Source organism: Echiichthys vipera (assembly GCF_963691815.1).
Source record: "Echiichthys vipera genome assembly, chromosome: 13".
Lineage (NCBI taxonomy): Eukaryota > Metazoa > Chordata > Actinopteri > Perciformes > Trachinidae > Echiichthys > Echiichthys vipera.
In genome coordinates, this window is record NC_139838.1 from 16,232,078 (window position 1) to 16,443,325 (window position 211,248).

The window sequence follows — 211,248 nt, forward strand, 5'->3', positions numbered from 1 at the left end:
AGACTGCTCAGCTCCTGTGAGATCGAGCTGCATTCCTTTTCTGACCTAAATGTTAAATAAAGAGAATTATGGTGGAACAGAAAATTAGGCAGAGAGATACACGGGCTCAGAATGTCCCAATTTACGCAAAGTAAAATGTTTCTCATTCAACATTGTGCCAGTGTCAAAGTTGGTAGTATTTCTTTGAAGTGCCCCCCGCCTCTTAGATATGCACTCATAGTGAGTGACTGCTTATGATATAACTGTCTGGTTAAGCCAAGGTAGTCAGAGCCGCAAGTAAACATAAGTCAAACCGGAGGGCCCTTTCGTAATCGACTTAATCACTGAACAATAACAGCATTAATGAGTACAGACTCATGCTCGGCTCTTTCTAATAAGAGCAGCCAGGGTTGTGAGAATGTTTGAGCTTAAGTCAAGCATGAAAGGATTGTCTGGTGGTATTTTTCTTGGCCGACTCGTCTGGTCAGATCAAGGCAACCTGGGCCAGATGAATTGAAGCTGTCTACCTCGGGCTGCAGTCTGGACCTCGTGATTGGGCCGCGTTTTAGGGACAGACCCAATAACAGGAGTGGACATTCACTAGTTTGATCCTCTTTTCTGTCTTGCTGAGGTGTTGGGAGAGTTTCTTTTAATCACCATCAAACCACAATGCAAGCTTTTCCCAGGTCCTGGCATTGAAGTGTTTTGTAAGAATAATGTGACAGTTCAATAATTCAAAGTGAAATTCTCTTCTCGTGTGTCTCCCTTTACACGGAGCTCAGAGTGCAGGAGCTGCGACAGAACAAGGGAAACCTCAACAGTGCAAAGTAATTCGAAAGAAGTAAGGCTTTATATTGTATAAAAATGAATCAAATTTGTTTGTTTATGAGTTAGGGCTTCGCAATCAATCTTTTTTCTTTATCGTCATTGCAGTGTCAAATACTGCGTTATTGCACTCAGAGATTTTTCGAGGTTACAGAAAGACCTACAGTTGAAAACTGCACTTTAAAATCTACCTATACTTTTTTTATTGGTGCGTTTTGTTTTCAGTTCAATTTGGACAATAAATTAATGTTGGAAATACTTTCTTTTTTTTTATTCAACAAGTCATTTGTTGTATTTAACCATATACTTTATTTATTGCAAGTAACATCGTAATCTCAATAGTCAATGTTATCACATATATATTTTCCTCATATCTTGCATTATTCTTATTATAATGGTAGTTTCATTCTATTCAAAAAAAGACTAGAAGGTCTTATAATAAAAGGCACAAAAAAGTGCTAACTATACTGTTTGAACAATGATTAACGTTCACGCTGCTCTCCAAAGAAAGGCATTTCAATAGTTTTAATTCATGAAGAAAAAAGAATAACTTGCTAAAATCTGTCAACAGCACCTCAGTGTCCATAAGGCGAAAACAAACCCAAGGAAATTCCTCAGGAAAACCTGTACAAAGTTGCTTAAAAATGCTTCATTTTAAATGTTCTGTTTTCATGGTTAGGAGTATGAGTGAAACAATCCCCACTTGATGATGAGGCCTTCAAGCGTCTGGATATTTTTGGTTTTGGTACCTTGAAAGTGCTTAAAAATTGACTGGATTTTACTCTTAAGAACCTTGACTGTAGCAGATGAGTTGCTTTCTGCTCTGAACTTTTTCATAATCTTTCTTCTTTTGTCCTTGGATACAGAGGGATGACTTTTAGGACTTAACGAATAATGCTTTTTACAGATAAACCTGAGATTTTTTCATGTATTTTCTTTACACTGAAAACTAATCTAGCCTCACTCAATAGACTGAAGACTTCTCACCCTGTAAGCATATTATGTCACCTGACCTCTGTATGTTTTAAAATCGCCCCGTTTATAATACTTTTCAGTACTGCAACTTGTGTGTGTTTGTTCAATCTATTCATAACTCAGAGCTGTATGGGTTAGGGTTGTTTTTGCGGAACGGAAGTGAGGTAGCGTCTACACTGCAGCCACCTCCACCCACCTAAAAGGTTCTGAGTAACACGCCGCATGCTCCTTGTGGGAGCGTGCTCTGTCGCTGCTATAAAAGTAAAAGAGTGGTAATAAGTTTCAAAGGATCTTTTGACCGGTCATGAATGGGCCACTGAGTGAACTTATGTCATTTCCTGACTCAGTCACTGGATGGTCATGTTGCACAATGGCAAACTGATTAACACAAAACTGCCTCACGTTAGTTGAAATTTTACAGCCTCTATGTGATGGCTGGAGTGTGTTCAGTAAAGGGCTCAAAACACAGCACTGTTTGACGCAATGTCATTCCATCTCTTCAAAGACTGTAACCAGATGTAACACAACCACATTAACCCAACACATCAACAATTCAGCCCTCCTAAGTCCCTCTGATGCTTTTTATTTAGGCAAATCTGTTAAAGAGGAGGAAACAAAAAGAAAAGGAGAGGAGAAAAGCGATTAAATAAAGGCAAACAACAGTACGGTCTGGGAAAGCCATTAAGTGGTGTAAATAAACGTCCGAGTACGCAGCGGAAATAAAAGGTTGGTGGGGGTCGGACGCAGCGAGTTTGCACTGTACTAGCGCACAATTGCTGATGTGAGTATTTTTAAGTTCCCATAGATTCCCTGAGTGGCTGTCAACTCCCCGAGCTCAGCGGGCTCTTTGGGGCATGAGTGAATGCTTGGGAGTGAGGAGTGCAGTGGAAAAACAACAGCGAGGGGAGCGGTGGGCGTGAAGGGAACACAACAGCCGCCATCCTAACACTCGGCCTCTCTAGACCGCCATGGGTCATCCCCGACTGTAATTTCACCCTGACTGCCATCAAATCTGTGTATATGAGGGTGTGAGCCCTTCCTCCTGGTCTTGGTTGTATACGTTTGTACATCCAACCGCCCGCTCCACATTCACATTTTATAGTCTGACCTTGCTCAGCTGTTGTGTGTTGTCACGGGGCGGCCTTTATCCCAGAGGTTATGTTGGATACTCTGGCCAGCTCAAAGTGTTGATTACTGGGTGAAAGTAACACTGGAGCAGGGCTGTTACTGTAATAGAAAGAGGGGGTGCATGGTTTTGCCTCGGTGAAACTTTGATGTAAATCCCCGAGGGTACGAGCAGGGCCGGCCTGTCCGTCGGCACCTTCCTCCTTGGTAGGCCCCTGGCCTGGTTTGGGCTGCTTAGAGGTGGAGAGGCGGAGAGGAAACCAGGCTAACAGAGAGCGAGCTGTAGTGGGAGATTCCCAGTATAGGATGCCGTTGTGTTGATGTTTAGATACCTCCCCCTTTCATCACAGGGTGGTGAGGCTCCATAAGACTCTTCTATTAGACGACCTTCCCAAATTAGATCCCCTGTCCTTTATCGTTCTGTCATTTACATCTATGTTACTATTCTAAGAAGGCAAAAATATACCGCCTTTGCTTAACTTAACTGTGGGGATCACCTTTTCTTAAAGGCTCAGTCCTTCATTTTTTTCACCCTGTAAATTACACCTTAATGCATCCTTCATACAGTCTATATCAGCTGTTATTGCATGTCTCAACTGATCATAATCCAAAATATAAGATGATTTTATTCATGTGCTTACAAACAATACTGAAACCTCTTTGCAGCTTCAGAAAATGAGAACCAGCATCAGAGTGGGGTCTTTGCCAAGTGCTGTAGGCTTTCACGTACAAGAAATTTGTCTTGTTATTCTTGTCTTGGTTGCTATTAAATAAAGCAAAGTACTGCAACAGTCAAGAACATGAATATAGAATTTAAAAAAAATGAAAAAATATACTATTAAACTACTATACAAGGTGAAGGTGGGACCAGAACCAACTCTCAGTCTGGACGTGTCAGCTGGTTCGATTGTTGTGGTTTGAGATTGTGTGTTTGAGTGATATATCCCAATAATCAAACTGAATTGTCATGTTGTTGTTTATCATCAGAGATCTTGAATCATGTCAGAGGTGACCCTTTTGTTAACCTTTATATAATAGATTGTGTCTTAAAACGTGGTCATTTATGCTAGTAACTTTATTTTGCTTTCTGCACTTGTGAACACTAATGTCTAGTAAAGCTGAAATTATTATCTGATTTATCAATGTGTGGCCATTTTCATAAAAATACTGTAATACTTACGTATAGTTTCAAGCTAAAATTGGTAAACTTTCTGTAGTTTCAGCTTTTTTAAGTATGAAAATTGCGTCTTTTCCCTATTTTCTTGTCATCATGGTAAATTAAATCTTTGGTTTGATAAAACAAGACATTTGAAGACTTGAAGATTTTACTACACACAAAAGAACAGGTTATATGAATATGTACTTTCAATACACAAGAACAATTTGGAAATGTCACCTTACATTTCAGACTGATTTGTCATGTTAACCAGTCCCCGGTCTGTATTAATACACTGCTATCAGATGTACAGCTGTCAGCAGTTTATAGCCATCGGTGAGTCCATCTGTCGATATGTGTGATGCCAAGTAAAGAGTTCAGGATTAGTGATGCTAAGTTATGTAATGGGAGTGGGCCCTGGGAATAATGTCTAGATTTGTACCTTATGAGAGAATCAAGCTGCGTTCCCACACGTCACCCCACAGACCTGCATGTTCCATAAACTGCAGCAGCCACAATGGACAGGAACGCACATGGTTAGCATGACTGACCTGTCTCTGCTGTCGTTGTGCAACACTGTAAAACTTTCTATGGTAGATGGTCGGCTCCTCTGTTTGTTTTTATTCAGGAATAACTTTCATATATTGTACTTGAAGTTTGTCGGTGAAGAATGATTCACTTAAGTGGAGACCAGACCACAGATGTGAGCGATGAGGTACTGGAGTAAGAGAGCAGATTTGTTTCTCCAAACTCCTCATTTATTTCACTCTTCATGTATTTAACTTCCAGTACCTCCAGGTTTACATCAGAGACGGAGACATTGGCTCGTTTGTTGTGAATTATCATGCCATTTTCTGATGTCACTTTTTGTGGTGCCAGCGGGAGTTTGGGGACCACCCCAATGATGCATTCCTGTGAGGCCCCTCTGACAGGTGATTTCTCTTCAGGGCCCTATGCTCCATAACCCTAGTATGTGTGTCATAACCACAAGCCTACAGTATGTGTGTGTGTCACACTCATAGATTTAGAAAGCTCCGTTCACTGAAGTGCTGTCGCTGTGTCCCCCCCGCACCTGTCTCTGCTGTCACGCCTGTAGCTATGGATTCAAGCCCCCCTCCTGCAATAAACACAAGTGACATTTTCATTTCAGAGGAAGACAAAGGAAACTTTTATGGCTTCAAATCTATTACAAATTATATTCTATCTTGTGAAGGGCTTGATGCCAGTAAAAATATGGTCTCAGAAATACATGGAATGCAAGTCTTCTTCAAAAACTACACATTGTAGAGTTTGTGAAAAATTGATTAAAATGCCTTTATTTGACATGCTTATTTAAAACCAAGACCCAGCAGGGATTCTACTCCATCATCTTTCCATTAAAAAATGATTTTAAAGGCTTAGATCAGGTATCAGGGGCACTTTGATCCTTATAAACTACTTCCTGGATCATTTATAATACTTATACAGCATTTGCACGCACAAGAATCAGTTAATAACAAAGGTATGATGTCCTCCAGAAACCTCATTCTTCCAAAAGAGCTTCATAAAAAAGAAAAATCTCTGTCCGGCCATCCTCTCCTCATTAGGCTACTGCGTGCATCTCTCACACCCATCCCGTCCTCGCCAGCGCGTCTCTTCCTGAACTCACCAGAGAGAGAGTTTTTCTTTCTTCATCTTTGCAAGCTTTTACAAACCAGATGCGAACATCGACGGGCGTTTTTATTTTGCATCTCTGCAGAGTTTTCGAGTTGATCTTACGCGATTCTTGACATCACGCTGATGGTTTTCACTTCTGCGCGCTCCACCCCGCCTGCTGGAGCGGGGGAGCGCTGGACCAGAGAGACGCGCCAGGAGGGGGAGAGCACTGAGCAGGCTGATGTTAGCGGATGTGGCGAGTCTAACTCTGCCAATTCAAAGTGTAGGAACAGTTTAGAGTAACTTCATGACAGACTGTAGCTCGTTGATATGTGGTCTGGAGGACACAGGTCCACTGCATGAGTATTGCGCTCACTTGCGCTGTAGCCTTGTTTAGTGACTCGTGTGTGGGTTATTTATTGTAATATGCTGTACTTGTTTGAGGTCAGTTCGGGCTGTTTCTGCACAGTGATGGCAGGTCTCTTCGCTGTGTTCTTGGAGTTAGCGCATGTGTTAATGACTTCTCAACATCTGACTCTTAACAATAATCGCTGAAGGTCGCGTTTCAGTGCGACGCACTCCTCCAAGTATTGTGCATCTGTTTTTTTTGCGACGGTGATTTGATTTACAGATAACTTTTAAATCTAAAGTTATCAAAAGCGAGACTGAAAAATAAGCAGGGATGATATAAAGTTATGTGTTTTGACCGGTAGACTCGTTTTAGTCCACTTTGTAGGCAAGATAAACCGGACTATGACTTGGTCAAAACTTTTTTTCAGCGGATGATCCAATGAAAAGTGTCAAATCATATGTAGTTTAATCGTGCCAGCCGGAATATGTTAGGAAGTCCGTCAAACAACGGCGGAATCAGAATGCTGGTGCCCCCGGCTCCGAACGACGACAGGCGGGTAGAGTTTGTGGCTCTCACCGCTGTACACACGGAGAGAAGCGAACCATCCAGCCCGGAGCGCGGACACCCGTCTCACCGCACAGGTCTGCTGGGCACCCCGCTGCCCGGGCCTCCCGGACCCCGGGCCAACTCGTCCGCTTCTAACAAACGCTTCAGAAAGTTGCAAAACTGCCTGTACAACGTGCTGGAAAGACCAAGAGGATGGGCTTTCATCTACCATGCATTCATGTAAGTGTACCGTCATTTGTTTCGTCACCGAGCACGTTTAAACCTCAACGTTTGGCGTCTTGTTACAATAACAACTTTTTAAAGTCTCATAAAGTTAGTGAGCGAAGCCACATGCTGCGAGACAGGCGACACTAGACTAGTTTCTAATCGTGCGTTTTTGATCAGTATAGGCCAGCAGTCATTTGATGAATTTTCCAATTAACCAAGCAGAGTTGCTTATGCGGCAATTAGCAAGTCCAAAAGCCATACATCATCACAACACGGGGTCTTCTGTTCAATTACCCCTTGTCTCTGTCTGATTAAATCATCAGGGAGACCCTGGGTGTTACATTGAATTTGTCCAAATCCACAGGGGATAATTGGCATTTAAAGAAATCAAAATCCCCTTGCAGACATTGTTGATGCATGCTGATAGTCAGACTTTTAAATGAATCACTTTACAGTATGTTTCATTGTTTTCCTCTGTATGTCGACATGCTTGACTAATGAGTTTAACTGGAGGAGAGGTTTGAATGATGTACTGGAAAGGTTAATGGCAGTAAGTGAAAAATAACATCAGTGCTCTCATGTCAGGGGGGTAGAAGGATGTAAGTGTGGTTTAAAACTTAAAACTCCTCTGAGACTGGGCTTGTTTGTTGCAGCATTTTTCTGACAGGTGAAGTAAATAATGCATTAGTTAAAAAAAAGAGACTTAAACCCATTCTGAACCCAGTACGTGACAGCCTCTTAACCAGATGAAGAATAATCTCACCAATTAAACGTATGGCTCAAACTGAAGCCATTCCCTTTAACTGTAGAAAGTATTCTGTCAGGGCTTTAAAGTGTCCCTGTACCATATGCTCTATAATGTATACAACATGTAAACACTGGAAAAGCATGAGCTCACTGGTAGTGATGCCTGTTCAACTCAGGACTAATATGTGGAACACACAACACTCATTTGTCCAGATCAAACTGTTCTAGATCGTCATTTAATTAAATGTGCACCCGTCCTCTTTGACAACTTAAACAATATTTGGAACACTTGGGGTGAATGGAGGGGCAGGGTTCATACGGGTGCTGGAAATCTTTGAATGGTAAATGGTAAATGGACTTGTACTTATATAGCGTCTTTCTAGTCTTATGACTACTCAAGGTGCTTTCACATTGTTTGTCACATTCACCCATTCACACTGACATTCACGCAGATGGCGGTGGACATCTACATACCATCTAATCTAATCATTCACACCACATTTACACACCCATGCGCAGCACGGGGAGCATTTCGTGGTTCAGTGTCTTGCCCAAGGACACTTCTACATGTGGTCCGGGGGAGCTGGGGATCTCGAATGGAGGACGACCCACTCTACCACTGAGCCACAGCTGCCCCATAACAACACTTGAATTTTAGTGTGGTGTTTTCAAGGTTTGAAGTGCTTGAAATGTTGTATCATATGAGATGACATATATGATATAACACAGAGAAAAGAAGATCTCCATATTTGAGAGACTGAAAACAACATTTTTCAGACATTTTTCGCATTAAAGATGACTTTTGATTATAACAGATGATCAAAATAGTTGCTGATTATATTTCTGTCTTATCTGTCGGAGTTAGTTTTCCTTTCATTTGTCATCCCCCTTTAGAAAGTCTCAAAACATCATGTTGGTTATTTATAGAACAATACCATCTAATTGAATGTGATGGACAAGTGCAATAATAAGTAAACTGAATACTGAGTACTGTATTGTATACAAATATGTAGTTTACCACAGCTGTAAGGTGCTAGAAAAGCATGAAAATGCACCTTCAAATGCTTGAAAACTGCTGGAATTTGATGTTGGAAAAGGTGTAGGAACCCTGTAAGTGTCTCATTAAAAGTCAAAGTTCACTCCTACTATGACTATTTACCGTTTTCTAAGTGTGTCAGTGTATATCACTGTCCCAGGACAGTTGTGCCCCAGCAGCTGTCCTCCAGTTGCGTCTGGCACATAGTGGACAGAGCATTATGTGTGGGAGCTCCTTGGACCGGGCCGTACTTTCTGTGTCGTTGTTTAGACAAGTGCAGCGTCCTCCCTGCCAATGCCATCATGTGTTTATAACAGAGGGAAATCCCACTGCAGAGCTCCTCGTATTTGTTCTCATCATATACCGTCGCTGCTTTCGTGAGTGCAGATCAGCAAATGCTATTCTCGCTTTGCCGTTCAGCTCTTTCACTTCTCTCTATTTATTTCTTCCTTCACCGTTCCCATGAGACTGCAAGCATGCCTTTGCAGCACAAACAGAACCAACATGTCGTGTGCAGCCTCCACCCTGTGTGTGTTTCTCATTAAGAGCCATGGCCTTTTCAGCAAGGTAGTTGCGGGTGACATTCTCCCCTGACATTACTGGGTGCTGGAGTGGATGGCAGCATTGTTGTTATTTCTCTGTCAGAGAGGCTGGCCAGGCGCTCTGTGGTGCCCGGATCATGTTTCAGATTCCGCGGCCTCAAAGATAGAGCCGGACTGACTTTGGAAGTGAGCCGCCTCTGATCGCCTGTTTTATGTGGCTACCTTAACAGATCTGCATAATGTACCTGCGCCTAAAATCCTACTGGACGTTTTAAAAAATCCTTCACTTTGACATGATGTGTGTTGAGTGCACATATGTCTAGCTGAGTGCATCGTTCCCATGATACCGTATCACACTGAGCTGCAAATTTGTTTTGATTAATCACATGTGAGGTGTCACCATGCTGAGAGCCATACCGTGTGTGAGGGAAATTCAATGTACAACGGCGCTCAATTAAGGGGGCGTTGATCTATTGTAATTAAATTGAGCCATACACTGCTGTGTTGGGTACTGTGCTAACTTCCCTTGATCCTTTAATTAGTCCCGCATTGTAATCAGGGACGCTGTGACAGATGCTTCCGTTGCTTCTGGAGAGCCTCTCATCACAGGTGTGTGTGTTTGAGCATGTATGGAGAAGGGGTGAAGTAGCTCTCTGCTGTAATGTCTCTCCACGGGCGCCCACTTAAGTCCCACCACACTCCTCGCCCCTCCTTGTTGCTGTCACAGCTGCACATAAGATGCATCCTCATAGAGACAGATTTCCCCCTAGATAAAGATCTTTTAACATCCTTCCTTCTAGACGGTTCAAGTTACATTATTGTACGCTGTTTTACATCTGTGTGTCGGTTGTCTCCTGTGGACGAGACACTTCTCAAAACACTTTGCTTCTGCAAGTGTAACAGCTGTATGCTAATTCGGAGCTGGCTCTCCTCTCCTCTCCTTTCCTTTCCTCCCCTCTCCTCCCTTGGAAACCTGGCATAAGTTAGGTGAAGAGACTCTACTAAAAGCCTTGTTTTCTACATTTCTGAGAAAAAGGAGGGAGGAAGTGGTAAGGATGCAGAAACTTGTTAAAGCAGACAATAGTGTTCCCGGAAACAACCCGGTTGGTTGCTTAGACGACGCTGCAGGTTCTTGTGTTCAGTGAGGCTCAGGTTCAAACGGTGCGTGGGCCATTTGAAATGTTAAGTGCTGCTTGTCTTGTTATGGTCCCTTGACTCACTCACAGTAAAAGCTCAAGACCTCTTTGTCACTTTTGAATCCCTCCTTTTTGTTACACCTGCAGTAAAACTACAGTGTCAGCAGGAGAGTTGGTCTGCTTCTCTGAGCTGGTTAAGACTTTTAAAGTTTGTACAAACACCATGGCCCAGCAAGAAAGTTTGGATCTGTATAGTTCAGACACATATCTCACTGTTGTTGTACTTGACGTATAAACACTATCTGTGAGTAATCTTTTATTAATTGTTTATTGTATCGAAGTGTGAAAATAGTGATAATCACAATTTCCCAGAGGACAGGGTGACATTTTCAAATATCTTCTTTTGTCTGAACAACAGTTTAAAGGTACCATATTCTAAAAAGTGAAACGCCATGCCATTTTATGTTTTCGGGTTGTCCGTCCATCCGTCCATCAAGAATGAACTGATTTGATTTTGGAGGTCAAAGGTGAAGGTCACTGTGACCTTATGTCTGTCTGCCTCATCAAAGTAATCTCGATACATCATCTTGTTCAATGCTCTGATTTGGCGTAGTCAGTCGTAGTGCTATCCAATTGCGTGCAGTGGTATTTTGAAATGCATGCGTTGGTGCTGCCCCTTGAGTTGGGAAGGTCTATTACTCGTTGCCAGGCCCTGCGTATGGATAGATGTGGGTCTGGATTTCTAGGCTAGCTCAAAGGCTACATTTTGGAGGTCAAAGATCAACGTCACTGTGACCTCACAAAACACATTTTTGTCCATAACTTAATTTATCATGACAACATTTGACACAAATGTCTAATAGGATAAAATGAAGAAGTGATGAATGACAGTTTTTATCCAAAAAGTCAAAGGTCAACCTCACAGTGACATCACAAGCTGAGACGTTTTGTCGGATACGGAATTGGTGTCACTAATCTTCGAACTATGCTGATTGTTTAGAGTTCATTTGAAGATCGAAACGCTCAATCCACAGAGAAATATACCGTACACAGCCCGTATTAAGAAACTGTGCCTTTAAACGAGCCGTCAGGACTTCTGCACAGTTATGATGTCACAGCTATTCTATATATAGGTAGAAAGTGCTGCTGCAGTGCCGTTACAGTCGCAGTTCCCCGGCTGCCGTGGTGATGCAGAGATGCTAAGAGAGCATAAGACCTGGAAACGCTGACCAATAAAGCCTGTAAACATGTTCTTGTAGAAACCCCAAATACAAGTATGAACCTGAAATTTAACATAATATGGGACTTTTAAAACCCAAAGGAAGATGTTTACAATGATATAGAGCTCTTCAAAGATGTAAACATAAACATCTTTCCTAGTCTTTCCTAGTTTATTTCCTGTTGCAGTGAATGTGAATGACATCAGCTGACAGGAAGTTAACAAGGAACCAGGCTGTTGCCTAGCAATGGAATTTTATTGAAAAGGTCTATAAACAGAGAAAAGAACAAGATTGACTTTTTGTCCATGCGCTAATCGATTAATTAACTAATCATTTTCCGACTTTACTGTCGGTGCTGTCATCTGTGCGCCTGGTAGTTGAGCGGCAAACTTAAGAGGTATCGGTTTCAGTGTTTACCCTCACCTTTGACCTCTCATGCATTTCCACCATAGGCAATGCCACATATAGACCATCACATGAGGACGCCTGTTTTTGCCCTTAGTAATTCATCCCAGCAGGAGGTCCTTTGGGGCCGTGGAACCCCATTCTAAAACCAGGCTACCAGTCCCCAATCAGGTCATACCAACACTGTGGAAACCCAACAATCCATGTCATGTCTTCATCTTGGCTTTGGCTGCTTCACTCCAATGTAGTCTGTGGCTCGGTACAGCGTTCGTCTGGACCCCAGCCTGAATGTACAGTAACAGTGCATGTGAATGGACAGGAAAAGCAGTCAAGCACTGACCAGCCAGAGTGATTGATTGGTTCTAAGGAGGGTGAAAATATACCGGTCATGTATTATGGATGTCTTACAAAAGAGGAGCAGAAATGTGGAGCAAAATTAGAGCATGAAGTTTTTAGACTTGAGCTTAAGCAAGTATCATCTGTACTAGTGAAGGGGAGAGAAATGTCTTTACAAGTAGTTGTTTCATGAGGAGCTCTGTGCTGACCCCTCTGCAAAACTGTTAGGAAACTGTTAGAATCACTTGGACATAAACATATGTTGTTGTGGGGGACTTGAGGAAATAGCAAATTCTGTTTTTTTTCTTTTTAATTAACAGTAATAGTCTCCAGAAAGCTAAGGCACAGAGTTTATAAAGGACGAAGGATGTGACAAAAAGATATGATCGAGTTGCATTATGGAAAGTGTAGGATCAAGCTTTACCCATACCAGGGACTAAGAATGAAGATATCTTTGCTTTCATTGCTTTGTTTGTGGGCTTTAACTTTTAAATCTTTACCAAACTTCATGCTACTTCAATGCTAAATCACTGGAGTACCACTTTATGCCCCAATCAGACAGAGAACGTTTTAGCAGACTGGGGTTCGATTTTTGTACTTGTTTTCAATGAGAGTGAAGCATTTTGCCCGCTGCCTTAGCATTGTTAAGCACCTCATGTTTTTCTGCTCTATGCAACTTGCGTTTTTGCAGGAGTGCCATGGATGTCTCGAGTTGAAAAAAACATCAACTCAGCGCGGAAAAGCACCCAACGTCCTTTAACTTCACAGCAAAAATAACTGTTGGCTGAGAAAGGTGATTCAGTGGTTGCATAGGAAGAATAAGAAGAAGACGCAACTGGCAACATGGGGCATCTTCATAAAAAAAGCACTGATCAGAGTGTTCAATGTCTTTCTTTAAGGCTGCACATTTGTCTGTAAAGTTAAACAAATACACATCCCTCTGCAGTAATTGAATGCATGCGACAACACTTTACTGCTTGCAAATCTGCAGCTTTTAAAAATGCATTTTTTATGCCTATCAAGAAATGATCATTAGTCGGACTCTGACTTCTTTCTCTCTACCTTTGATCTGAAACAGTAGCATCACCATTATTCAAAGTAACCTCCTCATGTCCGATAAATCTTTGACAGATAAAGCCTTCAGTCTCTGTGGCGTGTGGGAATCCCTTCACTTTAACCTTTTATGGCACAAGCACCACTGAAGGTTTGTGTTTATAAAAGCTTGAGCCTAAAGCCACATTATTTATAGATGTGGAGGGAGATAGCCACAACAGGACTTGTGGCCTAATGCTCTCCATAACCTCTCCACTGATGGTTTGGTCAAAGCGGCTTTGAAACATCTGATGTATTATGGCTGTGGTTAATTCTTCACACATCTTTTGTGCTGACACGCCGCTGCACACAGAATGCAGCTTGCAAGCTTTTCATTAAAGGTGAATTGTCTTTCTGACATTATTAAACTCATTTAGCTCGACAGCTTGTTGATTTAATGCGTCCCCTCAATCCCTGCAGTTTTCCCTCCCTCTGAACCCGGTCTGAGCTGGCTAATTTATTTTCTCACCGGCGTCATGGAAACAGTCTGGTCCGCTTTTCCAGGTTTTCAGCCACGCATCACAAAATCTACTGAAATCCCCGCTTTGACATCCTCTAAAATACACATTTGGTGTTGTTCCTTTTATTTTATTATTGATGGCCTAAGTAATGTCTAAAATAGCTTTTTGTTTTGTTGTTTGGATTTTAGTCAGCGCATGAATGTGTGTTTATTGATGACTAAGTAGAAAGAAGGGTGGAGTGGAGGTGGGGTGGCGCCATAAAACCCCACAAGAACTCGGCACTTTGTGCGGGCTTTTTAACTGCTCAGGACTGGATGCATGTTGTTCATTTAACACTGCTCTTTTTTTGATCTGGTCACCTCAGCAGGTTGTGTAAATTCTGCTCCATTAAGGATCATTTTCGGCCCAAATGCTTTTGCTCTCGCCATCACTCTCTCCTCCATCATTCGCTCCTTCCCTTTCTTCCTGAATGGGAATATAATCTCTCATTTGCGATACTGTCCTGTGTAATTGGCTTGCCCTCCCTCACTGCCGCTCAATCTCTTCCCCTTTCTTCCTCTCAGTCCTGATCAGCTGGTAACATCTTTCTTAAAAGGTTCTGTTTGTGTGTGAGAGTATGTGAGATCAGCTATGCCTTGTGAAAATTGCAGAGGATAAAAAACACTGAGAAATAGATAAACAAGTAATAATGGTCACAGGTTAGTGAATCAAACGATTGGTCAATAAATTGATTGGCTGATTGACAGAAATTTTAATCAGGTTAAAATTCAAGCTGTTTTGATCGTTTTGGTAATTTTTCAAGCAACATGGCAATTTCTTGTTTCAGCTTCTCAAATGTGATGATTAACAGCTTTTCTTTGTCATATGTGATAGTACCTTAAACATCTTTGGATTTTGGCCTGACTGAAAATAGTCATCGCAATCTCTAGTTCGTCAGTAAAATAAGCATCATTTTGGAGACCTTAAATAAACCTGTGCCAACTAATATTCAGGCATTTTAAACACCTTAAATTTAAATCTAAATTGGTATTAATGTGTGCCTCAAAACCTTTGGAAAGTGGAAGAACCTAAAGGATCTTCTGTATTTAGGATTCACCGTAGATACACACCAGTAGTGGGGTACCCCAGTAATGCTTATTTGATAGAGCATCTTAAGCATTTCTTTTGATCCAAGTAAAGGAGAAACCAATGCCCCACCAAGCTCCTAATGAGATTATGTCCAGAGGGACTCAGAGAAAATGGTTTTGGCGGATTTGTGCACTTAACGATGCACTTTTGGATCCAGACACAAGGTCATTTTTGAGTCAAGATGTCTTGATGTTGCTGCTTCCTGTGAGGACAACAGTTTATCAAGGACATAATACAATATAAAATAGGATGTTTTAAAGGGGCAAGACCACGTCATTTCAAAGATCCTTGTCTTTACCTGCTTTATATTACACTAAAAGCTTTGTTGCTGTTCAGTCCACCACTCTGACATCTAAGGAAATATTTAATTCACTGAATTGAAATAACCACACTGGACTTACATGCCTTTATATTATACTGGTGTTGTTTTATCACCTATTATATATATATATATATATATATATATATAATTGTCACAGTTCACCTGAGGGTCTCCTGTCACATTCTGCCACACATGCTCTCATGTCCTTGCCTAACCCGCAGTGGCTTTATTTTTCCGTAGAGTGTCTTGCTTCCCAGACAACAAGCAGAAGAAGGAGTAGGAGGGAGCTTGATTTTGGTTGCTAAGTATAAATGATAATAATGATAATGTGATACTTTATCGATCCCTGTAGAAAAATCCTCTCTCCGCTTGTCCCCTACAGCAACAGCAGCCCTGGAGCTGAAAGGGATCCTGTGTCTTGCTCAAGGGTACTTCAGCAGGGCAGATGTGTGCTTGTGGGGATTGAACAGTAGTCTATTTTAAGCCAACAGTGAAAGAAAAATATGTGCAAGGATATGTCAGGAGCATACAGTATGTCCAGTTAAAGTAAAATGTAAAGAAAATATCCGTTGTGGAGGTGTCCATAGCCTTGTTGTCCTTCAGAGGAGGGAAGGGCCTATAACAGGAGATGTGATTTGTGTGTGCATGGAGGGGAAGGTAAGGAGAGGAGAATAGGAGTGAGATGGAGAGAGGGGAGAGTTGAGGTTAGTTGGTGTATTAATTTCTCCTTTCGGGGCAAAATGTGTCTCTGGGGAGTGGACTGTCTGTCCTGGGATGGCTCAACCAGGAATCAAATTTCCCTCCCAATATCCAGCCGTGCTATCTCTGCTTACTTTACACAGGAACAGGACACAAACACTCACACACACACACACACGCACACACACACACACACACACACACACACACACACACACACACACACACACACACACACACACACACACACACACACACACACACACACACACACACACACGCACACATATAAAAGCATGCATGCACTATTATCACGAGGAGGAAAAGCAAACTACTGTTGTTTACTTACTTGACAGTGCAACACATACAATGGCTGAAGGTGAAATTCAGTATACATGCAAAAACACACACGTTTAGCAGAGACCTTGAGAAGCAGACAGTGGTCCCACTTCATTCTCCTGCAGATAGGTCATCAGGAGGGGTGTTGACACCTTCTAATCTGCAGTAATCTGTGTTTATGTAATGTTATTGTCGCTGAGGCGGGCCAGGAATACTGTGGCATTTGGTCGGGAGGGTCAAAGGGAAATGCCAAATGCAGTTTATTTTGATTAGTCAAGACCCTCTAAACACTCCAGATCTGCTTTCACAGCCAGGAAAATCCAGCGGCAGTCTCCCAGCTCCCTTCCACTGTATATCTTATTATTACATCTCTCTGTGGCTCTGAAATATATAGCATCGGCGATTTCTGCAGAGGTGGCGAGTCAGCTCAAGTAGACTCACTACAGGGGCTGCAAATACTGACAAATTATTGTGTCATTTCCTTGTAGCAGTCATTCATTTAAACAAAATGCCATTGGTGCTGGATTTTGTTAATTTTCTGGGATTTCTGCCAGTGTATCCCTGGTGTGTTCTCAGGAGACTGTGTTGTTAAAACTGTGTGTACAGTACATGGTCCTCTGAGCTGCTGACACATTTCCGTTGGGGAAAGCTACAGTTTGAGGATACAAAATGACAACTAATACAAACATTTGTGTTGCAGTGCATTGTATGTGCTTGATCTTTTTCTGTTATAGACGTCAACACAACAATTTCAGCTTGTTTTCTAAAAATGTGGTTCTGATTCATAAATATTTTATAAAAATGCTATAGACAGATAGAAATACACATAAATGCAACTCATTAACTCACTGTTTACAAAAATGGCCACCTGCCACTTCAAGTATCAGTATGCTCGCGAGGCATGATTTTATACAACTTTATCTGCTTCCTTGCATTACACATTTCACTCTTGACACTTCTTTCTTGAAAAAATCTGTGCATTTACACCATGTGGCAAAATGTCAAAAAAAAAAAAAAAAAAGAGAAACGATCGATCTACGTTACCTTCCCTGTATTGTCACTGCAAAATTTCACCCAACACCTTGCTTCCTTGGAGCCTTCGCTTGGAACACTTTACTGTGCTGCCATTACTTTGGTTCTCACAATGCCCTGCTTTAAGTCAGTGTTACACTGGACTGTCAAAACCCTGTAACCCAGCTGTTGGGTAAAACAGGACAATTAGGACTTTGGTGACGACATATGGCCCTTCCAGTAAAGGCTGACTCTCTTTTAACTGGAACTGTATTGTGTCACAAGCCATGAGAAGGCTGCTCTCTAACGTCAACCATTGTAAATGTTGTACAGTTGCCCCGCCATTGAATACGCCACTGTTAAATATTTTTTGTTTACAAAGGCACACAACTATCGTCAGCTTGGGCACACTGTCACCTGCTGTACAGTAACCACCCCTGACAACTCAGTGTGTGAATTTGCCCACAAAGTTTGGATGACCTCCTCCAGTGCCCACAATCCTTTGCGATAATCCATGCACACTGTGGATTGTGTTGTGTTGTTGGGTTGTGCTGTTAACGTGCACTTTTCTTTTCTATGACATGAAGTATCAGGGCTTGAATGAATGGGTTAGAGGTTGTATGTGTTCATCAAGGTGTCCAGGGTGAGTGAGCGTGATGAAGAGTGCTCAGGAAGCCGGGTCTGTGTGTCGCCAGTGGCTGTGAAGACCATAAGGTCAGTCAGAAAATAAATCAATAGTTTTAGCCTTGCCATTATCTCTCAGCAGCACACTTAAGGCCTTGACCTAATGGGGGGTTGCACCTGCACACCGCAGATTCAGCAGATGCTGAATAATGTGGAAACTAACTGTAGCTTAATACTGATAAGGAATTAAATTATACAAATGTGGGAAAGCCCCCTCCTAATTTCATTCACTGGTCTACATGAATGAAATATGATGACGAGTTTAGCTACTGATGCGGAATGCAGATAGAAATGTTTTTAAAGAAGGCTCCAAAGCCAATATCAGTGGTAGGTCATTTTTCGTCTGGATATATGTTATTTCATATCATCAGATTGATATATATTGTGATATTGCAATTTTTCATGGAAGAATACATTGGGAAATTGAGACGTTGAGAAGTTTGTTTTTGGTTCAGCTCAGCAAATAAAATACCTGACAAATCAATGTACTTCATTACATTCATGCAAAAATCAGTAAATCAGTCTTTCTCATGATTTGCAACATCTTCCCATAATCACCTTATATACGCAGACATGCTAAATGGAGAGTTTAGGATTGACGTTATGGGAAAATCTCTAACTGTAGACAAATTGATATAGTATCCAGGTATATGTACTGTATATTGTCATACTGCACAACCCTAATTGTCAGTTTTTTGGATGTGAAAACAAAGTAGACATGCATAATTAAACTGTTGTAAATAATAAGAATTATTTGAATGAATTATTTCGCTTGAAAGCTATATAAAAGTTGAAATTGGACTGCATCTATGGTGCATGTCTCTGCAGAGGTGGGCCAGTCTCATTGATGTGTTTAGGTCCAAACTGTCTCTGTATATTGTCTCTGACTGTGTCTCTCTTGCTTGTTACTTTTCTGGTATTAGATTTCATTCTCTGTCCATGTGTCTGTAACTTTATCCCATCATGCACGTGAGTGCTGTGCATATAGTTTTCAGGATGAGGAGGCCGCATGACTGTGCAGTGCAGGCATACCTGATGCATATGCATGGTTGTAGAGGCACACACAAACAGAAACCGCTAAAACATCCTCAGGTTTTTCAGTATACCTCTGTCAAGAGCTGCTTTACATCTTACTAGCAGTTTGTTCTTTCTTTCTCTCCCCCAATCTTCTTCCTGCTCTTTCTGCCTGTTGTCTCTGTCTCTTGTCTCTCTAGATCCTGGGATAGCCCAGGTCCCTGTATCTTTCTCCTGTTGTCCCTGCCTAGCTGCACCCGCATGCAAGGCCCATCTTAAGTGTTGTTAAGATCATTTTAATTTATAACGGCAGTCACTATAAACATGTGAGGAAGCGGCACCATGGAGACGGAGCTCAAACAAAATCACAATGTAGGACCGTATTTATAAGGTCTGCCTCGCCTGCAGAAGGCGTTTTGCAGTGTGTGTGTGTGTGTGTGTGTGTATGTGTGTGTGTGTGTGTGTGTGTCATTGCTCATGTGGCTGAGTGTGCATGCTGTCAGGTCTTGACTGGCGTGCACACATTTGCAAAATTTGTGTGCATTCATGCATGTGTAGGTTTATAGAGATTATGTGTGTGTGTGTCTGGCCAGTTGCGATGTGGGGAGAGCATAAGCAATAATCAAATGTTAATGACGGAGCCATAATTACACAGACTGCCTACCACTCTTGTGAGATTGTTTTTGTGCGCTTTCTGTCCCCACCTGCTCTAAATGCCATATTCGCACCATTGCTTCACTTGAATGCAGTATCTCTTCTCCTCTATTACTTCCTCTATTCCTGTGCGACAGTTACTTTTTCAGTTCCTTATCTGTTTCTCTGCTCTCTTATTGCTGTATTTCTTTCTCTTAGCTGCATCTGATTTTCTCTTTTTACCCTCTCTTTCTTTCTGTTTTCCGTCCTTGTATTCCTTTTCATATCTTTATTCATTCTCTTTATTGTCTCTCACCAGAACATGGCAACCAACCGTAGAAACCGCTTTGATCATATTTTTTCACGAGGCTAGCTCCTTGTTTTACACTTCAACAGTTAACAACATCCTCTGAAAAAACTATATTGATGTGCAAATAATCTCACTAAAAACGCGTGTGAGGACCTTACTCTCCCTGCCTCTCGTCAGTACGTCTCCCAGATTCTGGAGTGCTGCATCGATCTGTCGTCACTGTCGAGTCAAATTGAAAGCCTTCCCATACTCGCGTAATTGCGACTTCATGCCATCTAACAGCGGTGCTCAGAATCTTGCAGCGGCAGGCCTCTGCCTCAGGATGCATGCAGAGGAAACCCTGCATTCACATCCTCTACAGCGACCCACACCGCTCTCATCTGACACACAACTCTCTCTCTGTTGCTGTGGTAGCTGACCAGAAACAGCAGGTCTTCCAGCTCCGCCGTTTAATTTGTTGTGCTAACCTTAGCACCTGTTGCTAATGGACGAAAGCTAAAAGTTTCCTGTCGGTACTTGCGCTTGTGAATTTTGGTTCCACATTACGTGCATCAATCTACATACGATATGTAGATGCAATGATAGGGCTGTTAAGTCTCAGGAAACACCCTCAAAATACGATTTCCCGGTATAACTACGGCAGAACTTGTGAACAATTATGATCACTTCTTTTTTCAGTGAGACATCTTTTCATCGATAGGAAAAAGGTAATGACAATTGCATTGTTTTTTTTAATTCAGATCTGTTCAGATCTGGGAAACATAGTACCGCAGCATTGTAGAAATACAAGGCTTAGACCGGCTTGGGCCCGGAAATCGTATTTTGAAAGGATGATAGATCATCACTTGAACGCTGGATACCGCAGACTGTGTCACCCTTAATAATTGCAGGGGGCATTCACTGCGACATCCCTACTCAAACCTGGTCGTTCACTACATGAAGTCCACTGGCTTCACTATAAGGAGAGGAGGAGGAGAAACTTTGTTCAAAAGTCATCCTGCCCCTGTCTCCCAAGTCCATTCCAACTGCTGCTGCATCTGTTGCTGCTCTGGCCTCACATCACACTAATTCACTCCCTTTTTACAACAGAGATTGAATGTAATGAAGGGTTATTGATGATGAAAAGGTTGCAGTCGATGTCAAAACATGTTTTCTAGTGGAGAGTACAGAAATGTATTATGGCTAAGTGGGAAATACAAACATAAACATAAACCTGCCACATCAAACTGTCCTCATTTTTCTATGTTATGATGTCATGCAGGAGTCCTGCCTGACTTTTTTGTTACTCTCTTTGCAAAAAAAAAGACAGCTGCTCTGCATACACAGAAACACACAATTAATCTGTCCCTACATGCCGGCAAACATGTTTACCCTGCAACAGTGTGTGAGTGTGTGTGTGTGTGTGTGTGTGTGTGTGGGTATGTGTGTGTGTGTGTGTGTGTGTGTGTGTGTGTGTGTGTGTGCGTGTGTGTGTGTGTCTGTGGGCCCTCGAGTTTTCTCTTGGCCCTGAGATTAAAGCAATGTCAGCAAGTGTGTGATGAGACCTCACAGACGATACCTCATCTCTCTCTCTCTTTTCCATTCTGGCTCTCTTCGTCTCACTGTCCCCTCGTCTGTCCAATACATTATTCAACCACCTCTTTCTGTCTCTTGTCCCCGCACTTTTCTCATTATCTATGTCTTTGTCTGACTCGTACTCATACTTGTGGTCATTGCTACCCCCCCCCATTTATAACTATACATATATGCCATACTATATATATTCTCTCTCGCTCCCTCTCTCTCTTTGCTACTTATCAGCGCTCAATCAATCGTTTTGGTCTCCAGACATCGTCACTGCTGTAGTTTAAAGTTTGTCGGTCCCCCACTGGCCTGTGGCCCCAAGCAGTTGCCTGCCTTGCCTACTGCAAGCGGCGCCTCTGGGTCAGAGTCCTGTGTAAAAAACGATAAAACTGAAGGAAGTAGCAAAGAATGCTGTCACCGTACAATCAATCATTATTAACCTGAGGACTTTGACCAAGTTCGAAGTAGATTCTTATGAGTGAAAACAACACACATTTTCACCTGCTCTTCCAACGCTGGAATTGGGGGGACTGCATAAGTCAGTTTTTGTAACTTTGGAACACTTTGTACAAACTAGTTGATTTCAAGCCTTAAAGACAGTCCGACACAAGTCAATGTCGAGCCATCGGAGCGTCTATCTCCCTAGTTTTATGGTGCATCTTGTACTGTTGGCACTAGTCGCCCCTTGTCAGCGCCTTTTTGGCCGATTCAGCGGCGGAGCCCATCAGTGAGAGAAATCACTCTGATTGGCAGTTCAGCTTAAGTGAATCAGTGTACAATAAGAGAAACGGAAGTAAGGAAGGAAACAAATGATTAAAGTTAAGAGGGTGTGAGATTGAAAACAAACTTGTTAGATCAGGTAAGATTATTTTTTTTTAGCCATTGAGCTCTTCAGCAGAAATGGATCATAACTGTTTGTCTCACACACAGTAAATACCATTTATTCTTTCAACATCGGTTTGTGTTGTTAATGTGCTAACTGTCTAACTAGCATTCAATCCGTCCTATAGGTTTCCAATTTCCCTTTTTGAATGAAGAAACTACTACCACCGCCTGCTGGTATGGAGAGTTTTTTCCTCTCACGCAGGTGCAGAACGTACGTGCTAGTTGGCCGTTGGCTGTAGTCTTTGCTGTGTGTTCAAGTACACCCTTTTGGCTGAGGTACATGTGACCTGAGGCGACACAACAGTTGGCCGTCATGGGCCCTTGCTCTTTGATGTCGGTTTGGTATGTCTGGGCCTTAAGAGAGAGTCAAGTGAGAGACTGAATGGACAGTAGATAGAAAATAGTTAGAAGAAGATCTAAGAGGTCTGGGAAGAGAGAGAGAGAGAGAGAGAGAGAGAGAGAGAGAGAGAGAGAGAGAGAGAGAGAGAAAGAGAGAGAGAGAGAGAGAGAGAGAGCGCAGTAGTATGGGGTGAAGGTAGGTTGAGATTCAGCAGAAGAATGAATAATTCAGAGGCGTATTATCTCTCCTTACCCTCCCTAGCCTGTCACCTAATTGGTTTTAATGAGTTCAAGAGGGGAGAGGGTGTGGCTGAGAGGCCTACAAGGGGTCCACTCTGATCCTGGCTCTGCGTCACATACACTAAAGAGAGGATGAGAGAAAACAAGGGATAGAGAAAGGAGAGAGGGTATGGGAAAGTGGGTGTAAGAAAGGCCAAATGTAACAACAGTTATGCAAACGGTTTGAAGGGAATAAAGGTTAAACATGATTTCTATGTAATTTAGTCATAAACTTAGTCAGGTAATCAGTGTGTTGTGACACTAATATTTTGAAAGCAAATGTCCACGTCTGCAGTCTTGCGTGGGAAGAACTGAGTTATGTTTGAGTATCCAGTCTGGTAACAAGAAGGAGGGACTCAGTGTGAGGAGAAACAATTTAAACTTAATGAATGCTCTTTATCCTGCCTCATGTTTTTGTTAGTCTGCAAGGGGATGTGTGTGAGAGGGAAAAAATATAACACTACACTGCACATAGATGAGATATTTATGACCCCACATTTGGGCAAACAGAAGGCCAAGTCCAATGATTGAAAACTTACTTCCTGTGCTATATTCAGTTAGTGAACAAGGGTCACTAGAGGAATATAGTTGTGCAGTTTGTATTTGATAAAAACATTGCTATGTGTAAGCGGACGCAGCAGCACACGAGGAGCAGTATCCTTTATCCTACAAAACAATGTTAGCTATGCTCTTTTGCCCACTGTCTTAGATTAGATGTTGTGCAATGTACATGGAATAAAAACAAAAATATGCTCCCAAACCTCAAATTCTCAGTACTCATGTTTTCGTTTGTGGCTGTAGGTGCAGCTGAGAAGTAGTTGTTGAAAATGGTCACTGCAAGTGTGAGGTATGTTTGTGTGAAAGACGGTGGTATTTGCAGGGCTTCACTCTCGGGTGATGTAAGCCTTTTTCACATGGCTCTGGACTCTGTCTTAAAATTACACATAACATTAAGACACTGACAGTTACACAACGACACAAAGGGACGGACACTCAAACATTTCGTCTGACAGGGAGGGATAGCAGCACTGACACTGGACTGAGGAGTAACACTGTGCAGCCCCTCCATGTGATGTGACCTGGGTACCAGTGTTTGACTTCAATCGCAGCGGAGATAATGTTAACGGAGAGATAACAAGGCAGACTCCAGAAGTCACTACCCCTATAGCTACTGCATAGCTGTCCCTTACCAACTGAAGTTTCACTATCAAAGGAGGAGCTGCAGCTTTAGGGTCATGGGGTCGCTGCCTTGGTTACCAACTGACAACAGAGAGGTACTGCGGAGATGGTTTGGTGTTTTCTAATATTACGGATTTAAGGAAATCCCTTCCTATTCATGAAGTGCACTATATTAAATGTCTGAATTGTGGGTATGAAATATGTCCATTATATAGTAACCTTTTCCCCTTTCTTCACTATTGAATAAAGACAACAAAAAGAATGAAATGTTGTCTGTGTTGCTGTCTCCCTCTGGAAAGAATGAAGACTATTACAGCTCATTCAGCCTTCATGTGCGTAGGCACATGTTTGTTTAATTACTGTTCTCAGTCTCCACAAGCCATTAAGATTATGTATTTTTCCAGCGAGCTCAATGGGAAGAGTCAGATCGTTTAGATGTTAATAGTTAATGCTTGCGTTACAGTTAAATGAAGGCTCAGATCACTGAGGAAGTCCAAGTCAATAAATGTTGGCTGACTGATAAACTGTCCAATATATCTGCAAATATTCTCTTTGTAGTTATAATCTCAAATATTTCCATTTCGTTCTCTTTGGCAGCAGCTATGGTGATGAGTGGTAATTGCAGGTGTGTTTTTGGCTCTCACATCCCAGAGATCCAAACAGCTTCGCCTGTGTGATGCCAGTCAGTTCGCAGTTGGATAATGTCTGTAGTCTTTTTTTCTCTTTTGTTGTAACTATTTACTCGCAACGCTAGCAGAGACTGTAAAAAACCATACACCGCTTCACACTTGTGATTTTTAAAAGAAATGTCACACCTGTCACTTTATTTGTAATACTGCAAATGCAAGTGCTTTCATCAGTGGGTCATAGGCTCAATCACCTTTGTGTTACTTCATTCTGTGATGGATAGTTTTGGGCATCAGGGTGGTCTGGTGATACTTTAAATACCTTCAAACCATAGTATTAGTAATGTTGGCCTTAACAATACTGAAACCATTGTTTCCTCTATAAATCCTGTCGGCTCCTCCTCGAGATCGACTGACCACCGGGATTGTGCGGGACCCCGGCTCACTTTCTCACACCCCTTGCCTCAAACTGCTGATCCCAATCCCATTAACCCAAGTTCAAATGTTACAGTCACCACTTTCTTTTTGTTGTTTCTCAATCCTCGAGAGATGCACCTGACCCTCTGTAATCCATCACTGGAGATCCCTGCTGCCATGGTAACAAGATTAGACCTGTCACAGAGTAATGATGATTGGCCTGAAATTCAGGTGTAGCCCTGGTCAAGGAGGGGGTTAACGGAGTGTAGGGTGTGTTTGGGTCTTGGTGGATTTCACTTCCAATAAACCTCTGACAAGTCACATATTTGGGTATGCTGGTATTTCTTCGACTTGATGCTTTTTAATTAATAATTTTCTCATATAAACTTAGGACAATGTCTGACAAATCAGGTCTGGACATTGTCCTAAGTTTTCTTTTGACACATGTAGCAAACAACAGGAGATTGTCTGTATATGACGTGCCCTCACCGAAATACTTTGGTTTAGTCGATGCGTGGCGCCTGGATAGAGCGTGCAGGAGGCAGGACATGACGTGGATCACACCGTGATCATAGCCTGATATCAGACAGAATTGTCAATGAGTTGCACTATGTTTCCATCTTCAGTCTGACATTGCCTGTACTGGTTTCCATGTGACTTCCCAAGAGACTTTCAGGCCAAGCCAGCTACTTTACAGTTTAGGTCTATGCTAACTTGAATAGGGGTAAAACAATTCAGCCATGCAGCTCTTCTAGACTTTCTAAAATGTTATCGGACTAAATGGATCAGATTCTGATAATGAAACGAGTCATTTTGCGGGTGTTGCAACGCTCAAAACAACTTATCCACCGTTTTACAGTAGTGGTGGGAACGGCGGAGCACAGCAGAGCCTATGACATAGACACACTTAACTAACTTGGTTGTGATGTGATGTAAACACACACCATGACAACTGATTGGCCAATCTTCAGTCCCTCCACGACGCTCATTGTCTCGTCTGTGGTTTCAACTGAGAAACAGCAGTTTCATGTCACAATGCCAGACAAATCAGTCAATTCTGTGGAGTGGGCGGATTCTAACGTCTGAATCCAGCTAACCATGGTAAAGTAGCCGGTTCTTTATTTGGTCATAAACGACCGAGTCTCTTGCCTGTTCCCCGGTCAGTAACCTGCTCTATATACATGGGCTCAATCGGACATTACACAGCCTTTATACTAGGGAGCTGGCAGTGTAAAGTCTTTAATGTAATGATAATGTCTAGATAAATTAATGGTTACCGTGCATGTGTAAAAATACAGATACAAAATTAAATTCAGATGAGTTCTCTCTGCTCAGCCCCACTCATCCAAGCTGTGTGAAGGTTAAGCTCACTCACTGGTTCAATGGTGAAATGTCAGCGGTATACAAGCACGCTGGTGTGTGAAGTGGCGGTCCATACACCTGCTAAAGGGGCTCTGTGCTAATTGGCTAGCTGTTGCTAACAATACCACTGCTAAATGTCAGAGCTCTCTCAGCACTTTGCGTTGCACTTCGCATCTCCAAGCTCTGTACAGTATAGTTCACTGACAACAAGTCCATGAGCAGCAAAGAGCAGGAATAAAAGAAACATCAGAAACACTGGAGCAGACCTGGAAAGGTTTGTGTTGAGCTGTGGTTGGAGATTGTGTGTGTGCGCATGGGTCGGCGCTTATACTGATTATAGTCTCATCCGGGCCTTTACGATGGTCACCATTTCTTCCAGCTTAGTGGACAACTAATGTCAATATTGGGTACATAAATCACACCGTTTCATTTTCACAGCCTCTATTTATGTGGACAATTTCACACTGAATTGACTTGAGGACATAAACTGCACCCATCAGGTCAAAGCACCGCCATCACCAAGAAATTGTGTGTAATTAGTGTTAATCCAGTTCCCATTAGACACACACACACACACACACACACACACACACACACACACACACACACACACACACACACACACACACACACACACACAAACACACACTTGTCCAGCCTCACGAAACCGTTTTCACATCATGGATTTATCCTTTCTCTATGGCTATTCTTTCATTTCACTCCATTTACTGGTTAGATATGTGACCACACTGAAGATATTTCCTCAGTCTCTAACGAGTCATGTCACTGAGGCACAGAAAAGCACCAGTGTCAGGTACATACAGTATATGCTACGTAAATCTATAATATACATTTATTTGTATGTGTAAGCGGTATCTGCACAGATATACAATTGGAGGTATGTGAGTCAGGTAACTATGCATAAATAAGTTTGTTAAATGAGTGTGAAAAGTTGTTGATGAGAAGAAGGCTTTATATTACTCATGATGCAGATATAAAAGATTAAGTAAACAGCGGAGAATTGGACAATTACCGGCCAAAGCTGTAGTTAGTAGTGTAGTTCTTTTGTATTGCGTTTTTACTAAATGGTATTACTGTGTATTGCTCAGATGCTATTATTGTGCACACAATCACAAATTATGTTCCTCTTCCCTTAAAATACACATTCACAACTAATGTCATGTTGAGGTTAATCTCTATCCTTTTCCTCAAAACAAGTGAAAGATTATTTTGTTTCAAGTAAAGAAACCGCTGTCAGGGCCGTGACTGTCACTGAGCATGCCGAGGTCACGTCCTCTGTATTTTCTCTGTGTACTGTAGAGTACAGCCTGACCCATAATATATTTTTGTGGCAGATACTCATAAATATTTAGGAATTCAGAAAAAAATCTTAAGATAAACTGGCCTATAGTGATTTGTTTTTAAACATCAACACAAACACACTGATTTTTGTAACAAGATACATACTGCATGTATAAGTGACCCTGTTTTTAAATGACCTCAAACCTAATTTGGAGTTCCTGCACTACAGTTTCAACATTTACACCAATACTGAAAGATCTGTAAGTGAATATCAGCTGATATATCGGCCTGGCATATTTATCGGTGTAGCCCTACTCTACAGTCTAGATTGTATTCTATTTTTACCAAAATGTATATGAAAATGATCTATGTCATGCAAGTTGGTCACTATTCCTAGCTACATGCAAAACGATGCTGGTTATGGGTTCGGTTTACGTGATAATGTGACATCCAGCAACTTCTTAAGGGCAGAAGTGTTCTGAATGGATACTGGTCTCTAACGTCTCTCCAGTTTTGGAGCTTTTGCATGTCTTTGTAGTCTTGACACAATGAATCATATAAATGGGGATATGGGTTCATACTACTTAAATGCATTGGGATTCTGCTGGACCCAACATAAATCTTGCGGAAGCGGACTATTTTAACTTTGCGATGGTTGGGAGCGGGAGATCCCTGGATCCCAGTAGGTTAAAGTAACAGAGCAGTGGAGGAACACCACGGGGAGTCGGCCAGGGAGGGAAGCCACACACAGTTCATCTGCACACACTGCCAGTACACAAAGCTGAAAATCAAAACCTGAGAAAAACAAACAGGCAGCACGTTCTAAAATGATAAGTAGGCCTAAATAGATACAATGTTACTTTGCCCTTATTAATGTAGACTAACTTTGATTATCAAAATAGTCCAAATATTATTATGCACTAGAACGTAATTTCACCATTTAATACTGACAGGTATGCATATCTTTATTAATATTACACACAGTAAAATAAAGTGTTTTCCTTGCAGACGGGAGGAGACATAATATCAAAGGTCAATCGAAGGAAATCTATTGTTCGTGGTACAGGCGGGACCTAACACCCACACTGCGCAGAGCTCAGGTGCACACTTTCATTCATGGTGTCAAAAAGGAGGGGAGTAATTGTGTGAAAAGCCTGAGAAGAAAATTATAACAGCACATTCACATCTCTCCTCACTCGGCTAGTTGCTGCGTAAGGTCCAGGTTTACCCTCCCTTCTGCCCAGTGCGTGCTTGATGGATTTTATGATATCTTTTCGTCAAGCTTGTGGACTGAAGATGGGAACGACTTATCCCGCTTAACTATGTTTGCCATCAACGCACATCAAAATGCATATTTTATACTGCTGTTTAGAAATATTCTGCTAAAGTTGGCTAGGTAGAGTGATGTTAAGTGAACAAGTTGCTCAAGGACACTTTGACATGCAGAGCTGAGGATAGAACCACCAATCCTGTGATTAAAGGACAACCCACGCTGCCTCCTGAGCCACAGGAACATGTTATTAAAGCTCTAGAAAATTGCTTGTTTGGTTGGATATTTTATACCAGATAACCAAGAGAATTTAGCAAGTGTTTTCTATTCTGCATGTGGTCTAATTCATTCAAAATGATTGCACTTGGAATAATGCCTAAAACTATAAAATGCTGGAAACAGCCAAATCCCAAAGAAACCATTAAGTTATCGTTATTGGAAATGCCACTTGGAATTCATGGATTTTCTCGAGTCATTAAGCCTCATTCTCTAAAAAAGAGTCACTAAATTGTTTCTATGTATTGGCTGAGGGCCCAGATAAATCCTTAGAAATCCTCACAGCTGGTTAAAAGACTCTAGGAACTTTACTTTGCAGCGCTGCAGCCTAAATCGTTTGATTATGTGTTTGTGAGAAAGAAAAGGAAGAAGCGTTCTGTTTACCTGGTGTTCTGCGCAACTAAAGGGGTTAATCTCAATGAATCAAAAGCAAGGAACAAAGGACTTGTTATGATGTGATGTAAGACTGACTTAGTGAGAGTGCAGGAACTGTTTGTGTGTGTGTGTGTGTGTGTGTGTGGATGGCAGATACTCTCATTGCTGCTGTGACTGGGAGTGACATTCTCCAGCAAGGAAAATGTATCAGTCTAATTGGTACTCTGTTTGAAATGCATCATCCGTAGACAGACAATGGAACAGCACGGTAGTCTGTGGCTCTTTGGTGAGTCTGTGAATGTGTGTGTGTGTTTGTGTGTGTGTGTGTGGAGATCGTGTGGCTGAACAGTAGTAGTGTGTCTGCCATGGAGAACATTTGGCCCTTTTGTGGCACGTGAGGAGTCTGTGTATATAATAAAGCAAATTATTTGTGCGAAAGTGTCCGGTAGTTCTGTGTGTGATGCAAACTGCCATGGCTGCACCTTTGTGACATAATGCCGTTTCTCTCAGCTATGTAAATAATTGATCTGGTCACGTAATATTGCTGAAGCTTGTGTCGTTCAGGGGAAAACAAACACATTTCTTTCATTTTTACACGAGACTCTCATGTCAGGTCCCCCCCCCCCCTTCCTTCTCTCTCTTTTTGTATGCGCCAGTACTATAGCCTCGGAATTGCTCACTCAGCGTCTTTACTCATGAAAAAGCACTTTTCATCTCTTATTGGTTTAGTTTTTTTGTTGCCTTAAAAAGTTTGCTGTTCCAGGAGAAAAAGAAGAGGGAGAAGGAGGGGGTAACTAACGGACTGGGAGACTGGCCTGTTCTGAGCTGCGATGTGCTCTGCAGCCTACCTGTGCACATTTTGCCTGCGGTCGCTATTTAAGGAGAGAGAAATGCTATTAATATCTTTCTACTGTTTCCACCTTTCTCCTCTCTTTCTCCTCTCCCTCCCCCCACTGTTCACAAGGCTCCTACTCCTCCTCCTCTCTGGACAGAGCTCAATATTTCCTCTCTTCATTGCTTGTTTGTTAGCCCTTAGCTGCTGTTAGCATTGTATGGGGAGGTGTGTGTGTGTTGCACTCTTGTAAACACAGTGAAAGTGTGAAGTGCTGCATTTCCTTATGTGACATTTGACATAGGGTTGCATACATGTCTTTCAGCCTTTGCTTTAAATAAATGTCATGTTCTAAATGGGCTTTTTTGGTACGTTTGTTTAAGCGGGTCTATATGTTTACCTGTGAACGTCCTTGCGGGAGGTGTTACTGCAAGTGTGCGTTCAATAATTGGCCTCTGTGCATGTTTTCTTTTTGTTTGTGCGGCTGCAACGTGTGCAGAGATTGAGGGTCAATTCCCGAAAGCCTCATTGATCAGGGCTGGTGCAGCACATACACGTGCACCTTCACATACCTGTACAGGTAATGTGACATGACCCCCAAGGCCGTTTCATTTTATGTCCATCGTCATCCTTTCCCTGATTTTTCTTTCCCCCCATTTCTCTTTTTTTACTCTTTCACAACATCATCCTTTCTTTCTCTTTGAATTGCCGACCATCTGTCTTCACAACTTTCCACCTCACTTTCATCAGTTTCTCTGCATCTCCCCTCTCAGTCTTCCTCTTCACCCTCTCCTCTCCCTCCGCCGCCTCTGTTGTGTTTAACTGATGGCTGCTTTATCATTTGATTGAATCAAAGGTGCACTCTCCCACAGTCCGACTCCCCTACGCCAGGCGTGCTGATGGGCACCGAGCGAAGAGTGCTAATCTCATAAACACATACAGAAAAGCACACTGTGTAATGCAGCTATGCACAATGTCATATATGTTTATTAGCACTGTTTATGCCTATTTATCTATAAACAGCTGTAAAAGCACCATGTCTAGCTTTCCCTTAAAAGCAATCTGGTTGCCCTGTAGGCTGCTGTACATGTATATGTTGTCTGCACCGCCAGCAGCCCATTGGCCCTCTGGGGCTTACAGGCCGCGAGGCGCATGCACTTTATACATACAGAGGCTTATGGTGGGTAACAGTGATCGGTTAGAGTTGTTGCTGTAAATTGTAAAAAAAAAAAGAGTTATGTGCACTTTCGTTCTTATGTCTCACTGTGCATTTTTCCTGATTCTCCACAGTGTCCTCGAGACAAATTACACTCGGCTGGAGAAGAATCAGATATTCTTTGTATATACTGTAACAGAGCGTGCATTGTTCTTTCTAAAAGTTCTGGAGCAATTACTAATGCATAGAGTCTTACAGTAAATCATCATTGGCTGACTTTTATTTTATTTAATTTAATCATTTTATTCATTATATCATGACGGCCTTTTTGATTTGCTACATGAAATATTGAGCATAACGTGCATTAATAATGCGTATAACCGGACAGGCTTTTACTTGACTTTATCCTCCCTTCACCCCTAGGTTAGGTCACATGTTCAGGCCAGACGTAGCAGATTAGACGTTATCCTGTGTTGAATATGCAGAGCCGAGGCATTGTGATCTTTACCTCTAAATAGATATTTAGTGATTTTTTTATTGTCTTGGCCATGAGAGCAATATTTATGCTATTATTTATGTTCCCTTGTCTTTTAATCCTAAATTTGCAATCCATTCCAAATAATTGAAATATTTTGAATATAAAGATATTTTGTCTGGGCACATCACTTAAGCACTCATTCTCCCATCTGCTGCTTTGATGGATTTCCACTGATGCTTTGCTTTTAATTGACATTTCCTTGAAAGGAGGGAGGGCTGCTGGATCGGGTACTGGAGCGAAAGTGTGCCCTCAGCAGAAATTTGACTCTCTCTCTACATGCATCAGTCATTAGGCTAGTGGTCATCAGTTTAATTTATTTATTTATCTATTTAGTTATTCATTAAAGTATTTGTTTATTTGTACATTTATTTATTTATGTAATGGGAACAACAAAGCAGATGCGAGCAGAGGAGCTTCAGCTAATGAAATCAAAGAGGACAGCATTTGTGGATTTCCATTAATAAATGAAGCCACTAAAAAACCGCTGCATAAAACAGGTATTAAAGGTCCCATATTACGCTCATTTTCAAGTTCATATCTGTATTTGGGGTTTCTATTAAAACATGTTTACATGCTTTAATGTTCAAAAAACCCTTGAGCGTTTCTAAAAAAAAACGTGGATATTTGGACATTTTTACAATATGTGACCTGTAATATTAACTCAAATATTGCGCTTAGAAGCAACCAATGGGCTTGGGAGTCAGAGCCACAGACAAGTCATTGGAGTATTGAGAGATGGACTGACGCATTGTTGGTTTTGATCGGATGATTAAAAGTAACAGCAATAAAAACAGAATTATGAATACCATAATCATCATCATCTGTCTGGTTTGCTCTCAGTGTCACTTTAAACAACACAGGACACTTGTACTTGGCTGGAGCACTTCAGGACAGATGTTGTAAATGGTACTTTGCAGTCACGTGTGTTTGGCAGATGCTGTGATTTGAGGCCTGCATGTGGCTTGTGGTCTGAACGAGATGAGTTTTGATGGGTTTGTTACACGACACCCAGCAGAATTCTACATTGTGATTATGCAAACTGGCTGCATAAACAGATATGACGATCAGTGTTGGCAGTAAGTCGTTGCAGTGTTTTGGAGTTACTGTACAGTATGTAAGCGATAGCATTAAATTACACAAAGTTGCTGTCATAACCTATTTCTACAGGAATGTGAGGTCTGCATTTTGCGAAAGCCAAGTTGTCGATCAGGCTATCTGCCTTCTCATAAAGCACAAGTCAATGAAAGAAAACAACCTGAGATGTTGCCCCGACTAATCTCCTCCTTATGGAAGGACACAGCGCTTTCAGTTAATTGAGGGGGAAAAAGACAGACCGTTTAGTCAGCACATTACTCAGTTGATGAACGACCGAAATGCATTGTTCGCAGAGAGTCATCTGAGAAACGCCGTGGCTGAAACACAAACTCTCCTCTCCGTGCACACATCACTGGGTTGAGAAATGTACAGTAGTAATTTGGGGGTGTCGCTTGGTGTACAGTGCTTTTCTAGCTGTCTGAGCTCTACTTTGTCTTTCTATTTGTGGTGTCTGTCTCGCCATCTGGACACTGCGTCTGGTCCAGGCAGACAAACAAAAACAGTTGGAGAAGTTGCTCATTGGCTGACTCTTTTCAGATTGACCAAATTAATCACTACTCCTACATTAAAATGTTTGTATTACCAGAAATTCTGATAAGATATTGGCCAGTTATCCCAGACGCCCTGTGTAGTTGGTTCCTCCAGACCAAATCAGTCAGCCAAGAAGATGCAGGACATCCTCTCTGACATCTCGCTTCTCCTTCCTTCCTGCTGTCCTCTATCTTTTCTGATGTAAGGCTGATGCAGGACTGGCATGTCAAACCTCCTCACGCTTCGTCTCAACTGATTGGATCCTCAGGGTTTTAGTCTGAGAGGAAATGTTTCTTTCTTATTGTTTTCTCTTCTGCTGAGTAACTGCTGATGCGTGTGTTATTTTGGGTGAGCTGCAAGTTTCACTTCTTATTTTTTCTGTCTCTTTTAGATTTACTAGTGCAGTGCCCGTTCGAAACAGGAAGGGCAGATTGCTTGGCCTCCGGTATTGAGTTTACTACAGTGTAGCATCTCCGGTCTCTCTGTCTTCATCTGTACTGTAGCGAGCGACGGAGAACAGTTTATAGGTGTCCCCTCTCAATACGCTATACTTTGTGTGTGTGTGTGTGTGTGTGTGTGTGTGTGTGTGTGTGTGTGTGTGTGTGTGTGTGTGTGTGTGTACATACTGTAACACATAACTACGTCCCATACTTTTAAACTTTCTTGGGCGGTCAGCAATATACCTGCCAAGTATGAAGCGGGTTGTTGAGAAAAACAAAGAGGAGACAGTTGGACAGAGACTCCTTCCATTTTAGTTAGATTCCTATGTTTTATTTTTTTCTGTGGCATAATAACAATTAAGACGATATAGATCACATGGAGTCCAGTATTTGTTTCTTTACTGCTGCTTTGTTGTCTGACTTGCACACATTTTAAAGCAGCTTTTAAATGTCAGCGCTTAAGATGCATTTCATTTCATAGACATTAGCCCAGCAAGAGAAAGGGCACCCTTATGTGAGACCATGAGATATGGTTTATCGTCCAACAAGTGTTCTCTAACTTTGGGCTCTGACATCCAAACCAGCTGGACCAGCAGCTGCCACCTGGCTAATCCTGCCTCGCTATTTGCTATTAACATGTCTCAAAGTGTGGGAAGTGCTGCTGTGTGTTCTCACTTATGTCACTCAGCTCTGTTTTTACCTGGCATGTTGTCATACCACGATACTCTGATCACAGATATGTTGTTAAAGTGCTTTGGTAGTTGTCGCTGAGCTGCAGTAAAGGTTGTTAGCCACTGTGTTGATAAAGGTTTTGACCACACTAAAAACACATTCAAGCCAAAGCATATTGATGAACAGTTACATCAATATGCTTTGGCTTAAATGATTAAAAAAAACCAATGTAACTTATGGATAAAATGCAGCAAAATTCTCTATTTTTGTAATTTGTTTTTAGTCACAGAAGAAGATTTTGTAAATACAACTAAGTGATCACGCCATGATACAAAACATAGCCACTGTATCTATTGACTGCCACATTATTAATCCTTGGAAATAAAGTAAAATATATTACAGAGTATTGTTTTTCATTACTTTTTTTAACAGTTATTTTTGTGATGTCCTTCTCGAAGGCAATCCCTATCTTGCAACTTTAACGTTCTGGTTTGGTTCATGTGAATTTTCCCAGTTGGTAACATCATTTTCGATTATTACACCACATGAATGCAGCACGTTATTAAAAGTGAAAAAAATATTTGTGGAGCGGATCACCGGGCAGATACAACGGATACAATTTAATGGACTATCCTTTGAAAATCGGACCAGTAGTTTTTCCGTAATCCTCCTGACAATCAGACAAACAGCTGAAAACATTACGTCCTTTGAGAATATTATAACATAAAATAATATGAATGATACAATTATTTGACGGATAAAGAAAATACAACCTTATCTTAAATCAACTCTGAAGTCCACCTCTCTGTTCTCTGGTTGTACTGTACCTCCTTTTAATCTTGCTGTCGACAGTTCCACTGAAACATCTAACAATAACTTTTTCCACTGGTCAAGTGGGACAGAGTGCAATGGTTGCCACATAAGTGCCGACATTTATCTTTTCAGCAGCACACTATTTCAAACATAAATGTTTTTACTTTGAAGTTAAACTTCTGCGTGATCCTTCTGCATCATCCTTATTTTATTTAAGTTAGTTTGTAACCTGTTCCTAAAGAGATTTGATCACAGGAGATCAGTTTTCTTCTAAAGGAAGACCTCACATCGCGGATGTAATAGCTGTATGTGAGAGTTACTCTATGACCTAGAAATGTATGTAATAATAGTTTTGGCAACTTAAAGAGATGTTGAAAAGTGTGTTCCTCAACAGAAACAAAAATGATGTGCTCACCTCGCTCTCATCTTGAGCCCGTGTCGCAGAAGAGATTAAGTGTTTATACGAACATGAGAGCACCACGAACATAACACCGATTTACCAGAATTTATGTTGTGTTTTATTCTGGAGTAGTTCTTAAACTGAAGTGGCCATAACTTGTGCAGGACAGTATTTTCTGTCCCAGTAGAGCTGCAGGGTCCCAGTGGCACTTCTTACAGTACAGTACACGTTTTTGTTTTGTTGTTCATGTTAACAGACATGCTGCTTAACACTTTCACTTTCACAAAGGGAATTAGTTCAGTACATCCACAGACGCTTTCATGTCATGTGTATTCAGTTTGTATTGTTGTTTTTAAAGCTCTCAAATGCAGCCGTCAGGAAATCAAATAGAGTAAATGTTCAGCTACAACTACTATATTAGTGTTTATTAATGCTGTAATTTATTTTATACCGTACATTCATTAACATAAAAACACTAATCTTTGTTACACTGTTGTGATTCTTGTGCCGCTGACTGTTTTGGATCAACATCCTGCTTATTTTCTCTGTTGGTTAATCACTCAGAGTAAACAATGCATATTTTAATGAGTTTTTTAGTGAGTGTTCTTGTTCCTGATGTGTGTATTTGAACCGTGTTTTACTGACCTGCGTGTGATTCTGTGTTTCAGTTTTCTACTGGTGTTCAGCTGCTTGGTGTTATCTGTGTTCTCCACCATCCCCGAACACCAGAAGTTTGCCAACCAAGGCCTTTTCATCCTGGTGAGACCTCTGCCCCATCTCTACTTTGCGACACACGCACACACACAAACACACATGTGAGCGCTAAATTAAGCATTTATTTCCATACACTGTCACGCCATCTGACTATCCGTTTGTGCTGGCGTACTTGTTTGCCCGTGGAGGCGCAGACAGCCATGTAAGCAGGAGGGAGGATTGGTGTTGTTGACGGCGCAGGAAATCACAGACATGATCCACTAATCCTAATAGCTATCGTATAATCTCCCCTCTTATTCTCTGCTCCAGCTGCTTTAGTGAAAGGTAATGGACACTCGCTTTCTCCTTTTTAACCTCACTCGTCCTCTCTCAAACCCCCCCTCCTCCTATCCCTCTCTTCCCACTGTGTTTGTCTTTACATGTTATTTAATGGTCGGACTCTTGACTTTCACATTCCCTCTGTTCAGTCTTTCAATCAATCACCCGGCCATTAGCAGGCAATCAGCCATTAATGGACTTTACTTACACGGTCAGCTCTAACGACAGATTGCTGACGATCTGGAGGCTGACAGTGGCATCTGATGTTCAATGTTTTATTCAAAAATATATATATTTGAGTGTTGAACATGCAGTTCTTGATTTGTAACATTTTAGCCTTAATCTTTACCAGCCAAGTCAATTAATTGTAATTAATGTTAGGCAAAAAATATATTATATAGTTATAGTTTTCTACAGATTGACAAATGACGAGGAGATGTGTTCATGCGCGATTGGGAATGCTTTTCTTTTGAGAAACTGAAACACATGTTAAACAAGTGATACATACAAAAAAGGTTGTTGGGTAGGTGGGGGACATTGGTTTGGGTGATCTGTCAAACATTACGCTTACTTGAATGCTGCATGTCACTGACCTGTGTGTGTCTGTATTTGTGTGCGTGTGTGTGTGTGTGTGTGTGTGTGTGTGTGTGTGTGTGTGTGTGTATAGGAGTTTGTGATGATTGTGGTGTTTGGTTTGGAGTACTTCATCAGGATTTGGGCAGCTGGCTGTTGCTGCAGATACCGTGGATGGCAGGGACGGCTGAGATTTGCCAGGAAGCCTTTCTGTGTCATAGGTTAGTGTGTGTGTGTGTGTGTGTGTGTGTGTGTGTGTGTGTGTGTGTGTGTGTGTGTGTGTGTGTGTGTGTGTGTGTGTGTGTGTGTGTGTGTGTGTGTGTGTGTGTGTGTGTGTGTGTGTGTGTTTGTGTGTGTGTGTGTTCACGAGGAAAATGTGAAATCTTATCACCTCGTAATGACTTCTCTGTCTTTCCGTTCTGAACTTCTTCACAGACTTCATAGTGTTTGTGGCATCTTTGGCAGTGATAGCAGCTGGGACGCAGGGGAACATCTTCGCCACGTCAGCCCTGCGCAGCATGCGCTTCCTGCAGATCTTGCGTATGGTCCGTATGGACCGGCGGGGAGGCACCTGGAAACTACTGGGCTCAGTGGTTTATGCTCACAGCAAGGTGGAAGCGACAGCCTACTAAATATAGTTCTCCCTTTACACATGCTCTACTACAAAAACACGTTCTCTGGTTTATATGAATGACCTACATTATATGTGCAGACATTGAAAATAATAAGTATGCAGGTGCATGGTGGTCACATACAGCATTATGGATTATTATAAGAGCAGGAAGGTAACGTTTTTTAAGAGGCCGCTGATGATGGTTATTACTGGGATAAATATGGGAATATGTGGTGAGTCTACTGATGACCAGATGTTACTTGATTACACCCACTGCCCTTAAACACCAAACTCCTCTTTAGCCGCTTAGTTTTGGCAATTAGTAGTTTGTTTTAGTGCTGAGCTAAACACCTTACACCCTCCGGTCGGCTTGAGAACGCAGTTGGACGGTGGTGGTAGTGATGATGATGATGAATTGATGCATCGGCTGTCTAAGCAGAACTGTGCAGCCAAGTCAAAAGTGGACACCAAATGTGATGATGATGGGATTTTAGCCAATAATGATGATAGTGATACGGTAATGACAGCAGGGATTATGATGGTGAAGATGCTGTTGCTGCTGCTGACAGGTGTGATTGATTCCTCCTCTCTGCCTCTCTCTCTCAGGAGTTGATTACAGCCTGGTACATAGGTTTTCTGGTCCTGATCTTCGCCTCCTTCCTCGTCTACCTGGCAGAGAAAGACATCAACTCAGACTTTAACACCTATGCAGACTCCCTCTGGTGGGGGACTGTGAGTAGTTCATAATACACAGAGGCACACAGGATCTTGTTTATGTCTGTTCAAAGTGATTGCCTTTAGTGTCAGCAGTGGAGAACTGGGTGTTGTTCAGTCTTGATGTCACGCTTTCAAGATCAGCTTCTTATTAACATTCATCCACAGTGATTGCATAGAAATTTCAGCAGTGATTTAGTATTTTAAGAATGTTTTCTTTTCTTAAGGCTATTTTGGGGCATTTTTTCTACATATGACAGTGGTAGTAGAAATACAGAGAAATCCCTTAAGAGTAATCTTTATACTTTTTCTGTTGTGTAAACTTCAGATTGATATGGGAATCATCAGGGTGACAGTCAAGGAGTAGGGTTATAGACCATTCTAACGAGATCAGCTGACACAAATTTACAGTAACATGATTTTAAAAAATTGGCGACGTCTGGACTCTCAAAACGTGATGAAATGACACAAATGACAAGTGTAGTTTCGCACAAAATACACACCGACCTATCATATTGTGTGCGTGTGAGATCATCTAATTATTCTCCCCCTTTTTTCCCTCCTCCCAGATTACTCTAACAACCATTGGCTATGGTGACAAGACCCCTCGTACCTGGCAAGGACGGCTCCTAGCTGCTGGCTTCGCTCTTCTGGGAGTCTCCTTCTTCGCCCTGCCTGCTGTAAGTCTCCTGTATACGCACGTCTGTGTATCTACTCACACCGCTGTTAGTGGCGCCTCTCAGCCTGGTCAGTGTTGCTCTTGTGACTTTGATTTGACCTCTGGCCCTCAGGGGATTCTGGGCTCAGGCTTTGCCTTGAAGGTCCAAGAGCAGCACCGGCAGAAGCACTTTGAGAAGAGGAGGATGCCAGCTGCCAACCTGATACAGGTAACGGCCACAGTGAGAGTCATTTAGGTTTTGGCTGTGTGGTAATTCAATATGATAATTTATCGTCTTCAGTGTAATCAATATAGTAAACAAAGAAATCACACCTAGATTCTGTGATGCATAATTACATTGTCTAAATTGACGATAACAAGCACATTAACTCGAACTTCTCTGTCTTAAAATGTCATCTGAAATACTTGAGGGGAGCCTCAGTTGTCCTTACATGAATACCTATATCTGATCAGAGAAATGTTTGGTACAGCATGTTTTCATAGTCACACTCCGATATCAAAGAATACCAGGCACCTCACATGTTATAGACAGAGAGAGCTGTGTCAAGGACCCAGGACCTGTTATCTGTTATGGCGCCAGAATAATAAACTAACCTTCTGTACACACTTTCCAAGCTCAGACATCCAGTATTTTTACTGACGTATGTAAACTCCAGAATAAGCACTCAGCACTTTTTATTTGTCAAGTATTTAATTGACACAAAAATAGGAAATCATACTAAAATAGTCTTTTACCATGTGGTTATTTCACACCTGACCATGACCAGCCCCAATTGAGGCTGTTTTAATAAGGTGTTTAATGAATTTACACATAAGTGGATGTTAACTTTCTCTCTGTGTTTATTTGTGTCTTTTTTTAGGCTGCCTGGCGTCTCTATTCTACAGATGCAAAACACTCCTACCTGACAGCTACATGGTACTTCTATGACAGCATGTTGCCTTCGTTCAGGTAGGTGTTCCCATCTGTCTACATGCCCAGCACTGAGTGGATTCAACCATCAGAAATCTGTGGCTGTCTTTGGACATTTGTTTAAAGTGTTTCAATAAATGCAGACAGAGATTTGAGAGTTGCATCACAAAACAGAGAATCGTGTGCAATAATTAGTGTAGTTCTGTCCCTGCTCATACATTCATACTATTATGAAAAAACACAGCACATATAAGAAATGTGACCTCATGTCCATAAAGACCTCCATTCAGTTACATTTGTGCAGTTTTAGTTTAAGTAAAAAGGAATGTTTTTCCTCTCAGTTTTTAATTTGAAATTAAATTTGGGCCCAGCCCTTTCAAATGCTTCTGCCACCACTATTCAATTTTGTTTTCATTACTGTATGTTCGACACAGTGGTTTCTTATATTTTGCATTTATGTATTAATTTGACTAATTTTTAATTTTTTTTGCTTAAAAGGAGGGGAACATGAGAAATTCAGATAGGAACATGCATCTCTTTTACATTGAAGGTCCTATATTGTAAAAAGTGAGAAACCATGTATTTTTATTATAAAGCAAATCGAGTATCGAAACACTCAATCCACAGAGAAATGCACTCAGCCTGTATTCAGACACTGGGCCTTCAAATGAGCCATGAGGATGTACAAATACATAGATGGAAAGTGTTGCGACGGTGCCGTTACAGTCATTCTCCGGCTGCAATGACGGTGCAGAGATGCAGAGAGACTTGAAAATGCTGACCAATCAGAGAAGACTGGGTTTTTTTCAGGAGGGGGGGCTTAAAAAGACAGGTGCTAAAAAGGAGTGTTTAAGACAGACAAAATAATGTGTTTTTGAACATTAAAGCATGCAAACATGTTCTCGTAAAACCCGAATTACAGGTATGAACCTTAAAAATTAGCATAATATGGGGCCTTTAACAATAATGACGTTTGCATGGCAATATCTTAATTTAAAATGTTTACATATCATGTTATTTTTCTCAAGTATCCCTCTTCTTTTGAGCGTTTGGACCATTGATTTGGCCTTTTTGTGAGTTTTTCCATATTTAGTTGTTTTTTGTTCATTTGTTATGTGTTTTTTTGTTTTTTTGTGTGTGTTTATTTGTGCACGTGGGGTTGTCAGAGAACTGACGCTACTGTTCAGTCACCTCCAGCGACAACGTAACACCAAGAAGGTTCTCCACAACTCCTACAACACGCTGCTGTCTGGGCTGCGGCCCTACAGCTCCCCCTACATGTCAGGGGACAGGTACGCACCCCGTCACCTCTCACAACCTCACAGTACATTCAGACAGGTGGCCAAAAGTCTACCTACACACACAGACACCAAAACACAATCAAAACTTTAACAACAGGAATAATATATCCAACAGGTGACAAAGAAAATCTAGACTTCCGGAGCTTTCTGCATGGATGTGTTGTGTATCTAACAATGTTTTACTAATGCTGATTTGAGACCACTGTGTTGCAGCCCCCCCCCACCCCCACCCCTTCTCTGCATCTTTGTCTGCTTAGCTCATACTCATGCCATCTCCACCACCTCCTGCTGTTCACTCACTGGTTGCCTCTTCCTGTCTTCCTCTTTCTTTCCCTTATTTTCCATCGTATCCTTTCCATGCCATCCATCCTCCATCCTCCCACCTGTTCTCAGGAAGGCAGAAGTTCCATGCAGGTTTGTTCCTCATGTCATGAGCTGTGCTTGTGGGTTAAAGGGTGTTCATAGTTAGCTGCATTACATTCAGGATTTCTTTAGCGTAAACAAAAGCCAAGGTAGTGATTATTAGTGATTAGTAGTGATTAAGGTCTGATTATGTAAATTGTATAATATATCGGATTTAAGCATGCATTAGATGAGAGAAGCACTGGAATAATGAAAGTTTTGCTGGTAAAATGTCTTAGATATGAGGAGCTGCTGTCACACCATGGTGGAGGAGCTGCTGTCACACCATGGTGTTTAATGGGCTGTCTTGATGAATATACTCATTTGAAACATTACCCACTACCTTTGCACGATCCTTACCCATCTACTGGTTCACACCCACCTCCTCACTTCTCACTGACGGTGTCTCCATAATCCAAAACTGCCTCTCAGAAGTGCATTTTCCAGTTTTAGGTAAGGCAACAACATCAGGAAAGGGAAAGGGCTATTTGGAATATAGAGATGTCCCACCTCACCCTTCCACCTCACCCTGTCTCCCTTTGCTACATTTTTATCCTCATGGGTTAACCACGTACCCAGGTTGTGTCCCAGAACTTCTTGTCCTTCTTCAACCCCCCTCCCTCCCTCTTCCACCCCTCTTCCAGTCCTCTTTTCCCCTCACCCACTCTCCCTGTTCCTTGTGTGTCTCCTCAGTCAACTCCTTTCTAAAAAACGGGGTATCTTCCGGATTCACGCTGGCCGCAAGCAGAGGTATCCGTGGCAACAAGCCTGTGCACGGGGCACGCTAAAATCAATAACACCACTCTTACTCCTCCTTTTAACGTGCACATCCTGCTCATCTTGCCCGAAACACTCAAAAATTTGTTGACTAGTGCAGCAGCTTGCTAAATGTTTTCAACCATATTCAGCTCTTAACAATTAAATACATTAAACAGGCACTCTACTCTGGTCAACAAATGCTTGAGTGAATCCTTTACTATGAAGAAATGCTGTGCTCCTCTTTCCCGAAAGGATGTTTCTCTAGCTCAGACTTTCCTGCTGCAGAAACTAGAGCTGATTTTGCTCGGTTTGGCTTGAGAGTCAAGTTAGACAATGTGTTGAAAACACAACAGAAGTCCCGGTTACGGTTTGTGACAAAGTGACAAAAATTCACGTTTCTAGTTTGCTAGTATTTCATCAAACGTCTCTGATGAAATGAGGTAATATTCACTCAAACCAAGTCCTGACTTTCTTTATGTTTTCAATTCAATGCAGTTGTTCAATTCAGCTGTTTGGCTCATAGTACTATAGTATCTTCTTGGAGAGAAGGTTTAAATGATTCAGCATGCGTTCCTATTTCAGATTAGTCATGTAACCTTTCAACAAAATCAGCATGTTTGTGCTGTATTTCTAAAAGGTTTTTAAGTGCTAAAATGCATGCGATATCCTTCCAATGTTTTGGAAAGATTCAGTGAAGTTTATGGTCCTAAATGCACCCAAATCATCCACTTGCTCTCCCAACAGCATGCAAAGCTCTTTCACTCTAACTTCCCCATTTCCTCCGGTCTACCTGAAGCATTTCAGCTTGCTTGTATGAAATGCCGTTTCCCACTAACCTCCCATAACTATTTAATTTTTAATTTAAATGGCCCCGGCTACAACACACGCACAACAAAGAGTATATCATCGTAAAAATGTGGGAGTGAGCGACTGGGCTGGAATTGCTCTGTGGTGCATGATGTTTGCATTGCCTTATGGATCCGTGACAGTGTGTAACATGTAAGTGGCTGCAGAGAAGGAGTGGTCTCAAGAGCATGCTATAACAGCAGCGTTAGGAGTCAATCTGACCGCCAAATAGCTTTCCTCCTGTAAATAGATGACCTCACATACCGCACTGCCTTAGGTTGTTGTGAGTGGTATAGAGACACCGTCTGTATGGCTGTGCTTTGAAGCCTATGTTTTGATGCTTATTCACTCTGTTGAAGGGATTAAGGAAGCGTGTCTTCATTCTCATGGTAGGTGGAACATTTTCCGCCGGCCCAGCACTACTGCAAGTCTTGAATCAGGTTTCAGTCTGATTTTGCTGAATCAGATGCCATAATAGGCACATTAAATAAGCAAATCCTCAGGGCAGAGTCAGTTTTTAGCAGTATTGAGGGGTCCCTGTGGTCAAACTGCCTTCATGATAACTCAGCTAGTCTGTCCTTCGTTGGGACAAAATGTAAATGTCTGTTTGTGTCCCTGTTTTGTCTGTTTGTTGTTAAAGTCAGAGGCCATATTTCGGTGTTTCTTCACTTTTACTAACTGAGTCTTTTCTAACAAGCTCAAGCTGCTGTTCTGCTGCTCCTCTAAACTCCCAGAATAACTTAGTTTTCCATTAAGGTCAAAGGCATGGACTTTGTGATCATTGAGAAAAAAGAATGTGGTGCCTACAGATGTTTGAATATTTTATCCTCACTATCAGCAGTAAAATGGGCTTCAGGGATCGAATCAGGATGAACAATTCCCGCTCATCCCAAACCATTAGGAGCAAGGCGTCACCGCTGCCCCCGGGCTCCGGTGTCCGCCGCTCTCCCAGCCAGGAAAACGTCCCAGAGGCCACCAGCCCAGGGAAGGTCCAGAAGAGCTGGAGCTTTAATGACCGCACGCGCTTTCGCACCTCCCTTCGCCTCAAACCACGTCCACCTGCCGATGGTAGGCAACACACATTCTCAAACACTTTACCCACACAAGGATCATTTTTGCATAATAATGTCTCTCTCTCTGTTTTGTTTCAGTGGAGGGAGTCGGGGAGGACAGTGTGGAAGACAAACCGTATTGTGACGTGGCCATGGAGGAGGTAATCCCAGCAGTGAAGACACTTATACGTGCTGTCAGGTGAGAACCGCCTTCAACGGTATATTAGCATTACCTAATTTTTCAGAAAAACTGTACGCTGGTCTTTCTTCACCCCTGTAATGGTCCCACCCAGTTCAGAGCAATGGAAAAATAGTTGTGTTACGTTAGTCCCTTTTGGCACAATAACAAAATGTATTTTTCCAACAAACAGTTGTAAAAAGTAGTTAAAATAAAATAAAAATAAAAATATTGACAAGAGCAGTGTCTAAAGCCCAATAAATTAAACTTTTTACACATGACACATGAAACATTAAAATAAATAAATAATTAAAGGAATATTTCACTCCCAAAATGATAATTTGTATATAATTTACTATAAAATCTCGCCTTTACCTTGAAAACAGTGTTTTTCTCAAATGTATCCATGGTGAACGGACAATCAAAAAATGTAAAAAAGTATCTCAAGGAATTGAGGTAATAGGGGTCCACATTTAACAACAGCAAAACTATATCAAAACATCAGTTCATGAACTCTCCCACAATTTGTGCAGTATAAAGTCTCGATTATCCAGTTTTGGATGCTGGTGTCTAAACACATTATATAGCACAGTTATAATAATACAAAAATGTATTCACAGGAGAAGTTATTTTAATTTTTCATATATTTTTTGACGTAAAATGCTTCAGCCAAGTGAAAGAAATGGCTCAGTCAGGTTGCGCTAAATACAACAAATATACAGATAAATACAAGATCTCAAAATGTGCTCTACCAAATGATTGAGAGTTATACCATTGAAAGCTTACAACTGTATTCAAATCTTAAAAACGTTTGTTCCAGTAAATACTTGGGTTTCCAGGTATACGGACTAGGCTCCTTTAGGTGGCAGCTGCAGCTGCTGTGCCTCCCGTCTGTGATAGAATAAGGTCACTTTGGTCAGAAGAACAACCCATGCATGTGTATTCAGACATGGGAGATTCTCATGGTACTTGACAGCCGGCATTAATTGGTGAACAGGCTGCTCCTCCATTCAGGTGCTGGCGTGTGCAGATTCAGCTGACGGAGTAAAAATGTCCACTTACAGGAGGTAACTGAGCCCTCCTGCAGGCAGAGTTAGTTCCCTCGTGTGACCTTGTCGCTCAGCAAGCCCAGCTCATTCACGCCGGTCATGTGGCGTGATAAAACAGTACACACACACACACGTACACACAAATAAGCACAGATTCTGTACAGGTGCAGGATCAGAGTACATTACAACAGTACAGAGACAAAGGATATTGTACAGTTTAGACAAGGACAACTGTAACAATTGATTAAAAGCAGTGCTGATGTTGATGTTGCTTGCTGTCATTGTGTCATCTCTTCCTGTAATTTGACTATGAGTTTTGATTTAATGTTACTGTAGTACGTCAGTGATGGATGTCCTTACACCATATGTGCCTAGACACGACACACAATGAATGGATATGGCCTTATTCAACTTACAGTCATGAAGAAAAGCAAAATCTCTGCACATGTAAACCCGGTACTCATAAATCATGGACACTGTTTGTGTGTGTGTGTGTGTGTGTGAGAGTGAAGAAATGCTCTGTTGGCAAATCTACAGCACAATTTATAATAATTAGTAATAACTCATGTGTAAACTGTAAAAATACATTCTATTTTAAAATGTTCAGGTATCCCAGAGGGTTATACACACACTCGTAGAGTAACAGCGTAGAGTTTTTCACTGATGGTGGCAGAAACAAGGCTACAATTGCTAGCAAACATCTGGTGTTGGGGACAGGCTGGTCTCCAGAGAGGTTTGATGAGAGCGGATTAGATTGACTCTGTTTCGGGTCCCTGATGTCAGGCTGTTCCCCCACAGTGTTTCTGACGCCGTCTGTGGGCTTCAATCTGCACTCTGTGAACTGCACTCTGAGACATGCCTGTAAATAAATTGCCTGGTGGCCTAGTTGTTAAGATGCATACCGTCAACGGTGTGGTCTTTGATTCTGCTGTTTGTTGCGTGTAGATGAGTGTAGATATTGAGTCATAATCTTTATATGATTATTGTAATGATTTAATAAATAAGTACAGTACATAGTGCCTGTTATTAAAACAACTCAGCTGGGGCGCCTGGTGGCTCAGTGGTAGAGCAGGCGCCCCATATACAAAGGCTATATAAGGTTTGACTCCGACCTGCAGCCCTTCAGTGTGTTACCTACAGTAGATGAAGTCTGGTGGCTCTGACAAGAGCGTAGATAACAGCTTCAGTCCCCCCTGTGTAAACTTAAACAGAGAAAGTTAAAGCTGTGAAAATATTCTAAACGTAGCATATGGTTAAAATGATATCGTTTTTAGGTGGCTAAAATATGTTTAGCTGTTGCCGCCGTCGTTTCCTGTCCGCTTCCCAAAACCGGGGCCGTATTAACCGCCATTTACTGTAGGTAACACACTGGCTATTGATGCACCTTATACAACCCCACTTCCAAAAAGTCTGAACTATCCCTTTAAACTCTTTGTGGATACACAGCAGGTAGTTATTTTATAGTCTTTGGATGCATGTGATATATTTGCTTGATATCATTATGCCAATGAGATTATGATATGGCCTCTTGTCAGGTTTGCACTTGACTCAGCAGATATCTCTGACCTCAGCTGCTCTGTACTGCAGACAATAGACGAGAGGGAGTTCCTATAGATAGTGCAGGTGTGTAAACAGCAGGTGCTTCACTGCGTTAACACACACACACACACACAGCAGCCTTGGCGAGTTTCATGATAGATGTTTGTGAAACACAGAATTTCGCAGCAGGCCTTAGTGCTGAGACTTCACTTTAGAGGGGAACATGTGGTTTATCAGTGCCTGGCTGCTTGAATAAATGTGTACAGTGTTCTGTTTACGTACAGAGGAGAAGAGGAGAAGCGGAGGATTGGAAAACAAGGCGTGATATCTCTGTCCTCTCTCTACTGTGATTCCTCACGCACAAATCCAATACGGCACAAAACATTTCTGCATGTTTGCAGTCTTGGATGAAGTTCTTACCTAATTAAATAGTTGAAAATGAGTATGATTCATGACAATTTGACCTTTACTCACAGTCATCAGTTTTTATAGCATTCCAGCTGTAATATTTTTAAACTACTATAATGTTTACACAGTATATTTCCCTGTAAGAATGATTGAACACACATACTGTAGCATGTGCATAATATTTTGTTTACTTAGCAAGTAGGTAGAAGAATTAGACTTGGCCCTGCAGTGGCTCACCCTACTTGGTCCACACGGTTAAGTCCCAGATTAAACCTTGCCATTGGAGACTATCAGGGATCCACCTTCGCTGAATTGCAAAAAATATTTTCACTAGCTATGCAAGCATTTTTGGGGCACTTCCTGTCTTTCCAATCTTTGCGTCTCAACTTCCTTATATTAGGAAGGGATAATATATAATATAACTTTCAGTGAGCAGTGCCAGCCGCACTGTACCACTGCCAGTGACTGGTGCACCGTAAGTAGACGTTTTCTGGGGGGTGAGTAGGGCCCCCCTCAAACCTGACCATGTATTATAAAAGCTATTTTATCGACTGATACAGAGAGTCAGCAGTTTGAAAGAAACCCTCCAAGGATCCAAATCAAAAGTCCCTCCCACCCCAAGCTTTTATTTTACCCACACCTGAGACCCACCCTGGCAAAAAAAAAATCTGCATCTACCATCTAAATAAGAAAAGACCGCCTGCAAAAATACCTCAAATGCAGAATCATCAAGAAACAGAGTGCTGCGTGAAGGGGGAGAGCGCTGATGGCTTCTATGGCACCAGCTGTTGACCGCCACTCCTCCTCCTCTCGCTCTTCTTCTCCTGCCCTCACACACCTTCCTCTTCTTCTTTGTTGCAGCACCGGTCACTGCACAAAACTGTGCGCTGTGTGTGGCTGCCGTTAGTGCAAGCGTTGCAGACCTCAACAAAGGTTACTGTGGTTATTTCAGAAACTGACGCCTCTCTCAAGTTCAGATTCACTTGCATGCGCTTAGCCCACGCATGTGTAATTACGTTGGTGTGTACATACTTCTGACCCAGAGTGTGTGAAGGTGTATGCATTTGTGGCATTATATTTTTGCGTGTGTATGGTTTTGAAAAGAGATGTGTATGCGCTTGGATGACATTTTCTCAGAACAGCTGAGTGTTTCTGATCTTCCGCTTCACCTTTGATGTGATTTCTTCCTCCTGTGAAGGCAAGTGAGAGTATTGTAGTGGATTTAGTCGTCTGGGTGTGTGAGATAGGATTTCCTTATAAAATAAAATACCCCCCCCCTCCCCCACCCCCTCAGATGACAGCTTGACTGTGTATATTTTGTCTCGCTTACATTTGGTGTTTCCGGTCCTTCTGCGTAGCCAGCATCTCTGGGCGGCCTATCGCATAAGCGATAAGAAAGGAATTGAATGACCCACCAACACAGAATGCCAGACACACACAGACACACACAGACACACAGACACACAGACACACACACACACACACACACACACACACACACACACACACACACACACACACACACACACACACACACACACACACACACACACACACACACACACACACACACAACACACACACACACACACACACACACACACACACACACACACACACACACACACACACACACACATGCTTAAACTTCCTTCGCTCCCTTCCCATTATCTCTTGCACATCCTCCACTCCCTCCAGCATGACGCCCAACTAGAGGATGTTGTCAGTGTTCACCGAGTGCAGTTGTGCTGGGTCTACATTCCTGCGTGTGATTCCCCTCACATTGGGATGTGGGTGGTGATGCATGCATTGGGAAAAGCAGCAGCTTTGGTCCACCAGTGGCACCAACATGGCTGTCATGCTGACAAAAGAGCAGGACCAGGGGGAAGCGCTGACGGTGTGTGTGTGTATGTGTGTGTGTGTGTGTGTGTGTGTGTGTGTTGCCCATTACTATCTGAGGATTTGTGCTAATTGCTGAAACAGCAAGTACTGATAAGCAAATGTCTCTGGGAGACTTTGTCATCATCACAATATATCCACATGGTTAGGTAGGGGGGCAACGTTGCTCTCATTATGTGGCTGTTTGCGAGCGATAAGGTCACTCTGACTGTAATTAATCTTGTTATTCTCAGGGTCCCCCTGCATCGTTTGATACTGTAGATGTCCTGCCCCTGCATTTTTCCAAAGGTTTACTGTACGTCCATATATGTGTGCGTGTGCGGCGTGAGGCACTTTAAAGGTGCTTGGAGGAGTGCTAACAGTGATTCTGGTGTATTTGTGCAGGATCTTAAAGTTCCTTGTGGCCAAGAGAAAGTTTAAAGAGACGCTACGTCCGTATGATGTGAAGGACGTCATAGAGCAGTACTCCGCTGGACATCTTGATATGCTGGGCCGTATCAAGAGCCTGCAGATGCGGTAGGTTTCACGCATGTAACCACTACTGCCACAATATCCTCTTATTCTAACTCTTCATCATATTTATTGTGATCTGTTTTTTTGTGAAAGGGTGGACCAGATAATTGGCAGAGGAGCCGTTCAGCCCGATAAGAAGGCTCGTCCCGAAAAAGGAGAGAAGACACCGCCAGAACTGGACCCACTGGATGAGCTAAGCATGATGGGACGCGTAGTCAAGGTGGAGAAACAGGTGACAGAGGAAGATTTTAATATATATAGCATTTGTGTTCTCTGTATAAACATGTAATCGATGACTTTCATTCACTCTGGTAGATCTGAAAAAAAAAAAAATAACAACACACAGCTGCCATAAAAACTACAGGATGTGCAGTCAATTGAGAACAGGAAATTATGTAATTTGGCATGTCAGAGCAAACACAGCGGGCGTCCTTTCATCGGCCTTTCTTTTCTGTAGCTCCCATCGGGATTTGAAAGCTAATGGCTACGTCTCATGAGATATATTGTTTTTGAACGCTAACAAACGACATCAGTATAATCGTTTAGCTCAGAACACGGACAGAAAAGTCCAGAAACGCGTTGCATCTCATTAGAAAGAACGATTAAATAATCTACCATAAAAAGCTTGACGCATTAATGTGTGTGTTTAGGTTCAGTCTATAGAGAACAAGCTGGACCTCCTGCTCAACTTCTACTCCCAGTGCCTAAAGAAAGGCTCTTCCCATTTCACCCTGTCCTCCCTCCTGGACCCCGACCTGACATCTGACTACCACAGTCCCACTGACCAAAGAGACCTCTTCCCCTCCGCTAACACACTCAACATCTCTGAGAGCGGCAACCTGGAATGACAGTGAGCCGAGCAGTCCCTTGGCTGTTCGAACACAGACACAAAACCCTTTACAGTATGTCTTCCTGCGGCTGAGTCACTCACTTCAAGCAGCCTGACCTTAACGTCATCCATCATTTCATATCTGTCCAGGATGATTTTTACCCTTACACTTCAAATCTGCACCCTCACCTCTTTTTGTGCTGTAGTGAATGTGTTTCCAGAGCTGATACAGACGGAGGCCACCAGATGGCTCTACCTGACAAGGAGCCTCAGCCAAAGCTGCTCATCGCACACGCCTCTCAACCCACTAGATGAGGATGGAGATGAAGAGAGGGCACATGAACAACTATGACTTGACTACTGAACCACTTTCACCCACTCACCTCATAGCTACATATCTATGCCTCCTTTAAAGCTTCAACTGTAGATAATCAGACATTAAGCACTGAATTTTTTCTAAATCTTTGGAGAAAGTCTTTTTTCCCCCCTCATCGTCATTTATGTTTTTTTTTCTTGGCTGCTTGAATCAGCTGAGTGTTTGCTGACTCTGTTGACATAAACAGTGCTGCAAGTGCCATGCTGGTCCTTTGTTCAGTACCTTCGGATGGCTGTGATGAATGTAAATGGGTCCCACCTGCTAATTTCACAACGTTTAAGCAACGGTGGCACAGAAATAATCTGCTCTCCTCTGAACTAGACGGGGCAGACCGGGCGGACAGCAACCTCGCCAAAGCACCAACCTTCCACGGTACACCTTCCCACCCAAACAAGGGTGTTTTTAATGAGTAGTTCCTGCATTAACAGCCCAAACTTGTCACATCTAGAAAAAAAACAACAAAGCTGGAAGAATGTGTTGGAGTGACTAATGTGTACTGTACATTGTTGTTTGATTTCATCTCCATTCCCTCTCTCAGATGTTCTGTCTCCAACAAGCCCACTTGCAAAAAAAAAAATCCAAGACATTATTCCCAGTTTTACTGGTATTCAAGTGAGGAATGTCTCTACTTATTTAAGATTTAATAGAGCCAAAATGTCCAAACTCCCTTCTTTGCAATATTTCAAAGGTGACTGTATCTCCTTGAGTATTTCAGTAACCTAACTTTGTGTTTTAGAGGTGCCCTTTAAACCCCCCTTTAAACCTCTCTGTCTTGTAGCCCGCCCCCCTCAGACATGCATGTTACTGTAGACAGAACCTCACTGATCCTCAGTCAGAATTTAGACATTTATGTCACAGTTCTCTGTACTGCTCCACATCACTCACATCTAGCCTCAGGTCAGGTTTACCATGTCGGCTCATCCACCTTTTTCTTACAGGAGGATAATTCTCGCTGTTACAATCCTCAGACGGCATGTGATCCTGCAGTTAGCAGCTGTGCAGATGATTTAGAAACTTTTTGGGCCAGTTTAAAGAATGAACAGCCTGTAAGGCGTCCAGGTCTAACGCATGATGTCCTATGAATCCTCATGAATGCATGTGTCTTAGGAAACGGTTCCAGCCTTACAGCTTCACTAAAAACATACAGGGTGCAGAGTTGGCACCCATAGGTGTTACTATCGTTGCCTGCCCACCTTACCCCCCGTTTTTTGGATCTTTCTAGGACATTTTTTTGATGCACAGTTAATGCTCTGTGCTTATGGACAAAACTGGAGAGTGCACAAATGCGCGCACACATACACACACACACACACACACACACACGCACGCACACACACACACACACAGACACACAAATACACAAGCAATTTCTTAACTTAAATAGTTTGGCACTTGATAAAATAACACCTTTTTTGTCTTTTTATCTTTTGATTTATTTACTGTCATTATGCTAATGCACTCCTTTTGGTGAAAACCATAACGGCAAAATTCAGTATTTTTCTTTTTTTTTTTTTTAAATAATTTTGGTTGTTTAAGTGAATGTAGGATTTAAGTTAATATATTTAATCGTGAAAAAAAAATGTAGCATTTTTTGTCAAGTTGAATCATGGATGACAACTGTAACTACACACAGCGGATCAGGTCCACGCTCACCACTCGCTGAGCTCGCATGTATATTTTTTTTAACAGCATCAGGTAATTTCTGCCAGCAAAAAAATTAATTAAAAAAACATCCACCTTACTGTATTTGGCCAGTGAAAACAGTTCTACTGTACTTGCACCAGTGATTCATTTATATGTTCCAGTCAAACCAGTTGACTCAGGTGCTCCACTTTTCCCTTCAGGCCAAGCTGAGACTTTAAATGGTGAATGTACCTCACTGGCCGGTTTATTTATGATCTATTTATGATCTGATGCCATGAGGAATAAAATGGCACTTCAGAGCTTGGCATAATAGTGTTTGCATTAATTTCCTAAAGTAATGCCTGGGAGCTTTATTCTTTGGCCTGAAGCCTTAATAGAGGCATTATTAGTCTGAACAGTCACTTCATTGTCACCTTGAATGTTGAGCTTTATGGAAATGTGAGACCACTGTATTGCATGTTGTTGTTGTTGTTGTTGTTGTGAGTGGTGGCCCCCAGTATTAGAAGAAAAAAGTATTGAGAAACATGAAAGGAAATGACCTGTGCCTTCTATGTCCAGTAACTGATATGGTGCAGCTTTCTTTCTCAAACTTAAATAATGATGCTGCTTTGAAGACACGTGTTTCATAGAGGCATCTCATTATTTCTCATGTAACTAAATCCCCATCAGTATTGTTCTGAATGTCATTTTTTTCTAGGGTTTTAGCCTTTTATGACTGCTGCAACCTTTTTCTGAGAATATTACTGTATGTTTAGCATATCATGGTAACTCTGCCAGGACTTCCTCGCATCGACACCCTTACTGTATTTTATAGGGCTGTGATCACAAGTTTTATCACGATCCAATATTATATCAATTCTTTGGGCAACAATGCAATATTATCACGATTCAATTCAAAACTGATTTGATGCAATCGATATGAGATGACACCATATGCCCATTTAACACAGTCAGTTACATTTATATGAACTCACAAGTAATGGGTTTCTGTAAATTATAGTACTGTGCAGACCTGATGCCCTGAGATAACTTCTGTTATGATTTGACACTATATAAATAAATTGACTTGACATTACAAAACTAAAATAGGATTTGACAAGAGCGCTCTTCCAGAAATTGAATTGAGAAACCAACATTTTTTTTGTAAATAAAAATAATAAATATGAAGGTGATAAAAAATGACATGTTTCGATATTTGATATTGGATCGATGATCACTGAATTGATTTATCAATCCAGATCTATGTATCATTACACCCCCAACACCGGTTAGATGTGGTGTATCGTCGCAGGAAACTCTGCAGGCATGCGTCTTTTCATTAGCATGTCACGTAGAAAATATGGCTTCCACACAACTACCTCTGAGGCCACTAGGGGGCGCTAGTCTAGAACACCAAGTATGAGAAACAGTAACTGATTGTCTGACTGAATGCTATGCATGACTCAATCTGCACGTTCTCTTTTTCACTCTGTTCTTCTTCATGACGCCCGACCATCCATCGTTCACTGACTTGCTGCCATTTGACATTCCAGCTCGTTGCCCTTTAACTGCTCTCTTAGGTATTGGAACTGTTGTTAAAGTGAAACTGATCAAAGCAATAAGCAAAATCGCTAAACCGTCAAAGTCTTCCAGTCGATGTAGCTACTGGTTGATGAAATATGGCGCTTATCTTACTTTCTAATCTAGTGCACACCTCTATTTGATCTTTTAAAGGGATACAAAAATGTGTATCTGCCGAGGATGAAATTAGCTCACTTGACTAACTTATTAATTTATTTGTTTCAATAAAGCTCTTTGGACTGTATGTTGACTTTGGTCTCTCTTTTTTGTCTAAACTTTTCAATACTTTGTAATGACCGTTACAGAGTCACAGGGGGTTAAAATCAGGTTGACGAATCAGGTGGCGAAATTAAAAAATATTTGGACATACCAAAGCAATTTTATGCTTTAAAATAGTCAGCAAAATACCATTCAGGTAATCCATTTATCAAGAATGTGGTAGAATTCAAAACTTTCTAAATCATTATTCAATTAAAAGATGGCTATAATCACGATCTTATCTTTAATTACATGGCTTTGTTGATGCTGATTGGTCAATTACGGCATTCTGCTGTCTATTATTGATGAATAACACACCACTGCTACAAATAATTGACCCTGCATGACCCTGTCGGGGGTTCAGTTGACCTGGTTGCTCTACATTACCCCCACCTGTTCAACTGTTTCATCGCCTTGTTGAGTTTACTAACATTTAGCTAGAGCAGGATGGGATTACCAACAAAGGTCCAACATGGCCCGTCAAGGCAGGAACAGAGTCATTTTAAAGCTGGTTAAAACATTTTATTGACATACTTTTACCAGAACTAAATAATGAATCCTTCTCCTTGTAACTCAAACTGAGAATTCATTGCGTGCAACTGATTTCTGTGTACAGCTCCCAGTATGAGCTCACAAATTTCTACATGCACATACACTACAGGACAACTTACAGTTGTTCGCTGTCATAATGTGAAGATCCCTACACCGTAGCAGTGGTAGAACAAAGTCACGTGTCGTTTGAAGGGGTCGACAATCAAATAGGCAAACGTCTGCTCCTCCTCTTGTCTCCCGGGGTAACATCGCCCAGACTCATCCTACAGAGGATCAATGATACAATATATGTGTGTAGATAATATGGAATAATCAAGTACAACTCACAGCTATGAGCAATACTTGTTATTTTCAGTTTATTGGCTGCAGAGGCAGTAGTATTGCAATCTCTTCCAACAGAGCAGCACAAACAGACAGCCATCCACTTACATAGGCACAGACTCTGAGGACTGTGGAGACAACACTGATCTTCTTCGTCTCTGGATCCTTCTGAACGCTACATAGTAAAGGGCAGAACATCAATGTCATTATTAGATCATTAGATCATATCTCATCACCTGATCAATAATGGCTAAAGTGTTTATATATTGTTGGACGGTATAGATTAAAGCTGACAGGGAAAAAATGGTCAGATTCTGCCAACCTGATGAGGTCTTTGTAGATTTTCTTTGTGGTGCTGATGTAAGGCTCGATGGTGTCTTCGTACTGACAGAGCTCTCCTCCCAAACACAGATGCTTGAAGAGGCGAAACAGAAGTTCTTCTCGCTCCGCTCTCCCAACCACATAGTAGTGCTCAGAGTCTTCCTCCTGCAACATCTGGAGAGACCCAGGGAGAGTTGGACTGACTCAAAAGTGTCAAAAAAGATAGAGACAGACAGGTGGATGAGAAAAAGTGAGAGTAACCTGTCTGAGTTCATCATAGTCGGCGTAGACATCATGAAAGCATTTAACCACATGTCCCGAGGGCCTCAGGATCCCACAAGAGTAGATTGGGTCAAACAGCTCCATGGAGACTTTAGTGCACGGCACCGGCTGCACATCAACACACACTACAGGCTTGTCTATAGCAAACACACAAAATCAAAACACATTCCTCAGAGATTTGACTGAAAATATTGTCTAGCATATGAGATCAATTTCCTTCTATCAGTGATGAAAGGCTTTCTGGGGGAACATGACATACCGAGAGGCACCCAGGCTCCGGCCTCCATCTTCCTGAGACTGGAGACCACATTAGGATCTCTGAAGAAACACTGCGTATTACAGAGGGACATCAGGAGGGCATTCAGCTTATGACTGATATTAATCAGAACTGACAACAAGAAATTGTTGTATTTCACTATCACAGTGGGATTGAGAAAGATTAAGCATCACTTTCAGTTTTCCATATCTGTCAGTTCAGACTGAGACCTTATCATGTTGGCTCTTACCTCTGCAAACTTTTCGCTGCTGTAAGGGTAAAAGCACTGGTCAAAGCTGTAAGACTGAGCTGAAATCCTCCCCAGCATGGACCTGAAATGACCACACATCCATCAGCCAACCATACAACCAGCATGGATAGATCACTGAACGGGCCAACCAGGCACAGGCCCATGGGCCCATAAAGTCAGGAGCCCTGACTCATAAAATGTTGCTGAAAAAAACACAAAATGATCACAAAGAGGTGCTATATGACACAAAAAGACCAAAAAGGACAACAAAGAGATCAAAAATGACTATCTGGCTGTTAAGTTGTGACATAATACCCTTTTTAAAATATGATTTCTGGGTCAAAGCTGCTCCGAGCCTCGTATTTATACAACGCCGTAGTGCCGTTTTAAAAAAACAACATAATTGTCATTTTACCTCTTTCTTATTGACGAAAAAGGTGTCTAACTGACGAAAGAGGAGTTTGTAATTGTTCACGTTCGGCCGTTGTGTCTGTTTTGTTTCAACGGAGTGTTTGGACACGGAAATCTTATTTTGAAAGGGTGTTACGCCAGGCTTAACAGACAGATACGGATGCAAAACTTCCACTGAGAGATGCTAAAAAAAATGACGACAAAGACACACAAAATGATCAGAAAATAGATTTAAAATGACCACAGAGAGAAACAAAATGACTACAAAACAGCTAAAAGTAGACTCTTTGAATTTGGGTGTCTTGTTCCTACGTGGACAGAGTGGGGGGCTCATGTTTGTGCCCAGGGGCCCAATGTCTCATGATCCGTCCCTGACCACCAGCAGGAGCTTAGTTCAGAGCTAACTTTAGATACTTTCAGGTAAGCTCAGTTTCATACATCACCATTTCATCAACAGCTGTAAGGTGTCTCGGTCCTGAAGGAAGGACAGCTTCTTGGAGGGAAGAAGACTAAAAGAAAACGTTTGCTCAAACTCGCATTTATCTCCTGCCATGTCTTTATTCTTTCTTTTGGTCGTTAGCCTACAAAAAAAAATGGGGAGGCTCACTGATGTCCACAAATAAGTAGCAGAGTTGTAGGCGTTTACAGGCCAATCAGCGGCAGGGATGCTCACTAACAGCCAATCAGCGGTAGGAGTGCTCACTAACAGCCAATCAGCTTCAAGGATGGACGGTTTGTGTCGGTTACACGGAATAGTGACGGAGTGGGACGTCTTTGTGATTCGAACATTTCAGACGGTTCGTGTACTTGTTGCCTAGACGACAGACGCTGGTGGCTTGTGGCTAAAACATTTTCTCAAACGTAAGCCAGCGTTAACGTCGTCGTTTTGTTTGATTTAAAGTTTAATTCAGCTCAGTCAGTGTCGTCGTTTAATCCAAATTACTTTCTTTAATTTACCGTCAAGACATGACTCGAATTAAACTCCATTCACCAGGGTGAATTACCGTTTACCTGCAGACGGACAGGCGATGTGGCTCCACGGCCACTAGAGAGCATCCCTGTGCTGCTTTTGCTTTTTTGTTTGTATCCCAAATTAAATTTAAGAATACAGTCAGATACAGCTCGCATTGCCAGAAGCTCAAATCAAATCCAGTTCTTCTAGAAGACTGTTTTTTAATCACATTTTTTGTTTTTTTCGTGTTCTACTGAGATGCAAAAGTGTTTCAGTTTGACAGTAAAATTATTGAAGCAGGGTTTTGATCCAGGCCATTTTGCCACTTTCCCAGTATGATGAAGTAAACATTTTTTATACATGAAGTAAATCATATACATTTATTTGTATACCTTTAGCTGCACTATTTCATAACTGATTTGTTGCCTAATGCTTGAAAGTTAATTTTTGAACTTGGAAACAAAGGTCAATTTATTCAAAAGCACCAACATGGACGAGAAACAGTTCACATGAAAAATGCCAGAAAGTGGACCTCATTCATTCATCTTCAACCGCTTATCCCGGGGTCGGGGTCGCGGGGGGGCCTCGATTAAGATTATTTAATTTAAATATAAATGAAATTTTTTGTTCATTAATGTCCTATTTCCTCCTCTGATTAAGCAATTCTATCATCTATTTTCCATCCAAGCCTTGGCTTCTCACATCCCTCTTTTTTCTTGCATCACCTTTCTTGGTAGATTCAAGGCCGGAGTTATAGGGAACTGGAAATTAAAGCTAAACTAAAAAGATTCCTGGTTAAAAAACAAACAAAAATAATGTAAAATGAAAATGAACCTTATTTCAGTTGTAATTTTTGGGAAAAAAGAGAGACAGCATGAATTTCTGCCAACTCTCGTGACAATGAACCACAGAAATAAATAAACACGAAACATTGAGGCTTTTCTCTAACCATGTATTTTGTATTTTTATGTATTTACATACTTCTGAGACAATATATGAGGGACCCTAATAAAAACTACTGTAAAACCAAGGCTATATATATAAAAACTAAAACCAAACCTTTCTGTAAAACTGAAACTGAACTGAAACTAGCAAACACACTCTGAAAAGTATAAATTCAAAACAATTAAAACATTTCTGTGTATCATAATGTGTACTTCTTATTATTAATGTGCCTCTTTTTAACGCCCTGAGGTGAAGCACAGATGTATCTCAAGCCCTTAATTGCCTCAGATGTTTTCTCGTAAATGTGTTCAATCTGGCAGAAACACCTGCGCTTCAGGAACAAGAAAGGGCAAGGACCCTTTGTACCACCAACCTTACATTTATAGGTTATATTCTTTTACATCACTTCCAAAGAGTTATGTGTCTTCTGTAGCTTCTGTCCAGTTAAGGATGAAAAATGCTTCGGTGCTTGAACATGTGTTTACTTGTCAACCTACATAGGCTTCCCGCCCCCAAAACTAGTCCCGGTAACTCCCTACAGATCTCTATAAATATTTTTATTCATCTTGGCTCAAATACTCATTTCATTCCCAACATTCCAGGATGGAGGAGGATGTGGGATCCTTTTGATCCACATTCCAGTATAGGACGCCCCAGACCGGGATATTCACCATGAGGAGAGCCAAGAATATCCGGCGTGGACATCCTGAGGTTATGATAATGTAGCCTTGTTGGGTTTCATTGCCTTTGGTCTTGTCATTTAAAGTTGCAGGTTGTAGATGTCACCGTGTACTACTGCCCCTCTTCTGCTTGACTCATGAAATCTAAGGTCAAGGTGTCTTTATTTGTTTGCCATGGGAGAAACTTGATTTGGATGAAAAGGGCAGTTGCACATGGACAATACAAAAAACACAGACAACAAAGAAACAACAAAACAAACAAAATCCATTCATGGATTCTTCTAGGATGCATACACTCCGCTCATCCATACAAAGGCCACCACCACACTCAGGTGCCTGCAGACATGTGCCACTTATTGACCAAATCATAAATACAAAAGCTACTGTACATTTAATAATAATTTAATAAATATAAGAAGTCATTGTTCAGACTCTATGCATATCAGTGCAATAGCTAAATACATAAATGAATAAGCAATCAGTAGTTAATACTATGGTTTGTGTTTCCTGTGTTTGATTGTGTATCAATTTATGATGTAATGATGATACATTTATTATCAGGCCTTCCTCAAAATGCTGATGATAATAGGAGTAATAAACTAAACTGTATTTACTCTCATAACGAAAACAGACAGCCTGGGATAATTGAGTGTGTCTAGACGGTGACGAGCCTAATGCAGAGGCCGTATGATGGGACAAAAGTGGGGCCAAATCCAGCTGTTACAGCCCAAAGAAGGGATTCGCGGAGAGGGGAAAATTGTGCCAAATTGATGTTTTGATAACCTGACATAATTGAGTCAAGTCGGTAAAGCAAATATGTTATTCCTCATTGTCTGCTGATTGCTGTGTGGTAATTGCACTTGATTCATGCTCATTAGATCTATCAGGATCAAAACTGTAAAAATCGTGGCGGGCCGGGAGGTGTGGCAGAGCGAGAAGATGTAACAGCTGAGGAATGTTTGTTGTGTGTGATCGTGTGTTTCCATGCCAGGTTTCAGATTCAATCAGGAGATATTGAACCTTTTCCAAATGCTATGTAATAACTGTTGAATGATGACAGTTGTGCAATGAGGGCATCTCTGCGTCATGTCCGGAGAGCAGCCTTCAATAATGTAGTTTGGGGATTTTAGGGCGCATTGGAGCGTGATAACAAGCTCTTTATAGTATTTTTGAACATACACGTATAGATGGAAATTATGACCTCTGTATTTCTAAAGCCCTTGAGCCTGAGCTGGAGATTTGTAGTTTTATCAATATCGAAACTTTGAATGGAAAACTGGATTTGAAATGAATTCTCATTAAAACTCAATTATTCACTCTTGTATTGTTAAATGCTGAGACTCTCATAAATGATTCATTTATATACGGGTTGCAGTATCAAACTGACTAGTCAATATAAAAACAAGAAAAAATGGACAGTTTCACACATGGAGACGATAATAAACGAAAGAAAGGACATTAATGCATGAGAAAAGCTGCTGATGCTGTTAAAGGTTCTCTCCAAATTCCCTCCCAAGAGTTGTTATTGCTTGCAGAATCGCTGATGTGAGTGTCTGGACTGAAACCTCTTCTCTTACCCCTGCATCACTGCACTAAGACCAACACGGGGAGATTACAGTCACAGATCTGCATACTCACCTGTGAATCTGCAGGACGAACGTGTTGTGAGGTTTGTTTTAAGAGTGAGATTATGCAAAACAACAAAAGAAAAACAGAAAAGACACACTCAGAAAAGCCACTCTCAGGTTGAGATGGCCTGTGGGAGCAGAGCATATTACACATTAAGAGGCTTGACATGGCTCCAGATCACATCCTCCCCGCACGGAGAAGCCTCTAGGAAGACCATCTGAAGTCATCACCTCCACCACTATCATCATCGTCATGGTTATTCAGTACTTCATGGTGTTTCTTTCCCTTAGCTTCTCACCTCATCTTCTCATGTCAAAGTTGCAGCTACGTTTGCACAAATCCTTTCTTAACTGAACAGTTGTCTGCTTCTGTTTTTCTGTAGGCTTATGTAGGTTTACCCTCTATAGATTACATTAACATTTATAGCAGAATGTTTGAATATTAGTTAAGATGAAGACAATAACACTAAAGGAATATTACAGTCAGAACATTTGACTTAAAAGCCGTGGTTATTGTGGGAAATACCATTTTTTGTGTTCTTGTGGTTTGAGTAGTCTATTTTTAAAAATGATTTAGTCTAATTTAACTTTTACTCAAGCTTAAGTACTTTTTATCTCAAGTCACTACATTTCAAGCCACTTCCCTTACAGTTAGAGAACAGAAGTCACATTAAAAGTCCTGATAAACTGTGTGAGAAATGAACAAAAGAAAGGAGACAAATCAGCTGCAGTAGAGTGGCAGTAATGCACCTAAAACTGGTCTCCAATGCAATAGAATTGACAAAGAAGAAGAGGAAGCTGTTAAAGCAGAGAGAAGCGGCTGGTCTGCAGCTGGTCTGCAGCTGAAGGAGGGCAGAGAGGTGATACTCAACCTGCACCAGAAAAGAGTCATGTTGACTGTGTACGGCTGGGGCTAGCATTTAAGGAACAGTGTCCAAAAAAAATGCACAACAAAGCAATATAGTCACTGATCATGAGGGGTTATGGTTAGCATTACTGCACCACAGGTTGCATCTACCTTTAATCAATGACTCATTTAATGCAGCAGGTGCATGCTGTCTGGCTAATTGCTAAATGCTTACATGTTGATGGTGAATTCACTGAGGAACTTTTAGTAAAGTGTGAGGACTCCATGGTGTTTGTGACAATAATCTCTGATGGGACTGCAGAGCCTCATTCAAGTGTTTGAAGAAACTTTGAGGAGTGCAGTGACAGACAGTCCGAGTGGTTGTGTTATGCTTTGAGAATGAATGCGCAGAGAAGCTGAAGCTGAAACAGATTGTGGAGGACGGTGCACCAAGACTCAGAATGACACTCAGACAGGAGTACAACAAGCGGATCATTTGAGAACTCAGTACTGCGTAACCTATCAATTTGGTGTGTGAAATGATGCAGCTCTCTTTTTGTTAAACATGTTTATCTGATGATGTTTTATTCTACCGTTGATTATGTGAAGTCTCTTCTTATCTGGTAGCTTAATGTTGCTTGGTGCACCTGCCGTAGTTAGTGTTACTGTACTGAGTTGTGTCTAATTTCTGGTTGATTCTACTAAAGCTCCACTGAGGAAGGCAGTTGATATAAAGCTGCCAAGTGCAGAAAAGGAATTTACCGTGGTTTGGACATCAGAACTCATGTTGATGATGTTTTCCACTATTACAGGCTATATGTTTTTACTTTTATTGACGAGCATTTTTTGCTTTTTACTTAATTAAACTGTCTTTTATAGTAATAATATGCTAGTACTCTTTGCATCCCTGCTTAAAGGTTAACTGTACACACATATACAATATGCTACTGCTATTGAAAGAGAGGACCCAAGGGAAAGAGTTGTGCCCGGACTCGGAGAACAATGGAAAAATCCTGCTGGAGTATTTTGATAATGAATGCATCAGTATCTGAAACGTTTCCTAATGATGTCATGGTGAGAGTGAACTTTGTTACTGAGCTCTTTTTGTTCTGTTCAGGGTCAGGCAGTGCATGCTGCTTGTCCCAGAGGGACCTTGGTTATTCTCAGTCACTCTGTACTCTGCCCGTGTTTGTACGTCATTATTGTGGCAATTTAGAGTGGAAGAGGTCGAAAATAAATACAGTGACAAGCCTCAAACACACTTAACCTCTGGTTTATCTCTGTTATTTCAACAGGTGGGCATAATTGTGTCCATTCGTGTTTGTGGTTTAATGGTGATGACAACCCTCGCAGTCACAATAGGAAATGAACAAACAAATAGAAACGATCGACATGATATGACATGACATGGTGAGCAGTTAAAATACAGGGTTTTGTCTTGGCCTGGCATCGGCAGACTAATTCACAAATGCCGATTAGGGGCCAGACGCATGTGCCAGAGCAAATAAAACATGAGCTCGGCAGATTTGTCGGTTTCCCAGGCTGGATTTTTCCTGCTCAGATTGTTAATTGTGAAGGACTTTTTTTAGAGGGATGAACTATCCAATATGTCACAAGCAAAAATAAACAGAATTTTGTATGACAGACGTGCATTTTTCTGTCCTGACCCTGTAATCGTCGAGTGACCCCTCAGATTTATTTTAGGAACACCGTAGAGGGTTCCAAACCCCCGGGTTGAGAACCGCTTCCATACAGTGTGTGCTCATGTTTGCAAATATGGGAAGCAGACGAAATATAAACATCAAAAAATCAGAGCTACCTTGTTGTGTCTCTGAATACGCTCTCTTTCATTTTGTGTGATAATGTATCTGAGATATTCTGGGAATCCTAGTGGAGTCGTGCAGGGACACGCCGAGGAGGAGGGCCATGGACGAGGGGGAGGAGAGACGAAGATGGAGGTGGAATGGGAAGGGGCCACTAGTTAAAAAAAAACATAGATAAGACCCTCCATGATGTGGCTGTGTGCGATAATATCTGTGAGAGTGTCTGCTCTGCGTCTCCTCACCTTACTCTTCAACCTAATGCTGCCAGCAACTTAGCGACAAATGTATTGATGGATGCTGTCATGGTGCTGTCATCAGATAGTGACAGTCCTAGGGGATCAGTGTTGATGGTCTTACAGGGTTAGTGTTGTGGTTTTACAGACAAAGAGGTCTCAGCTCTACAAGGGTCAGAGGTCAGGACCATTACACGTAGTGGGTTACGCATGGGTTTGGAGTCATAGCTGTTTGTTTTCATAAACATGGTACCTAAATAGTCTGCTCCCACAAATACACACAAAAAACAATTTTCTCAGCTTTTCTTTATCATAGAGAATTTATGTTTGATGTATTACACATAACATGCTCAGAAAACAGAGTATGTTTGCATCCACTTCATCGCAAGATCATGTTTGTTCATGAGCACAATGCTTTCTGCTCTTAAAGTGTATTTCCAGTGTAAAAGCATCCCATGGAGCGCTGAACCGTCCAAAAGGGCTTTTTTTTTACCACTAAAATTGCTCAAAATAGCATCAAACCTCTGCAGTAGCATGATAACAGTCCCTACACATAAAACAAAGCACCAACAAGGTAGTTAGTTAATAGGTGATCAACGAAAAACACTGTCTCAATGGCTTATTTGATGAACGACCATAGGATGCTTTTATGTCGACATTACGCTTTAAGTGAGATTTGTTGAAGTGGTTGTCCTTGGTTGGGTGTGGATGATAGTGAGTAGATATCGTGTAAGGTCTAGAAAGAATACAGAATAACTTCAATAACACCTGCACATTATCTTATGGATACAGTAAGAACGTTTATTTAAATAGGGTTTTACCTTTATTTACATTTGCCAGATTGCACTGAGGAATAAACTTAAATTCTAATATGCTTTCTTCAGGTGTCATTATACATATATTGTATCACATAAAAAAACAAATTGCTGAGGGAGCCACTCTGTTTCTTTTTAGCTGGAAAGAGTCCAAACACTGGTTGTGTTGCCGACTAATGAGGGGACATAAATTAAAATATATGAGTCAGTTTTGACAAAAGCATCTGCTGAGTGAATGTCATGTGACTCATCCCTGATGAAGTGACAAGCAGGACTAGATGATAAAGTGCTTTGTTTTGTTAATATGAGATTAATAGTTTCCATTTAAAAACATGTGACGTACTGTAAGTGCATTTCACATTAACAACATTTTCCATCTATATAGTTTGAGTCCATGACTCTCTCGCCCTCTTGACATTTGTGAGACAACCCAAACACTCTCCTCGTCCCGCTTCCCAACGCTTCTGTTTAGCCCGTTTCTGTCCCGGTCTCCGTGGTAACAGTCTGTGCACTGCTCCCTGACATAGAACATGATGCTGGATTTTCCGCAGGCGTCCAGGAATGTAATCTCAAGTCTTTGCCAGCCTGTTGTCGCCTCCGAGGGAAACAATCTTGCTCCTGTGACACCGACTGGGGGATGCTCATGCGGCCCCTGCCTGCTGCCCTGGACCCAATGCAGGGCTCTGCAGCAAGCAGGGTTTGTATGCTTATTTAATGTACTACACTTCCTGTAGCCAGTGAGTCCCATTGGGTCTGAGCACAAACCACTAAGGCCACAGAGTAAATTATAAACAACTTGCTGGAGTAAAAGAGTAGTGGGAGGAAGAAGAGATCAAGTTACCAGAATGTCAGCAAACCATTTGAAAAAAACCCTTTTAATTTACCAGAGTAAACAAAGCAAATAATTTCAAACCATGAAATGTTTCTTTAGTCTCGAATCCCCGTGGGGATCAGGATGGTTTCTGTAACAGTTGTGAAAGTTAGACAGGATGAACAGATGATAAACACAGGAGAGGTGAAGAGCGCTGCTGATGCTGCCGCCCCCCTGAGCCTCACCGCAGGCCCTCGTGACTCCAGTCTGCTCCAAATAATGTAAAACAAAACTCCTCCTTAGGGCCAAACCTGCCTTGATTTGTGGAAAAGTAACTTTTACTCTAAGAAATCAAGTCACGCTGCGATGAGTCATACTGCTTCACACTTGATCCCACAGTATCTCTAAAATAAAACTGTGTACTTAAAGGACCTTTGCCTTCTGTAGCCTCAATTATCAGCACTGTAAAGACAGCTTGCTATTGATCAACAATGCAAATTTGCGAGTCAAAGTTCACAGAAATTTAACTTGACAGAAATATTGGAAGGATTTATTTTAACCCTGCAAGCAGATACACACATTTATTGAAATGAATAGATCTTTACCACAAAATGTTGCAATTTGTTAGATACTGCTGTGACTATACCCTTTAAAGTGGTCCATAAAACAGGCCTGATGGATATATTATGCTCCATTAGTAGAGATTAAGACCTTCAGTGAATGCATGGATTGATGGGTGGGTGAGTGCAGGGGTGACAGGTATTGAGTGAGGGCGTTAAGACCACCACAGCTGGGTCAGTCCCTGTGGGGATGAAGGGATGGAGGGCCTGGGTGGTTGGAGGAGGAGAGGTTGAAGCACCACCTGATGCCTCCTCTCTCGTCTTTTTGTTTAAAGTGAACAGATGACATCATAGGCGAGGGAGAGGGTATGAATTGGAGAATCTACAAGGTGCTTTTCCTCACTTCTCGTAGCGCCTATACACAAAAAACACAAATCTGGACAGATCGTCATACAATTGTTTACCTCACTGTCCAGTTTTACATTTCCTACTCCTCTTCATTCGTCTTTTCTCCCTCAAGAGCATGCTTCAGTGGGTTGGGGTAAGGGTAAAACCAAAAGACAAAAGAATCAAAGCAACAAGCCTCTGCATGCCACATACAGTAACCTCTCCTTGTGGCAACACAATGTTGGAGGTCTTCACTTATTTCACTTAATTAGACACCCCAAGGCACTGCCTTTGTTTGGTAATATGTAATCTTTGGCACTGAAGATAACGTGCCGTTTAATTTAAAGTAATAAAATATCAAAAAAAGATCTTTTTGAACAGATTTATAGTGATTGTTTGATGGTTCCAGATCCAACCAGTGATAAAGAAGAAAGCGCTTGATCATCGGTATAACCAGTGAAGAAACGTCTATTCTTAAGTCATGACCGTGACTCAGACTCACTGGAACTGCATCTGCTGAGCTTGTGATTCGTCAATCTTATCAAACAGAAACCTGTGTTTAATTTCGCTGACTTAATAAAGTTCAGAGATTTTTTAGAAATTCAGTTTTTCCTATGGCTCTGATTCTTAATCACTTCTCAGTCAGCAATAATGAAACTGAAGGTCAGTGGTTTCACAATCAATATGAATCTGACGGATGAGGGGGGAGGGGGGGGGGGGGCTGAGGTGACAGACAGACTGACCTTTACATCCCTGGATACATGCTGAGCGATCCATTTCTTCATCACATGATGGTGAATGTGTTTGACATTGATGGAAACGATGGAAAAGGACCTTGTCTGGGTCTATATGCAGAATTATATAACAGAGATAATATTTTCATAACATTTTTTGCAACTGTGTCTACAAAAAAATAACGTTATTTTAGTGATTTGTAATGGCAGAAAACATAATTATGCCTGGATTGGGTTTTATGTTCATATAATAAGGAAACAGCTTTAATGAACTTATCTGCCAAGTTGCAAAATGTTGCTAAGAGCGGATAGCAACTAGATCGTGATTAACATTTTTTATTCACTCACAGCACTTTAGCTACATCCACACTAATACATTTTCATTTTAAAATGCATTATTAAAATGCTCAGCAGTCTGCACTACAATAAGAAGGATGGGATGACGAAGCAACGAAACATCTGGATGGACTTCCCGGCTTCCTAGACATCTATCCGTACCTCGACCAAGTTCGCCCTCGTCCCTTCTCAACAATCGACCCCATTCTTCATCCCTCCCCTCGACTCCTATCATCCCATCTAATACGGGCCTCATCCCATCTTTCCTGCATCCCCTGGTCATTCCAAATTAAGCTTTGTTTCTTACCGTACAATGGTGTGGTCTTGTTGGTGAAAACCCCCTAAAATGGAAATATTTGAAAACCTTGTTTTTTTTTTTAGTACTCCAGGGTTGTGTTTAAGTCTGAACAGGCAGAAATGGAGACCTTTGGAAACTATGACGCTTGGGCCCTATTCGCCCCGACATGTCCTTTTCCTGATTTGTTACACCCCTATCACCTTCTTATTCAGGAGAAAACTAACATCAGCTTTGACTACCGATGGTAAAACCAACATGGATAATGAATAACAACCATTTCCAACCTGGTTTTCAAAGCTTGAAGCTGTTGTGCAGTTAAATTCTGTATTTTATAATGCTACTACTGCCTATATGTGCCGGACACAAACTAGTATTCAAGTGATTTGTGACAATTTCTGTGTCCAGCGTCATTATAAAACTTGCACCGTGTTTATCTCAGCATGCTCTGTGTTCTGTAAGTGAATAGTCTTTGATTTGTGTTTTCAGACATGTTTGCATGGACGGAGATGAGTTCTGAAATGGTGCTAAAACACTCATGAGGAGGGGGATCATTTTTTAATTTTAGTACAGTAGCGAGGATGTAGCCTCGGTTAACGTTAGAAAAAGATCATGGACACAAGACATTTCATGTAGAGTTTATAACATTTAAACCAAACTGCGATCTTCCCCTAACCCTAACCAACATGCATTTGTTAACATGACATAACTCTCAGGACGCTGCTCCCCATTGTCACACTCCAGTGCTTATACGCTACCCTATCCTCCATAGCCAGGCCCTTCATTTCCTCAAAATGAATTTGGAAACAAACATGTTTTCCTCCCTTCGTTATTCGTTTTGGGTATAAAATGAGTTTACAGTGTTGTATTTGATGTAATAAAGAGTGTGTGTGTATCTCTATTGTTTACACGTGATACGCGGTAAAAACGCTTTGCGTCTGCTGTTCCATTCATTTCCTGTGAAGGAGGCGGTAGCGCATAATGTAGCGGAAGGTAACGGTGTACACCACTCAGACTTGCCTCTCTGCCGCTGCGATCAAAGTTTAAATCAGTTGAACTTTGACCTAGTTGCCACTTCCCTTTCAAAAGCGCAACCAGTGACATAGAAGCTTTGAGTGTGACGTTTACGTTTCCTAAGCAACCCGAGAGTGACATCAAGCCAGCTAGAAAGATGGAGGAAAAACGTATTGTGTGTCCGAGTTTCCCGAGCTATTATAGTTACATTAAAGCCGTATCAAGATCTCAGAAAAAAACGTAATGCTTGGAGGTTTACAGTATAAGCAGTCACACCAGGTTTGTGAATAGTCAGTTTACGAGCGGTTGTTTTAATACTAACATTGATTTAGCAGTTTAATGGGCCACGGATAAGCGGTTGAAGATGAGCTGAGATGAGATGGGTCCCTGCGCCCAACCTCGTGTGAGCCCTGAGCAAAAAGCTTATCATGTGAAGGCCTCTTTGGTTACCAGCATCTCTTTTTTACTTTAACACAGTCAGTCATTTTCAGAAAATCGACCTAACATCCTCTCAGTATAGTTTCAAATCTGCAAATATCTCCTTCATCAGAATTTTTCACATCAAAGCAGTCATGTGCAAAAAACTCTTCCTCTTTGCCACACTGGCTGTTGGACAGGTGATTTGTCTGGGAGATATGCAGAACAAAAAGCACATGTAGGTCCCCCCACGGGTCTGGGACCTGTTTTACTGAGCAGGAATCTGAGCCTGAAACTGAGCTAAACAGGAGGATTATAGAGAGAAAGGGCACTATAGATATGTTTCATATTCCACCCCATTAAGTTGTTTGCTTAAGGGCTATTTTGTTTTGAAGCATGTAGCCTCCCAGAAGAAAGTACATTGACTTCTCTCAAAAACAAAACTGTCAACTCCAGCTGCAGAAAAGAGAACAAACAGTACAATGAAAAAATTGTGATAGTCTCCCAAATGTCTGTGCTTCTCATGGACACAAAGTGGGTGTGTTTATATACACCTGCTGCTAACTACAGTAGAAACATCTAGAAAAGATTGTTGATGCACTCAGTCCACGTGTGTGCCGCCTGCACGCCCATTCTTGTTTACTATCAGTTGCACTCGTCCTGCATGTTCCTGGAACAGGGAATGCACCAGAGAGATGGAGATGGAGGATGTGTGTCCACTCCTTCATGAGGTCAGGAGAGGAGACCTCCACCCTGACATGGTGCAGCTGGGATTCCCGGCCTCGCTGCGTAGCATCGTTGGAGGATTATGATGCAACGATTGGAAGAAAGAGAGTGATTGTTCCCCAGGATGACTGTGTGTGTATGAGTCTGGCCACATGCCTGTCACATTCAATTTCAATGCTAGATTATTCTCTTGAAGTTTCCTTAAAGAGGACCTAATATGCTTTTCCGTCTTCTCTGACCTATAAATGTTGTTCTAAGGTTTTATAGTCATGTTAAACAATACCAAAACATCAAGTAATGAATTACTTGCATTTAGAAGTGACCATGTTTGTTGACTGTGCTTAGCTCTGAGCACTAGGTTTTCGGACGCTATTAGCGATTTCTTCAAATTTTCGGAATTTGTCTATGTAGGAGTATCCTGACGTCCCTATTGGTCATGCTGCTACACACAGGCTCCAACTGTAAGCTGCAAGTTCAGCCACTTTTTTGTTGTTGGTGTTTATTTTAGAGGTTAACCCGTTTAAGCTACCATTAGCATGTTGCTTAGCTAATGTGGCTAGCTTCCATATAGACGTGTTTTCAGCTGCTGAGATCTCTGATTCCATATATGGTAAGGGTCGTAACAATTTCCTGGCATGCAGCATAAACGGTTGACCAATGATAGCAGAGCGGTCAGGCCAACCAATCAGAGCACACTGGGCTTTTATTGGGGGGGGGGTCAAAGCATGTCAACCTATTGTAGCTGACTCGAAAGATACAAATATGACCCTGAAAAGTATCATAATAGGGCTTTAATGATCACCTTTTGAAGTGAATTGATACGAATGCATCTGTAAGTGCACAGAAATGTTTGTGTGCATGTGAGGGTGTATCTGTTGCTTCTCTCCAGAGTGCATCCACTGAGAGCTCTTTGTGTATCTATAGGCTCTATTGTTACCATGTGTGTCCTCGGCCTCCACATTTCAGTCTATATTCGGGGAAATGACCTCACAAACAGAAGCACTGCTGATTTGATATCCGGTTCCCTTTTTTCTGCCGCTGCCCTAAAGAATTAAGTGTCACAGTTACACATCTGGAGGGCTTGTAAGGGCCTGAGTCACCACAGGGTGCGTCGGGCCTACGCGTGTACATATGAAATGTACACCCATGCATGAGTCTTTCAACACAACGCCTACAGATCTTGGGAAACATGTTTCTGACAGCCATCTAAGGTGATTCACTATCCTTGTCTTCACTGATGAATTGCACAGTGTCCCTCGTCTGGTGACTTCCTCTAATGATTCAGGGCTCTTATCTGAGGGTCCTCGCAGAAACACACACACACACACACACACACACACACACACACACACACACACACACACACACACACACACACACACACACACACACACACACACACACACACACACACACACACACCTTCTCGTACAGATGGCTACAATCAACCTCTTGTGCATTTACGGTCAAGAAAACATCACGGCGATGCTCTGACTCATTTGCTGCCAGTAGCTGTGCAGAATAGCATTCTTTACCTGTTAGTACAACTGACGGTAAACAACATGTACAGGGAAAATGATTGAGAAGGTGGTGACATTAAAACACTGTAAACATAGCTTAGAGCACCTTTCTTCAGGGGATATGAGGTTGAGTAAGAAGTGTTAAAGCCATAATTATAGCGTTGAATGAAAAGCGAACCTGTGACCTAGAACTGTCTCATCTTTGCTCACATTACTGAGCAAGCTGTCTGAGAGCTTTTCATTTTAGTCACCTTGGTTGGAGAGACTTTTTTGAATCTTGCAGATGACTGGCTGATTTTAATTATTGGTGAATTCATGCACCAACCAGGCAGCACCAAACTAACATCACAATCAGTTTGTACAGAAGGTGTTTGCAGAAGAAACTGTGTAAAAGCCACTTTTGTCTCACATCCAAGTGTTATTTTACAGTACAAGTTGGACTTTTCTGTTCCAAATGCTACATCTAATATAAAATATGAGTTGCTGTATGGTTACCCATCTTGTATCTACTCCCAGTTTGTCTTTACCTTTTGAAATAATGGATACCGTTAAGTCACTTCCTGTGTACGCCCTCCTTGACAGCTTGAATGTTCAGTATTTCACGTTAAAATTGCAGAAAAGAATGAAGGTCTTTGTATGCGAATGTTTCTGTTTAAACAGTCTTTGTGGTGGGGCCTCTTTTAGCATTGAGTTTCAAAGGTCTAAACAATTGCCGACATATGAAAATTAAAGTTTGAGCAGGTGTCTTAGCATTTCATCATTTAAAAAAAAAAAAACTGTTTGACATTTAATTAGTTGCTTCATGTATTTCAGAAACCATTGGGTCACCTTTCGTATTACTGCTGATCATCAGGGGCTGACCTGTTGGAGGGCACTGCCCCTTTTCCCTAAATGTTCTACAAGTGTTAATTCTATTGAGCAAATATAATGGATGGACATTTAAGTACCTCTGTGGGTTGCAGTGCTCTCTTTTGTCCTGAAAGCTTTTTTGGGGAGCCCTGCCCTGCACACCCACCTGCATTGCGTCGACTCGCAGTTATTGATTCAGCCTTTTAGCTTATTGATCAACCCACCGGGGGGGGCCGTGGCACAGCTGTGTCTTTTGGGACCACCATGTCAGTCTCCTAAATACCTATTTAGCATTCTAATCCAGAAAAACGTAAACGTAAATAACACTTTAAGCTATAATAGTGGAAATTGCTGATATTTTGTATCTTGTGTCTCGAATATGGCATCCAATATATAAAAGTAGTACTTTTCCGCAGCCTGAATAATACACTTGAGTGGGTTGATTACTTGATACATGGATATAAAAACAGCCTTAAAGTTCACTGTTTCAGTAAATCCAGTTAAAAAAAACCCTCATCCTTTGTTAATGTCCTGAATTGAATCTATTCAGGTTGGAAAGGAGGAGATGTTACAAAATAGTGGAAAATGATTTAAACAGATTCAAGACATGTGTATCGTGCAGAAAGAAAACATCCGTAATGTTTTGTACACTTTGAGTACTTGGCCTTCCAAAAAACACCTGCCAAAACTTGTCCTCCGGAGGCGAGTTTGGAAGTTTCTAGAAGCTGGGAGGTTTTCTTCCTCAGGCTATCCCATAATTTCCTGGCTGCCTGAGGTGAAGATATGCAACCCGTGACCACTAGATGGTGAACAGGAGGTCAGTAGTACCCACCACTGTGTCAGAGCGAAGTAGATTTGACCCTGCAGGGAAAAAACGCCACAGATAGTGGAGGGCAAACACGGCTGCTGCGGCTGCTGCTGCTGCTGCTGTGAGTGAAAAGAAAATAGAAGAAGCAGCAGCAGAGTGAATGGAGATGTGCACACCATTTCACTTTCAGATTGGAGGCTTCAGTCTGATAGTGAGAGGAAAGGCATGAAGAGATAGCAAAGGGAAAGAAGTGTGTGTGTGAGGGAGAGAGAGAGCACAGATTTGAGCAGGAGGCAGTGAAGCAGAGGCCTGGGCAGAGAGTGAAGGGGGGTCGGGCTGGGGGGAGTGGTTAGCCCTTCTTACTGCCTGTATATAGAGAAGACAGAGTCTGACAGAGCAGATCCAGTTAGAGAGCAAGGAACAGAGAGAAAAGAGATTGATTGATTGATTTTTACCTCTCTACCTGTGGATGACTTCCTAAACGACACATCCGCAAAGTTCTGCAGTTTTCTGTCGGATTACAAAACCAGGATTTCCATCTGAACTCAAGGTAACAACACTTTCTTCACTTTACAATGGCAGCCCTTCTTTATGACCAACTCCAGGCAGGTGCAGTCCGAGTGACATAGTTTTTTTACTGATCTCAAGTTACTTTAAATCTCTCTTTTTTAAATTTATTAAAACTTTTAAGCTATTTTTGTTCATAAGTTTGCTCATCATTTTTTTTCTGAGATCAGAACTAATTCCTTTGTGCTTCACGTAGCCACAGAACTACAGTCTTTACTGTGACGACATGTTTACATTCTGGGTGTGTGATTGTAGCATAAAAGTTATTAATAGGTTCAAGAAGATGAATGGGAGACAGGTGAGATTTTTCTTTTTCTCAAGAGGTTATTGAGTCCAGTGGCTTAGTGGCAGCTCCTCTTGTGTAATTCAGAATGAGACAGATAACACACAGTTATCCCGTCACTCACCTGATGTGGTTCAGGCCCTCCATTAAACACCTGCACTGTATTATGAATGGTCTCTGTTCTCCTTGACCCGGTGGGTGTTTTTAAAAATAGAACTGGACAGATAATCGTCAGTGACTGTGTGACACAGAGGGAACCAGAGCTGAAAGGGCTTTTATGTAGATACACTGAGCCAAGAATGATCTGTCGGCCGGTGCAGTGATATCTCAAAGTCCAGCTGTGTGAAGGAAAGTAAAAGAGTGGAGTCATAGGGCAGAGTGTAAGAAGGGAACATTAAAGGTTTGGTTCACCCAAATTATATTATGCAGATAGTTTTGTTTTTTAACTGTTAAGGTTTTGAGATATCTGTCTCTGATATTTCTGCGTCCACCCCAATACAACGCTGAGATGAACCAATTTTTATTTCTTGAGCCCACAGCAATGAAAAATTACTTTTTAGAATTTTGTTAAAAGTGAAAATTAGTAACTGTTTTTGCAACGACGTTCTGCTCTTACGTTATATAATTTGGGTGAGCTGACCCTTTTTAATAAAGATGTTTTTGATATAACAGAGATGCCTCACCGCGTGGCTCAGTTTACTGAGATCGAGAAGTTGTGAACATGGTCCTGAAGCTGTTTCCCCAGCTGAGGGTTTAGTGTGGGATCAGTAGCTTGACTACAGTTTTCTGGGGCACTGAAGGCCATATGGCAGCTTCAGTGACCCTCTGTAAAACCCTTGTTTCATTAGACTAAATGGAGCTGAGACTATGGACTCATCAGTTTAAATGTCTCTTTTCAGTTGAGAACTGCATCAAGCACATGCAATATTTGTATATATTGAAGCTCCTTGCAGAATTTTTTAATTTACAAGAACTAAGATGCTCTGAATAAGGTTAATCAATGATTAAGGTACTGTCCACAGCCAGCATTACAATCAGCACTTTTTTTTACAGTGACAATTTGACCGGCAGGCCTCAGCAGCTTGTTGAGCAGACTGGTGGGTGTTTTATTGCACTGCTGCTGCTCAGTCTGCCACAACAAAACACTTGTGTAAAGGAGGAGACCTGCCCATCCCATGCTGCCATATGCCTGTGTGTGTGTGTGTGTGCGTGTGTGTGTGTGTGTGTGTGTGTGTGTGTGTGGGGGGGGGGGGGGGGCACAATCATGCAGAAAAGGACAGCAAAGATCTTTTTCCGGAGCCCTGCTTTATGTCCAGAGTGTCCATTGTGTTCTGAGGTCTGATTGGATAATTAATGATGGTATTTATGTAAGCAGCGGGCCAACCCCTTGTCTTTGTCCTGCCCCATATAGACTAACATATCCAGTAACCTGAGACCACACACACACACACACACACACACACACACACACACACACACACACACACACACACACACACACACACACACACACACACACACACACACACACACACACAAACACACACACACACACACACACACACACACACACACACACACACACACACACACACTAAGCCTGGTGGTCATTTAAGGCGTTATAAGTAAGGCGAATAAGTTCTGATGTAGAAATTATTTAACTCACATGACTGATCAGCTTTCCAATAACACATCTTTGTCTCCAGACACCATGAAACATGGTCAACACGAGCTCACATGAAAGAACCATTAGAACTTGTCCAACTATAACAAATTTCAGAAGACCTCTATCCATTTTTCTGGCCAAGGCATCTGACCCATCCTATTCGCAACCAGTACTTCTTTTATTCTGTTTACTGGCGGATTACAGTCATGCATAGCTTATAGCACTAAGTTCTGATGAAACAATGCTTTGCGTAGCCTAGTTAATCTGGCCAAAAGCATCTATTTCACATTTCTTTTTTGCCTCATTTCAATAGTTTGCTAAAAATTCACATGACAATTAAACGGAAACACAATAACTGACTGTGGCCGTGTGAAAATCTTCTTGTGCTGAGCTGAAGTGCTCATTTTCCTTGATTGTGCCCATTGATGTGTGTGTGTGTGTGTGTGTGTGTGTGTGTGTGTGTGTGTGTGTGTGTGTGTGTGTGTGTGTGTTATATATTATATGTGTATGGTTTCCCTTGCCCTGTTACCATGCCCCAGCATTGTATTTAGATACATGTTATTGTCTTGGACATTAATGCGGTGGGCTGTTTCCGTTCACTATTTCCTCGAATGCGACTGATTAGCTTTGACAGCAGGACATTGCTTTATTTCCTGGACTGAGATAGCATACTAATCTTGGAATATAACATCCCCTCCCTCATATTAGTATCTGCTCTGGCAGGTCCCTCTTGGATAAATAAAATATGTAATTGCAGGGTGATTATAGTGCAATTGGAGTTTACTGCAATGGAAACACTGCTGCATTAGTAAAAATATCAATTTCAAGAGGGACTATATACCTGCACCTCTTAATTAACCACATGAAAGAGAGTAAAAAAAGAAAAAGGTAGCTTAAGAACCTTTCACCTGAGACCTGATGTGACCCTATCATTGAACATGTTTAAGACTTCTGTTTCTATCATCACACACTGGTTTCCCATCACTTTCTTGCTGAGTGCATTTTCATATTTAGCTGCTGTTTGTCTTGGAAGGAAAATTGGAAAAAAAAAGAGTAGATGATCTCCGAAGATCATGCGGGTTAGCTGCCAGCCCTGCGTAAGTGTATGTGTGAGAGTTACTGAGCGCATATGCATCACTGTGTATGTGTGTTAGACGACGGGAGGTGGATAGTGTGTTGGCAGTCATACCCCAATTATGCTGCTCACAGTGTAACCTCTTCAACTTCCTCCCATGGAGTGTGAAGCCTGTGGAGTGTGTCTCTTGTCGGGGGGGAGCAGGCCAACGGACACAAACATTTTTTCACAACATCATCCCAATGTCCAATGCAATAATCCATTTTATAGTAGGACATGTATTATCCAGTATTACCTTTACCTTAACATCTTGTATCCTATTTCCTGTCCGCTTCCTTTCACAGATTTATCATGAAGCTCTTCCTGTTGACTGTGGCGGCGCTGCTCCTGGTGGTGGGAGAGAGCACTGCAGAAAGAATCTCATCCAGAAGGACCAAGAGGGAGCTGGCCAGTCCCCTCCATGTTGGAGGCATCAGGGATCCATTTGGCTCCTACTGCCAGAGGAGAGGAGGCTGCTGCCCCGGCAGAGACGACCTGTGCACGGTTCCCTACCTTGACACCATTTGCTACTGCGACCTGTTCTGCAACCGCACAGTCTCTGATTGTTGCCCCGACTTCTGGGGTCATTGCCTAGGCGTGGAGCCCCCTTTCATAGGTAAGTAGGGGTGCACAATGCAATGCAAATCAGCCGGTTTTGCAGCTTTTCTGATCCTCTGTCCTCTCCTGATTATTTGTGTACAGCTCCTAAGTAGAAAAGTACATTTGGATTCCCCACACAGTTATAGCACCATTCTCTCAGTGTAGAGGTGTAAAATATGCCAGCAACAGCAAGAGGCCTACCTGCGAACAGAGCAGGGAACAGTAGGCTTCTTATTAACCCAGACAGAGGAAGGGAGGAGGGGTGGATGGAGGGATGAATGGAGGTAAGGAGAAAGAATGTGGGCTATGTGGAGGGAGGCAGAGACAGACAACGGGCGCAGGACGGGAGGCAGAGGGGTCAGTGCAGGTATGTGTTCCCTGGACGACACAGTAGAGGGATCAAGAGGTGGGACCCAAATGCATGTTTAAAAGCACACACACACACACACACACACACACACACACACACACACACACACACACACACACACACACACACACACGCATCTGCCCACACAGTCACACAGCCTGGAGGAATGGTGCTTCAAAAGGAAGGAGGTGACAGATTTTTCACAAAAGGGTCCTTTCTCTTATCGCTACCCTGCAGTTTGTTGTAGACCATAACTCAATGCGTCATTCACCTGGACTTTTCTCATTATGTCGTCAAATAAAAAATACAAGGTGTATAATTTTCTAATATTCACTCACAGAAGGAAATGTCACCATCATTCTGTACAATAACTGTCACATTAACCTATTACATGAAACCACACAGTTCAACAGAATCCCCCTTTTATATAAGAACATATAAATAACTTGTCACACACCTCAGCTCTGTGATTACTGACAGACTAGGTGAGACAGCTGTGAGGGGGATGATGGGTGACAGAAGGCCTCAGTCATAAATCACACACTCAGCTCTGGGCCTCGCAACAGCGGCAAAGGAAACCTGCTCACGCTGTAAATTCTCAGCCAGCTCATGATCCTAAATTCCAGATGAAATTTCCACTGACAGCAACTTCCACTGTAAATCAGCTTGTAGATAAACTTCAGTGTGAATTTGTCACCAAGGCAATAAAGTTTTCACAATCTGTAAGGAGGCAGGGTTCAAACTCCCAAGTGCAATAGGTCAAAATAATTCAAAAAGGAATGCTAATGCTGTGTCACTGCCAAGTCTTTTTTTTTTTTTGGTTTGGTTTGTGACAATAATGAGTGGGCGATTGCATCTCACTAATGTTAAGGATTTTCTGGTGCCTAATTATGGATGTAATGGATGGGGGGGGGGGGGGGGGGGGGGACACTCTACTTCTGTGGCGTAAGTGGGTTAAAGCATGATGAGGAAGCCTGGGAAGGCAGGAAAGAAGCTAACACCACATTCCTACACTGGATTACTGGAGCTCAGAGCTCCTTAGAACACACACACACACACACACACACACACACACACACACACACACACACACACACACACACACACACACACACACACACACACATGCACACACACACACACACACACACACATGCACACACACACACACACACACACACACACACACACACACACACACACACACACATGCACACACACACACACACACACACACACACACACACATGCACACACACACACACACACACACACACACACGCACACGCACACACACACACCTATTGGAATTTGGCCAGTGTGATTGCAATAGATTAAGTGCGAGTGCTGTATATCTAAGTGCATCTCGTCTCCCATTTGTATCTCTTTATTTGAGGCTGAACATAGCTTTCTTTGAGATTATTAAGAAGATCATTGTTGTTTAGTCACATCATCACCCATATACATATATTAAGTTGATCCTCCTTGTCTCCTCCCAGGCACCTGCGAAAGAAATGGAAACAAGTTCTTTTCGGGGCAAACATACAAAGAGAACTGCAATTTATGGTATGTAAACCCCTCTTTCTTACTCTTATTTCTCTTCCCACCTCTTAAATCCTTGGCTTACCCTTAAATGTTACCGTAAGTAGCTTAAAGCTTAAAGAATATTGTTCCCCTTCACTTCATCTGTGTATCTACTTGTTCAAACATTTCACATGAAAAAATACATGTTTATTCTGACTGAAATATTCAAGCCGAAGGTGCAAAGTCATGTTGGATCAAACTGTAGATGTCTTGTGCATCACATTCTTCCAAGAACTTGGTATTTTTTAAAACCTTTGGCATTTGAACTTGGGTTTAAAAATAAAGTTGGGTGGGTCTGAAAAATATGTGTGCGCATGTGTTTCTAATAATGAAGCCACAATGGCGTAATATTCAGTTTTTATATCCATATTTTGAATGGAAATCTTATATTGATCAGATGACCAATCACACACACTCTGACCATGTCTACTGTCATCTCTATGTCCATAATTGGCCTCTATGTTATTTTACCATTAGAATACGCACAAATCGATATGAATAAAATGAATGATGGCTGAATGCCATTTAGCTGCTTCAGTTTTAGGGTCCTGGTATTGTGCAGGCTGTCTCACTGTCTCACTGTCACACTGTCACACTGTCATGTCTTACTGCGGAATTTACATTATTGTTAACAGCTGTGCTTCACCTTCTACAGAAACTTAAAATGACTGCTGTGAAAAATATGTCAATATATAAGTTTAATATTTTTTTTAAGTGTTATGGAGAACAATATTTAGTCTTATTTTCAACCTTATTAATTTCAAAGAATTATCTGTTATGATCTGTTGGGAAGTGAAGTGTGTAACAGGAGGAACAGTGAGGATAAATCAAAACAGGCCACAAGCGAATGTTTCCTATCTGGTGTTGGACGTGGCATCAGTGTCTTGCATATTAATTAATCATAATTAAAAGAGATTTTCTCTTGAGCTTCAAAACTGTTCTTACTCTCCTCTAATGCACAAAAGTGAGGGGATCCCGTCATAAACCACAAGTCTTGTTTCGACTCTTTGATTAGACCTCCTTGACCTGCTCGTTGTGTTTCCAGTTCAGGGGTACTGATAGACAAATTCACAAACAGCTCTTCACTTTATGACCCTGACATGAAGTTAAGAGTTTCTAATCAGTATTTTTACATTAGCTCTCAGTCACGCCAAAATATATTTTATCTCCATGGCCTTCTACACCACCAGGGCAACAGAGTCCACGTGGCTGTTGTCATTTTTCTGTGTGACAGCGACAGCGGTCAAGGAGAGGAAAGGCAGCTTGAGGACGTATTTAGTGGAGGCAGGAAGAAGGGAAACTGAATTTCTCACCTGTCCTCCACTTTTGTTTCTCACATCTGTGTCATTTGATGTTCCTCAAAGACCCTGTGTATGTGTGTGAACACGCACACAGATGTTGATTTGACATCCATTTGTACCTCCTTATTATATTTATCTTCATACAACAAGAACACACTGTGGTTGTTTGTCACGATACGTCTAACCCAAACTGCGCTGACCCGGCTGATCTCCAGGTCCATTGCTTTTCCTCGCAGCTGTTCGGCTCCAGAGGCTGTGCTGTGTCAGTCTGATAGGCATGTGAAGTATGACTTTTATCATGACGGCTCAATTAGGTTTGACCTAAAGGGTCGGATGGGTGCATAGATAGGCGAGGACGGCCGTTGATAAATGGCAGAACTAACATTTCTTTGTGAGGAAAGACTCGGAGGAGGCTGAGCTGCGTGGCAAAAATAACCTCTAGTGTCTCAGTTCACCAGTAAAACGCATTTATTTGCTTACTCCCCCACATCCCCCTTTCACCGCCAAACAAAAGAGTCTTATGCACTTACGCTCTCACACGTGCTTATTAAGGCAATACACATGGATGCTTGAAAAATTGCACCACAGCTTTGGCGCAGAGGGACACATTCACTCCCTTTTCCTCCTCCCACTCTCTCCACTTCTTGATTTCCCAAATGTGCATCCTCCCAACTCTCAAAATCAGGGCTGCAGGGTGGAGGACAGGGCTTCCGCTTTGAGTCGACCAGCAGCTCTTTCCCCTCCAAAGTCTCTCATTAGCAGGTCGAGCTCCCGCACAGTTCTTATCTAACCTCCTACATGTCTTGGCTAACCTTAAGCAAAAAAGGAAGCCAAATATCACTGATTGAGTCAAAAATAATCTCTTTGACTGCCATCTGTATAACCTTTTACCTCTTCACTGGAAATAACTCCTGGGATTGTGTCAGTGCTAGACAGCATTATAGAAACACAACCCGACTGAGCAGCATGAAGTATTAAAGGTCTCAGAAACTTTGTCTTTAAACGAGTCGTCGGGACTTCTGTACCGTTGTGATGTCACAGCTATACTGTATGTATAAAATGCTGCTACAGTGCCGTTACAGCCATTCTCCGACTGCAGTGATGGTGCAGAGACGCCAAGAGTGCAAATGCGGAAGACCTGAAAATGCTGACCAATCAGAGCAGACTCTTTCAGGAGGGGGGCTTACAGAGGGTGAATACAGGTGTATTCAGACAGACAGTATGCAAAAAATAATGTGTAATGTTTTTTGAACATTTAAAATATGTAAACATGTTTTAGCAGAAACCAAAAATAGTACGAACCTGAAAATTAACCTAATATGGGACATTTAAAGCAGTTGTATCCCAGATGATTTAAATGCGTCATATCTGAACGCACAGGGTTAGACAAGATCCACCTCATGTCATCCAGGTGTGTGTATTTGTATGTTATGTATTCAAGTGTGTGTATGTGTATGACCTCAGAGGTGAAGAGAGAGGGTTGTCTTTCACTAATAGGGAGTGTGACGAAGAATGTGAAATATGGCCTCCCACTGTCTTCAGAGCTGTCATATTTCTTTCTCAGTCACACTCTGTCCCCCTGTCTCCATAAGTCTGTCACTACGCCAGTCCCTGTGTGTGTGTGTCCAGTACATTACGGTGTGAATTTATTGTTGTTTTTGACCCCCTGGTACTGAGCTGTATTTATGTGTTCCTGCGGGAGGTAGGGGTGAAAGGTCATTGTCTCTTTCCTCAAATCAAAGCCATCAGACGGCCCTGGTCTATAAGTGTGTTTGTGTGTGTGTAGGGGGGGCTGTGTGCTTGAACATTGTATTTGCTCAGGTCTCAGAGACCCAGCAGGGAGGAGTGCAGTTTGAGAGGTGATACACACTCTGTAGCCTTTATTGTGACTAAAGGGGAATGTGGCCTCTTCATCACTGTGTGAGTGTGTGTGTTTAATGATCCCCTTGGCAGGTTCCCTTTTCTGTAAACATGATGTCTAATGTACAGTAGACTTTATGGTTGGAAGTCTATACACGCCTGTGTGGGAAACACCCCTCATTCTTTCTCTCTCGCTAATGCGCTCGTTTATTATGATATTCCCAAAACGGCAGCTGACCTTGCAGCTGTTATTTATGGTGGCTTAGTAACTTTATTTAACCAGGTAGTCTTAGTGAGAGGGACCTGTGAGCAAAAATATTTACCGTCAGACAATCATGAAACCAAGGATACATCAATAAAGCATTCAAATTTTCAAATCTCCAAAGGGAACTGAAACAATATAGCTTGAGACCTGTGTACAAGTACCTGAATAAATTGCAACATAAAAGTTCAACCACAAATACTTTTATGATTTACTAAAGTCATGTGTCAATGACTGCATCATCACTGCAGTCTTGTGTCTGGTACAATTCTGAAGTACTTTACTGAATAATTTCCATTTTATACTAAACTGCATTTGAGAAGGAAACATCACATTTTTACTCCACTACATTTATTCAATAACACACACACACACGCACGCACGCACGCACGCACGCACGCACGCACGCACGCACGCACGCACGCACGCACGCACGCACGCACGCACGCACACACACACACACACACACACACACACACACACACACACACACACACACACACACACACACACACACACACACACACGCACACACACTATTTGCAGTGAGTCATCAGAAAGTACAAGTTATTTTTGAGCATCCCCAAAGTAATCATCATCGTCATCATTAATATCCTGTTCTCTTATCTCTTCTGTCATCATCTTGACTTCTTCTCTGCTTCCTTGTAACTAAAAATGGATCTGCATTCTGCAGCCATAAAAGGCTGAATGTTTCCTTTAACCTCTCCCTCTGTTTCTCACTCCCTCGTTCGTTCTTTTCCCCATTTTTTTGTCCAGTTACTGACGTTCAACTCTCAATTAATTTCTTATTTGGGAATTCCACTGAGACCCTGCATTTTTGTCTATATCTGAGACAGTCTTCCTATTTTAGCCGTTGACTTCACCAGCTTTAGCATAAATATGGATATTTAAACTATTTTCATCCGATTACAGTTGCTAATGCCTTTTAATGGTCTCATCTCTTTGCCCCTACTCTCTGTATCTCCTCTGCAGTACATGTGGGACAACAGGACGCTGGGAGTGTGAGCAGAATGCCTGTCTGATGGAGCCTGACATGATTCATGCCATTAACAGAGGAAACTATGGGTAAAAAAAACAAACAAACACGAGCACACATAAATACACGTTCTCGATGGCATTTGACAATAAGATCTTTATTTCACATGGTCACAAACAGATTCTCTTCCTATTTTTCAGGTGGAAGGCAGATAACTACAGTCAGCTCTATGGCATGACTCTGGACGAGGGAATCCGGTACCGCCTGGGCACACAGAGACCCTCCAGGACTATTATGAACATGAATGAGATGCAGGTACAGGACAGTCTTCATCGCTGAACATTATTTTGAGGTTGATAGCACAAAGAAAAATACTGAAATAGAGAGAAATGTGTATGGGTGGTCACTTTCCCCGAAGGCACAGGTACAAAGTTCAGTGTTGATATTCTTTTCTCAAGTGCCCTGAAGCAAGTCATGAAAACCATCGTCTGGGTTTTGTTGCCGACCTTTGACATCTGACTGCTTTTATAAGGTAGCATAAGAGAACTACTTTCCACGCAGGGATTGGTATAATATCATGTTACTTGTTGCCACTGGGTGCAATGTTCCATTAAAATTCCACTTTAAAATATATTTGCACATTAGTGTCACATACATCACATATTACATATTTGTGTTCCCACCGAAGCTGTATGGCATCATGGTTGTGCTGGCTGCAGTGTAAACATCCTTTTAAAAAAATACTTTCATGCACAAAGTATATTTTTAACGTTGGACGAAAGGAAAGCAGGAAGTTTTGCAGATAAATAGCGAATTACAGTTTAATTGTGGCTTCTCCCTTCTTTAAAAGCTTCTGCACACTTCCTGTGAGTGACACGATGATATGCAAACCTATTCCAACAAGGGAGCGTCGATAAAAACATTTCTCGCTTAATTATGATGGCTCATTGGTATGTGATGGCGTCTCCAACTGGAACCTCAGCCTGCTCTGATCCGCTCAGTCTTTGTTTATATTTCACCCAGACAGATTACATAAGACGGAACCAAAACAACAGACAGAGAAGATGGAGGGGATGGTGGTGGCTGCCTGGAGAATAAAGAGCGAACCTCTTCTTCAGTCTGCTCCTCCCCACCTCCATCCATCCCTTCATCTGTCCGTCCTCACTCCCCCTGTTTACCTCTCCCAGCATTCCACGACTACTTCCAACCTAAAAAACGCACAGCTCCCCCTTACTTCTTCCGCCGTCAGCGTGTCCCTACCTGTGCCAGGAACCAGATCAGAGCCGCGCAGCCCATTCATAAATCTCTGCCCCTCTCTCCTTTCATGATTTGTAGACACCTGTGTAAAGGATTGAAAACTGTAAATTCATGAATGAATTTAGACCTATTCTTGCAGCCATTTTGCCTCTTTTATCACGCCTACAGGTCAGGTGTTTCAGGTGTCTGTGCTTTTAGACTTCGACCTTGAACAACTACAAATCTCTGACCAGCAGCACATTCCTTAGTTATGTATTAGGTGGCTGTTTGTGCTATGAATACCTCACTTTTAATCGGAAGAATGCAGTGCAGGCAGCCAGGCTCTTTGAGAGAGAGATAAAGAGAGAGAGAGAGGGGGAAGTCAGATGTACTGAAGTGTGTGCTCTGGTATCAAACGTAACTGGGAGATTAAGAGAGCATCCAACCTTGAGTGGAGACTAATAGATTGAGCATGTTAGGCATCTGAGAAGCACCCACAAGTGTATATGTGCAATGGGGGAAATATCTACAATCCATTACAGACTTATCATCCTAATCAGGATTTATCACCACAGAGATTTTGGTATTTTGAATACAGATGGACGCCTCCGTGAAAGAGTTCAAATGATACATTCGGTGTGACCGAACAGCCTCATGGTTTGGTGGAGAGGACCGGCATCAAAGGTTCCTGTCTATTCTACAGCGTCAGAGATTGACACTGGGCCGAATGGTCCTAATCGCCTGTGATTAAGTCCCTTCCACTAGCCGGTCGATTAGAAGATTTATGTAATCTGCCAGTGATTAAAAGTTGTCGTACAAAGCAGTCCACAAGTATTCTAATTGCAGCCATTCATTTGTGGGCAAATAAAAAACATCCCACTGCTGCATCTTTATGTTGATGCTGCTAACTACTGTTATCTCTATTTTACTCTAAAGTCTTGTTTACATTTACAGACTGTCACTCACGACTATCATTGTTTTTATACCAAGGATGAGGGTTGTTCTATGAGAGTGTACCAGACATTAAACTCTAGTGTCTTCACTTTGTCACTCTGCCAGATGAACATGGACCCTCAGAGTGACGGTCTGCCGCTCTACTTCAACTCAGCAGAGAAGTGGCCGGGAAAGATTCATGAACCTCTGGATCAGGGCAACTGTGCTGCATCCTGGGCTTTCTCAACAGCAGGTAATAGAAATAACAATGAAAATGCAGCGAAATATGAGATATTATTATAAGACATAAAGGAAAGACAGAAAATTGAAGAAGGAAAACTTGTGACGTATTGGATAGGTTAGGTGCAGAAACTGTATAAAAAAATGGACGTAGCATCTCCATCGAGGTCTGTTCTCTCAACTTGATCCAATCATGCTCACCTATGGGAGTTGGCATCTTGTCAGACTTTAACTCATTTCCTCTTACCAAAAAAGGGCATTAATGTGATGATAGGGGGAGGGACATACGTCCATCTGGCTGACCTTGACCTCCAAGGCGAAGTAAGAGCCAGCGGTAAGCTGTCACTTAAGAGGCAGCGCCCCTAATTTAACCTAATTTACCCGTGTTGTCATGGGGATATGACCTAAACATAGAGACTAGAATGTTTTTGTACCTTAAATAGGTTTAATTGTGGTGTGAAAACGGCCTGTTTAACATGGGGGTGAAAAATTGCTCTATTATGAAACCTGCCCCTAGTGGACACTCCACGAACTGCAGTTTTTGGCGTGGTCGGGGCTTGGTCAGGTGACAAATATTGATACTGCAGCTTTGCTCCCAATACTTTTATTTTACATGGACATGGCAATGTGCTGACCTCAAAAAGTCTTCTTTATGTTTATGGTTTAAATATATAATCTTTCTGTTGTTGTTGTTGTTATCCACCACCTGCAAAATATGTGTAGATTACAAACTGTAGCAGCCTGTAGCAGGATCTACCACAGAGTTTGTTGCCATGTGTTTATACAGTATTTCTGGCTGTCAGATTTTATCACGGTGATAGTTTCGCAAACGTGCAAGATACAGTCTCAAATCTTTGTAGTTGAGATGTGGTCCGGGCAAAGGCACTGCATGTATGGGGATAGGCTATAGCCCTGGCCAGATTTGGCGTGACATTTTGTAATATTGCCTGTCCTCCTCAACAGCTGTGGCATCGGACAGAATCTCCATCCAGTCGATGGGCCACATGACTCCTCAGCTGTCCCCACAAAATCTAATTTCCTGTGACACACGCAACCAGGGAGGCTGTGCCGGGGGACGCATCGATGGAGCCTGGTGGTACCTCCGGCGTAGAGGGTAAATACTTAATTTTATGTGAAGTAGAAACAAACAAAAAAACAACAACATACAATTATTTTTGCTGATTATAATTGTTGAAAACATTCTTATGATTTGGCACATCTTTCCATCTCACCTCTTCCCTCACAGGGTGGTGACAGAAGACTGTTATCCGTACCAGCCCCCCCAGGACACACCAGCAGAGGTGGGCCGCTGTATGATGCAGAGTCGCTCGGTTGGCAGGGGGAAGAGGCAGGCCACGCAGCGCTGCCCCAACACACACAACCAGAACAACATCTACCAGTCCACACCGCCCTACAGGCTCTCATCCAATGTAAGTAATGCACAAAACAAGCATGCATAAAGAACCATACCTGCTCACTCCAGGTATTCTCTCATCTACCCCTCATCTACACCTATCCTACATCAGTTCATCACCCAACCAGCACATGTTCTCAAATCTCTGTTACGCAAGCAGCTTTAATATTTTTGCTGTTGTGGGACCTCCTCATGCTACAGTAGACTGTAATCTCTCTCACATGTTTATTACAGTATGTGTTTTTGCACACTTTTCTCATGCATACTTGACTCTGTCATGAATGAACATGGGAATGTACAGGATTAAGTGCTCAACAGCCCAAAAACTCAGTCAATGAAGGGCAAAATGTTGTATTTTTAGCTGCATGTTTATCACTTTATTGGTCCAGGCATGGTATTCAGGATTGAGATGGTTGCAATATATTACAAAATTAAGATTAGTTCGGCTCCAAATATACTTGATTCGTTTTGGATATCATTGTCCATAATCATTATCTACTATCATTGCAAGACTCAAAAGTGCATCTGGAATTAGATTTCTGTGTTTACCTTCTTATATCAAATTACTCGCCTCTTTCTGAATGTCATCTCGGTAGTCTGAGCAACAGTAGTGAGTTGAGTAAACCAAAATCCATTAGTCGATATGAGAGCAACGTGGCCAAGAAGTCTGACTTATTACGTTGAGGAAAAACGGAGAAACTGTGCTGTGTATACATTTATGTGAAGATGAGAAATAAATAAGTTAATAGTTAAAGGTCACATATTATGCCAATTTTAAGGTTCATACTTAAGGTATTTGGGGTTTCTACTAGAACATGTTTACATGCATTAATGTTAAAAAAACACATTATTTTTTCTCGTGCTCTCTGTCTGAATATACCTGTATTCACCCGCTGTCTGAGACTCTCCACTTTAGCGCCTGTCTCTTTACGCTCCCCACACGAAAAATCCCAATCTGGCAGTTTCTGAATACAGGCTGTGTGGATTTATCTCTGAACTGAGCGTATTGATACCTCAATGGTATTTATATAGCACCTCATCCTGCTTTATAATAAAAATAAAAACATGAAAATCCTACTTTTTACAATAGGGGACTTTTAAACTATGAACTCTACTTGGGTGATATTTAAGGAATAATTACAAGTTACTTTGAGAAAAGTGCAATGTTTATTTCGCAAATTTAAAAGCTGGATGAACTAAATTTAAAAACACCCCTTCATGTCGAAAGCACCTCTGACCTTACGTTTTAGCTCAAAGTATCATGTAACATTCACTAAAACTGTTTCCAGAAGCTGCCTCTGCATGCATCTCCTCCAATTCAAAGTCAACCAGTGAGCTGTAGCCAACATGTGGTTTTATCAGCCAGCATCCATCATTGCTAAATGACGGCTAATGCCTCTCGAAATCATTACAGCCTGTTGTTTCTGTCTCCTGATGGCCTGTGAAGTCAATAAGCCAGGCATTAAGCCCAGGGAGCCCTGCTGGACTCAATCTTGTTATCTGACTCTTAACATCCAAGGGGGTTGTTTTCATCCTCTCTATTTCACTGACATGTAATGATCTTGTTGTCCGTGTCTCTCTCTCCTCTGCCTATAAATCTTTCCTTCTCTCGCCTCTCTCAGGAAAAGGAGATCATGAAGGAGATTATGGATAATGGCCCCGTGCAAGGTAAGACAAACTTGTAAATAATATTTTATTGTCAACATTTGCTCCCAAGTGAGTGCTACTTTAAAAAAAAATCAAAACAACACTGCACACCCAAGGGTCACACTAATCTGTGAAGCCTCATTTAAGAAACATCGAACCTCAGATGATGTCATGTTGGACCTCGTCATCATGATAATTTTCTCCTGGGTTTCAACTTTGACCCCCAGTCATCGAGATTGAACTGTGCTCTGTGATCGAACTGACCTCTCTTTACTAGCCCGCCTCACTGTCTGGTGCACTTGAATAGAGGAGGTGTGTGTGTGTGTGTGTGTGTGTGTGTGTGTGTGTGTGTGTGTGTGTGCGTGTGTGTGTGTGTGTGTGTGTGTGTGTGTGCATGTGTGCGTGCATGCGTGCGTGTGTGTGTGTGTGTGTGTGTGTGCGCGCAGTGGGGGAATTCTCTATGAGCCTGTGCCAGCTTATTGTTTGACTGTCCAGGAAAACTTATTGGCTTCACATCAAGTTTCCTTTTACCTTTGAGTTTCTTTCTGACACTGAGACACAGAGGTGTGTGTACTTTCACAGATTGTGTGTCAGTGGGAATTGTTTCTCAGAAACACGCTGTTCTCGGCTAGAGAAAATTGGATTTAGTGCAGGTAGCCCTCCAAAAGAGGGAACTTCTCAGCTGTGCATCCGGAGAGTTTTTCCATTGAGCTGGAATAAGAAAGTCACAAGTTCAGCTGTGCAGCTCTCTCTCTCTCTCTCTCTCTCTCTCTCTCTCTCTGTCCCTCTCTCTCATGCACACGCAGACGGACACACAAGCACTCCGCTACTTTGTCAGATGTCTGGGTATGTGACACAGGAGGGAAATTGGAATTTGTTTGGTGAATTGGGTAATTACTATTAGATTAATTGTTGTTTGGATAAGATTGCTATCTCTCCCTTATTGCCATGCCCATAATAGTCTCAGCAGCCTATGTGTGTGTATGTGTGTGTGTGTGTGTGTGTATGTGTGTGTGTGTGTATTACATCTACCTATTAATTCTCCCTGCTTATTTGTTCTTGCAGCTATTATGGAGGTCCACGAGGACTTCTTTGTCTATAAGAATGGTATCTACAAACACACTGATGTCAGCTTTACCAAACCTACACAATACCGCAAACACGGCACACACTCCATCAGGATCACTGGGTAAGTTTAAATAATGCAAATTATATTGAGCCTTTTTTGTTTTGTGAACCAACAAAACTGTGTGCTTAAATGTGATTTGACTAAACATAAAAACCTTTGAGACTGTGCTGGGATTGTATGCCTTTTGATGATGAAGGCTTTTGTTCAGTTGGAGTTATTTACAGGAAAACCACGTTACACAAACCTGTGAATGGGGACAAAAAATTTCCCTTCCTTTCTCCCGATCTAAGTCGTTCTGGTTTCACCGTTGGTACATCAGTGGATGCCGTTCAACAGAAGAAGTGTTTACTAACAGATGAATTGAGTTTTAATTGAGAAGCTGCTAGATTCAAAGCTTCACCTGCACGTGTGTTTGCACACAGTCAAGAGCGTACTGTACGTGCCAACGAGCTTCCCTCCCAGTCTGTTGCTCTTGGAGACACACCTTGGCTCCACTCCTCCGTCTGCTCCAGACTATCTAGTTACTACGGCGACCACAAATATGCAGGCTGGTAGGCTGGGGTAGACGGCTGACACCTGGATTACCTGGCCCCACCCATCCGTCTCTCCTCTCCATATCTTAAACTCTTTTTTTATCATTAGGTTATTCACAGACAGACAGGTGGAGGTATGCTGTTTTTATGTGTTGTTTGGAGGGCAGTCACCCGTAAAAAGAAACATCCTTCTCACTTGTAAATATTTGACAGGGCTCTACCCAGCTGGTTTTGAAGTGTGTCTGTCGTGACAATGATAGGTTGTCACTCAGTAGTCTCACTTTCCAAATTAGAAAAACGAGCAGCTACCTCGTAATGGGTCTCTAATGGGGGATGAGGAATGTTTGTTTGTGAGCATTTGACTACCTTAGCACCCTTAGTACCACTGCGTCTGAGCTTGTCTGTAAACATCAGTTTCTCCAGACATGGCATCTCAGTGCTACGATAAAAGCAGTCTCTCTTCTTTTATCTGATTTGGCAAAGACGAAACAGAACCCATTTACAAGCCGCTTTTCATGTGCATGTTTTGCATGTATATTTTATAACATTTTATGACATGGGGCATGTATAGGCATGTGTATGTTAAACCTCCAACCTGTACTTAGCTGTTCTGAAATGGTCTGTTAGAAAACTGTGAATGTGCATGTTTGTTCACCGTGTACGTTTCGGGCTCACGCTCTGCGGACTGTAATTACAGCTCTTCAGCCTGAGTTTGTCAATAAACTGTGCAGGTATGCAGGATGTGAGATGATGCTGAGGATGTGGATCCCCAGTTTTCCCGAACGCCACCCTCTCTTTGGCACCTTTTACTGACGCTGTGTTTCCTCAGCACTCACTGGGCCAGTGGATTGTGGATGTGGATGTACCAGCGATACGGGTTTATGGGGCAGATGTAGCAAAATGAAGGGAGAGGATGGGAAGGGGGCGTAGTGTTTTGAATTCCAACCTGCCAGCCACAGGCATCAGTATGTTTAGATAGGCCAAATCCCATGGCGGTGCGTTCCTTTAAGCCCAGGGCCTGGGAAAGTTTGTTGAAAGAGCATTGAGGTCCACTGTGGTGGAAAGGGCATTGTCTGGGGCGCTGATCCTGACTACACCGGACACAGAGAGGGGGATCAATCCTCGGAGAAGAGGTCAGGGGTGGGCTGAGGGGCGTCAGGAAAGGGTGGGGCACGTGGGCACAGCGGTATGCCCATCATTGTCCCAGAGAGAGCGAGAGAGCTGATTGGCGGCCAGATACGAGATCAGCAGTGGTCCGATTCTGTCCGGTTCTGTCCATACCAATACATATGCACGCAGGCATTCATGCATGTGGGATCACACACTCACACATATACAGGTGTGCCCTTTCACACAAACACAAATCCCATCTCTCCGGTCTGTTTCAGATTGTGGTTGTTTACGCAGCTGTCTACTCCTGGTCAATGTGACGTCTGACTCCGATCAGGGAAACACTGGGCTAATAAAGACACTCGCTGATAGAAGGTTGGCACTATCTGCTGTGTTGTGGTAGCTGACTGGCTACTGAGTTGGCAGAGCCTGAAACCAGTCACTCTATTTCCCAGCATTCCTTTCCCTTATAAAAGATAACAAGCGATTGGGCACCGGGAGCCTCTTGGGAAACGAAAGGCATGGAGTGCAAAAACAGGATGGGAATTGGCTTTGGGAGAATGTTTTGATCATGAAGAGCAGAAACGGCGGGCGTCTAAAAGTTGGCAGTGGCTAAGCTAAGACCAAAGTGCAAGCCATGATGGGAATTTATGGGCCTTTGCTAAGGTTTCCTGAGAACATAGCTGCTGGCAAGGAAGAAGGGTAAAGATAGGCATCTAAGTTCAGATGTACACATGTATAGTTGTGCTTTAGGGTTGTTGTCTACTGTCTGTGACGGGATTGAGGTGGTGTTCACTTCTTCGTAGCCTACCCTCTCCTTCCTGTCTCGTGTCCGGAGTTCGGAAGTGGTGGAGGAAAAGGGGAATTCCGTGTTCTTTTGGATTGGAATGATATAGGAGTTCAACAAGGCGGCGTCCAGCCATAAATACTTTGTTTTCAGGATGTTGTTTACAAGATGAAAGTTTTTTTTACCCCCACTCGAACACTACCTCTTCCTGCTTTTCTTTATCAATAATGCCAAGTGTGTAAGTGAACACATTCCTGAGAAGTGTTTACATCTGACATGTTTGTTGGACAACATCCATACTTTAAAAATATAATTTCACAGCTGAGTCGGTGCCTGTATTTATAGATATTTTGTTGTCCTGTTTTTTAGTTCTTCACTCTAATGCATTCGAGTAACCACATATCTGTACTTTGTGCACCAGGTGGGGAGAGGAGAGAAACTTTGATGGAACATCAAAAAAGTATTGGGTAAGTAGTTTCAGTATGTACAACGAACCCAAATTGGCCCTTAATTGGCCCAAACATTGTGCTTTTTCTAAGGAATAAAATGTATATGCATTCAGATTTAAATCTGCTTCATCTGTACGAAATTTGACTTTACTTTTTTTTCAGATTGCTGCCAACTCCTGGGGAAAGAACTGGGGAGAGAACGGCTACTTCCGTATCGCTCGCGGGGACAATGAGTGTGAGATTGAAACATTTGTGATCGGCGTGTGGGGCAGGATCACGATGGAGGACATGCAGAACCATCATCACCACCATCGTCGCCGACACATTTAGAGATGCAACAGATGCTAAAACCTGATAAGACCTTTGTTTTTAAAGCCACATATAAATGGTTTTTACCCCAGAGGAAAACCACACCAAGAGTCCCAGAACTTCAGCACGTCGCCGTTACTCTTCAAGCTGTCTGGGACAGCCACAAAATCAACCCTCGAACCCTTTCTTTGTATACCTTACTTCACTCTGGGGATCATTACATCTTTACTCTTTTAAGAGAACAACCCTCCACACTCTCCCTGTATTTCAAGGTTTAAGGCACCAAAAAAACAAACTCAACTAAGCTAAACGCTCTTTTAAGTGGCCTTACAATAGGCTCCTCAGGTACCTACTGATCCAAAGACCGTACTTCCCAGAATCCTCAGCATAACATCTGGTGAAACATGTCAAAGTTGGGTGATGACAGAAGGAGAAGCTCAGTATGATCTTTTTATTCTTCTTTGTGCTTCTTTGTCAACCTGAGCATTCAGTCTTTTAACAACATCCAGACAGACTCAGCTTCAGAGGGTCAGTGTGGAAAAGAGGAAATCCGAGAGCCAGATTATCAGACATCAGCGAGACACACCCAGACAAACTGTGTAACGTGATAATATATCATAGATGACCTTACTGACATTTACCTGTCAGCCATACAGAGGCACAGTTTGGCTCATTCCCTCAGTTTTAGAGAGGACACTTGTATGGCATTAGTAGCTGCAGGCGGTAGAGTTTCTGACACATTCCAGTAAAAAAAAATCGTATAATCTGACACTAGAAACAGAAGATTTGATGTAGAGTGTAATATTACAAAAAATCTGATTTGGGAATTTAAAGGGGATTCACAGCCCCAGGGACCATGACCAGCAATCAAAATGACTTCCTGGACATTTTAAAGCATTTTGCATCTTGGACCTTCTTCTACATGTTTATACAGTGTCAGTACATACAATTAAAACATGTGTCATTGGCTTCAGCAGAATAAATAATCGGTCATACCTGATGCAAAAAAGTCACCATGAACAATAAACACATATAAATAAAGCCATGCTGCCATTCTTGACACCACCATCTAATTTAAAATCCTGATGTGTTATTTTCAAAATTCATATATGTTATAACTATTGTCTAAGACAGTCCAAAAAATATTAGTGAGCATGAACACCTCTCTCCCAAATCCAAAACCAGAGTGCTAAAACTGAAATTTGTGATGTGATCACGCATAAAGTGTGGAGCTTCTCCATAGACGATGAATTGTGAAAGATGTTATAGACACTGAGAGCACCCAGGGGAATGTCCTGAGTTCATGTGGACATTTTGTGTTACAGGACTGAGAACACTACAATGGAATAAAGCGCATTTGGGTATAAAAAACAAAAAGAAAATCTCCCCATTCGTTGTTTACAGAGCAGCTCCAGCCTTTATACTTGATGGCATCACAAGTTTGAGACTTACTTTGAGAGAGAGAAGCTCACCTTCACAAATATCGATTGCCCTTTCCTGAAACAAAATTGGAATTCTTAATTTAGGAGATTTTCCCTTTTTAAGAGTTTAAAAAGATTGTAATGCCTTAAAGAAACAGTTGACCACTGCGAAAGAAAGTGTTTGTGAATAGTAGTCTTAATTTTGCTCTGTTCTGTGTACACTGTTACAATTTGAACTAAAGAAGTTATTTTTTTCGGTGCAGTTATATTGTAAAGTTTTATTTTAATACTTGTTTTACTTTGTACTGTATGTAGTAACTTTCATAACACACTCATCAGCCGGCCGCTTTTCTGCTTGTGCTTCCGCATAGTTGTACCTGTTTGACCACAGCGACGAGGATGAGGGGGGTACTGCTGCTAAAGTCCAGTCTGTGCTACAGTATTTGACTGCTGAATCTGTAGTTTAATGCATTTCATATATGATAATCATGTAAAGTCACTTCAAAATAATGCAAAAACACAAAGTCACACACGTTGCACATGAGCCGTTTTTATATTTTCATTGTTTTCTGCTACAATTAGAAAAACTCATCATGACACAACTTGGTTTCTTTATTTCAACCCATTGCCGGCTGTTTGAGGGATGGTCGGATCTTTTTTGGAGCACGGCCTCACTTGAAAGGGAAAGCATGGTGTATTATTACCACTGACCTTAAATTACATCCTGGTGTGCTTCTGCTGTAACTTCAAAAGGCTTTTCCATTTCTATATCATCGCCTCTTGTGATCTTTAAGGTGCAATGTGGTGGATAGATTTTTTGTTTTTGCATGATTCCCATGGAGTGTACTGAATCTTTGCTTCGATTGTCAAGTGAGCGAAGGCAAGGAAAGATTGCAGACTATTGATAGCAGACTATCAACATGAGATGCATGTGAATTTACAGTAAATGACATCAAGGACAATGTGAAACTGGGATCTCTGGCCTGAAGAGTCATTAGCAGATATAAGGAAGTTTCATCTTTTATATATTTTCATATGGGCATATTGCTATTGACTCTTTGTAAGAGACAAAAAGTGCAATGGACAAGACCTAAGTTGCTAGATAGGTTTACACCACTGTTTTGCAGTCCTTGCTGAAAGTGTATTGATTAGTCTTGTTGATTTAATCACAATTCATGCATATTTTCACCTGCGCGGCCTAGAAGATATTTCAAGAGCAGCATCAATGTGAAATGCATGACTTCTGTAATTGTATTCCAAACACTGTGTATATCAGTGGGCTGAGAAAATGTATGTTTTCATACAGGGGGAAGTATTGGAAATCTGACCAAAACTACTAGAGACATCTTATTGTCACTGTTCATGCATTTAGCTTGCAGTATGTTGGATTAAGTCATTCAGGTTCACTGTTATCTTGGAACTAAATGCTTATGTGAGACTGAATATATGGAAGTGGGATTAAAAAACCCTCTCATGAACACGTGCCACATTAATTATGATTATTTTCAGTTCAGACGGGACCAATGATGACTATATTAATAAGGATTTTCTGTAAAAATCTATTCCATAGAAACGTATCTTACTTTCAGCAACAACGCAACCTCTCCTCCAAAAAAAAAACCCCAGGAGCTGCAGCAGGCCTCCACTCAGAAGTTGTGTATTTTGTGTTGAATGAACCACTCCATATTCAGTGTTGTGTAGACTTTATTTATGACAAGATGTGTAAATTATATACTTTTATTCCTTGTTTTCCTGTGCAATGTTTTATTATCTCCCTGTCTCTTGTATTGTGTGCACTAAATGCAATACCACATTAGTGTTCACTTGTGCGGCACAATAAAGTCTTTCCAAAAATCACTTGGTCTCATTGTGAACACCTGTTGTATCAGTGTAGTATTTAAACAAGTGATACTATCAGGGGGAAAATTCCTTGTATAATCTGCATGCATTTAGGTTAGATGATTGAGAAGGTGTGTGATTTTTAGGAACGCTAGGGCTCTGTGAGGCACAATGGAAGGGACTGGGCGCGGGGTGTTCAGGGGGAAGCTCCATGGGACGAGGCCGGCTGGGATGAGGACAGTTTTTATAAGATCTGGCTGTGTCAGCATACTCTTCCATCACCGAGAGCAATAACTCTGACAATGGGATGAGTCAATGAGAGACCAGGACAAAGGGTATGCATAATCCATCATAAATATTAGAATAATAAAATAAAATAAAAACCCATAAAGGACATATATGCTCTTAATTAAATGTTCCATTACACATATAACTGGCATTCTTCCTCTGACCATTGAGGTCAGCTGATTCAAAAATATTTGTGTGATATGGGAGACGTGGACATTTTTTCACAAAATGGCTCGACAAAACCCTGAAATATTTTGGTGTCCAGGCTTTTTTTTCATTATTCCAATGTGTTTAAGTGCAAATTTTGTCTCAAAAACATAGAACGGCTGAATAATTTAAGTCCAATAAATGTTTCTGTCAGTGATTTATGAGCTTGGACAATGAAGAAGACCTGAATATAAAGGTTGTTAGAATTTGACTTTATATTTCACAGACTGAAAATGTATAGGCAGCACTCTGGATCTGGCTTCGATGAATTTGCAATGTCTTGTGTGTAAATGTGGGCATAGTTGTAATAATGCACAGGCACAAATGGACGTGTGACAGCTACAACTTATGATGCCTCTTGTCTGTTTGCTAGTGTATACATTTTTGAGTCAAAGATAAGTTTTTGTTTTCCTTACAGCAACATTTCTTTAAAAAAAAAAAAAAAATTAATTTGTTTTTTTCAAATTGAATGATTAAACTATTAAAGAAAATGCAATCCCCACTCTGAGCACAGTACTTCAATGAATACAATTTCCACCATTTCCCCCTCCTTACATTTTTGTTTTGTAAGTGTGTACAGCGTGTGTGTACCTCCATGTCCCCCATAAACACCTGGGTGAACATCTGCATCAAAGAGGGACAGTGCTCTGACCTGGAGAGAGGACACCCTCCTGTTTGAAGTGAGTTGTTAATCTGTAAAATTAACCATATTTAGCAAATTGTCACATACATCAACTGTCAGTGAAAACTATCAGGTTCAACAAACAATTTGGCTAATAGAAGGGTGAGCAGACCTGCTGTGTCCAGGGGTGGGGACTGACCTTAACCTTGCATTCCTGCATTGAATCACATACCTTTTAATGAGTATGCATTGCCCACTTTAAGTCACACTTCAACTGTAAGTGCACATTTGTCAACAAGAAAATGTCTCTCTTGTTAAAATTGTACAAGCTTTGTAAACTTTGCACAGCAGATTAAGAAAGTATATGCCACATGTTTAAAATGATTGATGTCATAGTTTCTTTGTCACTGCACTTATGCCGAGAAAAGACAGATGTCCGTCCTCCACAGAGCTGGGTCTGTCCGACGTTCCTGCCTGTTATAGGGAAGGTTTTCGATGCCACCGTACTCTACGGTCATAGTCATAGAGTGTGGTATAACCTAGTCTGTAAAGTGTCCTGAGATAACTTTTGTTATGATTTGGCACTATAAATAAAATTGAATTGAATTGGTAAAACATACTGAAATTAAAATATGCTACCAGCAATTTGCTTCCCTTGTTTTGTTTTTGCAACGTGATGAGCTGATGAAAAGACTTTGACCTGGAAACTGGTAGCACTTTTCAATCTTTTACTACAATCCTTCACAAAAACACTCATACACTGTACAAACGACTCATTGTGTTAAAACATTTTATGAGAATTATTCACTGAGGGACAGTTGAATGAAAATACCTCCAGCAGCCTCACTTCCTTCATTTTTACAACCCCGGTGCTGATATATGACGTCCCACTGTAGGTCTGCAGTAAATAAATATTACTAATCATTTAGTCAATTTGCTATAATGTGAACATTTGCTAAACTATCCTCCTGGCCTGAGGGAAAGCTTGAGTTTGGGGTTATGAAAGAATCTGGTTAAAAGCACACAATATTAGAGGGCTTATCTCTTCGCAGCAGCCACAGGGACCAAGTATGGAAACTTGGATCAAGGGATCTGTCCAGTCACTGTTTACATTTCTCTCATTGTTTCTGCGTCACCGAGTAGCCAAAGCATTCATCGCCCTGGCAACTACTGCTCCTCTCCTCCTAGCTGATCGGTGAGGAATGAACAAGTATTGCGGAAAAGGAGGAAGTAGTTATTAAAGACAGAGGCAGTGAAACAATCAGTGGCTGGAGACCCCACCCTGGGTCCCCCCTCCGGTCCAGGGACATGATCTTCTCCTCCAGGTTCTGTTTTGCTGTGTAGCCTGTAGCCTGTTCTGAACGCACAGACATAAACATCACTTTTCCATGTGTTGTCTGTACTTGAGTGTACTCAGGGGATGTCAACAAAGCATGTTGTGGAAGATCATGTTGCCAGAGGCAAAGCCCTTTCCCATAAGCAACAACTTCATAAAGAACATCCATAGTTTGGGGGAAATCCTTGAGAAGTGCTGAAGCAGGAACAAATCGAATAGCTTCGGGGGGAATCCTCAGACACACATATGTATTATATGCCTTTGATGTATCGCTCAAGACTAATATTTCAACATAACCCTCCTACAATATATATTACGCCTTCAGCTGTTTGAGTTGTCTATGATGCTGAATTTGCTCCAATGTAAAGAGTTAGAGGATTACGACTGCAGTAATATGATCTATGTTTCTCAACAGTAATGTTATATTTTATATCCTGATTCAAGCAGTAATGTAACCTGCAACATGTAATGTAATGCCAACATCTCCTCAAATCCATTGCACTTCGGTGCTGCCATCTTGTGGTGGCCTTTCAATAAAGCTGCAAAAATCACACTAACATTTGAGGACCAGCTTTATTGAATGTACAGTAAGTTGTTTTTTAAATAAGAAAGATAAATAATACTAATATCCCATTACAATAATGACACATGATAAGTTCCTCTTTACTATCGTCATGACTATTCAAAAAAAAAGATTGCAAGAATATGACTTGTAGAAAACATGTTCAGCAGACCGTCAAAGGCCTCCAGGAGCAGCGTCCGACATCATCTCTTCAGTAGATCAATCGACACTTTCTTCTGTTTGTCCTCCATTCAAAGTGGCATTGTCCTCCTTTTTCTTTTTTTTAACAACCTGTCTGTCTCCCTCTAACGTGGGCCATTCCCTCTCCTGCATTCACACATTCTGTAGGCACATATGTAGAAAATACCTGCAACAGACAGAAGCGATGTATTAGGTGATGTACAGTATATATGATCACAAAATTACATTCAATAGGTCTACTAAACAATACTTAAACAATCTGGCTTTGAAGAGTGTTATGTTTTCCCAGGTGAACATGATATCATTCTTTTAGAGTCACTTTTTGTATCTTTACACCAATATATTTCAGCTTGAACTCTCCTTGGTTAATGCTTCTTCTCAGTTCTCTGACACGTTTGAATAATAATTTTATGTTTATGCCTAAACAAAGATTGACCCCCCAGCCTTTGTCCTTTCTCACCTGCAAAGAAGTTCATGAGCATGGCCACCCAGCCCAGTATGTAGGACCAGGAGAAGCGCCAGTCACCGAAGCGCTTCCCCAGGAAGTTGACTGTCACTCCAGTATAAATGGCCATACCCAACAGAACAAAGAAAGCTGGGAGACAGGGAGGTACATGTCAGTTATGAGAAATGAGTAAGTTAAATTTAAGTGTATGTGTGTGTCTTTTAACAAAGAAGAAACAGCACTCACTGGAGACAAAAAACATGATTCCTGCAGCAAAGGAGCGGTTGAACCTTTCAAAGGAGGAGAAGTGAGCGAAGGACATGATGCCAGCGATGATGCCTGCAAAGCATGACATCCCTGAAAGGATCATGAAGGCCCTGGTTGCATTCCAGTAAGCTGGATGGAAACAAGTACAAATCATCAGATATGCCATAACCCTAACCCTTTCTAAATGTCTTTGCATACATAGTTACATTTAAATCCCAATAACAGACCCACAAAATGAAGTAATACACAGCATCAGATAGCGTTTTATAGACACTTCTCTTGCATAAGCTGGCGCTCATATACAGGAAGGTTGAAATTGTAGGTCAGAGGTTGAGGTTTTGAAAGACATCCTGAGTGACCTTACCTATGCTGTCAGTCTGCATGTAGCACTTGTTGGACATGCAGTACCTCCACAGACCCTGGTGGGCATAATTTCCGGAGAGACGGTACTGCATCCAGTAGTCAGTTGCAGTGGATACCACCAACAGGATATTACCAACAATAGCACAGAACAGACCCCCGCCCATGAAGCTGTACATCTTGAGCTGAGATAACGGGGCTGATGCAGAGCAACTGTGATGTAGTGAGAAAAAATGGGAGAAAATGGAAGTTACAGCATGTTGAAAATCAATGTATCTATCCATGTACTGCACACACATTTTCATGCACAGACTTACAGTGTGTACAGTCAATTTAAGACATTTGCACATTATGCACACACACATACTGTCTCAAGACGTGAGATTTACTGAAAGAGGTTGAATATGTAATTACTAAAATAAACCCACTGTGAGCTAAAATATGTTCCTGACATGGCAATATATGTGTACACAAATGTATTAAGGCTCAACCTGTTCTTACAAATTCTGCCAACACTTGAAAAAAGGTTGTAATAGTGAAATCAGTCTAATTAAATATTGATTGTCCATTTTGAGCTTCACTTAAAAAACCACATGCCAGCCACTTATAAACCAACTGTCACTCCAGTTTACTCCAGTATAAATGGCCATACCCAACAGGGAATATATAAACCAATTCAACAATAAGCACAACCAGATAAATATGAAACAATGCACAAAGTGAAAATTTTACTCCATCTATGAACATCTAACAAGCATGTTTAAAGTTACATGAACCCCCTGATTTGTAACTAACAATCTTTCAATCACACATATTTACCTCTTCTTTAGTGGAACCATCACTGTTGAATGGATGCAAAGCAAAACCACAATAAAAGTAATGATGTTGCAATTTGTTGTTGTTCCCCTTCCCAATCCTCATGCCACACCAGTGCTTGTTCAGCTGTATTGAGGTTTTATCTGATTCTGCCAGCCTCTGTCCAATCACAGGCATCCTGAGTGAGAATGTATTCTATGATAAACACAAAAAACTCTGTGAAATTTGATCCCTTACCTTCTTTCTGGAAATGCACTCTCTCTACTGCCCACCTTTCGAAGGTAAAGGGTGGAGGGGAAAAGAGAGGGGGAGAGAAAGAGAGATAGATAGAGAGAGAGGGAGCTGTTGCTCACTTGCTGGGGAAGTGAGAGAGAGTCACAGACAATACTACAGCCAAAAAGTTGTCCCCTCGTTTTTCTGTCGATGGAAGCAAAATCCTTTGCAGCAATCAGTCTCCCAGTGTGGGATGCACTTGAATGAGGCCACACGCGGTGCATGTGTGTCAGTGTGGGGTTTGTGGGGCCTTGGCAAAGGGGGTGGTGGTGCATGTTTCTTTTTTTTTAAGGTTTTTGTTTGTTTGTAAATGGTGTGCTCTAGAACTGGGGATATGCATGGGTATGCAGAACTGCCTGCGTCAATGCAACATGCTGAAACATACACTTTTCTTTCAATGCTGTCACACTGTTGTGGTGTGGAGGGACACATATAGAGTGAGCACATACATGCAGTGTCTCTCTACCTCTACTATATGACTGTCTTAACTAAGATCTATATAATATATAGTCTTTATATCATGAGATCTACCTTAGGACTTGAGATGAATATTTACAAAGAACACATTTTCAGCAATTAATGTGACTCACAAAAACCCAAAAAAGTTTTCAAATGTTGTGTTCAATATACGACTAACATACAAAACATGACATACTCTACAGTTAATGTCCAAAACTCCAAGACAGTTACCACGGTTTATTACTTGATTCTACGGTCAGTTATTTATGAATAGACCGCTGCTATGTATAACAGGCCGTTACTATGGATCCAGGTCATATCATGGACTCTGGATAACCAGAATATTTTTGGCAAATAAATCCTTTCTTTAATGAGTGTGTAATAAGCAGGAAAATGTCATTAGCCCTTACTTAATTCTGAGTATACACTTGTAACAACAGAGGTCAGGGATTATGAGGAATGTTTGTTTTTGGATGAATACGTGGGCATAATTGAGAGCATGTTTCACTCTCTCAGTCTGTGGGAAAATAATAATGAGAAAGGGCAGACGGGTCCTTGAGCAATGGACTCAAGGCCCAACTACAGTGAAGCTACCTGTTTAACAGGTTTCTAATTAGCAGGGATGTAGCAGAAACTGCTAGACCTTGTACATAAGCATTTTCTATGGGTCTGCACACTTATGTTTCATTTTTCTTTTTATGAAGGCCCTTCTTTGAGCGAAGCCTCTCTGGATGAATATGGTAAGGGCAATGTGGGGCTAAAGAAATGTTGCTGGTTTACTGGAGCCTGACAAGGGCTCCTGCAGACATATTCTGCTGTTTGCATAACTAAAGAGACACAGCACACATAAAAAAAATCCCCATCTGTTGTTACCAGACTGAGTTACTACAATAAATTGGTTGCTCAAGTGGGCTGACAATTCAAGTGAGTTAGAAAGTATCTGTTACTCAATAGATGACACATAATGATGTAATTGTCACATAGCAATTAATAATGTTGTGACGTGATGATGACCTTAAAAAGTTAAAAAGAGGACAATTTGTCTCCTCGGATTCAGTAACAGCTGTGAGTGTGGAAATAATGGATCATCACTGGCAATTAATCATATACACTCTATTGTTTTGTTTTTTTTAGAATTGAAACTCCTGTGTAAATTGCATATTCATCTGGTTAATTGAGCACATCAGACATATAGACATTTGTTTCCGTCTTGTGCCCAGTGGTGTAAAGTAATGTAAGTACATTTACTCAAGTACTGTACTTAAGTACAATTTTGCCATACTTGCAATTGAGTATTTTCATTTTAGGCTAGTTTATACTTCTACTCCATTACGTTTCAGAGGAAACATTGTACTTTTGTATTGCACTACTTCAGTTACTAGTTACTTTACAGATTCAGATTATTCATACAAATTTCTATCAGCAAATCAAATAACATAGCTTGTTTTAGATTAAGCTACACAGCAGCATATGATGTAAATACAATTATCTTTATCAGCTACAACATTAAAGTGATGTTTACATTAACCTATCAGTAATTATAATGTAATAATCTCACATTCTGAAATGGGCCATTCTGCATAATGAGTACAGAGTCACATTTTGATGTTAGAACTGTATTCTTACAGCTCTGATGACTTCTTCCACCGCTGCTTGTGCTGGAGATGAGCAGGCATGTGAACTCTGGTTCTGGAAAGAGGTGTGACCTCTTATGACCCGGAAGCTGACGCCAGGCAGAGACGCGAGCTGTTCCATCGGCGGAGTAAAGATGGCTGACCAAGGCGCCGCAGATCCTGGTAATAACAACAATAATACGCCTGAAGCGTCGGAGGGAACTATTATTAAGGTCACAGTAAAAACGCCTAAAGACAAAGAAGAAATCGCCATCGCAGAAGATGCCTCTGTCACTCAGGTTTGTTGATTTCTTGTGCGGTTGAGCGGCTCCTGCTCTAACGTCATGCCCCTGCCCACAACTTCAGCTAGGAGGCTAGTTAGCATCGTGTTAGCATTTGTCGTCACTCCTACCGGCTAACTGACACTGTGTGAAATCGAAAAGGTTGTGTGTAATGAAAGTATTACAGCTTGGGTCGACAACTGTTCGGCGTTAATAACGTCGTTGACACCCAACAGAGAGATATAACCACGTTAATATTTCAAACTGGCTAACCGGCTACTAGCCAGCTAACGATAACAGTTAGCTCATCGGCTAACTCAGCTCGCAAGCTAAGCCAACCGTTAGCTGTACCTGTAGCCACACAAGTGTCATATGACGGGCTGCGCTCGAACACTAGTAAGCAGATAGGACCATGGAAGTGGTTTTTGGAGGGAGGATAATTATGCCGAGTCGCTTTGATTGGTGATGACTTCCTATTGGCTAAAGCTTGCTATCACTCTAGAACATTCCCACTGCTGCCACTGAGTCATTCAGCTTTCTAGGGAATATAACTCGCAGTACTCTCAGAGCTGCTGTTGGCTTGGCGACGTGTTACAGTGAAATCCACAATACATGTAGCCAGAATAGTTTCTCAGCTTTGTTTGTCGTTTAGTCAAGGTATTATCCGTATTACAATGTGGTCTTAAAGCAGCTAGCCATTATTGTCTGGTTGTGGTCACAAAATCCGCTTTTAAAACAGCTTCTTCCCCTGAGCAATAAAAACACTCAGTTCCCTCCGATAAACCTACAACCCTAAAGACTTTTGATGTGGTCTACTGTGGTAATTCCACTGTATAGAGTGTTTTGTCTATGGTCTTTGTCTGTTCTTTTGCACTATGTTCTGTTTGTGAGAGTTGTGATGTGGTATGGATGCACTTTATTACTGTGATTCGTGTTGTTATATGTGTTAATGTGACCTGAAGCAGAGCACCATCATGTACCAAACACAAATTCCACCAACCCTAGTTGCGGGGCAAATAAAGATTGTATCTATCTATATCTAAGTATCTAGCTATCTAGTCTCGTGTGTCATGTTCAAACATTGGACTTGGATCTCTTTACTTCGGAGCGTGTGTTGAAAACTTTATTGATCAGTGGTCACATACATTGTACATTGTAAGCACTATGCAGTGAAATTTGACTTCTGCTTTTAGCCCATCCTAAGGAGCAGAGGGCAGCACCTGGGGAGCGATCATGGGTTTAGTGTCTCTCTCAACGACAGGAGGAGCTGGGGATTGAACCTCAAAAAGCACAACCGCTCTACCTCCTGCGCCACAGTTGTCACCCTTATCTATGTGGGGCTTTATATTTGATACACATAATGAGAGCATTTTGCATTGTTTGAGACAGATATTTCATATACAGTGGTAATAAATGGTTGAAGCAGAGTTTTAATGTGGATACCAGGGTTCTTTGTTTTCTATTCTTAAAACCTTAACACTTAATAGCGTTTGCTTGTCTTTCAGGGGTGCATACAACACAACAATAAAAACACTATTTAAAATCATATAATACCTATAGAATGAAACAACAACAAAAAAAGTCTTAAATAGTGCCAGCTGAAACAAACATAAGAACATCTATGTGTGATTCATTTAGTGACTTTTAAAAAAAAGAAATTCCACTTTTGATCTTGTGTTTGTTGCTGCCTCTGTCTTATCCATTTTCACATCATATATAAATGTTAAAATTTGAACGTGTGGCCATATTGGCATTGCACATAGTTGAGTGGAGCGTAGTAGAATATAGGATCTTATTTACACTAAATATGTAACAAGAGTACAGCTTCCTTCGGTATATTATGCTTCACACAATAGTCAAAGAACAACTCTGAGTATTTAGAGCACTGCTAATAGGTTAAGTACAGTGGACTTTCTTGGAAATGGGAAGGCTTGAGGATTGCAACATAACAGAAACAGATTTGAGCACTACTACTGAGGTGTGACCACCTTATTATCCTTTTAATTTCCTGTTTCTTTCTCACCTCTTTTCCCTCTTGTCCCATTTTCAATCTCATGTCTTTTAATTTCTTGCTCTCTTTTAGTTTAAAGAAGAGATCTCGAGGCGGTTCAAAGCCAAACAGGACCAGTTGGTTCTGATTTTTGCAGGGAAGATCTTGAAGGACGGAGATAGCCTCAGCCAACACGGCATCAAGGATGGCCTGACTGTTCACCTGGTCATAAAGACAGCACAAAAGTACGGCTGCATTACATTTATATTATATTAAACATGTTGGTTCAGATAATTGTGTAGCAGGCCTGCAATAAGGATTAATTTACCTTGCAGTACAATGTTGGTTTGGAATTCATCAAACTGCAATCGTTGTTGCAAATAGTGAATTTCTCATACATCTATAAACTATGTCTGTAGGGCAGCAGATGGCGGTAGCACCTCGGCCTCAACGTCAACCTCTACTCAAGCAGGCAACACCTCCAACCCTAGTCCAGGTACCAACCCCTCCACCACAGCAGGCTCTACTAGCACTGCCGCAGCACCCACACAGACGCCCAACATACTGAGTAAGTCACCTGTGTGTAACTATTTACATTTAAACGCCCGTTATTAGTTCAGCCTTACAAAGATAATGTGTGTAACTGTCACCCACCCATCTGGCCTCCCTCAGCTGGCTTCGGTGACCTGGCCGGTCTGGCTGGAATGGGCATGGGCTCAGCTAACTTCATGGAGCTGCAGCAGCAGATGCAGAGGCAGCTCATGTCCAACCCAGAGATGCTTTCTCAGATCATGGAGAACCCGTTGGTGCAGAACATGATGTCCAACCCAGACCTAATGAGACAGATGATCATGGCCAACCCTCAGATGCAACAGCTGATGGAACGCAACCCAGAGATCTCCCACATGCTCAACAACCCTGAGCTCATGAGACAGGTAAAGGAAATGTAGAGTGGCTGAATAGCTACAACCAGCACAGTCATGACTGCAGCAGGTTCCTAATGCATTTTGTTTGTTTGTCTGTTTATTCAGGATTTTACTTCCTCTGTTTATAACTTTATCTGACTTGCCCCCTCTCACATTTTATCTAAACTCCCAGACCATGGAGCTGGCCAGGAACCCAGCCATGATGCAGGAAATGATGCGGAATCAGGACCGGGCTCTGAGCAACTTGGAGAGCATCCCAGGTGGTTACAATGCCTTGCGGAGGATGTACACAGACATCCAGGAACCCATGTTCAGTGCTGCAAGGGAACAGGTATGTGGAAGAATGTTTTTCTTGACCAAATCCTTGTTTGTTTGCACTGTGTTAATTCTTCTTAGCATTTGTTTTCACAGATTCTATAACGTTTGTCTGGATATACTTACCAGTGCTACATGGCTAACTATATTTCGACTGATTTTGTGTTTTCAAATCTCTTTCCCTGTAGTTTGGTAGCAACCCATTCTCAGCTCTAGGTGGGAATTCTGATTCTGGTGTCCAGCCATCCCGGACAGAGAACCGGGAGCCCCTGCCCAATCCATGGGGGCCACCAAATTCCTCTAACTCCTCTGAGAGTGGAGGAGCCACTACAGGAAGCACTAGCACCACTGGGGGCACCAACCCCAGTGTGTCCAACCCTCTTGGCATCAATCCTGGCAGTCTGGGCAATGGTAAGTCAGATCAAGCTAGGATTCTCAATACAAGTAATTTAGTTACTTGGACATTAACTTGAATAAACTCCCTTCTTTTCTGTGCGCTGCAGGTATGTTCAACAGCCCAGGCATGCAGAGTTTACTGCAGCAGATCTCGGAAAACCCTCAGCTGATGCAGAACATGCTGTCTGCTCCCTATATGCGCAGTATGATGCAGTCGCTGTCTCAAAACCCAGAGTTAGCCTCCCAGGTATGAAACACACAAACGCATGGACTATGCATACACACCAACCATACAGAAAACACCCACAGATATAGTCGTATTACAGTGCAAATCCTAGTTATTTAGATTCATTCATTTAGATTTCAGATGTTGTACCACATATGTAATTTGTTGGTTATGTTGAACTGCAGTTTGTTATGAATTGTAAACAGTAGGATCTAGCTTGGCCTGTTGTGCATTAGGCCAATAAGCCTAGTTATTTAGTGCATACTCAACCGAGGGGATTGTCTGTTAAGCTCATTTGCATTTCCAAATTGTAAGAAAGAATAAACAACACACCACGGTTATTTGGTCCTAACAAACAATGCTGACTGTGCGGCAAACCAGAAAATCCTTACAAGTGGAGTGCTTCACCAACAGTGACATGACCTCCGGGTGACTTTTATTATTAGAGCTTTTATTTCTGTTTTTATTTCTGTTATTCATTGTGTTTGAAATAGTGCTAAGATGCAAAACCATATATATTATACATATAAACTCTAGTGAGTATGCAGCACAGCCAGATGTGGTATAACACATTACCTGTGTTTTATTGAATTGATTAACCTTGACTGTGTTTCTCTCACTCTCTACCAGGTTTTGATGAATAACCCATTGTTTGCTGGAAACCCACAGCTGCAAGAACAGTTTAGATCTCAGCTGCCCATCTTTCTGCAACAGGTACCACACACGCATTCAGTCTGATAACTCAGTCCTGTATCATTACGTTTTTCCCTCAATAGGACACAGAGACCGTCCTTGTGACCTAACAAATAATAATACTGGCCTATAGGGGGCAATATACTGTAATAAGCTTTGATCCAGGTGATGTGAAGCACAGATATTTATCTGCACATGCTCTACATTTTTATGTCTTGAGTTGTAGATATCTGCCATACATTTTTGGTTACCAGGTTAGATTTTTTTTATAAGCCACTAGTCTTTTTCTCATAAATTTGTGATCAAAATTCCAGACATTTAGCAAGTATGGGGCATAGGTGTGCCTTTTTTCTTTTCCCAAAGTTATGCTACAGTAAATGGGTTGTCACTTGTTCGATCTGTTGGTTAATTCATTCTTGCACTCTGATCGGGTTCTAGATGCAGAACCCAGAAGCCCTATCAGTGATGACTAATCCCCGGGCCATGCAAGCTCTAATGCAGATCCAACAGGGTCTACAGACACTGCAGACAGAAGCACCAGGCCTCATGCCCAGGTATGCTCTCACAGGCAGATGTTTTTATTTATATTTATACTTCTTTTTATTTTTAGAATTTCCCCTAACTCTTCTGTTTTTACTTTTGGCCTAGTTTGATGACAGGTGGCGTTCCTGGTGGCGTTCCTGGTGGCGTTCCTGGTGGAGTTCCTGGTGGAGTTCCTGGTGGTATTCCCGGTGGTGTTCCCAGTGGTATTCCTAGTGGAATGCCTGGTATAATTCCTGGTATAATTCCTGGTGGAATTCCTGGCATACCCACAGGCGGAGGCATGCCCACAGAGAACCCTGCCTCCTCTCCCAGCAGCGCAGGAACAAACGCCGCCCAGCAGCAGCTGATGCAACAGATGCTCCAGATGTTTGCTGGAGGAGGTGGAGGAGGAAGTGCAACGGTACACACATACACACACACACTGATATTAAATCTTTCACACCTGCATGTTTAGTTTTTTTTAAAGTTCCATTCATTCCCTCCCTATAGAGCCAGACCCCAGAGGTGCGGTTCCAGTCCCAACTGGATCAGCTGAGCGCCATGGGCTTTATCAACCGCGAAGCTAACCTGCAGGCCCTCATCGCTACAGGAGGAGACATCAACGCCGCTATCGAGAGACTGCTGGGCTCACAGCCCTCGTAAAGACATACAGTACATGCTGACACACAGACACGTGCATACATACATACCTAACTCATAAACACACCCAGCATCTACAGAGAACCAAGAGAAATTTAAGTGAATTGTCCCAAACTTTACAGAAGAAACTTGGGCAGGATCTGTAAGACCCCCATTCAACATCTGTTCATCATTCCCTAGTCCCCATACTTTTTGGCGTCATCCAACCAGATCTCTGTCCCAAAGTGCTGCTGTAGAGCCGGACTGAACCACTCTCTCCTCGAGGGGTGTTCTGATGTAGAGAAAAGGAGCGAAAACCTCTCCTGATAAGGGACTCCCAACCATTTCTTCATTCAATGTTTTCTTCACACAAAACTGGTTTTGAGAGTTGCAGACAAACATTTACATAATACAGAATAAACCCTTGTGATGTGATTGGCTGTTGGCTCGGTTTCACACATGGCCATTGTGAGGCAGTTTTGTTACCATTAAACTAGCAAACAAATACAGGAATATTTTCTGATATACAGACAGTAATCCTGAACAAGAGCAGGAAGACATCTTGTCCATGCAGACATTCAACCCCATTCCTCCCCTTTTCCCTGTTCTCGAGATTCTACATTAATAGCTGTTTTTGCCCGACGACTTTCACTATTTATTGCAAGCGCTTTAAGAAAATGACGCCCTCCACACTTCCCTAAACTTGTAATTTGTCATTCCAGAAAAAAGGTGCCCACTCACGGGTGCACAGTGTCTTTACCTTCTGAGGCACCACTGCTGTGCCTTCTGTCTTTCCCTGCCCTATAAGAGCATTATCGGCAAATGACACATCACCATTCAGTGGGTTATTTAAATCCCCCCCACCCCCCCAAAAAAAAATATCCACACAGCATCATCCAGGACTGAAACCATAATGAAATATCACATTGTAGCAGCTCCGAAGCCGAGGACGCTGTTAGAATGACAATGAATGAAACAAACAAGCTTTCCTTTCATTTTAATCTGATTCTTCTTTTTTTATTATTATATTTTTCTTTTCTTTTTTTTGAGGTGCAGTTAGTACCTAGTGATAATTATAATTTTAATTATGATATCCAATAAATGTGGAAATCAAGTGAGCGAAAAAATAAATGAATACATAATGGAAAGGCTTTACAAACAGTTATGATATGGTGACACCGTACGTTTCTAAAATCAAGTTCTAGGTTGTCTTATTTTTTTTTCTCTCTTTTTGAAAATCTCAGCTTTGTAGTTGTGGTAACCTTGGCAACTGCTTCTATAGCTTTGCTATGTCTGTTGACCTCAGCTGAAAAAAAAATCCATCTCACAATTGAACATGTTGAAACTAACTTTTAACAGTACTGTACTAAAAAAAGAATAAAACATGGTCAAAAACAGTCTACCCCCTGTGTCAGGTGATTACAGCCTTGTGACGGTGTAGATCAGATGGTGCAAGATGGCGTCATATACATCATCGATTTTCTGGTCTTGAAGTTCGTATGACGTCATTAAATGTATGATCTGCTTCGGTTTGTTGTTTGATATGAAAATGTTGCATATTGAAATGTGAGGTCAAGTAATTTGTTTTTGGGTCATATTGAAACATGCACCGCGTGTTTGGTACAAGTATGGGTCATACATTTTACAGATACCATATTTCCCAATAATTTCATGGAAAGGAACTGATATGTAACCAATGGACCAAATTACATACTTCTTTTAAAGGAAACTTTATAGAAAATGATCAGGTAATTATGGACCTGTAAAATAAAGCCTTACCCAATGTCATATAAAACAACATTGTCTTAGAATGAGTGACTCAGTATAACCATGCCGTAGTATATTAACTTGGACAACTGCTAACCTTTATTACAATGTGAGCCGAATACAAATCAAAACTACCTACCTCCCTGCAAGTGGCAAAATGGCCTCATGTTCTGATACACAGATCCACCTGTTGGTTTAGGTTGGTTCATTGTCATACAAATGGCAGGATGGGTGGAGCCTGTTCCAGATTACAACCTGTAGTGGTTCTACCTGTTCCACCTGCTCCCCCCCAGCACTCCCTCGGGTGTCAGCTGATGAGGGATCGGCAGGCCACAGGACTCCTGCCTGCCTGTCCTTCTGTCTTCAATCAGGAGCTACCCCTATCCACAGATAAAGAAGGAAACGGGTAGCTGAACCTGTTCTCTTATTCTCCTCTGTTTTCACCTTTACTCTCTCTCCCTCCACACCGGACAGGGAGAAAAACAGGAAGCAGGATTGAGGTTTTGTTTCTTTTGAACTCTTCTCTGTTTTGGGAGCAAATATTAAAAGTGGCTTCAGGATATTTACTAAGCCGTCGCCACTAAATGCAGCATGGGGTCTGATGATTCGTACAATTTTGTCTTCAAAGGTGAGTCTTGTTTACTTAAAGCTGTGATTGTGTAAGAAGAGATCACATTTATACAGCTTCTGTTGACAATAAAGCTGTTTGCTGCAACTGTAACTGCCTGCTCCACTTTCTGGGGAGGAGCGGGAAGGAATTGGAGAAGGAGAGGATGGCTTTTTGTCTATTTGGCTGTAAATCATTTGACCATTGACCTGTTGAAGAAACACTACCTTATATTTCCTGCTTCCCTAAGAGACTGTTCTCTGTTTTTTGAGTGATCGTGTCTGATTCCCCAAGCTGTAGGATTTTCCATTCCTTTCATTCCAAAGAAAAGTCAGCCACAGAGTGCCACGTTTATGTGATGTCACAGTGTCTGGTGTCTCGTTAGGGTGACAGCAAGTCTACATGTTACTTGAGATCACAGAAAGTTAAAGTTTTGACCAATTAACAGTTATAATTTTGGATTTCATGTGTCATTAAAACTAATTAGAAAGCTCTTGTGTGTTATGCATTTGTAATTTGAATGATGAATTTCATCTTCTGTCTGCTTGTTAGTGGTTTTGATCGGGGAGTCTGGCGTTGGAAAGAGCAACCTTCTGTCTCGTTTCACTAAGAATGAGTTCAACCACGACAGTCGCACCACCATCGGTGTCGAGTTTAGCACGCGGACTGTCCAGCTGGACAACTACACCATAAAGGCCCAAATCTGGGACACGGCGGGGCTGGAGCGCTACAGGGCTATCACCTCAGCGTGGGTACACACACACACACACACACACACACACACAAAATAAAAAAGCGTGTCATCAGTGTTGGCTCACACGTGTCCCACTCAGTAACACTTATTTCACTGCATGCAATTTACAATCACACCTTCACACATTTTGCAGTAATCAGACCAGTATGTTGAATAATAAGATCCCATTCATTTATGTGTGAATAACAACTGTCTGTATGTTTGAAGTTGAATAATAAGATCCCATTCATTTATGTTTGGTATCTCTCACATGGTGGACACAGGTATTATAGGGGAGCAGTCGGAGCACTGTTGGTCTACGACATTAGCAAACACCTGACCTACGAGAGCGCAGATCGATGGTTGAAAGAGCTGTTTGACCATGCAGACCCTCACATTGTGGTCATGCTGGTGGGAAACAAGAGAGACCTGGATACCCTCAGGACGGTGCCCACAGAGGAGGGCAAGGATTTTGCAGGTCATTGAGGGACCAGTAATATGTTGCTGTTCTTTTTATAAAAGCATATCTACAGGTTTCTTGTGATAATAAAAAAGTGTATTTAATACTCAGCATTTTAAATGTTGCTCTTGTTTTTGGACTCTCGAAACCAACCCAGAAAAGAGAGGTCTCATGTTCATGGAGACATCAGCGCTGGACTCCACCAATGTCGAAAACGCTTTCAATGAAGTCCTCACAGGTACGTTCAGTCAGTGTATCACCAGTGCTTCCTCTTTGAATGGCTTAATGATGCAAACCTGACGTCTTTGCTTCCTCTTTTTTACAGCGATCCATAAGAAGGTGGCCAGCAGAGAGGTGACTCGTGGCTCCATCAGTGCCGTAACCCTGTCCAACCCCGTCGGTCCCAGCAGTGAGGCACAGGAGGAGCGCAGAAGCTGCTGCAAGAACTCCTAACGGACCGCTGCCCTGTAGATCTGCTCTGCCCACGTTGAACCGACGTCACGCATGACTCTCGTTGAAGCTTTTGCATGATTCACACACACAATTTGAAGAGCGAGGTACCTGCTTGACTCTTGAGCAGTCGATGTACAACCTCTTTAAACATAAAAGCTGTACAGCATAACTGAAAACAACAGATTAAGATAATGCAAGTATTTTGGAAATATATATTTTATGCACTATATTTTTTTTGGCGGATAATGGGAGTGTTTTTCTTCAGACAGCTGTGCAATTTGTTTGTAAGAGGCATTGTAAAGTTGTATTGCTTTTATGAAGGAATGCACTGGGATTCTCTTGGAATAAATTATTTATGTTACTCTGTCTACATGTAATTACCACATAAAGACATGAATTTATTATCTGCATTAGACGCATTATCTAAACTAGATGAGGGAATAGGAGAGAGGGCGGGTGTGAGATAAAGACTGTGGTGGAAGAACAACTCAAAACCTTAGTAGTACTGACAGATTAGTAACTACTACTAGCACTTTGAGCCTATGACCCAGGGTTGAAAGTATTGCAATATATATATGTGTTTAGTATGTTACAATAACATCCCAGTAATATACTCCACATAATGAGAACTGAAGCATTATATTTCGACTATATATTTGGTGTTTAAACTTTTACTTAAAGTGGCAAACTTCTTGAAGTAGAGGATTAATCAGCAAAATATAGTCGTATGTATTCCTAGTATGGTCAGGTGGATGTCTGTTTCGCTCTTTCCACTATCTGGCATTTTCAAAGGAGGTGTCAAATAAATCTTGTTGAGTAAAATGTTCCTATGAATTCTACTGGAGTATACGTGTAGAAGTTCCTCAAAATTGTATTAAGTACAGAACTTAGGTAAATTTATGTAGTGTCTTAGCTTGTAGCTTACTGGATGTAGGGGCGGGTATATCGCCAGCTGTCGGGCTCCTTCTGCTGTCTGTTGCGCAAGGGCACTGCTGCTGCATCTGGGGTTTGGCAGCGCCCAAGACAATTGAAAGGTTTAAAAAAATACAAACACAAAAATGATTAATGATGTCGAAAATAATCTGCTACACAATACTATGGAAAACTTTCTTTCTTTTTTTTAGTTTGTTCTTGTGAAATTCAGTGCAGTTTTACCACTTTAGACTTTTCAGATGAAACAGTTCGGGGGAAAAAACAAACACTCTTTGATTAAATATCTCATATCTTGTAGACATGGACTCTGTTGGGTGTTGCTAGTAGACGTTGCTTCATATGAAGGGGTCACACGAGTCTAATGGGAACACTGGTTAAACCTTCATGAGTTGAAGGTATTGTCTCTGTCCTCAGCCTGTAGATGGCAGTGCTGATGTTGCGAGATGAATTTAAACACAGTACTGTGTTGGGCAAAGCATTTGTTCATTCGCTCATTTCCTTATTAACTCCAGTACGACTCACACCATCCTCTAATACCACTCTTCATTCCATTAATGATCACGATATTAAGCTCATGTGGCGCTGCAGTGTTGTCGCCATGGTAGCAACCTCTCTTGCTCTCTTGAAAAGCTAATAAGCGTGCCCATGAAGGACAGAATTAATTTACACTTTCTCCACAAATAGTACAGATCCTGTGTGTGTGTTTGTGTGCGTGCGTGCAGATGATCTCCAGACTATGGATTTAAATGGACAGGCTCATATGGCACGACTGAGAGAATTTAAATCTACAGCAGTGGTAGTTAATGACATTCTGGACAGATAGTGCTCTATCTCTGGCTCACAGATGTGCATAAGGAGCCTTTACTGTGGTGTGTGTGTGGTGTCCCCAAGCAAGACTTACCCGCTGGAGATAATTTTGCTACAGTGAAATGACCACAAATGCTTTTATGAAGTTTCTCTTCTGAAAATATGATAGGAAAGGCTGTGCACCGGGCAGTTAATGTTTAATTATTTCCTGTGAAAGAGGGTATTTTTATGGTCTGCGTAAAAGCATCTGGTGTAATAATCCACGCAGGCTGAGCAGGTTGAAAGCCTGGGCATGATATCTGTAAATCTCCCTATGTCCTGGGCTTAGAGCTACCAAAAAACATGGAATAAAAAAACGATGACAAGCTCTTCTTTGTTAAGACGCGGACAGTTAGTTTTTTTTTTTGATGTTACAGATTCTCGTAAATTCCTCCTGGGTCTGTGTGTAGACCACTTTCTGACCTTGTCTTAAAGCTCTTGCAGTGGTCGGAAAGTCTTAGATTTAGCACATACATGTGGTGGCTATTACCCACATGCTGCTTGACATGTGTAGCCTGTAAAAAAAAGTGTGTCTGAAAACACAGGCTCATATACGGTATGCTGAAGTGATGAGTGGTATGGCACCTCTGACCCCAACATGGAGCTGTTTATCTACCATTTACGAGACCTCCTCCTCCAGCACTTTGTTGGGAAGCGTGTCCTAGAATTTACAGTTGCAGCGTCACATCTGTATGGGTATTATTGTGACCTTTGACCCCCACGAGCATGGATCTTTTCCAAAGAAAGAAACCCTTCTGTTGCCCCTCTCCAATTTCGGATTTCACAGAATCTCAGTGACTTTTTCTGACTTGGTGTCAGGCTTTTCCAGAGCTGTTTGCCTGCTGTTTATTTCTGCTTCCTGCATCTATTTGTTTGTTTACGTGTGCGATTAGCAGAGACTTACGCAAGACCTCACAAACATCCATTCTCATACACACACGAGATCTCAAAAAAACATCTTTACTCTTGTCTTTTATTTATCTCTGTCTCTTTTTGTGGATTTAACTCTTGGTCTCTCAGCTGGAGGATATTACACATGCACACACAAAGGAGTATGTACTGGTATTTATGCATATCATTGCTCTCCTTTGACAGACCTGTATCTCATATCTTCATGAACTAAGAAAAATACTATTATTTGCAACTCTATGACAATGCATTTGCTGCTAATCCTGTGCTTTTTTAGTAGTTTATGTAGGGTTTAGGAAGTTTTTTCTCATCCCAACTAATTTTGGAGATACAGGGTATTTATTGGGCAGCAATGACATATAATATAATGTAATAAGATTACTGACAGCCTAATTTATGATTTATTACCATTGTGCCATATCTATCGGTGGATGTGTCATGTGTGGGCATATAGTATTTTGTGTGTATGTGTGTGTGACAGACAGACAGCCTCCTCCACCATCCTGCAGCTGTCACCCCATGTCAGAAGATTACATACATTTTAAATTTCTCATCAGCTGACATCATCACATAAATATAATTAAAGTCAATGCATGCTGATTGCCATGGTGATGTTGTTATGGCGACCAATTAAAGGAAGAGGTGAGCTGATGGGTTTGCTGACAGTCTACTCCACGAAACGCGCAGTAGTGAGAGAACTGAGAGGTGGATTGTTGCCTGGATTGTAGAGAAAATGTTAAGAGTTTATCGCTCCTTTTTGAAGACTTTAGTCTCAGCTCAGCTTCTTATCAGATTAAAGCAGTTTCCACAACTGTGTATGTGTACATTTGTGTACCCTCTTGAGTTTAGCTGTTTCACCTCCCCATACACTCCGGTCAAATAACTTTTAAAAGCCTCTAATTTCATAACTGGGCCTGTTTGTGGTCGGTTGTCTGTTTTCGAAGCCTAGATGGGGGTCACAGGATTCCTTTCCCGGCTTACGATTAAACGCTGCCGGCGATAAACGTAGCCGAGAGCCTCAGCATTGGTTCACTTAACATAATATTACATACCTCAGTTGCCATGACAGCCTCAGTGTTTGTCTGCGAGTCTGAGATGCTAAACGGCTGCAGGTGTAAATTGATGCAGTGAACTATTATTTGAGTGCTGCTTTCAGCTGAAACCTGAGAGCAGAAACAGTGTAAAATAGGATTGTCATTAACACATTATCTGCAGTGTGGCAGGTGAGCTTTCCACTGAGTTTACATTTAAGTGACGACATCTGGAGAGTAGGAGGCAGATCATGTTTTAGTCAGGGGATGGCAATTCTTCCAGTCACATTAGCGTGATAAAGTCTTTAATCCAGAGTCATAACACTTGACTCGTGCTTTGTTCTTGAAGCTGACCGCATATTCACTGACCCAGAAACTTCTGACAAACATTTTTACCCACAGACACCTGGCTAAAACTAGAATATGAAACCCTGAGCTTCTAAGACAGAAACGTTTCAGCTGCTCCTTCGCATGAAGGGGGAAACAGGCAATATTACCACCCAGCCCCTAAAATGTGCTCTGCTCTTTCTCAGAGAAACACAAAATGTCTGGCAATACAGTAAGTGACAAAAGGGGCGTTAAATTGAGTTTATGAGTAGATCTTTCCATGTGTGTATTTTTCTCCTCCTTAGCTTTTGTTCCATGTGGCTTGTGGATGGAGGTGCAGTCCAGATGAAATGGCTCAGCCAGGAGCATGAAGATACCATGGTTATTCTTACAGATGCACTTTAAATGCTATTTTGTTCCACTGAATATTTCACTGGGAGTGGCCCTGAATGATACAGGCTTTTCATTCACTTTACGGTTTTGTTGTTCAGGTCCTTGTAGTGAGAGCTGTGGTTTCTAATGTGACATATGTTCCCATTTTATGCGCATCTCTAATGCAAATGCTTTTTAGTTCTAGCGCAGAGCACATAGAGGCAGCGTGTGTGCATTTTCAGGAAGGCAGTTGTTGAATTGACAGCCTCCCAGAGTTAAATCTCCCTGGAGTTGGAGATTGTGGGAAAAACACATGTTGTTGTACATTTTCCTGAAACGGGGGACATGCCTGGGCTTATGACAAGAAAGCAAGGTCACTGCCAAGAGATAGAGTACATCCAAACACTATGCTTGTGTGGTGTGTGTGTGTGTGTGTGTGTGTGTGTGTGTGTGTTGTGTGTGTGTGTGTGTGTGTGTGTGTGTGTATGTGCAACACTAAAAGACATATAGGGCGACTTGCAGCATGGGTGCATGTATGAATGCATGAGCATGCATTTGGCCTGGACTGTGCACTTATGTGTCTATGTGTAGTTTTCTTTCTACACAGCGTTAAGTTCAGGGTTGCATCTAAAAATACCCATGAGCCCAAGAGGAAAGCAAAGATGGGAAACCATTTACAGAAGAATACGGAGAACACGGGGCTCTTTCAAAGACAGCAGCTCCAGAGGGAAGCTGCAGACAGGAATCACCTTGTTGGCCTGAAGGATTTCCCCTCATTCTTTCAAGCATGCAGGTTTGTTTTTGATGTTGCATGCTGTAAAAACTGACAGAGCTCTTGGTTAAAAGATGAGTTACCCCTTTCTGTTTTTGCTGTGTTATATTAGTAAGTTACACGCTGTATCAAAACCATAACGTGCTTCTTGCTCTGTTGGCACACAGATGGTTGCAGTACTCAGGGTGGTGCTGTCATTAAGGTCATTTCCGTCTGTTTGCGACAGAGCTAAAAAAAAATAACGGATTCCTGGGAGATGTTGATACAGGAGCAGACTTGTGCACGGATCGTGAAGAGGAGGGGGGGGGGGGGGGGGGGGTTAGAAGGAGGAGGGAATCCAGATCGGAAAGAGCAGCATCGGTGCCGCAGGGGAGATAGAGAGAGAGAGAGAGAGAGAGAGAGAGAGAGGAGAGAGAGAGAGAGAGAGAGAGAGAAGAGGAGAGAGAGAGAGAGAGAGAGAAGAGAGAGTGAGAGAGAGAGGAGAGAGAGGGAGAGGGAGAGGGAGAGGGAGAGGGGAGAGGGAGAGGGAGAGAGAGAGAGAGAGGGGGAGAGAGAGAGGGAGAGAGAGAGAGAGAGAGAGAGGAGAGAGGGAGAGAGGGAGAGGGAAGAGAGGGAGGACAGACTGTGGAGGAGAAGGCGCAAAGCTCCATCTCTGCCGCCTGGACATGACTTTTATCTTACACTGAACAAAACGGATTTCACTTGGTGTCGCCATGTATTTTGGTACGTAAACGATGCATTTTTTTAAAAACCTCAAATAGTTATTTTGTTCCAGGAACGCAGTGGAGTCACTTGTTGCTATGTTGAGATGGATGTGCGCTTCGTGAAGTCAGTCACCGGCAAACAGTGGAAAAGAGGCATTGTCGCTTATTCAGTACGAATTAAAAGCCAAAATGATGGTTTGTTTTAGTTTCGAGCCTTTTTAGTGGCGCTTAAATCTCCAAAAAACCTCCTGAAATATAATAACACACGCTGCGATAACGTACCAATATGCTACAATAGCAGAAGAAGCTCACAAAAACCATTTACTTAATATGAATGTGGATGCCTCTTCTGTCGAATTCTAGCCTTAACATTTATTGCAGGATTAAAAACTATAGAAAGGCTCCTCAAAATAAGACAAATTATTATTTCCTTAGATTATTACATCATTATAACTCAAAGAAGTGTCTCAACATTTCACTTGTGTGTGTGTGTGTCTGTGCGTTTATAGAATAGAATAGAAATACTTTATTGACCCCAAGCTGGAAAATTGCAGAAGCTGGGAAATTGCAGTGTGTGTGTGTGTGTGTGTGTGTGTGTGTGTGTGTGTGTGTGTGTGCCTCACCTCGTCCACGTGTTTCTTTTATCTCATGAAGTCATTTTTCTCACCAATGCACGTCAGCGCGTGGAGGCGGGCGCGCACACATCACGCGCAGAATAGCACGATGAGTGAATTGAAATGATAAAGAGCGGATGGGTGTGTTGTGAGTTTGATTATGATGATTACACATGCGGGCTGGTCCTGAATCAAACCGTAATCAAGCTCAAAAGACACAAGGCCTCCTTAATCAGGACTCAGCAGCACAATAAACAAGACGCAACTGTCACAAAAGCACGTTTAAAATAGGGCCAATGGTCTGGCCTCTGTCAAATCCTTTATCTGCAAAGAATATTGCACTCATATGAAGTAGAGATGGAACACAAGTAGGTCACAATGGAAGTACAAGTACCTGAGAATTGTGCTTTACACTATTGAGCAGCTACTTACCTTCAGTTTCACATGAAGATCCAGTGAACCTTTATTCTTATAACTGCCAATGTGGATGAGTTTTGTTAATTCACAGGAACAAATGTTGCTCATTTGACTGTTTATTTATAGAGAACAAAGCACATTAATCAACACTGGTATTTAACAATATTAATGTAAATGTACCTGTGTTCGTTCTCCTGCCCACTGGGCGATAATTTGATATGGTTTCAGTGGAATCGTATAGATGATGAAATCATACATAACATATAACCAATTGTCATCTAAATTGATAATAACAAGCGCACACAGACTCAAATTTCTCAGGGAATCCAATTTTGAGTTTCTATTTTTGCCCTATTCTTAATAGAATGAGAAAATACTCAGCTTTTTTCATTTGTTACAGATTAAATTCACAACGGGGTATACAAAAATAGGCTTTGGGGTTATTTCATATAGATCATTTATTTATTGGCTTACTGAAGAGCATGCTATATCGGGATGAATATCTTTATCGAGTTATGAAATTATATGAATGAATATTGGAATAGAAGATTTCAGCCATGTCGTCCAACCATACTCCTGCCACAACTACAACTGCCAAATATATATTAAAAAATATCAGGTAGAGTTAAGTTGCAGTGAGAATAAGACGTAAAAAACTGATGTAAACACTTTATTCTGACAATTTTTAACAAACAATAGGATCACACAATTTTTTAAGTACAACATACTTGCACACAGAATGTCTTCACCTAGACCTCTTTGATGTACGTCAAAATATTATTTCTAAAAGGAATCGCCTCATCTCTATTGAGTCATTCCTCTGTATGTTTATCTATCTACCTGTCTCCTCCCTAGGTAGTATGTGTCATGGCGCTCTGCTGCCGCTGGCCCGCCCCACGCTGGGCAGGACCCAGCCCTCCCTGGACCCGAAGCCCCTCGTCCCCTTTCACCTGCTGCCTGGATTCACAGATGTGAGTAGTGTCAGTCATCGTAGTTACCACAGCAACTACGTTCTCACCAACAGTGTCTTTAAAAAAACAACCCAAAAAGCCCAAATCGCTCACTTTATTGCACCGATATCTGCTTCAAAGGGAGGCGTTTATTATATGGAACGATGTTGCTGCATGTTATCTTTCAATACACAGATGCATGAGCGAGCTGCCTACACCTTTCCAAATATATCACCTCTGATGCAGAGAGTTGTGACATTTCCACAAAACCTGGGGGTGGAGCTGATTCCTTGATATTCCTCACACAGCTTTCCTTAGAGCTGTCAGTCCCGGTGTTTGTGAAGGGTGAAGGTGGAGTCAAAGCCCCGAAGACAGTTGTGAGATGTGTCTGGCAGGGCCGAGGGCTGACGTGTGGTTTACAGGGGGGGCGAGGGATCTGTACGGTGCTGTACGTCTCCATATGCTCCTGGCTATGATTTATGAAATCCTTTTTATTTTCTACCCTAGATCAATAAGGCATATTTAATGCAACTTGACTACAGAGCTGTGACACATTTATTGACAACACAAAACGAGTTCTAACACCTCTATTTGTTCCCAGCACATGAAGCCAAGAAAATATGATGTTGTTTTTTTTTTTTTGTCCTCACACTTTCGCTAATAAACCTATTACAAAACCTAAACTTGAGATGAAGTTGACTCATAAGCTCCTTAGTGTTCTGGCCAAATACCCACGCTGAACCAACCTGACCATTTTCTTTTTTTGTCCTCTCTGTTGATGTTAAGAAGAGAACTGTAGAGAGACAAATTGAGGGTTTAAAAGAAAGAGAGGATTGTGTGTAGCCATCTGCTGGACTGCTAGTGTGCAGTGTAGTAAATCTATTTTGTGTGTGTGTGTGTGTGTGTGTGTGTGTGTGTGTGTGCGTGTGTGTGTGTGTGTGTAGCATCTCCCTCTTTGTCAAGAAGCCATTGTGCCACCTGAGGAGGTCTTGACCGGCTCCCCTCCGTTTCACCCCTCTCTCCTCCTCTCTGCAGCCTTCTCATCCACCCCTTCTACTTTTCCTACGTTGCTCCATCACCCTCTTCACTTCACCTCACTTCTCTTCTTGTAATTTCCACTTTGTCTTCTGCTGTCATCCTCCCCGTCCCTCCTCGTCCCTCCTCATCCCATGCACTCTTTCTTGCTTTCATCGTTTTCAAATCCCTCGTCTTTCCATCATTTTCCCCACAGACCCTCCTCTCGCCATCACTTTAATTTCTCTCTTCCTCCTTTACCGCAAAAAACAGCTACAAAGTATTTAAAATTTTTGTTACATTTTGTTAATTTACAACTTTTGTAAATTACATTTCCTTTGTCTGTCGTCTTCTTTGTGCTAAATGGCCTTCCTGCTCAAATCAACTTATAATTTACCACAGGTTAAAAATTGTCACATCCCCTCTCTCCTTTTTTCTAACTTCTTTCTTTCATTTTGATCAATTTCTAACACTTCCCCCACTATTGTAAGCCACCTAAACAGCTGGTGACCTTTACAGTGCTTGGTATTGATTGGGTGTAATTTTAGACACAAAAAAACACAACAATGTTTTAAAGGAGCATTGGCTACATGGCTGACATTAATTAATGCACATCAAGAGCCCCTTCTGACACCTCTCTAAATTCTTCTTCTTATCAATTAATCTGCTGACTATTTTCTTGAATAATAGTTTCATTAGACAATAGTGAAAAATGTCTTTTGTAAATAACATGTATGATTTGCCAGAGCTCAAGGTAACTTATTCAAAGTCTTCTTGCATCTTACCAACAGTGCAAAACCCCCAAATATTCAGTTTACTGTCATATAGGACAAAGAAAAGCAGTAAATCCTGACAATGGATTAAGCAAATCATTTTGAATGGAACAGAAATACTCTACTGATCCCCAAAGGAAAATATTGTACGTTAAATATATAAAGAGAATCGATGACAATGAACAATAACACTGAATATGTATACATATGTACATTCTGCTGCATTGAATATCAACCTTTATGTAAATCAAAGCAAGATATGGGTAAAAATGTGCTTTATATTACTATAGTAATTATATATTATTTTATTATAGATTTATGCATTAGAGGAGACACTACAGGTGAATAGGGTAAAATAAAAACAACTAGACATTAAATAAACTATTTGTTGTATTCCAAGCATTACTAAGCATTATCTAGTCCTAATGTGTGTAAATTTAGAGGACACCAACAAATACAATTAGACAAAGTGACAGTGCAGGAAAATAAACACCTAAATGTGTATTTTGAATGGTTTTCTATTCTTTAGTCTGACAGAAAACATGTTATGAAAGCAAAATAGTTGTGTTATGTTTGTCTTGCCTGTATCGTCTCACCTTTAAAAACCTTAAACACATTAATGAAATAAAATGAATAATGTTTAAAAACCATGGCAGGGATGAGTAGTTTCTGATTTGTTCCGTTACTCGGCTAATTGTTTCATCTTCACTGCTTTTATTAAAGATATTATATCTTTGAGATACCATGTTCCTCAGTTTCTTTATTTTATTTTATTTTATTTTAATATAACAGAAAAGAAACAATAACAGTAAGAAAGTTTTGAGTCTTGAGTTCCTGCAAACATCATTGCTCAGCATAGTGTCAAGGGAATCTTCTCTCTCCTGTGGGTGTTCAGTAAGTGGGCACACAGCTGAACTCGAGATGCCAGCCACTTCTCCTGGAATGTGTGTTTTTACGTGTGTGTGTGTGTGTGTGTGTGTGTGTGTGTGTGTGTGTGTGTGTGTGTGAAAGTCTGCATTTTTTTCTTGTGAATGTATCTGTCATGTTTGTTGGCCTCTGTAAAGCACAGCAGTTTGTTTGATGCCCCCATGTGCGTTGTCGTGGTTACAGGGTTGCACGCAAGTGTGTGTCGACGTTTTGGGCCATGGAGCCAAATTTGGAATTCACCGGCTAGTTTGGCTTGCAGTTTGATAGAAATGGAAACAAAAAAAAGGGTTTTTGTTTCCACGCAAATACTAATTGAAATGACAAAGAACCAAAAGCAGCAGCTCATTCATCATAACCCACTCTTTTTTTAGTTGCTTGACGTCATGCGCTCACACGCAGCTGTCACGCTGGTACACGGCGTTGCAGTAACATTCATCATTATAAATCTTGCGGCTCTTGACTGCACTCCAGGTAAAAGTCTGCTTTACTTCACTTGGCCATATGTCTCAGCCATAACTCACTCCACAAAGCTGAGCACGTCTGACACGCCATCACAGCTGTGTGCGAGGAAATGAGAGAGAATGCACTGATTAATACTGAAGCTGAGTGGTGGATGTCTTTATTTACCGAATTGACTGATTTTGTTGCTTTTATTGTCACAATACGTAGGGAGGGTATTATTTGGATTGGATTCAGTGGTGTGTGTGTGTCTGTGTGTGTGTGTGTGTGTGTGTGTGTGTGTGTGTGTGTGTGTGTGTGTGTGTGTGTGTGTGTGTGTGTGTGTGCACAGAAGACAGAAAGACAGAGACAATGAGTAAAAAGGGCAACATGACTTTGCCACAGGTGCTAGTCCACCCCAGAGTGGGATTGAAGAGTACCAGAGTGAATCCACTGGGAGGCAGGAAGGTGACTTTGATCAGACAGAGACGAAAGGGAGAGGCAGAGAGTTCAGAGGGGAACAGATGGAGGGGTGAAGTGAGGGATGTGTGATGGAGGTTTCAGACGGTGATACGGGAGCTTCGGGCCGGAGAAGTCTCATTCAGAGAAACATAAAACCACGCACACATTAATTCTCAGCACTAACGTGGCCATGTTGTTATTCGTGTTCTACATTACAAGGAAATACATAAAAATATGAGCAATATAAACGCAGGGAAATATAAAATATAAGAATAGGAAGGAACAGTATATACAATATTTATTCATTTTCAACATGGCAAAGAGGAAATAATATTAGTAGATTTCATGATGTGATATTTTAAATATGATGCACAAGATCAATATATATATATATATATATATATATATTTTTTTTTTACATGTGTTTGCCTGAGTTTTACATAGAAACACAGCTGTAGGGAGACAGAGAGATAAGAGACCGATGACTGCAGAGTTGCATTCCAATGCAGCTGCCAAGAGTGATGTTCACAGAACATGAACACAAACACACACACACAAAGAGAGAGAGAGAGAGAGAGAGAGAGAGAGAGAGAGAGAGAGAGAGAGAGAGAGAGAGAGAGAGAGAGAGAGAGAGATTGCATTTTTAACATTTGAAGAGCAAAGAATTCATCTTTGGCACTTAAGAATCTAACTAAATCTCCAGTGCGGTGCTACAGTGTGTGTGTTCTCAGGTCGCTGGCCCACAACAACATTTCTACGTCACATTCAGCCAGATTTCCAAAAGCCTCCCTGGTTGTGCCTAGTTATATGGCCCCTACATTTCATCGCAGGTAATAGGTTTGTTTTGCTCAAAGAAGGCCAGTTGGGTTTTATTAGAGTATATGTGCTCATTAAACCTACCAGTAGGTAATGTCCACAGCGCTGTGTGGTCAGAGGTTTATTGCCTGTTTCTTACATGCATAAAGAAACCTAGTCTGGGGGTGAAAGGTCCAATTTCAGGATAAAAAACTATGATTTTGTTTCCTGGTAAAGGGTATGGAATGGTAAAATGCCTTGTTTTAAAAGTGGTAGACACCTTACGAGGAATTTCTCTAAAAAAAACCCCGCCCTTGTTTCTAACTTTCTGTTTGGAAAGACCATCAGCAGGATCGGGGTCTTCTTGGAAAAGAACTGGGTGAGGCTCGACTTTTCAGCATGAAGCACTCACCCCCTGAAGGTTTGAAAGGTGGCTGTAAAATGTTTATAGTTTGCGCCATCAAAGAGAGCGGAGGCCTGGGTCAGGTGGGATTCAAGGTGGTCACACTGGACTTAGTAACAGTACATGCTTTTGTGTGGATATCAGGACATTCATAGGAGCTTTCCAAATCTTTTTTCCATCGTCCATATACTGCTACTCAGTTAGGGCTGTTCTCATCAGTGTTCATACATATAAAAATGAAAAGTAATGCACTGTAATTTGTATTGTATTGTATTCCACATATTAAATGCAGGAGACGTAAGTTAAGACGTTAAGGAGAATGTTTGGGTTTGGTGGATGGGTCCCAAATTATAGGACTTTCACAACAACCGTTTTACTAATCCTAACCAAGTGGTTTTGATGCCTAATCCTACCTGCCATCTTTGCTAAAACCTCTGATGTAACAGTAGTTTTGGTGCCTAAACCTAACCGTCACCACAGGCAACCATCACCGTGGACTTCTGGTCCATCACCGTCTCGTAGACGACTTCTGTTCGCCATTTCGTAAGATATGATACGAATGTTTGCTCAGAACTTTTCATAAAATATCCTGCGAAACTGCTGATGAGAATATGTTTCTCAGTTATGCTGTACTTTTGTTTAAAGGTATTGTAAAAAGTAAGATTTAGAATAAAGAATATTTTGAAAGTCTCAAAACACTTATTCTACAGAGAAACGCACACAGCCCATATTCAGAAACAGACAGTAAGTAAGTAACATTAAAGCGTGTAAACACGTTCTAGGTGAAAACCTAAATGCAACCTGAGAATGAGCAGAATATTTCCTCTTTAAGAAGTACAGCATCAGGTTAACTAATTAGTGAGCTAAGATTAAGTTGTTCTGACCAAAGAGGAGGAAGCTTTAACTAGTGTTGCCTGCAAGCTTGACAGTAAATTGACACAAAAGCTGGAAATCAAACTATAAAGACTAAAAATGTAAGTTTGGGAGCATGCTGCAAGATTGGATTGACAGGTTGATGTAAACATTTTGATGCCATAAAAATATGTCACTGATAATTGCTGTGAATCCAAGTGAAATCCAAGCTAACAACAGCCCCTGTTCTGCACGGTGGAGCACACTACGAGCCTTTGACTACCTTTCAAACATACAGGGGTTGAGTGTTCCATAATCACTTTAAGCCTGTTGGGTTTATTCAAGGTTTAGCCTCAGTTCACGGCAATTTTGTTAATGCATGACTGAGGGTCAGACAAGCTACTCCCCCATTCAGCTCCTTGTCACTCTAACCTCAGATATTATAAATCTGTGTTTTAGCTCACAGACAGCATGTCATTAACACCTCAGGTGATCACTTTCACCACCTACTCAGTCTCGCCTCTCACATCTCTAAACCAGTTGTGACCTTAATGTTACGCTTCCCTTTGTTTACAGATGGATCACGGCCATAAAGCCGCCATAGGGTTTGGGCTAACGTCACCGCTGAAGAGGAAGATCAGTTCCTGCGGAGTTTGTCGACTGAGGTTCAACTCGGAGGTGGGCGTTGTCGTGTGGGAAAACATGCACATTGAATTGTTTTTCTTTCAGGGTGCTTTTATTTCTCACACACGCCCTTACATGACAGTTGAGGAGGCCTGCCCTTAGGTCAGACCTTCCCCGTTTTATAATGCGTGAAATGTGCACGCCTCTTAATAACTCACCTCAGAGCATTCATTATTTATTTGGCTTATTACACACTGATTTATAAACAAGCTCTAATATATGCGGAACTGCAATGTAATGTCACCACACCTCTCCATTACTAATATGGATTAACTTGTTGGCACGGTGTTCGTCTATATACTATTAAAACAGCTGGCAATCAGTGTGGGAGTGATAGCAGCCTCTTAAACGTTGTGCTGGAGTTACATTCACATTCACATTCAATTGTTTGCGGTAAGTTCATACCTTCTTTTTTTGCTGTTGTGTGCACAGGCGCAGGCTTCTTCTCATTACATTGGTACCAAACACGCAAAAAGGCTGAAAGCGATGGACGCCCCCGATTCAAAGATCAGGACCTCTGAACCAGTCACCAAGGAAACCACACTGCAAATCCTCCCGTCACCCTGCTCACAGCCCTCCGGCTCTGACATAGCATCAGGAGGTGTGTGTCTCTGCACTCATACTTCCCCCGTGCGTGTAGGTGTGTGTGCAGAAATCAAATGTATGACAGCATTATATATATGAATGCATGGCTCAAACCTTCTTCTCCCAGTCACGACTTTCGCTCTTTGAAGTGATAAACCTCCGGCTGCTTTGAGGTTTCACAGTGAAGAGATTAAAAGGTTGGAGCATTAACCTGCGCCCCTTCTTCATATTTACATTTACTGACCTCTTGAGGCGCCTCCTGAGATCAAAAACACACTGAAAATGCTTTGAATATGATCCGTGGGTAATTGTACAGTGTGTACGAGTGTGCCTGGAAATGTGTTATGTGTGGAGGTTTGTCAAAGCATTGGCTGCTTTCCAACATGTCTATATATATATGTGTGTGCGTGTGTGTGCACGCGCAAGTCCTGATGTGTTACTTTTGCATGTGTGCGGGCGTTAGAGAATGAAAATAATACATTTTGCTACAAGCTTAAAAGCAAAAAAAAGATTGAAGAATTGTACTTGACATTGCCAGTGTAACAGTGCGTTTGAAGAGTAAGAGCACAAGTGATCATTTCCAGTGTGGAGTCAGTTTCAGAGGAAGTGGATGCGGCGGCAGGAGAGCTCCCTGAAGATTACTTCAGCAAACAGCCTAGCCTGCTATGGCAACAAACAGACACCCACACAGCTAGGCAGTGCTAATCATTGTTATTAGCAAAAAGTGAATCCTTAAATCAGCACGCGCTACTCCGAGGAACCTCCACAAGTCAGTCTCACGAAAGATAAAAGAGCTAAATCACCTCGGTACAAAAGTTAGTTTAAGGGCTAGGAGATAGATCCTTGGGGAAATCACTGATAATTGGTGCGACCATAGAGGTTGATAGAGCTTTTATCTCTGAGCATGTCATGAAATGCTTCGTGCTGTAAGCAGCAAGAGTTCAGGAATTTGCCGGAAAAGTTTCTACTTATCTGACTCTCCATCTCTCTTGCTTGCTCTCTTTCTGCTTTTTTCTTACCATACTTTTTGTTTTTCCCTCTACTTGTGCTATCTTATTAATTTTCCTCTGTTTCCTTCTGCGTTCATTATAGAACCCCCAGCCCCAAACCCTACCTCAGACGCGGCACCAACGAGCAGCGGCCCCACCAAAACTGTGAATGCGCCCTCTGACCCCACCCCGTCGTCCAGCCCGAGCACACCAGAGAAAGAGACGCAAAGAGACGGCGAGGTGGACACGGCTCCAGAGGTGGAAACAGAAGAAGAGAAAGCTATACGTCTTCTCTACTGCTCCCTCTGCAAGGTTGCTGTGAACTCCGCCTCCCAGCTGCAGGCCCACAACAGTGGTGAGAAACCGCGGGCACTGCCGTAGTTAAGAGTAGCCTGATTGTTCTATGTCTGATGCTCTGTTGACGTGACTTTATATCTGCACAGGCACTAAGCACAAGACAATGCTGGAGGCAAGGAGTGGCCATGGAGCCATCAAGTCCTTCCCGAGGACAGGGGTTAAGACCAAGTTGGTCGCAACATCTGAGTTATCAACTGGACTCCAGAACAAAACTTTCCACTGTGAGATCTGTGATGTGCATGTCAACTCTGAGACTCAACTCAAACAGGTTAGTTCCTGACAATGCCTGGTTAGTGACAAAGCTCAGATTGGACAGTTCTTATAGTGATTAACACAGAAACACAGTTACAGAGCTATGTTTAGACGAGGCATTAGGCATCAGTAGAAATATGCAGTGGAAACCTCCAAATTTGAGACGATCCTGCTTTAGACAACGTGTTCTCATGAACAGGTCTGTACCAAATTCTACGAAAAGTTATGTACAGAAATTAGGATGAAAAAACACGCTGACAGACTGCAGGACCGGACCGAAAGATGATCAAAAGACGCTGAACCGGAACTGCAACAACGCACAAAAAACAACAGCTTTAGCTAACAAAAGGTGACAGGTAGGGTTAACGTGTAATTATACACGGCATGAAAAAAACTTAGTTAGGATTACAAAAAAGGCTGTGCATTGGTTTAGTACGGAAGGGAATTGAACCCCGCTTGCCTCTCCCCTGGCTTCCAGTTCTGTGTTTTAGGAAACAGCCACCACCTCAACCTGTCTTATACTACATCTAGCATCCGTTACAGAAAGCCAATTCAGGACTGTGCATAATGTTATTCCAAAATCACAGTGTGAACATCTTAGTTAAACTCTGCAGGTGAGTAATACTAACTGATCCCTGAAGATAATGAGCACAAATCAGGTGGTTTTCTTACCTGAGTCGAAGGGTTTGCACTGGGCTGCTGGAAAAGCCTTCTCCTGCTTTGCTCCATGCTTTGCTTCATGATTCCGAGCTCCATGGACTCGAGTTGATCTTCAGAGAGTACTACATCTAAATTAAAGTCATGTTAAACATACCTGTAATTGAGAAATTCAACTGATTTAGTCTCAGTTGAATTTCCTTGTGTGTTTGATTTTTGATGTTTAATTTCTATTTAAACTGTAACCGGTGTGCTGTCTTGGCCAGGTATTCCTCAGAAAAGGGATTTCCATCCCAAGGGGCTTCCTGGTTAAATAAAGGTTTAAAACAACAACAACAACAACAACAAAGCTGCAGTTTCAGATGGCGTCTTTATATCAGCATTTCTGTTCGTGATATGAATTTACAGCATTGGTCTGACTGTTTAAAAGTTAACTTTAGCCAGGTGCTCATGAATATTTAGCAGTTTGCTGCCGATTGTGTGGCCGCAGCCATCTGTTAGTGCTTGTCAATCAAATCAAAATGATTTCCAAACCCACCCCCTTTATGAATATTTTTATATCTGAAAGTCAGAGCCAACACAATATCAACATGCTGCAAAATAGGAACTTTGATTAGGCTTCATTTAATTTCCTCTTCTCTGATTATTCAAATTTCCAAACAAAGGAAAAGATTCTTTCTTTCTTTGTTCCCGTCTTTATGTTGCTGCCTGCGTCCGTCTGGTGTTTATCTGTCTGTTTCTATCCTCCACACCAGCACATCAGCAGTAGGAGACACAAGGATAGAGCAGCAGGTAAACCAGCCAAGGCTAAGTTCAGCCCTTACACTCCCACCCAACGCCACCAGAATTTCCAAGCAGTGAGTACTCTCCCGTTGCTTGATTTACTTTCGTCCCTCATCATTGTGCTTGTGTTCATGAGTTGACTCTCTCAAGGAAGCTCCACTCCCTACTTCTAATGAGACAAATCCTCAGCGATATAAGTTAAAGAATCTAATGTCTGAAATGTTGCAATCCTATGACTTTGTTAGTGGGACAAAAATGCAGCTTACGTTAGAAAGGAGAGCAGATTCACGATAAGATTGTTTGGCAGTAACTGGGACAGCTTGTACTTCTAGTGGCCAAGTAGCTGCTAAGATTTTATCTCCTTGTCCTTCTCTGGTTTCCTGCTTAAGCTGCTCAATTTTCTTTTGAGAGAGAAAAAAACACCCTGTGATTGCAGTGTGTTTGTCTGTGTTTTTCCTCCTCAGATTCGTCTCGTTCTACGCAAGAACCCAGACCTGACCAAACCTCTGGCGTCCTGTCTCCTACAGCGTCAACTCTCCGTTGCCGCTGCTGCTGCTGCTGTGGCAACGCTACCCCCCTTTCCTCTCAGCCCTGCCTCGAACTCACGCCCTGCCCTGTTCCAGAGTCAGCCCCTTCCCCAGGCCCTGCTGCATCAGGCCCCTGGACCCATCTGTTCAACACACACACAGGTTCTGTTTTCCCCCTTCTGACCCGACGTCTCAATCAGCTCTGAACTGCAGCTAAAAGCAGACCTAAGACCTGAACAAGATGTGATATAAAACAGCGCTTACTGTGCTCTACTAAGAACAGATACTGTGGGTGTTCAAGGACCAGGACTGAAGATTATTTGCTGTGGCCAAAACCGTACGGTAGATTGGGATGGAGGAAGTACAAAGCAGCAAATTAACGTAAACAAGGCTGCAGTCGAACAGTAAAAAAAATTGCTTCCTGTCTTTTCCATAACTTGGAAAATGTCATGAGGTCAAGGAAAGATGTGAATGAGAACTCATGTGGATGTAGGAAAGGACAACTGCGGCGCTCAGAGAGAATCCAACTGCACTTTCACTCAGCTCTGTAATTATACAACGGTGTATGTTGTTGATGTAGGTTTACCGTGGTGAAACTACAATGTTCCAAAAATGGACTGCTAAAAGCGCATCTTAGATACTTCTTCCCACGCCTTCCTACCGTGTTGTTTCATGAAGGTTATATAGCATGGTCAACCCGGTGACCGGTCCAAAGAAAAAGTGAAAGGAAACAGAACGGTCACATTGGGAATGGTTGCTCACGCTCACCCTTCTGTTCACTCATATTTATCCACATGAATCCCAATTAGTACATGATGATCTGCGTCCATTGTTGGTCAAGTCAATTGTTTGTGTTTGAAGGTTGAATAGTGCACATTTTTAAATTTTGCTGCCGCAAGTAATTGTGGGACGGCTATATTTCCTTTCCTTTTGTAAAGGATGGTCCAGTGTACCCTAGGCTAAAGGCCAGAGGTGCCGCTTGCCATCAGGCAAGGCAGGCAACTGTTTCGGGCCCCGGGCCAGTAGGGGCCCCCGAGGGTTGACAAACTTTAAACTACAGAAATGACAATGCACAAAGTTTCCGATGACAGTAGGAGAGCTACCCCCCCTAAAGGGACCCCACCTCATGATTTTTCTGATGAACGCTGGTTTGAGGGGCCTCCTGTGAATTTTTGCCCAGGGCCCCGACAGACTCTAGAATCGCCTCTGCTAAAGGCTGGTTATTGGTATTCAACTAAGAAGTATAGAAATTTCTCCAGTCAAACGATACCTGCGTTCATTCCTTTTTGTAACCTGATCCAGAAAAAATACTATTTGTGTGGTTTTGCTACAACCCACACAGTGTGTGGTGAAGTCGAGCACGGTGTATTGGAGGTGGCAGTTCGACTTGCCAAGATGGTCGATTCATATGGTGGGTATCAAATGAAGTAGTATGGCATTGGAGGAAGTACTCTATTGGTATAGGTATGACTTTAAGGGTATTGGTGTTGGTTCTGGTATCGTAATTTTTAAAACGATACTTCCGGGTCATTTCACTCAGTTCGGATTCTTCTCAGCAAAAAAGACTATTCGACCGCAGCCCCTGACTATTTTCTGATGTGAGTGTGTGAAATGTGTGTGAGTGCATGCATAGATATAGCCATCATAGAAGTTCAACTTTTTGTTTGTGACACTACTGCTTAAGTCCTTCATTAATAAACACAGTTTATAGATGATGGTGATGATAATATATACAGTAATCAATCTAATCCCTATTTAACTGGACAGTTTAAATCAGAAAAGATATGAAAGAAGCATTATGGTGAACTTCCATGATAACTATAACGGCATGTTGTTGTGTGTGCAAATCTGCATATAAGGATGAATGCCAATCAGAGCATGAACAATACCTATGGATAGTCATGTTTGATTCCAAAACAAATCTTTATCACCAAATCAATGCTCCATAATATGCATTTTATTCAATAAATAAGTGCAATATCCTTCAAGTGTAATATGATGTTAATTTGGTGATACATCTTAAATCTTAAATAAGATACATATGCTATAACAAACATCTATGTTAGTCTTTTCAGCTCCTTGCGTACGTGTTCACCCAGACACTGCCAGAGACACAGATGCACATCATCCATAACTCTTTTTATTCAGACAGAGACCTGAGCCCATTTCATCCTCCTTTCTACTTAGCAGCACACAAAAACTGTCTTTCTGTAGTCAGGTATTTCCCTAAAAACAGTACAGATAAACCTTTGCCCCCCCCTTGCATCCCCTCCCCCTCATTCGTGACATAAATTTAGGCAGGAATGTTCTGTCTGACTTTATTGTCTGTCTTTCTGATGATGTTTACTACACCGCAGCGTCAACCGATGTGTGCATTTTGGTATGCTTATATTTTAAAGGAAGTTAATATTGGAAGCCTAGAGGTATATATATATATAGAGAGAGAAAGAGAGAGAGAGAGAGGGTGTGTGCTACTGTAGATATAGATCGCCTCTTGAATTTTTGACTCGGAAATTGGATAAGTGAAAACTTTTTAACTGCCTACATTTGTAGATCACTGTTGACATTCCAGGCTGTAGTTACAGATGGTTATTTTACCCTTTGTCAGAGGTCAAAGTCTTAACTCACGCCGTCAGATCAGGGGCTGTCAACTTTCTACGACCTCTCACGCTTTCTTCTTGTTTTTCATCAGTCAGCTGACATGGAACCGGATTAATTAGATGGAGATTTTTTGCTCCTGCCTCCCACAGGCGCTCCAAAGCAAATAATTCTACAAGCCAATTCAAAGAATTATCTTCCAGTCAATCATGGCCTTCTGATTCTCCCAGTTGTCACAGCAGTCATTATCATTATTAATTGTCTGGTTTGATGATTGGGAACATCTGTGTGTGGGGTGCTCAATTCTCCACAGAATCCAGACCTCCTCTGGCCCCTTAACTCCCTGGCTCGTTCTCTCTATCTCTATCGACTTCTCTGCCTTTTCTCCTTCAGTATTTGTCATCTTTCTTTCGTTATCTCACAATACATTCACTGTGCCTCTCTGTCTCTCACTCCTCTAGTGAATTTGTGGCAGGCATGCGCACCCACACACACACACACACACACACACACACACACACACACACACACACACACACACACACACACACACACACACACACACACACACACACACACACACACACACACACACACACGTAAACACATATCTGCAACACAAAAGCTTGACTTGGAATCCTGGGAATTTTCTATTCTCTGCTACCTGGAGAGAGTACAAAGGTGCAAAGCAGACCTTTGCATGCCATGTGAGGGCAGTTCAAATAGAAAAACAGAGTACAGTAAGCTCTTGGCGCAGGGATGCAGCCTTTTCGACTTCTGCATATAATAAAACAGAGGTGAATCAATGTAATGGGACAACCAACAGAATTGAGAGTTGGAAAAGATTTTATTAAACTCAAGTGGAAAAATAAAACTTAATATTATAACTGCAATCTGTATTCTCAACCGGAGACTTGACAAAATAGTCTGCATTTAAATATGTTCTGTATAAATCAAGGTTATTAAATCAGCTGAAATACATTTTCCGAAATACCTTCATTATACTTTTAAGGCAGGAGAAAAAGTAAGATACACTATTAAAAGAATAGTTCAACTCTCACATCTGTATGATAAGCTGGAGCCAGCAGACTGGAAATTAGGAAAACAACTTAGGTTAGCACTCCTACCAAAATACCTTTAAAAGCTGCCCTTGGTAAAAGCTGTGATTCTCTGGGTCTATACAAAAGATGAAGGCAGAGGGGAGCTGTGGCACAACAGGAATCATCTGTCAGGAGTCAGATTAGACACAATCACAGCCTTCAATTCAAGTTCTCCCATTGATTGTTGCCCTCGCAACACCGGACAGGATTTGTTTTGGTCCTTGTGAGGCTTTCTGGTGTAGCAGGGGCAGTGTGGCGGCATGGCACAGAGCAACAGACCAGCAAACGGAGGAAGGGATGCACGCAGGCTTTAAAGTAAATGGCTCAGCTGGGTGTTCAAGAGCAGGCTGTACCCCACAGAGAGTTGATTGTGTGTCTGGGGCTCAGTGCTGCTGCTGTCTGGTTTCTAAAGGCTGTGGTGGTAGAAAAGTGCTCCAATTTGCTTTGTTAGCAATGCAGTCTGACAATGCTCACACCCATAGAGGGGAAAATTGTCATAATAGAACTCCTCTGTATTATTGAAATGCATTGTGGGATGTTCCATTTACAGGCCCCATTCATTTTGCGAATCAAACACTACCCATTACAGAAACCTACAAATGAAGAAACTCAACCATAAACATGTTTGTATGTTTATTTCAGAACAATTTGGCCCTAGCCTTGTGAGACCATCCTGATCTTGCAAGCTCCATTGTACTTTACTTGCAGATCAGTCTGGGAACGTGCCACGGCGTAAAAATTTGGAGCTGTTTGTCAAGCAAACGTCCAATCAGCGTTTGTTTTGAAGCAGGTCTAAGTGTGACGCAACAAGAAGCGACTGTTCAGTGATAACAACATGGCGGCTTCCGCCGATGAAATGAGCGCCGACATCGAGCAAGTTTTATCATAGTTAGAGAGTATTCCTTCTCTAAAAGAAGAGCAAAATACGACACTCAAGGCTTTTCTCGGAGGAGCACCCAGTATTTTCGCCCCTTCCCAAAAGATCTCCAAACGAGAGTTCCCAGATGGATTTGCTGAGCAAATGCGAATCATGTGAACCAATCCATCTGGTGGAGTCAGCGTAATTTGTTCCCTCATTACAAAGGAAACCATAGAACCAATTAAGCTTATAAAATCAATAGCTACCTTTGGCTCACCACTGCACTTTTGCACAACGACCTGACTTTTCAGAACTCCACGAATAATCTAGCTTTTCAATTCTACCATCATGTACAGAACAATAAATAACTCCACTCCAACACTAACTGCTACAACCACAACACAAGACTGGAATCCATCACTAGATCAATTTTGCATATATTTATTCCAATACCTTCTTACAAAAACAATTATTGTCAGAAATATGTTTTTTTCACACATTCACTTTAAATCTGGAATGACATCCCACATTACATTAGAGCCAATAACCACTATTACACATTTCAAAGTGACGTACAGTATAGTATATGTGCATTTGATGGAAGAACATACTTTCAACCACTGACTCAAATCTCATATACCATCTTGCTCACTCCTTTTAAGTCCTCTCCTCTCTAATGTCTGTGTATGTTTTGTTTTTTGTCTTGTTTCTGTTAAGTGTTTCTGGGTTTTTTTTCTTTCATTTTATATGATGATGTGATTCTGTCTGTTATGTACTGCAGAACAGGAACCTGCCATAGACCAATTTTAGTCAGGCCAAATTCACGCCCAATGTCAGCTGGGATCGGCTCCAGCCCTCCGCGACCCCGATAGGGACAAGCGGTTGAAGATGAATGAATGAATGAATGAATGAATGAACATTCAATGTTACTTTTAATCATTTCCTGTATAATAATGATAAAAATGAAATTAAAAAGTAATTGCAAGTAACATTGCACCCGTTGACGATTATGCCCTCTAAATCATTTTTAATTAGACGATTAATTGTGTTATAATGTGGGTTTTTTGTATGACAGCCTCTTTAACACTGATAGTGTTTTTGTTTCTATGGAGCCAGATTCAAATCATAAGTAATCACCAGAATTTAAAAAAAATTACAAGTTTAAATTCAATCTTTTAAATATATATTATGTTTAATTTGATTTGGAGTGAGTTTATTTGTAATATTACAGATCTTAACTGCGTCGGTTTGTTGGTAGTCTAATGTCGCTTAGTCTTCATGATGCTATCTTTCATCGGGGATCACAGTGGAAATAACTTTACTCTGTTATCCTTGACAATTATCATAGACGGGTGCGACTTCTATGGACTGAAACAAAACAACTAAAAACTAAGAGAACACACAAAAGGTGGCTACCTGGTAATTTGTCCTGCAGTTTCCCATCAATGTATGATCCATTTTTTTTGGGGGGGGGGGGGGGGGGGTTGATTACACAACCTGTATTATGATTTCATTACCATGAATTGTGAGTATGGCACCACTCACATTTTCCATATTAAAAAGCAGGGCTGTGTATTCTTGGCCCCAGCTGAAGGGAGTGCAGAGATTAGAGCTAATACTTTTCATCTGGTAGAGAAGCAGATGATCTTTTTACAGTCTGGACAGTGGTTGGTGAGTTTGAGATGTGACTGGACAGAGATTAGTTTGTTATCTCTTATAATAAGTTCAGTGCATCACATCAGTAGATAAATAGAATTATACGTAATAGCTACTGTCACTACTAAAATAGACAATGTATTAATCTGCGTTGATGCTCATCCTCATCTGTTCTTTGTGTACGCGTGGCCTACATTTCTTTGGCTGCCACAACAATTTCTCCATTTTTATTTTAATCAGTCCCTCTTTTTCTTTCCTTTTTGCTGTACCTGTGATAATACGTTTCTCTCCAGGCGTCTGACACGTGGATAGTCAGGGGCGGCATGAAATGACTGTGTGATGGATTTGTCAATTAAAGCAAGCTGAGCTAAGAAGCTGTGCAGTCCCTCTGGCTGTCTATCTGTGCGTCTTTATATGTTTCACTCCCTCCTTCTCTGTCTCTCTTTTATTTTCTTTTTAATACTGACTCACAGGGACGCTTTCACACGAAACAAACCACTCACTATTTCCCTGCTGAGAGGCAACAGCTGTAACATTTACTTGCTTTTAGCAAGATTAATACACCTTTTAGGTAAGCAGAAGTGATCTTATTATTGAAACAGTGAGTCATTAAAGGTCTGCATGGCCCAGTAACAAAGAACCTTCACTTACTACTCAGATCCCTAAACCATACTAAAAAAGCTTCTGTGCATACTAAAAACATATGATATCACGGCAGTTTAGGGATTTTTCAACTTTAATACAATTATGGCTGCAGCTAATGATTATTTTAATTGTCAATTATTTTCTCGATGAATTGATGAATGGTTTGGTCTACAAAATGTCAGAAAATGGTGAAAATATGGATCAGTGTTTCCTAATGTCCAAGATACTGTCCTCAAATGTCTTGTTTTGTCCACAACTCAAAGATTTTCCTGTCATAGAAGAGGAAATAAACCAAAAAATGTTCATCTTTAACAAGCTGACCTCAGAGAATTAGGACACTTAAGTAATTTAAAAGTTGACAACTAATTGATTAATCATTGCAGCTCTAATGAAATTGTATATATTTACAGGTCATAAATCTTAACTGCTACATAACCTTAATTAGGCTACGCAATATGGAAAAGTCCCATTGAGAACATACAAAGTGGTCTTGCCCAAAAGTACAGGCCTGTTTCACAGCTGAGGTGCACTGCTGAAGTCATTTGTTTTCAGTGGATGACATTGACAACACTCAAGTTTTACCAAACTCCTATAGCCTCAGCACGCCATTCAGTTTGCTGTCATGGACACATGGACACTTTCTTGGACCATCACTGACAGAAGGTCAAAATGGATGTTACGTAAGTCCCATTAGCTGCAATGCCACGCAGGAAAGGTACGAGTTTCTTTCCCTACACCCTGCCAAGCAAGACATGTCTGTTTGACATTAAGTTGGGAAAGTAAATTAGATCATGACAAGGTATTAATCACTGTAATACAAAATACAGGCTACAGAACATTTATTAAGCATAATGCGTGAAGGACTTATGGCATGGAAGAAGGGTGAATTTATGAAAGTTGTGTGGATGCATGAATGCATATCTGTATATTTAGGCCCCTATGTGAAAGAAAACCCAAAACAAGTTATGAGTCTGGACACTGGAGCATAGTATAGTGTCATAAGACTTACTGGCTCAAATTAAAATGAGCATACATCAAATAATTGACTTGCTGTCTGAGCTACTGTGCAGTCTAATTTTGAAAGAGCCACAAGAGTTCCAGAAAAACCTCAAGGAATATAACTCAAACCTTGGCTGTCAATGGGCTTTTAGATTAACACAATTATTATCAGCTCTACCCACAGCAGAGCACTTTACAAAGCACCACTCAAGCTCTTATCTTCAGCAGTCAATTATAAATACCCAATCAGTCATTTTTATGGGCTGAATGAGCCTGACCCTTGATGAATACTAATCTAATTTCCATTTTTTAAAATAAAGTTTCTGCACCACTACTGTCCCAGTGGTGGGTGTTTTCCACTTTGATTTGTTTACCTCAGCGGACAGACAGACAGACAGACAGACAGACAGACAGACAGGAAAAAGGTGAATAGATGTTCAGAATCAGAAAGGTGTTTATTGCCAAGTACCTTTTCACATATAAGGAATTTGCCACGATGTTCAATGTGCACAATAATCAAAAATAAATAAACAATTAGCAAAGTACTGTAATCAAGAACACAAATAGAAAAAAATACCATAAAAATGTGAAAAGAAAACAAAGTAGTGCCGTTTTGTGCAGAATGTGCAAAAAGTATGGTAGTGGGGGTTGTGCAAAAAGTCACAGTATTAGAGTTAGATATATGTGGTGCTCTACACTTTAGGTCAGATGATCAGAATATGCAGACGAATAAATAATAACAAATAAGTTACATTTCCTCAGCAAAGAAATGTTCTTTATTTTTTGCTATACATTAACGCCATCTAGCGAACGGTTGGGAATTTACTTTGAAGGAAGTGACGTCGATTCTACATTTCAACCAATCAACAGTCGCGGTTGAAAAATTTGAACGTCAACTCGCACCGATAGTCGGTTACGATGAGTTAAAGTCAGCTAAAATGGGTTATACTGCTGCTTAGTCGACAAAGGCATTTTGTTTAAGCGATATAGACTTGCTGGTAAGTTTACTAACTTAACGCTGTTTTCAAATATGACGACAGACCGTAGCTACTGAACATAGCCAGTTGGGTTGGCTCGCGTTACGCTCAGTAGCATGCTAACTAACTAGCACGTTAGCTTGGTCATTTGTTTTGCTGAGGTTCATCAGTAGGTCACGCTGTTGGTAAACTGAGTAACTCTGAACTGATCGGAGATCCAGATTTGTTTATATGTACCTTTAAACATTATGTTAATGCTTTCCATTGCCTGTTTGTATCCACTGACCACTGTTTATGTGATGTGTGTGGGGTATATTGTGTTGTGATGTTGAGTATGTAAACTGTACATGCACTGATGTTCTGCACAAATGAAGTTCCTAACGGATAAATAAAGATACTTGAATTTACTTGAAGAGCCATGGGGAAAGAACGGGTCCAGAAGAAGTCCTTCCAGCACAGCCTGGAGGACATCAAGGAGAGGATGAAGGAGAAGAGGAACAAACGGCTGGCTAGTGCTTCAGCTCCCAGAAGAGGACCAAGAGGATCCAAAAGTATAAGCAAAAGCAGTGGTAAGGAAATTAGGCTTATCTTTGTACATCAACGATCACAGTTTCAATGTAGCTTTTAAACCTTCCCCCAAAATGATGTAGTAATCGCCAAAGACATGTGGATGCAGATCAATAACATTCATCCCGTGTTTTCCACCAGTGGCTAACTCCACACACACCCTCCTGACGGGGGTCCAGCTGAACAACAAGGCGCTCGCTGTAGCCCTGCAAGCTGAAAAGGAAAAAGTGAGACAGGCCAATGCAGTGATCTTGCAGCTGAAAAGGGAGCAACAGGCCCTGTTTCTGCACCTACTTCTGTTCAAGAAGAAGCTCAAAGAGCAGGAAGCTCTGGCGGTAAGTGCCTCAGAGGTTAAACAAACTCTGACCCTAGCCCTGAACTCTGAGTTGATTCATCCTGAGATGGGAAACTCCAGAACAGTGGATCTTGCCTTAACAGCATCCAATACTGCATGGAGGAAATGAAACTGTCGGATTGAGAAGGAGAACGGGAGAAATTCAGGGTTTGTTGACAAAAACCTGCCAGCAAGCAGCAGGTCAGGTTCACAGAGTTTAAATGATATTTCCTCCTGGAACTGAAAATCCAGAGTTTCCCCTCATCTCAGGGTTAACAAACTCTTAAGTTTTCACTAATCCTGCTTACTGAAACAGGACCCAGTGGTCTGTCTTGTGTTTGTTGATTAACTAATCCTGGCTAACATGGAAATTATTTTGAAATACTGCGTGCCATTGTACAGGAAACATTTAATTTATTTCTGTTTTGATACAGACTAAACCTCCAAACATCCTTGTTGGACCCGAACACTGTGTGGATTCAGCCAGGTACCTTTTTTTTAAAAGCAAAAATTAATCGCATACAATTTGATCAAATCTTTCAACCTGAGTTTTACATCAGAATGTATTCCCTCTCAATTTACAGGACAAAGCGAACCAGTCAGAACCTTGAAGAGCCCCTTGCGTGCAAAGCCTCACCAATTTGTACAGGTAGACACATACACTTACTACTACTCTTAATATCAATATTCAGGATTTGCCATAATAGTTTACATATTGTCAGCTGACTACATTTAAACATTTTGTTAATTCATTTAAGTATGTTATGCATTCTGCCAAGAGTGTTATCCGTAGAGTAACACTACACATTTGAATATGAACTAGTCTTCAGAGCAACAAGTTGGCTAATTCTTTAACGTTAAAAAAAGTTTGCACGTTGTTACATGGCAGCAGTTTTGTTCTGGTCTTTACCGTTTTAAACTATTCAATCTTTTATTCCATCCAACTATTTTAATGACGTTGATCTTTTTTGTGCTTTTCTTCACAGTCCCTCAGCCCTCTGAAAGGAAAGCACAATCTGACAAGCAGGTTGCCTTGCCATCTACAGTGGGTGTGAGACGTCGCCAAGCGGATAGAAGAAGCAGGAGTAGGTCTGAGCGTGTGCAAGAAAAGAGGTCATTGACCGAGGAGGAGCCCGTCGCAGGCTTGCTTCCTTTGAGTCCGATTCACAGTGACTGTGAAAATATGAATCAGGCGCATCGAGGAGCGGAACCAGATTTTGCGGACCCAGCCGACATTGAGGAGCTTCAACATTCTACTCCTGAACCGGTCCCACCCAAAAACAGTAACCAGGAGCGGCCGAGCAGGAAAAAAGCCCCGCAGCAGCCCCGCATCAAGCCAGAACCTGCTGCACGGAAAGCAGAGAGAGGCCGCAAACCAGACCGTGCCCCATTAAAGAAACCATGGGAGAATCCAAAACCCAGAGCTCGTTCCAAGAGTCGGGACAGGTCAGCCACCCGGGGCAAAACGGCACCTCCGTTACAGGGGAATAAGCTCAACACCTCACTGGGATTTAACGACACGTTTGACTTTGATTGCGAAGAGGCGGTTCACGTCACACCATTCAAGGCCAAGGCAGAGGACAATCATCCCTTTAAGCTCACCAATGAAAAGACTCTACAAACTGAGGCTTCACCTGTGGTTTCCAAACAGAATGAATCAAGCTCGTCGTCACCATCTTCTGAATCAGAGGACAGCCTTTATGTCCCTCAGAAGAGCAAACGGAGACAGACCAAGGTGATCGCCACTCGTAGAGGTCGTCCCCCTAAAGTCGTCCGACAGCAAGAAAACATCCCTCCAAAACCTGAAGTGTCTGGTGAGCTTTTCGGTTTCTCCTCCTTGTTTAACTTGTGGTTTATTAGTTAGATGGTTAGAATTAAACCATTTATGTCATTGTTTTTTGCCTTGTAGTCTTTAAAGATGAGGAGTCGAGTCCTCAGGCTGTAGATCCCAAAAAGGAAGAAGCTCTTCACTTGCCTGACTCTAGCTTCTCAAACAGCCCTGACCCAGCAATGCTGAGACAGGAAAATAACCAAGGTGAGTGAATGGTTAGGAACATGTCGACTTTGTGTGTCTTATTGCACTATAACAGTGTTAGCTTATGATGCCACTGAGGAGCAGTAGTAATAAGTAACACATTTCCTTTTATTCACAGCTAGATCCATTGCTTCTAAATATCGTTGTCCATAACATTTCTAACCATTATTCTAAAAGTTGTATGACAAAAGATGATAAAATGAAGTGCCTGAAGACAGTGTGTTTTACGAGATACTGTACAGAATTGTGGCCTGGTGTTATCCTCTCGTCTCGTGATGGCATTACTTTGTGATGTTCTCTGTGACATAACAAAGGGAAGATCAATTAGTCGCATGGCTCAGTTTTGTGTGTGAGCATGTGTTTTCTGTTGATGGGACTATAATGTGAATTAAAGATTGTTAATAAAGTGTGTTTGTCCTGATTTTTCAGAGCCTCACAGAGCTGTTATTAAGAAGGATTGTTTGTTGTCTGTCAGTCCTTTGGTCGAAGTGGAGATGATGAGAATAGACAGCGTCCTGTCCAATTTCGGAGATTCCTCCAGTGAAGCTCCTCCTCTTATACCCAACCAAACGCCCCAGAGGGTCAATACACGCAAGAAACGTACGTTTAATTGTCACTTCCTAAACCTGCTTGTTGAAATAAAAAAATCTTACAGTATGACTGCTGAAAGACAAGAGCTTTGTCACAAAAGCACTGGGCACGTGGGAGGTTTGGCCACATGGCATTTCTTCATTGCATTGTCACTTTTCGATGCATTGGCTTCCTTGCATTCTTTCTTTTATCTGTGTGCACATGAACACATACACACACACCTCCTGTTTTCTTTTTCTTGCTTTTGGATCACGTCTTCCTTCACATTTCTACAGGTGGGCTTGGTGTAAGGACAGCAGGGCGGGGCTTGAGTCTGTGTGATGTGACCAATCTGTCCCCTGCAGCCTTTCGAAAGTTCTCCTGCGGCAGCTCAAGGCCATCTGATGCCCGATGCTCCACCCCCGTTCCTGCTCGTAAGCGGCGCTGCACCATGGTGGTGGACTACAAGGAACCCACGTTGAATGCGTAAGTTCACACGTTAATGCTAACTGTTAGTGGTTTGTTCACATTTACCGCATAATGCTCAACAATTACATTGTCATCTTGACAGGAAACTTCGGCGTGGAGACAAGTTCACAGACTTGCAGTTCCTCCGCTCCCCTATTTTCAAGCAGAAGTCTGGCAGGAGGTCTGTGCAGAAATCAAGGGACTCCATTAGCAGCCAGCAGGCATTCAAGAAATACAATGAGTCGTTTGTTGGATGTCGCTGAAGGCAGCTTACAATGCCCTGTCAGTTTTAATGTGAAAGTGGTCATTTTGTTTTCCACTCTCAAGGTTGTATTTCTTTATGTGTTGAAGAATAACTGTGATTAGTTTGGATCTGATTTTGTTTGTTCTTTCTTTTCTCCTGCACTTCTTATTTCTAGCTTAATGTATGAATGGCCATTTCATGAAGGATAGATTGTACAATTCTATATGTCATCTTCTTTAAATTCTGCACGTTTTTATAATACATATTGTCTAATAAATGACATGCACAATACATACTTTTAGAATACATACTGTTTCTTAATTGTATCTATTGCAAATACTTACAAGTTTATATTAAGGGCTGTGGTAGACTGACAATGAACTCAGGGTGTCCCCGGGTTCTTAAAGTATTAAATAGTTTATCAATCAATTTAGCAGAAATAAACACCCATAAAAAGTAATAAACACTATTTTCAGAGATATTACATTTTGAGTCAGGTGTCAATGTATGCTTTAGGCAGGCTATCCTATGACAGATTTAAGCATTTTCTGGATATATATATTTTGAGTTTTTAAAAAACTTTTTAGACATATTATACTATGACTATTTTGGGGGCTTATTTTCAGACACACTTGTCTGTGACTTTTCTTTTTTCAAGAAATAATTCCAAGACTACTTTGACAGGCTATCCTATTTTTTGAACATATTATAATTGAACTTTTTTGACATATTAAAAAAATCTAGGTGAAACTGATTCTTTTATCCAACCTGAAAGGCTAACAAAGAACTGTGTCCTGTCATGTTTGCAAGTGAGAACAATGTAACCGATTAAGGTCAGACAAAACTACATACACCGAATTAGCCTCACTTCTGTTTTATTCAGTCTATAAAATAGGCTAATACTATGTCATTAAAACCAGTTGTACAAAGAGCATGAAATCATTTTTCCAGACATATTACAAAATGTATTTTTTTTCCTAGTTCGAAAAGTACAAACACCTTTTTACAAAACAGCAAAACTACATAGTATTGCACAATCTTTTCATTTATCTTCAAAGTATAAAGATATCAATCTCCACCTGCAGGACAAAACATAAGAAAGAATAAATTAAGACCTTGTCTTAAGCATAATTATTTTAAATTACAGAACATAAATAAGAATAAACTCTAGATAAATGAATTAGTCCTTAGTCAACAGCGGTAATTTATATCTAAAACAAATTGTGAAGAAAAGAAGACACTGTTATTAACTAATACTTGGAAAAATAAAAGTGCGTTTCGATAGTCAAACTGCCCTATGGAAAAAAAAAAAGATTATTTTTATGTTCTGAAACATAAAATATATGTTATATATACATTTAAAATATACAATGGGAATAAGTGCTTTAAACTAATTCAAATCTGTACAAATTTAAAGTATGTATTCCTCTTTTGGCAGGATGAACTCATCACAGACAAACTTTGACCTCAATAACGCTGCGCACGCTCACAGGAACAAAGTCAAACAGACAGGAAAAACCTGAAGTCTCAGTCACGTTCCTTACAGGTAACACTTGTAATGACTTAATACAATGTAGATGTGGTTACTGCTCTTGACAACTCTACCTGAGCCAACTGAGCGGATGAGGCAGACACTCAAAAAGGCAAGGGATGAAAGTATGGAAAAGAAAGGGAAGAAGAGATAGAGAGAGACAAAGTAAGGTGTATGGTGAATCTCCAATCAGATGTCGTTCTGCGTTACCTTTCGACGTCTAATGCAAAAATAAAAAACGATCTTTTTCTGCCCTGTTTAATATGTGTCACTATTACACCTTTCATTGTCCTGTTTTTCCATGGGACTTTGGGATACGTGAGTAAATATGAAGACACAATGCTTCTTTTTCTCAATGTCAGCAACAGTCTCCCTTGTGGCCTCTTATCTTTCAGTGTTAATATCAGTCTCAGCTACTGATTCAGGATCAGGGCCAGCATGCGTCAAACATCAAAAAGATGCACATCTGAGATCTTTTAGATTTAAGTTTCTGAAACCTCACCACTCCAGAATCAGTAGTTCTTACCTTCTCCATGCATATAGCTGTCGCTTGCGTTACTCATAACCTAACCTTAACCATTTATAGTCTTATCTTTTGTTAAGGTGAGGAGAAACCTTTTCTTCCTCTCTCCTACTTCTCGATGAGGCCAGCTTCTTTGATCTTGGTGTAGAAGAATTTTTCCAGTAAGTTGGCGCACTTGTAGTACTCGCTCTCCGGAGGGTTGTATTCGCGACAGTTGGTGAAGATGCGCTGCATGTCGGCCATGAACAACTTGCGCGTCGTGTAGTACCTGCTCTTCAGACGCTCGCTCATTGTCTTTAGGTCTGTGAGGAGAAAAAAACAGGAAATCAAGAATTTATACTGCTTTTGAAGTTTTTGGCTGCCGGCTTAATAAATCCAGAACCAAAACAGGGGCTCTTCTCTTTGTGCACAAAGGACACACTCTTTTCTTCGTTTGACACCACTTGGGTAGCAATTGTTAAGTGGAAACCACTGGAAGGTGTAGAAAGGTTTAGTACTTCATCTTATGGAGACCAAGTTTCAGCCACAGCCTCAATCCCAGCATGCATCTGCACTGCTGATGTGTCCTTGCACCTCATCTGCTGTCTTTCTCCTCAGTAGTATTTCTTTTAATCATTCATTATTGTAAATAATAAGAGTGCTGCAGGATTGAATCCTCAAAATCAGTGTTAGAATAATAAGCTCTGCGGTTTCCCCAAGCTTTAGGGATGTTCACTTTTTGTTCTACGACATAAAATATGTCAGTAAATACCCCCACTTGTGAATTTTGAAGCTTGTTCATGTCTTAATAAAGGTGGTTGCTAACAAATGACTAAATCAGACTACAGAGGTTGTCAAACGCAAAATCAGTTGGAAGCTAGTCTTGCATTGCCAGATCTATCTCCACAGTGCTGAGTCAATGCTGGAGAAAAGTCTGACTCCACAAATTAACATTCTGGGATGGAGGAGAAAAATATTCTGGCTGGTTTGTGCAAAAAACTTAAATATAATGGAAAATCCCATTGGCTTTTTTTGTCAAGGGAACTAGGTTGATTGCACTTTAAATCCTCTCATACTTGTCAGATTTATACAGTATACATACCCATGGGGAAGCGAATGACTTGGTAGTACCCAGGTGCCTCTGTTTTCTTCACTGGCTCCATGAAAGGCCAGGCATTCTGGTGACTCTAAGACGTAAAAAACAGTCAGGCAAGAATGAAGTGTGTGCGATAAAAGTGTCATAAAGGAACACTGTATGTGCGTGTGTAACCCTCACCTTCACATGTTGGAGGATGGTCTTCAGAGTGCTGTACAGTTGATCTGGGTCCTTCAGTTCCTTCCTAAAGAACAGAAAACGACATCAAGTTTGACATTAGCCGAGTCATCGGGTGAAGCAATGAAAAATGCACTTGAATGAGAATCAATCAAATTTTGTACAATTAAAGCAATTATATCATGAATGCTTTAAACAGGTTCTCCTATGACTGATTTAAGCATTTTTGGACATATTATATTTGGACTTTTTTTTACTTTTTTGACATACTATACTATGACTTGGCTTATTTTTTGGAGATACTTTTCTATGACTTTTCAGAGTCATACTTACCCTTTGCCCACAGGCTTCCAGCCGGTTTCACCTGTTGATAAGATAAAACCAACATCAAAATGAATCTCATATATCATACTCAAGAAAACCATAAATGTCAAATACACATGTAATATAGTGTGTGAGAAAGATATACCACACACTGTAAAGTCAATATTGTCAATAACGTACGTATGCCGGGAATGCTCTCAATGGGAATCTGCCGAACTCCTTCCTTAAAACAGGAAAGTCCCGGATAGACTTTTCTTATCTGAGCCTGCTTCCTCTCTATCAGCTTCTTGATGATCTGACAAATGAGATTCAAAGACAGTGAGTGCAGGGACAGAAATAAAAAAAGGAGACATCTAAACTTGTTTTTTAAATGCTAAAAAACACACCTCCTTTTGCTTCTTGATTATGACAGAAAACTCTGTGTAGGGAATGCTGGGGTTTAGTTCACAGCCCATGAGCGTGGCTCCTTCATAGTCCTTGATGTAACCCACATATTTGGCCTTAGGAACCTTGATATCCTTTGAGAAACCCTGAGAGGGAGGACATTTCTGTTTTTTCTTGCAGCTGTACATTCACTGTATTATACCAGTACAAAAATGAGCCTTAAATTATTGGTATATTTCATTATGAGACTTTCAAGACCAGTAAAAGTAACTGAAAAGAAGTACAAATGCTGCCAAGTGGCAATCTGGGCACTAAGGAAACATAAAAAGCCTATATTTTAGTGGCTGAATCGTTAAAAGAGCCATCATGTTTCAACCGCTGTAGGTCTTTGTGAGGGCTTTTGAAAAAGGCCACAACAATAAAGGCATTTTGATATTTCCTTCCTCATTGTTATCTTTTCTTATATTGTGGAATGCCTGGGTTGCCTTCCTGCTTATCCTGTTTTTTCCCCTCACTGTTTTCCAAGAACACCTGGCACATTTTTGATCAACAGTTACACAACAGTTAACGGTTACACAGAGCATCCAGTCATCTCCTATTTCCTGGTAGTAATGCTATTTGTAGAAATGTGTGTGTCTTTGATACTAGGCAGATTGCAGAAGTATATTAAGTAGCATAGTTCAAAACACTATCTTAATACAAGTAGATTTACTCAAGAAACAAGTGAATCATCTTAATCCAAATGGTTCTTTTGTTTTTTGCAGTTCATGTCAATGTTTTTACACAGTGAAGAGGTTCAGGACAGAAAGGGAGGAGGGAATATTGCGTCATGTAGGTTACAAGCATTTACTGTGTGCTTTAATTGACACAACATGTTACCTGTTTCTTGAAGTAGCCGATGGCGTACTCATCGGCGTAAGTGAGGAAGTTGAGGATTTCATGCTTGATGTGATATTCCTTCAGGTGGTTCATTAAATGGGTCCCATAACCCTACAACCACACAGGCAAACAGTCAAAATGTACCAATCAGATAGCATCAATTCACCGAGCTAACAAACAGGAAGTGCTCTCTCACCTTGACCTGTTCGTTGGAGGTGACGGCACAAAAGACAATCTCTGTAAAGCCCTGCGATGGAAACATTCGAAAGCAGATCCCTCCGATCACGCGGCCGTCTTTGATCAGTGACAGTGTCTTGTGCTTCCTGTCAACGCAAAAATAGTTTCAGTTAAAATGTAAATCCATCTCTGAATGTGATAAAGTGATGATAAAGTGCGGTTGAACTCACGGATCGAAGACCAGCCGCGTGATGTACTCCTTGGGCATACGGGGCAGCTGGTGAGAGAACACATTCTGGAGGCCGACGAGCCACATCAAGATCCTCTTATTGGGCTTCTGGTTTAAGGAGTTGCCGATAACATGGAATTCGATCACCCCCCTGCGTTCCTCTAGACGGGCAGCTTCGTCGCGTGCAGAGTGAGCCGACAGCAGACTGGTCTGCACAGGAAGGAAGGTTTAGAATAATGTCATCATCAAGCTCAAGCAGTACACACCACTCCTCACTACTGCACATCACTAGAACTGAAATGATCTTGAATCTTGGACTTACGAGTTAATCATCGACAGTATTAAGCATTACCAGGAGTGAGATATATTCAAATATAGTCAAATATGCACTGGAGATCAAAATTAGAGAAAAAATGAATCATACTTGATTTATTCTGAAATAGGAAAACATTACGTTCTGCGTCAGACTGGGAAAGACTAAACTAAAAGTGTCTAAAGAAGTCAGTTCAATTCTTTCAGAGTCCAGATCTAAACCTCACAGAGAATCTCTGAAAATCCTTGGCAACAAAGTTTTGTCTTAGAAACCCACTACAGTTACCAAACTGTGGAAGAGACCGAATAAGAATGGACCAAGATCAAACCAGAGCAGTGTGAGAAACTAGTGATGTCCTGTGGGCGCAGATGTGCTGAAGTCATTCAAAGGTGTGACCTCTACACTTCCTATTCATTTTTGTTTCCTTTAGCCCTAAGAAAAAATTATTTAAATCTTCTCTCCTGACACAATGGTTACTGTTCTCTAATTTTGCTCACTGTTTTTTTTTCACAAAATAAAGGTTTTTGTTCAAGTGCCTTGGTTATTTAAAAAAACATCTAGTACAGCAGTGGTAAGGCCACAGTGGATATTCTGTCAAATTCTAAACAGGAAAAGAAAACAGTATTTCAAGTATCAAGTATTAATAATTGTTTCTCTAAGTTTGATCACCAGTGTATGTGTTTTCTTCATTTCTTCGCAAATGAAGAATATTATTTTTCTCTATAAACTTTATATGACTGTCACAAACATATTTTAAGCTTAAAAACTGAATCGAACCCCGGATTGTTTACCCCCTTTGTGTGGTTAATTTGGGGCGGTGTGAACATAGCAATCCCTCTTGTGGGGACTAAAACATCCGGACCACCTTGAGCAGTTACAAACGAACGCTAGTTAGGTTTGTTTGTCGTGAGAACATGATTTGACTCGACTACCATGTATACTCCGCAAGCTTGAGGAGCTAAATCTCAGTGTGAAACCGGAACCGAGGGAAAATGCTACAGATTCACAAACTTATAAACTAAAAGCAAATAAACTACATGTGTGAAACTGTCCTAGTCAATGGGAACTTGGTTACCTCTGGAATGGCTGCAGGGTCGGTGATGGTCGCCATGACCTCATTGATGAGCTCCATGGGGATGTCACCCACCACCCTGGGTCTCTTGTTTTCCTCATGGGGGAGAGGTTCTGATGGTTTACGCTTTTCTCCAACTGTGATATTGCACAGACACAGAGAATGTGCAAGTCCATTTATCTTAGACTTTTGCAACTGCCGCACAGCGATTTCCCTCAGGATAAATAAAGTCTTATCTTCCCTATTACATGTCTTTTTTACACCTTGTCAGCCGTAGCAGAGCAGTGCATCTAAATTAGAAGTCACCCAGCATTAAAGCTTGGATTACTATGGGTTCATCTCCAATTGTTGCCTATGCATGATGGCAAATTTGACTTACTTTCAGAACGAGAGGAGCAGTATCTGAGTGAATTTTTCACTTCTGTTTCTTGATACAGCTTAAAGGCCAAGATTCAAATAAGTATTTGAGGAAATGTGTTTGTTGAACCTTTAGGACATTGCATTTTAAAAGAACATTCCTGGAAAAAAAACTAGTCAGATGGAGATGATGAATCTTTATTAGCTACGGAGGCTCAGGTGCAAATGCCACAATAACACATACACAAGGTTTGATTGTAAAACACAAGGCTAACTTTCCCCTAGTGCTTTCTGTATACTGTGAGATGTTATGTAATAATGTAGATTCACTGTAATGAGTAATTCGATGACCGGTTTGACTGTAATACCTGGGTTTGTCTCCAGTACAGAAGCAGTTTTCCTCGCAGGACTGACACTTCCGCAGGTGGACGATGGGTCAACTGACACAGGACTGGTGCTGTAGTATAATGGCCTGGCCACAGTGGGCGCACTGATAACTGTAGAACAAAACAGGACATTCATACTGTAAGAACATGTTTTCATTATCATATTATTAAGTGACATTTCTGTCTAAAGTCAGCTTGTAGGGTGTGTCTGCGAGGGGTGTGTGTTACCTGTGTGGATAGGTATCTGCCCTCCTGACGCTCCTGCCAAGAAGTCTTGGCTCCAGATGGGGGAACTATGGCTGTACACCTCCTCCTCTAGCATAGACAGGAACCTGAGCCAGAGAAAACAAAACAACTACAGCTTTACCAAGTTAAAAAGGTTGTCAAGCATGTATATGGGGTTAATGTGTGGCTTGATACTGAGAATGTGTAATGCATGTGTAAGTGTGTCTGCTGGGTTAATTGCTAGTGTGAATGTATCAATCTTTAAGTTTGAGGTATATTCTTTTGTGTGCAATCTCTTACTTGGGAAAGTGTGTGAGTATGAGTGTGCGTTTCTCAGGTGGCAGCTTGTCCTTTTCTTGTCTGGCCTGCTCCAGCAGTTGTTTTCTCATCACAGTGAACACTGAACGCAACAGCGTCCGGCCAAAGATCTGAGTGGTCTCGTACCGCGGTAGGCTGTCGCAGAACTGAGGCACATTGCAGTAGCAGAGCCATCTGTAACAGACACACCACAGAAAGAACTGTAAACAGGTCTGATGCATATTAACAGGCTATCTGGCAGGACATCTGTCGGCAATGCTACCTTGTGTAGTTGGCTTTGTATCCTGCTGCGTCATCATTGGGAACCCTCTGGCGTCTCTGGGAGGGCGTCTCCAGCTGCCAGTAGTTGATCTGATTGAGAAACATCTTGGCCAGCTCCATAATGGTTTGACGTTCCTTAGATGGCAGGTGGCTGAATTTGTACTGGACAAAATTGTTCACCCCCTATGGTGAAAAGAGAAAATAAACATTGTGTAACGCGGACACACTGAAACAATGTGTTGATGAGTGTGTCTTTTGTACTGCAGTTGGTGTGGACATGTGATTACCTGTTCGATGCTGGGTTTTTCAAACGGAGGACTCTCCTGTGCTTCTAACGCCGGTTTACCCATCTGTAGGATGGATTTCCTCAACAGCTGAAAAAAACATACGCAGAAATGTACTCTTGTACAAAATGATGGCAGTAAAATCCTGTGTTTGTATATGTTGAGTGTAAAAGAGGAGGCTTACTTTGAAGAGAGAAAAGTAGACCTGTTTAGTGTCAGCATCCTCCTCTTTGTGAACACACGTGTAGAGATACTCCACGTCCAGGACAATACCGAGAAGTCGGTTCATTTCCTCCTCGGAAACATTTTCTAGGTGGGTGACATGATCACCTGGGAAGGAAAAGAAGAAACATAAATCCCATATTATGTACTGTTTTGTATTATTATTCAGCTCTAGCTTCTTTCCTGTAGACCTGCGGACATACCCAAGGTGTGAGAGCAGCTGCGGCATGGCTCCTGCAGGTTGACTATACTGGACTGCTGGTCTGTTCGTGGGGGTGTGGGAGGAGGGTTCAGACTTTTCCAGCCGTTACACTTACAGGCTCCCTCAGCCTAGGAAAAACACAGTTGAACATTTTGTTAAACGACCTTTTGAATCTGTGAAACATATGATTCATAATTAGCTGTGATGGTGAGTAGCAATAAAGTGATGCAGTTTATTGATGTCTGAAATTGAAATATTCATTGTTTGTAGAGGTGGTTGTATGGTGCTTGGTGACTGACATTTGCTGTTATCGGTCACGTGCATACTGTATCTGCTTTATCTGCTTTTTGGTGCTTTAAAAGTAAACGGTATAGCCTACTATGGGCATTAAATATTTTCCTACTAATGTATTGTTTCATTATGCAGTAAATGGGTCCCAGCAGTGTACAGTTCCCCTCAGGTTAATGTAGATCTGTTGTGATTGACTTTGTACAGTATCAAGAGATGGGGAGAGGAGGCCTGTCAGCGTCAGCTGGAGTCGCCGCACTGAGCATGCGCATTGAAACAACAACAAACTCCGCCCCTCCAGCAGCTGTCACCCTGTCAAAACAAAGACCCAGTCCCTCTCTGCGGATGATATACTGCATAAAACCAATAAAATCCTCTCTATTTAACACCGTGAGTTGACAGACGGCACGGGGACACTGTATCATTTCCCGTGGAAAGCCCAGACCGCGCACGAACACACACACACACAGACACACACTGGGATGCAGCCGTTGTGCACAGCCAGCTACTCCCAAGCACCAGCGCCAAGCCAATGTTTACGTTCACCGACCCCCCACCTAGACAGAAACATAGTAACATTGTACATACAGCGGGCAGCTTGCAGCTGGAGACCCCTGCTCAAGACATCCTGCATCAATAACGCTTTCATTATTAACTAGATTATTAATATCGCTCTTTCAATAATAGGTTCGTGCATGCAAAACGAAAAAAAATAAGTGCGGCAATGGCTTCCTTTGCTGCGCTTGCATTTTGTAAACTATTGCAACCGAGCCCAGGAAATACGATTCCTGAAGAGTAAACCGTTAAAACAGCTGTGTTTAAAAATGTCAGCCATCTGCAGGTATAGCCTACTTTGCAGGATGAATACACTCCGAGTTTTTCCAGTTTCTTCGGCCGCGGTGAAGACCGGAGTTGCGCCTTCTTCACGGCGATACGTGCGGATCCTCCAGCGGCGCCGGAGCCCTCCGTCCCCCCGGCTCCAGGAGCGGCCGGAACCAGGCCCGCTGCACCGATGGCCGGCGAACCTTGCTGAATCCCAGCGCTGTCGGTCATGATTCACACGGAACCCCGAGGGGACCCCCGGCCCGGGAAATATTCGCTCTGCCGTCCGCTCTATTCCACAAGCGGAGGATCAGACATGGCGCTCATCCTTATTTTCAATTTCTCACTGTAGGCCCATTTTCCTCCGCTAGGGGACTCAATGGGATAGGCCAAATCCACTACAATTCGGAGAGGAGAGGTCACAAAATGCAACCATTTGTAGCAAAATTTCAAGGTCAAATGTAACAGAAACAAACAATGGCTTGCCTTGCGGAGCCACATCTGAGCAGGAGTGACAAGTGAGTCGTGGTCATTTCATGCAAAAAAAAAAAAGTGGAATTAGTAACAATACCCAATATTTTATAGACTAGGCTTTTACTCTTACCCCTGAAGGAAAGAAAAATGGCATCTAATGAAATTCAGACAATTATTGCAGAAAAATGGTCAGCTCATAGATCGGAGATGACCAAAGAATAACACAAAAAGCATTTACCAATTCAGTGTCAAGTTGAGAGGTCAAGGTGGAGAGTAAAACTGTAACTCATAACCTTTAATAACCTTAATTATGAGCGTGGATTTAAAAAACAAAACAAAAAACCGTGGCTCACAAACACACACATTACACACATACTGATTACAATAATAAATGATAAAATTTGCTTCAGTATTTATTTGGTCATTACATAACAGTACTGTAAAATTCTTGCATTTAAATGTTTCCGGCTGCAATTAAGTGTTCATGGCAAAAAACATACAATTTACATCCTTATGTGTTAATTCATTTATTCATGAATCACCATCGTGCCAGCTGATAGTTGTTAAACTGTTCCTACAATATCGTCACAAGGTTACTGAGATGTTATGGAGGGGCAGACAGTTGGTTAATCAAACTGTTTTGTATTGTGTCGGACTCCTGAAGCTTTTATAACCAGTGTCTCTGGAAGTCCGGGTCTACTTACAGGGAGGAGTACTGGACAAGTAGCCTGATGCCACTAAAAAAAGAATTAGTGAAATGCAAGAAAGAGATCAAGTTAAAAAATAGAAACCAAAACATTTGAATATTCGTTTTTTCTTTTGACAAAAAGGTACAAGACAGATGACAAAATAAATGCAATTTCATTTTGTGTTAATAACACTACATACAGTTATAAAGACCACCACTGATTATAATTTAACCATTTGTGTGAAAAAAAGTAACAGCAACAAAATTTCAAAACCAGATTGTAGCTGTTTTTTTCCCCTGCCAACTGTACAGTTTTTTTATGATTATCTAGACAACTCCCTAGCAAGCATTAGTCCTCTCACTGGTAACCGAAAAAAGGTAGACTACACTGCAACACCCTATTTACAGTATATTATTTATATATTTATATATATATATATATATTTATATCACACTGGCTGTAATTATGACAAGATATATTCATGAGCGTCATTAGTGCAAGGCATGGGTTAAGACCAGTAAGAAAAAAAAAAGTTATTGACCGTGTGTGTGTGTGTGTGTGTGTGTGTGTGTGTGTGTGTGTGTGTGTGTGTGTGTGTGTGTGTGTGTGTGTGTGTGTGTGTGTGTGTATGTGTAAAACAATGTACAGAAGTGGGTGAGATGTGAAAAAGGTGTGTGCCCAACATAAGTGAGGGATGGGTGTAACAGACTGTGTGCGTGTGTGCTTATGTTTAGGTCAATTTAATGTGTGCACGCACGCGCACACACGTGCACGCACGCACGTGTGAGTGAGTCCATGGATGAAACCTGTCATCAGCCAGCCAGCCCTGGCCCAATGTGTACACACTGACACACAACTGTGTCTAAAGCACTTCCTTAAACAAGAGAAGGTGACAAATAATTAATTGATTCAAAAGGTGATTATGAAGCAGCCTTACATATTGCAACTCCCAGCTCACTACCATCACCTTTGTTTTTTACCAGGTGCAAACCAAGAAGCCTTCCACCAACATAAACACAATGGACAATGGAAAAGGTAATCTGCATGAACTAAATCATCCAAAGACAGAAACCACGAGACCCCACTATATCCACAAAGGGATGGTCTACACAAGATGTATGAAAGGACACTGCATCAGGAGATGGGAAGGTGGTGACACTGATGTGCACCCCAGGGACTCCTGTGCCTTGTTGTGGAGACAGGTGGGTGGAACGGGGTTTTGCTGTGCTGCATTGGTCCTTGCAGACACTAAAGTCACAGAGTAAATACTGTGAAACATTGCACAATGCCACAGCTAGAAGCAGTCATGGCCCCAAAACAGAGCCTTTAAGAATGTACACTAGTGCTACTGTGGGTTCAGTTGGGGAAAGGACATGGATAGTGTGGGCAGGCAGAGGGAATCAGAGAGAGAGTCTAAAAGGAACACAGTCCAAAAATGTTTTTAAACTTTAGGATAAAAGTGACGAGACATGTGGAGCTTAGAATTCTTTCAAGCTCTCCACCCTCTGCCTTTTCTATTTCTTAGATTCACAGCCATACACACCTTTTTCTCTAATAGACGTTTTTGTTGTGCTACTACAGACAAAAGTTTTTTGTTTTTCTATTTTAGGCCATGTAAGTATACAGGTTTGTGCATTCTTAATTTCGGCAAAAATGGTAGCAAACAATGAGAAACCAAATGATCCAAAAACTGACAAAAACAAAAGACTGGTATGACAAATGCAGTAGTAAAGTCTTAAGCTATCCCACAAAAAGGGAAGTAACTGCTTCCTCTAAATGGATTTCATATCTATATGTTGAAAAGAAGATGATGGAAGGTAGGGCGCGTTAATGTCTCTAATATTGGCAGTCATTAATCTATCAATAATAACTGATAGATGTAACAACCTGGATGTCAGAAAGTAGGAAATAATGGTTAAGAGGCTTAACCAGGTAACAGATGAGTCATGATGGAGGAAAAGAGGCAGGGTCATTTGGAGAGATGAGTGTAATGTGTTCATTACTGAAAAAAAAAGAAAAAGGGGGGGGGGGGTTCTTGTCTTGTTTTGCAGATCAGAGAATCGGAGATAAGAGTACAACACATTGCAACAACATTGTAACTGCGTCGGCATTCATGGCATCGGCCGCAAGAGTTACTGCTCTACTGGTTGGTTGGAGGGAAGGTGCTCTTCACGTTAGTTACTGCAGCATGGAGCCTTGGCCGGCTGGGCAGCTTCTGTCAGGTCCACCCCCCGGTTCCGCCCGCTACTGGCTCCTGCAGCCTGTGGCTCACTCTTGGGCAATCTCTTTGCTGAAGGGAAAAAGCAAACCATAATAAACAACATAAAAGACACAGGAACTTTTCAGTTGCATGCTGCACAAGTTATAAATGAAATAACTTCATATAAATCATCAAAAACATCAAATAACAGAAGGATTAATCAAGGTGGCTCTGGTCTATCTATCTATTTATCTATATGCATCATACAAATCCAATGGCAAAATTTATGAATTGAAAAAGTGTCAGGAATTACCCACCAATAGCCATAAATATCTCATTCACATTCATAGATGTCTTGGCCGACGTCTCCATGAAAAGTAAGCTGTTGTCATCTGCGTAGGACTGGGCATCCTGGCAACACAATGTTGACATCATGAGTTTTCAATATGTCCTCACAAATGCATGCATTCAGGGACATGAAACAACATTAGATGTGGCAGTGAAAACTAATGGAGACGAAACAGGGATATCCATGTGACGTAGGAGATCAGTTTTGCCAAGAAATGCAAACCTAAGACCGACTTTCAACAGTCTTCAGTTTCTTCAAACCTTTTTCGGTTTGTTCGTTTGTTCTGACCTGGAAGTCGACAGCTCTCTTGCTGGCTAGATCAGCTTTGTTGCCTGACAGAGCGATGACTATATTGGGGCTAGCTTGTCTTTGCAGCTCCTTCACCCAGTTCTTTGCCCGTGCAAAGGACTCCTAAAAACAGAAGAAATGAGTGTGATCCGTCAATACCCTCATGTGATCATTAGAGTGTAACGCCGGCGAAATTGGACCCTGCTGTCTTTTTCAGTATGAATATACGTCAAATAAGACTTCGAGACCGTTTTTTTGGGTGATCACCTATTAACAGAGAAATCCCGTACAGTTGCTAGCAGCCAGACATGGCTAACACTGAGTGGCTCTGGCAGAGTGCCGAACGCATCCAAAATGTTTTTATTTAACCATTAATATTGCTCAAAATAGCACCAAACCTTTGAAGTAGCATTATAACTGTCTCTACACATAACATGAAGCACCAACAACATGGTTAGAGAGCCCAGAGTTTATTGAAAAATAGTTTTTTACAATGTTACAAGCCTTAGCAGCCGGCTCTGTTCATACTGACAGGCTGTCGATATGAACATGCTTCGTTTTATGCGTAGGGACCCTAATCGTGCTACTGCAGAAGTTTGGTGCTATTTTGAGCAATATTTGTGGTTAAAGTATTTCTCTTTAAATAGGTGATCACCCAAAAAACTTGTCTCGATGGTTTACTTGATGTATATGCATGCTGAAAAAGACTGTGGGGTCCAATTTCGCCGGAGACTTTAACTTCAAAATATATTTCCTTTCAAATTCAGCCATTTTCCTATAGTCCCCCAGCCACTGCGTTTAAACTACAACTGGTTGTACACTTCTGAAGTAATAAGAACTTTATCTGGGGTGAATGAACTTGCCTCGTTTGTGATGTCGTAGACCACGATAGCGGCCTGTGCTCCTCTGTAATACATGGGTGCCAAACTGTGGTAACGCTCCTGACCCGCAGTGTCCCAGATTTCAAATTTCACTGTTGTGTCATCTAGACACACTGTCTGGGTAAGAAATGCAGCTGAAAGGAAAAAATAAGGTGAGGGATGAGTCAGCATTATATAATCATGATTTAAGATATAAACAATACTTTTTATAATGCCATGTAAACAATACAGGTCATATTATACGAAAACAAATCATTGCAATTTGTTTCCATTATGTGAGACGAAGACATTGTAGAAATAAATCTCTGCTTCAGTGGAAAAGAGACAGATGACATTTATAACTCAATTCAAGTGCTTCTGTACAAATATCATTTCATTTGATAATAAATAATATTTCAATAACACTAATGCTTTATGCCACACTATGTAAATCACCACACACCACTTCTTCATTTTGTCAATAAGACCTGCATACATTTCGAGACCTCTAGGCCTAATCTTATGGGAGCTAGGGAGGTTTTAGTGTATGGTGTCAATGTTGTCACAAAACCTCTCCTACACTGCCAAAAGTGTGTTTGGACACACAATTGTGCCAACTGCTTTCACTCCCTTCTGACACTGAAAAAATATACTGAAGCATTAAGCTGACAAGTAAATATTTTACAGGCATATGTTGCTGATGATTATTTTTGATAATGTTTCTGTCATTTATTTGATTGCTGGCCCTGTAAGGAGGAACTTAGCTCTGTTAAGCAGGTTATGTGTTGATGTAGCTTGGCTCCCATTCAACATTACAACCTATGCAATACACTATTGAAAAGGGAAAATGATTGATTACAATCCTCATGATTGATATGCTTATAGCCAATGACAGCTCGTTCTACCACAAATGCATAAAACATAAGCCATATTGACGTTCCACACTTGGAGCGCTTTCTGTACTTCAGGGGCTATCCCGGGGTGACAACTAAACTGAAAAACAAAGGAATACTTTTATTTTGCAGGCAGCTACCTAACAAAAACAAGCATACCCAGCCATCCTGTGCTGGACGAAGAGGAAATGTATTTTCGGTCTGAACCATCTAAACAAGTTTGATTTCTGTTTCACGAAACAAGTTAGCAGACCATTGGCAATGGACTCCACACAACATTTATAACGTAACACATTTTTATGAAGAACCCTTTTGATTGGTGGACACTAACAGACTAAAAGGAAGGGATAACCAAACTATGGACCAATGTTCGGAGTTTACAACCACCAAACAGGTATTTGCCGTGTTTTCTTGTCGTTTTATTATTATTATGGAAAATTTGAATGAATCATTCTTTGGTAAGCATGATTTCCATTAAATGAACTTAACAATTCAATTGTGGAGAATCTAACGGGGGTAAAGTTGTTGTTGTGACAACAGCGAAGCACCCAATTGCCTATAAGGAACTGCACCTATTCTGAAACGCACATGGCTGGGTAACAACCAAGTAACAGCTCATGAGAAATAACCTGGTTTATAAATATGAAGCTCACCTCCTATTGTGCTCTCCTGGAATTCATGGAACTGACCCTTGACGAAGCGGAGCACTAAGCTGGACTTCCCAACCGCAGACTCCCCCAACAACACAAGTTTAAACTGACAAATCTTGTTCCCTGCATTGGGTCCATTGGGCCTCGTAGCTCCTCCTCGATTGGCCATGACCTAGTCAGATCCCCCGGTGTCCTGTGTGCCAAACCTCACTATCAGGACTTCTGTTGAAAGAAACAAGATAATAAATAAGCTTACGAAGGAGTAACAAATATGTGTTGAACTTTTCCGATATGAACACAACAAAACATATTTGTTTACATTGAGTGAAATGTAATATATATATATATATATATATATATATATATATATATATATATATATGATGGGGGAATTAACGTGGCTCAAAATAGAACAAAATATGTGTTTTCTGATATGACACAGAGAATAATACAGCATTACTATGTGCAAAAAGTGGAAAATTAAAACCTACTGAGGGTAATTGTAGGAGCAGCTGTTGGTTTTAAGTAAAACTTTTAACACTAAAAACTTTTACTTCAGTGTGATTGAACAGCTGCAAACAATATGAAATATACAAGTCTTAGCTGTGATCTTTTCCCTGACTTCTCTTAATGAACATGTGATACTGGGCATTGCAAGAATTCTAAAGAGTATTGGGAGAACAGAATGCAAACAATAGCACGGATGCAGTTTAACAACAATAAAAATGGATGTAATAATTTAAAAAAGCGTATATGTGTAATTTTCCAAATAGCCTAGGGGGAGCAAGCATTCGTTGCCTATTTAGAATACCACCATACAAACAAATCAGAAGACCCTCTAACTAAGAAGAACCACATGAAAAAATCAATTTAAAAATATTTAAAAAATGTAAATCATACAAACTACAGCTAGACTGATAAATAGACTGACGGGAAGGGAAGTAAGCCTTATTCCAGTAGTATCATATTTCTTTACATTGTGTACTTTACAATCACAAAAAATACCAGGCTTCTACAATAAATACGCATTTCAAACTATGCAATGAATAAATTCAAATGTTGACAAAATATGCTTAAAATGTATACAATCATTACCTTAATTTTTGTCTTAAAGAATAGAAAAGGTAAATCAATTTCTAAACTTATTATCAAATCATTTGAATGGATTATAAACACTTGAAAAAAATGCAAAGCCCACAATTTTTCCAGTTACGAACATGAGTAGGCATGCCTTGCCTTAATGAATAGCATGATGAAAGAGGCAAAGAGAGCCCACCACATACAGCAACATCGAGCAAAGGAAGCCTTGTCAAGAACCACAGTAGTTTCACCCACCCACATTACTTGAGCCTCTTACAACGACAAGAACCTCTGCATGGATGGATACATGCCATGCATTCATGCATTACTTAGTAACTTATTTAGTACTGGACTGCTGACTAATTTGTAGACAACAGATGGTTGTTATCAGGAGGAAAAAGTCTATGTCTGATTAGCAGGGAGAAGTTTTCCTGAGTATGATCTATGAAATCTTGCCCCTGACTAAAAAAAATCATTACTATTATGACTTCACAGTGTGTTCCTTATCCAGGTAACAGATATCATGCATACTAACAAATAAACTGATATCGTATCATACTCACATATGCTCCCTAATGCAATGCCTGTGCAAAACAAGACATCTTTGTAACCCACATTAGTGACATTTTGTTGATATTGTGCTGGCCTCTGTAGTGAAGTTTTAGGCCATAGTTTAAACCTGTGTGTGTAATACATTAAGTTAAGTTGTAATACCAAAGCCTGTGCTGAATCAATAACACAATAAGGAGGGATTTCTTTAAAGTATAATAATAATATACGTAGAATTGCATTCGTACACCTGTCAAATGATTTTCTAAAATGACAAAACACATCCGGGAATGGGAAATAACTCTGAATAAAAAGCTCACACAAAGCAATAGAAAGTGAATAGTGATGTCGTTAGTCGTTCTCAAGGTAGTAGTAGGACTGGCATTTATTCTAAAAATGAATCATTTAAACGGTATATTATATATTATAGATAGTACGACTTGCTGCTGGTCATGGAGGAATTGTTGGGTCTCTGTAAATCATAAAGGAGTGTGGCCTAGACCTACTCTATATGTAGAGTGTCTTGAGATAACTTTTGTTATGATTTGGAACTGTGCATGACATTGAACTGAATTAAACGGAGGTGAGCAAGAGGAAAACAAATATGCCTTTAAAGGGCTGCTGCGTAAAAAACATAACTGCGTGTACTCGCTTACACGGCAGGGACTGTCAACAAACACTGCGCACTGCACTGCTCACAAAACATTTGAATTTGACTGCCATTAGTTGACTGTAAACACGCTGTACGTTAGCCATGCTTCTGTTTTGATTTTAGAGGACGACGCCATTTTCCAAATTGTGTTTTTGTTGTCTAACATTAGGTAGTGAGCGTACTTGCTATTAGCCAACCGTAGTTGCCTTTTAACTGTCCAGTGACGTTAGCCTCTTTAAGAAAAAGCACACAAAACGACACCTAAATAAGTTGCACAAAACAAACACGACGGGTTGACAAGTCAAGTCGTTGTACTGCGACACAAAGATATCAAACCGAAATGTTGTGCTAGCTGGCGTACGTTATTTTAAAGGAGAAGAAGCCAAAACCATCAATTTAACACTGACGCTAGCCTGCTAGCAGTGTTAGCGTCCCACCCATTTAGCTGTTAGCGCTCACAAAGTCAACTGTCATCAGCTTCATTAACCAGACATTACTAACCACCTGCTAATGACACCGCATCAACACATACGAGGAATAGCTGGACTCGATAAGACATGACAACGCCCCGTATTTCTGCATTCCCTCGGCTATCAACCATCAGCGACGTTAGCTGGAGGTTAGGCTAACAGCTAACAGCTAGGAGACAGTCAGCTGGTAACCACAACTTGTCGATTCTTGTCAAGTTCACTGTACCTGAGAGCCAGGCGACGTTTTGAACTTTGAATACCACTGCTGTAGTATTTACACACGGAACCCGGGCCACTGTGGTGGGGTCGGTGGTGTTGGGGAACCAAGAAAAATAATTTCAACAATCCCGTCACGTCTCCTCCTTTCTTTCTTCTCGCAACTTCCCCCTAGAACCAAAACACAAACAAGCTCTTCCGCCCCCCGTGCCACGTCACACAGCGCGTCGCCCTCCTCTAATTAGTACCTAAGCAAAATAAATCCTATTAACACCCTCATTTCAAAATGCATGGACGGGGACAGCTATGGTGTTTTTTGTGTGGGCATGCTGATGAAACTTTAAACCATCTATTTTTTTAATGTAATGTCACAATGCAATTTGGGTCAGACTTGTGCACTTGTATTATCCAACATATCATTCTGCTTTCCCCTTAAATATGTTATATTTTACTATGAAAATAAGTGTCTTCGGTGTTTGGTTAGTTTTTTCCTTTTTTTGGTAAATATTTTACTCACAAGCACAAAAAATCTGCCTCCACACCAACCTTTTCTAATTTTTGGATTGAATTAAATTCCCTTTATAAATCCTTAGCCGTAGTCAAAAACACTTTTAGACAACTATGAAAAGATATTTGATGTACCCCCTGGCATTTAATGAAATTATTCATAACAGAGATTATTACATGAATCTATGTTTTGACATGTTTATTTATTTATTTTTTTAATTTAATTTGAGATCCTTGCTGTATTATTCTTTTCTATTCATTGTTTGTTTTTTTGGATGTGAAAAAGCTCTCATGTGTTGTGTTATATGTTAGTGTTTGACACCTCCTGTATGAATTGAATATTTAAATAAATAGTTTCTTAGCAAAAAAAAAAGTTTCTAAGCCAAAAGAAATACTGTAAAAATTATTCTGGGAGCGTCAGTTTACTGTGTCGTTCTGGAAAAAAATTAGAACTATTTCAACATTCAAAACAAGCAGTTCATTTTTTTTATTTACTTATGAATTTTGAGCATGTAATGTTGAACAAAAAATAAAAACAATAGAAAACAAGTAAACAAAAAATATCCAACAAAATAGAAAATTAAAGAAGTTACAAAAAATATTGATCAACACATTATGAGCTTACTATAGACATTATCATTGGTCTAATATTTGTATTTATTGCACATTTATGTATTTTTACAATATTGCATTGTTTCACAGCCACATTAGATATTTATCAATACAGCCTAGGAACAATATGCATGACTGTATGTTGTTTGTATAGAAAGGAACAAAGCTGAAGCGGATGGGAGACGTGTGATGTGTCCATGAACAGAAATCAATATTTGTGTCACAATAAGGCAAGTTTTGTTATGGTTACTGATATTAACCGTGCAACTGAAGCAGTGGTTCTCAACCACGCTTTTGGCTTGGCTTGAACTATTTTTGACTCCCATCACACATGTCCACACTAGTTTCAAGAATTTCAATTAAATAATGATTTCTCTGTTTCAGACTGTTTGACTGGATCAATTTTGAGAGGCCTGAAAAGGTGAAGGTATTTCACAAGAAAGAAATATTGATTTCAGAAAATAAACATCATTTTGTGTACGAGAAATGGAAAACGACAACAGGTACCTGTTATATCTTTTGCAATCTTTAAAGAATGTTATCATTTAATGTTTCTAGGATCGTTCCCAGAAGTTTGTATGACACTTTTTTAAAAACCTCAGGGTTGTGTTCCCTTAATTTTTCCAGGTTATTCTTGAAAAGTGTTTAGATAGCCTCCAGGAAAGGCTAATAAACATTTCAAGGACCATAGATAACATCATTGAAAGTTCATAGAGCTATTAAAAGTATTATATATGTATATTCATATAATAATATAATAGTATAGAATACAGTATCATGCATACAGCTTTAAGTGTGCCAGAGTAATTGGACACTGAAGGAGATACAACCCCAGAAGAGATCATTTGCAATAGCCTGACATAGTTATCATTTTATACATAAAAAAAACCCAAAACATTATTAAAGTGATAAATAGTTGATTGAGTTATTGTTACTCAGTTTGTGTAAAAAGCAATGATCGCTGGGCTCTGTTCATTATTTTATTAATTTATTATAGAACCCATAATTTATCTTAACACTGGAGAGAAGAGTGGATATGATGCATGAGCAGCTTATAAGACAGAGGGGAAGTAAACAAGCATTTTGTAACAACTGTCCACAAAATCTCAAATGTATTTGAGACTGCATGAGCCAACAGGTCACCTGTATCAAGAACAGTGTGTTCTCTCACTGCTCTAAGACACGCTCCTGTTTGAAATGCGTCACATGGGTTGAATACCTAACTACACAAATGTGAAAGGATGATTTGATTGAACAGCTGGCTGCTGTCATGAGACAACTGTAGCACACAGATGCACCAGCAGGCGGCGCTATGGCCTAATTAACCTCGGAGTTTAGCTGAGAGAAGAAGAAGAAGAAATCCCCGCCCTGCTCTCCTGGTCTTTCCGGTTAAGGCCATATCAGCACGTTTTATTTATTGTGGAATAAATCTACATTTATCTGTGTTTTATCTTAGTTTCTGTAACGGCTGTTGGTTTCCTAACACGGCTCAAAGCGAGCAGCAGCCTCCAGTCATGGAGGAGGAGACAGCGGAGACCCGGGAGGAGCAGCTGGCAAAGCTGCACCGCAGGGAAAAGAAAGACATGCAAGGTAGATATAACCTCGACTGGTTCAATTCAATTCAATTTCAATTCAATTTTATTTATAGTGTCAAATCATAACCAAAGTTATCTCAGGACACTTTACAGAGTAGGTAAAGACCCAACAATTCCCCCACTGGTTCACTCCTTGGTTGGAGCTGAAATTGAACCTTTGCTGTCAGTTTGTTTGCATCTCATCTGCTGTTTAAGTCTTGGAGTCCAGCACAATAAAGTCAGTAAGTCAAGTAGTGAAACCTGTCATTTCACAGGAGACAATTCTGAGGAAACGTACTATTCACCAGTCCATTTATGCTTTCTTTTTTTACTAGAATATAGATTATTATATACAGATCTATATGGACTGAAACTGTTTTTCGTAAGCTTTTAAATTCTTTCTTATTACCTTTTATTCATCAGCAGTGACAGCATTAAAACAGCGTTGTAAACATAAAACACATGGAAGAACTAAAAGAGAGATATCATTGGTTTTCAGACGCTGACTTCATGTAAATTTAAATTGAAAACAAAAATATGTGCATCATTTGACAATGTATAGCAACAATATAAATGGGAAAAAGATTTAAAAAAAGGAATACTACATTACATACAACAGTGTCAATAATAACATGGCTGTAAAATGGGAACTATTGTGTGGTACTAACAAGTGCAGTATCAATGCAGGTAAAGGCTAATTATTATTGCTGTACACAGAACTCAATATTGCACAATTGAAAAGGATCATTTTTAGGATAATACTATATAATATAACTTTCATAGTATTCCTGATTCCGATGTTGATAATCCTGGCGGCTATCAAATGAATACATATTTTTTTTTCCAACCAACTTCTAGCACCACTTCAGAGCTGAATTCTGTAGTGAACGTGTGTAGGTCAGTATTGTTTTGTCAAGACAATCCGCTCTTGTGCTTAATTTTCAGCTAAAATCCAGAGCATGAAAAATGCAATCCCCAAAAATGACAAGAAAAGGAGGAAGCAGATGACGGAGGAGATTGCAAAGATAGAGGCTGACCTCAGCCAGAAACACGAGGAGGAATTGAGGCAACTCAAATCAACACCCAGCACGGAGGTAATTATCTGCATTCAGACAGTTGACTGATCCCATGGCTACGCGTTAGGATTTAAAAAAGATGTACCGTTTTTAATGCAGTCACTGTATAATTGATTGCACGACAGGTATTGTTGTATCGTTCACACTAGACACATAGTTGTTTTAAAATGCACATAGTTGTATTTAACCAACTGTAAAACAAGGACGTGTGTACTGAGCAAAGTATGCACAGAATACATTTTTACACATTTCTTTCTCATTATTCATGTTTACATGAAGTCTGTTTAGTAGAAAATGTCAATGTGCAACTGAACAAACATTCTCCTCACTCAATCTTAAAAGGTGAATGAAGTGGTAAATGGAATGGAGACCATAAAGATGGAGGGTGGTGAAGAAGAAAAAGAAGAAGAAGAAGAGGTCAGCCAGCCACGTGTAACCAAGGCCCAGAAGAGAAGGGTGAGATACAGGTTCCACCTTTAACGGGACCATTTCAAGTGTTGTTTGTTAGTGGCCACAGCACTATAACTGTTACTTAGTGTACAGTGGAGGAAGCACAGCGATCTATCATCCGTATTTACTAGAGTTCCCATTCACAAATCACAACATTCTGAATAATAAACACGTCAGTACCTCTATAGAAGGTTAATTCCTTAACATTTAATTTATAATATTGGTATTTTCAACTTACCATCTGTGATTGCGTTCCTTTTCAATTTTGTTTCAGCCGTGGTTTCAGATTCTAGTTAACTGCATTTTCATTTTAAATGATCCTCTCCAGGACAAGAAGGCTGCCCAGGAGAAGGAGCGGGAAAGCAGGATAGCAGAGGCCGAGGTGCAAAACCTGCAGGGTGTGAGGCACCAGGAGGGTTTGAAGCTGGCTCACAAACTCGCGCAGCAACAGCTTCAGATCAAGGAGATCTCTTCCGATGGCCACTGCATGTACCGTGCCATTGAAGATCAGCTGGCACAGCGAACAAAGGTACATATTGTTATAGGAGCATCATAGCTGCAGCTGTTGTTTGAACACCTAATCAGAAAATGTGATAAGTAAAAGTCCACACTGACCCGTTTAGCGTCACCTCAACTGAAAATGCTGATGGGAAAAACATGTTGTTCAACAGGAGTACACACAGAGTACATGTTCTGTTCTGTTTTATTCCAGCAGGGGTTAATGGGTGTTAAAGAACTGCGGTCCTGCACTGCTGAGCACATGAGAAGCCATGCGGATGACTTCCTGCCTTTCCTCACCAACCCCAACACTGGTGACATGTACTCAACAGGTAACACTTTGATCTTTCTTTTGGTTTTTAGAAACAATCCGTCATATGTATGACTATATTAAAGACCATAGATATTCCATATGACATATTACATTTTTAGAAAGTAATTATGTGTGTGCACAGTATTCATGCAAGTGTTGGTTTCCAGATGAGTTTGAGAAATACTGCAGTGACGTGGAGCACACAGCGGCTTGGGGTGGACAATTGGAAGTGAGTTCTTACATTTTTTTTTTGGCAGATTCACTGTGCTGTTGCTCGTTGTCCTTTTCAGTGATTATTTTCCTTTTCATGTCTTTTCCACCAACAGTTGCGAGCTTTGACCCAAGTTCTTCAGCTGCCAATAGAGGTGATCCAGGCAGAGTCCCCATCTATAAAAATTGGGGAGGAATTTAATAGTGAACCCATCACACTTGTGTACGTTGTATATACGTTGTTATGTTCGTCAAGGATCAGAATCAGAAATATTTTAATAATCCCAGGGGAAAATTGTTTTTGTTTCAAACTCCAGCTATACAAACAACATATTTAACAACAACAATATTGTACGGGTAACATATTTGTAAAAACAAATTTTCAGGTTATTCAGGTGTCATTAGCGTAACTGTTCAAATATCTACAGTTAAATAAGTGTTTAATATGAGGCTGAAGACATTACTATGCAATGCACTGTAATGAAGAACATAATATGACACTTTTAGACCCTCATCCAACTGCATGTAAATGTTAAAGAATCGATAAGATAACAACATGGTTATCACAAAGCATACTCACTCTTAATTTATGCATGAACAATGTCACATTACACATTCTGACTAAACGTTTCAGAATTTTGACTCAGAATATATTTTTCATTGCTTGCAGCTATATGCGTCATGCCTATGGACTAGGAGAGCACTACAATTCTGTGGAGCGGCTAAAGGACCCGACCAACGCGGAGGACAGCTGAGAGACAGCTCAGTCTCGGTGTGACATAGACGAGTGTGTGCGATGCAGAGTGTTCAAACCGCTCACACCAAGGGCCCCTAAATACTAACGTGCACTTCTGTTGAACTGAGGTTAACAGAGAATGTTGCTGTTTTCAGAACGGTTTAAACACACATGGTACATTCGTGGTATGTCTGTGTTTGTAAGTCAAAACGATATCAGTGGGGAGAGGGAAATATAGTTCTGAAAACAGTATCATTGTGCTAATGGAAAGTAGCATTGAAGAGAAGTTTACTGGACACCCCAGTGGTCTATGCCAATGACCCCCAGTCAGGGTTCAGTTCAACCCATTTTGGGGAGCGATGGCGTACCGCATACTTTTGATCCAAAATGGGCAGGAGTGGGCTGCAGGAGCTGTTGATCATTCATGTCACTCCAAATATCAATAGAGCCACTGAGGGGTTGTTGAACTTCAGCCGTGTTCAAGGAATTAACTTAATTGTGGAACTTGTAAATCATATCAATGTAACATAAACATATACAATACTAAAAAGGAATGTCACTGCTTTTTGTTTTATTATTTCTCATTCTTACTTCTTTTTTCTTGCAGTGCGCACATCCATTCATTCTTGAGGTGTCGGCAACAACTATCTGTACAAAAATATGAAGCAATACCTGCACACTGCTGTCTTAATCTGTCTCAGTTGTTTTAGTCTACACACGACATTTTGACAACAGATGGTCTCCCTCAGGTTAATTCAAGTTGTCAGCTTCCTCCTATGGTAAACTGTACACATGCTGGAGGCCTAGAAAATACGATCCAACGCTCATTGTCTTTCACTCTCTCACTAAATAATGTTGGAAAATGCCAACCATCTTACATTATCTCCACTACGTTTAATAGGGAAATATTTTACTTCATTACATATTTTTTACAGCTATACTTAACTTTGATATTCAACATACAATAAATACTGTATGTTAAGTTTAGAAAAAGGCTTTTTTTCAAATAGATTATGTTTGTGGTTTATCCTTGGCAAAGCGAGCAGAGAACAACGGTATCATGGCTACTTCTGCCTAGATAAAAAAAGACCCTCTGAGGCGCATGTTAGACCGAATCCTGCATATATAAACCTGAAGCACCCATGGTGCCTCCCAGTTCTTACAAAACAGACCTTGCATAAGAAATTACAATTTAAATAAAGAAATAGGTGTTACACTCATCACACTCATATAAGTATGTCAAACTATCTTCACCTTGACCAGATACATCAAAACTCTCCTTACACTTTAATGCACAAGTATTAATATTACTAATCCAGTCATGATTTATATAACATCAGTGGTGGAAAGTAACTATGTACATTTTGCTCAAGTACAATTTTCAGGTACTTATACTTCAGTATTTCCATTTTCTTTGCCGCTTTAAACCTTTACTCAACTACATTTTAGAGGGAAATATTGTACTTTTTCACTTCGTTTATTTGATGACTTACATTACTTTGCAGATTCAGATCAATGATACAAAATAAAATCAACAAATGAATGATAATCTTTTATTATAGATTTAAGATAAAAATATGAAGTAGTAAAACAATCCTCATCTTTACCAGCTGCAGCATTAATGTGATGTACACGTTAATTAATTAATAAATACAATCCATATTAATTTCCTATATATATATATATATATATATATATATATATATATATATATATATATATATATATACTGTACACAGTCTGCATAATGAGTACTTTTACTTTTGGCACCTTAAGTATACTGTATCTTGATGCAAATACTTTGTGCTTTTACTTGAGTAAAAAAAAATATATACATACAGACTGTTTTATTGCTTCTCTTACACTTTGTAATGAAGTTTTCTTTTGAGGTATTTCTACTTTTACCTTTTTTAAAGTTTTCTAAATTAATATTGAATCCACAGACTGAGCTGAGGAAGCATCCTGCTATGCTCAGCTGTCACCGCTAGGGGCCGCCTTTCCCTCAAAGCTAATCGTCGACGTGCTGATGGTCAAAAGCGTCTTGTCGCCATGGAAACATACATGTAATTGCTTGTCGGAGTGGGTTTTATTTTATTTTATTTTATTTTTTGAAATGACAGAGTCCGTGGTAAGAGCCCTGTACGGCAAATCGACTTCTTTAAATCTGAGCTCAAAGAAAATAAGTGTGGTTCCCAAGAGTGTTTCCAGACTAACAGCGCTCTCGGTTCTCCTGTTGAACAACAACTCCATCAGCGGCCTGCCCGCAGAGCTGCTCTCTCTGCAGCACACCGTGAGTCTGCTCCGTTTGTTTGCTCCGCGCTTCATCTGTTTGCTGGAAATGTTCCAAGACAACTCTTTTAAATGTTTTACACACCACGCAGATTAGTGATTAAACACTTTTTCGTTTTTTTTTTGAAATGCCTGCAAGCTCGTTGCGCTGAATTTGGGCAATAATGCTCTGAAGGAGGTCCCCGCTGTTCTGGGCCATCTGGAGTCCTTGAAGAAACTGTATCTGTTCAGCAACCAAATTGCAGCAGTGCCTCCTGGTGTGATAGGTAGGGTCGATTCTCACTCTTCTGTATGATTAGATCCTCGGATGATTTGTTAAGAAAACAAAGATGAAATTATTGTCATATTTATGTTTGACAGGTGGCTTACAGAACCTTGTTGTGCTCAATCTGAACCACAACCAGATCCAAAGACTCCCACCAGAGATTAAGAGGTACATTATGTCACCACGGTATCCAAGATCTTCACACTGTTATTCATAATAGCTTCTGAAGTTGACTACCGATTTAATATTTGTAAGGCTGCATGTTATTAGGGCTGCTCAAAAACAAAGTAAACCATAATTATTGTTAAGATCACGATCATTTAACACAGTTACTCATTGACTTTGGCAACATCAAGCTTTTTAACACTGGTTTTTCTATCAACATTATATAATTCAACAAAAAAAAGAAAAAAAAGAGAGGGATACATAATAAATATATACATTTAAATGAATAAAACGAAAATAATAAATAAAACAATGTGGTGGTGCACTTCCACAACCTACTGAAAGCTACTGAATATATACTCAACATATCAAAAATGATAAATAAAAATAAATTTGACAAAAATAAACAGATCAAATATGATGGCTACGACCTACTGAAAGCGTACCGGTCAAGGGGTGTGTTGAATTTTTACAAATGTAATTTATTTTAAGACAAAACGAGAGCATGACTGTAAAATGGAATGCAGCCCAATAATCGCTTTATTTCAATTATTTTGTTTTCATAATCGTTGAAAGAAAAAATCAATAATTTAAAAAGAAATTTGATGTTTATTGACGATTGTCGATTTTATTACATGAGGCTAAATTAACTCTATTATTAACTTTTTCATATTTATCTCAAGAAATGGTCACAGAAGGTCACAAAGGGATTAAGAATAACGTATTGCTGTGTTTCCATAAGCTTGAGTCGACTTCGACATCTCAGTGTGCTGGATAACAAGCTGGAGGAGGTCCCTGCTGAGTTGGGTCATCTCACCATGTTGTCCGAGATAAACTTGACTTCCAATAACTTGTCCTGGCTACCTCAGCAGCTGTACCAATGTAAAGAACTAACCAAGTTGCACGTAGCCAGAAACAAGCTGACCAGCCTCCCAGAGGTGGGTATTTGCTGGTGTGATTTTTACTTTGTGTTTTTAAAAAACTGTACATAGTGACAGCTACATAACCACATGATTGCCTTACATTTCGCCCAGGGAATCAAGGCACTGACAAAACTCCAAGTTCTGGATGTTGCTGGGAACAAGTTGTCCCTGTTCCCTGTTGAGGTACAGTCTACAGTGATAATTCAGCAGCACAATGCTGTGCCATAAAAGCCACAACTTGTATTTTCCACTGTATGACACATTCCTGTGTATAGTTTCACCTGCTGCCCCTGAAGGAGCTTTACTATGAAGGCAACAGGTTTGTGCGCTGTGAACCGATGTCGTCGGTGCAGGACGCAGAGGTGCTTACATTAAAGGTACAGTGTCACTTTAGTACAACAGACAGAACACTTTCCGTATCACCCACTGTGTAAGATATACGTCTTTGTCTGTATTCAGTAACATTGTGTTGTTGTATTTGCACCTCATTATTCTCGTTGCATCTTTGTTTCTCAGGAACTGGCTGCCAGATTTGTCCTACGAGAGGATAGAAAAAGGTCCTCTCTGGTCCACAGGATGCTTCCCCACTACCCACTCCTGACTGCCCTGTTGGCCAGTGGCAGCTGTTGTGCGTTCTGCCTGGACCCCTTTCTCACCACCTGGCTGGAGTGTGTGCGTTTTATCAGTCTAAAGAAGGTTGGTTTAATGTTTTATCCCTACTATCATCGCATTATGGTATTGTGTGAAAAGATTTTCTAGCATTGTCATGTTTTATGTGTGTTACAGGACATGAAAATGAGGAGCTCGCAGACCATTCCGGTGCGCGCCCTTCTTTGTTCGTACAAGTGCTTTAATACGGTCGGACACTCCTACTACGGTGTTGCTACAAGATAAATAAAAGTTCATTAAAATGTACTATTCATAATCTCAAACACTATCCGGAAACCGTTGACACAGATCTGTTAATACACACATTTAATAACCAACCTCATTAAAACAATGCATTTCTGTCAGTAGTTAGATATGTATGTATGAGGTATATTAATATGGTGCTATAATTTCCAGGTCTTCAAACATCCTGCACATGTCATTTGAATCTGTGGTCACTAGGTGGCATCCAATGAACACTGAAAAGTTTCTGTCCAGTTGGATCTTGCTTGAAGGCTTCATCTGATAGCTACAATGTTTTGTCTAAGCTGTACACAGAAGTTAGCCAAGTCACAATGTACAAATGTGGTATCCTGCTGTTGCAGTGTTTATTCAGTTTTTGGGAATTGTATGAAAGCTTTGGTTGGCACACCAAGGTTAAGTATGTTATACATCCTATACACCTGGATTGTTTTTGTCACATTGGTTAGCTGCACAGATTAGTCATTTGACAGAAAAATAATCGGCAACTATTTTAATTTATGCTTGATTGTCAAAGTATTTTTTTCCAGACAAAAATGACAGAAAAAGCTGTTTTCACCCTCTCAAATATGAACATGTCCTAGCTCTATCTGTTTTATATCATATAAAACTGAATATCTTTGGGTTTTGGACTCACACAACAATATATTCAAAGACATCACCTTGGACTTTGAGAAACTAGGATGGGCATTTTTCACTATTTTCTGACATTTTATAGAACAAACGATTATTTCAGAAAATAAGTTTGTTTGTGAGAGCACCATGTTTGTTCAACAGAGGGACTCAACCGTTACAATTCAATTTCATTTTAAAATATTGTATTTTTTATTGCGCTCTACTGACAGGTGTTTGTATTATTTTGTCCACATCATGTTCATCAAACATGGTAGGTTAAATCACGGAAGAGCCCTCCTGTATGATGCAATGCAGGTTTACAGCACCATAAACTACATCCTCCAAAAAGATCATAAAGTTGACTCAACTCCTTTTTAGAGCAGTTAAATAAAAGACACTTTAAACTACAACTGTTGTATTTGACTGCACTAGTTGTAGCTAGATGTACCTAATAAACTGGTGTGAGTGCATAGATGCAGGTAAGGTCACACACTGCTAAAGAAAAAATCGAGTAATACCTGAATAAAAAGTGGACTATATATATTACCTGCACATTTTGTCTATGTAAATCTAGTGAGATCCTATTCCCTTGTCAGTGCTGATCAAGCTGTACTGAGACTCCACAGTTACCCCATCTCTATCTCCATCTTCATCCAGTGGCATCTGTTCCAACCTAACAGACAAGAGAGGGGTAGAGATAGAGGGGGAGAGAGAGAGAGAGAACTTCATTTCTAGCAAATTAATTTCCCATCCACGCCTTCAGAGCTTGCTAGCTCGTTCGCTGGCTGCTGTGGCCGCTGCTGCGTGTGTCTACTGAGTCGGAGCCTCATGCATAAGGCATCAGGTTTAATTGCAAACCCAGAAACTAATGACTTTGGACTGGTTAACAGCAGGGGAGCCATACATCTCGGGCAAACTGAATGAAAAATCAGCTCAGAGGAAAGAAAAAAAGGAGCCTAGCCCCTAATTGATGAATAATTGAAGCGGCGAGCTACAGGGCATAATTGTGACATTTTGTTTCAATCAATTTCCAAGTGGTGTGGGCGAAAGTGCACTTAAAAAGGGAAAAGGCAATGACAATGAATGAGAAAGAAAGAGAGAGATAGAGAGAGAACGGTTGGTGATGCAAATGGACATTGGGTCTTCAGTCATTCGAGTGACATTTGCAGGGGCAAAAGACCGGTTTCATTCAAACACTAAATTACTTTTCTCTCTGTCTCCACTTTGTAGGCTTTCTGTCAAACTGTTGCCACTGTTATGAATCCATATCCTTTTAAAAGGATTTCTTTTGTTCATTTTCGCTTACCTTATTCATTTTTAAAAAGTCAGCAACTGCCCATTTTTGCTGCCATCCTGTTTAAGTAGATGTGTTTGTGATTTCAGCTAAGCCTGGATTCCTCTTCCAGTTAGATTAGTTAGTTAAATGTCAATTAGAGTAGGAGGGCATTGGGCCAAGTCAACCAGTGTGGTGGAACTAAACGGCACACCAGTCCGTCTTGGCCTCGTCGGCGTGGAGTGGACAAAGCCTTGGGGTCAGGGAGACAAAGGGAAGCAGTCAGGGCCACTGGGTTCCAGCAACATCTGAGCTTATGCATTTGCCCTACATAGTACGGACTTAGATTCAATTATGACTATACTATAATGTATACTGCATCAATTATATGGTAATAGAGTGTATTGGCTCAACACTCATCTCAAGATACTTAAAGGAATAGTTTTACATTTTAGATAAGCTAGAGAGTCAGCAGCCAGTCAGCTTAGCTTAGGGTCATCCCTATGTTCTCGGGCTCTTGATATAGCCCCAACAATGTAAACGTTTGGTAAGGGCAAAAGAACGCAGTGATAGGGACATTCCAGATGCTGTTGGTAGTAAAAATCAATTTTGCCACTCTAGAGATATCAATGTCTAAAGTCAAAAAATGGTCGTGCCCTCATATTTGAGGGCATAGGTTTCAAGGAGTATAACACAAGTAGGCTATAATGAGCTGTAGGTGGTTGATTTGAACAGCTTAACCCAGGAAAACATTGCTGAGAACATGAAACCCTTTGAAAGGTCTCCTTAATGAGTCATATTATGATGATAACGAGCTGGGGGAAAATAGGACCCTGGGAACAAAGATATGCTCCCCTTAGCTTTGCACAAAGACTGGAAATAGGAGGAAGACAGAGGTAAACAGATAACTTTAGAGGTTCTACCAGCACTTTTTCTTAGGATTGCACAAATAAGACGTGTCAGTGAGCTTTAAAAGGAGCCGGTAGGTGGATTTTGTTACCTGCCACAGGCTAGCTGTTTCTCTGTTTCCAGTCTTTGAGCTAAACTAAGCTAAGCTGCTGCTGGCAATAGCTTCACATTTACCATAAAGTCATATCTTTATCGATCTTTTCAACAAACTCTTGAGAAGAAAGCGCATAACTGTTTTTCCCGAAAATATTAAACTATTCCTTTAATGATTAATGCATTGAACTTTGTTCTAAAATGTTATATTATCCCTGAATAATCACACTGGGTACCATCATATTACCAATTAAGTCCAACTCTGGGGTATTATTATACACACAGGGAAATTTTGCTTGGTTACATCACTACAGACTTTGCTCTCCTGCCTCTGGCACTGGAAGAGAGCTGTATGTTCACACATCTACATTCAAAGTTTTTAAAGACTTAATTACCATTACTAAGATTACACAGACACAGTTTGTTTCAAGGGCAAATTTGTCCATTAATTATATAGAACTTCACTAAATATTCATCAGATTTACGTAATGACCTGACAAAAAAAAATGTTTTTAAGGGGTGTATATGAATATGGCTGATAAATAGGTCACTCCGTTCTGCTGGCACCATACAAATGGGTGAAAGGTCAACAGTACGTGCCTTCTTGAAGGCAGCAGATGTTGCGTCCTGAAGCAATGGAGCAGCAGCGTCGGCAGCAGTGCCACTAGCTCAGTGACCTCGGGACTTGTCTGTTAGTGGGTCTGGTGTCTGGTGTCGAGCTTTATGCATGTATTCACAAATACACGCAGGCCTCTTTAACACACTGAAAAAAGCAAATCACCCCACCCACTCTGCATGGATGACACATTATAAAGATGATTCTGACCCCATCGCTTTGTTTTCATCATGTTGCTTCACAAAACACACATGTGCCCAGCCAGACTTTTTACATATTACTGAGCTGTCCCTTATGATTGCCATATTCAGAGAACCCTGTGTTTCTGTACAGAATATTTAAAAAAAACAAACTTGATTGACATCTATGGAAATGAGGAGGTTGCATCCTCAAAGGAGACACCATACGGATGGGAGCAGCGCACTGACGAGAGGCATCTACAAAAGGCGCTTGTAAATTCCTGACATGCCTAGCATATGTTAATGAGCCATTCTCTCGCTCTGATATAATTACTGCGAGGGGATATTGCCTTTGGTGGAAATATCTGTCTCGCATGGCATGGCTACCTCATGGGGGTGAAAAAAGTAAAGAATGACAAAGTAGCGGTTGCATAAATTCTCATTTACCATGCTTGGAGGTAAAGAGAGTGATGTTGGCAAATTCACTCAGGATGATATATTGGGGAGAAGGCACCTTGGGTTCATTACATACCTCCTTTGTTAAAGCGCTTTCTGCAGTCTTGTATCGTTTGTTAGAGGGTATTTAGTCTGTCTTGTCATTTGGAGCACTTACTTAGGATGTCTTTAGAGGAGCCTGTGGCTGCTTGAGCTTACATTGCATCTTGGAGCTATAAAGGAACGGCAAATCATATGTTAGCGAAAAACAGAACACAGGATGCAAGCATTCATTGTTACATGATGAAAATGTGTGTGTTTGCTGCACAAGATCATATGTAGCCTTGCCTCTGTACTTAGGACTTTCTTTGATTTTATATTCTACTCTCTGCATCAGCAAGTCTCAGTATATGTCACTTACATGGGCATCTGAGGTTGTATACAAATCCACACTTTAAGTTTTATAGCATTACGTGGACAAGAAAGTGCTGGTTCCAGTAACAAAAACTGCCCAGCATGATATCCCCACTGCAGCACTTTAGCATGTTTAGTAATTTTCAGAGATCCATCAAAGCCATGATTGCGGTCTTCCCCTCCGAAAAAATGATTTGACACCAGCCCGCCCTGATTCCTCCTCTTCTTTCCTCGGGGCAAACACAGAGGTGCTAATAAAATGAGTAGCATTGATTGCTGAATTAGGAGGCTTGTGACTGGAGAGAGAGAAAAACAGCCATTCGATAGCGAGCGGTAAGCCAGTGTCATAGCCAGGAGTGTGCACCACTCCAATCAGTAGAGTCTATTGTTGTGCATAGCTGCCCATGACAGATCTTGGTATCGAGCCACTGGCACAGTACCAGGGTATTGTCTGGTTGACGGCTGCACAATCAATTCTGTTGTGTTAGTAATGACTGTGGGCACTGGGGGGCACTATGGTTCTCTGCTGGCTCTCCAACAGATGAGGAGAGAGATGCACTGATGCACAGCAAACTGAGATATGCCTGATGAAGCTAAGAGATAGAGCAGCTAATAAAAGCAAGAACAATGAGCTGTTATTGGAATTCAAAGCTTAATTGAAATCTAAGCATCAGATCAGAGAAATGTAACCCATGTGTGATTATTAAATCTAAAAAGTGCAACCAAATGTGAGAAGGGGTGAAAGTTTGCTTGCTCTCATTGATGCATATCAATAGGAAAATAGATGACAAAGACACCAGATGTACAAGACAATAGCTATACCGTCTCTTCATCAAAATCGAGACAATTGAAAGGAAGAAAAAAAAGGTGGGACAAATAATCTAGAAAAGCTAGATTTGAAGCACGCTAGAGAATAAAAAGATGCTACAAAACAAAGCCGCCCAGATGTACCGGTCTAATAACCCTGCTCCCTCCTCATGTTTTTTCTCCTTTTTCACACCACACCATAATATATAAATAACAGTTGGAATACAAGCAAGTAAACTGACTGTCCTCTGAGGTTACAAGGAAGCGATGTCATTACTGAGCCATCCCTCATTAGGGGGAGTTTTGAGACGAGAGCCCGGCCGTCAGGCCAGCAACCTCTCTCTGGCAGTTCTGGGTCAGCACCAACCACACTGCGAACACACCATTACCACACTACATTTGGCAAAGAAATAAGACGAAAACAGTGCTGGAACTTCAAAAGAACAAATAAATCTTTAATCTTGAATGCCTTTGAATCCCTTCGAAAGTTTCCTCGGGTTTGGTAATGACAGGGACTGTGGAGAGGGATGAAGAATCTGTGTTTCTGCTTGTTTGGGAGAAAGTGTTTATTTATTAGGGGAACAAAACTGGAGGGAAAATCAGACTGAAAGAGATAGATGCTGCATTTTATCTTTTGATGTTACTTTTGATAGTTCACTCAGCAGGATGCCATGTGGTGTTTTATGATCCGAGTTTTGATGCTTTCATTTTGCCAAAAGGATTTTTTATTGTGTGATATTCGTTTCTATTGGTGGTTTTGATATTAATCCTTAATACTTCTCATTTAGAAAATCCTCTGACTCACACGCATGCAAGTATTTCACACTTCCTTATAGCTACTTTATTGGATTCATTATTCAAAAACAACCTGGCATGTGAATTCAGTCTGTCTGATACACAGTGGTGAACACGCTGAGTCAACCCTACGAAGTCTTTCAGTTCCAACTCCGTCCTACTCTATCATCGATATGATTGACGGCGTATAATCTCAAAACCCAGTTTGAGGTCAAGTGATGGCCACTGGAGCATGCCCAGTATAGCGAAGCAGCAGGCGGGTGGGACACCAGGTAGCAGCATCTGGTCTCCGGGTTTTTCTAGAACACACACTGCCTGTGGCTCTGCAGGCATGGCTGGCCGAACATCTGTCTGCGGTGTGCGGGCCGGCTGGATGGGCAGACCCACAACCCAACCAACCAGCCAAATGAACGTCCTGCACAAGTGAACGTCCTTCAGGAATATGTGGGTTAATATCTCTGCTATCTCAATCTAACTCTCCTAGCTCTACTCAGCTGCTGTCTTTGTTTTATCTTCTGTTCTGTGGCAATTCCTCCAGATAAAGACCACATCCTCTTAAGTTCCATATTTATTAATGCCTCATTTCTTATGAAGCAAATGTTTTCCCTTCAACATCACACAATTCACAAAGTAGCTGTTGCCTCCAGTGACCAAACTGAAACTGGAATAATATGCTGTGCATATTTCAACCAAGTATTTGTCTTTGTTATTACAGTGAGATGCCATGTATATTTGTGACAGTCAGAAAATAAGAAGGGTTCTTTTGTAGCTCTGCGGTATTGTCTAATCTTCTAGCCCGTATGTTTGCTAATCAAGCACACTTTCTCTTGTAAACAGAGACATGACAACAAGGAATTTTCTCAGCACAGTGAATGTTGATACAGACATTTTGTATTCATACATACTTGAGAGTGTATAATCTAACATTTTTCTTTGTATGTACAATTAAACAAGAGTCTACAGCAGTGCTAGCAGTTTTGTGAGGATGTACTCTGTCATAGCAGGGTGTGGCTACCATTTCACTGAAAAGTCGCTAGAACAGTGGGGTCCTCAGATTTTCATTCAGATTCACCCCTCCCTCCTCCCCAGCTCCAAAACAAAGATGGCGATGGCCAAAAAGCCAAACTCGAGGCTTTAAAACTGTTCTCCACAAACCAATGGGCGATGTCACGGTGGCTACATCCACTTATTCTACAGTCTGTGTTCGCATGTAAACATTTTCTAGCACATAACACAAAACACAGCTGAAGCTGATGGGGATGTTGATAGCTTGCAAAAGAAATAAAAATTGCACCAGATGAAAAGTTAAGGAGTCACTAAAGTCATTAAAATTAATTCTGGGGGGCCCATGACTGTGTATCCCACATTTTATGGAAATCCGTCCAGCAGTTGTGGAGACAGTTGACTATATAACAAAAAATGTCATCCTACCTTCAAAAGCTCCAAAGCTACCCTCATCTCACTCCACGTTTTAAATACCACAATCATTTTTAATGATTCCAACTCCCTGTCCATCTTTTATATACAATCTCAACAGACTTAAAATTCATAGGTTAGAGCAGAGTAGGTAGAAAAAAAGAGTTTATTATTTCTGTGTTCAGAATGACAAGGACCTGCTGTGAATCAAGAGGCAGCAATCGTAACCTTGCCAGGATAATTGAAGAAACTTTGCAGCCACTGTCATGTCAATCAAGCACTCATGTGCTGTCTCCCTGTGAAGAGAGGTAAACACTTCCAGGATAATGAGAGAGTTCAGTTTGACAAAAGTCAACCGTTTGCATGTGGTTTTAATGAATCCAAAACATTCTGTATGGGACGTTGCTTTTGTGTAATTAGCACGTGTTGAATTTCTTGAGAGGAGAAAAAGATGTTAGTGCCCTCAAGAGAAGCTACAATTACTTTTAACATTGTCGAGCAGCTGCGTTTGTAGCCTATTAAATGCAAAATTAAGTTTACCCTTTTCCTCTTGCTACATTATTTCAGCTGAGTAGGAGTGAAAACAACAAAAACATAACAACACAACACTTCGTACACCTCAGACCAACAGAAAAGAGCAGTATGATGCATCACGCCGCTCGCCCCCTTCCAATCCAGCCTTGCCGACACCAGATGGCCGTCTCTCCCACAATGCTGTGTGGTCGCAGATGCCAACAGAAGAGGTGACAAACACTCTGCAGGTGTCTGTCCCTCTGCGTCCGCGGTGTGTGTGTGTGTGTGTGTGTGTGTGTGCATGACAAGGGACAAAGAGCATCTTCCTTGGAGGGAGAGGAGAGTGTAATTGATAGCAGAGGACAACCTGCAGGAAGGAAGTGCCATCATATGCTAAATGGATGGGCTGGCACAGACTGGCGCAAACCCTTGGGACGGATGCAGTAGAAGTCAACATTAGTCATTATGGAAACTTATGAGTTTATGCTGGGAGTCTCATTTCCTAACAAATGATGAGTGGAGCATTGTTTCCAAATGCACTGAGATCTGTGTGGTGAAATCAACATTTTGTGCAGTAAATTCCCAAAGTAGTGCCTTTAAAATATCATATTCTTTGCAGCGCCTGTATCATTGCATCATTTCATGCTGCAGTGTAGGAGAGCTTTTGGCTGCACTCTGCAATCTGTTCCCTTTCCCCATGTGTTGGCCAGGCCAGGTGTGGTGGTTGGCAGGGGCTAGCAGTGCCAGGTGAGCAAGCTGCTGGCCAGGTGCCCTCCAGAGGCTCACTAGACTGACCAGATACCAGATGGCTGTGGAGCACCAGCAGGCAGGCAAGTACAACCACACACTGAAGAACACACACACATAGTAACTCGCACATACTTTCTACACATGCACACATGAAGACACTTTGTTGTGCCCCATAAAAATGAGAGCATTAGGAAACATTGCAGCCCTCCAGTGAGTTTTGAAGTGAAATGCTTAATGTGTTTTTACTGTACTTCTCTCCCAGCGGTTGAGATAGAAGTCATGCACAGCACAGTAATATACAACACGCTCCACCTCAGAGCTCACATAAATGTCAATCATAAAGTCCAAAGCTCGACTTCATCAGGATGAATTTTGAGTTTATGGGATTCCAGTTCTGGTGCTTCAATAAATACTTTGGCATGTGAGTTTAACTACTTAGGGTAACTTTGGCCTACAGTTTGAAGAGATATTACCATAGACAGTATCGATGGACGGCTTGACGGTCCCCCTGGTATGTGGCTGCAGTATAGGTCATAAGTCCCGCCCCCTCCATGTTAGCGGATGGGCCAAACTACATTTTTCCCAAAGATGGTTTCTGTTGATGTAGGCGGTTTTTATCACGCTTATGTTTGTTTAAGTGTTATATTTTTCTGATACGTTTGATTTTAATTAGTGATTTGATGCTATAAAAACAGGATGCAACACCCGTATCTCGGATGTTTTGGCTTCTGCTTTGCTGAAGCTAAAGATTTCTATGCAAGTTGAGTTTTTCAAGCTGCTTGAGTATTACTTTTTGAGTATTACAGTGTGCATTCACTTACCTGCTTCTAAAAAAGTTCCTGAGCGATAAAGAGTTTAACTACCAGTCAAATTTTTTCATCATATTAACACTCTCCAAGGATACTGTATGTAAGGGCGTAGTATTGGTGTACCAGTAGCTCATCATAACAAGCTTTGAAGGCCCTACTGATTCCACATAACCGCCCACACGGTAGTAGACTGTTTTGGATCCAGGGGTTGCTAATCTAGAGCTTTGAATCAGAGCCCAAACCTGATTATAGCCTCTCTGGGTTTGGCTTGATTCACGACTTAATTCCCTCTGGCTTGAATTAGGTCAGGTTCAATTTTATTCATAACCCCCCCAAATTGGAGCAGTATTTATTTGTTTAGATCTTTTAGAGGACACATATTAAACTCATTTTCATTTTCATACTAATATGTCCTAACATGCTTTAATGTTCAAAAATACATTATTTTTCTCATATTTTCCGTCTGAATACACCTGTATTCACTCTCTGTATGACCGGCTTTGTTTTAGTGCCTGTCTGATCCCCTCGTGAAAAAGCCCAGTCTGCTCTAATTAAGCAGCGTTTCCGCATCTTCCAGATCTACGCTCTCAATGTCTCTGCACCGTCACTTTAGTCGGTAAATGACTGTAACATTCTGCAATATGTGACCTTTAAACATTAAGTTTGCATTTATTTTAAATGAATCGAAGAATATTTTGAATTAATGCATAGCTTTCTTTTTCTGATGTTGACATTTTTTGTGTTAAATGTAGCTTAGCGAATGTTCAGACAGGAAGACTGTTCCCCCTCATCCTCTCTCGCTGTCACGCTTCTTCCAAAGACATTAAACAGTCAGCTCATTGGGGGCGGGTCACCACTACTCTTTAACCTATCCAGGATCTCCTTGTCCTCAGCCAATCAGGCTGTAGCTGTCAAAAGTTTAAAAATGGTCTCTCTCTGTTCCGTCAGCTGTCAATCTAGGCGTTAGATGAGGGCAAACATCCACCTCCACCCCATTCACCTCCATGTCTTCAGCAGCATCATCCGGACTCCTTCTCCGCTTCATCCATCTCAGTTATCTCCTCTCACCACCACCAGTGTCTAGACTCCATTTTGGGGTATCCTGCTCTACCCTTGGCTTCACTAGCCCTTTCACATGATCGCTAAAGACTCTCATTCAATCATTATTTGTCATGCATTGTTAAATAAATTCTTAATTTCACATCTAAAACAGAATCATTAAGTCTTCCTGATTGAAAATGTGTTGTTAATACCCGACTCTTGCATGCAATCAGCCTATTGAGGATAATCTACAGTTAACGAAAGTCTTGTTAGAATAATGTAAAGCCATGGAGAAAATGACCTTTCAATAATATAGTGAAGTTCGTGCCGGGAAGGTAAAACAGAATCCACACACCAGGTCAAGTAGGGTTATTCCAGGACAGAGTTTTACAACTTTAATATATTCCATTTACTCGTTACCCTTGGCGATGTCATATCTGAAAAGACCTGACAGCTTTTCAAGCAATACCTTTACAGGCTAATACAGTCTCAAGAACCTGTTTAAACTCAGAACAAATTCCATCTCGACTCACAGTAGCAGCCAACTGCATGTATTAACCCTGAAACACCCTATACTGTAGCTGGTTTTAATACATACATGCAGTGTCTAATATCCAGCCTTCATACAGAAACAATGACAGCCGTTTCTTTCACATTAACTGACGGTCCATAAATCACACTTGTGGGCCTGGCCGGGAGAAGACGGATAGGCCATCTGTAAATATTTATTCAGCATCTCTATAATTAAACAGAGCCAATGCATCATGTCAGGCATACATGTCTGATGACAGCCGCTCACACACAGCGCTGAATAATACAGTGTGGAACAGCTTGGTCAAACATTTGTTGTAGATTTGAGAGAGAGAGAGACAACGAGGCAGACCGTGAGAGAGTATTGAACAGACAGAGGATAGATTAGTCCAACATGTTAGAAAAGTACAGCATGGACTTCTAAATGCGAGATGTCACTTGACATGTAGAGTGATAGCAGAGAAGAAATCAACAGATGAAACGATGAATACAAGATGATGCAGGAGAGAGAAGAACGGCTGAGAAGGATGTGCAGCAAGGAAAGATGAATCCAAGATGTCAGAGGAATGAAACAGGGAGACAGACAGAGACAGAGTGGGGAGGTCTGATGGAGAAAATACTTTCATGATGTCCTGTCAGTAGCAATTTGACCAAATGTAGCACAGAATAACCTAACTAACCTCTCCATGAAGAAGACGAGTTGGAACCTGGATTCAATGGGATCTAATCTACCTCATTCTCCCGATGGTTTGGAGGAAAGTCAAAGTTGTACACTGAAGTGATCCTAAATTATATATTGTACGGTGTGTGTGGGAAGCAGAAGGGGAAACTTTGACTTGGCAGGGATATTTTGAGTAAGATTAGGACAGAAGCAGGAGTTAACGACAAATTATGCTCATATTGATCTGTGTCTTTGGCTGCTAATAAGAAAGTTATTTTACAGTAAAATAGCTTTTGAAACATTTGCAGCTCCCTCTCTGTCTCTCTCTCGTTGACTGTCCTTTCACTGCCGTGTCGTTTTCCTTAAGTCTTAGGATGAAAAGGAACTAGTGCCAAAAGTTCCAATTACAACCACGGAAATGGCGAGGTAGGGTGCAGAGCTTAGCACAGGTATACGTCATCATCGCCTTTGGCTTCTACGAACAGTGCCCCACGCCAAGGATAGTGTTCCCTCATAATTGTCTCCACCGATCTCCCCACAGGAAAACAATTGCACAGACAGCACAGAGTGGTTTTCCTGCTGATCATGTATAGGCAACTTAAGAACACATGACGTATTCTGACTGTTGGTCGATCTCCTCTGCTCCATTTCGGTACTATGGACAGCGCAACATCTACTCAAACAAACCCCCTAATTTAGCCGTACTCAATTCACCATTCCACGCCCACTTTCTAAATTGTAGGGCTTACACAAGCCCCAACCACAGTGACGTCCTGGTTGATCCAATATAGAAGCACCACAAATTGCAGTTTGCTGAGTGGCCACTAGGGGCATGTTTCATAATAGAGCAATTTCTCATTGACCCCCATGTAAAATCGGCCGTTTTTCACAGCATAAATAAAGTGTAATGCCAGAGCAAAATCATCCCATGGTCTTTTTTGGCTCCTATATACATCAAATAAGCCATCTATTTCCGGAGAAATCCCGGACAGTCGCTAACAGCCGGAAGCGGCTAACACAGATTAGCTCAGGCAGTATGGTGAAGGCATTAAAGCGACTTTTTTAACCACTAATATTGCTCAAAATAACACCAAACCTCTGCAGTAGCATGAAAAGTATCCCTGCACATAAAGTGAAGCACTGTGTGGCCTCGCAGGTCTCACAGGTTCTGCCAATAAACGTTAGAGTTAGGGTCGGTTGGACCTGCTAATGCTATGCTCAAATTAAGAACAAATTCAACAAAATGCCTTGATGTATTAGCTTGATGAAGACATAATGAATCCACTGATTTACTAGTCTTCACAAATTTGTTTTTGCCCTTCAAAAGTGCTGTCATTTCATTCCACAGCAGGACACAAACAGATCATATCCCCTACAGAAATCGTCTAATGTGCAGTAAACCGTAACATGTCATGGCCTGATTCCCAAATAACTGTCAGAACTCTGCATAAAAACACTGTATACAAACACTTAATACATTAAGTTGCAAACACATGACTGACATTATTGTTCCATAGTGTCTAAGTTTAGACCTACTTTAGGTTTGTTTCTGCAAGTGTAAATGTCTGATAATGTGACATTCACACATCTTCTATGCAGTTTGCTCATTAGTATGCAGATTGCGTCTGGATTTGAATCCATAAGGGAGCTGCCATTTCCGATCTGAGGCATTTCACGCAGATATAGAACAACAATGCAACCTTCCCCTGGTCTCCAGACAACCAGCCCCGGACAATCTTCATCCATCTTCCTTCCCTCTCACACCAATCAAATTTGTGTGCCATGGGACTGCAAAGAAGTCCCATGTATATTTCAGCAACATATCTCAGCCAATCTGCATTGCAAAACTCTGGGAAATGTGACATTTAGAATAAAAAATTGATTTCACAAACAAATCATTCACCAATGAAACATATTTTAACTAAGATGATTACTGGATGTGCCATGTGGTGCCTCTATCACATTTTAAAGTTTTTATTAATACATAGCATTGGAATAAATTCATTTTATATTGTCCACAGGGATGACATTGTGAATTGATAAATATTCCATTGGTCCTGTCATGCTTTCCTTAACTTCCGTCAACTCATTCATTAAATTATTATCTATTATTGTTAAATTATTTAGGAAAACTTAATTTCTGACGAGGACTAACATAAGAATGGAGAAATATTTAGAACTCTGTAGTGTAGATATTGTAAATGCATTTATCTTCAGGACAGCAGTAAACTAATAAGGCAAAATGTGATACAAATGTGCTTGAAAGTGTTGAATTGCATGTTTTACATCAAAAAAACAACACGAACATTGTATCGTAATTAGTGGTGTCTGAGATGTCCACAGTCACAATAAGTAACAAATATTCAGTCATCAACCTAAATGATTACTGAATCATACGAACATTGAAGATGAACAAGTGACAACCTCTGGGCTTGAAAAGTTAAGTTTAAGTGCCTTAAACCTGCAGTCTTTCTAATGTCCAGCAGGAGGCGGTTGCAAAAATAAATCTGATTGCATAGAAGTCTATGAGAAAATGACCCTATTTCTCTTCTCACTTGATGTATTACCTCAGTTAACATTTCCCTAATTAGTTTATGGTCTCAATCCAAGTTTTCTTCTACACAGCGTAATGTCTATTTGTTAAACTACGGTCCAGTTTAGAGCAAAATAGACTATAAATCAGGTACTCAGGGTTTTCATCTTAGAACTTTGAACCTTTTACAGTGCGTATTCAGTCCATGAAAATTAGACACTCAAAAGGAGTTGGGTGTTTGTTTTTACAATGTGTTAACCAAGCTAGCTAGCGATCTTAACTATTATATATTGGATAAGTTATCTCTCCCTCCCTCAAAAACCAAGACTGCCAAAATGGCAAAGGCTTCAAAACGGCAGTACACCAACCAATGGGTGACGTCACAGAGGCTACTTCCTCCTACAGTTAATGGAGATGACATGTTTCCTGACATTTCCTAACTTTTGAAAGTGTAATGGTCAAGCTTCACTTGTAGGGCTAATTTAGATTACGAAACCTCACTCGACCATCTTATGGAATTTGGATGATTAATAACTCCCTTACTTAGACTGGAGGTGAATACTGACTTCTTTGCATTAGCATATTCTATTTTAGCACATCCTTGGTAGTCATGAGATCCCCAACTTGTGACACTTATTTAGGATTAAAGACCATCATTAAATGCAAGGACTATGTAGCAGCACCAACCCAATGCTATATCATTTAGGTTTCATCCACAACGCAACACCTCACCCCCCCACCCCCCCATCTCTTTGCTTCCTGAAAGCTAGCTCCAGCAACCCCCAACTGTACACACGCACACACACATATCTCACATGCCTCCACAGAGAGATGGATGGCATGTATTCCCATCCCTCTCCTCGGCCAGCATCCAGGTGCACAACAGCTGGGGAAGCCGGTGCTTGGGGACGGGGGGGATTGGAGGGTGGTGGCTTGACAGACTAGGGATAGGTGGATGGAAGCGGGGCCAGGGGATGTAAAGGATGCTCCAGAATGAGCTATAAATTTCCTCAGGAGCGCTCGGGGTGCTTATGGCGTCTTCTTGTCTGTCCGGACAGCAGTACTAATCCATGGTGTTGCAGTAGTGGTGAGCCCAGTTTCATCAGGCACACGCGTATCTTCAACATAAACTATATTTATATTTATTTATTCTATTCTCTCTACCAAAGTTATTATAATTAACTTAAACCAAACTAAAACTATGTGTAATAAAATGTTAGTTGACTGAAATAAAACTAATAACTAGACTTTATAAAACAAATTAAAAATACTTTTACTGATTAATAAAAAAACAACTGTGAAAAAAAATCAATTGTTGCAGCCCTAATCACTTGTATGTTTTAAGTCTGTTTTCTTCCACAAACATCACAGTCAAGGTTAATCTCCAATGTTCTGACCAATTCATCATGGACAGACTAACCTGGAAGATAAAATACGATTTCCCAAGTATCCATATGTTGCAGGGTTTATACGAGGCATCACGCAGTGTCTATAGGAGAAGTCTGCGTGCTGTTTGAATGGTATGGGATGGATCCACTGAGCAGGAAACAGCGGGGATCAAGATGACTGATGGAGTGCGATGTCCTACTGTGTGTCATGGTAAACTGTTTTTGGATGTGATTTCGCTCAGTGGGTTTCGAGTCGAACAGAATGGCTTGTGAAAGAAAATACAACGTGAGATAACTGCTGCTTCCAAAGTTACTGTATGGGGTGTAGTGATAAACGGAAAATCGGCTAATGTTAGTGGTTTGCACAGTCATAGAAAAATATATTACCCTGTACATGAACGACACTCACTTACGTATAAAGCAAACACAGAACTATCCATATCCATATGAATATGAATGTCTCACCGTACTTACATAAGAACCACACATACCCTTCCAGCAGTATCATGTGTGTATGTGTGGGCCCTGTATCGCAGCATGCCATCCATCATGCAGTAAAGCCACAGTAGGCAGTATACGGTGTGTTTGGCCTGGTCTCCTCATTCAGCCCTCATTAGACATCAATCACCTCCTCTCTACTTGCTGCCTGCATGTGAAGAGACCTCCTGACTTCAAATTCTAGCAAGATGTTCACTTTGGCACTTAAACCCCCCCCCCCAGACACACACACACACACACACACACACACACACACACACACACACACACACACACACACACACACACAGTGAAATCATATAGCCAATGTCAAATATTGAGAGGTTAGTCGCTGTGAGATTGCAGCGCTGGTTATTTGTGATTTGATGGTCTGCCAGTCCTTGATGTTAAATAGCCTGTTTTGTCCTGAACATTTCCTTCACACTGAACAAGCATGTGTATCTGTGACTGTGTACACTTGAATGTGCATTTCCATTTGTGTAAAACAACTGTGGCTGTTTCGACCAGAACTGCACACTGTATTACAGGCTGCTGCCATGGCTAAGGGTGAGAGAATGAAGGAGGTGGGAGGGAGGGAGTGTAAAGAAAAGGAGAAAGATTTTTTTTTTTTTTTTTGCTGTTGAATCCTCTCTGTGAGTTTTCACTATCCCCCAGGGGCGTAAGAAAGCGTAGTGTACTTTTCTCTCCACTCACCTGCTGGGCAGTGTATGGAGGCCATTACTTGACATTGATAGCTGCACAGGCTTTTGTCCTTGGCCTGTATATGCCACAGCTGAATACACTGCACTGCACTGCTCAGGAAACGTAAGGTTAGGGCGTTCCTCACACAGCAAGTGTCTGCTAAGTTTTGTGCCAGACTTTTTATTTGTTGGATGGTTGGTACACTTTCAGTTGGACTAACTAACTTGTGCAAGTCTGATGCTTGACCTTCCTTAAAAGTGGTTTTGTGAGTCACAGGTTTTGTCATATGCTTTTACTGAGTCATAAATTATTTTAAACTTTGATATGGGCAGGGCATTTTTAAACAAACACCACTGATAACAAAAGAAAGCATTTCAGCCTCATATCCTTTACCCCTGACTTCCTCATGCTTCCCCTCATTCTCTCCTTCTCAGCCTGGTTCCTCAACTCCTATCTCTTCCTCCAGCTCTCCTCATTCATCTCTGCTCGCCTGTCTCTTTTGCTATTTTTTTCCTTTCCTCTCTACTGTTCCCTGTGTGTGTCTGAGAGAGAGACCAAGAAAGAGACAGAGAGAGGCCTGACACATGGGCCCAGTTCCTTAATAATGTCATTCGGTGTGAACGCTATTAGCAGATTACCCTTGGCCCAGGGCAGCCTAGCCATGTGCAGGAACTAGATAACCTTGTGTTCAGTAATTTAATATCAACACTTCCCCTCTTTTCTTACCACGCTTTACAACACACAAATACCCTGCTTGTCCCCTCCGGTTCTATTTCTTGGAGAGAGGGAGAGGGAGAGAGAGAGAGAGAGAGAGAGAGAGAGAGAGAGAGAGAGAGAGAGAGAGAGAGAGAGAGAGAGAGAGAGAGAGAGAGATAGAGAGGATTACAAGATAGTGACTTCTTGAAGATGCCTTTCCTCCGCTGAGAAGTGTGGCAAATCGTCCCTTGTCCGTGGATGTGAGAAAATACATAAACAGGCTTATAGTGAATTCCATCAGATTTAAAGCAGTGAATTTAGCTCAGCGCAACATCAAAGGAGTCGCCCATCTTTTTAAAGGCCCTGGATGGGGTAATGTCATTTACCCCCTCCTTCTAGTTCTTCTCCTCCTGGGCTATCACAAGCTCAACATTTACCACATATCAGGCCAGTATGAAAAGCGCAGAGGAAATTTCCTGTCACATAGTTTGATTTCTTAAGAGTGGGTAAGAGAGGCAGGATTGGGAAGAAGAGAGAAAGATCTACCACTAAAAGGAGCAAGCCATTAGGAAATCAAATCCCACGCTCTATCCCCTCATCCCTGCTGCTCTTTTTCCCGCCACCCGTGAGCCAAAGCAGGAGCGCGAGGGCCAGCCGGCACGGCCCTATCACTCACCGGCACTCTCTCACGCAGGCATTACCACGCCTTTATCTCATCTACTGCAGCTCGGCACGGCCGGCCGCCTTTCAGTCCTTCAGGCTACTTTACTAATAACCTATTCCTTATCAGTCACCGTGCACCTCTGCCTGTGATCAAAGAGCCAATTAATGGAGCGGGGAAAGGTGAAGCATTCAAATAATGGAGACAGCTGTTTTTCTCTGTTTGAGAAAATCCATTTTGTATTGTTATCGGCTCCAAGCAGCCCCCACCCCACCCCGCCCGACTAGCGCTTATTTCAAGTCGCTGTCTGCTTCTGCCTGGCTTGATAAGAGAGAGCGGGAAAAGACGACGAGAGAGAGAAGGGGAGATGAGGGAGAGAAGAAAAGAGCTGTGGTCACAATGAACTTTATGTAGAAGAATGTGGCAGGAATATCACAGCAGTCCAACTCATCCCTGAGCTTTATCAACTCCAAAGTGGTTCAACACAGAGATAAAAATGAGGGGGTTTCCAGAGCTCACAAGCTGCTTTATGGCTTCAGTGTTGGAAGAGAGCAGCTGATCTTGGCTCTTTGAGGTCCAACACAATCTTACCAGGCAAAAATCCTGAGGTTAGTTAGGAGGTTAATTGTACTGGTGACAGAGTAGCATATAAATGGCTCCATCAAAGGCTCCTATATTTACAGGTTTGTTGTAATGTGTATCACTCTGATTAATTCTAACAGTTCCTTTAGCCCTGTCACGATGCTTAAGGCATAGAGTAAGGTGGTTGCACTGGTTGATCAAGATGTTACTGGAAAAAAGTCTCTTACAGTAGGCTGATTTGTTTCTTATAAATAATCATATGTAAAATATATAGGCTAATGAAAGGCAAAAGATAATAAATGGTCACCAAAGCTCTGGCTGGTTGTCATTATTGTGTTTTTGTCTTTCAAATGACCTCAGCTCAGCCAGCTCCAACACTTGGCAACCTAAGACTGCCATGCACCCTCAAAATCAATCATTTAGTTTCCCCCCGCTCCTCATTTGTCAGTTACAGCGGCTGATGTTTGTTCTCTCACTTGGAGATTATATTTTTAATACATGCTATATAAAATGGGCAACAAAATAGTTTATAGCCAGTCAGACCGGATCATGAAATTTGAAGACATCCTGACATGCGTGACTGTCTTATTTAATTACTGTAGCCGACCAGCTCACATCAACTTCTAAGTCAACTGGGAAAATCAGATTTTTCTGACAGCCCCAATAAATCCAACTTGTCGCTTACTAATACAAAACGGCTGAAAAGCATTTTCGTATTTGCTGAAAATGCAAAAAAATATATATATGGCGCCCCAAGTCAGTTGAAGTGCATCGTTTAAAGTAAATAAAGCAGCATTTCATGGATATAAGTGCTATGTTGTCAGTGCACAGTATTTTTATCCTCACTCGACCAAGTCTGCAGTCATATAGCAACCTTGACTTGACTGATCTCTTTTGCTACCTTACATCCCACAGAAAAATATAATAATAAGTCCTTTCCTCTTTTTACATGTTTGTCAAGATGACTGACATTTTCCAAACAAGCCCTCATTTAAGAGAGACTGCAACCATGTCATTATGAGGTTCTACCACATCCTTTCTTGTAAATAAAAATACGGTATCCCTTCTATGTATTCCGAATATTTGAAAGCTACTTTAGGTTTGTGTGGTGTACAATCATAATTGTAACCCATAGGTCTACAGCTGTTATAGACTTTGTCTCTAGCTATGGAAGCAGCTGAGATATTATAAAGACACTGCAAAATCCCTTTATATCATAAAGAGTGAGGTTCAAGGTTAATAGCCAGTGATGTGGAAGAGGCGTTGTATGTACTTGGCAGTCATACTCTGGATTTCAGTTAAATAGTTTAACTATTATTTATCATGGGCGATTAATCCTTTGATTATTTTCTCACTTAATTAATTAGCTGTTTGGGGATAACATTTCAGAAAATTGTTAAGAATTTTGATCACTGTTTACCAAAGCCCGAGATCCGAGAAGTCCTTTAATGTCTTACTAGGCTATGTCCACAACTCAAAGTTTAGTTAACTGTCAGACAGGAGTTAATTAACCATAAAATGTTCACATTTAAGAAGAGAATTTTGACTTTTTTTTGCTTTTTTTTTTACGCAAAATGATTAATCAGTTCTCAGAATAGTTGGTGATTGATTTAAAACAAATCGATTATTTGATAAATTGTTGCAGCTCTACTGAAAAGGCTACTACAAGTTAAAATAGCCTATTTCTATTTTAAAGAAATAATAGCCTAATTTAAAAACTAAAAAAAACAAACACTATTGCAGCAAGGGAGACGTTGCACTTCACATAGAGCGTTTGCTAGGCAATGCAGTGTTCAGTGTTGTTGTACTCACCTGTCTGAACGTCGTCAGAGTCTTGAACACCGCAAAGTCCTCCACAATCTGCTGGTACAACTTAAAACCAGTCCACTCGGCCCCACCGTCCCAGTATAACCAGTCCACTTTGCCTCTCTGTCCCAGTATAACCAGTCCACTTTGCCTCTCTTTTCCTCAAAGTTTTCAAACATTTCCAGACAGCAGGAAGTCCTCACATACCTCACTGAAGGTACACATCATCACTGAATGCGGAAGTAATTTAGCAATAAGCTCGACAAAGCCTGCACGCTGGCACAGTGCTGTGTTCAATGACTTTAAGATAATTTCAGGGAGGATGCAACCTTTTTGTCATCAAGCCCCCACCACAGCGACTTCCTGGTTGATCCAATATGGAAGTGCCAAAAACTGCAGTTCTCTGAGTGGCCACTAAGAGTAGTTTGCACAATAGAGCAATTTCTCAATGACCCTAGTGTTCAACAGGCCGGGGGGTCACCAAGGGGGGTTAATGTTTATGTACTAGGCATGTATTTATTTATTTTTATAGTTTATGACTACTTAGGGGTGCGGCCTCTTGAGCTACAGATAGCCAATTGCCCTCACTTCCCCTTCGGAGATATACGTCAGCCTCCCTCATTCCAACGTCACAATGTTGTTATAGGTTTTGGTCTGAAATAGTAAATATACCGTCATGTCAAGTAAAAAAAACATTAGTGAATTCTTGACTTTAGCAGGGAACTGATGAAACTCATGACGACAGGCTGATACAATGCACACTACATTGCAGGTATGGGAGGCTTGACTTCCTGTCTCCACACTCTTTCCAGAAGAGGCTGTGAATGAGGTAAAACGACAATGTCCTCAATGTCCTTTTTAGTAAGAGGAAATGAGGCAGAATCAAAGTCAGACAAGATGGCGACTCCTGTAGGCTAGGACGGTTGGATCAAGTTGAGAGAAAGGATCCTGGCAGGTATGCTACGTCCATTTTTTAAACAATCTATGGTCACAATGCTGAGGTGAAATAATAGTCACCATAACTCACACGTGATCCTTAATTGGACTGCAACGCTGTGCAGTTTTCTTTTTTTTTTTTTTTTTTGCTAGCCCTGATTAGGTAGGCTTTTGGCCCTCCGCTGGCCACAGACACACCTGCATCTTCTTCTCTGCTGATTTATCTCCTTTCCTTTTTTCCTTTCTCATACGGTTTATCAGGACTTTTTCATGTGACTTTTGCTTTTAATCTGTTAGGTTACAATTTAGGCCAAACGTCCTTCTTAAATTCCACCTCCTTCTTTTCAATATGGCAGATGTCTTATCTGACCTTGCACATTTTGGGTAGCCTCGGTTATAGAGGGATGCAACGATTATTTTAATAATTTAATTAATTAATTATTTAATCAAGCGATTATTTTCTTGAATTCTCATTTAGTATAAAATGTCATAAAATACTGAAAAATGTCCATCCCATTGTCTTCAAGGTGATGCCTTTTTTAATGTTTTGGCTAGAGATATTCAGTTTAGAGAAAAGCGAGGAATCTCCACATTTGAGAGGCTGAAAGCAGTACTTTTGCATTAAAAATGATTTATTGACTATTAAAATAGCTGGTAATTATTTTTAATTTTATAGACTTATTAAATAATTGACTAATGGTTGCAGCTCTAATATCTAGCTCAAGGACTATTCACAATGTTAAACCTGTGATTTAGCAGTCCAAAGCAGTCACAATCAAAGCAGCAGAGGCCTGATATCCGGGCCTTTTTTTCCCGTAAAGGTCAAGCTCCAAAAATGCTGGTTGTTCGACCCTACAATTGTCGTAATGCAATGCTTAGCGATACGTAAACTGAACTTCAACTGTAAAATCAGTAGAGCGTCCCTTTAATTTTGGAAGTGGTGATGTTCGTCTGAATGGCGTAGCTAATTATGGAAACTGCTGCTGTAATGAAAGAACACAAGTCTCCAAGGCAGGTATTAACATATTTATTACACCGTTAAGAGAACAACAATACCAGAATTATACTGCAAAGTTTCACAGACTGACAGACCATAGTTTACAGCCCAAAAAAGAATTTAAAAAAAGAAAAAAAAACAAGAAAAAAAACAACAAGAAACCACAGTTCTGACATAGTAGACTGGAAAGCTCTCTAGAGGACACTGACTCTAGGCGATGGAGAGACCGCCCAGTGTCAGCCTACCACTAACCTGTGGTTTTCATGTCTCAATTAAGTATTGCACAACAACTTCAAATCATTTGAGCTCTTTTTTTCCACAATAAATGTTCTCAAGAGAACCCTCCCCACCCCACCCCCCCAAATAACCCTCCCACCCCTGAAGTTCAACTCACTCCCCCGGATTAATGCTACCGCCTTCGCTGTTCACTGATGGCCCCGCACATTTCCCCAATGTTTTTAGATAAGTAGGAAATTTAAATAACATTTCCCCCTATTGTGAAAAAACAGGCATTCCTGTATTCATAGCCTTAACTTTTTTCATTTTAGTTGTTTTTTTCCCAAGCTCTTGCCTTTTGTATATCCCCTCTTTTGAATTTACCCCCCACTGACAAGTCGACAAGCGCTTTAGGTTATCTTCACAACAAAGGGGAGAAGAGGAGAAAACGGAGGGGAAACAGGAGAGAAAAAAGAGCAAGAGAGATACAACATTTCTTTTCTGTGACCCTAGCTTGTATAATCGAAATAGGAAATCGACAAAATAAAATTTGCGCAGTTTTTTAAATCTGTTCAAACAATTCAAACTCTTGATGTACTCTAAAACGCCACAGGCATAAAGGAACATAACAAAAGTTTTTTTCTTTCTTTTTTTTAATCATTTCTATTCATTTATGAGGTCTGCATTGTTACCAAGTAATGATATGGTTTTGCAGCTGTATGAGCTTCGACTTTGGGTTTTTTATTTTTCCTGTTCTCTTGTGCCCATTTGGTTTAGACTAGACCAGTATCAGCGCTACGACTGATGCTCTTATCGTGCTGTAAGAGGTAGAGTGAGACTTGTTTGCCACCGAGGAATTTGTAGCAAAACACACATAGAGGAGGGAAGAAAGAAAAAAATAGAGCTTCTCAAAGAATCATTGAGCGATAATGTTTGACTTCTTTTTTTTTAACCCAGGTTTTGCCCTGATAGTGATGAACACATGTTATTTGTTGTATACTTTCAAATACACTAGTGTTAAAACAGCCTGGCTGTTTCTTCACAGCTTCTGAGGAGTCGCTAGTAGGGTGTCAGACACCTTTTTGGATTGTTTAACCCTTTAGAGTCAAGAATGCAGATGTGTATTTTATTTAGACAAGAAGGGAGAGATGAGGAAGTACAGAGGGAGCAAACAGCCCAGAACCTTTGTGGGCCTCCACTTGTTCCTTGAGGTCAGAATTTGTAACGCGCTTCTGTGTAGCACCAAGGTGTTTGGGGTGAAGAGCCTTTGTGTGCGTCAGGATAAGTGCTCTCTTACAGCGAATGAGAGGTTTGTTTGACTTACATTGAAGACTTACAACAAAGCTGCGACTGATTATCTATCCCAACAGCAAAAAAAAAAAAAAGACATTGATACAAATAAATACATAACAACTGCAAATGGCATTGGTGTGAAAGCCCAGTCTCACATTCACCTTTTTAAGAATAAAGAACAGAACTGCTTTAAAGCTGAAATGGGCACTTAGTCTGACATTTGTGTAATGAGAAAATGTACAAACAAGATCCAAGATTTTCTTCAAAAATGGTCACAAAAGCCGTCAGTGTTCATCAGTTATTATTGCTCCAGTTAAAATGAAACACCGCTGTGAAAATGTTCACCGTGTTTACTTCACACCTTCTCATTTCACAATATAAGATGAGTGCCGTTGGTTTCCAGAAACAATTAAAATAAATGACTTTTATGACAATTAAGTTGGTTTTGTTCCATGAATGTGTGAACAAAACCTGCAGAAATAAATAACCAAATATATATGTGCACAAACCTCTTTTGAAAATCGTTTGAATCAGGATTTTGGTCCTTGGTGTCAGTCTTTGGCTGTTTTTGGTGTTTTTTTGTGTTTATCTCTTGTGTTAATACTGTGTGTTACCTGGTGCTTTGCAGTGTTAAAGCTGTCAATCTGAGTCTACACCTCTGCATTTGGAAAGTTAGTTTGTTAGAATATGTTTTTGTATTTTTTAAACTTTTTTTGGTTGTTTTCCACTTTTTCTAAAAAATAACAAATATTTAACAAACGTTCAGTAATGTGCATGCACTGTCTGTAACTATTCAAAAACAAAAATGTTATGGCCGCTTTTGTTATCATGTCAAAAAGAAAAGAAAAAAGTGTGTTTGGTGATTTTACAACCCCCCCCTCCCCATCCCAAAAAATGTGAAAACAGCTATCACTACATACAAAATGGTTGATGAGTTATGGCTCTATACCGACAACACAAGTATGCTGAAAAGAAGCATGCCGAAATAACCTCTGTGACAGTGCAAATACATTTATGTATGTCCCTTGTACAAAACATTTAGGTTAGCATTCCGCACAACATGCTAGTTCTCAGAAAAGATCTGTGTTGGACTCAAGTAGCAGCTCTGAGATATAGCTTGTGTCTTTTCTTGACGACGAAGGGAAGTAAAACTCATAGAACTACGAGGGATCTACCACTTACACACAGAATAGAAAAGCAGCTTGGAAAAAGATAACACTTCTTTTTTTTCTCTTTTTGCTAGAGAGAGAGAGAGAGAGAGAGAGAGAGAGAGAGAGAGAGAGAGAGAGAGAGAGAGAGAGAGAGAGAGAGAGAGAGAGAGAGAGAGAGAGAGAGAGAGAGAGAGAGAGAGAGAGAGAGTTATGAAGGACTTAGAGTTGTGACTGGTTGAAGTACTATTCATGGTCACAATTGTCCAACACATATACAATAAATAACTATTGGTGACACCACAGGACAGAAGTCTTAAACACCATGACATCTACGGAGAAAAAGAATAAGAAACATGAAGAAAGATGAAAATGTCTGTTAGAGTTGAGACAGGAGGGGAGCGTCTGGGGCACAGAATGAGTTCTCTACACTGAAGGTTTCCAGCTCTCAGTGGCCCAGCGGCTGCTGCCGTCGCCGTCGTGGTAATTTGACAGTCTTTCCGATGGGACAATGACTTCACTTCCTGTTCGAGCGCTTCTGTGACCCACCAAGCATGCATGTGTGAATTTTAGTCAGTACATCCTCCACATGTGCAGTGGGCAAAGTTTTGTATCTTGTCCAAGAATTCTTCCTTTTACATCCTTCAGGGAGACGGATTTGTATTTCCCAGCCCACTGACCTGGATATTATCACAAGTGAGAGGGAAATAACATTGGTTGAACAGCTGGCTCTGCTTGCAATCTGGTGCACATCTGCCCATTTCATGGCTGTCTGTGGGCCAGATATTCAGTCCATCCCTCTCCTCTCTCCAGGCAGCAAACTTGTTTATTCATCCATCCGTCGGTTTGTCTTTCAGAGTACTTAAATCTCTAATATCTTTCTTTACAAAGAGTATCCATGACTCGTTCTGCTAGCTAGTTATGGTCCCTTGGTATGCTGTTTGGTAAAATGAGGGAGGAAATAAGCATTAAATCGAGGATGGAAAATAAAAACATTTAAAAAAAGGGGAGGTCAGATATACTTGTCTCAAGTTCACGGCTATCTCTGCTCAGTCTCTTAATATTTACAGGGAAAATCAGATAAGCTACAATGACAACAACATTAACAACAACACGCACGACGACAAACGGACAACAGGAATAGCAAGTGTAACGATAAAAGGATGTCAATATTTAAATTCATTCATTCAAAACAAAGAATATCTTTGTGTTTCTTTAAAGTCATGGCAAGTCAATATGACCTGATTATGGACCTCCTCCTCCTTCTATGACTACGCTGAGAGATAGACAGAACCATTGCCATCTCTTTCTGTTAGCCACATTAGCTTAGTATCTTTGCAAGGCAATGTAGACAGTCATGCTGTTTGTGGGGTTGAGGGCTGGCTGTTTAGCCCCCGGAAGCTTTGCCTCCATCCTCTGTGTGAGTCTCTTAGCGTGGTGTGCCGTCCAGGGCAGAGGAGGACGGGGTGCTGGGGGTGGAGGAGCGAGGGGTAGGAGCAGGTGGGGTAGCAGCCGGACTCCCAGTCCCGCTGCTCGGGGTGCAGGCGGAGGAGCTGATGGGTGCAGGGGTCTCTGATCCCGGGACGCCTCCCTGCTGCTGGCTGGCCTGCTGCTGCTGCTGCTGCTGCTGCTGCTGCTGCTGGGCCTGGAGAGTCTGACCACAGACGTGGTGGTGCTTCTCCCAGTCCTTATGCTGGCAGAAGGAGCCGCAGTAGCGCGCCGTGTTGCAGCCGCTGCACGTTTCACTGGCTTTGCGGCCACAGTTCCAGCAGCTCTGACGGACAGAAAGAGACAAAAATTAACTCACACAAAAAATGATTTACAATACAGACAGTGGGCCGGTTCTGCACATTAAATTCTGTTGATTGATAAAACTGTATTTAATGACTCTATTCACACAAACGGAACTAGAAACAGATATCAGCACACTAGTCTGCAAATTAACACAACTAGCCCCTGCTTTTACAACACGTATGCTTAAAACAAGCCAAAGGCAGATCAAAAACCCATCTCTGATTACATTTAGGGCCTCTTATGTATCTTGGCAACCACAGGGAGAGCATGTCAGGGCGGCTGCATATCCACAGGAAACAGGACAACAAGGTTACAAACAGCTTCTGAAAGTTTTTCCTCTGGGGTGCGTCTCTCTTATAAACATCACTCGTGCAATTAATGACAGATGTGAGCCATATTTCCCTCTCACTTAACTGATTAAACGTCAAGGTCTCTAATGGTGATTAGCAAATGGAAGCCCCTTCCCTTCCTTCCTCTCAGCTGAATTGGTAACACCTTTTTTAAACATGCTAGCTACTCTGTCGGAAAGAAAAGGAAGGAAGGAGGAAAGCAAGGGTAATAGATGCCTGATTGACCTTGTTTTGCTATATTTTGTCTCCCTCCTGACTATAAAATAACAGCTATTTTTAAAGCTGTCTTTATCTTTGATATTTGAATGCTAGTGTACAATGATTTGCTTGAACTAATACGATAAAATAACATACAACAGAAACTTCTTTGTAAGATTCTATCATCTGTGTCATTTGGGAGTCACTAGAACAGCTGGCAACTAAAGTGTAGTCAAAGTGACAACAAAGGAATACCTTAACTACCCAACAAGAGGATGGCGATGACAGTTTTCATGATGCGTTTGAAAGATTGAGGGTACACCTTTGATGTTTTAAGGGTCTGCATATTTTTTCTACCTCGCTAGAGTCCTCCTGTTGGTTGATTATGGAGAGAGCGTCCTCGGCCGCCTGCCGCTTGGCTTCGGCTACCGTGCGCTCCATCTTTGCCCGCTCGCTGCTGATCATCTCATGAGCCTTACGCTCGGCCTCTGACACGGCTTTCTGCAGCTCTGACACGGCCTGTCGCTTCACCTCATTCACAGCCTCTTCTGGAAAGAGTGTGGACACAGAGGAAGTCAAGCCTCCCGTACCTGCAATGTAGTGTGCATTGTATCATCCTGTCATCATGAGTTTCATCAGTTCACTGCTAAATACATTTACTATTTCAGAATATAAACTTTTAACAACATTGTTCTGCAATAACTGCAAAGTTTAATTCGGCAGCAGTGGTACCTAAGATTGTGCCTTTTTTAAATTTAAAAGGTAAAAGTCGTTTCAAATGTTAAATCTGTGACAAATCTGGAAGACAGAAACCACAAGCATAAAACAGATGCTTTCTCTCATTTTTATGTGAGGACAACAGCTAAGAAAAGACATGCTTTATAGTGCTGGAGATGATGAGAATTATTACACATGGCCGGAAAAGTTACTTAGCTTTTGTTATTCAAGACCTTTGGGATACACCGAATTGAATCAGACATATATTTTTAAATGTGGTAAATATATGAAAGTGAGTACATTAGCACATGATGATGCACAAATATCATTTAAAGTCATAACCCGTAAGATTTGAGATATGTTGTTTGTATGCTGCCTTTTTGGAAGTGACGAGCTCCACCGGCAGCGTCACTCACACGTGGCGAATTTGCATTTAGGGAGGGAATGTCGCCACAGACACAGATATTATAATACTCATCAAAAAGGCAAGTAGAAGTGCTTTGATTAATGGGTTGTATGCTCATCACCGTTGTTTTAACTCACTCATTGATAGATAGTAACTTAAAAGACAATGAACTAGATGAAAATCTTACGGATTATAACTTTAAGGCATTTAGGAAGTAAAAGTAACTGTGGTATGTTTACTCAGTTACAGTAGATCCTCTAATGGGTCAATGTGTGATGTTTTAATTTTAAAAAGTTTAGAGGATCTTAAAGATGAGCACAGAAATCTATACTTTTTCTTCTCATTTGAAAAATATCCTCAAGATAGCAGCCATTAGCCAATTAATCCCAGGTAATCAGTCAGGAAATGTGCTTTTGAGACGGAGCAATGTGTTATTTTATACATGTTTTGTGTAATGAATAACCTTGCAGCGCAAGTGTTAAGCGGTGGAATTCCGAGCGAACGTCAAAGCATAAGGAGGGCTTTTTGTTTGCTCCCATCAAGCCTGAAACTTGACTAATTGTGTATGCAAATCAGGCAATTTATATTTAAATTATGCATTTCCATTGTGATCCCAGAGGCCCATGTGGTGAGGAGAAGTGGGAAACCGGTAGGACACCGTGCAAGGTGCTTGAATATTTATCATCAACTGTAAACATTTTGCCCATTTCAAACAGATGTATTCACTGCCGCACTCCATTGTGTTAAAAAATCCTATTTTGCAATCCTCCCTGGGTCACATTTAAATCAGTCTCTCCTCAGCCAGAATATGAGGCTGGAGTGAAAAGGAATCAGCGAGAAGAAATGTGGAGAGAATGAAAAATAGCGGGCAGCATTTATCCTACAGACAAAATATAAATACGTTGTCTGACAAATATGCTTCACTTTACTTTGTACACATTACCCTTGTATTACAAATGTAAAGTCTGTTTTCAACATCAGACAGAATGTGTGCTTTTCTAAAGACAGAGATTTTCTCTCCATCGCGCTTGAGCTAAATCTTCAAACCAGGGTGGTTTTGTCTTTAACCTACTGTGCTGCCTGAAGTCGTGGAAATTGCCCAGGTGCCGTGTGATATATGCCTTGTGCATGGAATTGTGATTACACACCAAATGCCTTAGATGGAAGATCGATCAAAGCTGGTGAGGGGAGGAGAGTACTGGAGAGCAGGCAGAGTCCCGACGGTGATACTCAATTCAATTTAAATGCATATTACTTGTTCTGAGTATCTCACACATCATGCTTGGTCAAGCAAAGGGACAATTTCTTTTTTTTCCAAAGGGGTTTAAAAAGCAGATATACTGTATCACTGACTGTGAATACAAAGTGGATTCCTCGAGCATTGAACCCCTTAGCAGAAAATTCTTTTTGTTTTTTTTCAGCTGAGTGATAATGGTGATTGCAGCTGTGCTCATCATGAGTTTAGAGAATTCTGTCTGTGTAGGCTAAAAATTTAATGGCAACTAATGAAAGCCGTTAAAGCATCAAATTAGCGTCAATACTTGATCTTAACTGGCTCTACAAATGTCCCTCTGCAATTTTAACAAGACTTTCGTTAAATAGCATAGCTGCAATGTGTGTCGCTAAGGGGGTTACAAAAGTACCAAAAGCAAGAAGATACCAAATCTTGCTACTGTACTTTTAACAGCAGAACCACTAGACCAGCTGTTAAAGCTACTCCCCCTATTCAACTGGTGCAATGAAATCTTTTTATGACCTGACATCATATTTGGAGTGTGCAGAGTGGTGGTGAAACTCTTTTCCTTTTTTAAACTTCTGACTGTATCAAATATAAATTAATTTCTAAGAACAACGTTACACATTGATTCAAGTGTACCAGGGGAGGAGGCTGTAGACAGCAGACTACATTGGGGTGAGAGGGGAAATGGGCTTTATAGGAGCACCTCTCATACACATGAGTCTGAGTCATCTCAACTGGGTGAAAAAGATGGACTTCTACAGAGCAAAATGTCTTAAAAACTGCAGAGAGATAAGGAGAAATAGAGAATGTACGTGTGTGTGTTAGTGTGTGTGTGTGTGTGTGTGTGTGTGTGTGTGTGTGTGTGTGTGTGTGTGTGTGTGTGTGTGATGGCATGCATGGAAGTGCTGCTCACCAGCTTTCTTCCAGATCTCTTCAGGGACATAGCCTGACACAGGCCGGTGCAGAAGCTCCCTGTGAATTTCTGGGGAGACACAAACACACATAGCCGTGTTATCAGAGTTCTCCCAATGTTTTGGCATGACACAGCAAAAAAAAAAAAGTAGAACAAATTAGCATGTTGTAGAACCTGTTGGTTATTCTGATCCAGGCAAAAGGTTTAAGAAGTAAAACAAAAAATATTTTTTGTCACTGATGTAATAAATTAGTAAGATGTAAAATGGCTCAGGTTTTCTGTTGACAGGAAATACACACAACTGACTCTCTGTCATTACTATAATCATGATAACATAGATAATATGACCTACTTGTAGAGGACCTAGAATTCAACCCTGGGGAACTCCACATTAACTATGTGCTTTTCTGGACATAAAACTGAAAATTAAACTGAGAAATTAAAAAAAATACATACCACTTTCATATAGGACGCATACCAGCTAAGTAACAATGGCATATTTTAAATGTATTAAAAATAATTATTATAGGGCTTCTTTAATAGTGGTTTAACAGTGCTAAAAATGTGGTGGGAAGAGGATAGAGAGAGCTGGTGACAATAATATTTTATGCATTTATGAAGATACTGTATATAAACATATAAAGAAAGACTACAGTTACAGTAGTTGAATTAACAGTGGAGACATGTTGTCTTACAATGAAATGGAAGGCTGCAACATGGCTGTTAAGCAGTCCTATAAACATACATATACTAATTGTTTTAACCCTATGTCCTTTAATACCTCTTATACATGTACAGTATGTGTGATCCCCTACCTGGTGTTGCATTTTCCTGTGCTGCTGGGCTCTGCTGCCTTGACTGCCCACTAGCAGCACCCTTCTTCAGCTCTTCAGCATCGCTGTATCGTCGGATCCAGTAGTTGAGCTCCTCGCGGTCGGCCTCCTGGCACCGCCGAAGTACTGTGAGTGAGCGCCTTGTCTTCTCCACCATGTCCATGATACAGTTCAGCAGCTAGGGGGGGGTGGGGGGTGGGGGGGTGACAGGGAGCGGACAAGGCGCTGAGTTTACACATAGACGTGGAGGGATTGATTTATATTCAGCAAGGGTACATTGCGGGATCGGGCTCTAAATTAAAGCTGACATCTGTGATGGCATTTTAATTGGTGTATCGTATTATATGTTCATCTGTATCGTGGGGTCTGGCAGTTAAACACTTGCTGTATATTTTGGAGACCCACTCCCCTGAAAGTTCAGACCCCTCCACTTGACATCCTACTTTCTCACTTCGGTCAATAAATCATTTGTTTTCAGATTACTGATTCATTTTTTTTCTCTTTGAGGTGAAACAAGCAACACAAATGTGACACTACGTTTGAACATGGGACGGGATTAACAACGTTAAAGGTGAACACGCAAGCAACAATTGAGCAATATTTAGATTGTATATGTTTGTTGCACTGCAGGATAAACATTTACATGCAAGCATACACATACACAAATCGATATAAAAAACATGACTATTAACCCTGATATGCATGAAAGTCAAACCTCTTTATAGATGACCTCACAAAACTTGTAAAGGTCAATCTTATTTTGTGTACAGCAGTTAAAAACATATTTTCTCTGTAATGTGATATAGAGCAGTTTAATATGACTGAAATGAGGATTTGGATAATCTCAGTTACTTAAGGTATAGTAATAAAAAAATGTTATTACTTTTCTTACATGGTCAAGGTGCTTCCACTCCTCAGCCCACTCTCTGTCTGTCAGCCTGTGGTCAATCACTTCCTCCTGCCTGGTCCCTGTATGCATACCTGTGAGAAAGAAAAGATAGATAGAAAAACAGACAGATTAACAAAGAGGATCAATTTAACGTTACTCTATCACTCCCTTTGATCGATCCTTCATATGGTTGAAATTCTCTCTCCGTCCATTTCTTTCTCCTCCCACTTTTTCTTCGCTCTCCTCATATCTCTCTCCTACCCTAAGGGCAGGACTCAAATGACCGAGCTTCTAGTCCAATAAACATCCATCACGAGGCGAGACATGGTAAATGTCTCTCCTATTTTTAGAACTGAGCCAACGTCGTCATTACAGCTTCATCAAGGCTCGGTCTACACAGAAAAATGTCTCTAATACGACGGCACTGTGCCTAAATATGCTTCTGTTGTGCGCTCATACATCTCACAGTGCGTTTACGTCAGGCTGCGGTGGCCTCGGCGTCTCTGAGGCAGCGGGACGGCCTTGTGGTCAGAGAGATTGTTTGTCAGGCTGCTGTACCAACAAGCATCCACCAGGCAAAAGTGGACACTGACGGATTATGAGGATTATTAAAACGGATAAAGATCTCAGTGGTATATAAAGAACTGAGAAGCCTAAGAAATGATGTAAAAATAACGTAACTGTTGTAACTGTCTACTTTTGTGTGTAGAAATCCTCTTTATGTTTCTCTCGATACATACAACAGAGTAAAAGCTTTGACAGTGAGCCATATAGTGGAATTAGTTTGTGTCTTGAAATTCAAATGTATAGACAAACAGACATGCACACACACCCTCCATCCTCCCCCATGTCCTCACCAATAGGCCTGGGTCTCTCCCTGATCTCCCTGTGATTGGAGGCGGGGTGTCTGTAGGTGTCACGGTAGTGATGGGCGATGGCCATGTCATCCAGCCTGTAGTGCTGCGGAGGGAGCGGGCCCGGGTGCGGCAGGCCGTTGGGTTGGTAGGAGAGCCCGTTGGATGGGCTGAAGCGCTGGGCGGGGCTTATGGTGCAAGGCCGCTTGCTAGGGTGAACATCCGGGTGCAGGGTGCCATCTCGCTCAAAGCCGTTCTCTTTAGTTCTGGGTGGAGGAAGAGACACGTTTTGATTATTTCATTGCATGCTAATGGGTTTTATTCCAGTGGATGGTTTTATTAATCTCTTTTGGACTCCGGAAACAAGGGATATTAGGATCATACCGAATTATTTCAACCTGCTGGCAAAACCTTTCTCTAGTTCCAAGTAAATACAACTGAATATGAGACCAAATGCGGCTGCAACATTTGCTGTTGTTTCAAGACTTGAACATATTCCTGTTACAATGAAAGTCTGGCAAATAGCAAAAGACCTCTTGAGGCACAGTGGATGAGTAGAAAAAGAAAAGGGAAATAAAAGGAAAGGAGAGGACACAGGGGGAAAAAAAAAATCAGTGTGATGGTTATATTGTGTATAACATGTCTCATTCAGAATTTGTTTGTTACACTGACTACATACAAAAGCCAAACTTGAAACAGATCATCACAACAATTCTTCCACCCTGGTGTGCTGTACTAAAGGCTAGAGTTGACCTGCTAACAGACAAAAGAGCTGCAACGATAGGCTGTTTTTTACAAATCATCCTGGAATTCTTTTACGGAAAACATGTTCATTTATACGTACACACACACACACACACACACACACACACACACACACACACACACACACACACACACACACACACACACACACACACACACACACACACACACACACACACACACACACACACACACACACACACACACACACACACACACACACACACACACACACACACACACACACACACACACACACACACACACACACTAAAGTAGCTTTCAAGGGATCCGATCAGGTGAGATTTTATAAGGCTGCTTCGGA

The 211,248-nt window shown here is 41.2% G+C and overlaps 13 protein-coding genes across 20 annotated transcripts in view; 8 read left to right on the top strand and 5 right to left on the bottom strand.

Annotated features, from left to right (window-relative positions):
• Positions 1-6,531: 6,531 nt before the first annotated feature.
• Positions 6,532-51,688, top strand: kcnq4 (potassium voltage-gated channel subfamily Q member 4; the record flags this gene model as incomplete). The annotated part of the gene is made up of 16 exons (XM_083925443.1): positions 6,532-6,833; positions 36,955-37,045; positions 37,986-38,112; positions 38,327-38,502; positions 39,111-39,236; positions 39,788-39,898; positions 40,010-40,105; positions 40,758-40,846; positions 41,974-42,099; positions 42,502-42,522; positions 43,204-43,260; positions 44,954-45,183; positions 45,267-45,366; positions 50,625-50,756; positions 50,847-50,985; positions 51,404-51,688. 16 exons carry the CDS (start codon positions 6,532-6,534, stop codon positions 51,599-51,601), a joined length of 2,121 nt encoding a protein of 706 aa, XP_083781569.1. The 3' UTR covers positions 51,602-51,688.
• Positions 51,689-56,103: 4,415 nt separating this feature from the next.
• On the bottom strand, positions 56,104-58,366 carry cfap300 (cilia and flagella associated protein 300; the record flags this gene model as incomplete). Its single annotated transcript, XM_083926180.1, has 7 exons — positions 56,104-56,235; positions 56,402-56,468; positions 56,616-56,788; positions 56,876-57,033; positions 57,156-57,225; positions 57,403-57,484; positions 58,257-58,366. 7 exons carry the CDS (start codon positions 58,364-58,366, stop codon positions 56,104-56,106), a joined length of 792 nt encoding a protein of 263 aa, XP_083782306.1.
• A 16,238-nt stretch (positions 58,367-74,604) lies between these two features.
• tinagl1 (tubulointerstitial nephritis antigen-like 1) lies at positions 74,605-97,834 on the top strand. The gene is made up of 12 exons (XM_083925031.1): positions 74,605-74,743; positions 78,129-78,439; positions 80,293-80,359; positions 84,794-84,886; positions 84,998-85,112; positions 87,093-87,219; positions 88,170-88,320; positions 88,453-88,636; positions 90,243-90,288; positions 91,333-91,456; positions 94,248-94,293; positions 94,438-97,834. Exons 2-12 carry the CDS (start codon positions 78,136-78,138, stop codon positions 94,603-94,605), a joined length of 1,425 nt encoding a protein of 474 aa, XP_083781157.1. The 5' UTR covers positions 74,605-74,743; positions 78,129-78,135; the 3' UTR covers positions 94,606-97,834.
• Positions 97,835-101,164: 3,330 nt separating this feature from the next.
• On the bottom strand, positions 101,165-102,311 carry LOC310955604 (lens fiber membrane intrinsic protein-like; the record flags this gene model as incomplete). The annotated part of the gene is made up of 4 exons (XM_083925524.1): positions 101,165-101,226; positions 101,521-101,655; positions 101,752-101,901; positions 102,137-102,311. The coding sequence occupies 4 exons, from the start codon at positions 102,309-102,311 to the stop codon at positions 101,165-101,167; spliced, it is 522 nt and encodes a 173-aa protein (XP_083781650.1).
• A 3,080-nt stretch (positions 102,312-105,391) lies between these two features.
• Positions 105,392-112,678, top strand: LOC310955598 (ubiquilin-4-like; the record flags this gene model as incomplete). The annotated part of the gene is made up of 11 exons (XM_083925515.1): positions 105,392-105,592; positions 107,658-107,809; positions 107,984-108,132; positions 108,237-108,499; positions 108,663-108,821; positions 108,994-109,216; positions 109,309-109,448; positions 110,058-110,141; positions 110,559-110,674; positions 110,769-111,063; positions 111,153-112,678. The coding sequence occupies 11 exons, from the start codon at positions 105,392-105,394 to the stop codon at positions 111,303-111,305; spliced, it is 1,935 nt and encodes a 644-aa protein (XP_083781641.1). The 3' UTR covers positions 111,306-112,678.
• A 682-nt stretch (positions 112,679-113,360) lies between these two features.
• Positions 113,361-115,662, top strand: LOC310955603 (ras-related protein Rab-25-like). Its single transcript, XM_083925523.1, has 5 exons — positions 113,361-113,676; positions 114,208-114,403; positions 114,673-114,866; positions 115,006-115,086; positions 115,174-115,662. Exons 1-5 carry the CDS (start codon positions 113,640-113,642, stop codon positions 115,299-115,301), a joined length of 636 nt encoding a protein of 211 aa, XP_083781649.1. The 5' UTR covers positions 113,361-113,639; the 3' UTR covers positions 115,302-115,662.
• Positions 115,663-121,114: 5,452 nt separating this feature from the next.
• Positions 121,115-135,606, top strand: LOC310955599 (zinc finger protein 385D-like). Of its 2 annotated transcripts, none has more exons than XM_083925516.1 (8): positions 121,115-121,214; positions 123,082-123,197; positions 129,417-129,518; positions 129,957-130,164; positions 131,202-131,453; positions 131,542-131,723; positions 133,120-133,221; positions 133,612-135,606. In XM_083925516.1, the coding sequence occupies exons 1-8, from the start codon at positions 121,205-121,207 to the stop codon at positions 133,855-133,857; spliced, it is 1,218 nt and encodes a 405-aa protein (XP_083781642.1). In that variant the 5' UTR covers positions 121,115-121,204; the 3' UTR covers positions 133,858-135,606. The 2 variants fall into 2 exon arrangements, with proteins under 2 accessions (XP_083781642.1, XP_083781643.1); XM_083925517.1 differs by having other exon boundaries at positions 129,957-130,125.
• Positions 135,607-142,421: 6,815 nt separating this feature from the next.
• Positions 142,422-146,745, top strand: sgo1 (shugoshin 1; the record flags this gene model as incomplete). The annotated part of the gene is made up of 10 exons (XM_083925513.1): positions 142,422-142,529; positions 142,925-143,077; positions 143,217-143,410; positions 143,844-143,896; positions 143,994-144,058; positions 144,396-145,223; positions 145,319-145,444; positions 145,874-146,044; positions 146,311-146,500; positions 146,586-146,745. The coding sequence occupies exons 2-10, from the start codon at positions 142,927-142,929 to the stop codon at positions 146,743-146,745; spliced, it is 1,938 nt and encodes a 645-aa protein (XP_083781639.1). The 5' UTR covers positions 142,422-142,529; positions 142,925-142,926.
• An 839-nt stretch (positions 146,746-147,584) lies between these two features.
• On the bottom strand, positions 147,585-157,098 carry kat2b (K(lysine) acetyltransferase 2B). Of its 2 annotated transcripts, XM_083925511.1 has the most exons (18): positions 156,806-157,098; positions 155,667-155,793; positions 155,426-155,571; positions 155,245-155,331; positions 154,959-155,140; positions 154,679-154,870; positions 154,382-154,485; positions 154,136-154,264; positions 153,414-153,547; positions 152,027-152,235; positions 151,816-151,942; positions 151,620-151,730; positions 150,743-150,886; positions 150,537-150,651; positions 150,366-150,396; positions 150,036-150,099; positions 149,862-149,946; positions 147,585-149,082 (listed from the first exon to the last, which is right to left on the bottom strand). In XM_083925511.1, exons 1-18 carry the CDS (start codon positions 157,004-157,006, stop codon positions 148,889-148,891), a joined length of 2,382 nt encoding a protein of 793 aa, XP_083781637.1. In that variant the 5' UTR covers positions 157,007-157,098; the 3' UTR covers positions 147,585-148,888. The 2 variants fall into 2 exon arrangements, with proteins under 2 accessions (XP_083781637.1, XP_083781638.1); XM_083925512.1 differs by lacking the exon at positions 150,743-150,886.
• A 1,387-nt stretch (positions 157,099-158,485) lies between these two features.
• rab5aa (RAB5A, member RAS oncogene family, a) lies at positions 158,486-166,311 on the bottom strand. The gene is made up of 6 exons (XM_083925522.1): positions 166,156-166,311; positions 163,182-163,400; positions 161,639-161,790; positions 160,776-160,898; positions 160,456-160,549; positions 158,486-160,228 (listed from the first exon to the last, which is right to left on the bottom strand). The coding sequence occupies exons 2-6, from the start codon at positions 163,345-163,347 to the stop codon at positions 160,113-160,115; spliced, it is 651 nt and encodes a 216-aa protein (XP_083781648.1). The 5' UTR covers positions 163,348-163,400; positions 166,156-166,311; the 3' UTR covers positions 158,486-160,112.
• Positions 166,312-168,662: 2,351 nt separating this feature from the next.
• otud6b (OTU deubiquitinase 6B) lies at positions 168,663-172,617 on the top strand. 3 transcript variants are annotated; one of them, XM_083925518.1, is made up of 8 exons: positions 168,663-168,854; positions 169,784-169,932; positions 170,257-170,370; positions 170,693-170,893; positions 171,077-171,194; positions 171,343-171,404; positions 171,502-171,608; positions 172,056-172,617. In XM_083925518.1, the coding sequence occupies exons 1-8, from the start codon at positions 168,779-168,781 to the stop codon at positions 172,138-172,140; spliced, it is 912 nt and encodes a 303-aa protein (XP_083781644.1). In that variant the 5' UTR covers positions 168,663-168,778; the 3' UTR covers positions 172,141-172,617. The 3 variants fall into 3 exon arrangements, with proteins under 3 accessions (XP_083781644.1, XP_083781646.1, XP_083781645.1); XM_083925520.1 differs by having other exon boundaries at positions 171,502-171,540; XM_083925519.1 differs by having other exon boundaries at positions 171,080-171,194.
• Positions 172,618-174,234: 1,617 nt separating this feature from the next.
• Positions 174,235-176,657, top strand: lrrc69 (leucine rich repeat containing 69; the record flags this gene model as incomplete). Its single annotated transcript, XM_083925521.1, has 8 exons — positions 174,235-174,408; positions 174,550-174,676; positions 174,771-174,843; positions 175,583-175,778; positions 175,875-175,946; positions 176,039-176,140; positions 176,280-176,459; positions 176,550-176,657. 8 exons carry the CDS (start codon positions 174,235-174,237, stop codon positions 176,655-176,657), a joined length of 1,032 nt encoding a protein of 343 aa, XP_083781647.1.
• A 25,407-nt stretch (positions 176,658-202,064) lies between these two features.
• Positions 202,065-211,248, bottom strand: part of runx1t1 (RUNX1 partner transcriptional co-repressor 1) — a 57,305-nt gene continuing 48,121 nt past the window's right edge. Inside the window, exons 6-11 of one of the 4 annotated variants that reach the window (XM_083925465.1) lie at positions 210,162-210,424; positions 209,308-209,396; positions 208,398-208,593; positions 207,583-207,651; positions 204,664-204,854; positions 202,065-203,738 (exon numbers count right to left, since the gene is read on the bottom strand). In XM_083925465.1, coding sequence (XP_083781591.1) covers positions 203,394-203,738; positions 204,664-204,854; positions 207,583-207,651; positions 208,398-208,593; positions 209,308-209,396; positions 210,162-210,424 — 1,153 coding nt within the window. In that variant the 3' untranslated portion in view covers positions 202,065-203,393. Of the gene's footprint in view, positions 203,739-204,663; positions 204,897-207,582; positions 207,652-208,397; positions 208,594-209,298; positions 209,397-210,161; positions 210,425-211,248 lie in introns of all 4 variants that reach the window. The other 3 variants (XM_083925463.1, XM_083925464.1, XM_083925462.1) reach the window with 3 other exon arrangements.

Bases quoted from the DNA above. Each gene is read 5' to 3' on its own strand.
- tinagl1 (XM_083925031.1), top strand. From the start codon at position 78,136: ATGAAGCTCTTCCTGTTGACTGTGGCGGCGCTGCTCCTGGTGGTGGGA. The intron at 84,887-84,997 runs GTAAAAAAAACA...CCTATTTTTCAG, and splicing joins ATTAACAGAGGAAACTATGG to GTGGAAGGCAGATAACTACA. The intron at 85,113-87,092 runs GTACAGGACAGT...TCACTCTGCCAG, and splicing joins TGAACATGAATGAGATGCAG to ATGAACATGGACCCTCAGAG.
- LOC310955603 (XM_083925523.1), top strand. From the start codon at position 113,640: ATGGGGTCTGATGATTCGTACAATTTTGTCTTCAAAG. The intron at 113,677-114,207 runs GTGAGTCTTGTT...TCTGCTTGTTAG, and splicing joins GTACAATTTTGTCTTCAAAG to TGGTTTTGATCGGGGAGTCT. The intron at 114,404-114,672 runs GTGGGTACACAC...TGGTGGACACAG, and splicing joins TACAGGGCTATCACCTCAGC to GTATTATAGGGGAGCAGTCG.
- LOC310955599 (XM_083925516.1), top strand. The intron at 129,519-129,956 runs GTGGGCGTTGTC...TTGTGTGCACAG, and splicing joins GACTGAGGTTCAACTCGGAG to GCGCAGGCTTCTTCTCATTA. The intron at 133,222-133,611 runs GTGAGTACTCTC...TTTCCTCCTCAG, and splicing joins GCCACCAGAATTTCCAAGCA to ATTCGTCTCGTTCTACGCAA.
- kat2b (XM_083925511.1), bottom strand. From the start codon at position 157,006: ATGACCGACAGCGCTGGGATTCAGCAAGGTTCGCCGGCCATCGGTGCA. The intron at 155,794-156,805 runs GTAGGCTATACC...TGTTTTTCCTAG, and splicing joins GAGTGTATTCATCCTGCAAA to GCTGAGGGAGCCTGTAAGTG. The intron at 150,652-150,742 runs GTGTGTTTTTTA...CTCATTTGTCAG, and splicing joins TAATCAAGAAGCAAAAGGAG to ATCATCAAGAAGCTGATAGA.
- rab5aa (XM_083925522.1), bottom strand. From the start codon at position 163,347: ATGGCCAATCGAGGAGGAGCTACGAGGCCCAATGGACCCAATGCAGGG. The intron at 160,899-161,638 runs GCAAGTTCATTC...TTCTGTTTTTAG, and splicing joins TCTACGACATCACAAACGAG to GAGTCCTTTGCACGGGCAAA. The intron at 160,550-160,775 runs GTCAGAACAAAC...TTGTGTTGCCAG, and splicing joins AGAGAGCTGTCGACTTCCAG to GATGCCCAGTCCTACGCAGA.
- otud6b (XM_083925518.1), top strand. From the start codon at position 168,779: ATGGAGGAGGAGACAGCGGAGACCCGGGAGGAGCAGCTGGCAAAGCTG. The intron at 171,195-171,342 runs GTAACACTTTGA...GTTGGTTTCCAG, and splicing joins TGGTGACATGTACTCAACAG to ATGAGTTTGAGAAATACTGC. The intron at 171,405-171,501 runs GTGAGTTCTTAC...TTCCACCAACAG, and splicing joins CTTGGGGTGGACAATTGGAA to TTGCGAGCTTTGACCCAAGT.